This window comes from Bemisia tabaci, chromosome 10 (assembly GCF_918797505.1).
Source record: "Bemisia tabaci chromosome 10, PGI_BMITA_v3".
NCBI lineage: Eukaryota > Metazoa > Arthropoda > Insecta > Hemiptera > Aleyrodidae > Bemisia > Bemisia tabaci.
Window position 1 is genome coordinate 13,921,624 of NC_092802.1, and position 248,759 is coordinate 14,170,382.

The 248,759-nt window shown below is 38.9% G+C and overlaps 8 protein-coding genes and 1 non-coding gene across 19 annotated transcripts in view; 4 read left to right on the top strand and 5 right to left on the bottom strand.

The window, feature by feature from the left end:
• The window catches only part of LOC109044745 (uncharacterized), a 7,940-nt gene extending 3,910 nt beyond the window's left edge, over nt 1–4,030 (top strand). Inside the window, exon 2 of the mRNA XM_019062595.2 lies at nt 3,500–4,030. Coding sequence (XP_018918140.2) covers nt 3,500–3,900 — 401 coding nt within the window. The 3' untranslated portion in view covers nt 3,901–4,030. The remainder of the gene's footprint in view (nt 1–3,499) is intronic.
• A 5,806-nt stretch (nt 4,031–9,836) lies between these two features.
• On the bottom strand, nt 9,837–18,583 carry LOC109044659 (uncharacterized). The gene is made up of 3 exons (XM_072305216.1): nt 18,465–18,583; nt 14,779–14,889; nt 9,837–10,543 (listed from the first exon to the last, which is right to left on the bottom strand). The coding sequence occupies exons 1-3, from the start codon at nt 18,528–18,530 to the stop codon at nt 10,355–10,357; spliced, it is 366 nt and encodes a 121-aa protein (XP_072161317.1). The 5' UTR covers nt 18,531–18,583; the 3' UTR covers nt 9,837–10,354.
• A 32,747-nt stretch (nt 18,584–51,330) lies between these two features.
• Kah (Kahuli) lies at nt 51,331–81,775 on the bottom strand. The gene is made up of 4 exons (XM_019062552.2): nt 81,616–81,775; nt 63,178–63,461; nt 60,386–60,671; nt 51,331–57,502 (listed from the first exon to the last, which is right to left on the bottom strand). Exons 1-4 carry the CDS (start codon nt 81,665–81,667, stop codon nt 57,066–57,068), a joined length of 1,059 nt encoding a protein of 352 aa, XP_018918097.2. The 5' UTR covers nt 81,668–81,775; the 3' UTR covers nt 51,331–57,065.
• A 33,982-nt stretch (nt 81,776–115,757) lies between these two features.
• LOC109037775 (peptide transporter family 1) lies at nt 115,758–136,461 on the top strand. Of its 4 annotated transcripts, none has more exons than XM_072304959.1 (16): nt 115,758–116,171; nt 117,499–117,600; nt 121,091–121,169; nt 121,943–122,084; nt 123,525–123,608; nt 124,320–124,594; nt 125,089–125,171; nt 126,426–126,599; nt 127,893–128,141; nt 128,893–129,150; nt 129,835–129,938; nt 131,252–131,368; nt 132,203–132,302; nt 132,696–132,824; nt 135,450–135,557; nt 136,251–136,461. In XM_072304959.1, the coding sequence occupies exons 1-16, from the start codon at nt 116,133–116,135 to the stop codon at nt 136,434–136,436; spliced, it is 2,229 nt and encodes a 742-aa protein (XP_072161060.1). In that variant the 5' UTR covers nt 115,758–116,132; the 3' UTR covers nt 136,437–136,461. The 4 variants fall into 4 exon arrangements, with proteins under 4 accessions (XP_072161060.1, XP_018908150.2, XP_072161061.1 ...); XM_072304960.1 differs by lacking the exon at nt 117,499–117,600 and adding an exon at nt 117,045–117,250 and having other exon boundaries at nt 115,763–116,171; nt 136,251–136,459; XM_019052605.2 differs by lacking the exon at nt 117,499–117,600 and having other exon boundaries at nt 115,762–116,171; nt 136,251–136,460.
• A 7,055-nt stretch (nt 136,462–143,516) lies between these two features.
• On the bottom strand, nt 143,517–177,410 carry LOC109037744 (alpha-1,3-mannosyl-glycoprotein 4-beta-N-acetylglucosaminyltransferase A). 6 transcript variants are annotated; one of them, XM_019052556.2, is made up of 13 exons: nt 177,070–177,410; nt 175,558–176,080; nt 173,338–173,590; nt 169,309–169,716; nt 167,679–167,812; nt 167,417–167,463; nt 162,926–163,242; nt 158,364–158,494; nt 157,542–157,649; nt 152,182–152,381; nt 147,246–147,346; nt 145,777–145,892; nt 143,517–145,066 (listed from the first exon to the last, which is right to left on the bottom strand). In XM_019052556.2, the coding sequence occupies exons 3-13, from the start codon at nt 173,537–173,539 to the stop codon at nt 145,043–145,045; spliced, it is 1,788 nt and encodes a 595-aa protein (XP_018908101.2). In that variant the 5' UTR covers nt 173,540–173,590; nt 175,558–176,080; nt 177,070–177,410; the 3' UTR covers nt 143,517–145,042. The 6 variants fall into 6 exon arrangements, with proteins under 6 accessions (XP_018908101.2, XP_018908100.2, XP_018908099.2 ...); XM_019052555.2 differs by having other exon boundaries at nt 173,338–173,545; nt 175,558–175,714; nt 177,070–177,409; XM_019052554.2 differs by having other exon boundaries at nt 173,338–173,545; nt 175,558–175,740; nt 177,070–177,409.
• A 10,999-nt stretch (nt 177,411–188,409) lies between these two features.
• Nucleotides 188,410–190,183, top strand: LOC109037660 (major royal jelly protein 3-like). Its single transcript, XM_019052429.2, has one exon. It carries the CDS (start codon nt 188,462–188,464, stop codon nt 189,692–189,694), a length of 1,233 nt encoding a protein of 410 aa, XP_018907974.2. The 5' UTR covers nt 188,410–188,461; the 3' UTR covers nt 189,695–190,183.
• A 2,907-nt stretch (nt 190,184–193,090) lies between these two features.
• On the bottom strand, nt 193,091–193,204 carry TRNAL-CAA (transfer RNA leucine (anticodon CAA)). The gene is made up of 2 exons: nt 193,167–193,204; nt 193,091–193,135 (listed from the first exon to the last, which is right to left on the bottom strand). It is a non-coding gene; the product is annotated as a tRNA-Leu (tRNA).
• Nucleotides 193,205–194,817: 1,613 nt separating this feature from the next.
• On the bottom strand, nt 194,818–222,985 carry LOC109037751 (uncharacterized). Of its 2 annotated transcripts, XM_019052566.2 has the most exons (9): nt 222,808–222,982; nt 220,239–220,324; nt 212,798–215,263; nt 206,030–206,529; nt 203,628–203,852; nt 202,256–202,501; nt 199,994–200,198; nt 197,193–197,337; nt 194,818–195,598 (listed from the first exon to the last, which is right to left on the bottom strand). In XM_019052566.2, exons 1-9 carry the CDS (start codon nt 222,849–222,851, stop codon nt 195,469–195,471), a joined length of 4,047 nt encoding a protein of 1,348 aa, XP_018908111.2. In that variant the 5' UTR covers nt 222,852–222,982; the 3' UTR covers nt 194,818–195,468. The 2 variants fall into 2 exon arrangements, 1 of the variants encoding a protein (XP_018908111.2); XR_002009494.2 differs by lacking the exons at nt 194,818–195,598; nt 197,193–197,337 and having other exon boundaries at nt 200,061–200,198; nt 203,612–203,852; nt 222,808–222,985.
• Nucleotides 222,986–227,061: 4,076 nt separating this feature from the next.
• Nucleotides 227,062–243,273, top strand: LOC109037773 (probable maltase). 2 transcript variants are annotated; one of them, XM_072305567.1, is made up of 10 exons: nt 227,063–227,508; nt 228,422–228,601; nt 231,782–231,945; nt 232,724–232,849; nt 233,604–233,842; nt 234,284–234,479; nt 235,977–236,229; nt 238,946–239,144; nt 240,361–240,510; nt 242,272–243,080. In XM_072305567.1, the coding sequence occupies exons 1-10, from the start codon at nt 227,331–227,333 to the stop codon at nt 242,462–242,464; spliced, it is 1,878 nt and encodes a 625-aa protein (XP_072161668.1). In that variant the 5' UTR covers nt 227,063–227,330; the 3' UTR covers nt 242,465–243,080. The 2 variants fall into 2 exon arrangements, with proteins under 2 accessions (XP_072161669.1, XP_072161668.1); XM_072305568.1 differs by lacking the exons at nt 238,946–239,144; nt 240,361–240,510 and having other exon boundaries at nt 227,062–227,508; nt 242,272–243,273.
• Nucleotides 243,274–248,759: the final 5,486 nt, after the last annotated feature.

A 248,759-nucleotide genomic window follows, 5' to 3' on the forward strand; every position in this document is an offset into this window, starting at 1 on the left:
TAAAATGCGCCAAAATGCAAATAACTTGCTCTCAACTTACGATGATACCTAGAGGCCTATTGTGAATGAGAAAATCACACATTCGACCCATTGGGAGGGGGGGAGGGGGTCACAGCGGAGCCGATTCATAGTTGCTGGGGCGCCGCGTAAAGCATCATGCGCTAGTGTGATACGCTCCGGGCAACTTCGGGAAATGGACCGCGTCGCTCCCTAAATCAGTTCCATTTGATCCAAAAACGACGCCGGCCACGTTTTATTTTACTCTCTGATAATGTTAAAACCTGCCATCGTAAGACTGTTTTTAGGAAAATTGCAAGAAATAGCAAAACAAGACGAATATTATTAAAATTTGTAACGTTGGTATAAAAAAGCAGCGTTGCACCTTACTTGTGTTCGACCGCACCTATAAAATACGGATTTCAAGTTTCAGCACTTGACATATAGCATTCAGAAAATTTTTTTTGGAGAGAACCTAAAAAATATTCGAAAATATCAAAACTGCAACAACGGTAAAGTAGCTAAAACATGTTCTAGCTTGAAAATTCGCCTTGAAATTAGCTTGGCACTTATTCGCATTTTTCTGCAAGTACCTCCATTGTTCATAAAGATCCTCCACTTTTTTAACACAATGAGAATTGTAATGCACTGGAATTCTCGCTTTGTTCCAGAAAATGATAACTTCCTGGACCACCAGGTGTGCACTGTCGCGTAAACTTAACTGGACTTCTAGTAAATTGAAGAACAATACGCGTACAACTTGTTTCTTTGACGGGAGTTTACTCCCTTCAATTAAGGGGGAGTGATTGCCGAGTAGATACACGTTTCGTTCTTTTCGCAAAGTTGGCTTTGAAAGAGCCATAGTTTCGCAAACATATCATGAAAACATCGATGATTGATCGGCGGACAGACTCTGACTGCCAAATGCACTCCGCTCCCAGAAAACATGAGATTTTCTGCAAAACTCAGCAGTTTTACCAGGAAACCATTGTTGCAATGTGCTTATCAGCAGGTCAGTTGATTTGCTTTTCAAACTCTAGAAATAACATCATTTAATTTGCAGTACGGCAATGCGTATCAGGGAGCAGGGAGCCCGAAAATGCGAGCGCGTTTCTCTCTTATCAGTTTGGCGCATGGAGCCTCGCGCAGGGCCGCGGGGCCTAGGAATCGGCTCCGCTGTGACCCCCTCCCCCCCTTCCAATGGGTCGAATGTGTGATTTTCTCAATCACAATAGGCCTCTAGGTATCTTCGTAGGTTAAGAGCAAGTTATTTGCATTTTGGCGCATTTTACAGCCGAAAAACGAAATACCGCGGATCGGCCCATTTTCGCCCCATTTAAATCAATGTAATTTTTTGGGAGATTTTCAGCCTCAAGTCGGCACGTGTTAATATTGTCGGAGAACGAAAATATTTGGCAGGTATCATATTTGGATGGTAAGGAACAAATTTAGGTTGAGTCGCGGTTCATTGGGCCAAAAAAAAATTTCCCCATGTTAACTTGGACCACCACGCCCACTTTAGCACTGTTTCTTATGCGGCTCTTTCGAGCACATCCGATCTCTCCCACTCGTCTATTTTTCCGTTCGGCGGAAACGGGTCCGATTAATTGTTTTAGACTCGGGTTGCGTGCGAAATTCGCATAGGCAACTACGTCACCCTTCATAAATGTATCTGTACCTATCTATAACAAAAAACTCATTCTCTCCCTCGCACGTCAGAGCGTGTAGAGAATTCAAGTTGCGCTTTTCGCGATAACGCGGTTCAAAGGCCGTGAAGAGAAGGAAATACCTACCACCGAAATACGAGGCGACAAATTCAATGGGCACTTTTTGATTCAATGGACGAGCGCTTCTGTGGCGTGACGTGCTTTGTGATATATCGATTGATACACCACTCAACCTATGAAAAAAGATCGATTATCAGGGTGTTAGCAGCGAACACCCTGATAATCGATTCTTTACCATAGCTTCAAATGGCGAGAGATCGATAATCGATCATTCACGCCACGCCACTGGAGCGCTTAGTCACGCAGACCAACTTCTTAGTACATAGAACCAAACTTCGGTTCGTTTGATTGACGCGACTATTCAGCTCCGCGAGTCTAGAATTCAGTGCCACGAATCAAACCTTTTTCGTTCTTTTCATAAATGTTCCATATCGACCGTAGTTTGTTGGTTCAGTGAACCTACCGACTTCGTTGATATGAAATTCTCAATCTATTAAAAAAGGCTAAGTTTGACCCGAAGGATCAAATTCTAAAACGGGTAAATGGGTCTTCAGCAAGCAAGATATGCAGCCTAGGAATACATTTTCCATGTGAGTAATACTGCCATGCTAAGAAAGAACGCCGTATGAGCCTTCAAATCACTAATTTTCGGGAAAATTTTTGAATATTTTTCTGCCGATTCCTCAGATAATTTTCCTTGTAATTTGCTCTGAAGTGTCTGAAAATTTCAAGAAAAAACATTCACAGTTTTCCTCAAAAATATAAATGTTATTGGAGGAAATGAGGCAACTCTTGAATGTTCATACGGCGCTCTTCCTTTAGCACGGCCGAACATTTCTCAATAATCTCGATAAGCACATCAAAAAAGCCTAAAACCGACTCCTTATGGCATAATCTACTTTGTCACGCGCTTTTTAAAATTCCCGAATTTGTGAGCAGTTTTTCTAAGGTTGGTGATCAGGTTTGACAAGATGTGGCCCTAACAAGGTCGACTTCCAGAAGAGGAATCAAAATTCAGAGTAAGGAGAGAGTCATTAAGAAAATGGTTTCGCGGGAAATTATTCTTTGAAACATCGTTTGAATGGAGATGTTCCATGTGCATGTGAGGAATGTGTGATTTGACCATTGATTCTTATGTAAAAGTTTGCGAGAAACACGATGGTGCCACTGGTCTTCTCTTAAATCATCTCCCAGGCTCAAGAAAAGCTCTCAAGTTGAGGCCAAAATGAAGGGGATATCCCACCCTACCCTGATAGAGTCCACCTCTACATCAAAACAAACTCTCCGTGCAAAGATAAGGAGCAAATACATTAGCAGGGTTGCCGTGTTTTCAGTTTTGGAGTCCCCAAATAAGGTGGCAACCCTGTCAATGTATTTGATCCCTATCTTTGCATGGAGAGTTTGTTTTGATGTAGAGGTGGACTCTCAGGGTAGCGTGGGATATCCCCTCCATTTTGGCCTCACTTTGAGAGCTTTTTTTGAGCTTGGGAGATGATTTCAGAGAAAACCAGTGGCACCATCGTGTTTCTCGCGAACTTTTACATAAGAATCAATGGTCAAATCGCGAATCCCTCACACATGCAACATCTCCATTATTCGATTAAAATTATTTGCTTATTAACTGCCAACGGGCGATTTCGACAATTTCGCTCGACGCAAAGCGGCTATGGGGGCGCACAGCGCCCAGGGGGTTGGGCTGCGTAGTAGCCAGGGGGCAGACCCCCTAGTAATTCCATATTTTCTTTTCTTCTCTCTCCCTTTTCCCTCTTTTGCAGTTAGGTTGGAGGAGGCGACAGGAAACTGCTGGCACAACAGTCTCAAACAGTACGGCTACATAAACCCCCCGAAGCACTACAACCGCGGGCGTTCGGAATTGGTCCCGATTACAAACGGCAAGGCGATTGTCGTCAACGGGGTTATGAGCGAAATCTGCGACTGCGCACTCTCCACGGAGGTCATAACGCTCTTGTCGGTTTTCTTCCTTGACGTCAAGGAATTCGACAGATTGCGTCAGATGAACAACAAGTTTTTCCTGAAATTGTTCATCCGGCCCAAGGGTCTGCAGTACATAAGTTACTCAGAAGTCCAAGGGAAACTGAGGAAAAGTCTGAAGAAGAATAGTGTGGCGATGGATGTTCGCACAGCGTCGCGGAGACACCGGGACTCGCCTTGTTAGGCCGAGCCAACGACGTGGAGACTGTAGATTGGGGGTGGCCCACGGAAAAACGTGACACACGTGGAGCGGCGATTTGATAGGCGAGCGGGAAGTGGAAATGACCAATGGAGATGTTGCATGTGTGAGGGATTTGCGATTTGACCATTGATTCTTATGTAGAATTTCTCGAGAAATACGATGGTGCCACTGGTTTTCTCTGAAATAATCTCCCAAGCTCAAATAAGCTCTCAAAGTGAGGCCAAAATGGAGGGGATATCTCGCACCCTACCCTGAGAGTCCACCTCTACATCAAAACAAACTCTCCATGCAAAGATAGGGAGCAAATACATTGACAGGGTTGCCACTTTATTTTGGGACTCCAAAACTGAAAACACGGCAACCCTGCTAATGTGTTTGCTCCCTATCTTTGCATGGAGAGTTTGTTTTGATGTAGAGGTGGACTCTCAGGGTAGGGTGCGAGATATCCCCTCCATTTTGGCCTCACTTTGAGAGCTATTTTTGAGCTTGGGAGATGATTTCAGAGAAAAACAGTGGCACCATCGTGTTTCTCGCAAACTTTTACATAAGAATCAGTGGTCAAATCGCAAATCCCTCACACATGCAACATCTCCATTGCTATCCTCGTCATTACCTCAAATACATGGGATCTTGCGGGAGTTTTTACAATAAATGATTTAGTGTTAAAATTTCCATCGTAAACTCACTTGATGAACTTGCTTGCATAATAACAGCCAGCTTGATTGTTTATTTACGGCCGTATAAGAACATAGCCTTCTTTCTCGCGACCAATGAAAAACCGGCACATAAATGGCCATACTATGTCTATAAAGGTACTCTAGTAATCCCTATCCTCGTTGTTCACATCGTATTGCCGGGTCCCCATGGATCGGAAACAATCGATTATGAATCGAAAAAGTGATCCAGCGTGACACAGGAGTCTCGGAATTCGGGACCTGGAAATTGTTTAAAATCGGCGCCAGCTCTCCCACTTACATTACGACGCTAAAAAGGAAAAACGCCTTATGAACATTCGAGAGTTGCCAATTTCCTCCGGTAAAATTTTTAGTTTTATAAGGGGGTTATTCATATTTCCTCTGGAAATTTTCGGATGATTCAGGTCTGGTCGCGAATAAGATTCTCTGAGAAATAAAAAAAAAAAATCGCAGAATTCCCTGAAAATTTATATGTTATTAAAAAAAGTTGGCAATGTCTGATGGCTCGTACAGCGTTTTTCCTTTAGCACGGCAGTGTGGACGCACGTGCTATGGTTCGGATTTAAATAAACTGTTGTCCCGAATAATAAACGATTCTTAAAATCTTGCTGAACTATTGGAAATATTTTTTTAGCCATCTGGGTAACGAAACATTTTATGAGAGAGTAGAAATCATTAAAAGCTTTTAAAAAAAAGAAAAAAAAAGAAAATAAAATGAGATAAAAAAGTATAAAAGAACGGAATAGAGAGAGAGTATTCAAATGATGTGCTCGGCACCATGGCGTCAAACTGCACGTGGAAAAAAACGACTGAAATACTGATGGAAGAACGATGTTTCAATATTCCGATGTTACCATAGGCGGTTCTAGACCTTCATGCTTAGGGGTGCCTAGAGGTGGAAAATTCTCCGACATTTCTAAGGGGAGGCCTAAGTTTCGGCCCTCAAGTGTTATCTCTTTCCTACCCTCCTTTCTCTTTTTCTCTCCTTCCTTTCTACTTAAATACCTATAAATTCAATGTGGAAAATTTTTAGCAAGACTTTCCATCAAAACTACAATCTTACCATAAAAAACAGTAGAATTTGTGTAAAACACGGCTATCAATATTCATTCTGTTCAAAACATTTTCAATTAATTGCTGGGATTTTTTCTCCATGTCAGCGAATACAGAATCTTTAAAAGCAGTAATTTCACAGTTCCGATAATTGTACTTAATTTTTGCTTGGGGGTGCCCGGCACCCACTGGCACCCCCGTAGAACCGCCTATGGATGTTACCAAATGTTGCCGGTACATATTAATTTACGAGAAAAGTATTAAATATCTCATGCGTTAAAATTTACCGGTTCTTTACACCGAAATTAAAAGAAAAAATTCTCTACAGAATTGGAAGGAAAAGTATTTCAAGATTTTTCCAGAAAATTGGTTCATTATCAGAGGAGATTTCGTAACATCTGGCGTTCTTCTTTAGCAAGGAAAAATGCTGCTGCTAAAAAACGAACGTTATAAAAACAACCGGATATAGCCAAAGAGGTTGTTCCATCTACCATTGAAACTGGGCCCAGAATGAAATCTCCTCATCTTTTCAGGTATCAAAGGGCATGGTCAGGGACACCCAAAAATGGTTGAATTTTTTCCAAATTCCCCCCTGGGGAGGGGGGGCGGGGGGTTATATGAAAAACGGTTTTTTGGCTCTAACTTTTGAACGGTTTGAGATATTGATTTGAACTCTTTTTTAAATGAAAGGTCGTTTAAAGAGCTTTCTTTTGGTATATTATGTTTAATAGTTAGCTCAATTTTTGACCAATTTATGGCCTGTCAAAAATTTTCCATGAGTCCAAAAATCAGATTTCTGTAGTTTAGAGCAGCGACGATCGCATGCAGATGAACAAAAAACTGTTCAACTTATAGCCCTCTCTCTGACGGTTAAAATGAGCCCAAGATCATCTTGGGGAAACGATTTGTCTCCGAGTTATGCTTCTTCAAAGTTGGCGCGGCGGGGTCCGCTTCCGCGGGGCAGCGCTCCGGAGTACGATAGTTCACTCCCACCCCCCTCCCGTCATGCCACGCGACGCAAACCGAGGAAGACTACCTTTAATGATCATTTGAACAGATAAATGCACACAATATACGCTATTATGTTGTACAAGTATTATTAAAATTATATTAATATAATAAATAGAAGAGTGAAATCTCACCGAATTTATCATCACCGCAATCCATAGGATCATCGGCAGTGTGATCCGCATTTTCATCCTCATCTTCGTCGTCTGAAAAGCCAAAATCGACTTTTCTGAGAGGGAAGCACTCGTTCAAAAAGGCTGAAGGCGCTGGTTTTTTGTGATAGCGCCCGTAAAACAAATACCACAGTATAGTTACGACATGAGCACAAGGATTGATGGTACGCGCACCGTTCTTACATGTGCAGTAACTTGCTTTAATGGCCTCGCTGGATTTTTTACTGGTGTCGATTAATATAAATATATGATATTCTTTTTTTGATTTATGCCTCGATAGGATCCGCGATCGAAGAAAAAGAGGCGAATTTACGGAAATATCATATTTTTGAAAATCTGGCAAAAAGTTATCCTTCGTCACTTGAAAGCAATATTTTCCATTAGCAAAATGGTCTGCAATATAACTTGCTGCAAGTCCAATTTGATAACTTCCCGAGAGGGTGTCAAGATCTTCGCTCCTCCACTGTTCTAATTGTTTAAAATGATCTGTCGTCAGGTTTTCAAAAACTACTTTTTTTCGGAGCCATTTCTCGTCCTCAACAATTTGTTGCACAATATTCGGCTCATTTAATTTTTGGAGCATTTGAATGGCAATTTTTGCGTCGTCACCATCACTTTGCAGGCGTTGAAAATATAAATTATGTATCGCGGACACTATGCGATAGTCGTCAAACAAATTGCCGGATCCAGGTATATTGCTTCTCATTTTATAGAGCGTTTTCAATATAATTTTAATAATACTTGTACAACATAATAGCGTATATTGTGTGCATTTATCTGTTCAAATGATCATTAAAGGTAGTCTTCCTCGGTTTGCGTCGCGTGGCATGACGGGAGGGGGGTGGGAGTGAACTATCGTACTCCGGAGCGCTGCCCCGCGGAAGCGGACCCCGCCGCGCCAACTTTGAAGAAGCATAACTCGGAGACAAATCGTTTCCCCAAGATGATCTTGGGCTCATTTTAACCGTCAGAGAGAGGGCTATAAGTTGAACAGTTTTTTGTTCATCTGCATGCGATCGTCGCTGCTCTAAACTACAGAAATCTGATTTTTGGACTCATGGAAAATTTTTGACAGGCCATAAATTGGTCAAAAATTGAGCTAACTATTAAACATAATATACCAAAAGAAAGCTCTTTAAACGACCTTTCATTTAAAAAAAGGTTCAAATCAATATCTCAAACCGTTCAAAAGTTAGAGCCAAAAAACCGTTTTTCATATAACCCCCCGCCCCCCCTCCCCAGGGGGGAATTTGGAAAAAATTCAACCATTTTTGGGTGTCCCTGACCATGCCCTTTGATACCTGAAAAGATGAGGAGATTTCATTCTGGGCCCAGTTTCAATGGTAGATGGAACAACCTCTTTATTTGGATATTATTCAATTTAAATTAGAATGTTTTCTCTTTGAATTTTTCAGAGAATTTTTCTCGCAATTTATTAAAGTACATATGAAAATTTCAAGTGAAAATTTTCATGACTATTCCTAAAATAAATATTTTATCGAAAAAATGTCGGCAAAAGAACGCTTAATTGCTGCTACGACGCTCTGCTCTACTGCCATGCCAAGGGAGAACGCCGTATGAGCCTTTAAACGTTGCCAAGTTTCCTCCGATAAAACCGAATCTACTGGGAAAATTGTGAACATTATTTTCCAAGATTTTCAGACAATTTTGTGCGCAATTTAATCAAAAATATCTGAAAATTCCGAGGATAAATATGCATGAATGTCGTCAAAAATACATGTTTTATCAAGGAGAATTTGGCAACCCTCGAATGTTCATACGGCGTTCCTCCTTGGCACGGCAGTCTAGTGTGGCGGAGCATTTTCCACGTCAGTTCAAATCCATTTGTTTTTTGCTGAGGTACATCAGACATAAGTGCAATTTTTAGAAACAGACATGCGCCCCTATTTTAGCGGTGTAGAAAACATTCGACGGTGTAAGTCGGCAATCACATAACTCGTTTGCGGTGCCTGAAAATCTCCGCCTCTATGTTATTTTTTTAAAGGAGTACAAATTGACATCATTCCTTGAAGTTTTTGCAGAATTTTCCTTGCACGGAGAAGAAAAATCACGGCAGTTTTAGAGAATTGCCGTTGAGTAGTTTTCCGTTTAAAAAATAAAGTATGACAGGGAGTCTGCGACGTCGCAAACCGAGTTATGTGATTGCCGACTTACACCGTCGATACGTGTATCTACCACTTACAAAAAAGAGCCTGCATGCATGAAGAATGCTCGCGCTTTAACCCCAGTACCGCAACCTGTGTAAAACGAGGGCCTTTTACGCTAACGGCATGAATTTTCGATTGATGAGCGAATTGGAGAGAAAGTATCCCAGAAATTCGCTCAAACCCGAGGATTCAGGATTAAAAGTGTGACGTCCGACACATTATTTCATCGAACACGCACGCAAGCGTATTAATATTCGAATGCGGAGTTTCTCTCTATTTTTCAGCAGAGAGCTCGGTGGTGTTTTCATTATGCGTATCCGAGTGCGTGCAAAGCTTAATTTTGAAAAATTCAAAAATTAAAACTCTGCGGGGGGCTGAAACACTCAGCGGAGGCACTATTTGGGCGCTAGATTCCACGGACGGCCGTGCGATTTTGCACGGATTCTCTCTAAAACGCACGTGGAATGTGATCAAAAGTGATATTTGTGACATGTTGTTTACCCGTATGGGTACCGTTGTTGTCAACCCATAAAGTATGCTACATTTTATCACCTCATTTTTGTTTTACTCTTTTGGTTTTTGGCTGTTTCAACGACTTTAACCATTAAAATCACTCGTAGTTGATTACTGGCGTTATTTTTGTCCATTGACGTCATATTTTGTTTACATCCACGTTCTAGAATGTTTGATTTTCGGGGATCAATAAGTTCGAAAGGAAGCTATTTTCTTAAGCAAACCCACTCTTTAGTTCCATAGATTGTATTCGATACATCAAACAGGTAAGACTGAATCGATATCGATTGGTTCAACGTATAGACTATAACCATCAATATCACTCGTAGTTGATCATTGACGCTAGTTTTGTCCATTGACGTCAATTTTGTTTACATCCGCGTTCTAGAATTTTTGATTTTCGGGGATCAGTAAGTCCGAAAAGGAAGCTATTTTCTTAAGCAAACCCACGCTTTAGTTCTATAAATCGTATTCGATACATCAAGCAAGTAAGACTGAATCGATATCGATTGGTTCAACGTGGAAACGTAGCCTCAAAAGTCAAGTGAGTAATCTGAAGGAACGGGTTTTTTGTGATAGATTTTTGATTCTTATGAATACAAAATGGCTATGAAAAGTATAATTGTTAGGAATTTTCTCATTTTCAGCTTTCCCAGCCGAAATCCAAAAATTCTTGTATAAGGTTATGTTCTATTATTTCGAACCAAACGATACATCTAACGACTATCGAATACTATCTATAGAATTTTATCTTCACTGCTTAAAATCGAAAAACTTGAACTCATGTCCTATTTACTGACCCGGTGTCTAGTAATTACGGAAAAACTCATTCACAAAACTTTTGCCCCCAGAAGAGTGAAGTAAGCTTTATCTTTGAAGATGGATTTACCTTTTTTTGAGAAATTTGCAACGTGGAGGCAAAAAGCGTAGCATCATTCACCCTTTGCGCACGGTGCTCTTGAATTTTTTCAATGTAGCAAGTAAGCTCTTCAGTATTCTTGTACGCCACAACTTCCTGAAAAAAAGGCATTTTAGGGATAATAAGGCAGAAATAAGGCATGTAATCGGTTTTCGAAAATCAAACATGAGGGGATGCGATTCAATTATAACGAAAGCATATTAATTATATATTATGATTGTGTAAATAGAAAGCCACGAATTTTTCGAAACGTTAAACTTCCTGACGCAATTAAACTCTAACATTTTTGGTTCAATTCATATTTTTGAGAATTCAGGCAGAGAACCAGGCCTGCCACAAAGGGGGGGATACTGGGTCCTTGGTACCAATGCCCGGGCCCTGGAGGGGCCCGTGACGCAGGTGACAAACCACTACGAATTCATGTGTAACCCTTGTCTCGTAGGGAAAAGTGAAAAAATTACTCTAAAAATTCCGCAAAAGGTGAATAAAGTTTCAAAAACACGCCAGGGCACTTTAAAGTTTTTCTTACTTTTTTAGAGATTTCTATCTATTTTCAAGATTTTGAGTATATGTAGAATGATATTTTTAGTAACTGCGTTTCATTTTCTTCCGTTGTCGGATGCTAAGAGGCTCCTGTCTGGGCATCCTCGACTTCAATGGCTCAACTACCTTGCCATAGACGCACGAAAGGGGAGTCCAGGGGGGCCCGGCTCCCCCTAGAATTGAAAAGTATCATCTGCCCCCCCCCCAAAAAAAAAAAATTTATAGATGTTTTGAATGCAACAATTCGAAAGTATTTGGTGCTGAAAGTAAAAAAAGGCGTAATTATTCTGCAGAAATTGATGGAAAATCTCCATCATAAGAGCTTCAACATGCGTTCAAATAGAATTAAATTTCAAAAATTTCCCAGGGGAGGCCCCCCGGACCCCCTTCTGAGCTAGGGGCCCGGGCCAGAAAACTGGTACCAGGGCCCGAGATGGGATGTGGCGGGCCTGCAGAGAACATCAATTGGTGTGCGCTGTATTATCAAGAGAGGAATTCTCTCCTCATTATAATAGAGGAAATTTCCACAACCGAACTTGTTTCAATTTTTTAAAGAATATTAATGATTTTTACATGCTCAAACGCAAATGAGGGGCTTGAAGGAGGCGCATAAGTGCATTTTTCGATATTTTGAGAGATAGGTGTTTGAAGTATCGCAAGTACATTGTTCTTTATGACAGAAAAAAGTTCAAACCGACTGTTTGATACTTAAAAATTGGAATTTGGGAGCAAATTTATCACAGAATATGCATTAAAACTAGTTTTACTTGAAATCATTAGTATCTCATTTTTTTCAAAAACTTTACCTATGCCCCGTGCTCTCCAAACCTCTCGAATGATATGGGATCGAATAGTCTTTTTCAGTGTTTTCAAATAATAGATGATATCACCGATGAACCAAGATTGTGGTAATGGCAAGAACGCTCAACAGAGAAGATCCGAAGTTAAAACTGGACCTCCATCGGAAACATGTCGATTTGTTATGACGGAGGTTGGTATCATTTCTAAAGCGATTACAAATTCGTCTTTAAGATGATATTATACGCTTGATGTGAGAGTCAAAATCTTCTAAGTTTCTAGAGAAGCGGCGCCTTAAATTGACAGAATGAACAGAAGCATCACATCGATCGGTCCCGATGTTGAGTGGTATCACACTTAATTGAAGGCGCATCGAACCACTTGCATAGAGCTTGACATGGACCCAAAGACAGAACGTTGTACCAAATCCACTTTTGACTTTTTCATTCATTCTTTCACAAGTTTTCATTAAAGAATGACAGTGCGGTTAAAGTTAAGTTTTATGATGTGAATGGTTTCATCCAAAAGTGGCATAATTGCTACTGAGCAATCGGGGAATGGTGAAAGAATGAACCGATGAATATATGAATAAATAGTTTAATCATGAAAAACCATAGGAACGGGGTATATATCACCTTTGTACGCGTATACGTAGTCACATGAAAATTATAATAAAAAAAAAAGTGCCTCTTTAACTCACTTGCACTATAGATGCCTAGAAAAAAGTATTGCTGTACTCGTATTTTGTGCACAATGCATGTGAGATACATTTTTGTCAATTTTTGGTTTTTATAATTTTTAACGGGAGATATTTGGTGATAATTAATGAGGTGGCTTGATCTAGAGATGCGCCTTTTTTTTGCCGCGTGCGTATCAGGTTTTATTTTCCGTCTGAATTATTGTGCGCAAGTGCATCTCCGTTAATAACTCAATGCATCAGAAGAAAAACAAACTTTTTTGAGTCAAGGCTTGTTGACGGTAAGTGAAACGTTACGTCGTCCACGCGTGAGTGAGAGATGCACTTACCTGTAGACAGACACGGACTCTTCATCATGCCAAGAAAAGAGAAAAACCAAAAATACCCAACTTATTGCATGTCAACGTTGTCAATTTTCTTTTTTTCTAATGTTTATTTAAGAGATTTAAAAAACCAAACTCATGCTATAAATATCATGCGAGTAAGTACGGACCATTCCACGAGATTCCACGAGACTTTTGATAAAAATTATTTTCATTTTTCTCTCAAAATTTAGCTGCTCCAAAAAATTAGAAAAAAACATATCGTGTCAGACATCTAAAGACTGACTTTACAAGAAAAAATTCTCTGGACGAAAACATTTTTAACTGAAAAATATGTAAAGTTGTACGTGAATAACTAAAAATAATTCGCAAACAATATTATTTCTTGTAAAATTTGCCCTAAGGAATAGGCAGGTCATCACAGAACTTTCAAAAATCCCTGGAATCAGTCGGACTTTGTCAAATATATTAAGTACATGGCCAATTTTGATAAATGAGAGGAAAACTTTAGTTTCTAAAGAAATCTGCAGGTTTTGACAACCTTTCAAAGGTTGTAACATGGTACCTAAAGAAAACTTTCTTGTTTCATCCATAGAAATTCCAATTAATAATTTTTGGACGGGAGTTCTCGTTAAGAAAACAGAAAATATTCCTGTATTAACGGTATTTCTGTTATTTCAAATAGCCGTCTTGTCCCTTCACTGGAAAAAAAGTCACTTTGGATCTAGAGTCCAGACTCTTAATAACATCGACAAGAAAAAATAATCTTATGATTCAATCCAACTTTTTCTTGAATTGAAGAGCGAAGCTTCTTGATTTAAGCGGATTTCTCATTGATTCAAGCAAAAAGTCTGATTGAATCAAGAGTATTTTTTCTTGTCAATGTTTTTAAGAGTCTGGACTCAAGATCCAAGCTACTTTTTTTCCAGTGTTTGAAGAAATTTACTGTTGACGATTCGAAGAGAATTCTCATTTGGGCATTGGCGGATCCAGGAAGTGGGAAAACTACTTTTTACCATTTAAACCTGCGGAAATGTATTGATTCTGGGAAATGTCAGGTGCCCCAATGAGAATCGATTGTTCAACACACTTTTAAATGGAGGATGAAGAAAAGGCAGTGTTGCAAAACTTCTGGATCCGCCCCTGCGTCTTCGGTAATCATTTACTGGAAACTTTTTCTCGGCATGTACGTAACCATTGTGACAAAAATAATAGTTACAATTTTTACGGAGAAATTTCGATGGTTTCTAACTTGTATCAGTTGGTTTTCATTTTTTCTTCTTTAGGAATCATTATGACTTTCATTTGACAGTTTTCTGTCGCTCTCATTTTTTTTTTTTTTTTTTGTCAAGATAAGTCATTTATTTAAACTAATTCAAACTAATTTCAATCTAATATTCAATCTAATTCACTTGAAGAATTGTCTAATTTAACTATAATGCATTTTTCTAATTTTGAATGTTAGTATTAAGTTTAATCTAAGTTGACCCGTTTGTTTGCCTTTTTGCGCATTTTTAACGAATAAAGTGATTTCTATTCTATTCTATTCTAAACAAAATTGATAACAGAAAGTATTTAACAACATGGTAATAACTATAGTAATAGATGTTAAGTGGAGATATAGCTTAAGTATATGGTATAGTATTATAGTAAATAGCAGATTGGAAAATACAAATAGTTAATTAATAAATGAAGTAGAATAAGTGTGCAAGTAAAGTAATTAATTAGGAGATGACTTCCCGAGACACGCCGGAATTACCAGAGGGTATATCTTCGGCTGGTTGGGGGGGGGGGGGGGTGTCGCTCTCATTTGACGGTAATCATTTGTGTTTTGATCCCTCACTCGTTCTATAATGTAACACAATATTATGATTTTTCTTTTCTTTTTAATGCCCTGATGATATCTATAATGTTAAAACAAACTACGAGTGCTTAAAAACGCAAAAGACTCTTCTTTAATTTTGACGTACCTTTTCAGCGTTGGTTGCCGTTGAGATTTGACTTTCATGGAAAGTGAATTTCTGGGACTCTCCATCATCTTCTGGGACTTCATTTGACGCTGTTTTTTCTGAATGGGCATTCTGTAACACAGTAAACACGTTGTTTTGTGAATGAAACCATGTATTCTGAATCTTTCAAATCTCCCCGAAGGAGGTTCTTCACACAATGTAGACGGAGGCCAGCATCGCGGTAATGTTAAGAATATTTAGTGTCTTAAGTAAATTCAAACATTTGCACATCAACAACATGTTATTGAATACAGAGTACAAAACATCTCAAATAGAAGTGTTACAAGATCATATTAAAAGATGGCTTGCAAAAATTAAGTTGCCAAAATGGTTTACAAGATTAATCGTTTAACTAGTGCTCTTAAACACATGTTGGACGGAACGCAGAAAAAGGCGAGACATTTGGCTGAAAAATAATAGCATTTACATTTGCAGCATGAAACAGGAACGTAAAATCATTTAAAATTAGAAGAAGAAGCCCAGGAACCATCGAATAAGTGTCAAGTAATAGTAAGGATTGATGTCTTAGAGTAGTATTTAGTAACTAAAAATGACCGGGGAAAAAGGAGATAAGGAGAAAAATTTGAGGAAAAAGAAACTCAACTAAGAAATAAACTTTAAATGCACTTGGAACTTCTGCATTTCTTTAGGGTGTCGAAAAGTTTAATGGAAGTACCTGGAAAATAATCAATAGCCACGAATTGGAAAAAGGAAGATTACTTCACATCATCATCTCCAAAACGAGCAGAACTTATCAGAGGTAACCATATTCGAAAATATTATTCGTGTGAAGTTCACGTTCACTTTACCCGAAAGGCGACACATTTACGAGGAGCGCCATGAATCATCTATTCAGCTCATGCACATTCATGCCGCCTCTGCATTTTAGTCCGCCTTCAATAACTGCGACGGCAATAAGACCGGCTTTGAGGCACGAATAGTTGCTCGAAGTGCCTTTATCATTTTCGCTCAGTCCGGCACATAGTGAAATGCATCAATAGGAGAAGTCGGACAAAACCTCCTCTGACGTAAGGGCGTATCCCTATTCTCACATGAGCCCAGAAAACATGAAATTATATGGAGAATAGGGCTCACGTGAAAATTGAGATACGCCCGTGCGTTAGAGGAGCGACGAAAATCTAGAAACTTTGAAAGCTTTTATTTTCAAAAATATTAAACAAAAAAGATGAAGAGTGGTTCCATTGTTTTTTTCGTGAGTTACCCTTTCAGAGACACCTCTTGAAATTGAATTTGTGACGAAATAAATAGCAAAACTTTGAAATTTTCGTAAAAGATTTCATGTCCGACCTCTTCTAATGGTTCGTTCCGCACTGTACCAAATTATCCTGCCATGTTGAAAGTGTTCATGAAGCTGCCTGTGACTATTTAAAAAATTTGACATCTAAATTTTGTTCTGCTCCAGATTATTTGCACCAACGTTTCCATCATTCATGAGGCATTATTTGATTATATAGATAGAATCCTCGGCTCTTAGCTTAACTTAGTGCCGAGAGATGTAACGTAACCTTCCGATTTCTATCTTTTCGTATATATCTATAGTGAACCGATAGAAGGGGAAAGTTATGCATTTGAGGAAAGTTATACATATATTTCTTTGAAACTTTCAGATATTTTAGATTAAATTGCAAAAAACGATTGTCCGAAAAATGTAAAGAAAAGTATCACACTTTTCCCATTAAATTTGTCATTATTAAAAGAAATATAGAGACGTTTGAAGGATAATACGACGTTTTTCCTTAGCACGGCCGTAAAGAGTATCTATAGATAGAGTGCGACAGAGATAGAGTGCGGACATGCTGTCTACATATGGAACTCTGAGGGCCCAAAAGGGTAGCCGACCCTCTAACACAAAAAATGTCGCTGCGAAATCAAACTTCCAATATCAAACTAAGATGGCCAGAATTGTTCATAAATGGGCGTTCTTCCGCAGAAATGAGAACATGTATGCAAATACTAAGTCAAATGTACGTGTTTTACAAACGCCGCGGATCGTAACAATTGTAATAATGAAGCGCTCTTACTAATTTGAGTCCATAAGTTGCCTGCCCTTTTGAGCCTTAAAAGCTCCATCCATGATCTACGCACATAACGAACATGTGGAAGTACGTACGTATACGAATATACTCGCACTGTTCCCTGAGCTTTCACCTCATGAGAGGAAACTTTCTCCTTGTGTGTCACTTCGTGATAGAGATATTGCACTTCACGCAAAGGAACTTTCACTCGGTTCAAGTCAACTTTCACTTCGTGTGAGTTAACTTTAACTCCAAAAGAGAGATATTTGACCCCATGTGATCAAACAGGGAGATTTCACCTCGTGAGAGTAGACTTTCACTTCATGTGAAAAAAGTTTTTACCTAGAGTGTGAGTGAACTTCCACTCGCATTTACTCCATACACTGATTTTTCACTCCACTAGAGCAAACTCTCTCCTCGTGCAAAACGTTTACTTACTTTACACTACGCGGTCGATCGAATCATCTTGGCTTGGGGATAATTCGGTTACGTCTACCGGACGTTTAGTTGCACGAACCTAAATTCCATTACGAAAGCTCGGCTACCACGTGTTCTGTCCAAAGTTTTAATATCCCAACGAAGTTATTTGGGGCATCAAACGTAACGTACGTCATCCCACGTGAGCGAACTTTCTTTTCATTGAAGAGAACTTTCACCTCGTGTGAATGAACTTCCACTCCAAATTAATGAATTTTTAGCTCGCGTACATAAATTTTCACCTCGTTACGATGATTTTTCACCTCGTGTAAATCAATTCTCACCTCATGTGTTTAATTCTCTACGATATGAGAGTAGAATTTCTCTTCACATAATCAAACGCTCACTTCAGTCCGTCGTTTTCCACACGGAAGAACGTATCGACATTTCAATGTTGCTGAATGTCCTCTTGCAAATGCCATTTCGACTGTAGAATCTTGGGCATTCCTAATCGGAAATGTCACTAATTTTTCACCTGATCTCATGCAAAAATCAGGAAAATTGTGGTAAAAAATTACACAAGTACATTCTTGTGAGAATAGAACCGTTTGAATGAATTTTGCAACATTGGAATCGAGTGACGTTCCCTCGTCAGGGAAACGACAATTTGAGTGAATTTTCATATTACACGGGGTCATTTTTGCTCGCGTGAAGTATTGGAGAAAAATCAGCTGTGGGGAAACTTTCTCTTGAACGAAGTGAATGTTTGATCGCAAGAGGAGAAATTTTGCTTTCATGAAGTGTAAATTCACTGACACGAACTGAAAGTTAAATCGCAATGGTTCGGTCATGTTTTTCGCTTGATTTCAAAATCAAACCCGAAATAACCGGTTCGTTGAATCGAGCTTTCACTTGAAGTGAGAAAAAGCTTCTTCCTAGTGGACTCAAAAAATAAGTATTTCATGTTCTAGCCGAGAAACTTTGGCAACTACCGAATGTTCATAAGGCGTTCTTCCTTAGCATGGCAGTATATAGCCAGCGCTCTTACTCGATGACTCGAATACTTCGGTCGGGATATTAAAATGAAAGGGAACACATGACCGGACCCCATAATCGAACTTACGGTTCGTGTGATCAAACCTCCGGTTGCCGCAACCGAATTTCCGCCAATCGGAGGGAGGGAAAGTGACTCACCTGGGATGCGGAAGCTGCGGCGGCGACGACGAGGAGCACTGCAACGCACAAACACACGGGACCCATCTCGCGAATGCACTCGGGCTTTCCATGCACTTCCCGTGCGGTTCCCTGCCTTGCATCCGCGTTGACCCGATTCTGGGTCTTTAATAAGCGGCTAATATCAAATCTACGTTTATATCTCCCATTAACCACCTCTCTCTTCCACCCCCGCACCCCGCAGCCCCGCACCCCGCACCCGACCCCTCGCCGCTCCGCAGAGAGTGGCGCTCCGTCTGTCTGTCAGTCTCTTCCCTGACCGTCGCAACTCATTAACTTGTCTCCCTCTCGGAGCTCCCGCTTTCATGAATCGAAACACTCTGTTTCGCATCTATTTTCCACCAACTTTCAGTTTTCAGACGGCAGTCAACGCGCCTGGATGGGGTGAGAAGTAGGAGGATGAGATATGATTGATGCTCCGCAGCCCACAACAAAATATACAATAATAAAATAACAATTTACACAGCCGGTAACAAGGCTAATTTTCCCGAATATAACCAAGACATTTCGGCTGAAAACTCAGCCTTCCTCAGTTGGATAAAATGGTAAACAAATGTAAAAAATGTAAAAACGTAGTACTTGGCTGTACCTTTCAAAGCGAGAAGAATGGTGTTATGCCAAGAGGAGGCAGGAGCCCAGAGGAGGAGGAGGTGGAAGAGGAGGAAGAAGAAGAGGAGAAGGAAAAGGAGGAGGAGGAAGAGGAGGAGGAGGAAGAGGAGGAAGAAGAGGGAGAGGAAGAGGAAGAGGAAGAGGAGGAGGAGGAGGAGGAGGAAGAAGAGGAGGAAGAGGAAGAAGAAGAAGAGGAGGAAGAGGAAGAGGAAGAGGAGGAGGAAGAGGAGGAGGAAGAGGAGGAGGAAGAGGAGGAGGAGGTCGCGACGCCACTTTGAGCTTATTAACCAGGGATTGAGCCCCAGTTCGGGACGTTCAGTGCCAGGGCCGTTGAGAGGGTGAATCCGTCAATCCTCTGACGTGAGAGGTCGTATCTCTACCTTCACATGGATTTTATTTTGCAAAAAGGAACCACTAGCATTGCAATGTTGCGAAGATTGTGCAACTTCTTTTGTCTTGGAGGAAAAACCCGATTATTCATTCAAAGTTTCTATTTTACTCGATAAAAACTGTAAATTTAAGACAAAAATTACCATTTAAATTTCATAGTTTTTCACGATTTCCGCAATTTTAGTGCAAAAGATGAAGTTGCACAATCTTAGCATCATTAAAATGCTAGTGGTTCCTTTTTGCAAAATGCAATCCACATGATCTCCTAAAATCAGAGAGTGTTACATATCACAGGGCTCACGTGGAAATTGAGGGACGCCCTTATATCAGAGGAGCGGGCATATCGTCATCCACAAAAAAGCAACCCCCCCCCCCTCCCGAATATATAAACGGCGGTTCAACGGTGAGGTTACTGTGGCAGGTATAGGGATGTTCTCCTACCAATTAGAAGACCAGGGTTGGAATTTTTGAGGTTATGCGACGTGCGTGATTCATCTTGTGGAGAAAATCAAGTCGATGAGGGAAAATGAGCAGGAGAAGTAGAATGAGAAGTAGAAGGAGAAGGAGAAGAGGAAGGAGAAGAAGAAGGAAGAAAATAGGAAAGGAATAGAGAGGAGGGAAAAAGATGGAGAAGGAGGGTAGGAGAGGTTGGGAGGGGTTGAAGGGGGAGGAAAAGAAAGAGAAGGTAGGGGTTTCATATTTTCCACTTGGTTATTTTAGAGGTAAGAATTGGTCGCAAAATTGCGAAGAAGTTGCGACGATATCGTGCATTTTTGATCGATCGGACATGCTTCAAGTTTGCAACGTCGGAAATATATATACTAACAAGCATATGCTCTTGGATTCCGGCCATTAACATGAGCAATGCAGTCATTCTAAGGAAGAACAGCAGATGAACATTCGAATATAGTCAAATTTCCCCGAATTCGATTTTCATTTTTGAAGTAAATTACGAATATTTTTCCTTGACATTTTCGGACTTTTCGGATTAAATTTGCTAAACGGTGTCTCTGGAAAAATTGCAGGAAAATAACCGCAAGTTTTTTTTTGAAAAATCGAATAGTAACGAAAGAAATTAGGCAACGTCCGGAGGCTCATACGACGTTTTAACTAAGTAAGGCAGCGCATACGTGCTTACATTGTTATCATTTGGAGAGCTTTCGCTCACTCTCCAGAATCATGCTCCACTTTTCAAAACTACATTTTTGCGGGAGTGATGACACTGTACATGGAATAAATCACGGACGTGCCTCTAGCTCATTCATCATTCAAGATGCCCCCCTCCCCTCTCTCCTCTCCATCCCCGTTCTCCCTCTCCTACCTTCCGAGAAGATGAAAGCGTTGGGATCAAGATGAAAGCGGCTGCAGTTTCAGTTGGTGCGACTGCATGTTAAGCATGCAACTGCACTCCACTCGCTCCGTTTAGGCCAAAGCTCGTAAAAATTAAAAATGGGCGAGATGGTTGAAGGAAGCAATGGGTGGTGGGGAGGGGTTAACGAGAGGACAATATTAAAAAGCGCAGATCCTGAAGATCAAGTATAGCTTGAGCAGCCTAAAGTATAGCTTATTTCTGACGAATAAGAACACTAATTTTATACTTATCTTCTATACTAATAAAGCAGACTTCACGTTGATTGACTCACTCACTGACTGACTCACGTATCAGCGGATCTCGTGAACGGGAGGCCGTGTGACCCTGAGATTCCGCACTGGGATCCCTCTCTACCCCGAGGCGCCGGATAAGGGAGGATTTCGCGATCCGCCCGCCGGTTCGCGGGATATCGCGGTCCGCGTGGGTCGATTTTCCCGTAAGGACAACGGGTGCGAGAGAGAGTGCGAGCGAGATAGAGCGATTTCCGCGTCTCGCGCTGGAAGACAGCTGATAAATTTTACGTACGTTCTTCTGGTACGCGCAACGGGTGCGAAGAAGATGGAAGGAGTTCGGCGTCCAACGAGTGCGAGGAGGATGGAACGAGTTCGGCGTCGCGCTGTTGGAAACGCCGCGCCATGATTTTTGCGAGCTCCGACTCGTGCATCCGTTGCCGGGCTACTCTCAGGGATGTGAAAATCTGGAAAATCTGTCTATGCATCGGAATAGAATAAAGAGACTGGTGTAGTCTCTTCATTCTACGGCATTGGTTCGCGATTTTCGCGATTGGTTCGCGCATTGGCTCGAGTGCCCTTCCGTTTTTTTTTTTTTTTTGCAAGATTAGTGAAAAATGTGCTCCGCGGAACCGTTCGTTTCGTTTTGTTTTGTTTTGTTTTTTTTTTTGAAAAATTTACCTGCTCAAGTTCGAAAGTAAAAAAATTGTTGTGATTTAGTCTTCACGTCGCCTGGGGTTACTTTTTGTTACTTTTAACTTGTTTTGAAATGATTAAGGCAAATTCTCGGGAAATTTTGAGAGAAGCTGTTGCTTAACTTCATTATTAAAATAAATAAATAAAAATGGAACATAAAGACGGTGTGCAACGCTTCAATCGGAGGAGAAGCGGGGGTTTCGCGCGCATTTCATCAATATTTGACTCCGATCGTGGAACCGAAACACATGAGTCTTACTTGCAAAATTTTAAATCATCGCTAATGCTCTTTCTTTTTTTTCTTTTTTTTTTAAATTTCAAAACATTAAATCTTATATAGGGAAACCGATGGTTACATCCCATAGTTCTCGTGAAATTTAGATTGGATTCTTCCAATTCGTCACTTTTAACAAGCAGAATTGAAGCGAGCAACTATTTGAACTCCAGAGTGGGTATGTGGTATCATACAAAATTGAAGGAAAATCATACGTTTTCGCCCATCTCAAGTAACAGATGTTTATGAGTTTTATGCGCACATTTACGTAGTCTTAATTGAGTCAGAAATTCGCGTGTATGTCACGATATTGATGTGAATAACGCGCAATTGTAATGATCTTAAAAATTCGCCAGGAACACGACGTATTTGCCGTGATACCGTGGTGATTATCGTGTAATTTCTAATTTGTTTTACAAAATCCCTGGAGAAATCAAGTTTTCTCCGCTATGTAGATGACAAACCCGCCATTGCTGTGAATTAAACGAAACCGCTGGCTAAGTTCCGTAATTTTCGCGGCTGAAACTCACCAGCTAACTTCAATTGAACATTGAACTGACAAAAGTAACAAATCTTCATGAAAATAACCAACTTTTGATTGGGTATTTTTTATTATTATAAATATCATGTGAGCTTATTGCAGAACGGACCAAAATAGCAGCATACTACTAATCTCTACTTTTTAATCAAACCAGCGCGTCTCGCCAATTTTGAAATAGTAGATAATAATTCAGAAACACAATTAGTAACTGATCACTAATCACAGTGATTGCTGATGGTGGGGTTTTCCTGTGCGTAGCACGGGTTTCCTGCTAGTTAATGCTAAAACAAGCTGCTGGTTCCAACACTACTGTGTTGGAGAGCTCGCCTTTGTGAAACTATTAACATCTATTAATGATTTTTTCTGAAATTGTATATGTATTATTTGAATCTTTACCCAATTATCAGAGGTTACATGCCGATGCAAAATGTTATGATGTATTTTCATAAGACAAATTTTTCACATTACAAAAAATAAAGAGAAATAAAGAAAGAGAAATGGAATTATCTTTTATGAATGTGATTTTGCGGCAAATGTTGCAATGGCTATTTTTGTCATCGCATTTTTGTTTCTAGCTTTCATCGTTGATAAGCTTTCTCTTAACTTGGCAACAATGTAATGAGACCATATGATTTCATTTTAATTTTTTTTTTTTTTTTTTTTTTTTTTTTAAATCAAGTCGCCAACTTGAATTCAGGTTATGCTTTGTTATGTTGACAGTCTGAAATTCTGAATTGTTATCGGCACAGTTCAAAGAAACTGTTATTGGGCACGGTTCGGAAGACCGTTTCTGCCATGATTCTTACACAACATTTAACACATCATCTTACACAAAAAAACCTGTGTCATATTTTCAAAATCTGAATAAAGCGGGCTCATGTAGAGACAATTGCCTGTCGATAGCCGCAAAAATCGAGAAAATCGGCCCGGTAGAACGCTGGAACTAAGCTTTACCAGATTTGCAAATTTAGTGTTGGAGCTTATATGTATGATGGCATTCAGCTGAGGTATGCACCAAAAAATGTTAAAACAGAGTGCAACGTTGCAACCAATATACTTTGCAACTGACCCATTTACACGTTATCGCACTCAAAAAAAGCTCCGGCCGTGGAGGCCGAAAGCAGCGGACCTGGAGCACGGACTGGATGGGCTATATGGCACTACCGTTCGCCTACGCGCTTGACGGCCGGAGTGCTACGTGTGGGGACGACGCGGATTGCTACGGACATGAAAACCGTAAGTCGCGGCCTCGAGCGGCATAGGCAGCTTGCGCTCTAGGCGCTACTTACGGGCTGGACGGCCGGAGCTCTGCGCGCCGCCGCTGTCCGCGACGTGGTGGATTTTTTCGGAACTACAGCTGAAAATTCACCATTAAAATACATAGAAAAGAAAAACTTTCCAGCAAAGTTTTAAACATTGAGTGAATTATCTTGTGTCAATTTCTGAACAAGATTTTTTTTCTTTCCTTCTTTTTAAAATAGGTATATATTTCTTTGTTGATAGTTCATAACAATTTAGTTTCAGGAAAGTGATGGATAATTCACTGTCTAAGAAAGAAAAAGAGCATATGAACGTTAGCTTGTTGATCATGTTTCAGATATCAAGAGAGATTTGAACTCCTTGGCTGATAGTTCAGCAAGTCAATTTGAGAAAAGAGATAAATCTTAGAGAAGAGATGATGCTTATTGAGAAAGAAAATCAGCATATGAATGTTAGCTTATTCATCGTGTAGAGATATCAAGAGAAATTTTCAAAAACCTAACTTTAATGTTGCAAGCCTTCGTAGAAATAAATAAAGCACTGGGGAAGCACTGGAAGGAACAAATGTAGATAGATCAAAAATTCTTGCTACCTATTTTAAATGTAGAACAGACTGTCCAAGGTATGATAAATTGCTAAAACTCATTGCAGCGAAAAATGTAAATTGAAAAATCATTTTTATCACTTGGCAGCCCGTTCTCAATAAATGTAATTACTTTCACTCAATGAGAATTCAGCATTTGTCAAAAACAAAACCTGGTTCATCCCTCAATAAAAAATACGAATGCAAAGTAGGAAATCACCTAAATGATTAACAAAGGAAAACCACAGGCGTAGGTCTAGGTACTTACAGATTTTTACTCCTTACGATTAGAAGAGCTTCAGAATCTTGAAAATGAGGTTGAGAATATTTCAAAGTGTAAATTCAGTAGTAAAAGTTGACAAAACTTCAAGATATAACTCTCCGCAATAACTACCGGATACAATTTCCACAAAATATTAGCGAAGAAATATACCACCGAAAATTGTCACACTTGTTAAAATTATAGATCTTCCCTTCAGCAAACTGAAGCGCGATTCACACAAAATTTTACCACTATTACAGTAACACTGAGCTCCCTAGAATTGGGATATGGAATCAGAGAGATTATTCACAGCAACAACTTCCGAGCTTGCTTTCACTATTAGATAATCTGCGCAGGATGGGATCTGTACAGTTTCCGCTATCAAACAGCTGTTTTTGTAACAGAGAGGGAAGATGTCTGAGACTGCAATACTACTCACAGTTGAAAACATCTATGAGTTAGAGATTAGATCGAAATGGAATAAAAACTGTATCCTCTTACACAGGCAGAACAAAGCAAAAGCAGTGATGATAGAATACAGTCAGCAATAAATGGATATTCTCGTGCCTACATTATCAGTATTTTAGTGTGGCGGTAATTTACTCTGTGGGAAGATGCGTGGCAGGTAATTGATTGCTTTTCTTTAATTTAAGTTCTTTCCCTTAGTAGGGGGAAAATAAGTGAATTGCAAACGAACTTACAGGGGGAGAGGATATGAGCTCAGTGCGTAGGTACTACCAAAACTGACAATTTTCACTTAACTCTCGTCGCATTTCCGAAAGTATTTGACAAGCGTTATCACACAGAACTTTAGAATCAATCGTGCACCACACAGAATCAAGAAAATATATCGGAAACCTCCAAAATTAAACGAAAAACGAACACACGTAATGAGCAATGACCAACAATGACCAAGCAATTTAGTGACTGGATTCTAACCTCAATAAACAACGCTGAGTGGTGGCTCGATCGCTCCCGAATATCTTCAAGGCTGGCGGCAACTTTAAATTCACGCACTGAATAACATTGACGTAAAATATTATAATTTTCTGCGAATATACACGGAGCCGTCTCAATTTTAATCTGATGGTGACGCCATTTTCCGAAAACTGAATCTCACCTCACTGCCAACGGCCGTGGAAGAGGTTGGTTCCGATCCTGAAACCCGTAACTCACGCTCGGCTCCTATCCGGTGTTACGGCCATGAAGGCCGGGCGGGCTCCACGGGACATCGGCCGCGGCATCCGGTACTAGCTGGCGCACAGCGCGTTAACACCGGGATCACCAGTGTCCAGAGCAACCGGGTCACAGGGCCGTAGTTTTTTTTTTGAGTGCGGATTAGTCTAATCTTTTTGCACTTGTATGCAAAAACGCAGTCAGAATTTTCGACTGCATTAAGAAGGGGAAAAGCGCAAAACAGATGCATATATGCATGCTTGCAGCGTGTCAGATAAGAGTGCAACCTGTTTTTTCAAGTATTGCACTCCGTTCGAATTCAGTTCTCTCCCATATTTCACTGTGGCAACTCGATATTGTAAGGATACCGTGCAACTTATTCTATTTTATGGGATTTATTATTTGCACCGTGATCGTGAGGACCTCTCCAGCATCGAGCCGAATATTGATCAAACCATCTGCATTCATCAGTTTACAGCTAAGTTGAATATAACTAACTAATTTTTTGTAAAGATGTGTGAGTTTGGTGAGCAATAGTTAAAAGAATAGAATATCCGTAGAATCATCCACGGATGCCATTTGAGATTATGATTGGAGTTTAGAAAGAATTTGTAAGAAACCCGAAGGAACAATTTTATCTGATATTTGGAAAGTTAAGCGACGCATTCACGGAAGGCGACTAGTTCTTCCTTTCTTGTATTATTGAAATTGCATGTTAGATAAAATAGAATCCCTACTTTGTGGAATTGATCCCAGTTTCTAATTCGATTCAGAACACGTCATCCAAATAAATCTTAATTTTGCATACGTCTGCCTTTTTCCTGATTTTGATGTAGACTGATTTATACATCTCTGCTCTGAGCACGTAACACTAAAGTATTCCTTGAATGTGCAGGAATGTTTTCCGAACTCTCAAGTCTGTGAATATCCTTGAATTTCAAGACATTGCATAGAAAGTCCCACACCGATGAAAATCTCCGTGTCCATGGTTGGTTACTTTAAGTTACTTTGCGTTACTTTCTTTCGGCAGATCAATCAAAAAGACTTGGTCGATCGGGCACGTTAATGATCAAATTTACTGAAACCGTTAGTTACTCTGAAACATCTGGGGATGAGGGAATAATTGTGTCCCGATGAACGAATATACTCTTATTCCTCTCGATGTCACTTTGAAGTTGGGTGGTTAGCGCACATTGGTCGCATTAATCGCATTGGTGTACTATCATCAATGTGAAACAGATTCAAACCTGATGGTTAGCGCCTGACTTTCAGCGGGGCTACAAATTTTCGACCCAAAAGTTTGATCAAATAACTCAAAGATTTAGTCACAGTAACTGAAATATTTGGACAATGTACTCGTATTCTGAAGAAAAAGTAACCAAAAATATGAATTGCGAATGTATGATACTTCGTGCTCTACTCCCTATGTTAACATGAAATGTCGGTTATCTATTTCGTATGCTGTGCAGAGAATTCATGAATTTGGTATCACCGAAGGTTAAAACAACCCGGCGGACAGCTCTTCTTATTTTTACATTTTTTGAAGTATAGACACTTGTGGGAACCAATTTTGCGTAAAGATTGTGTTTATCAGAAAAAAAGACATCAACGTTATAAAAGTTACACAATCTACAAAAGTATATGGAATGAATTTTGATCGAACCATTTGGTGGAATTATACCATGAGGAGGAAACGAGACGTTAGACTCTCGTTTAAAGAAACGAAAAATTTAAGGGTGATTTCACGATAAGAGGAATAGTCGTGTCGCCGTGGGTTATGAACGACATAGGGCAAAACGATTGAAAACCAAATGAATTAATCAATAGGTATGATGTCTTTGAACCTATCCATGCTAAAAAATATGATAAATTATCATTATATTTAATAATATGAGACTTTAAAGGCCGAAAATGTCCGGTCGGTTACGCGTCGCCAACCCCGATTTTGAAGCAAAAGAGCAATTTGCGGTAACAAATCAGTACTGATCATGAACTCTTTGGCAATATTTGCTGAAAAGAGACTCTAATGTTCAAGAAAATTGCCAGTTTGAACTGAAATGTTTATTATTGAGCGAGAAAAGTCATTAGAAAGAGGTGTCGCCACATTTGGCGACAAATTTTTGCAGTTGTATTAAGTGCAGTGTTTATCTCGCCAGATGGAGTCAGGAGTTTCAAAACTGCCATCAAATTGTTCGCTGAAGTCTTCTCGACAAAACCATTACTGATAAGTCAGTTTTTTTTACAATGAAAACTTTAATTATTAAGAAAACCAGTGATTTTAAGGTGTGTAGCACTAATTCCTCACTACGCAAAAACCTCAATTTAATATTATTAAACTAAAAGGAAGTCTCCAAATTTTAGAAAACTTTTAAGGCAGCATTAATTCCACCTCATAACTCAAGAATTGCCAAGTTTCATCTTTTGTATCATCTTTTATCTCACATTTTCAAGTGTCGGTTACGCTGCGTCTGTTACGTAACCGACACAATTTGGCAGGGCCGCCATGTTTGCGTGGACCTCCGCAGCAGTCCCGCGGGAAGCGCTGATACCTGATTCAATGGCTTGTTTATCAATCACTTTAACTTTGCACTGAATCAAAATAAAGCGTGCCAAAGCTGGAAACAGGAAGTTTAATACCTTTAAAATGAGGTAATGAAATCCTGTTAAAATTGGTGCACTTTTATTTTTAAGGTATTTCACATTTAAACTATTCCTGTTATCGTGAAATCACCCTTAAGCAAACATTTGTCGATGCATTTACTGAAAAATTGATAATTAATTTGCTAAGTGAACGATTTTTAAATTTTTCATCATTATATATTCTATTTTATATTCAATTCAAAAGTCTTAGATTCCAATAAAATGTATGATTATTTTCCTCATATTTGTCGTATTCTCAAATAATAATTAACAGAGCTGGATATTTCTGCAGTAAATCTTCCCTGAAGGTCAAAAGCATAATTTTAATTTTTTTTTAGGAAATGTGACTGGAATTTTGGTTTAGCTTTTTTCCTGGGTTGTAAAACTAAACTCATAAATTAGGCTTGAACTTCCCTCCTTTTGTTAGTTGTCGGACAAAAAAGCCGATGAAATTTCCTTCAAACAATGAAACTCAACCCGCTGTTCTCGTCTATTCAAATCATATTCGGTGTGTTATATAATAAGGAATTTTTTTGAGGAAAAATATCTGGTTTTAAGGTAAATCAGGGTCATCTCAACGTCCAACCCTGATTTGAAGTTTAGGGCTGTGAGATTAAAACACATCCACGTGCTGTAATTATACTGTCGTCCTCGCCCTAGTTTTATCTATTTTTTAACTGAAATTTTAAAGTTTTTTTTTTTTTTTTTTTTCACCGGATTTAAAGACAATTCATATGTAAAATAAGGCTATAGCAGGTTTTCCAAAATTATATTTTTTCTTTTTTTTAAGACGACGGAGGTTTATATCAACAGATCTTCGATTGGTTTGAAATTTTTGGGCAATTTTCGGTCTGTAAGGTTTTCTAAACATACCTCAATGGAATAGCATTAATTAATAAGCTCAAGGGGTTTTCTCATCATGGGTCCCTCTCACCTGGAGGGTTGCACTGTTCTAAGCACTAATGTTATGCATTACGAGTTATGATCGATGGATTTCAGATCCTAAAGTATGCAAATCTTATGTGTGCACACTCAGTTAAGAGAAAAATATATAGAACGTGTTAGGTCAAAATTCACGCAAAATCTTTTGATTTGCTGGCTCAATATTTTAGCATTATGGAGCCAGCACTATAGAAGGATAACATGAATATTTTTTTATCGAGACAAAGTTATGATTCATTATGTATTTTACTGGTATGTTTAATCGTCCAGTCATAATTATCACGATATCGGGAAGGTCTTGCCAGAATTTTGACGTAATATCTGTACAATATTTTGCCGTGATGTACTTTTGTGGCAGCTCAAGACTTAAAAAAAAAAAAAAAAAAAAAAAATTTTTCAAATCATATTTTGATATTGATTATATTCTTCAAGATAATAGTCATCCAGTATTTTATTGAAAATATGAACCCTAAGGAATTCTTAAAATACTTTCTTTCTTATGATTATAAACCCAAAGAAGTTCGAAATATTTTGACGGTATATAGCTATTAACTATTTTTTGACTGGGATAGTTCCTTCCGATTTCATTTACTGCCACATAGCTCCTTCAAGCAGACATATTTTCATTTTTAAGATTCAATTTTTCAATTTTTTGACACGTGCAAATATCTTGAAGCGCTGAGTCATGTAACTTGATCCAGTATCCGAAGAACATTGTATAACCTCAGAAGAACACAGATCGTTCCTGCCCCATATCGGAACTATTGTTACCGGTTTCTAGCTTGCTCGTTGATCTTTTAAGTACCCATTGTAGTCCGCGAGTTTGAGGCGGCAGATTTCTCTAAGCCATATCAAACGACTCCACGTGCGAGGATTAAGGTTAGAAATTTTTGACGTCCATTGAGTCGCCCTGGGCTTTGAATTTTTTAACTTTTTCCTCGAGAATAGGGAAACTGGATCTGCTGCAGGAAACATAATTTCCGTAGCAACGGATGTAAAGCTTTATCCTTGAATCCGGGGCTCAAGCTCAGGTCAGTTTCATCCGGTTTAAAGACGGAAAGTGATACTATTTGAGAAAGGAGGAACTTGGGTTGAATCGGTTTCTGTTAAACGGGCGTAAGTCCACAAATCCAAATTTTTCAGGAGAGGCAAAAAACTGATTTTCTCGTTATGCAGGACACCACTAAATTTCAAAAAGGGTTCAAAGGTTGTATAAACACCCGTTTAAAAGTTCTGAAATGTTTTTTTGGCTCAGAAAAATTTTAGTACCCTTTTAGGCTAATTTTAAGTTTTGGACTTACGCCCTTATACCAGAAAACGAAGGATGACTGAGACAGTTTCAAGCCAAAAAACTAATATTAAAGTAAGTTTGAAAAATGTAGCACATGGTTTTTTTCTTTCATATAGCATAGGGAGTTATTATATGTTTTTAAATTTATTTAAAGGCCTAAATTTTCTAGAATTACTCCTATTTTTCCAAAATTAATGAAGGTGACATGGGATATTTTCATTTAAAAAAGTGTTGAAACCAAGTTTTCAAATTTCAATCATGTATTTCAAAAACACATCAATCATGTTTTTCATGTATTTTAAAAAATTATGAGATTAGTCTTCAAAATAAAGTCAAATAAGGTAGAAAATCACTGTAATCATTCTTCCACATCTGCATCAGAGTCTGAATCATTATCGTCGTCTGCACTTCCTGTAGTCGGCCACTTCAAAAGATTTTTGTAAAATACATGGGGTTTTACGATACTTCCATCTTTGAGAGAAACTTCATGAGGGATGTATGAAACCAATTTCTTGACGTCATCTAACTTCGCTTTCTTGATTGGAACTTTTCCTGCAGGATAGGCCTTAGCAGTGGGCGGTTGAACTTTCGCAGACCCAGTCTGTCTGAGTTGGAAGGTGCTTTTTTGTAAACTGTCAATGAATGGCTGCGTCACAATCTGTCCCGGGTTTTTCCGGTCAAAATTGAATTGGTGATATTGAGAAATTGATAAGTGCTCCTTGTTCTTTTTAGAAACTTGCTTACCTTTTGTTTCTTCAGAAATAGCAGTTTTCTGATAAAATTTTGGAAACCAGTCCTTGAAATCTAGAACATTTTTTCCGGTAATATCAATGATAGTGTACTTCTTGCTTGACGGACAGTCCATTAAAGCTTCCTTAATCTCATCAACGGTATAAATTCTGTCTCTATCGGTCAGCCCTTGTTTTATCGTGCTGAAGTCGCGATCGCAAGGTAAAAAAGAATGGCCCCTGATAGGATAATAATAAGTAATTTCCTCAAAACGACCAGAATCTGTCAGAGAGAGAAGCATCCGCAGAAGAGCATGGTTTTTATTCTGGCCTGAACAGTTATCGGAAAATAAGCGAAGTTTCTTGGCCGGATCTTTGGTTTCTGATAAGTACCGAAAAAGAAACGAGCATACTTCGTTCGGGCCTTTGGCAGCTTGGCCTTCGTGATAAATGAATAATGTCGCAGTGTTATTTTTCACATCGTGAATGCAAAACACGTATACACTTAGCTGTCTCAAATAAAAAGATTCCTGGACAGGAATCTTTGGCAAATGAACATTTTGCATGAAGTCAAAAGCCAATGATAAAGTAGACTCATCGTCTTTGCCCTTACCCTCAGTGGGGTCGATTTTAAGAGCGGCATAAAATTTTTTTGCCCGCCGCTTATGCACCTCGAGCTCAGCTTCGGCAGATCTTTTATTTGCATCAGAAAGATGTGGACTTTTGATTTTGACGTTGAGTTCCTCGCAAGTTTGGCAGGTATCGACTTGAGGCCGGCCAAATTTGAGAGTAAAATTTTCATTAAAGAATCTGTAATATGAGATGTAAGAGATTTTAATTTCAGGATACTTTTTTAGAAATAGACCCCACATTTTTTTTCACATTCAATTCTGCATTGAGGTACTTAACCTTCTTACCACAATAATGGCTTATTTTGCAAGGGAACATTTTGACGTGTTCTTTAATGGCAACCTTCTTTTCGTCACTTAGAGCATTCTTATTTGGATGTCTTCCACGTTGATCATGGGGACTTTTACCCTTCGATGCAAGCATTCTGATGCGCCTAACACGCTTCTCCGTGACATCAAAAACAGATAAAAAGGCACGCAGACATACTTGACGCTTTTCCCCGCTGGATGACAAAAAGTAATTGGAACGTAAAAGACCTTTCGGTGTTGCTGTCTTCTTTTCTTGGTCGCTTCCTTTCAACGGGTAGCACATTAATGAGCCCTTGAAGATGAATGTCCTGTTCGTCTTTTGAATGAAGACTGTAGAAGTTTGTTGTACATATCGAGCTTTTCTTCGTCCGAATAGTAACCAAGACATTCCGACAAGCAACTAAAACAGAAAAAAGAAAACGAACTGAACTTAAAACGTCATGTTTCCTAGCCAATTGAATGGTTCTTAATTGATGCTATAAGAATAAAAAGGGAGATAAAAAAAACTGAATTTTCAAAAAACTTACCATGTGTTAGCATCAGTAGCAGCTTTCTTTCCAGCAATAAATTTGCCCTTCGCATTCACGTGTGCTGTGCCTTCCAGTCTTGCTTTTTTCACAATATTTCTTTTGTACTTCTCAGAATTGTTCTTCTTTTTAGGTGTAGGAGGAAGACTTATATCCGTACCACTTCGTTGCGTAATCACTTCGTTGCGTATCACTTCGTTGCGAATCACTTCGTTGCGAATCACTCATTTTTATTGCTTTCCACAAACAATTTGAAAAAACAAGAAGTTAACACGAAATAACAGAAGATAAACTTCGCGCTGATTTTAGGTTATGTTGATGTTTTGCGTTGAGATTGATGACTGTTTTGTTTACTGAACTCATGTTGCCAGTTTTCAACACCGCGCCGGTGCTGCTCTTTCACTTTTTCTTGGAAAGAGTCACAAGTACAACCATTTTAATGGCGCATTTATTTTTGCTGCCAAATATATTTCTGGTAAAAGGGCAGGAGTCCTGGACATCTGCCCTTATGCAAGAAATTGGAAATTCCGCCCCCCCTATTCCACAGGCTTCTATACATAGGACTTCCACCATCTTTTCAGAAAATGTGTATGTACCCTAAAGGAGGCTGTTAATGTAACTTTCAAGAGTGTCGAAAAAGAAGTATTGGTCAAATTTTCGCAGAAAAAGCATCTACTAAAACGAGTTAATGATAAAATCTAACGAGTAAAAAAAAAATCGAATTTCTTTTTCTTATTAGACAAATCCTCTTCCAAAGAACCTTTATTCCACAAGTCAGTGGTGTAGGCAGGATAAATTTCTCGGGGGACAAGCCCCCCACCAGGACGTCCGAGGGAAAATTTTCAGGATCTTAATCCCGTAAAACCCCAATTTCTAACAATTTCAGTCATGAAAAATGATAAGAAGTCTCCACTATTTTCCCCCAAAAAGACTTTTCAAAAAATGGGTAACTGGTATACAGGAAGACCTAATGGAATGTTTTAAGTATGAGATGGAAAAACTCCACCAATCTCCTGAAGAAACAATGAAGCTTCTGAGGTGACGCTTGAGACCCTTTCGTCCGACTTCGAATCCTTTTACTCGTTCCTCTAGACGAAAATATCGTCGTATTCTCTCTCCACTTGATTTTTCTTCCTCTCCCTTAATTTATCTTTTTTTCTCTTTTTTCTGGGGAGGAGGGGAGGAGGGGAGGGTCCGGACCCCCTGCCCTCCCCCGCAAGTACGCCACTGCCGCAAGTATGTGTAAGGATCACGCTTAATATTTGAAAAATGAAAGTGTTTTCACGGAAATTGAGGCAGGGATTAAGCTCGTGGACGTTTCCGATTAATTGTGGTAGTACCCCGATCAGTTAGGTTCCTAACCCAAATATTGCGGTGCTACCAAAAGTAATTGGAAATGTCTACATCATCCAACAAATTGGGGTGGTACCACCATTTTAGGGTAACCCCCCCCCCCCCTAACGCTTTTTTCCATGTTCTAGAAAAAAAATTATATTTTCCAATCACCCAATGCAAATATCTAGTTTATACCTTTGTACCTAGTTTTACACGGAGTAATTAAATCTACTCTTGAATCAATCCATATTAAACAGGATTGTAAAAATCGGTCATGACTCATTCAACCCACTCTTAGGCGTTTTAAGTGACTTAATTGGACGTATTTCTGCCAAACAGAACTATGTGCATTAAAACATGAGCTCTAAAACTCATAAGAATATGTGCATAACAGGGCTCACGTCATAATGCACATAGTTCCGTTTGATAGAAATACGTCCAATTCAGGATCGAGAATTTCATTTTTTGGTCACTATTACCCTAACAAGCAGAAAACTTAAAAACTTAACATAACAGAGAGTTGGGACCCCCCTCCCCCCATAAATGCCTGTTTGAAGCAATCGATTCAGCCATGGAACCAAGATTTAAATTGAAGCTTATGATGACAAAATCCTCAGCAAAATATTTTACAATCAAAATAGGTATAGTATCCAAGATACACGGGGGCAAAAGGATCAAAACAACATCTAATTTTCCTCTGACTTTTTTGTTAAATAGTTGTTGTTGTCTAAACTCATTTTTATCTATGCCATGTAAGTTCAGTCACAGATATTTTCAAACATTTCCACGGATTAAATTTTTGAGGTTGATCGATAGATCGCTACTTCTGGTCGATAAATCGAATAACCTCAAAACTTAATTTTTTGAGTGGACACACAGAGGATAATCAATATGGACGATGAAATTCCCAAACTACGTACCTCAATTTGCGACAATGCGGACTTACTGTCGTATTTTATTTTTTAAATGGAAAACTCCTCAACGGTTGTTTTAAAAACTGCCATGACTTTTATTTTCTATGCGAAGAAAATTTTGTGAAAACTTAAAGGGATGATGTTGGTTCATTCACCTGTAAAAAAGTAAAATGGGACAGCGAAGATTTTTAAACATCGCCAAAGAGATACGCGGTTTGACAGTGTCACCGTCGATATGCATGCCATGTTTGCATGAAGGCTAAAACTCTATAGCAGTAGCTATTTGACAACTTTCAGGTGATGTTTCGACCCCGTTGCCTCCCTGAATTTTGAATACCATGCCTACATATGCTCACCTCCCGATCGTTTATCTGAGTTTCGTCGTATCATTTATAGCGTCCTTTAAAGCTTTTTTCACACAGGCCTCTTAAGCTCTATTATTCGATGCCGCGATTATCCTAATGCGAGTTCAAATAATCGCGCCGAGCACAGTGCGGCCGGCGTTGAACGTATAGTTGCACCTGCAAGACTGTAGGAATACTTCACGCATTGCGCCAAACAGTGCGGTCGGCGCAAGGCCCACATTAGCGCCTACAAGACTGCCTGGATACTTCCCGCATTAGGCCAAACGCAGTCGGTCAGTTCAGGCGTGCAACCCATATTAGCGCCTACAAGACTGTAGAAATGCTGTAGGACTGAGTGTCATCATTATTGGCTTTCTCTCCAGTTTCTACCATAATTAAGGGGAAATATGTTTCCTCATTGTAACGATTCAAAAATTCGGATGATATTTAATTTTTTTTAGTTAAATTAAAAGAAAATAGAACAAACCAAAATGCCGCGTCGACATTTTCTATACCTTTATTTGAGATCATTCAGGAAGATTCGCGGAAACTTTTCAGAAAAACTGTATGTAGCTTTCTAAAAACATTTATTAAAAATAGTACATGAAAACGGTGCCTAGAGTTGCAATCAGAGATGGATATACGCTTTCTCTTGGGTGCACCTGTCAGGTTTTGAATCCATTCATCTCTTAAAAAACTTGACCATGCTTGTTCTACACTGGAAAACAAACACATTGGATCTAGAGTTCAGACTCTTGAAAACATCGACAAGAAAAAATACTCTTGATTCAATCAGATTTTTGCTTAAATCAAAAAGAAATCAGCTCAAATTAAGAGGCTCGGTTATTGATTTAAGCAAAAATCCGATTGAATCAAGAGTATTTTTTCTTGTCGATGTTTTCAAGAGTCTGAACTCTAGATCCAATGTGTTTTTTTTTCCAGTGTATGTTTTACGTGTAGTTTTTCTCAGTGGTTGGCGGCCGCATAGCGGTCAAAGGCCCCTGGTTCACTTTTTAAATGTCTATGAAAACTCTTAGGCCATTCGTGCAGCGAGGGCTATCCGTCAAAGAAAGACATGCCCGTAAGTGAGGAGGGAATGAACAGTCCTCCGCGATGTATTACCATAAACTACCAACATTAACGCTTCCTCGTTGAATATTACTAATATTCGCGCAAACTTGTGAGTTTTCAATCCCAGCAAAATTTGCGCAATCCTATGCATCTTCATTCTTCAAAGAGGCAAAAAGGGGGCATTTGCGCAATTCTATTGCAGGTGACGCAAGTATGTTTGAAGCGCGCTCGAATTTTTCCTAAAGTGACCATAAAACGACCAGCCGCGTTCGTCGTTCTTAGATTAGATAGAATAGGAGCTGCAGCACACATTCTAGGATGGCAACGTTTTTTTTTTTATTTAAACAATTAAATTATTATTCGGTAACTTGACAATGTTACGATTAAAACCAATAATTGTTTACTTCATCGACTTAATAGGCAAAAAAATTAGTCACGGTGTACGAGAAACCAACTAAGCACCATCAGTTAGTATTGAATGTGATGATCGCCATACAAAATTCCTGGATGCAACTATTCGGGCTTCGGAGATGTCCGTGTTGCATACGCCCAGAATTGAAGGCGTTTTGACTGTCGAGGCGCTCATCTTTTCACCCGCTGATCGGTGCCATCGGCGGATTTTTCTGCGTGGATCCTTTGTAGAGCTTTCAATTCTTTGTTTACTCTGCAAAAACATCTAGACATATTGAATGGTTGCGTTCAGGATTACTGGCAGAGGATGTGAGTATCTTTTGTGCCTCAGTTTTGAAATCGCTATGTGCTGAACATGATTTTCAGAGCAACAATTCATGCATAAGAGATATCTTTTAAGTATAAGCTAAGAATTGAAGGCAATCTGTCATTTTAAATCTTTGCGGTATAGTCCGCCGCACGATGAATTTTGGTGTTAATTTGATTTTATTTGATGATGTTATTTGATGTTATCAAAAGTTTGATATTAATTTCTTCACATTATAAATTGTATGGGGTGCTTCTGGAATGAAATTTTACTAGAAAATCAATGAAACTACTTTTAAAACTCCTACGTTCTATATTAAAATTATAATATGCACTTAACTCTCTATGGCATAGCGTTACAAATTCGTAACAACGTATTTTTGGGGTTTTAAAAAATTTAATATTTCCTCTGTGGCATGATTTTGCAAATTTTCATTAGTTTTTTTTCTTTCTTTGAATAACTGACTCCCAAACATTTAAAAGTTTGATACAAAATTTGATACTCTGTATCGAGTGTGTTTCTATGCGTGTTTTCTATGCGAGCTACAAAATAGATTAACGTCCTCCCAGAATTTGAGATTTACAATTACTTCATGCCATAAAGGGTTAGATTTTTCCACATGTTGTCCGACTCCTCTCAGCGCCACTGATCTCCACTGGTAAGGCCGCTGCTATAGAAGTCAGAACGCTCTCATTTTCTTGCGAATGCAACACGGATTTCTATGGAAACAGAATAGTTGATAGCTAATTCTGATCAAAGTTCAAATGAATGAGGTTGGAGATTAAACATTTGGGGAGCGCCGTTAAGTATTACTCATATTGTGCTTGGTGTTTTTTACCGTAAAAGAGTTCAACTGCTTTTCACTTAATGGACTTTTATTGAGACATATTTTCAAACTTAGTCTTATGTAAGAAAAAAATATTCATTCTAAAGTAACCGAAATCTTGTTAAGCGATAGAATCATCATGTGTCATCCAGGCAACATCTAATGTCCCTAATCAGGTTTTGAATTTCTACTCTCAAATACAGATACAGTAGACTCTGGAGTATCCGAATTAAGTGGTGCCGGGCCCGATCCGGATGAAAAAGAAATCCGGATAATAATAGTAAACACAAACACCACCAACCAACACCACAGTATTCTTATTACGTATACATCATGTACATACCAACACGAATTTAAAAGGTTAACGCCAAACTGAACGACTCAATGGTGATTGAGAATGGTAGCCGACAACGATAAATTACAATACAACGATTAAAGCGCGCAATGCGTGAAGTATTCATGCAGTCTTGTAGCCGCTAATGTGCGTTTTAGGCTATAACTAATCGACTGCACTGCGTTTGGCGTAATGCGAGAAGTATTTATGCAATCTAGTAGGCGCTAATACGTTCCACGCCGACCTCACTGTTTGGCGCAATGCGTGAAGTATTCCTTCAGCCTTGCAGGCACCAATATGCCTTGCAACCGCTTTTCCGCGGATCCGCTCACTTATCGGAATGCGTACGTAGTTACATGGTTGCAAAATCGATCAGGATAATCCAGAGTCTGCTGTATGTTTACCTTAGGATTTGAAGTAAGCACTTCCAAGTCAGTGGGTAGCTACAATAATTTGTGAGCTTTAATCATTGCAGCGCGATCTCTAAAGATCTTTTTAGACCTGTTAGGAGAGTAAAAAAAGTTTTTTCAATGCCGCAAATATATGGTCCCCTACATTTTTAACTTAATTGTACAGCTCCAATTCATTTTATGAGTGTTTGTTTTGGAGTACATTGTTTTAGGTATCAGATCGTACCAAATAAACAAACCAATATCAAAATATTGATCTCAATTAAGTCATTCGTTATGTATCACAAAAATTTTGAGTCTCGGATTGCCCGACTGCCCACGGAACGCTTCATCCGTCCATAATTGAGCTCGCTCTGAATTGCTGAGGAAAATTGCGGGGGAAAACAAAAGGAAGGAAAATAGACGAGATCCAGATAAGTGTTATGCATGTTCTTATAGTATTGCCTCAACAGAGCTTCTCTCGCTCAGTGAGACCCTGGGCAAGGGGAAGTGTTATCAAAATGCAAATTTTCGCATATAAAAAGCGGCACACTTTGAGGTCCTCTTCACAGTCTAACTCACGTTGTCTCTTCATCCTCTCCTCGCAAGTAAGTATTGATGGAATCACATTTTAAACTCCGTTTTTTTAAATTTGTATCTTCCAAAAATTTAAAAATAATTTTGAGAACTTCTCATGAATCCCACATTTTTTTCCACGTTCCCCTCATGCCGGCTAGGCTTTTATTATGTGCGCACAGACTTCTTTAAAAGTTTCATGACACTATCATTAATGGATCCGGCATTCCAGCAAATTGGCAACTTTGTATTTTTTCCATTTAAACTTATGGAAATGTATCGATTCTTGGAGGGGCCGGGTGTTCCAACAAGAATCGATTATTTAGCATAGGTTTAAATGGAGGCAATCCGATGTTGCCAAAGTGCTGGATCCGACTCCGGACACTACTCGGTGAAAAACTGAAGAACTTTAAAAAATTGTTTTCAATGAAGAAAATCCAATAACACAATTTTATTTGATTTTGTTTTGTTAAGTATATCTGAATATAATTCCACAAAAATAAATATAAAAAAAATCTGGACTTATAGGACTTCTAGATTCTTAAAACTTCTGGAAGACCTGAAAATTTGCAGTTTGAAATGGTCAAAGGTTCGCAAATGTCAGCCCCTCTCAAAGGTCCTTGGCGTGCAACAACGCCCTGTAAGTCTCCGCTTTCGTAAAATTTTCTGCAAATTTTTTCCACTTTGTCAAAAAAAAAAAACAACAAAAACAAAAAAACATTTAAAATTGAAACATTCAATCGTTGAATTATACATTCGCATACAGTTTCATTCGATTTTCGCGGAAAAAAAAAATCAAATGCTGCAGTTGAGATTCATATTTTTCGCATATGGCCATCGATAAAGTCGTTGATTTATTCTAAACCTATTGGATTTCTGGCGATATTATTATGACTTCAGTTGATCATGCACTTAGGAATACTACGATCATTCTAGATGCTGCCAGAAGGCGCTGAGTTGCACTAAAATCGGACAAAATTTTAAACCTTTTAGATAGCAAATCATAACTTCCTACGTGACCTTTATAGAGAAGAGAATAAGGGACCAAATTGCGAGGAGGCGGTGATTTTTTAAAAACGCAATCCCTGAAAATAGGCCTAAAGGTACAAAGATTTACCAACAACTCAATGTTCAGGTTTTCGGTGGTGGAGTCTCTCGTCCTGTCAACTGTTGCAACTACTAATAACGGAAAAATAGAAACAACCCAGTGTCTCGGAATGCGACAAGGATGAAAGAAAACACTCTGAATATGGGCAACTAAGGCTAAAAATTAGATTTTTCAAAAAACCGGGACGTTTGGGATGTGACGGTCTCATTTTTAACCGGGTACAATTTAAAATATAATTTTAAAAAATAACAGAGAATAAAAACTTCTTATATTAGCCCAGTATACTAAGAGTAATCTAAAAATTACCTATCATCAATTGTACCACGTTTAACAGAAAGGAACCAAGCCACATCAGCTATTGCCAAATTTAACCGGGCAATTTATTTTTTTACGAGCGACCGTTTTTGTGGATTCCTCTGAAAATGTTAAGGAATTTGCTTCGGACTACGGAGAAAATCCATTAAAATTTGCACGAAAATCCGCACAACCGTTTTCAAGTAAAAAATTAAATTGCCCGATTGAATTTGGCAATAGCTGATGTGGCTTGGTTCCTTTCTGTTTAACGCGGTCCAATTACTTCCTCTCAAAACTACGTCTCTAATGTAGTTCAAAATTTAAAAATCACGATCAGTCTCTCGAAGTGCTCATTGCAACTTTCAGGTCGTTTTTCTTAAGACACGCAGCTCCTCTTCTTGCTCAAAATTTCGCAACATGCTACACAAGAACAACATGTTACATATGTTTATAAATATATTTTCATTCCAGGTGGATCAATCACGTGATAATGAGTGCTCCCATTGCCGTCATTTTACTCGTATGCGTCTATCTTATGTCTCCATTCGAAGTAATCGGTCAAGGTCCAGGTGGCCCTCCACGTGGCCCTCCAGATGGCCGTCCAGGTGGCCCTGCAGGCGGCCCTCCAGGTGGCCCTCCAGGCGGCCCTCCAGGCGGCCGTCCAGGCGGCCCCCCAGGCGGCCCTCCAGGCGGACCTTCAGGTCCTCCAGGCGGCGGTCCTAATTGTCCAGGCAGTTCAGGTCCAAGCGCCCCTACTTGTCCAAACAGAAACTGCCAGTGCAACGCCGATCCTGCAATATACGGAAATCGACCTGCTCCCTGCGCTATAATGACTGGATTCTGCTCGACTGCCGGCGTTAAAACCGGAGACTGCATAGAGAAATGCAACAGAGTTTGTCAGATTTACTTCAAAGAATCCCCGAACAGTGATTATCCTAGGACCCTCGATCAAACGCGAACAGAGTTCCAGCCGATTTTGTCTGAACCAAGATTTAATCAGCTCTTCGCCGGGTTTAGAAACGTCACCCAGTTAGGAAAGGGTGGAGTAACTACGGGTTGTAAATTTTGTTCGAGCGGTAATTGTACGCTTCTGTACACAGCAGCCGCTTGTTACCTATCAAGATTGGGGATACAAATATCGCCAGTGTAGGGGTAAAATTTAGGGTCAGTGTCACTTGTTACCCACCACAGGAAAATGGACCTAGCACACTAGTTTTAAGAGAACCATTTTTCATTTGTTGAACGGATAAGAAACCTAAAGAAGAAAAAAACCACTAAAATAACTGTCTGCGAAGAGTTGTTTGGTGATTCGAAAAATGTATGTGACAATATTGTGACATTTACATTATTTAACATGATCCACTGGGGGTTTAAATGGTAGATGAGGAATATTCACAAAATGTCTTAACATTCCTTAAATTGTTACCTTGATGTTTATAATAATTTTAATTTTAGCACAACTTGCTTGTATGAAATTGCACCTCAGATTTAAGATTTAAAATTTGTACGCACACTGTAATATAATATTCTAAAATTGATTAATTGCGTTTCCATTTTTTCCCCCTAAGGGACTGTAAAGCTTGGATTCATTCCAAATTCCCATCGTCGAAACTTACAATGCATTGTATTACCTTTGATTGCTCTACGCTTTTTAATTGAAAAAAACTAATTTTGGCTCATTGTATTTTCCATTAGTTTTTTCAATACAGATTGGTGCTGATTTGGGCGAGGTAGAAATAGTACTCCTAATAACGAAATGTAGCCCAATTAAATCAGTCATTCTCCAAAAATACCAAGCATCAGCAATGAAAATACAAGAAGAACAGTAAAAACTGTATTAATGGGCACGCTTCGATGGCGTGGCGTGCTTTGCGATGTATCGTTTGATCCGCCATTTAAACCTATGAAAAAGGATCGATAGACAGGGTGTTTGCAACGAACACCTTATTAGTCGATTTTTACTGCAGCTTCAAATGAGGAATTATCGATAATCGATCATCATCACCTCACCGCTGCGCCACAGGTTAATTAATAATGTGATGAATCAATCATTATTGCTTTCATATTTAGAGCCGGTCATTTAAAACTGTATTTACTCGCATTTTCATTTCGGCGTCTGAGTAATTTTGAGAATGAATGATTTAATTGCGCAGACAGGAGTAGGTTTGTGAAACACCGGTGGAAATAGCTAGAGCTGTGCTTGAATATTTTGCAAAGCCCACTCACCAAATAATGACTTTCTTTTTCCCGGCAGCCCTTGAACATGCTCCTCGATAGTTTAAAACAAAAATCAAGTTTGCGAATGGTGGGAGCTACAGAAACATTGTTTCCAAAATGAAAAAAAAAGGCTGTCATTATACCTATCGCCTTGATCAACTATGATTATTTTTGGGTAGTCATTATGACGAATGATGCCAGAGGACAAATTTTGTAAGGAGAATCAAGGTACTTTAAGTATGTTAGACTGGTCGTTAAAAGTGGCATGAAGATTTCTCAGGACTGCAGAACACGAAGTTACGGACTAAGAACTCAGCTTACATATCAACTAAAAAATCATAAGAAATATTTTTCTGAAAAGAAATAATAAGAAATGCACGACATTTTTTTGATAGTTTGCACAAGTTGGCAGTTCAAGTACGTGGATCCACTGTGGAACTAGAGTACCTGTATGGCGAGAGTATGGATAAATGTGAAACTCCGAAAATCCATCAGGCCTTCACCGATGCCTCCGCGAATAAACTTAGGGCCCAGAAATGCAGCCAACCTATGAATTTCGAATGTCTAGAACAAATACAATTGTTACGAACCGTCGTTTATAAAGCATGTATTTGGCTTACTTTTTGCATAAATTTACTTATTTTTGCGAAAGAACGCTCATTTTTGTATATTCTTGGCCATCTTGGTTCGAATTGAACTCTGTAGGCTGGCAGTGAAATTTTGTGTGTTAGAAGTTGCTCAGAAGGGTGGCTGCACTTTTGGGCCCTAAGCCTTCCATCAAGCGATCTGTCCATACTCTCGCTATAAAGGTACTCTATGTGGAACCAGCTGTGGCTCAATAATTTGGGATATTATTCATAAATTGCGAACACAAATACTGTTAAGCCCCAGTTTCCTGTAAATTGCTAAGGAGTTGAAAGACTCTGTCTTGTCCAATCGGAGCTGATGGGACGAGATATGTATACTTGTGTTTTCCGAAAAGAAGAACACAATTTATTGGTAACTGTTCGCACTCTCCGATTAGTTTGTTGCCTATGCAGTAAAATTAAAGGCGAACCTCAATAGGACGATATCAGGATATCTTCGAATTGGTTCGATGGAAAGTATACCTGGTAAGATTGAGAGGCTGCTCTGATCCGCGCCCGTCCCCACAGATTGTGGCGCCACACAATAGCATTTTTTAAGTCCGAAAATTATTTTTTGCTGTTGATCATCACCACCCATTTGTGGGAGGAATCAACAGCTCGTATACGATGTTTTGCCACAAAAATGAAAAATTCCGATTTGTTGTTGAGTCCTCCCACTCATTGGTAGAAGAGATCAACAACTGAAATACTTGTTGAAATGTCCCACAGAGATCTCCTTCACAACGAAACTTCTACGCCCATGCTCATTCTATGAGTTAACAATGGAGATGTGGCATGTGTGAGGACTTCGCGATTTGACTGTTGATTCATATGTAAAAGTTCGCGAGAAACACGGTGGTGCTACTGGTTTTTTCTGAAATCAACTCCTAAGCTCAAAAAAAGCTCTCAACTTGAGGCCAAAATGGAGGGGATATCCCACCCTACCCTGAGAGTCCACCTCTACATACATCAAAACAAACTCTCTATGCAGAGATAGGTAGCAAATACATTAGCAGGGTTGCCGTGGTTTCAGTTTTGGAGTCCCCAAAAAAAAGTGGCAGCCTTGTCATCGTATTTGCTCCCTATCTTTGCATGGAGAGTTCGTCTTAATGTAGAGGTGGACTCTCAGGGTAGGGTGGCCCTATATCCCCTCCATTTTGGCCTCACTTTGAGAGTTTTTTTTAACTTGGGATATGATTTCAGAGAAAACCAGAGGCACCATCGTGTTTCTCGCGAACTTTTACATAAGAATCAATGGTCAAATTGCAAATCCCTCACACATGCAACATCTCTATTGCCAAAATGTATCCACGAGTAACATTAACGTATGAAATTAGGCTCAGTATCCGAGTGTGCTGAACACCAGAATCTGCGCGTCAGCACATGCGGTGGATGGTTATTTTGCTCCACCATTCCAGTCCGCAACCAACGCAACCGATAAGTTTAGGATCTCATTCATACTCATACTCAACTACGTGTGGGAAAAAAATGTCGAATAGGTTCACGAACAAAACTTCGAGATTACACGAGGAAATTGGTCGACTGAATGAATTGCTCTAAGAGGAAATATAGCGTCAATACCTTCACCGAGTTTTCGACGAACGTAATGATTGTTGATAACAGCTTGCTTAAGATAGAAATTAAGTCTCTAAAATATGCAAATTTTTGAAAATTTCCGAGTATATAAAGGCGGAAATTTTAGATACGTTTTAACAGTAACGATTGTTTTCGGCCGCCTGAAAGTTATAGTACCACCCGCCTCTCTGTCAGTACTTGCCGGTAAGTGTGAGTTCAGCTTTCATTTTACGCACCGAACTATCTGCATATTGTGGCTCCTCTCCGTTTTTGCCCTTAAAATTATGTTCAATTTTGTTACATTTGTAGATTTTCAGCCTGTTGGTTCTAAGCAAAATTTTAACTTCCAGCAAAAAATAATGTCTTATGATGAGAGCTGCAGCTGGGTGTTCCGCGTCTAATCCCAATTTACAGCAATGTTCACGCAATTTCTCTCAACACTTTAGTTCCCTGATTTTTTTAAAAAAAAAAAAAAAAAAAAAAAAAAAAAAAAAAAAAAAAAAAAAATATGTTAGGTTTGTAAACTTCAGGCATTTTGGCTCTCGCAAATTTTAATTTCCAGCAAATTTTAAATACTATCTCGTGATGAGAGCTGCAGCTGAGTGACCCACGTTTAATTCATGTGCAGCAATGTTCTCGCAATTTTACTTAACATTTCAGTTCCCTAATTTTTTTTCTTTTTTTTTAGTAATTTGAAATTAGTTGTAGTGCACGCTTTATATACAATTTGATTTTAAGTATCCATAAATTCTTGTTTTTTCACCCTTGTGAGTTAGTTGCAAGAGTGATTTTAAATTTTTAGAGCAAAAATAGATGGTGCTCTGCAGCATCGTACGTACCCGGTACGTTAAAATACACAGTGTTATAGATATAGAGACTCCGCCTTGCCCTCAACACAAAAATCTATACTCTCAATCAAAAATAGACAGAATTAGTTTAAACGCGAGTACACATTCCTACGTTAAAGGGGGGAAAATAATATCCCGCTTACCATGACTTTAAATGCAGCAGATTGTGAAATACTACATAAAATGACTTTAATTGTCTGAAACTTTTAGTTTTCCCATCCCTCCCCTTTTTCACGGAATTTGGGACAGGTTTCGTTAGGCCCGGCTTTTAAAATTGTGATGTTTTTAGAATCGGATTATTTTACACTCGGATTGTGACACATTTTAAAATTTCAAAAATTTTAATTTGTGCCCTGCAATGAAGGTAAGAATTTAGACCCATTATCCTCATTAGATTCGAAAATGTTCGTGAAAATTCGTATAGTTACCCATATTTTCTTCATTTACATGCATTTTTTAAACCACTTTCAATGAGTACATACATTTGCTGTATCGACATACATAGCTTGTAGATCGACGGTGAAACTATAAAAACACGTATCTCATTTGGACGTATTTCTACCAAACAGACCTATGTGGAGGTGAGAAATATGGGGTGTGCTCTAGAAAGCTGCATAAGAAGCAATGTAAAAGTGGGCGTGATTCCTTTTGTAGAATTGGAAAAGCGGGATTTTAGATTCTATCAAAGAGACCTATGTGCCAACTGAATGCGGAACTCATGAGCCACGGGCATGGCAAGAGAGCGTTGTGGACAGGGCTCATGAGTTAAAGACGCGGATCCGCGGCTCGGAGTCTCTATCGTCGCCGCTGACGTCACTGGCGCTTTATTATTCTCATTCACTCTTACGGCCAGAAAACTAACGAGCACACCTCATATTTCTCACCTCCACATAGGTCTCTTTGGTAGAAATACGTCCATTTGCAGTGCTTCAAAACCTCGGATCTTAATTGGACTACATTTTGCAATTTGGACCTATAAATTCTGATTCATCCGAAAAAAATACTTATGTGCATAGGGAAACTAATGGCACATACGTTGTTTTTAAACCGGACTAGAATTTATAGTTCCAAATTGCAAAATGTAGTCGAATTCATTCTTTGAAATGAGACCGACCCAACGTCATGGCTTAAAAGTTGCACAGAAAATTTATCTCACCGAATGGACCACTAGACTAGGTACGAAATGGACCACTAGACAAGGTACGAATTTCAGCATTCTGGTACAGATTTCTTAACCGAAATTTCACGTAGAACACGATGCGCACAACAAAAACTACCGAAATCAACTCCTTAAGAAGAAATTAAATGATTCTTGATGCGTGAATTCAAACCACCCGCTCATGAAAACTCAATGCTATACGTGATTCACATCGCGCGCTGAACGTCATCATGACAGTCTCTGCAATATGAAAAGCTGGCAACCTCAATTTTGACGCTTTGACTCAGTTATACCAAATTGCTTATAGTTTGAACAACACATGGTGGGAAATGAACGTTTGCTCGATTGAGAGGCTCGCTGAAACCGTTGTAGTGCGCGATTTGACTTACGTAGAGCTTTGAGTTTCTTGTGAGCGGGCAGTTCAAATTCCTCGTAACCAATGTAAAATAAAAACGGTAATATCTTCGTTAGGAGTGCATTTCAGTAATTTTCGTTGTGTGAATCATGTTCCACGTAAAATTCTGATTAAGAAACATGTATCAGATTGCTCAAATTCGTACCTTGTCTAGTGGTCCATTATGCAACCTGATACATATCCCTTAACCAGAATTTCACGTAAAACACGATTCGCACAATGAAAATCACTGAAATAAATTCCTAACGAAGATATTAACGTTTTTATTTCACATTGGTTGCGAGGAATTCAAACCGCCCGCTCACAAGAAACTCAAAGCTCTACGTGAGTCAAATCGCGCACTACAACGGTTTCAGCAAGCTTCTCAATCGAGCAATGTTCATTTCCCACCATATGTTGGTCAAACAATAAGCAATTTGCTATGACTGAGCCAAAGCGTCAAGATTGAGATTGCCAGATTTTTATATCACACAGACTGTCATGATAACTTTTAGCGCGAGATGTGAATCACGTAAAGCATTGAGTTTTCATGAGCGGGCGATTTGAATTCACGCATCAAGAATCATTGAATATCCTCATAAGAAGTTGATTGCGGTAATTCTCGTTGTGCGCATCGTGTTCTACGTAAAATGTTGGTTAAGTATCATGTATCAGACTGCTGAAATTCGTACTTTGTCTAGTGGTCCATTCACATAAAAATCCATCAACAGTTTCAAGAAATGGCATTTTGCAGTTTTACACGTAGAGAATCAAGAACGATAGGAAGTCTGCAACTGCAAACCGAGATAGGCGCTTTTGCAGTTTCTTCGTCGCGATATACAGATTGATAGCCACGACTTTCCTTTGCAGTCCAACACCCGCCGAAGACTACCAATCGTTAAAATGAAACGGCTCTTCATAAATAGCCTCGCTTTGGTTTTGGTCACCTGCCTACTATCACCATTAGGGGTGCACGCTCAAGGTCGAGGACAAGGTCAAGGACAAGGTCAATGCTCAGGTCGTGGATGTCCGAGTGGTCCTCCAAGTGGTCCCCCAAATCCACCCTCAAGCTCCTGCTCGTGCCCGAAAAATGTGACGGCAAAGGGATACGGAGATTTCCCGCTGTGTTGTGCGTCAGCGGTCGGGCTAATGTTAGCTAAAGGATGCCCTTGTGAACGCGTTGCCACGGGTCAGGACCCCTGCATAAGAGCCACCATTAATGACAGGAGGACTAAAAATTTCAATTTTGCCGGAACCAATCAAGCCGTCCGCGATTTTACACAGGCGAATTGTAACACATTTTTCACTCCTGCCGAAGCCGTGGAGTTGGGCAACCAAATCGCTCAACAATGCATGCGTTTCAACGATACCTCTGGCAATAATAACCCGAACACGGACGGACAAACGGCTCAAATCGCGTCTGCGTGTTTCTTCTGGGCGCAAGGCATCAAATTTTGATTTTGCAGAACTGCCTTGTGCATAGACATGATAATGGTTAGTTATAATAATATATGATAATGAATATAATATTAAGTATAGAGTTAATCAATATGTAACATAATTCTGCCGCGCTAAGGAAAAACGCCGTATGAACCTTCAGGCGTTGCCATGTTTCCTGTGATGAAACGAGAGTTTCCTTGTAAACTTGTGAATAGTTTCCTGCCGATTTTTCAGATAGTTTTGCTCGCAATTTCATCTAAAGGTCCTGAAAAACTCATGGAAAAATATACATTACTTCCCTTAAAAATGAACGTTATATCGAAGGAAATTTGGCAACTCTCGAATGTTCATATGACGTTCTTCCTTAGCACGGCAGAATTGCTATCAGTAACGCTATTTTGAATTTTTTGGACTTCCGTTTCTTTTCCCTAGGGGGGTAATATAAAATTAAAAGTTTTTGATGAGTCCCGGGGCACCGTTTATGCAGTGGCGTGGCGTGAATGATCGATTATCGATATCTCGCCATTTGAAGCTATGGTAAAGAATCGATTACTAAGGTGTTCGCTGCGGACACCCTAATAATCGATCTTTTTTCATAGGTTTGAGGGGCGTATCAATCGATATATCGCAAAACACGCCACGCTACTGCGTTTATGAATTAAGATACGCATTTCGGATACAAAGTAAATAATTGAAGTAACGGTGTTAAAATCACCTTTGTTGCGCTTGAAGAATGGCACGTGATAAACATAAAATAGTTGTTATCAATCTTATGCTTTTTTAATATTTCTTTCGTTTTTATGTTTAAATTATATTATTCTGTGTGTTCGTTTTAATATGACATAGGTGCAATATTCAAATAGTCCTTCCTTTGTTCTCTGTGTTTTATAATGTTGAATCAAGGTGAAAATATACACGCATAAAGAAAAAAAAAACTACGGGTATAGTAAAATGAAATTTGTGATAATAAAAAAATATACCTCGGCAATTTACATTTAAAACATGTGACTTTTTCTTTTTTTCTTACACTTACAAAAATCTTATCATCTCAGAAAATACTTTGTGACAATGTTCTTTTTACGAATATTTACGGTGGTTGTACGTCAATCAATTCACGTAGAGTGATTTTTAGTTTTTAAAGTATAAAACGGAAGAGTCAATGATGTAAATTTCTTCAGAGATGAAAACTTCTGTTAGAAAAAATAGAGGCTTTAGCATAATCATTAGCTTTCCCGCATGTTATCAAACACCTCTTGATAAAAACAAGTTATGAATAGGTAATGAGAAAACATGCTAATTTGCTATTCTCCGGTTATCTCAAAGGAATTATTCGGTCACCAAAAAAGTTCGTATTTGAAAAAGATATCTTGAATTGGTGCTCATACTCTGGAAAAAATTAACGACCTCGTAATTCAATGATCTTAACAAGTTTTTTTTCTTTCTTTCTTTATACCATTTTTCTCTTTCGTTATTTTTTCTGATTGAGGGTCTGCATATTCTTTTGTTTGCCGGTCAGATGGCACCATCACAGAATGAGTTTAAAGCTCCACGTAAACAACCACGTATTAGGACTGAGTTTTACTTTACCTATACGTCACCAACCATCAGCCATGTCATTGCGTTGAGACGATTCATGTTCTCGTTTGATTTGCCGTAATGCCGCAATCACACGCTGCATTTAGCAGCTGAATGTGGAAGTCAACAGCCATCGCCCAACGGATGAAATTTCGCAAATTCGAGTTATTTTCATCCAGATGTGTATCAAATCTACTCGAATAGTTCAGACAAATCCAACATTAGTCCGATGGTTGCTGAGAATCGTTGCTGAATTTTGCGCGTCACGCGTAAAATTCAGGCATCGGGCCGATGACTTCCACATTACGGCCACATTCAGCGTGTAATTGCGGCATAACATAAATTCTTGTTGAGTAAACCAGAAATATCGTCAAAGCGGCGACAGGACCTCTCTATAAGAATATAGGAACACCATTTGAACTGAGGATATTTCCTATTTAAACGGCAAGAAATTCCTGTTGCAGCATATTAAACAGGAATTTCCATTAATCCGATAAGAATTTGGAAAAGAGAGGAAGCAAAACTTAACTGACATTTTCAATCGAAAAACATTGAATTTTCATTCTTATCCTACTGAAAATGTAAATATTAGGGGATCACATGACTGAATAAAATAGAATATGAATATTTTTTGAAATCCAATATAATTCAACTAACTCAAACACTACAATAACATCTAGGAATTGTGTATTCAATATGTACACTGGTTATGAAGTAATAGATGATACACAGACAATTTTTCATGGGGACATAGGGGCATTAAATGTAACTAGCGTAAAACGGATGTTTTTATGGTTTTTGGCACAAATTAGGCCTTATCTGTAACAAAAGCGGATGTGAAAAATTACCTTTTCGAAACACATTCAAAAAACTGTTTTGGCATCGACAAAATTTTGAGAAAATACTTGAGATGTGATCTTCGAGATCTGTACTTGATGCCAGAGCCAAACATATTAAATTTTTGTGTGAGCAAAACAGTTTTTAAGCGTGTTTCGTAAAGGTAATTTTTTACATCCGCTATTGTTACATGATAAGTCCTCAAATACTACAACATTTTGGCACTTTTGCAGAACTAATTGTCACAGTTTCTTTAAAAAGCTATTTGATTGTTAGGGCTCTACAAGCTACGTGATACTAACAATTAATTAAATACTTGGTTTTTGACTAGTTATGTCTCGTCATTTGGCACAGTTATAAACTTAACCTAAAAAAGACAGGAAGAAGAAGAGAAAGAATCTAAAAATGGCCTCTTCTTATCTGGTGTATCATGGTTATTGGGCTGAGCTTTCGATCAAAGCAGTAGCGAGGGTGATTGATCGATTGTCGATAATTCCCCAATTGAAACTATGATAAAGAATCGATTATTGAGGTGTGGCAAACACCCTGTTTATCGATCCTTTTCCATAGATTTAAATGGCAAATCAGTCGATAAATCGTGCAGCACACCACGTCACTGAATCAAAGGGTTTTAAGTTCGAGATTCCATCAGAGTGAGCTAAATTTGATTGTCTCGGTAAATGGTCATCTAAGATACACAACGAAAAATAACAGATCGTGTCTCTGAAGTATGTTTTTGAAAATTAAACCTCGTGCAGCTGGTTTTTTTTTTTTTGATCGTCTAATTATACAATAACCAGTGAAGAAAAAAACACAAGAAAGCAAGGCACTATTTGATCCCTTCGCATGCACACAAAAGAGTGAGTTCAAAACAAGGAACAAAAGAAAATACAAATTGAAAAAAACAAAAAAACAAAACCATTCAAATCATCTTATAACTCTACTATGTACACATTTAAGCAATGGTCCCGGCTTCAGTCTGAAATCTGAGACAACTTTTGGAAAATATCAGACTCTAGTCAAAAAAAAAAAAAAAAAAAAAAAAGATGAGTTTTTATGAAGTTACTTTACGGTCATAAATGCAGGATGTATTTAGAAGCATTGGATTGATTCAAAATAAGAAGAAAAAAATAGGTAAAATAGTTATGATGACAATTATAGTCAAACATTTTACCAGTGCAATGCTTTTTCCATTTTACGATTTTCATTTTCTTCCTCCGAAGACGAGGATTTTAATCATATTTAAAAAGGGAATAATTATAAAATGACTTTAACAGATTTTTGGAGCAACAAATATTTAGTCAGTGGCCAAATGCGTTAATCTTGAAGCCAACAAGGTTTTTCATAGTCCTTTAAACTTTAAAGTCATTAAGATTTAACCGATTCCTCACATTGCAAATGCCTCTCATGATTTTTATTTACTTGTTACTAAAAAATTTCTTGATACATGTAGATTTAACTATGATTTCTTTTGTGAAGGATTACAAATTAACACCTTTTTAGTTGACAGGAGCACAAATCAATGTTCATGTAGAATTTTCCAAAAATTATCTCACAAATCACCCTCCCATTTTTAATGACTCATTGCTAAAATATTTTTTGGCACTTGTGTTCCATTAAGGCTGAATTTCTTCGAGCTTTATCTTAAACTAACTAACAACTGAACAAAAACTTAACAGCACTTAATTACTGTGATTATTTACAGTTAAAGAGAGCTTAACTAACAAAATTTACGAGTAGTTACCAGATATATCCAGGAAAATATATAAGTATATGGGGATGATTCATCTTATAATAATGATTGGTAAAAAGTATCAAATTAAATAATTAAAGTCAATACATTAAATAATTATTATTTCATGCACTTTTAGATATATATAACATAACAATGACATTTCTTGTAAATAATAACATCAAAATAGATCCTATAAAATAAATACCGTATTTAAAAATATTTTTTGATCAGCACCTTGATACAAATACCTTAATACTCGTACAGATAGACAATCGTTTAAGGTCTAATATTTAACAACTTTTAAACCTAAAAAAAAAAATTATTTGCTCTACTTAATACATAAAAAATACAATATATATATTCCATAAATGATACGAGTCAAATTTTCATATTAATTTACTCATGTAACAACGTAGCCTTGAGTAATTGACGTAAAGGGAGTTTCATCCCACAAAAATGGGTAAATGTACCTTTTTCTATTGGAATATACGTGCGTTACATTGAAAACATTGTGAATGTAATGTCAGTAACGTCATTTATAGGTATAAGATCATTATGTTGATCGAAACACAAATGATATAACTAGGGAAACGTTGTAAATTGCGGAAGGGCAGTTAAGATAAATCTTCTCGTTTTAGATGCAAAATTCTAGGACCCAGCCCATTTTTTATAAGAAATAATCCGTATTAGAATCAGTTTCATTCTGTGTAAAAATAATCCAAAAGCAAAACAGCATGTACTTGAAAAAAAATCTGACCTATATGTGGTCATTCTGTAAACATTTTTTACACAAAAATTCCAATCAAAAACGAAAATAGATTTTAAAAAAAAAATCAAAATATAAATATCAGCCAGGGTATCCGAACTCAATGCGTCGTTGACTGTAATGAATGTATAATTAACTAAATAACTACGTATAACTTACTAATTATCATTTTTGTAATGGTTCATAATTGCTGTTGATGTTGCCGTTGTTGTTCTTTTATTATTGCTATAAAACAAACTATCTAACTAACTAGCTAACAAAGTAACTTGAAAAAATAAAGTAAAAACTTCTGGTTGTTGTTAATATTTCTGCTCTATTTTAGATCAAACTTTTATTCCTCATTTAATCCAAAATTTTAATGGTATACCGTACAAATATACATGTTCTTGGACTCAAGTCAAAATGCATGCTCTCTTCCGCAACATGACAGAGAGTAATTATAAGCTCCCACAATGACGTGGCAGCCTTTCTTAAGAAGAGTACCGTATGAACACTGAAAAGTTCCTAAATTTCCATCTCCTAAACCATATATTTCATAATTCAATCGTGCATATTTTTCCTCGGGCTTTTTCGGAACACATGATTCAATCGCAAAAAAATGATCCAAAGAATCCCAGAAAATATTTAAATGATTCCAAAAAATTCATATTTTATCAGACGAAATTTGGCAGCACCTTAAAATTGGTTGGGATTTTTTTTCCTGGCACTACAGCACTTTTGTAAAAATTGCCGAATAAGCAGTCTTCTGGGTTTTTCTCATGCAGATCGTAAGTGTTCAACATGTTTTTATCATCAGTATTGGCCATATATGCATATTACGGAATTGTATTTTGTATCAGTTTCTCTCACTAAGCCATCATCGAATGTTGGAATCGTGATTCGACACCCCTCAAAATGCCTCAACAGTTGTCTCTCCAAAGGGACTCTACCGTTAGTTGTTATACTCTCATGATGGTTCCTTTATCAAAGCATAAGGACGGTGATTTTTTCTGCATGCTCAAAAATTCATAAATCATTTCCTGCTCCCTCTTCTTTTTGTTTCTTCTTCTTCTTCTTCTTCGTTTAGAAGGGTGAATCCAAGCGCTTTCAAAATGATAGCCGAATGTGCTAAGAGTCAGGAGCCATCGTAAAATCTGGGAAATTTCTGTTGTCTTTCAAAATGTTCGGAAAAATCCCGGATTTACATTCTAATTTAGACTTTAGAAAGAGGATCACTATCTGCCCGCCTAAAGACATCTAAACAACTCCAGTTTAGTCTTGCCTCTGAAAAAACTGTCTTTGACTTAAAGACAATTTTTAGGAGTCAGAAAAATTGTCTTTGAGTTGAGGGCAGTTTTTTGTGAGTCAAGAAACTTACTATTCATTTATTCAGTGACTCTTTAAGAAATTACAAATTTTTCCAAGTTCAAAAATTTTTGGGTAACGAAAATATTGCCGAAAGATATCTAAAAGATCATTTTGGCCTGCGGTCTTCCCTCTTAAAAAGTCATTAAAAACTGTCCTGTTTCTTATTCATATTAAACAGTGTCCGTAATTAAAGAAAATTTCCTTTAAATTCAAAAACACTTTTCGTTACTGTAGAAACGCGGTCTTATTTATCTTTCCTGGCGAAAGTCTTTAAGACCATGAAATGTGACAGCATACATTTTTTCAAGTCAAAAATTCAGATTTAGAGCCCGAAAATAAAAGTACCAACATGAAGAGAGTACCGAGTTTAGACGCTCAGTCGGATGAAGACCTTCAGGATTAAAAATATGACATTTAAAGTTGGTAAAAATGGCTAAAAAAAAAAAATTATTCCCAAGTTTCGTTGTTTATAACCTCTTGCCGCTGTTACTGTAGCCTTAGAGTCGGTATTTCAGCTGCTGTTCTTGGGGAAAATGAGGAACATGTTTCAACAAATGAGTTCGAATAGTCCCAGGTTTACTGTATTTACAAACTTCAAGGAAAAATATTCCAACAGTTCCTCAAAAATGCACGTTACGTGAGAGGAAATTCTGGAATATTCGAATGTTCTTATGGAGTTGCTTCTCAGCATGGCAAAATTGCTCCCTGAAATCTAAGATAGGTAAGCGATAATATCAAGGAAAAATATTCCTACAGTTCCTCAAGAAACAATTTTACGTGAGAGGAAATTCTGGAATATTCGAATGTTCTCACGGAGGTACTTCTTAGCATCGCAAAATAGCTCCCTGAAATCTAGGATAGCCAAGCAAATGAGAAGTGAACCCACAGGTTGCGACATTCTCCCTATAAAAGTACTCTGTTGGTAACGGGAGATGCGGCCAGTGCTCCCATTCCACGTCCGTCAAAAGTTCCGGGATTTCTCTTAGATTTTCTCAAAAGTTCCGAGAATGTTCCGGAAAATTAAACAAATTCGGAACATTTTCGGAATTTCAAAAGTTCCAGGCAAACTTCAGGAAAATCTGAAAAGTTCCGGGATTCCTCTTAGATTTTCTCAAAAGCTCCGGGATTCCTCTTAGATTTTCTCAAAAGTTCCGAGAAAGTTCCGGAAAATTAAACAAATTCGGAACATTTTCGGAATTTCAAAAGTTCCAGGCAAACTTCAGGAAAATCTGAAAAGTTCCGGGGTTCCTCTTAGATTTTCTCAAAAGCTCCGGGATTCCTCTTAGATTTTCTCAAAAGTTCCGAGAAAGTTCCGGAAAATTAAGCAAATTCGGAACATTTTCGGAATTTCAAAAGTTCCAGGCAAACTTCAGGAAAATCTGACAAGTTCCGGGGTTCCTCTTAGATTTTCTCAAAAGCTCCGGGATTCCTCTTAGATTTTCTCAAAAGTTCCGCGCGAGAATGTTCAGGAAAATTAAAAAAATCCGGAACATTTTCGGAATTTCAAAAGTTCCGGGAAAACTTCAGGAAAATCTGAAAAGTTCCGGGGTTCCTCTTAGATTTTCTCAAAAGTTCCGAGAATGTTCAGGAAAATTAAAAAAGTCCGGAACATTTACGGAACTTTAAAAGTTCCGGGAAAAATTCGGGCAAATCTGAAAAGTTCCGGAATTCGGAACTAGCTCCGGGAAATGGGAGCACCGGATGCGGCGCAGGAGATCTGGATGACGTTCGTCCTGATGGCGGCAAACGGAGAGTCCTTGGGCCTGGGCTGTGGGAGGACGGGGTAGTACCTGGGGAGGACCTCCGGGTCAGCCCGATGGGTGGGGGCGGGCGCTCGTTTGGGGCTGGCCGTCCAGTCGGAGAGGTCGAGGAGGGTGTCCGGGTCCGAGGTGGCCGAAGACAGAGAGCCTTCGTCGGACGGCCGGCGGAACTGGGAGGCGGCGCTGCACGAGGACTCTTCGTGCTTGCACAGGTACGACTTGAGCGCGAAGGACTTGCCGCAACCGGCGCAGGCGAACGGCTTGGACGAGGAGTGCGTCTGGACGTGGGCGCGCAGGTTCGAGCGGTCCGCGAACGCCTTGGCGCACACCGAGCATTTGAACGGCTTCTCGCCTGGAAACATATGGAGTTGCACAGTAAGAAAACACTGAAAAAAAAGGATTGCTAATTCACCGATTTAGGGTGGAGCAAAATTTGCTTCACTTCGTAAAGCTTTCTTATCCGTGCACGGTGTTGAATTAAGTGAACGACTAGCACGAATTGCTTCACCGATTTGCTACATCTGCGCGCCTTCATGCAGTTAATCTTACATCGAGTGGCTTGGAAGTGTAACAGCATTTTTTGGTATTGGTACTTTGCGAACAGTAAAAATAGCTCAATAGTTAGGCTGAAATAGCGGAATTTACGGAAAAATAGCGAAATTTACGGAAGAATAACTAAAAAGGTAACAGACGTAGCTTTTCAGAGAGCAAAATCACCTACACGCGTGTGTTTAAGTTAGCTGAAATTTGTGTAGCGATTTTACCTGCATGGTTTGCACGTTCGTTTTTTAGCTACACCATGCCATGAAATACCCGCGTGCACGGCAATTTCAGCAATATTTTTTTCAGTGAAAGTAACCGAATGTTTGTGTTGAGGTTTATCCATAGAGTACATAGAGTCGTAAGGACCATGGATATGACAGCACATGGGAGACCTGCGGCCTGATTGTTGAAATTTTGTGTGTATCGGGTAGACATAGATGACATAGGTTAAAAGGCGGAGCGTGATTGGTCGGCTATGTCTCATCGCTGCTTTTCCGTGCCTATGTCGGGTGGAACTCACGACAAGCTAAAGGCACCTTTTAAGTTTCCGACAGTATGTCGTCCATTCAACTTGACAAAGGCACGATAAAGGAGCGATAAGACATAGCCGACCTATCACGCTCCACCTTTTAACCTAGGTCATCTATGTCTACCCGACGAACACAAAGTTTGTCCGTAACTCCGTACTCTCCCTACAAAGACACAGTAGGTTTATCTACAGCTCCGAGGAGTACGAAATTTCTCTGCACAGAGGGCGCCACAGCTGTGTTTTGATTTTTTGGTTCGTAAAAGGACATAAAAAGTCAATTCTGAAGCTCTGTAATTTGATCTTAGAAAAAAGTAGGGCTAAGAAAAATGATTTTAAACGTGCTTAAGCTTGTGCCTGAATTATTTAGATCAATGATGTAAGTCTGCTCCAGAGGCATGTAATATTTACCAATTATTTACCATTCTTACAAGGGAATTTCACCACTGATGCAGTAAAAAAAAAAAAACAGTCGAACGGATGAATAAAAATTCTCAGAAAACAAGTTTATCCATTCAAGTGATATCTGGAGGGACAAAAGTATACTACGGAAAAAATAATTCATACATTTCCAGAGAACCACACTCGTCCAAGTTTATAGAAATACACATGTAATTTTAATATCACCACCCATAATTATAACAGATGTTAACATAAAAGGTCCTTTATCAACATTGTCTACCGTCATGCTCCTGCCATTTGCCCTGAGTCCATCTTAAAATTTACGCAAAGCTAAGCTCGTGTCATGAGAAGCGTGGCAGGTAGATTAGCCTTCAATTTGGAGAGTAGGCAAAATGGGCTCCCTGAAGATCGAATAGTGGTATTCTCCGAAGGCGCTATCGCTAACTTGTTAAATCACAGTCACTTGTTATCAGTCTCACAATAACAACGGTGAGGCTCATAGTGTCCTTTCTTTGAATTTTTTCTTGTTTTGCCGGTTGAAAATGCGGGTGTGATCCCTGCGAAACGTCCCGGGCTTCTTATTTTATTTTATGTGTTTCTTTTTATTATTTGCGGCCTTAGTCCCGTTTTAAGTTGTTTCTCTGTAACTTATTAAAGATCGCTGACTTTTTCCTTTGAACTCGTAAAAAAAAACCAACTAAAACTCATTTACGCTACATGGTGTTTCAGGTGCTTTTCATTTATCTGAAGGTATGGCCCATTTGCTTTTCGACATTTCCACTTGAATACACTCCAGTATAGTAATATCTGATTATGAGGTGGATGCGTACCGACGGTGAGATGCCTCAGAAAAATTAAGTCTTTTTCAGGCTATTTTCGTTTTTTTTTTTCCGAAAAACTTCTGAAAAACTGGGGAGGTGTCGAAGGGGGAGGGCCTGGTCCCCCAAAACTATACTCGATCTCTCGCAGAAAATGTTAGACCCTTATCGCCAGGATGTCTCTCTGTTTCCCTCAGTTATCCCAGCAGAATCCCTTTCATGAAGCGCCTTCTGCTCCTCCAACAAAAAGTTCTTGTTCCATCTATGCCTACGCCATACTTGAACATGACTCGAACTGCCCCTATTTAACCCAGAGACAAGAGACTCTCTACTAGTATCTCAGCTATTGTGGAAGCTTTTAATTTCGGGACCTCAACATTAACTGTTGACCTGCCTATACATGGTTGATGCTTAACAACGAGTTGGCAGTTTTGATTTGCAAACAAGCCAAAGCAAGCCGAAGTTTGGAAACTTGTAAGGCTCATAACGTCACCCGAAGCTCATCATCCACCATGTAGGTAGGTCAACAGCCGAAAAAAGAGTGATGACAGTTGCTCCCTTATACTGCCGTGCTAATGAAGAACGCCGTATGAACATTCGAGAGTTGCCAAATTTTCTTTGATAAAATGTTTATTTTTGAGGAAAGTTATGAATATTTTTCCTTGAAATTTTCAGGAACTTTAGACCAAAATACAGACAGTATTCTCTAAAAAATTCGAAGAAAAATATTCATAAGTTTACCAGGGAATTCGTGTTTCAGCAAAGGAAATTTGTCAACGCCTGGTGGCTCATACGGCGTTCTTCCTCAGCACGGCAGTATAATTGTCTATGAAGTGTTGAATCCCCGAAAGTAAAAGCTCCCACCTGTCGCGAAGAGGCCGGTGGAGGGTCTCTTGTCTCCGAAATTAACCGGTGTTTTGGAATAGATGGGACTTTGGAGCGTTACCTGTGTGGGTTCTGATGTGTCCCTGGAGGAGCCAGGGCCTGGAGAAGCACTTGCCGCAGATGTGACACTCGCAGCCGAGGTTGTGCGTGCGGACGTGCATGGAGAAGGCCGGCATGGAGACGTAGATCTTGCCGCAGTGAGGGCACTTTCGCGCCTTCTTGTCTTCGGGCGAGCGGTGCGTCTGCCGGTGTCTGATCAGGTTGCTCGACGTGCTGTAGCTCTTCCCGCACTTCCCACAAACGTGCCCTTGGGCAGGGCTCTCCTTCTTCTCCGAAATTTCATCATCCTGAAATGTTCACCAATGTTCAGTTAATTTCCTCAAAATATCTTTACAGGAGCTCGATGACCGAATGGGTGAAGAGAGACTAGCGAAAATTTTAAGAAATTTGCTTTGTACTACGCAGAAAATTGATTGAAATTCGCACAAAAATCCACACAACCGTTTTCATGTAAAAAATTAATTGCTGAATTGAATTTGGCGATAATCTCGGTGGTTTGGTTCCTCTCTGATTAACTGGACGGACGTATTTCTATCAAATGGAACTAAGCGCCATAGGGGGAGGAACGTAAAGGGGGGGCTTGGATTGGCGGCGGAACCGGGCGTCGGGCTTATTCCGTCCTATACTCGCAAAGCTTTTCCATGGCGCTTAGTTCCGTTTGACAGAACGCGCTATCCGGCATTCTAAACTCCTCGAAAGGAACTCAAATTGGCGCTTAGTTCCGTTTGATAGAAATACGTCCAACTAGAGCACTTGTATACGTGAGAGTATTGCCATCTCAATCCTTTCACTACAGAAAAAATGAGTCTCTCTTAGATTGGTCGGCTACCATGGAGCTCCAAAGTTGGACTAATGTAAACAAACCCCCGTTCCTCCACTCATAGTTTGTCCCATTGTAAGCAAACAAGATGGTGACAAAGTTCTACAAAGTTCTGGACGTGATTTTGGATGTGATAGAAATTGTTTCAGATCCAACTTCTGAATTGAGTTTTGATCGAAAAGGAGTTGGAGTTGGGGTTGGTTGGAGTTGAGTTGTTGTATTGAGTTTGGATGGCTACTTTTGCTGAAAATTAACCTTTGTGTGTGATTATCATTCATTTCTCAGCCGGTAATACGTGTTCCTCTGGGTCGCGTTTGTTTACATTGGGCCAACTTTGGAGCTCCATGATAGCCTAAAACAATGAATCAATCAGATGGTGGCATAGAGATGACAATACTCTCCAGTATACACTGCCGTGATACGGAAGAACGCCATATGAACATTCGAGAGTTGCCAAATTTCCTTCGATAAAATGTTTATTTTTGAGGAAAGTTATGAATATTGTTTGGAGACATTTTCTAGAACTTTAGGTAAAATCGTGAACAAAATTATCTGAAAAATTGGAAGAAAAATATTTGCAATCCTTCCCGAAAATACGTGATTTACCAACGGAAATTTGGCAACTCCTAAAGGTTCATACGGCGTTCTTCCAAAGCACGGCAGTTTAAGCGCTAAGATGGTTTGCACCCCTGAACTGACCGACTGCGTTTGGAGTAATGCGGGAAGTATCCAAGCAGTCTTGTAGGCGCTGATATGGGCTTTGCGTCGACCGCACTGTTTGGCGCAATGCGTGAAGTATTCCTACAGTCTTGCAGCTGCAACTATACGTTTAAGGCCGGCCGCACTGTGCTCGGCGCGATTATTTGAACTCGCGTTAGGATAATCGCGGCATCGAATAATAGAGCTTAAGAGGCCTGTGTGAACAAAGGTTTAAAGAACGCTATACATGATACGACGAAATTCAAATAAACGATCAGGAGGTAAGTATATGTAGACATGGTATTCAAAATTCAGGGAGACAACGGGGTCAAAACATCACCTGGAAGTTGTCAAATAGCTACTGCTATAAAGTTTTAGCCTTCATTCAAACATGACATGCATATCGACGGTGAGACTGTCAAACCGCGTATCTCTTTGGCGATGTTTAAAAATCTCCGCTATCCCATTTTACTTTTTTACAGGTGAATGAAATTTTTTAGAAAAGTTATGAATATTTTTCCGAGAAAGTTTTAAAGAACTTCAGGTAAAATTGCGAACAAAATTATCTGAAAAATCGGAGGATAAGGGAGGATAAGGGTTTTACCGAGAAATCCAGGTAAAACCCTTTCTCGGTAATTTTACTGGACCTTGGTAAAAACGCAAATATTTTTTATCGACTGTGGTAGAATTACCGAGATAAAATGGCAAAGTTACCGGGAATTGATTACCAATAAAAGTGGTATTCTTATCTGAAAAAACCAGTAAAAATACCGGTTTTTACGTAAGCTTACCAGTGTGTCTTGCATGGTAAAATTACCAATAATTGGTAAAAAAGTGAGATGGTAAAGGTAGCAACGGGCCTTGGTAAAAACGCCGATAATTTTTTTTTTTCAGTGTACCTAAGGAAATTCGGCAACGCCCGAAGGTTCATACGGCATTCTTCCTTAGCACGGCAGCATAACGACGGTGAAACTACCAAACCACGTATCTCGGTTTGCGACGTCGTAGACTTCCTGCCATACTTTATTTTTTAAATGAAAAACTACTTAACATCCAGTCTTGAAAATTTCTGTGATTTTTCCTCTTTGTGCGGAGAAAATTCCGTGAAAATTTCAATGAATGATATTGATTTGGTCTACTTCAAAAAAATAAAATGTGAGCGTAGATTTTTAAACACCGCAAACGAGATACGTGGTTTGGTAGTTTCACCGTCGATAAGTACTCTATGCTTGACGCGGTCTAAATATCCAGGAAATTCAAATTTTAGGACGAACCTCATTGTTTTGCCCTTTACTCCGGTTGGCTTCGAGGTCCGTGTCCAGGCGCTGTTTGAAGTACGTGAGGCTGATCTCCGCGAGTTGGGTGAGGTTGTAGAGATCGCCTATCGGCGGAGGCGGAAGGGGCGGAAGGCGAGAGGCCACGTCCACGGCGGGGTTGGTTGTCTGGGGGGTCCGCCCCGTGCCCACATCCTCTGTCCAGGCCTCATCGTCCGATCGGAGCGGCACATCCGATTGGTCATTCGGCTCCGCCTCGCTCACGCATTTCTCCGGACTCGATTCTGCGCACAAATGGTGAAAAACTATGAAATTAGGATGTAAATTAAACAAATGCAACACTGGAAAGAAATATGGTAGATTTTAGTATACTCTGCCGCGGTGATACGAGTATGGTAATATACACCAGACTTTATGGTAGCATTTACCATGGTACAGTAAGTATCACCAGAGGTCTGGTGAATACTATCATAATTCTGGTTATTTTCACTGACGTATGACTGTGTAAAAAATTAAGTAGACTTATAGTTGTTGCTACCATACTTTTGTTTTCAGTGAATGCAAGAAAAAGTACACTAATAAATAGTTATGATACATACATGATAAGAGTCACTTTCACGTAAAAAATGAAATTGCTGATTTAACAATTTTGTAGCTTAAAAAAGTTTCCGACATGTTTCAATGTAGATTTAACAATAGAAAAATGCTAAATGAACCACCGTCGATGTTAATTTGAACAGTCGTCATATAACAGTCATATAACAGTCGTTGAATGTTAATTTGATTGTAATTTAATTAAAAAACGGGCCCCTTAACCTACGTCACGTAGTCATGTGACACGTACTGAGGCTCATGGGAAATTTTCAACTTTTCCATACCTGTGTAAATCTACCTTGTCAGTAGGTGGTGTATTTTCTCACTTTTAAATCTATTTTTATACTATTTGCTATATTAAAAAAAAATTATAAGAAATACTATGAGATCAGCTCTTAAAGCACTTTCAGATGAAGCAATAAAGCATGCAAATTCTCCAATGTATACGGTTTGAGCATTCCTATGTACACGAGGAGGCTGTTCAAGAAGAGCGCGGTCCTCAGTGTTGATGTTTCCCGAAAAATTCGACTCAGAAAAATATGCATAAGCTCCGAATCAATAGTTGTAATTGTGTTCAACTAGGTTCCGATTGCGTGGAGCGTGGTCATCGGCATGGTGCGGTGCCGGTCTAAAAACAACTTGTTAATCTCCGAGATGAAGTCAGCGGCTGGCAGCTGTTGTCGCAACCACTGCCAATTGTCAGACTTCACCTTTCCGCCCCTCCTTCCCTATGACGCACATGTGCCAACTCGAACAAACGAGATTCATCACATTTTGCAGCTTTTACAGAGGAAGATACACAGGTAAGCACTGCTGCTTTGCTCTGGAAAGCTTGCACTGAAAAAAAAAGATTGGTAGAATTCACCAGTCCTTCACGCTGTATTTCACACAGCGTCAATTCAGAGTCGGTTCTGCCAGAAGAAAAGTAAACGTTACTATATACTAGTGCAGGTAACCATTTCTGTGGCAGAATCGACTGGAAGATTGATAGAATTCACCATTCCTTCACGCTATGTAACACAGCTGGTAAAAAATACGAAAGCACAGGATCCACTAGTAGAGGCCTGGGCTGCTTCATGTAACACTTTCCATAGTCGCATGATTTCTGGATGAGCAATTTCTGCCGAAACTGGTCAAGAAGTTGAATCTCGATATTTTTTACAGCGTTTTTTTTTTTTTTTTTTTTTTTTTTTCAGTATGCTTTGCTCTGGAAATCTTGGACATGCGTTATGAGATCTCATCGTAAGGGAACTCGAAGTGATATCCTGCATTTGGCCTCCCGGAAGATCCGGGTGGTATGAGAAATAAGTGATATCTGCTCCAATTTTTTAAAAAACACATGTGGTTTAGTGTTACTCTCAGTTAACGTAAGAAACAACCCACAACCTAACTTAGATGTTTTGTCTGTTTCGGTATAGTTTGTGCTGAATTGAGCACAGAAAATCATACAAAATGGGAAGGCTCAGGATCCACTAGTAGAAGCCTGGGCAACTTCGTGTGTCACTTTCCATAGTCGCATAGTTTCTGGATGAGCAATTTCTGCCGAAACTGGTTAAAAAGTTGGATCTGGATAATTTGACGGTAAAAGACCCTACCGTATCCTCAGGTATTAATTGCGAGCGGTTTGCGTTCTACTTTGCGGCAACAGAAGGTATTAAGTGATCCGGCAATTTGGTATCCCGAACCAAACAGATGAGTAGTCAGAATCGCTGTTTCTGAAAATTGCATTCCTTGAAATGCAAACCTCAAACTGATAAACTTCTGATAAGATTCAGCAGTTTTGGTGATATGCTTCTCAAAATGCCCGTAATCCTTTTACATACATATATATGCTTTGGTACACAGCTATAGTCGTAAAATTTGAGTTTCTATCGACCTAGGTCATTTTTTGTCCACTGACTGCCACATTTAGATTTCATTTTGCTTGGAAGAACTATCACTTCCGACTCTTCTAAGAAATAACATGTGCCATTAGTTTTCCAGTGCACTGTCGTGCTAAGGGAAAACGCTGCAAGGACATTCGAGACTTGCCAAATTCCCTTCGAAAGAATGTTTACTTTTGAGGAAAGTAATGAATAATTTTTTGAGGATTTTCAAGAACTTTAGGTAAAATTACGAACAAAATTATCTGAAAAATTGGAAGGAAAATATCTACAAATTTTCCTAAAAATTCGTGATTTACCGCAGGAAATTTGGTAACGCCTACAGGTTCGCACGGCGTTCCTCCTTAGCATGGTAGTACAGGCAGGTGCTTTTATAGATGAGCCATAGGTGGCAGTTCCCTGTTGAAAAATGCAATCCACTTTTTTCCCCTTTTTTTTGACACACTTGAAAAAAAGTCGCTTGGATCTAGAATCCAGACTCTTAAAAAGACTGGCAAAAAAAAGTACTCTTGATTCAATCGGATTTTTTGCTTGAATGAAAAGTTAATCCGCTTATATCTAGAGGCTCGGCTCTCCGATTCAAGGAAAAATTGGATTGATTCAAGAGTATTTTTCTTGTCAATGTTATTAAGAGTCTGGATTCTAAATCCAAGCACCTTTTTTTCAGTGCATATCAGGAATTCTTCTCTTGGAAGTATTCAAAAGGGGTTCATTCTAATTTAAACCCTCGATTGAGAATCCAATTTCTTTTTATATTAGTGTCAAGCAATGTGGCAACAATGCCCACTTTGTCGTCACACGGATCATCTCTCCTCCCGCACTCGTTTGAGCATCCGGAGGCACATCCAAGAACGCATCAAAGAAAAACAGTATAACTTGTTGCTATTCGGGTGCAACACACGGCAAGCGTTTTGGCAGCCTCAAAATCTCCATAATTACCAGTCGACGACCATCATTTGCCAGTTCTAGAAAAATGAGCGGCCTGCTTTCCAGAGTGCGATCATCGTTTTGTCAGAACTTCAAAGCAAAGGTGATCAGTGTAAATGTCCCATTACAAATGTTCAACGTGAAAAATGTCCGACAGTAAATGTTCCTTTCGATTTCACTCGAGCTAGTCACAGAATCCTGCTTTGGTAATTTGAGGGGCGTGGAGAACAAGGTGCATAAGTGCAGTTTTTGAAAAAAATTGAGTTATTAATGATTTCAATAGAAACCTGTTTTAATGCATATTTTGAGAAAAATTCGCTCCCAAATTCAAATTTTTAAGCATCATAAAGTCAGTTGGAACTTTCTCTCCGCCATAAGGATCACTGGAGAAAAAGTCGCTTGGATCTAGAGTCCAGACTCTCAATAACATTGACAAGAAAAAATACTCTTGATTTAATCCGATTTTTTCTTGAATTGAAGAGCCGAGCATCTTGATTTAGGCGGATTTCCTTTTGATTCAAGCGAAAAGTCCGATTGAATCAAGAGTATATTTTCTTGTCAATGTTTTAAGAGTCTGGACTCTAGATCCAGGCGACTTTTTTCCAGTGATCATTATAATTTTGAAAATTCAAACACGTACTTCCCGAAATATCAAAAACTGCACTTATGCGCCCTGTCTCCTCATTGCAAATTGTAGTTCAGCTGAAAATAATAATGATCCGTTCAAACAACGAATATCCACGCTCAAAATTTCCGTTGATGTCACCTTTCAAAAACATAGCGTGTGACATCATGTACACCAGGATGGTGCACACCAGGGCCGGATTAAGAAGGTGGCCACATGGGCCGCAGCCCATGGCGGCAAAATGTAGGGGGCGGCAAATTTTGCAATCTTTTTGAATGTAGGTATTAAAAAAAGAGAGAAGAAATCGGATTTAGAAAATAAATTACAAACGAGAAAAGACGACAAAATCTCTCATTTCATCAGAGTAAAAGTATAGTAATTTCTAATTTTATCGTCTCTCGGTGATACAAGAGACAACACCTTCAATTAGCCAAGTTAAAAGAGAAACCAAACACGCAATTTGACCTGGAACGGATAGCGGCGCGGTGGTCAGCATGAAACGCATAGCGCCTAGAAGACTGCATGAAAACTTCACGCATTGCGTCAAACACACTGCGGTCAGCAGCAATCGGCTGGAAACGCATAGCGCCTGCAAGACGACATGAATACTTCACGCATTGCGCCAAACAGTGTGGTCAGCAGCGGTCGGCGTGAAACACATAGCGCCTACAAGACTGCATGAATACTTCACGCATTGCGCCAACACAGTGCGGTTGGCGTGGCGGTGGAAGTTAAAATTTTTAACCACATTTATGTTTGTCTTTCATGCTTTTTCGTTCGGTGAGAGAGGTGTAGAGTCCTCGTGTAGAGGTGGACTCTCAGAATGGCGTGGGATATCCCATCCATTTTGGCCTCAACTTGAGAACTTTTTTTGAGCTTGGGAGTTGATCGCAGAGAAAACCAGAGTCACCATCGACTTCCTCGCGAACTTTTACATAAGAAGCATAGTCAAATCACAAATTCCTCACACATTTAACATCTCCATTGGAGAAAAGAAGCTCCGAATTCCGGAACTTTTGACGGACATGAAATGGGAGCAATATGATGGGAGCGGCACCTTCTCAAAAATAAACATTTTATCGGAGGTTATTCGGCAACTCGCGAATGTTCGCGGTGTTCTTCCTTCGCACGGCGGATTACAACTCGGACCCACAGTGCGTCAACGTTGCTCCCATTCAACCTGTTTGACTCAATCAACAAATGAATTCCACTGCTTTTTGGCAGCGGCTCAAGACATTGTGCGGAAAATCTCGGGACGCGTCATACCTGTGGCCGACCGGAGGAGGCTCGCCCTAAGCTTTGTGTCAGTGGCGTGGCGTGCTTTGCGATAAATCGATTGTTATGCCATTTAAGTCTATGGTCAAGAATCGATTATCAAGGTGTTCGCTGCGAACACCCTGTTTATCGATCCTTTTCCATAGGTTTAAATGGCATAACAATCGATACATCGCAATTCACGCCACGCCACTGCTTTGTGTTCTTTCGCGAAACCATCCATTTTCGCTAATTGCGTCGAATTCAAGTGTCACCTCCCGTGGCTTTTCGTCTTTTTCGGATGTGAAACACAGATTCTGGCTCTTCTTGCGAATATAATCTCCGCGTGACGATGGCTGTGTCATAGACGGGTCTGTTGAAAATTCGGGGTTTTGACGTTATCCACCGCGGTTTTTTTTTTTTTTTTTTTTTTTTTTTTTTTTTTTTTTTTTTTTTTTTTTTTTTTTTTTTTTTTATTCAGTAACTTACAGATAAGGCAAGAAACAATGGTTTGTTCAGCAGGGCCGGATTTAAGGGGTGGCAACATGGGCCGCGGCCCATGGCGGCAAATGTAGGGGGCGGCAAATCGTCACCTTCCAGGCAAAGTATCACAAGCGCCATGCGACGTTTAAAAATTTCCGCCGCCATTTTATTTTTTTACAGAGAAATTGTTCAACGAAGCTGTCCGAAAATTTCACTGAATTTTCTTTGTGCTGCCGATAAAATTTAGTGAAATTTCCAAACAGATTCAACCAACAATTTCTCAATAAAGAAATAAAATGGCGGCGGAAATTTTTAAACGTCGCATGGAGCTTGTGATACTTTGCCTGGAAGGTGACGAAATGTTGTAATTTTTTCAAGTGTAGGTATCAAGAAAAAAATCTTATTCAGAAAAAAAAATTACAAATGAGAAAAGGCAAAAAAATCTTTCATTTACTGAGAGTTAAAGTATAGTAATTTCTAATTTGTTCGCCTTTCGGTGATACAAGAGACAGCGCCTTTCATTAGTCTAGTTGAGAGAGAAACCAAACACGCAATTTGGCCTGGAGCGCAATGGAGAGCAATGATGACGAGAACTTGAGATGGAAAGGAGAAGCCGTATCGGCGCACCGGTCAGCATGAAACACATTAGCGCCTACAAGACTCCATGAATACTTCACGCATTGCGTCAAACGTAGTGCGGTCAGCAGCGGTTGGCGTGAAACTCTTAGTGCCTTCAAGACTGCATGAATACTTCACGCATTGCGTCAAAAACAGTGCGGTCACTCGGTCAGCAGCGGTCAAAGTGAAACGCATAGCGCCTACAAGACTGTAGGGATACTTCATGCATTGCGCCAAACACAGTGCGGTTGGCGCGGTGGCGGAAATTAAAATCATTAAACACTGAAAAAAGTGCCTTGTCCGAGAAACAAGGATTCTAGTCTCCCAGACAAGACCGTCTTGTTATATTTGATCCACAAGGTATTCTAGTTCATGGGACCCATACAGTCTTGTTCAGGGAACAAGACTTCCTTGCTGCATAAGTCAGAAGTCTAGTCACGGTAACAAAATTGTCTAGTTCTGGGAACAAGACTTGTCTTGTCACAGTTTTCGGAAGATATTAAAATTGCTAAAAAAAATGTCACAAATTTATATGAATTGCACGATTTATATAAAAATATATTTGTTCTCTACATCCTTCACTCCTCTTACACCAGAATTGTCCCATCCGACCTTTCAAATTTTACCGACCTGATCGGGATTTGAACGCGGGACCTTCTGATAACGGACCGAGTGTTGTACTGACCGAGCTACCCCGGCTAGTTAGTTGGGGATCCGAATTTCAAGTATAAGTACAGCCCACAGAATTACTTTTTCATTTTTTTGCTATCTCAAGTCTGTAGAATGCGTAGAGCGTCAGATTGTTTGATTTTTTTCTTTTTTACCATTTACTGTTTACGAAAAGGAATTTACATTCTGCATCAGATAAAAATGGACAATTTCGGCCGAAAAAATGTATTTCTTCAAGTAACGATGTTTCCTTTGTTCCGTGTTTATGATTCTAATTTTTATTTTTATTTTATATCATGATAATAATTAATAATATATAAATAAATCAAACGTTAAAAAATATTTATATAATTAGATACATTTGATTTTAAAACCTTACGCATGAGCGATTTATTTTTAAAAAAGAATTATAAACTTAGGTATTGTTTTTACCTTTTCATTAAACATCCAGAAAAATTTTCGGGGAAAAATTACTAAGCGTAGTTCTTAAAATACTCTCTCGAAATATATAAAATAATACTCTCTCTTTGAATTTGACCATTACTCGCGGTCAGTAGATAATCTTGTCACAGTGACAAGACTATCGAGTCCGGTGGCTCAGAAACCTAGCATATAAAACAAGACTGGTCTTGTTGGATTAACAAACGGGTGTTGTTTCCCAAACAAACTGAGTTTTTTGGCAGACTAAAAGTCTTGTTCCTGAGACAAGGCAGGTTTAACAAGTTTATCTTGTCTCTACGGCTCTACTATTTTTTTCAGTGAACCACATTCATGTTTATTCTTATTCATAAATTTTTCGTTCTTTTCTTATAATGAAAGGTATCGTCCACACAGAGATATGTCTACACAATTTAATTTTCGCGCAAAGTTCCGTGAACTTTAGCTAGTGTTGACAGGTCTTTCACAAAAAATGTGCCCAACGCGAGTAAACGCGTCTTATGTACCCCTCCTCATCCGGCACCTTCACTTGATGGTTTGTATGGATGTTTCAAAACGAATGAGAAGGGGCGGCAAAATACAGGCGGCCCATGGGCGGCAAGAAGGTAAATCCGGCCCTGTTGTTCAGACCACACAAGTAGGTCCTTTCACAATTTTACTTAAAAATTAGGATGAACTAAAATTATCTTAGCACTTTCGGGATGGAATGAAATTACTAGTTGTAAGTAAAAATAAATAAATAAAGATTAAAAATAGAGATGAAGATAAGGTAGAAACAAGTCAGAATGAAAAAGTAATCTAAGGAGGGCTGTGTACAAAATATGTCACACAGTGAGTAGAGGGGTGAGTGTGCAAGGAGGCTAATCGTAAGTTGCAAGAGTAGTAATATGGGGGTGGTAAAAAGTGCTAAAAACCTAACTATTTATAACTGAAATACAGCCAGAGCGTTTTTACTGGAGCCGAATTAGCAGACCGTTTTTACTTGAGCCGACATTCAGCAGACCGTCCGCGGAAGTGACACTTTGGTTTCTTCCACACTGCTTTCATCCAAGTTTCACGCAGAACAACCAGTGCAAATATGCGTCACACCGACTGATGAAAGCAAGGTGCAAGGAATCAATACAAGGGTGTCATTACCGCGGTGAACGAGGTCAGGAAATGTAGAGTCTCTTTAACCCTGAGTTAAGGCATTTCGATTATCAGCTGGCCATGGTGTCATAAATGTGTGCACCCAAACGAAGAGGGATAAGGATAAGGAATCCTGCAATCATCTGTCATCAAGAAACAACAGAGAGGCGTGGTTTTTTCAGAGAGAAAACATCGCATTTGATACTGATATCGAAACTGCACTCGAATGCGATATTTTCTCTCTGAAAAAACCACGCCTCTATCACGTTGAATTTCTTTGTTAAAATTGGTAAGTGAGTGCTTCAGTCTCCTGACAACAGAATTGCGATCTCAAAATTGGAGAAAAATGACGAATAGGTGAAAAAATGGAACCAATTGATGCGATATATCGCATGCCGTTCTGACGCAAAATATGGCGTCAATCGAATCACCTTAAGTTGTTTTTTGCAATCCATTCACCGATTCCATGCTGAGTTTGGCAACCCTGCACTGCATCAACCCCGGCGTCAATGGCTCGCCCCTGTGATAACCTGCTCCTGACGGAGGCTGCGCGGCGCTGTCCCTGCGACCGGAAGGGGAGGATGCTGTGTCACCAAACCGGAAGCCCCAACATTTATATTTAGGTTTAGATCGGATTTAGATTTCAGCCGAGTGATTAAGCCATCCCGCACGCTACCACACCGTTCCGGATTGCAACGTCATAGTGTGAGTGAACCGCAAGCTCAGTGGCGCGAGTGGCTCAATGATAGATTTTTCGATATCTCCCCGTTCGCAGCTGTGGTAAAGGAGCGATTATTAAGGTGTTCGTTTCGAGCCCCCTGTTTATAGATCCTTTTCCATAGGTTTAAATGGACCGTGTTAAACAGAAAGGAACCAAGGCACATCAGCTACACTGGAAAAAAAAAACACATTGGATCTAAAGTCCAGACTCTTAAAAACATTGACAAGAAAAAGTACTCTTGATTCAATCAGAATCTAGCTTAAATCAAGAACCAAGCCTCTTAATTTAAGCGGATTTCGTTTTTATTCAAGCAAAAATCCGATTGAATCAAGAGTAATTTTTCTTGTCAATGTTTTCAAGAGTCTGGACTCTAGATCCAATGTGTTTTTTTTCCAGTGTATTGCCAAATTTATTCGGGCAATTTAATTTTTTACATGAAAACGGTCGTGTGGATTTTTGTGCAAATTTCAGTGAGTTTTCTCCATAATTCAAAGCAAATTCCTTAAATTTCCATAGGAATCCGCATAAACGTTCCCTCATAAAAAATAAAATTTCCCTGTTTAATTTAGCAATAGCTGATATGGCTTGGTTCCTTTCTGTTTAACGCGGTCCAAATGGAAGATTAACCAATACATCACAAAGCACGCCACGCAACACAGTGGATCGAGTTAGTTAAGACATGAAAGAGGTCGGACATGAAAGTTTTAACTAAAACTGCAAATTTTGATGTTTATTTCGTCACATTTTAAATTTCAAGGAGTGTGCCCTTTAAACAGAAGGTTGACTTCACCAAATCATACGGAGATATATGTATATCTCGACACGGAAAAAAAAATTGCTGATTCAACAATTCAATTGCTATAAAAACAGTGAGTGCAATGTTTCAAGGCAGATTTTACAACAAAAAAAATGCTACTTTAACCACCCCCGTGGTTATATTAGTTTACAATGTGGTTAAAGTAGTATTTTTTGTTGTAAAATCTGCGTTGAAACATTGCACTCACTGTTTTTAGCAATTGAATTGTTGAATCAGCAATTATTGGCGCGTATACGTAGTATACCGCCTTTGCGATCGTTTCGAACCCTGCTCGATACAATAACCGAGTCCCTTAGTTCCTTACCGAAAAGTGACTACCGCGAACTTCTGAGATTTTCCAAAGCGTGTAAAAAGTTTATTTATCCGTCAATAATTATGATTTAAAGTTGTTTCTCATTCTGGGGCTCTCTAGTTTATGTGCAGTGAATACCAAGAGTCTACGTTACTTGGTTTTCTTAAAAAAAGCCTAAGAGTACGACGCGCTGATTCAAAATATGCATATATAAGCAGAATCAAGCGAACTGATTCGAGGATGGCTGAGCAGGTCGGCACTCTCGGAATGAGAATTTAACTCCTCCGTTTTGTTCAAAACGTTGCTTTGACAGATCTCCACACCTCTGTTATACTTTTCAAAAGTTGGTACCCGTGCTCTGATAGTGCTGTTCATCTGACAACAATGTCAGTGTCAGCTGATAATAATATTTTTTTCATATGAGGTTAATAAAAAGTTTTCAGTCAGTCTTTGACATCCTGAATAATTGTCTTGGTATTTATTTACTAATTTTACGGAATTATATTTTATTTCTTATTAAAACTAAGAAATACAGTGCAATCTGTGTAAGTGCAATCTGTGATGAGCCTCGAGACTCATTAGACCATTAGCTAAACGTGGCTCATACAGGAATCCACTTACCCCTCTCTTCCCCACGCTCCTGATCACTGCGTCGGCGTCTCGACGAACAATAGCTAATGACGGTCGCCAAGCTAGACCGGGATCCTCAGCCCCTCGCCCAATTACTTACGCTTCATTAACCATTTCACCGTCACGCTAGGATTCGCCCAATTTTCAAAAAAAATTGTTTCGCGAGTTTTTAGCAATTTTTTCCTTACTCTCCGTTGAAACACGAATTAAAAGAGGTCTCATTCATAAAAATCGGCCGAATAGAAGAGAAGTTACAGTATTCGAAATCCGAAGAAATCAACAAAACTTCTCCAAACAAAAAATAAAATGAAGGGGGGAAAAAAGAAATGTATAAATTACAATTTAATATGATTGACCTCAGAATGTGACAAGCAATTCAATTATAAAAAGGAGAAAAAATTGAGTGAAATTACAAAAAATTAGCCTCTTGCAAGGGGCTTCCTTGTATGAGTTTTGACCTGAAGACAAGTAAATCCCGTTACATTATTAAAACGAAATTGACTCCATAGTTTTAATGCCTTAGTTTCTTGAATACGATTATTTTAAAAAAAAATAATCGAAAATTTATACCAGCAATTTTACCCATGGGGTGATTTCCTGAGAGCTGATAATATCACGAATTTCTCATAGAGCCCGTCAAAAATGGCTTGCTTTTTGGGCAGCCGATTCGGCCATCAAACCGGGGTTTAAATGGAAGCTGATAATAACACAAAGCTCTGAGAAAAATTTTGAGATGAGTATAGGAACGGTTTGTAAATTACGAGGAGAGGCGGGCATTCTGTTCAGCATATCGATACATAAGTATTTTCACACGTAGAATTTAATTTTCACGTCAGGGAGTCGACATATTTTGATTTTTGCATGAAAAGACGTTTAAAATAAAAAAATCAAGACATATTTAATACAATTGCATTTATATCGAGTAAATCTTTTTTCAATAATATAATGGGATTTATAATACCGGTGATTTGGGTATTTTAGCCCCAAAATACCTTTAAATCGACTTTATCTTCTAGGAGTTCGACAGAATTTTTCCTTTCTTCGCTTAAATTTTTCCGTAGCACTTTTCTTCAAGAATCTGATAAGATTTTGCTTGAGGCAGATCAAAAAACTTAAATTTGTTCGAATAGCTTTCTAGATTCACAATACACGGTCTCGTCAAGGTGCGTCGTTGACCTTGCACTGTTGGATCGTGAATTCTCTTGTTGTGCTGCTTGCCTTTTTTGAAATCTCTGTAAATGAAAACTAAAGGGGTTGATATGTGCGAGTTAATGACGCGCCTTATCAACACATTGTGTTGGAGTTCACTGCTTGTTTTTTTTTTTCCGTGCGATACATGACAAAAGACAAATTATTCATTTTAAAGTTGACACCATATCTAAACTTGCACATATAAACTCAACAGTTATTAATCAGCTCGTAGTGCTTCTTCGAACTCTTCTTGTCCACCACGACGTAGCAACGTCCCAGCCTCCCATCAACAGCGAAGCACCTCCCGCCTCCGACATCAGGACACCTCGTCGATCTATTCTCCGGCGGTTCCTTGTGCATCTTCTCCCTCAGATGGTCGGAGGCGTGTTTGCACATCTTCTTCCGTCTGCTGTTCGGGCGCGATTTAAGGTTCTCTTGGAACAGCGCGCACCGGTTATGCTCGTAGATCCGTCTGCCGTGGTACCAGAACGGTTGGTTGATGACCTCATCCGGTGGGTCATCGGGATTTATCAATGGCAGCGGGAGACCCTTCAGGTACTTCTTGGACGCTGCCTCGTGCTCTTGCTGGAGCGCTACGCCTCCTAGCGCGAGGACCGTCAGGCCGACAACGAGAAGAGCAGCGCATTTGGTTTTATTCTTCGGCCTCTTAGGGGGTGCGGGCAAGGTGCGGTGGGGTCCGGCGACTGGTGGAAATATCACGGGAGGTTTCGGGCCTGATCCGATGCCGGGCACGGGTTCGAATCCTTGTTGGGGTCCTCCTTTGGGTGATGCGGGTCCCACTGGGAAGGGTTGGAGCGGGGGTGCCTCCCTGCCTGCTGCTGGTGCTGGAGCGGCGTGGCCCTCTGATGGGGAGCCTGATGAGTGTCCTCCTGAATTACCGGAAGAATGGCCGCCTGACGACCCGCCATGCCCTCCGCTACTGGCCACCGCATGGTCGTCGCGGGCGTCGATGTTTGGCTCTTTCCCAGTCCCCTGGGTATCGTTCTGGAATCAGACAGTTCTGGCCAGTATTAGAGTGCCTTTATAGGGAGAGTATGGACAACTCGAAGATTTGAAGGTTAGGTTTGATCGGGTCATGTAGCTCTTGGGCAGAGACAAAAGACCCTCTACTGGTATCTTAGCAATGGTGGAAGCTTTTACTTTCGGGACTTCAGTTTTCTACTGTTGACTTACCTACATGGTTGATGTTTAACAACGTGTTGGTAGTTTCGTTTCGCAAACAAGCCGAAAATGGCCGAAGTTTAGGAAACTTGTTTGGCTCATGACATCACCCGAAGCTCATCATCCACCATGTAGGTCTAGGTCAACAGCCAAAATTAGGGTGATGACTGTTGCTCCCTTATAATTGTCCATGAAGAATTGTTAAGTCCCCGAAAGTAAAAGTTTCCACCTGTCGCCAAGAGGCCAGTGGAGGGTCTCTTGTCTCCTTCACTGGCCTGCTAGCAAAGGAGGAAGCTTTTACGTTCGGGGTTTCAACAATTCCTTATGGACAATTATTAGGGAGCAACAGTCATCACCCTAATTTCGGCTTTTGACCTACCTACATGGTCGATGATGAGCTTCGGGTGACGTCATGAGCCAAACAAGTTTCCCAAACGTCGGCCGTTTTCGCCGACAAAACGAAACTGCCAACACGTTGTTGAACATCAACCATGTAGGTAAGTCAACAATGGAATGCTGAAGTCCCGAAAGTAAAAGCTTCCACAATAGCCAAGATACTTGTGGAGGGTCTTTTGTCTCGGTGTAGCTCTTGGGCAGAGACAAAAGGCCCTCTACCGGTATCTTGGCAATGGTGGAAGCTTTTAATTTCGGGACTTTAGAATTCTACCGTTGACTTACCTACATGGTTAATCATCCACCTACTGGCTACATCATCCACCATGTAGGTAGGTCAACAGCCGAAATTAGGGTGATGAGTGTTGCTCCCTTATAATTGTCCACTAGGAATTGTTGAATTCCCGAAAGTAAAAGCTTCCACCTGTCGCCAGGAGGCCAGTGGAGGGTTTCTTACTTGTCTCTGTGTAGCTCTTGGGGCCCACAAGGGCTGCCAAACCATAAGCTCGAATTATCCAGTAGTACTAATTTTCATAATTCTTACTACCCGCCGTTTCATAACTGATCAAAAATTATAAAAGCACGTATAAAACTTTGATTTTGCATACGTTTTCTCAGTTCCAAAGTCTTAACCCTTAAAGACGCTGGTTTATAATGAGCTGTCGGCCGTACTGCAGATTACTATTTAAAATGCATAGGTTGGCAAAGGGCACTTTTCTAGTGATTTTCGTTTTACACGTTTTCGCCCTTTTAAGCCCTATGAGCTACATAAATTGAGCTGTCCATACTCTCCTTATAAAGGTACTCGAGCCAGTATCCGTCAAATAGGGCCCATGCCTTACACGCGCATTTTGTGACAGAATTTAAGCATTCGGATATCGGACACTCCCATCCAAAGTATCTTAGCACCATAAAGCCAGTGGCGAACCTTGAAACTTGAAAGAAACGTAGAAACGTAGAACCGTCGCTACCTCAGAGTTTTTTCGGTAAACATTCAATTTTTTCTCGCACATGTTTGCATTTTTAGGGACTTATTCCTGTCATTCTTTAAAAATTGCTCCTTTGAGAATTTATTTCGTCACAATTTACTCACAATTCGTCAGAATCTTCATCACTCCAACGTTTTGTCAGAGGATTCTTCAAAGGAGTTATAATGTAGACAGAAAATTAGACTTTAAGGTAAAATGATTCTTATATAAATGTCAGAATATAGCCTGCAAGAGGGGCCTATACCCCGATTTCTAGCGCTCAGTTGAGAAGGAGCAGTTTTTTTTTTTTTTTTTTTTTGTTTTTTTTGTTTTTTTTTTTTAATTTATTTATGCATCAAGAATTCTGGTATGTATGTACGGTACTGACAATGCGTTCAAATAGCACACCAGCTCAACAACAAGATGGCAGAGAAGGGCCTTACATACGTAGAGCGGATTAATCAGTGCCACCTTTATTTAATGCCTTCAATGTCAAAGCATGGATACGATAATTGTTTTTCTATAATTTTTTTTTTAGCAATAGTGCAGTTTTCAGCATTTTTTGGTGAGCGAGCTCTTTCATCTCAACGGGGTGCTCATGGCTCATCTTCCTCGGGGAACTTATAAACGCGCTTATAAACGTATCTGAGCTTTCCCGCTTGTTTGGCCGTATAAGGTAACTGATGCAAGCCAACCTACCTGAGCTTTTACTTTCGAAGGAACGCGAACCAAGTAGATTAATACGAACAAAATTGTAAATGTAGGCCGCCTGGAGAGCATGATGGACCGAAAAAACCTTACTCCGTTCCCAAAGTGCAACTCTTCTTATTTATTGCCAACGCGACATCTTCGATTATTATGCTATAATGAGAGCAATTATTCATGCGTGAGCAAAATGAAGTTGAAACGTTGCAAAATGTCGCATTTTTATTGAGGAAAACTCGTGAGTGATGGAATGGTCCAAAAACTCGCTTCAAGCCCGTTAATAATCCAAAATGGCCACATCTAGCAAAAGCATGGGAATTTTAACTGTAGTTGTCAGTTACGAGTATAATTTTCTCCCCCACCTCATCCAAAGAAAGTAATTCTAAATCGCAGAATCCCCTCTTCGAATATTTTCTGCACGGTCACTGCACGCGTGAACTGCGATGTAAATGGAAGAAGGAAGCTTACGATCAAAAACGTAAAAAAACTATCTCAAACATCAAAGGAATCAGTAAATGTAACCGATTAATAAGATAAAAAAAAAAAAAAAAAAAAAAAAAAAAAAGAAAACCTTAATGCAACTTAGCCAATTTTTCCAGGCTATCAGAAAATTAGGATTTTCAGTTTTGGTGTTAGAAGACATGAACTGTAGTATAATCTGATGATTTTAAGTCTCGAACATGACGGATTAATCATCGAAATGGCCATTCCTAAACCCACGTTTTAAAACAGCGAAATTCAAATTGTCATTCTTCCGATTAAATTGGAAATTTTCAAGCGTTTTACGAACACCTCCAGGCAAGCGCGAGGGTACTAGTAAATCACACGGCAAAAAAAAATTGCTGCTTCAACAATTCAATTGCTAAAAACAGTGAGTGCAATGTTTCAACCCAGATTTTACAACAAAAAAATGCTACTTTAACCACATTGTAAACTAATTTAACCACGGTGGTGGTTAAAGTAGCATTTTTTTGTTGTAAAATCTGCGATGAAACATTGCACTCACTGTTTTTAGCAATTGAATTGTTGAATCAGGATTTTTTTTTCTCCGTGTAACTTTGAGTTTTTTGGTTCTACAATCTCTTCCACGAAGTAAGCCGATTGTTTGATTTTTTTGTATTTATTTATTTTTTTTTTATTGGAAATCTATAAACTACAAAAAAAGAATGAAAATGCTGGTAAATCTACCAACGCTACGGATAAAACGAGCTAAAAAGCCCGAGACGCATTTCGGAATAACACCTGTGCTAACAGGCATTCTAGTTCATTGATGGCCGTAAGCATCCGCTTGCTTAATCTATCAACAGTTAAACGGATTAATTTTGGAGATAGGTAATAGACTAAGTAGCGACAATCCACAAAATACCCTAAATTTAGTCTATCATTGACCCCCTTAGTCTATGAGACCCTCCCATTTCAACCAATGGGATCGCTCCATACTCCCTATGTCTTCTTCGTCTATTGCTTTTTCGATCAATTTTAACAATGAGGTCGAAACAGGTAGTTGTAGACGAAGGGAGAATCGTTGGACTAACTATAGGGCCTCTCACAGATTGGCGTTAGGCAGGAGATGTTGCATTTGTGAGGAATTTGCGATTTGACTGTTGATCTTATATAAAAGTTCGCGAGAAACACGATGGTGCCACTGGTTTTCTCTGAAATCAACTCCCAAGCTCAAAAAAAGCTCTGAAGTTGAAACCAAAATGGAGGGAATTTCCCACGCTATCCTGAGAGTCCACCTCTACATCAAGACAAACTCTCCTTGCAAAGATAGGGAGCAAATACATTAGCAGGGTTGCCGTGTTTTCAGTTTTGGAGTCCCCAAATAAAGTGGCAGCCCTGTCAATGTAGTTGCTCCCTATCTTTTCATGGAGAGTTTGTCTTGATGTAGAGGTGGACTCTCAGGGTAGGGCGGGATATCCCCTCCATTTTGGCCTCAACTTAAGAGCTTCTTTTGAGCTTGGGAGATGATTTCAGAGAAAACCAGTGGGACCATCGTATTTCTCGCGAACTTTTTTACAAAAGAATCAATATTTGAATCGCAGATTATCCACATATGCAACATCTCAATGGAGATGTTGCATGTGTGAGGGATTTGCGATTTGACTGTTGTTTCTTATGTAAAAGTTCGCGAGAAACACGATGGTCCCACTGGTTTTCTCTGAAATCATCTCCCAAGCTCAAAAGAAGCTCTTAAGTTGAGGCCAAAATGGAGGGGATATCCCGCCCTACCCTGAGAGTCCACCTCTACATCAAAACAAACTCTCTATGCAAAGATAGGGAGCAAATACATCGACAGGGCTGCCACTTCATTTAGGGACTTCAAAACTGAAAACACGGCAACCCTGCTAATGTATTTGCTCCCTATCTTTGCAAGGAGAGTTTGTCTTGATGTAGAGGTGGACTCTCAGGATAGCGTGGAAAATCCCCTCCATTTTGGTTTCAACTTCAGGGCTTTTTTTGAGCTTGGGAGTTGATTTCAGAGAAAACCAGTGGCACCATCGTATTCCTCGCGAACTTTTACATTAGAATCAACAGTCAAATCGCAAATTCCTCACACATGCAAAACCTCCATCAATGGGACCTTCTGATGATGTCACCACTTGGGATATCCCCGCCATTGCGCCCTCAACTTTAAGAGCTTTTTTTGAGCTTGGGAGTTGATTTCAAGGAAAACCAGTGGGACCATCGTATTTCTCGCGAACTTTTACATTAGAATAAGCCGTCAAATCGCAAATCCCTCACACATGCAACATCTCCGTTGCCTACCTTTTGTGTCCGTGGCAACCACCAGCTTCCACCGATAAGATCTCTTCAGTTTCCCCTCGTCATCTTGGCCTATCGCTTTGCCTATCAACTTCTGGTTCAATTTCTGGTCTGGTTTCTGGTTTCTGGTATCGATTTATGGTTTCGGACTCACCTCGATCCGGCTCTGCGTACTTCCTTCTGTTGATGAGGAAGGCTCGGGGCATATTTCCTTCTCCGGCGGGAAACGCGCACCACTTCGTCACATCGCAAACGGCACATCGGGACTGACACCCCGGGGGGAGAGCAACAGGAGTTTTATTTACAGGCCTCCACGACTCGCCTGCCGCGAGGCCCTAAAAATAAACCCCGGCGGCAAGGAGGGCCCTGGCGCGTGCCCGCTGCAGCCCCACGCCGCGACCCCCCCCCCTCCTCCGGCCCCTCGTGCCGCCTCGGGGGCTCTCCTTGGCGCGGCTCGTGGGGACTGCCGGGCGAACAAGTGGTCGCTCTTCAGTCCTCGCTCTGGAGGTTACGCCAGGTTTTGCTCGTACACTGAAAAGAATAATATGCTGTTTTGGCACCTAGGATGTCAATAACGTGTCCACACTGGTAAAAAAAACCTCTTGGTTCAAGAGTGCAGTTTCTTGTCGCCGGATTTAAGAGTCTGAACTCTAGTTTCAATGCAAAATCCGCTTGAATCGATGCAAAATCCGCTTGAATCAATGCAAAATCCGCTTGAAACAAGAGTTCAAGACTCTTAAATCCGGCGACGAGAAACTGCACTCTTAAGTCAATGCAATGCGGCATTGGTCCATGAGGTTTTTTTTTACAACTGCGGTGATCCCAAGATGCTGCCTTTACTGCCCCTGCAGTTAACTTTACGTCCTGTGAATGGAAATTCAATTAAGCGGGCGATCAAGGCAGCATCTTAGCATCACCAGATACATATTTGATATCCTAGGTGTTGAAACAGCATACTATTTTTTATCAGTGTAGTAGAGTCCCTTTATAGAGAGAGTTCTGTTAAGGTGATTCGTCAAGCTCAAGTGACGTGGTCGCACTGGCATGCGATGTATCGCATTGATTAGGTCAAAAATCTCGCACTGAAAAAAATGAGTTAGCGTCAGATGACTAAAAATGGTTTCTATACACTAACTCAAATTGTGTGATTTGGACACACATGATTTTTGGTTTCTGTACACTAACCACTATTAGTGCTGGAAACTAATTCCGCTACTCTAATTCGCATTCGGTAGGGTTGGGTCAACCTAACCTCAAAACTGAGAGAGGTGAAAACGGCTTAGCGAATGATAACTGGACAATACTTTCAGGAAAAGAAGATTTCTTAAAAGATGAGAGGTAAAAATCAACTGACCGGTTCCAAATGAACGACAGAGGAAAGGAATATCCCATAGGTATGTGCAAGTAGACAGAATTATCCTTTAGAGAGACACACACTCACACATGAAACGGTAGCGAATGTTCACACTGAATAAACATATCTCGTCCGAACACTTGAGATATTCTTTTGAAATTACGGGAGAACACGAACTATAGAAGTAAGCAGTAAGTTCACAGATTTTCGTAAAATATAAACTGAACGCGGAACGCTTTAATCGCAATTTAATACAGAAGATTGACGACTCCAACGAATATCATGCTTGTTTACGTTTTGAATCGAACAGACGATTTCTAACCTTAACAGGTTTATTTATGTTGCTTTCGAACGTTTTCAAGAAAGAGAGGACACTATAAATCATACCGGGAGTATTTACATTGTCAAACGAGCCCGAAATTTCACATTTTAATTGATTTTCACGAGCTGACGCGATTGAGGCTGTTGTACCGACGCCACTTTTTCGAAACTAAATAAATGTAACGGACAATGTGGCAGTTAGTGTTGAGGGCGAATTAGTTTGACCCGAAGGTGAATTTGTCTTACCACAGCGCTAATTTTACAGCTAGTGCTGTTTTCCAATTCTGGTTCGCGCTCTAGTAAAGTCAAGTCAGCGTATGAAGCGAATTGATTGGTGCTTCAGTACAATAAATTAGTTCTGAAGCCTAATTTTGATTCTACTTGGCGAGAACTTACCAAATTAGTTCTCAACGCTAACTACTTTTTTTTCAGTGCGGCAGATTTTGAATTATTAGCAAACGAGCACTGAAAAAAATTCTCGGCGTTTTTACCAAGGTCCGTTGGTACCTTTACCACCTCACTTTGTTCACCAATTATTGGCAATTTTACCAAAACAGACTGGTAAGCTTACCTAAAAACCGGTATTTTTACTGGTTTTTTTTTCAGGTAAGAATACCACTTTTATTGGTAATCAATTCCCGGTAACTTTGCCATTTTATCTCGGTAATTCTAGCACAGTCTATAAAAAATTTTGGCGTTTTTACCGGGGTCCAGTATAATTACCGAGAAAGTAAAAAATTTTACTGAGATTTCTCGGTAGAATTACCAATTCCATAAATGGTAATTTTACCAAGAAAAAACTGGGATCAAATAGAACCCTGAATTCTTGGTAATTTTACCATTTTCTTAGTAAATGCACCGAGACTTTTTTTTCAGTGTTCCTCAAGCTCAAGTGACGTGATCGCACTGGCATGCGATGTATCGCATTGATTAGGTCAAAAATCTCGGCAGATTTTGAATTATTTCCAGTCCTCGCTCTGGAGGTTACGCCAGGTTTGGCTCGGAGTAGAGTCCCTTTATAGAGAGAGTTAAGGTGATTCGTCAAGTTCAAGTGGCGTGGTCGCACTGGCATGCAATGTATCGCATCGATTAGGTAAAAAATCTCGGCAGATTTTGAATCATTAGCAAAACGAAGGACAATAGCCCCTGCGCGTGAGCTCAAGGCCTTGTCTCCACGGGACGTTTTCATGGGATTTGTCCCAAGTTCGAATCGCAAGAATGAAACTTCTGGGAATTTTCCCAGTTACCGTCTCCACGGGACGGGGCTCATACGGTCCTGCGAGTAGTTTGCGCGGGAAGATAACTTAGTTAAAGTCGAGTATCTAACCGGGATTAAAATAATAATTGCACTCAATTGACAATTAGACACATTATTTCAACTAAACAAACCTGAATAATGGAGTATTCGACAAAATATCGCACTTCGTTTACACTTCTTCTTCCTCTCCCAGTGGGTCAAAAGGACCATACTTTTGGTACTGGGAAAAATATTGATTAACTCAATATTTTTCCCAACTTCGTAAGTGGGATTTTTTTCTGGGACAAATCTCGTGAAAAGGCCCGTGGAGACAAGGCCTTATAGAGAGAGTTAAGGTGATTTGTCAAGCTCAAGTGACGTGGTCGCACTGGCATGCGATGTATCGCATCGATTAGGTCAAAAATCTCGGCAGATTTTGAATCATTAGCAAAACGAAGGACGATAGCCCCTGCGCGTGAGCCTAAAGAATCATTCTAAACCCCAAAATCGGCAAAATTCAGAGAAATGGAAGCATAAAAGTGCTTGGAAAAAAACGTCGCATTCGATTCAGCTATCGATTTCCGTATTTGTATTTTTAGGTTTAGAATGATTTTTTAGGCTCATGCGCAGGGGCTATCGTCCCTTTCTTTTGCTAAAAATTCAAAATCTGCCGAGATTTTTGACATCAATGCGATATATCGCATGCCAGATCGACCGCGTCACTTGAGCTTGACAAATCACCTTAAGACAACGTGGCTCATGGATGTCACAAACGGAAATAAAGATTACATAAATTGAACGTTTTTCGTAATCTTTGATCAACTCATTGCCAAATTCCTATCTTCATTCCGTTTGTTCCTTTGTCTGCCCCTAATTCCTCGGTCCACTACAGTTTATAATCTTTGCAATTGGTGAAAATGTAATCTTTATTCCCGTTTGTGACACTGCAGAGGCCTAAAATGGACCGAGTTCGTAGAGACCAACCCACATTAGGTTGAAACTGAGCAAAGAGGTCTGAAGTTTTATTCCTGCGTTAAGGCTCAATGTAGAAAATAAACTTTAACCCCTCTTTTCACAAACGAATTTCTGCGTTTTGACTTTCAGTTTTTGGCAGGGGAAAATATACGGCTAGTGGAACTCAAAAACATTTTTAACTCAATTTTTTCGAAAATGTGGGTTGGTTCCTTTCTGATGAACTCAGTCCAAATAAGACAACCAACCAGAAATGGGTTCGTATTGTCTTCACTCTCAGTATGGAGGGACTCTAGCGCAAGGCGACCGGAGATACGTGCTGTTGCACTTCGACCACCAAATTGCTAAATGATGGATCAGGATCTTCGTCATCTACTGAAAGTAGCTTAAAATCTCCATCTAGTTCAAACCTGATTTTGAGGTTTCGATCACCAATGGCCTGAAGTTTTGGATATGGTCCCATGCACAACCACTAGACAAGGTACGAATTTCAGCATTCTGATTCATGTTTCTTAACCAAAATTTCACGTAAAACACGATGCGCACAATAAAAATTACCGATATCAACTAGTTACGAAGATATTTATTAATGATTTTCTGATGCGAGAATTGAAACCACCCGCTCATGAAAACTCATTGCTGTACGTGATTCACATCGGGCGCTAAACGTTATCATGACAGTCTCTGCGATATAAAAATCTGGCAACTTCAATCTTGACGCTTTGGCTCAGCTATAGCTAATTACTTATATTTTGAATAACACATGGTGGGAAATGAACATTGCTCGATTGAGAAGCTTGCTGAAACCGTCGTAGTGCGCGATTTGATTAACGTGGAGCTTTGAGTTTTTTGTGAGCGGGCAGTTCAAATTCCTCGTAACCAATGTGAAATAAAAATGTTAATATCTCCGTTAGGAGTTGGTTTCAGTAGGTAATTGAATCAGTGAGTTCGAAAACACACCAACTCGGGTTTTTTTCGATTTTCACTTGTTTACGGTTTAGTAACACTTATGTTTAGAAGCATCTGCACGCAAACGGAAATTTCAAAATTGCAATTGAAAGTGCTCGAAACAGCGACGGGAAAAGGGAAAAATCGAAGTATTTAATTAGAAATATCAATTTTTGGCCATTTCAAGGGAAACGGGTGACATCCGATTTTGCGGTTTTCTTTTTTCGGTTCAGCGTATCTTGTACCAACAAGTTATATAAATATTCAAACGTTATTCAGGTCAAAAAATATAAACTTTCCTGGGCAGACTATGAAAAATCAGTATCTGAAAGTCGGCGAGAACGAATACACACCAACTCGGAAATTTTGAAACGCTTAATTCTCTGTCATCAAACATGGTGTATCGATTTCAACTTGGTGCTTTACAAAGTCTCTATGTACTTGTCCTTTGGCACCCAAAAGGTTTTTCTTAAACTAACTTCTTCGCCCGCGGCGCAGTTTTAGGTGTTTCCTGAACAATTTTTTTTTTCCGAGTTGGTGTGTATTCGAACTCACTGGTTCAATTTTTGTTGCACGAATCATGTTCTACGTGAAATTCTGGTGAAGAAACTTAAATTCGTACCTTTTCTAGTGGTCCATCGAGACATTGTAACTCAGGGTACAAAGGGACTCAAGTTTTGTGTGCCAAGAAGACGAAACCCCTCCGCAGGTGAACTAACAACTTCTTCGATCCAAAAATAGGCCGAAGAACTTCGGGTCTCAACCGAGTTCTTACCTGTTGGTCGAGGGGCAGCCACTCCTGGCCCGCAGAGCGCGTTGGACAGGTTGCATCCCGGCGTTGGCACGGCGCCAAGCTCGCCAAAAGCGTTTCCACTTCAACCACTTGCTCCGACAACGTGAGGCGCAACACGTTGGCTATTATCCCCCCCTTCTTCTCGTTTTGGTTTCGTGTACTCTTCCCTCTCTCCGACTGCAGTCGTCGAGATATGGTCAGCATCTGGAATGCGATCTCGAGTTCGATGCAGCATCCGAATTAATCGAGCGATTCCCGTTCCGCATCACAGACATATACAGGGCGTAGAGAAAACTAGGGGGCTATGCCCCCTGGCCGCTACGCGGCCCAACCCCCAGAGGACGCTTCGCGTTCTCTTAGGCCCGCGTCGATAAAAGAACGGCCAAAGAAAATGAAAATATTTTCATACCCAACTCTCATTTGGACGTATTTACCAAACAGACCTATGAGGAGGTGAGAAATATGGGGTGTGCTCGTTCGTTCTCCGGCCGTAAGAGCGAGTGGGAATAATAAAGCGCCAGTGACGTCAGCGGCAATGATAGTGCGTACGCGCGAGGGGGAGATCGTCGTCAGGGCGCTTTAACTCGTGAGCCCTGTCCACAACGCTATCTTGCCATGCCCGCGGCTCATGGATCTCGCATTCAGTTGGGACATAGGTCTGTTTGATAGAATGTAAAATCCCGCTTTTCCAATTCTTCAAAAGGAATCACGCCCACTTTTACATTGCTTCTTATGCAGCTTTCTAGAGCACACCCTATATTTCTCACCTCCACATAGGTCTGTTTGGTAGAAATACGTCCATTTATCCAATCTCCCTCTGGCCGGGAGCAATTGGACCAATAAGAATCGAATGAAAAAATCGGCATTTATTTCAAACTTCACTCCAAGACTTACACGAAACGGAACGGAGCGTTACGTCGCTTTTGAATAGTCTATAGCAATGGAGCATACCTCCGATTCACTTACCCTACTAACAGACCAAGATTCAACATTTCCCGCTTACTTCAATTTTCCGCTAAATTTGAAATTCCCGCCATTTTTCATTGGCGGGAATTTCAAAGTTTGTCCCCTTTTCTAAGCTTTCTGTTCTCCTCTAATATAAAAAAAACTTGAGTCCTATTTTCAAAGTCTGATCACAGCGGGCTCATCTAGGGACTATCACCTGTCGATAACCGCAAAAATTATGGAAATCGGCCCCGTAGAACGCTCAAACGAACTATGACAAAAAATAAAAAAATATATTGTTTAATTGGAAAAATTCGCAACTTTACCATGTAATATAAAAAAACTCGGGTCATATTTTCAAAATCTAAATATAGCGGGCTTATTAAGAGACAATTGTCTGTCGATAGCCGCAAAAATCATGAAAATCGGCCCGGTAGAACGCTGGAACTAAGCGTTACCAGAAACGAAAATTTAGGAGGTCTTGGAGCTTATATATATGATGATGATGATATATGATATAGAAGGTGGTGGCAAGTAAAGAAATGTACTTTTCTACGTCACAGCTAAAAATGAAGCCGCCCTTCTGATTGGTCAAGAGAATCGCGGGAAAACCGAGACCTCTTTGAATTTCAAAAAGAAGCGGGAATGGTTGTGAGGCTCCCACCAATTTTGGCTCTAGAAACTCGTAACCATGACTTTTAATGTTTCAATATGTTTTTCTATCAATTTTCGACTGTAACTGAAAATTATTTGTGAATTAAAAGTATATTGTTCATTTAATAACAACTTTTATCCCGACATATAGCGTGATTACGTATGCATTCAAATCGCAGATCTCCTACTTCAGCTGGGTTTCCCGTCCCTACAATATTATCAATGTTTTTAAGTTTTTAAGGTTGGCTCGGGGGGCTATGATGCCAACCCCTCCTTCCTCCTCGTTGAATTATATGAGTGTGAACGTGTCAATGACAAGCCCTTGTGGGGGGCTGGTGGGAGGAGGCTCAATCCCCCCCCCCCCCCACCACGATAGAATTCGTGCAAACAAAACAATCTTATTCTGCCAGTCGAGAGCTTCAAGAAAATCACCACCTTCAAAATTCCCATGGGGGGGGGGGTTTGCCCCTTGCTGTCCCACGGTCTACTATTGTACTTGAGGAGCTTTGAAGACAAGGCGCATAGGAGCAGTTTTTGCTATTTTAAGAAATACATGTTTAGGATTTCAAAATTACATTGCGCCTTATCATCCCAGTCCCACATGGCAGAAAGGAAGTTTAAACTCACTCATTGATGCTCTAAAGTTGGATTTTTCACTCGATATACCAAACTAGTTTAGGTTGAGTGCATGGATAACTCAATTCTTCCAAAAACTGAACTTATACGCCTTGTCCTCCAAGTCCCTCAATTATGATCTCCTCATTTCTTCAATCGAATCTACTCATTGTAAGCGTTAGCGGAATCCTAAAGTCACGACGACATTTTACTTTTTCAACAATGTGGCATTGTCTGGAACGTTGATCCATTTTAATTCTTGGTCACACGATTCTGGCCCTTGAAGAAAAATAAATCACGAAAAAAAAGAACACAAGCTATTCAGAATGTTGCAAAACGTCTAATTAATATACTAATACATTTCACACGTATATATACGAGGGCTTAATTAATAGGAATATAAACTTAATAATATTTAAAGAATGGTTTATGACTTCGTTAAAAACCAAAATAAAATTAGGTGCAATCACATCAAATATAATAAATTGATTTTCAACTTAATCATCCCCTATAACTCGATGTAATGTTGCGCATATTAGTGTTCTGCTCTGCTGCTTTCTTGGTTGCGAGAGATGTACATGAAGTTTGAGACATTGCCACACCCTCTACACAGTCTAGACCTTGCTTCCAACGATTTTAATTCGTTCCCAACTTTAAAAATATACTTCATTGCCAGAAGGAAGCCTCAGATAATGGAGTCAAAGAAACTGTACCATCTTGGCCCACGAGCAGATCAGTGGTGATTCTTGAAAGTTGGCAACACCATTTTTCCTCCATTTAAATGTATGTAAAATAATCGATTCTTGATGAGGCAGCTTTGCCTCGCCTAATATCGATGTTTTCAATGGATTTAAATGGAGTAAAAACAGTGTTGCCAACTTTCAAGAATCGCCACTGGTGCAGACCATTAGAATAAAGTGCTTAATTGGCTGCATGACGGCATGAAAAAAACTTAATCTGCTAAAATACATGGGTTTAAATGGGAAATGCCGCCAGATGACGGTACAGGGCGGCAAATTGTCTCGCTTTTAAATATATTTTCCTCAAATTTCCCATGTCGGAAAAAAATTAGGAAAAATAATGCAAACTTAGAGTCCCTTTATGCTGAGAGTCAAGACAACACCCCTCATGGAGTCACAAACGGGAATAAAGATTACAGAAATCGAACTTTCTTTGTAATCTTTGATCGGCCCATTCTTAAATTCCTTTCTCCGTTCTTTCTCTCATTCCGTTGGTTCCTTGCCGAACCCGTAATTCCCTGGTCCATTCCAGATTATAATCTTTGCAATCGGTGAAAATGTAATCTTTATTCCCGTTTGTGACACTGTGAAGGCCTAAAATACGGGAACCAATCAGAAATGGATTCACATTGTCTTGACTCTCAGTATAAAGGGACTCTATGCAAACTCAGCTCATTAGGCACTTTCAAATGAAGGAATACAATTTGTGTGTGCAAATTCTCCATTATTGTATACCGGCAGCCGTGAGGATGTCTACGAGTTGTTTAAACGCACCGTCACACTTCCAAGCGCATCGAAATCGCGCTTTCCCGGCCTGGTTGCATTCGTACGGTCCGCTTTGACCTGGGCACGCATTTATATACGTATCCTTGAACTCTCTAGTAGCCATTGGGTGAACCAAATCTCCAAACGCACTGTAAGCTTTCCCGCAAAGCTTCCTCGCTTTGTCTTCATTGTATTGTGGCAGTGGGCCGCCGTCTTCCGGAGATCTCATATACTCGCAGATATCATTATTGGCATACTTTACGAGCTCTTGTCTCAATTTTCTTTCAGTATTGTCCATCTGAAAGCGGGAACCAAACCGAAAATCACTCATTTGGTACGCAAGTTGGTTGAGAATAGAGTACCTATAGGGTAGGCACCTGAAGGGTAGGGGCAAAGACAAGAGACCCTCCACTAGTATCTGAGTATCTTCCGGGACTTGAGCATTCTCCTGTCGACTGACCTACTTGGTTGATGTTCAACAACGTGTTGGCAGTTTCGTTTTGCAAACAAGTCGAAAATGGCCCAAGTTTGGGGAATTTGTTTGGCTCATGACGCCACCAAAAGCTCATCATCCACCATGTAGGTAGGTCAACACTCGAGATTAGGGTGATGACTGTTGCTCCCTTATAATTGTCTAAAAGGAATTGATGAATCCCCAAGAGTAAAAGCTCCTATCCATCGCCGAGAGGTGAGAGGTCAGTGGAGGGTCTCTTGTCTCTGGGTAGGGATGACGGTACTTTATTGAGGTTGCGAGTGATGGAGCTCCGAGGGCCCAAAAGAGCAGCCAGTTTATGAATTCAAATTATCCAGAGTGATTTATGATTACAAAAGAAACGATCCGTCGTTGGTAAAACACGTATAGGACTTAGTTTTGGCATAGATTTATTCATTTTTGCGGATGAACACTTTATTTATGAACATTCTTGGGCAATTCGGTTTGATATTGGAATCTGACGATTGGCAGTGACATTTTTCGTTTTCAAAGGTTGGGTGTTCTTCTGGGCCCCAACAGTTCCGTATTGCGACATGTCTGCACTCTCCCTATATAGGTACTCTAGTAGAGAAACATCGAAAATGCGGTATAGACCTAACCTAAGTGAAGGTTTTGCTTTTGACCCCCCGCCCTCCCATCGCTGGGGGGGCCTATATGTCAAAATGACCGCCATATTTGAACGTCTCGCATTCTACTGAAACTTGCACTTCTCATGCACTTCTGAAAAGATGGATCATAATTGAAAGGGGGCCAGTTCTAGTGAGGGATGAAACAACCTCTTTAGCAAGCGCCGGACCTCACAGACCGCACTCTGTCAGGCTAGAAACTGTTGCAATATTTCTATTCGCAATTCATATTTTTACTAGGATACTCTTGGGTGTCTCTGACTGAACTCATACAATAAGAACTCATTAATAATAATAATAACTCATTAATAATATTCGCCCGATCCACTTAAGTTAAGTTCATAGTCCCATGCTCAAGGATGTGAAAAACAAAATTAATTCATTCCACCGTGAGTATACAATTATTTAAAACGAGTTATACTTACAGATGTAACCATTACGATACTACAAAGTATGGGGACGAAAAATACTGCAACGTAGGGAAGATGCATCTCGATTAATGGCGATGAACTGAATTTCCGGCTAAAAGCGAATGTACGTTAAGAACTTTGGACTTAATGATGAGTATTGTGCGGATGCAGTATTTAAAGGGGGAAAAATCGGTCATCGAGAAGAATAATCGAGATCATTCAATATGTAACATTAATAATTAAACAAAATAAGCCCGTATTTAACCGAATAACGACCCGCATTTCATGACCCGAATACCGAAAGTGCACCGTTAATGTCAGAAAGGGCCTAAACAACAGGAACCTCTAAGCTCCTGATCGTATCGCTTCTTCCAAGGCTCATGAGTCGGCGCCCAGGCTGTTCCATAACTAAACGGTTCTCTTATTGATTCAGATGGTCCAGATTGTATATGGAAAGCAAACCAATGCTATTTGGACTGTGAATAAACACTTAATGACACTGCACACGAATTGTTATGGAGAAATATTTTTGAAATAAACTCTTCTGAACCAATTGTCACTGCTTGACGAAAGAGCGTATCTCAATAGCCACGTGAGCCCTAGGCTTCGCATAACTCTTTGCTTTCCGAGGCCTATGTCAGAATAAAGAAACGCCCTCCAGTCAGAGGAGCGACGAATTAAACAGTGGCGTGGCGTGAATTGCGATATATCGATTGTTATACCATTTAAACCTATGGTAAAGAATCGATTAATAAGGTGTTCCCTGCGAACAACCTGTTTATCGATCCTTTTCCATAGGTTTAAATGGTATAACAATCGATATATCTCAAAGCACGCCACGCCACTGGAATTAAAGATAAAAACGGTCCACATTTCAAAAAACCGATGATGACAAATAATGAGGTCTCTAATCGCGCACAGTTTTTTAACCTCAATTCTGCAGCTCAAAGGAGCGAAAAAACTCACGAGCATCAGGACATTACTAAACTTCCTTTCAATACTTTTGCATTTTTGAGCGAAGTTTCAAATATTCATCTTTGGATTTTATTATTGTTGTAATGGAAATTACAAATTAAATTAATCCAGTACGTGTAACCAAATCCTCAATTCTTGTCGATCAATTAATTAACGACCAAAATTTGACGACTACCACAACAACTGCTTTCTCGGTGCACATTCTTGCAATGGAGAATTTGCATGCAAATTTTTTATTGCTTCATCTGAAAGTGCTTAAAGAGCTGATTTCATAGATTTCTTATGATTTTTTCAGGTATGGGAAATAGTATAAAAATAGATTTTAAAAAGAGAAAATGACCTAGTGACGTCATCTGGCGGCATTTCCCATTAAAACACACGTATTTTAGCAGATTAGATAATTTCGGCATATCTTCCCCACTAATTATTCGATTCACGAATCAAGGGTATCCTCGTGATCAATTCACTCAGTAGTTTCCTATTAAACACGAAATTTACAAACAGGACACCTGCAAATTTTCTATTCTCCATTCTGTTGAGAAATGAACTTCTTCAATTCCAGTGACTTCATAACCTGAGAAAAAAGTCCTAGAAAAGAGGAAACTACCTAATCATGACTTTATTCAAATGATTAGACAGGTATCAAGACTTTTTTCTCTGTGACGCATAGTTTCCTCGTGTTGATTAAGATTGTAAAGATACAAAATATTCAAAACCATAATCCGCAGGCATTTGCCCGTGTTTCCTCGTTCCAATGGGCCTAATGCAAAATTCAGCTGGAGAAAAAAGAAGAGCTGGGGCCGGGGTCAAAGGACAGGGCGCATAAGAACAGTTTTTGCTATTTCAAAAAATACGTGTTTGAAGTTTCGATATTACATGGATGGCGAAAAGGAAGTTCAAACTGACATTTTGATGCTTAAAAATTAGAGTTTGGGAGCGAATTTTTCACAGAATATACATTGAGACTAGTTTTACTTGAAATCATTAAAAAATCTTCAAAAAGGGTAAAAATTCCGCCAAGCCTATAAGATCTTATCACAAAATTAGTAGGTATGTATCTAAAAAAAAAAAAAAATTAAAAAAAGAAGAGGGGGGATAGTTATCTCTTGAAAATTACAAAAAGAGAAAGAAAAGTAGCTCAAACTCTGTTTCCCATTTCAAACCTCAAAATGTCTGATATCATTTGAGGTCAAGATTTTTTAAGCATAGGTACGCCTTAGAACTACAACGAGCAAATGGACAGTTAATTCTGCTGAGAGTCCCCTTCAGTTAGTTTAGGACGCAACCAGCTTACCTTAGAAGCTAGTTTTGTTGCCTGGGTCACCAATACAGGGAAAGATAATTCGATTTGTTTCCTACGAGAAGGTGGCGAGAGATAAAACAGGCAGTTCTTTTTTCAGTCTCAAACCTCAAAATATTTGATATCTTTTGAAGTCAAGATTTTTCAACATCTCCTCATCTCACTTTCATTTTCGTTTTGCATTTTAGGAGACAAATTCCACTCTCATACATCAATGAACTTTATTGTCATGGGAACGGAGTTCCCCATGATATTAGAATCGTTCCGTTGCTTTCGCTATGGGATTCCCTATACCTCTGCGACCTTGAGCGTTTCGCCCAGTCTCCGATTTTTGGTTGATTTTCCGATGTATCAAAAACCGTTGTATTTTTTAGCCAATCATGTCTCTACGTCAAGTTGTGTTGATTGCTAAAATTCGCTTTCAGCGAGTTTTTTTCCACCTTGAGATGTCGTGTCTGACTGGTAAATCTGCGCAGAACCACGAAGTTCCGTTTTTAGGCAAATTCTTTTTTTTGGGAGGTTCTGATTGGTTATTTTTCGCCATCAGTTTTCTGTTCGTTGGTGCAAAAGATCGCTTACCTCGGTGTTCTTGAGAAGCCGCCATTATCCCACCTCAAATTTGAAAAATAGAAGTAAAGAAATAATAACCATCGTACAAGGTGGAAAATTGTTCTGGGGGACTCGTTACGGATAAAGAAGTCAAAATCAGAGCTCGATTGATTGATTTAATTCACGGATACGCAAATATTGCCTTAGCTCAACTGCCGCGATCGGAATGCGTGCTGGGATGAACCTCAAGACGCATTAAAACAGTGCGAACCATGGCTCCTACAGCAATGCGCATCCCAAAAGCAGTCAAGGTCTCTTGTGATAAGTCCCACCCATTGCCCGAGCCTTTTAAATGCTATTTTTACTCTCGCTTACGTGGATCCGGTATAGCCTAGTTGACTAAACCACCTCGTATTTTTGATTAGGTGCGGGCACCCGGCGATCGGAAGTTCGATACCCGACGATGGGAACTACTTTTTAATGGTTGTATTGAATGTTTTAGACTAATCATCAAAAAATAATTAATAGTAGATGATAAATGTACGAACATTTTCTCATGAGTTAATATGTTAAACAAAAATACTGGAATATACCTCCTTCATATAATCAGCCACATGTTCCCCCAAATTAATGACGTTATTTTCTTTTTCAATAAAGTTAATTTGCATTCAACGTTCGTAAGTTAAGCAAAAAGTACCTATTGATACAAATAGAAAGACATGAAAATAGTATGTCTAACATTTCAGTTGTTTTTTTTTTTATTTATTTTTTGTTTTTTTGTTTTTTCAATAAAACAAATTGACTGGGACTAGAATCATCGTATCTCTGAAGACAAAAGCTAAGTTTTTTGATACAGAAATACTAATATATTCATCCTTTATATAATCAGGGAGATGTTGACCCAAATATTGATGTATATTTTCTCTGTTCGCCCAAATTCATGATGGTATTTTCTTTTTTCAATAAAATTAATGTACATTCCACGTTCTTAAAGCAATATTTTCTCCAAAATTCAGCAAAAAATAACAATTTATACCTACGCAAAAAGTAAATAAATAAATAAAGCAATGACATGAAAGTAGTATAGGTAGTACACATCTAACATTTCGGTTACATCTATTTGAATGAAAAAAATGGCAACTTAGGAAGCACATAGGTCACTTATCGACGGTGAAACTACCAAACCACGTACCTCGGTTTGCGACGTCGCAGACTTTCTGTCATACTTTATTTTTTAAATGAAAAGCTACTTAACGTCCAGTCTTGAAAATTTCCGTGATTTTTTCTCTTCGTGCGGAGAAAATTCTGTGAAAATTTCAAGGAATGATATTGATTTGGTCTACTTCAAAAAAATAAAATGTGAGCGGAGATTTTTAAACACCGCAAACGAGATACGTGGTTTGGTAGTTTCACCGTCGTTATGATGCGTATTCGGGCATATGCGTAGAGTAAAAATATCATACTTTACGCCGAAAAAACGAAACTGAAAGTTAAATGCGTTAACTTCCAAAAACCATACATAATCCAACGAAAATAAATAATTGGTAAATAACAGCTTTCTTGTATGCAAAGAAAAAAAATTAAAAATGTTAAAAAAGAGATGTCGACACAAAATTACATAGCCCCTTCAATTCTGAAGATACTACAAACGAACTGTACCTTAACATTTTCATATCCCAGAAGCAAAAGTTCCCATGACGAATATTGCTATCGCTAGCGATTGCAAAAACCAACTTGTTTAATTTTTCTCTAATTCTTCCCCTTCATTTCATGTAGCCGCAACTCCTAATACCTACAATAGCTTTGTAAGGAACCATTGTATAATGCTTACGAGACTTCCCTCGTTTAGATCGAGAAAAGAATAAATATTTTCAATTTAGATTCTGGCACACTCTTTGAAAATTAAAAAAAAGTCAGGTAGATGACGGTAGAATTTTTAAAAAGAGCATTAAAATATAGCTAAAAAATCAACAATTCTGGCGAGACGGTCCCGATACTCCTGTGGGTGTGGTATGGCTGAAAGGGTAGTGCCAATAATAAGGGCAAATTGCCAAAAAATGGAAATGCATCTTTTTACCAGTTCGAGTCAATTTTTCTTTCTTCCTTTTCGCCACTCGCCATTTTCATGTCACCTAGGTCCTTCAAAATTCAGAGACGGCTAATTACTGTGAGCGCCAGGCGGAAAAATCATACATTCGACAGTCAACTCCTTCTTTTAAGTGAGCAAATGCATTTCTGGATAAGTCCTTGGGATCTGCCACGAAACGATTTTCATAGGCTTAAAGTGCTAGCAGGAATTTGAGAGGAGCTTTTTTGAGCATTCATGTAATCCTTCCTTTGTCATTTTGCTTGCAATGCTTGAGGATATACCTTGGTGCCTAAAAGAAGATGGGCTGCAGCTGACACTCGAATGATACGTATCGGGACCGTCTCGCCAGAATTGTTGATTTTTAGCTATTTTTTTATGCTCTTTTTAAAAATTCTACCTTCATCTACCTGACTTTTTTTTAATTTTCAAAGAGTGTGCCAGAATCTGAATTGAAAATATTTATTCTATTCTTGATCTTAACGAGGGAGGTCTCGTAAGTAATTTACAATGGCTCCTTACATAGCTATTGTAGGTATTAAGAGTTGCGGCTATACCTTAAATGAAGGGGAAGAATTGGCGAAAAATTAAATAAAGTTCATTGATGTATGAGAGTGGAATTTGTTTTTGTTTGTTGGAGATCTCTATAGCCTTGACGGGGTCGCTACCGCTCCTAGTAATTGAAATCTTACTTTAAAAACTACTACTTACTGTATAAACTACAAAGTTTATTCGCAACCTTTCCGTTATTTTCGATTCATGTTCTGTGTTTGAAGAAAAAAATGTGTCCGCAAGCAGCATACTTAATCAAGGGGAACAAGTTGCTTCAATCCCTTACAGAAACGAGGGCACTGAAAGCTCCTGTAGAGGGCGATATTCCATCGACCCCTAACTTGCTAGGTAAGTCTTCGCCTGGGACACAACTCAAAGTAAAATTCTGTAACACGGTTGCCATGAAGAGAAATAAAGTGCCTTGACCTAGGGACTCTCCGATACATTTACGTTTACCTACAACAACAATTTATCATAGTTAAATACAAACTTACAAACCTTAACTGGTTCTCACCTCATACAAAGCGTGCGCTTTGATAGTTATCAGCATACGGGTATTTATCAAATCACAATGATAAGTTGACGTTGACTGTATGTAACAAGGTGGTTAAAATCGTGCTGGGTCCACATTTTGTTTGCTGGAAAAGCAGGGCCAGAGAGTTCAACAATTTCAAGTAGAGTCTAATTTCGAGCTGTGATTAGTATCAGTACAAGACTGAGGGGAAGAGTGGTAACATGAGTAAAGTTACTGGAATATTACCGTCATGTTGATTCAACATGACAGGTAGTAGCATTCTCGGTCATGTTGATTCAACATGACGGCAAATGTAGAATCAAGTCAAACCATGTTGGATTTGGAACCATGTTGGGGGAACCCTGGTAAAAATTGGCAGTAGAATCTGTGTTCCAAAATACCATAGACCTAAAGCCGGCTGTAAGATTTCCAATAGCTTCTGTACCCGGCTGTACAATTTCTTACAGCCTTTTATAGCCGATGGCGATTAAGCAACAGCCAGACGATAAAATTTATGCCAAACATTACTAAATACGGATACTAGGACTCAGTGAGTTTTTGGACTACCGCTCTCTTTTTGTGCCGTAGTATCTTGATTTATTTTGCGAAGGGAGCTCCGTACTTTTGAAGGATGCCTGCCATTCTTAATATGTTGGAGCGCCTTCAATTTCTTATGATACTGTGCAATACCTCTGGTGTGAAATAGTTGCTTCAGACGCCGTGGCACGCTGCGGCGCGGCGCGGCGGGCGGGCAGAGAGCGCGAAACGCGCATTGGCGCCTACAAACCTAACAGGGATACTTCACGCATTGCGCAATGCGTAAAGTATCCCTGTTAGGTTTTTAGGCGCCAGTGCGTCGCCGCTCTGCTTTGTGTTAGGCTCTAATATTTAATCTCGCGGAGTCAGCGTTTTTCAACTCATGATTTTGAAATGTTTGCACACTCTGTATGGACTATTCTCATTTTAATTGATGAAAAAAAAATATGCTTTAAAGGAAAATATAATGTGTGTTTTGTAAATATTAAGGTAGTTCCGTATCAAACTTAATGATTTCCGAAGCACACGAATTTCTACACGATTCCTTGTAGCCTTTCATAGCCAATGGCGATAAAGTGTACAGCCCGGCGATAGGAACTATATAGCCCAACTGTATACTTTTTTATAGCTTCGTATAGCCCGGCTATATGATTTGCTTCGCTTTCTACAGCCAGCTATATGATTTTCAATAGACTTTTTTAGTCGGCCATAAGAACTCCTATGGTATTTTGAAACGCAGTTCCTATCGCCAATTTTTACCAGGGAATGCAGCTTATATCAGCATAATTTCTGTCATGCCATTTCATCATGGCGGTTAATGCTACTTCGACGATTCTTTTTTTTTCTTGAGTGTATTGTTACTTTTATATTACTTCACTTGACGCATTTGCTCGAGCTTATGAACATATGTTTTTTACTGAGCTGAAGACAGATCCAATCTGGAATGACAGTCGTCATTATTCAGGAAGAAATTTAGAAAAAAAAAAGACATAAAGACCAAATGTAAATACCACTCAACCATTCACAAAAAGATTTTACTACACAAACATAAGAGACTTTGTACAAACCAAATCCAAAGGGTTTGAAGATGTCTGGTATGATCACTTTATTCTCTGCATTTATAAAACGCTCTGGTTTAAAAAGCTCCGGTTCATCCCAATATGTAGAGCTCATAAGCAGGTGATGGAAGTTTACAAGTAATATAGTGTTCTGGAATAGAAATGAACAATGCAGCTGATAAGTAACGTCAAAGCACACGAATTCTTAAGCGTGAGAAGAAATTTTAGGGTGAAATATCAATGGAAATAGATCAATGAACGCTTTGCGGGAAAAATTGTCGATAGAGTAACAATTAAAGTAATGATACGGTCATGAAGGTCATGTTAGGAACAAAGGCAGATTGGAACACGATTTATAGATACGTAAGACTAGTATTAGAAAAGAGAAATGAAATATCAAATGGCAGATTGCCAACCCAAACCGATGAAGTGGCCACGGCCGGTACTGGTTTCATAGAAAATAGTTAGGCTAATATTATGAATAATTATTCGTATTGACTACTTAACCCATCAATTTATTAGACTTGAGATTTCATATGAACCGAAATGTTTATGATTCTATACTCTCTATTGATTTAATGATTAAGATATGATTAATCTCTCATTATTTAGCTATTCACATACTCGAGTTCTCAAGTGCAACTTGTCTTTTGAATATTTGTATACTGAATGTTATATATATTTTCTATGAATAAAAAAAAAATAATAATAATTAAAGTAATAAAAAATAATTTTCGTTACTTTTAGAATCAATAGATATTTTTTGGCCTGTGAGTCCATTTTGAAAAATTTTAAGCGCCGGCTCCACAAGACTAAAAGAGAAAGTTAGTGGTAACTATATAGAATCCTGATTATACAGGGTGATCCGAAAATCTGTACCCGCCACCTCGCCTGAATTGAACGAGACTTGTCATTGGCATTGCGTTAGAAAAGCAATAGATGCATCAAAAAGTTTTAAAAATTAGTGACTCTCTCACGCTCTTTGATTTTTGTATCCGGCTCATCAAAAAATCAATCGACGTCCAAGTGACCTCACGTGTTAGTTGTCCTAACTTTCACCTTAATAAATTGAAAGAGAGCCTGTTATATGAATATAACGTGTCTAATTTCCAGTTCAATATCCCTTTTCCGGTACAGAAATAGGGATCTTTTGGCAACATTATGACCAGTTTCTTAAAACGAACAACATGTTTTCTTTATCTCAAAAATAATTTTTCCAAAAAAAGGGGGAAAAAATCTTTGAAAATTGAGGTACCTGAATAGATAAAGGAGTGTAAAAAAATGAGATGGTCAATTAACTTCCGGTTCAATCTGAGACGAATTTGTGGCCCATGGGAACGATTGTTTTGGCCCTCGATAGAACTCGGCTTTTGTGACCGGTGAGTCTCGTCGTACACCACCTTTTGTTCTCAGTACATAATATTCTTGCCTTTTTGAACCTAACGGATATATATAATCTTTGAGACTTCGCGGATTAAATAAATTCGCTTTAATGGTATTCCAATTTTTTCTAATTTACATTGAAAAAAAAAAATTATGGTGTATTTACTAAGAAAAAGGTAAAATTACCAAGAATTCGGGGTTCTATTTGATCCCAGTTTTTTCTTGGTAAAATTACCATTTATGGAATTGATAATTTTACCGAGAAATCTCGGTAAAACCTCGGTAATCTGGACCTTGGTAAAAACGCCAATATTTTTATCGACTGTGGTAGAATCACCGAGATAAAATGGCAAAGTTACCAGGAATTGATTACCAATAAAAGTGGTATTCTTACCTGAAAAAACAGTAAAAATACCGGTTTTTAGGTGAGCTTACCAGTCTGTCTTGGTAAAATTACCAATAATTGGTAAAAAAAAGTGAGATGGTAAAGGTACCAACGGACCCTCGTAAAAACGCCGAGAATTTTTTTTCAGTGTAGATAAGAATTTACAGATTCGTGCGAAGTCCGTCTATAAGAAAACCAAAATTCAATCAGTTTTGAGAAAATTATTATAGATATTGGATTACGGTCATAATTTTGCTTTCATATAGCGATTTTTTCGGCGACACTAAAGGAAAAAAAAAAACTGAATTTTTATCGGCACAGAGTTCAAAGAAACTATAATTGAGCACGGTTCGGAGGAACGTTTCTGCCATAATTCTTACACAATACTTATGGTATACACTAAGAGCGGAAAAGGAACTCACTTGAATTTTAGCGTGGAGCTCGAAAGACCACTTCAAGTCTTTGTATGCGAGTGGCTCAATGGAGCACATCACGCCTTTGTATGTATGCGGTGGCTCAATGGAGCACCTCGCGCACTATAAATAGCACGGAGCTCGAAAGAGCACTTCATGCATCTGTATTTTAAGGTTAAAACGAACTCTAAAGAAACTCAATGCGAGGCTCAAACGAACTCTCAAGCATTCTTAATGCGAGGCTCAAACGAACTCCCAAGCATTCTTAATGCGAGGGGCTCAAACGAATCCTAAAGCATTCTTAATATGAGGTTTAAACAAACTCTGAAAGGATCCCAATGCGAGTCTCAACCGAGCTCTCAAGCATGCAATTATTTTGAGGTTAATTAACCTTCTATGGTACCAATAACGGCAATCTTAAGGATTATCCATTAATTATGCGCAAATCTCAATCTTAGTCTTAGTAACTTAAAATTAATTGAACAAATTATTAAATCACGTCGAGGTCACCATGTTTTTTATTTTAAGAAATAATAACAATTTCAAGTACAACTGCACACAAAAACTGCATTGAAAAGATAAGAGGATGATAACATACAATTAGGTAATTTGCTATAAAACCATAGCAACATGCTATGATATACTCGGCCACTGGAAAGTGCTGCTCTCTAGTGTAGCAAACGAGGAACAATTAATCCTCAGTTGAATGAGGGAACGGAAATGTTCGACGGAGGAAAACTGTAACCCGCGAAAATTCAACTTTTAGACCTTGAAATCAATGGGATTTTGGCCGTTCCTCCGACGGCAACGAGAACCATCCATTTGTCGCCACGGACACTACCAATGCTAAAAGAAATCGATCGCAAAGAGCTCTCCCGAGTGGGCGAGCTCAAAAACCTTCGAGTCTTTTATTATGGGGGTTTGCCCGACAGCAATTTTCATGTCAGACCGGCGCCAATCTTGTTTCAAACCGTTAAGTTTCAAAGCTGCAATTAGCTTAGAAGTAACAAACGATTCATTTTCGTGCAAATTAGGTCGGAGCTGTAGCTCAGGTCTACCACACTTGAACACCTGGGTCTCGGCAGTTGATCGAGGTTTCAAGGTAAGAATGGGTCATTAAGCCTTGTATTTTTTATTCAATATCCTGAGTGCACCAGGTGAGTGGATTACGTGGTGATTTACTGCTCATTTTTGAAGCCAAAATCCTGTGAGATCCCGCTTTTAAAACTTCCAGAGACTCGAAGGAATTTCAAATTCCCCGGAATGGCGGGAAAATGATGAAATACTGTTGTAGCATGGCGGTCAAATTGCTATATCCTCTCTTTTCCCAAAAATGTAAAAATAAAACGTTTTTCGAAGTGAATTTGTTACTTGTTGACTACAGATAGCATGGATGAGATTCGATTCTTTGATTCTGAGGCTATAGTTTCGAATTTCCTATTGATCTCACACGCGAGGTGTTGAAATTAAGACATTAATTTGACGGAAGTATTAGAAACCCGTGCTCGCTTCTGATTGGTGCTGAATGACATCATTCGGACATTTTGAATTTGCAGGAAAGTTTCGCTTTTTGAACTGAATATTTCTCGGTTTCTAAATTGGTTTTTCGCGTTCTTTAATGATTGCATCGTGTTTTACGAGGCGTTTACCGCCAGAAAAGTGTATTTGCAAGTAAAAATTCGTTCATAACTCAGTGACCCAATGCGTGTAAAATAGAGGGGGGGGGGGGCGTTAAAATTAAAGCGCAATATTGTTTGCACAAGTTACGGGGAAAAGGACCTTATAGTCCGTGGAGGATTTTATGCTGAGTTCGACCGAAATAAAGCCCAATTCACACAATCAAACTTTGCATCCAACTTTTCGTTCATCATGATACTGACGAGAGAAAACGACAATTTAATGAAAATTTGGACGGATACCAGAGTATATAGGAGGAATATAAAAGTATAAATTTCGAGAAAAATTCATTTTAAACCCGACGTTTTGGAGCTACTCTAGCCCCCAAGTGTACTTACCCTCAATTATTTCCATGTCGACCAAGACTTTCTCTCTGGGTGTTTGTTTTCAAAGTAAAATTACTCTGTGCTTTTAACCATTTCTTAGTTGTCTAGAAGCTTTAATTTTATCTTTTTAGACAATTCCTTACTTTGCTTCTCCTTTGTCCACCCCTGAGGTAAATTCCACAGCAAGATGTTGACGGTTGCATAATGGGCCAAATTGCCTACCATGGTTTACTTGAAAATTTTCCTATTTCATCCAAAACTCTTTATACCCATGAAAATTCAATGCATTGTGCGTAAAAATACATAGGGATACATCAATGCACTAAATCTTTGCTCAATTGGAAAAATTCTTGAAACACTTCTCCTCTGAGGTTTGTGATTTACTGAGATTTATTGAATGATGAAAAATACCACCCTTACCCCCTATCGGTAGATACCACCCTATCGTGTGCCCTTGAGACAGACATTTACATTTACATTTTACATTTACCATTTTCACCATTACAATTTTACAGTTTTATCTTACACTGCTCAGTGCTCATTGCCTACTTTAACACCCTAAGCAATCGTTTACAAATAGCTTCTCTGTGCCTAGTAATTTTTGTAATTCCCTATCACTCCAAAGTTCTTGATCAATGGCTGCTAAATGGCTAGTGTGAGACATAGGGTTAGCAGATTTTCTCTTTTGAGTCCGTATTAGCATTACTTACAGTCAGTGATTCATGTTTTACTTATTCCCTCTTTAAACAACTGGGCCTGCGGTAGATATAAATTATCTATATCTATATCTATATAGATATAAATTATCTATATCTATATAGATATCAATTATCTATATCTATATAGGTATAAATTATCTATATCTATATAGATATAAATTATCTATATCATACCGTGTTCTTGGAGATAGAGTTTTTTCGATTCTGTAACCTTCCTTGAAATCGGATTCTTAGAGTAAATGTGTCAGTCTACTGGACATCGTACTAAAAAAGTTAGTTCAAACAAATTTTCATCGTTATGGATCTACATTGAAATTACTTGTACCCTGTTGTAAGATTTTACGACTGGATTTTTCAAATTATAGAGCAGTGCGCAAAAGATGAAACAGCCCCTTCACGAAATGTTCATATTTTTTGTCCAATTTTTCAGAAAATTTTGTTCGCAATTTGATCTAAAATGTCCGAAAATCTTATGGAAAAATATGCATAGCTTTCCTCCAAAATAAATTTTTTTATCAGGGGAAACGTGGCAACATGCGAATGTTCATACGGCGTTTTTTCTCAGCACGGTAGAATAAGGGGAAGTATCCGCAACATTTCGCATGGTGGAACGAACTTTTTGGAGATGTTGGCCGCGGTATTTTTGATTAAAATTGTGCCGTTCATTTCTTCCTATAATACATTTATAGTTGCGTGTTTCTTATGGTGAATTTTAGGAAAACACCTATGAGAGCTGACCTTCTTTAAACTTTTTTATTTCGTATTAATGGGGATCTCAGCTTTCAAGTCTCCACATCATGCACTTCCAATGACTTGCTTCACCGTGCTGTGTCGTGTGCATCACTATATCTCCTCTCTCCATAAGCCACCCAATCAGTTTGTCCGTTCTCCCACTCATTCTTACCAGACTTGGCCACAATCGTCAGGTTGCAAATTTACTCAACGCGAGTTCGAATTCTGCTTGAGCTGTTACAGCGATATTTAAGTATTTAACGCCTCTGTTTGTGGGAGGCACGCTCTCCGGCGCGTTCGATCTCTTTAAATGTGATTCGTCCCCGGGTTTGGGCGTGTTCGAGCTAGAGTGTGATGTTATCATCACATCGATTCAGTAAAAACTCTAGGCAAATTTTGATTTCTCAGTACGTAAAGATCCGAGGAATCGTTTGAAAATTTCGGAAAGAAAAAAAATTGCGAACTTGGAGAAATGAAAATAGTAATCATTATATGAATTGAGATAAATTTGTAGACTCCATGGATGGAACTTAGGTGCTTTCGCAGCTTCCATAGGCGTCGGAAGGTAAATTGGACGTATTTCTATCAAACGGAACTATGTGCATTAAGACATGAGCCCTGAGACCCACAAGAATACATGCGTACTCAGGGCCGGATTTACCTACTTGCCGCCCATGGGCCGCTAGTATTTTGCCGCCCCCTTCTCATTCGTTTTGAAACATCAATGAAAACCATTAAATGAACGTGACAGCGGGGGAGGGGTGCATAAGACGCGTTTACTGGTGTTAAAACATTTTTTTGGGAAAGCCCTTTCAACACTACTAGAAAAAGTTAACGGAACTTTGCGCGAAAGTTAAGTTTTGTAAACCTATATCTCTGTGTGGACAAGGCCTTCCATTCATAAGAAATGAACGAAAAAATTATGAAAGAACAAACATAAACGTGGATTAATGATTTTAACTTCCGCCACCGCGCCTCGCAGACCGCACTGTGTTCGACGCAATGCGTGAAGTATTCACGCAGTCTTGTAGGCGCTATGCGTCTCACGCTGATCGCGCGCACTGTGTTTGCCGCAATGCGTAAGGTATTCATGCATTCTTGTAGGCGCTATCTGCTTCACGCTATCCGCAATGACCGCACTGTGTTTGATGCAATGCGTGAAGTATTCGTGCAGTCTTGTAGGCGCTAATTTGCGTTACATGCCGATTGCCGCGCCGAGGGCTTCTCCTTTTCATCTCAAGTCCTCGTCATCATTTCTTCCTCAGTCGCGCCGTTCCAGGCCAAATTGTGCGTTTGGTTTCTCTCTTAACTCGACAAATTAAAGGTGCTGTCTCTTGTATCACTGAAAGACGACAAAAGTAGAAATTACTATACTCTTAGAAAATTAGAGATTTTGTCGCCTTTTCTCGGTTATAATACTTTTTTCTAAATACGAATTTTTTTTATACCTGCATTTTAAAAAAATTGCAAAATTTGGCTCCCCCTATAGATTTGCCGCCATGGGCCGCGGCCCATGTGGCCACCACCTTAATCCGGCCCTGTGCGTACTAGGACTCACGTCATAATGCATATAGTTCCGTTTGATAGAAATACGTCCAATTTGTTGAAGTAAGCGGGTTTTTTAGTTCACTACGAAACATTTTTGAATTTGAAAACCTCTTGTAGAATCGGGCGATGATAGATGAACGTCAACATATTTTGTGGTTATACGTCATGTTATTGTTTTGGTCTTAATCTTGATTTCAAGATTTTGAAACCAATTCAATACTAACTTTAAGTTATGAAAAAACCTACAATATATGTCGAAGGCAATTAGTCAATCAGGCATTTTTTCAAACGCCTAGGCCAAATGGTCAAATATCAACAGTTTACGGAATTCTGTAAATTTATGGCGAGGGGTTCACGGGTTTTCAATATTTTGGAAAGAATCACTCTCCAAATCCACGGACTCTACTTGTCCATCCCTTTTCAAATGCCTCTATACATTTAAATGCTAAAATTTTAAAAATTCTGTTTTACGACGTGCTGAAAATTCCATGATATTGTGCATTCAGGATCTGAAAATCGTTTAAAATACTATTGTATGCTGCATATTTATACAGAGAATTCTTCCTTACAGGAACAATGAATTATTTCTCAAATTAAGGTAAAAAATCAAAATTTCAATCTAGGTAGGAATATTTGACTACCAGCCGACGCATTTAATAAAGTGCCTGATTTGACTATTTGTCTTCGTCATATATATAAATTGATGCTTGTCTTTGATGGATGTGCAACTCATTGCAGCACATATTAATAACCTATTGTCAGTGATGACTCGACAGTTCATTATCCATTATCTATTTCCGAAAGGTCCTGGATTACGTATGTCTAGTTTGTGATATTCTGTGCCTCTGTCTGAAACAGTAGGAAATTGCTTCATTATCACACTTCTAAAATGGCATACCTACTCATCGATGTCTACCTTACGCATTCTTGATCACAGCACTTTCTGTTATTTTCAATACGAGGTCTCCATCGCATCCTCGTTCGTTCAAAAGTGCTGAAAATTGAGTTTTTTCGGAGTTTGAGATTCCGCTCGGCAGTGACAGTTTTTTACACCTTCCGTGGTGGAAAAAGTTTGCCTAATTTTCATGTTTGGTCCTTGACAATTATTGTTTTCTCCTAGAATTACGTGGAAAATGTGTTAAGTATACAGTGCACTGATTTCCTGACGTGTCCTCTCAAATCTGTGCTGAAAACAAATATCAGAAGTGCGAAGGTGATTCCTCGTAAACACCACGTATTCGGTAGATGACAACTAGTAGATGACGGTAGATGACAAGCTTGCAGCTTTGTTTACTATAAAAAGCAACCTAGCTTAATTTTTTTTTTTTTTTTTTTTTTTTTTTTTTTTTTTTTTTTTTTGTAGCAGGTCAATAATGCAAAGTAAGCCTTTCAAGATAATATCAAAATTTTACGAACATTTTAAAAACATGTGCTGCTTAACAAAAAATAAGGACTATCCGTTGTGAAAGTGACTCCGTCCGTTGTGAAAGTGTGTCCGTGTGTTAAAAAGAAATTTGGGAAGAAATATTAGTATAGTATGTCGGAATTTTTTAGTCAACGTGCGTTAAAAATTCAGCATAAAGCTCATATCTCAATGTGTATGTTTAACAGTATACAGGGTGTTCCAAACGTCCCGCTCCCCTGCTCTGACTTCCTAGATTAAAAAAATGAAACTTTGGGAATGTTTTTATCTCCAAGGGGACCATCTTTGAGTGGGTCAAAATTTTGGCCCCTCCTTTGGAATGGGGGGGGGGGGGGGTTGGACAATCTTTTGACAACTTTTTTTTTTTTTTTTTTTTTTAATGGTAATCCTTATCTTGTGACGCTTCATTCATTGGAAAGAAAATTAAAAACTAAGAATTTTGAAGCAAACCGTAGATCAATATCTTAATTTTTCACCGAGTTACGATAGGTCAAAGATCAAATTTGACCTTTTTTCAAGAAATCATAACTTCGACTTAAAATTATCGTAGAAAAAAATTAAGACGAAAAATGTATAAAATTGTAGGCACTTTTAAATAAAAATCACAGGAATCACTTCAAACTAATTATATGGGGGGAGGGGGGTTCTGATCGCGGACCCCCAGATACGTCATAGTTCAACAGCCATACGACTTTCCCGCTGAATGATTCGATTCTCTCTAAATCTGAACAAACGATATCTTGGTAAGTTCAAAATTAATTCCACATTGCGTTCTCAAGTCCCCAAATTTCGGGCAAAATTAAACGAAATGTAAGACGATTGAATTCGACCGATTATATTTCGTTCATCTCTACCTAGCCATCACTACTATATGTTCGTCTGTGCATGGCAATATCGAAAGCTACCGCGCAACAAATCCAAGTGACGCAAACGAATGACTACAGCTACGTGCACTTGTGAATGTTATTTTGTATCTGCCAAAATTGAAGGCTGCCCTTTGCGTTTTGAGATTTTTTTACACGCTGGATGTTCTCATGATTATTGTGGCCACTAAAACTCACGTATTTATTTTAGAACCTCTATATTAGTTAGATGGATTTTTTTTCCCAGCCCTCCAGAAAGAGAATAAAATTCTCAGGCCGAGTTATTCCGAATATTCTTTATATTATACAGTATAATTCTATTATGTAATATTCGTGAATATTCTTTATACTCATTTATTTAAATATATTTAGGTGCTGTTTTTGTCCATATTAATATTCTATTATTTTATACATTTAACTTAAATCTCAATTTTTAAACTAAAATAATAGGTTTTTTTTTTGAACATTTGATTCACTCGGGCATGTTTCAACATTCTCAAACTTTCAAATGATCGATAACTACCTAACACCAATGTCAGATGAGCGTGGAACTATGTAAAAAAATAAGAAAAATGCTTGCCATTAAAATATAGCCTCGCAATTCTAAAGTATGTACGCATGCAGTATATCCAGAGTATGCGATAAAATGCTATATTTTATTTGGGATCAAATGAGCATCGTAGACTAGGTGGTAGGGTTTATAGATTATAGTGTACAGTGATTGTAATTGGAATTTAAATTGTAATTTCACTTGTATTTGGAATGGTAATTGGATCAAGCATTTAAGTGCTCTTTTTCTCAAAATTGAAGGCACCTTTGAGTGTTAAAAAGATTCTTTTGTTTAGGTGAGGAGTCTCTTCACTAATTTATTTAAGTTTGATTTGCCACTGCATGCTCCATTTTGAATCTTCTTAAAACCTCAAATTTGGATGCAGGTGCTCATGGCGATAACACATTTTTAAAGCACGAATTTTTTTCAGTTCATTTACCACAGTTGCTATTGTTCTTGTTATTAATTTTTTGTTTTTCTTTGTTTCAGTTTTGCATGAGTAAATTTTCAATTGCTGGAATCATTAGGCTACCTGAAGCAGGCAGAAAGGTGAAAAGCGCTTTAACGTTGCCTAAAAATGCGATTTGACGGTTTAGACCCTCGTGAAGTCACAAAAATCGACAAGCTCCGTTTAAACAGCGTGAGAAAAGCCATTTTCAAATCGTGTCAAGACCTCGGCAAAGGAGAGTCGAATCCGGTGGCTTACGATACAAGTTGGGTGGCTCGAATTGGAGGCAACCAATCCTCTAGTCCTGCATTTCCCGAGTGCCTCCGGTGGCTTCGACAGCACCAGAATCAAGACGGAAGTTGGGGTGATCGCCATTGCACCTCTAGCTTTGTCCTAACAAGTGAACACACTCTCAGCAGTCATTGCATTGAGACAATGGAACATGCCCGGAGATAGCGAAATCATTGCGCGAGGACTGCTTGCTTTACGAAATCATCGGAGCGTTAACGTGAGATGCGTTAAATTCTTCGTGCTCGTCGCTAACTTAATTAGCGATGCCTATGAATTAAACCTTTCCATACCGACGTGGTTAGAAAAGTACTCGATAGAGGGAAATGAACAATTGAAGAAACTCGAGCCTGGTCTGATGACAAACATACCGAATGAAAGTTGGAGCTTTTTGGAAGTTGCAGGGCGCTTTGAACTGGACCTGGAGAACTACCGACCAGAAATCGTTCGAGCTGGGTTGATTTTTGGTCAACCTGCACCTACAGCTTTCATACTGCAGTATGCCCGACAGAGAGGTGAAAATATTCTTGAGGCAGAATGGTCTCTGCAGCGACTGGTGGAAAAACATGGAGGCGGTATGCCACATGTGGTTGAGTGGGGAACTTTAGAATTCGCAACAGGACTACACATCTTGCTGGCAGCAGGGTTGGATCCACGAAAAAATGACAAACATGGAGCTGTCAAGGAAATCATTAGAAAGTTTGAAAGTTGTTCAAAAAAGTCTTCAAAATACCCGTCTTTGTGGAGTGTTTTTGAAGAGCATCATGCATGCACCGCTAATTTTCTGTTAGTAACTGAAAATGATACAATTGATGATGATTTTGTGAGAGATAACAAAAGATCTCAAGACGCTTTGATACATACCTCTGATGCAAATTCTTACATTTCAAATAAAGCTGATACGTTTTTTGATGCAAATATACAGCCTTCGATTGCGCAAAGTATTCAGCGTCGATCATTCGAATGTCAAGGTAACGAAAATGCACGATGGAATCCGTTGTTGGAAAATTTTTCCTTGACACATGCTCTCCATAGACTTATAACTTGTCATTTTTCATCCAGCTTCTATGAACCCATCGATAAAAGCCTTATAATCGATCAATTTCTGAGAGATCAGAACGAGGATGGCGGCTGGGGAGGAGACGAGAGCAAATCGAGTCTTGAAGAAACAGCTTTCGCTTGTTTGATACTGCATGTGATCCATAGACGAAAATACAACATTTTAAGTAAAGTAAATCTGACAAAATTATCTAAACTCATAAATAAAGATGAGACTTTGACCGAGAATTTTTGGCGATGGAAAGTGACCTTCCACATCCCTGCTCTTTCGAATCTATTACTGAACGTTGCTAAGTATGCAGTTTACCACATGCAACGTCTTAGCTTATGGTCCAAAATTCTGAAGGAAAACTCACTCCATGTAACGGAACTCAGGATAACCGATGCAAGCGGAGCTGATGTTTATTTCGGAAATATCTTCAGGTTGCAACCAGCGATTGTGACAGTTGAATATCTTGATGTTGAAAAAAGAGAAATACACCGCATTATTACATCTGATATTCTTGGACGCAAGATAAGGGTAGGATGTGATTCAAAAATAAAAGCTCAGGATGGACAATATGGACAAATGGACAATAAGCTCATTTTGCATGATACCCCAGTCAGTTGCTTCGACGTTGACGACAAAGAAAATATCGAAATAAGGCGATCGACGTTATGATTCTGACAAAGCGAAATATTCTACCTACTTGAATCGTCTGATAGAATGCTCCACATCACTCAGCTTCTCAATGCATCCATCTCGACTGCCGGTTTTCGACCGAGCATCAGAGATCACATCACTCGTGATGATGTTCACCCTTGATGACATAATTGATACTTATTTACTGGGCAAATCCCACTTGTCAACTGCTTTAAAAGATATGCTCGATATTACTTTGAACACATTGAAAGGAAATGCTCATCCTCCTAAGCTACCACCTTTTCACTTTCCAGCTTACAATGATTTTATGCGGTGCGTTTTAAACGAACGTCGCGTAATTTCCCAGAATGGGTGGGATGCGAACAATTACATCAAGGAATTCGATCGACTTCTTTGGCAAACAGTACCTCCATCACATCGCGACACCTATCGGAACATCATTCCCACCGTTAAACGCTACCTGCAAATCGAGAAAATCACAACGACTTTCTCGTATTATCTAGAACGTAGCTGCCAAACAGAGGGTATCAGTATGAAAAATTTCAGAGGACTGCCTGCGTTTAAAAGATACATCAGCTGTGCAGAAAAAGCGCATCGCATTCTGGTGGACATCCCTAGCATCCTGAATGACACCGCGACGTTGGACAATTATTGTCTGCGCGTTCAGCACGAGTTCAAATTGACTATTGGCGAGGCTGTAGCACGCGCTGCAAGGAAAGCTAACAAGGAGATGACAAAAATGCAGGTGCTAAAGAAAACGCTTCGGGAAGACTCGGGGTTAAGCGGACAGCATGATCTGGAGCATTGCTTTTGGCTCGCGGAATGTTTCATCGACGGAGGGTTTGCTTGGGCAATGAATACACAGCGTTACAAATCTGAATGGACCTGCTACCATGCGGACGTGAAGCTTGATTCATCGATTGAAAATGTTCTGCAGGATATTTTACTTTAGAAAGAAACTGATGGATCTATTGCAGAAAAAGAGATAAAACCGTGTGGATAAATTCTGCCGTGCTAAGGAAAAACGCCATATAAACCTTCACGCGTTGCCAAATGTCCTTTGAAAATCACTACTTTTCAAGACCATTTGCGGATATTTTTCTTCCAATTTCTCAGGTAGGTAATTTAGTTTGCAATTTGATCTAAAAAAACTAAAAATTGCAAGGAAAAATATTGGCAACTTTCTTCAAAAATGAATATTTTCGGAGAGAAAATTTGGTAACCCTCGAATGTTCATACGGCGCGTTCTCTCTTAGAACAGCAGAATTGGACTGCGTTGAAGAAGAAGAAGCCAAGCCACTAGGCCCTTGCCACATTTAACTGGAGAATATAACTTTTTACATGAAAACGGTTGCCCAGATTTTTGTGCAAATTTCAGTGAATTTTCTGCATAGTGCGAAGCAAATTCCTTAAAATCTTCAAAGGGATCTTCACAAACGTTCTATTGTAAAAAATCAAATTCCCCAGTTAAATTGGGTAATAGCTGATGTGGCCATGTAACTTAACTCCTTTCTGTTAAACGCAATTATTCAGAGGCAATGGCACGAAAATCATCACGATCAAAGATTTCTGTGCTCACAATACTCTGGGTAATCTGATATTCGCAAAAAAATGTGTTTTTTTACTTATTCATTGCACATTACCTACTCTCCAAATTTGTAACAATACAATTTTTGTGTCCAGATTCATCAGGAATGTTTGCAACATTTCTGCATACCTACCTAAGGGCCTTCTATTTCTTTTTAGAAAAGTAGATCAGTCAGTGGAAATATTTGAAAAGGAGCATCATAGAAATGTGTCTTGTCAGATATTTTAAGTAGGTACATTGTTATGTAAACTATTTCATTGTGAATAAACAAGGACTCTGATATTAGAATTGTCTTATGCTCAACTTTTAAGTATTGTTTAAGCCTTACCTACAAAGATTACTGAAATCATCAATAAGCCTATCAAAATCGTTTCGTGGCAGATCCCAAGGACTTATTAAGAAATGCATTCGTTCACTTAAAACGAAGGAGTTGACTGTCGAATTTATGATTTTTCCGCCTGGCGCTCACAGTAATTAGCCGTCTCTGAATTTTGAAGAACCTAGGTGACATAATAATGACGAGAAGTGAAAAGGAAGAAAGAAAAATTGACTCGAACTGGTAAAAAGATGCATTTCCATTTTCCGGCAATTTTGAACCTCACTCTACTACCCTTATTATTGGCACTACCCTTTCAGCCATACCACACCCACAAGAGTATCGGGACCGTCTCGCCAGAATTTTTGATTTTTTAGCTAATTTATTTTGGCTCTTTTTAAAAATTCTACCTTCATCTACCTGACTTCTTTTTTTTTATTTTCAATGAGTGTGCCAGAATCTGAATTGAAAATATTTATTCTATTCTCGATCTAAACGAGGGAGGTCTCGTAAGTATTATACAGTGGTTCCTTACATAGCTATTGTATGTATTAAGAGTTGCGGCTACCTGAAATGAAGGGGAAGAATTAGCGAAAAATTAAATAAAGTTCATTGACGTATGAGAGTGGAATTTATTTTCTAAAGTGCAAAACGAAAATGAAAGTGTGATAAGGAGACGGTAAAAAATCTTGACTTCAAAAGATATCAAATATTTTGAGGTTTGAGACTGAAAAAAGAACTGCCTGTTTTATCTCTCGCCATCTTCTCGTAGGAAACAAATCGAATTATCTTTCCTTGTATTGGTGACCCCGGCAACTAAACTAGCTTCAAAGGTAAGCTGGTTGCGTCCTAAACTAACTAAAGGGGACTCTCAGCAGAATTAACTGTCCATTTGCTCGTTGTAGTTCTGGGGCGTACCTTTACTTAAAAAATCTTGTCCTTAAATGATATCAGATAGTTTCGGGTTTGAAATGAAAAACAGAGTTTGAGCCACTTTTCTTTTCTCCTTTTGTAATTTTCAAGAGATTACTATCCCTCTCCTCTCATTTTTTTTAAAATTTGTTTAGATAAATACCTACTAATTTTGTGATAAGATCTCATAGGCTTGGCGGAATTTTTACCCTTTTTGAGGGTTTTTTGTGGTTTATTTACTTCTTCGCGTCTTACTTCGAGTCGCTCTATGAAGATTCACCTTTTTATTTTCGGGAAAATACAATAAAAGCGGAGGTTTGAAACGTTGCAATGATGATACGCCATTTTCATCGTTGTTATGATTCTTAAGTCATTCTAAAAACAATGTACCTTACCGAATTGGACAATTCGCATGTCAAACGTTACACATACGCATAAGTTGAAGTAAGGACGTACTTAAAATCATAGAGTCACACACACACACATTCTCTCCCTCTCGCACACCATTCACACCGCGGTCCGGTGCGGATTTAAATCCACTTCAGACAATTTCAAACTTAACCTCAACCGAAGTGGGAGATTAAACCGAATTTAGATAGCTGATAGATATAATTGACCTTAAAGAGTTGTCTGATGAAATATAAAATTCGTTTATTGCTATCCGTAGTGTTCGGATGTAAAAAGAGCATGTCCCTCCACAAACGTGTTCGGAATTTCGACGACGAAGGAATAGAAAACGATCATTTTTGCGGTATTTGTGTTAGTTTTGAAAATTAATAATATCAAGATTTTCTTCTCTAATTGATTTTTAAATTGATGTTTTGCATAACTGTACATTTCGTACATTTTAAAAAATTTCTGTATCGCTTGGCTCTGATATTTTTTTGTTTTATTCTTTGTAAGAACTAGAAATAAATATATTTTTGTTAGTTGCACCGGTCCTCAAATTTTAACATGACTGCAGCAGACGTTCAGGTGGAGAGCGTCACACAGGTACACTTTTTCCTTCATTCATCTTATTAATAGGTACGAATTGAATCGTGTCGTCTGAACACCACTAATGTCCACTTTTCCCGTCTTGAGTTGTTTTGGGTTAATAATACTTCTTAGAGTTAAATGCAACCATGAAAGCGGTGTTAAAACTTGATTTGGGATTATCATCATCCCGAATAAAACTAGTATTGGCCACATTTTCATGATAATATCAAATCTTGATCGACGTAAAAAAATTAAAGGCTGAAAAAATGGACATTAGCTGTTTTCGCACGACGCACGATTCAATTGGACGTATTTCTGCAAACGGAACTATGTGCATTATGACGTGAGCCCTATTATGCATATATTCTTATGGGTTCATGTGGCTCATCAGGGCTCGTGTTTTATTCCACATAGTTCCGTTTGGTTGAAAACGTCCAATTATGATGGAGTTAGGCGAAATGAATGACCCTTGCGGTAGATAAAAAATAAAGTAAGATAAATATAACGAGGGGATTGAATGATTAGTTTTGCGTAATTTCTTGCTAAAAATACTTAAAAATTGTAAAAAAAAACCCTTCAAGAGCATCTTAAAGGTAGAGAATAGTAAATCGTAAGTTTGATAGAAGTATAAATGTTTGCACCGGTGCAGTTGCCGGTGATGCATTCAACCTTAACATCAGTGATATTGCAGATTATTCCTTAGAATTTTGGCCCAGCACTCGCAAGATTATTAAAAGGCGCTGCGTGTCAAAAAGTGAACGATTTCCGTCTCAAAGTCGGTTTATATTCGGTGTGTTGAACAACTGATGATTCTACTTCAAGGGCTTTTTCAACCCGACTCCATCGCCATTATATAGATTACATTATTTCAATCTTCTCGGGTCACAGATTTAGCATTTCTAAATTTACAATCTTATTGTTCGAGAACACCTCTACTTACGAAAATAAAAACTTTATTCGAGTCAAAAACTCACTAATTCCTTGAAGTCTTTAAGATCAAATTGCAATTGATCCACTGTTCAATATACCACATTGATACCTTAGTCTTGAGAGTGTTTCTCAAATCTGAATTACCGTTGAAAATTATACAAGAGGTAAGCTGTTGTCTGTGTTAATTGAAGTTGATAAACTTACACCTCACCAGCAGTAGCGATAAACTACAATACAGTCTGATCAGGATATGGCAAAACTTGTAATTGAATTTTATTTTACACTGAGCTTTTTAATACATTGTAACGCGTATCACAAGCCAGCAGTTTTTGCTTTGGCACGCCTTTATGTGTGTAGTGTGCACTGATAGGAGCGAGAATGTTTGAGAGCTGTCTAATTTGCGCTTGCACAGTTCATTGTGAGTGACAGTTTCTTGGAGGAGCACCGTTATACGAGCATTGTCGCAATGCGTCGGCTCGCATACAGGATGGGCATGCTTCAACAGGAGAGTAAAGTAAATAAAAACTCATAATGACAAATAATTGGACGTATTCATGCTGAAGGAACTATGTTGCGCGCAAACCCTTACGCACATAGTTCTTTTCTGCATTAATACGTCAAAGTGTATACTAAAAAAAGAGGGACTAAATAAAAAAAATGCTGTTCTTTGCAATTGATGGTTATTAAATTTGCCAGATGAATAAAAAAAAGGAAAAAAAGAAGAAAAACATAGTTATGGAGGAAAAGATAAAAGGAAGAAAAGTATAAAACAATTGATCTTCTTTGTTTTGTTATGCAGCCAGTGCTATGGGTTAAAATAAAATGTTTATTTAATTTGACAAATTCAAAAAATACTTCATTTTCATGATAACTTGAGTTAACAACATCATTTTAACCCATAGCACTGGCTACCTAACCTATACAAAAAGTTACTTAAGTGCTACTACCATAATATTGTACATCAACACATTTCAAAAATTGATGTTTTGCTCATCACACATGCACAGTATACACTTTTTAGTCCGATTGTTTACGATTTATGGACAATATTGCCGCTAGCTTTCACTTCCTTTTTCTTCTTTTGAATATACCTACCGCCATACTTGCACGTGACCTGATGTGCTTGTAAGGGAAAGAGATAATCTAAATAAATAAATTATGAGAATAAAAATGAGGAATCTAAATAAATAAATTATGAGAATAAAAATGAGGGAAAGAGATTAAATTTAAATTTTAATGTCTTAAATATAAACTCTCGGCCTGCTCATTAATTTCAATAGTTTTGAGGTCAAGATGTTGGACTGGAGTTCAAAACTGGTTCTTATTGCATTTATACAGGAAGTAGGTAACAGTTTTAAATGACAAACTGTTTGTCCATAGTTTGCAGTCGCGCCAGTAGGTAAAATTATAAATGAGTAAAAAAGGCTGAGCTATTAGCCAACGTTAAGCTAATGTTACTAAGAAACATTGTTTAAACATTAGTAACAATTGATACATTTCTGCCATTTCCTTTGAATTTTGAATGTAGAAAAAAATTGATTTTGAAAACTATTATTAGTACCAGGGGCCTTTGGCCGCTACGCTGCCGACAACCAATGAGGAAGAAAAAACATTCGTAAAAAGTCGTAGAACAACCGTGTTCAAGTTATCTCGGAGATAAATGGATTCAAATACCGTCAATGTTTTATTTTTGATCAATGTTTTTAAAAGAATATACACTGTTATTCTAATGAGTTTCCGCAAATTTTCCTGGGTGATTTACAATAGATAAAAGAAAATTTGACTTAAATCGCATAATATCCAAAATCTAAGCTCAGATTCGGCTTCCTCGTGAAAAATCGATGCAATTTCATGTATCATATGTCACCATATCATGAAGGAAAGAGATTAACATAGGCGTTTAGATTCTAACATATTAGGCCGACGTGGCAACATGGGTGATTCGGAGTGGGTCAGCTGATGAGTAAGAAGAAGTTCGTTTTCTCGGAAACAGACGAACCAAATGCTTGGCGCCTGGCGCCTGGCGGCGTAGCTCAAACGTTTGAATTCTGTGCCTACTTCCGCATGCCGGCCGGCTTTGATAGAATCTTTACGCCTACGATTACCCTCTTTCCTTTATGCTATGGTAACATATGATACATGAAATAGCATCGATTTTTCACGAGGAAGCCGAATCTGAGCTTAGATTTTGGGTATGATGCGTTTCAAGTTGAATTTTCTGAATTTGAAAATTTAAGATGGCGGACGTAGCCTAAATTGATACATCGGCTCCCATTCCATCGATTAAATTCGAATTGTTAGTCTAATTTCGAAAAGTCGAAAAACCAAGGTGGTAACAAATATAATATGCAACAATGGACCACTACACAAGGCACGAATTAACGGATTCTGATACATGTTTCTTAACCAAAATTTCACGCAAAACACGATTCGCGCAACGAATTTTACTGAAACCAACTCCTAACGAAGATATTAACGTTTGTATTTCACATTGGTTACAAGGAATTTAAACTGCCCGCTCACAAGAAACTCAAAGCTCTAAGTGAGTCAAATCGCGCACTACAACGGTTTCAGCAATCTTCTCAATCGAGCAATGTTCATTTTCCACCATGTGTTGTTCAAACTACATATAAGCAATTTGCTATAGCTAAGCCAAAGCGTCAAGATTGAGGTTGCCAGATTTTTATATCGCAGAGACTGTCATGATAACGTTTAACGCGCGATGTGAGTCACGTAGAGCATTGAGTTTTAATGAGCGGGTGGTTTGAATTCACACATCAAGAACTATTGAATATCTTCGTAAGGAGTTGATTTCGGTAATTTTCATTGTGCGCGTCGTGTTGTACGTGAAATTTTGGTTAAGAAGCCTATATCAGAATGCTGAAATTCGTGCCTTGTCAAGTGGTCCATTGCTACTCAGGTCATGGTATGGCTTTAATAAAAAAAAACAAAAAAAAAAAAACAATGTGCAAGAGGATTTTAATATATTTACAATTTTACCTTAAAATGTAGCTTGTAGCAGTTTTGTAGTACTTTTCCCTTTTTCTCTGTTATTATGCATCTTGCCAGTATTTTTTATTATTTTCTATTCTTTCCTTTGCACGGATGAAGACCAAACTGTTTGGTCAAAACGTTTGCGTGTCCATCATGTTAAGGTAAAATTGTAAATATATTGACATCTTCTTGCACATTGTTTTTTTTTTATTAAAGCATGACGTGAGTTGCAATCATTGCATATTATATTTGTTAAGTCGGCTAATAGCTCAGCCTTTTTTTCGCATTATGAGTAGCCGAAAACCTAAAAATCTGATTTTAAAATGAGTTTAGGGAAGAGGACAGAAAGTCTTGGTTTGGTTCTTCGAGAAAAAATGGATTTGAAACAGGGAGATAACATTAGCTGATGGTAATATATCTGTCGCAGGCAAATAGTGAAATCAGGAATTTTGTCAAATGCCTAGGCAGATAGTCAAATCTTGACAGTCTACAAAATTTTGTGAATTAATGGCGAAGAGTTCACGATTTTTCATTATTTTGTGAAAAATAACTCATCAAACCTACGAACTCTTTTTGTCTCTTCCTCTTCAATTGCTTTCTCATATTTTTAACTGTTGAAATTCCGAAAATTCTGTATTTTACGACATTATGAAAATTTCAAGATCAGTGTCTCTTCAGGAGCTAAGAATTGTTTAAAATACTATTGCGTGCGCAAATTTTTACTGATAATTTTTTCTTGCGGGAGCAATGAATTGTTTTGTCTGAAATTAGGAAAAGAATCAGAATTTCAATCTGAGTTAGAATATTTGACTATTTGCCTAGGCATCTGACAAAATGCCTGATTTTTCTATTTGCCTGGGACATATCTATTGCGCTACCTTACGACAAGATCTGCAAAAAACCACTAAATGGTCGTAGATAAGTCTATTCTGGCCAACGTAACAATTTTCTTTTTCTAATCTTTTATCATCCCTTCACCAACTCATTAATGTATTTGTGAATTTTTGTAGCCGCTAAAGTATCCGAAGTCCGTTTTCTTCATCATCGGAAATGAGCTCTGTGAGGGTTATTCATACTATGGAATGAGAGGTTAGTAAGCTTGATTACTATTCTGCCCTGCTGAGGAAAAAACGTCGTATGAACCTTTAGGCGTTGCCAAATTTCCTTCGATAAAACACGAATTTCCAGGTAAACTTATGAATATTTTCCTCCCGATTTTTCAGATAATTTTGCTCGCAAATTCGCCTAAAGTCCCAGAAAATTTCAAGGAAAAATATTTATATCTTCCCTCAAAAATGAACATTTTATCGAAGGAAATTTGGCAACTCTCGAAAGTTCATACGGCGTTTTTCCTTAGCACGGCAGTGTTCGTGTGACAGTCCATTGAATAGGACATTCAGATGTTTAAAAAATTAAAAATTTACTTAATTAAAAGGAAGCAATAAAAATGTTGGTTCCCACTAATGAAGTCAACAACAAGTTTCTATTCCGCCCTCAATTTGTGAGATAGGTAGAAAAGAGCCCATTGGCGCAAATAGTGGTATGTATAGTAAGGCAAAGTTTGTAAGTGGGGCGATTGTTGCAACTATGCCAGACATGAGATAGCAGAGGACAAAGTCCTATCACCTATCTTCTGTAGGTAATATATTGATTTTTGACGTTTCCTCCTGTTACTGACACGAGTATCAATATTAAAAATTTTAAAGACATTCTAAGGACCCCTTTGCTTCCTGAAAAAATATGTACCTTAGAACCCCCACTCTCTCGATAGATATCTACTTTTAGTTTATGCTGGTGTTTTCTGCAAATTTTTCTACACTTTCATTCAAACATTCATTTACGTGCGGTATTGAAATTTTCAGTCATTTTGGTCCTCTATCTGCGGAACGCTTTAAGTTACTCAGAGAATGACGCTATCACAATTTACCACATATTTTGTTTCTTTCGCTATCTGCTCCCAGTATTTGGTGCAATCTTGGCGGATGTCTACATAGGGAAGTATAAGTACGACACTTTAATGTTTTCTTTTTCTTGATTGGAATCAAACCTTTTTTGACCTAAGCAAGAGTGCGCGGTTCATGGTCAATGAAATTTCTGTGGGATTCTTGAGTTTGTTCTTTCGCATTCACAGGTGTTTATCATGTTCCGACTTTTAAACCAAGCGGAACAACAAAACAATTATCAACTTCTAACGATTGCATTAAGTCAAAAACTGTAAAATAATCAAATTCAAAACTGTTAAAGACTCTGTTAAGTCTGTAAAGCGGAGTAAACAACGCGCATGAGAAGCGAGCAGCTTCTTCGAGTGGCGTGGCATGCTTTGCGATACATCGATTCATCTGCCATTTAAACCTATGGCAATAGATCGATTAACAGGGTGTTCGTAGCGAACACTTTAAAGATCGATTCTTCGCCATAGCTTCAAATGGAGAAATATCGATAATATAATCGATCATTCACGCCTCGCCATTAGATTCCTCTTTAGGCACCTAATTTATTCGAGAATACAGGGTGTCCCAGGAAGAAATACGAATATTGAAGAAGTCGATTCTTTGGGTCAAAAACAGACGTTTTTGAGGTGTAATTTTTTTTCCAAAAACGCTTACCCTAGGCGCCACGACTCTCGAAAATTGAAGGAAAACAATCGTCTTTTTAACACTACGGCAGTGTCTATAAACCAATTTTAATGAAAATTCGTAACGGGGAATAATTTTTAGCGTTCTTTTCATTATTGACCTCCAAAAAAGGTAAAACTCATTTTAAAGGGGTCAGGGGGGGTATCGAACCTAAAAGTGGCCAAAATTAATGTTTCTAGCGACAAAAATTGATTTTTGACGGCACCACGCAAGATTCAGCGTTGAAAAATATTGAGAAAATGTCTCCTGCGTTTTCTCGCTGTACCTCATCTTTTTCGAGATAATAGGGAATAATTGGAGCTGATAATAGGGGGATAATGGGGCCCCCACGGAAAGCGTTTTTTGAAAGAAAGTTATACCACAAAAACGTCTTCTTTTGACGCAAAAAATCGACTCCTTCAATATTCGTACTTAATCCTGGGACACTTTGTATAAGGAATAGGTTTAAATAGATGAAAACTATGTTGCTGACTTGCTGATATGTCAATTTCATTGCGTAAATTTTATTCTTTTTATTACATACATACATACATGAGAGTCGCTTTCTCAGCGCTCTCTGCAGCCTGACCACAGACTTTTGACTTCCATCGATATTGATAGAACTCAGTTCCATTCCAATGGGGTAATGGAACTGAGTTCTATCAATATCGATGGAAGTCAAAGTCTGTGGTCGGGCTAGGCGCTTCAATGCCTAACCGCCACAGCGCTCGGTCCTCTCACAACCCGTTAAGGAGTTGGCACTCTCTCATTTCATTAAAAATTTGTTGTTATTATTTTTTCTTTTAAAACGAGTACTTTTCCGTTGCAGAACTATTATATTTTCATCGACAGTGCACGCAACAGGAACCGTGATCATAGCGCTCGCGGCAACGCCATGGATTATCTCTTCCAGGTATCTGCATTAAATTCATTTCGTTTCAGCTTGTCATCTTCTAATAATTCTGTGACATGCCAATGTTCCTGGTGAAACTGTTTACTTTCATCTACTTTTCGACCTCCTCCCGAAGGTGGGTCGAGGAAATTCTGGATTTGAATCAGACATCGGTTATTGACGAGCTCAACAGATCAGTGGATTGAGTTGGGTCAAGAAAAGTTCTTCATTGGGTTTTGATCGAAAAAGTCGACCAAATCCACTTGCAAAAATTCGCCTGTTTAGGGTTACTTTTTCTTGGTGTAGATCAGACGAATATCGGCACAACTATTCATTTCCTCTACGAAGGAACATAAATCCATCTCAAGGTTGCAAAATTGACTGAAAAACCCCAATATTTCACAAGAATTTACCTGTGAAATTTTTGTCTGAATTTTGCATGAAAAATCTGTGAAATTTCTCAGTTAGAAAAGTCCAAGATTCTCCTGGTAAAAGTGCTCCTGGCAATTTCCAAGCAAGGGAGATTTGGAATCATTGGAATGTAATTACGTTCTTTCGTGGGAGAAACGACGAAACCTTCCTATGTCGAAAACATTCGGATGACCATTCCCTCCGTGTAAGTTTAGACGTACTCCAATGTGGCTTACACAATGGTGAAATTTTGAACCTGCTAATTTCATCCTGAAATGCACTGGATTCTCCTCTCACATTTTCTGATCTGTTATTCTCTAGAGTATTCTCTCTATCTGGACTAACCTTGGCGGCGATAGGGTCTGGTCTGCTGAGACCGTGCGTGAATCCTTTCGGCGGGGAGCAGTTCGTTCTGCCGCAACAAGCAAAGCAACTGGCCAACTTCTTCGCAATTTTTTATTTCATGATCAACGTGGCGGCACTCACAGCTTGCATTACGACCCCTGTCCTACGCCAGGACTTCAAATGCTTCGGTCAAGAGTCCTGCTGGCCGCTCGCCTTTGGGGTTCCAGCTTTACTCACGTTCATAGCTCTCGGTGAGATACGCCCAAAGGGGCCGTTCAATTATCGTACAATGTTAAAAATCAATGATTTACTCTGAGTGAATATCCGGCGTGAAAAACAAATCCTGCGCCAATTTCGCGCCGTACTCTGAGTGGATAGATCAGAGCGTAAAACTTCAAACCATGAAAACTACGTTTTTGTTTTTTTGGGCGTTTTTTGCGCCGAGAGGTTCAAAGAGTTAGCTATGCTAAATGAGTACACAATTTCTAACACCAGGTGTGCGAATTAAAGATTGCAACTAAATGGAGTGAGTATTAATTATACTTCAGCCGGCAAAGTCACAGTGGGCATTGAAGTTTTGAAATGTGCAAAGGTCCATCATTTTTTCTAGGCTGCAATGTTTTAAAGACAATGCTATTAAAATCATATCCATTTTATCCGGGTGGATCAGGAAATAGTGGTTCTTAGAAATGCAAATGGTTACTTCTTTGACTCAGCACCTATTTTGTTGAATTTAATTTTTCAGGATTATTTGTGTCGGGGAAACCTTGGTATAGGATGCAACAACCGAAAGGGAATGTTCTTTTAGACACGATGAAGTGTATTTCGGTGAGTCTCAACTTATTTTAGTATTTCTCCATTCAACAACTACACTACTCCATATTCCATGAATACAAGGGACATCTATTGAAACCAAACCTACAGGCAGGCATTGTCCCCCTAAAATTCGCCTTCAATTTTGCTGCATAGGCAAGAAACATCCAGGAGAGCGCGAATAGTTATGTATTCAAGAGCCTTACATTATAATCTCCCTCCATAACCTCTGATAGAACCAATAGACCATGCGTACAAACTTATTGGCAGGTACCGTCCACTTGAAGTTCGCCTTCAAATTCATTGCGTATGCAACAAACAGACACAAAAAGCGTGAATAATTGTTATGTATTAGAAAAATACAATACATTTTACGGCGCCCCATCAGATTCGATTGCACCGATAAACAACGTTAAGAGCCCATTTTGTACATATCGTTGGTGTCATGCCCTAAGTTTTTTTCACTGGCATTATGCGCTTTCCTTAAGGCTCCATTTATAATTTATTTATGATATTTTATCACTTAAACCAGACAAATCGGAATCTGAAAACTATTCGTTTTAAATTAAGCATTATTAAAGCTGAGTCAGTGTTCCTTACTTTTTCCATTATTTGTTACCTATATATATATAGAGTCGCTTTATAACGCACTCTGGCGTTCTACGACACCCAAACGCCACATATGCCTGTCTTCCCAGAGGTTATCGGGCAACTGACACCGCAACATCTCTTCGTCAACGCCCTGCCGCCAACCCTTTACGGGACGTCCCCGTCGCCTCGTCCCCTTGTTACCTGCGGACAATTAAATTTAATGAACTAGTTGGCTTAATCGTCTCTAACAAGTACGATGAATATTATATAGTAAAAATGTACGAACGTGAAAAAAAATTCTGCTGACCGAAAAAAAAGAGAGCTCGTGAATTTTTTTCCATTATACATTGCATTTTTCATAATCAAAAGGGGTAGAAAGTAGTAAATATACTTAAAATGCCGTCCGAAAAAATCAAAATGTTTAAAAAATATCTTCGGTCCTATCCCAGGTTTTTTTTTCGCTATAGCGTGTGGCCTGTAGCATCTGTCAAACCTCCCCTCACAACACACGTGAATCAATATACCACCGGGTAAATAACTCCGGACGCTACAAGCCCAATGGACTGATGTAAAATATGATCGTAGGATTGTATCTCCTGTTGTCCTTTTATCGCATTTCTTGCTTTATTAGCATTTGTCGGTCCATTTCTTACCTAATACTTGTTTCTGCTCCCACAGTATGCTTTACGAAAAAAACTTTCATCGAGCGACGGGACAGAAAAACCATCTCATTGGCTAGAATACGCTAAAGACAAATTCGACCAACAATTATTGAAAGACATTCGAGAAGTATTCCGTGTGGTTCCGATGTACATCCCAGTACCTATTTACTGGGCTCTTGCTAACCAACAGGTAAGGGAAATACTGTTTACTATCACGGAAAAGAAAATTCACTCTGATGTTCTATGTGGATCATCGTATGTAAGTGTAAACGCGGACTGGAATACCAGGTGGTGCGGTGATAGCCAGTCAGAGATCAATTCTACCGTGCTAAGGAAAAACGCCGTATAAGCACTCGAATTTTGCCAAATTACCTTTCAGAAAATATTAATTGCCTCAGAGAGTTATGCATATTTTTCCTTAAAATTTTCAGAATCTTTAGATCGAATCACGAACAAGTTTCTTCAAAAAATTGGTGGTCAAAAGTTCACAAATATTTCCGAAAATTCGAGATTTCTTGAAGGATATTTGGCAACGCATGAAGGCTCATACGGTCTTCCTCCTTAGCACGGCAGAATTAATAAGCATACTTAAATAGCAGTTAAATCATAGACTTTGATGAGTGGCGATTTTTGCCAGTCGGCCATGCTGTTTTTTCTCCATTTAAATGTATTTGAAACAATCAAATATACAATATTTTTAATGGATTTAAATGAAAGAAAAAAACTGTGTTGACAACTTGCAAGAACGCCACTGTTATAAGTGGATGACGAGAGTCACGAAACTTGTAAGTTGGCATAACTTTAACTGTAAAAGAGTCCAATTTCCGGTTTTTTTAAAGGAGAGAAAGTTTTGGTGCTGGGTGGAGAATAATAATCGATAGATTTAAGCTTATTAAGGATTTATATTTTTCAAACATAATCTTGCATGATGTCATTTTGAGATCATTGTCAGTGGCTTCTCAAGTGCAAATCTTCGTTCACTCATAGGTAACGTGCAACTGCAATTTTACCACTGTCTACTTACTAGAGTATTTTTGGACGCGCAAATTGGATAAACAAGCATTATGTTGACATGAAGAGCTCTGGACTTATCATTATGGAGCTTACATTTTTTGAACAACAAATTTAAGCGTCCGCGAAAAAGAGGCGTCATTGTTGATGGGTTCAACCATAGTTCGTCTTCTCCCGAACGAACAAACGTAACTCCATTTCAATGTTGCCAAATTTTTCCTGGTGAATTGAATTTTTACCTGGAAAAACTTGCATATTTCTTATTAAAATTGCCACTGATTCTTCCTCCGAGCTCGTGCAAAAATCACAACAACTTTGGATGAAAATTGCAAAGGTACATCTTGTATAAAAATTGAATTGTTCGAGTCATTTTTGCAATCTGGAATGTAATTTACGTTCCATCCTTCGTGAAACGACGAGTTAAGATACCGACTAAAAAAAAAAGTTTTCCGTTTTCCCTCCGTGTCTCCAGGGATCCACGTGGGTTTTCCAAGCGTCGAAAATGGACGGAGCTGTTGGGAACTGGTTTGTCATCAAACCGGACCAGTTGGGAACCCTGAACCCCCTGTTATGCATTCTCTTCATCCCGTTGTTCCAATGGTGTGTGTATCCAGCACTGGCCAAAATTGGCATCAAGCGACCACTCCAATTCATCAACATCGGAGCAGCGCTGTGCGCACTTGCGTTCCTCATTTCAAGTTATGTCGAATACAAACTCGAGGTTGGTACAACTTCAGTCTATCTAGACTTACTTCGGCTCCGTCTGATATGAAGTCTTGCCGCGGCGACGCGAGGCCATAAGTGATGTAATGTCAATGACAACGCCTGGTTACACGATTCAACTATTCCTACTCTCTGAATGCCTGTGTTGCATACGAAAAAATTGAAGGCGCATCTTGCACTCACGGGAATGAACGCACCTCTGTTGTAAGAGAACCCTTTTGTGACCCGTACTTTTTAAATTTTTAAATTCTGTACTACTCTTCTTTGATCTCTCCTCTAAGGTGTTAATTGCTCAAATGGTAAAAACACCAAATAAACGTATCTACCAACCAACCAGTCAACCTAGACTTTATTCGCTCGTAAATGAGTAGAGACTAGAACCAAATAACAGACTTTAACTTCACCTATAATTTTGATTAATTATACGAATAATTCTCTAGAAACAACCTTGAATCCTTATATTGGGAGTTGGAACATTTAGAGAACATTTAATTTAGTACTGCGCAGAACTACGACGAAATTGGACCAATCCACATATTTGATTTTAAGGAGCTCAACCAAAATTTAGATGCTTACATATGAGTCGCTCTTACAGCTCTCTCTGATGCTCTACGACCTGATCATACGAGAATGTCGATCAATATTTGAAATTCTGTAATTTTTATTTTTTTTGTATTATTTTAAAACCAAATCGATCTCAGTCACCGACGATCACTAAGTTCCTTAGGCCTTTTTTAATTGCATTTCAGCCATCATATGCACAACTTCCTGCTCCAGGACAAGGTCAGCTAAGGATTTTCAACGGTTTCCCATGTCAGGTTGAACTAGACCCTCCCATATCCGGACGTAACTTCATTGCACCACTTGGATCGCTCCAATGGACAGACATCCCGGTGAATGGATCTCGATCAATAAGCGAAACATTTGTGTTAAATTCAGGACTGCCCTGCAGAAAAATTCCCATGCTCAAAAACTGGACCACAGATATTCAAATTTTTGAGGAGCAGGTTAGTGGTTCATCATGTAAAAATAATCAAATAAGGATACTGAGATAGTCATTTGATGAGTAGTGTATTACTTATAGTACTGATGAATACTATGCATCTAAAAGAGCAAATTAAAATTAGGAGCTGGCAAAAATATTTTTACATTTTGATCAACCTCTAGAGTGATTCATTGAGAAATCATGAGATGAATATGATTTTTAAAACCTTATAAGGAATTAAATGAAATTGCAACTCAAAAATTTGAGCACATCACGATGTGCAGAAAGAAATAATCTCAGAGCACAGAATAATGGCTCCAAATAAATAACATTTTAACATTCCTAGCATTTTGGAACGGCCCGCATTATACCCCTTTTGAAAGTGTAGAATTTCTGAGGTCCTCCAAGTGAAGTTTCTTTTCTTAATTATTACTACAGTATCTTTTTGAAGAGTATACAAAAACTTTGTTAATCTCGAGCAGTGACTGATCTCGTGTGAGGAAAAATAAACGTGAAAAAGAAATTGATAAGTCTCAAAACCACTTGTAACATACCTTTTATTTATAACGCGGTCATTGAAATTATTTGATAATTCTTCAAGGCTTGATTAAAAAATATTTTAAAGACTTACCATAGTCTATGTAAATTTCATTGGAAGCTTTTTGTTTTCTCTTTTTTTATGAAATTCATTTGAATCATGTTGCAGAGTGTATCATACGTTCTATCTAATCGCGATGGAGCTGCCGAAGTTCAAAGAGCTCCTGGATTTGACGAGGTCTCAAAATCTTTGACCAACATGCCTAGACTCAGGTATTGCACATTAATGGAAATTTCATAAACATATACGTGTTTTATAAATAACAATACGTTACCCTAAACTTCATATTAAAGTGATATTCCATTTTTTCAAACAAATTACAGTAAAGTGAGAAAACTATAACATTGATGGTTTAAAGCCATATGAATATACTATAATTTCATAGAAATAAACCTAACAGCAGTAATTTACTTCGACGTCATGAGTTTACGTCAAGAAAAAATATTCACCAAGTCTAAAACTCTGTTGCGCCGGGATTTGGATCAATGTACAAAGTATGCTTTTAAGGGAAGTATTCAATTGAACCTGCATTTCATTCTGAGCGAATTTGTATTCTTGATGAACTATCAACGTCCTAAAACATCCAGAGGCTGTTAAAATCAAATATTTTCTCTGAATCCACCAGGGCCGGATTTACCTATTTGCCACTCATGGGCCGCCTGGATTTTGCCGTCCCATTCTCATTCGTTTTGAAACATCAATGAAAATCATCAAGTGAACGTGCTGGAGGGGAATGGGTGCATAAGACGCGTTTACTCGTGTTGGACACATTTTTTGCGAAAGCCCTGTCAACACTACTAGCACAATTTCACGGAACTTGACGCAAAAGTTAAGTTTCGTAAACCTATCTCTGTGTGGACAACGCCTTCCATACCTAAGAAATTAACAAAAAAAAATTATGAAAGAACAAACAAAAATGTAGTTTAATAATTTTAACTTCCGCCGCCGCGCCGAGCTGACCGCAACGTGTTTGACGCAATGCGTGAAGTATTCATGTAGTCTTGTAGGCGCTATGCATCTCACGTCGCGTCGACCGTTGCTGACCGCACTGTGTTTGCCGCAATGCGTGAAGTATTCATGCAGTCGTGTAGGCGCTAATATGCTTCACATGCCGGCCGCCGCGCCGCGCCGCGCCGAGGGCTTTTCCTATTCATCTCAAGTTCTCATCATTGCTCTCTGCACCGCGCTGCTCCAGGCCAAATTACGTGCTTGGTTTCTCTCTTAACTCGACTTATTGAAGGTGCTGTCTTTTGTATCACCGAAAGACGACAAAATTATAATTTACTATACTCTCAGGAAATGAGAGATTTTGTCGCCTTCTCTCGTTTGTATATTTTTTTCGGAATCCGATTTTTTTATACCTACATTTTAAAAAAAATTGCAAAATTTGCCGCCCCCGTAGATTTACCGCCATGGGCCGCGGTCCATGTGGCCACCCCCTAAATCTGGCCATGGAATCCATTTAAATGTTTTCACTGTTAGATCGTTGTTTTTTAATCGTTTTATTTATTGGTTTGGTTACAAGAGTGATTTACAACATAGCTGGAACGCTAGTCTTGAAGAATCAGTACGATGATGAATTTAAATTCCAGCTTCAAGCTGAAGATTTGGTCACGGAGTTAATGGAGGTTTACTCTGGCAGGTATGTAACAGAAATAAAAAAATATTAAAACATGTTATTTAGGACCTGAGGCTAATTTTAATACCATTGAAATGTTACCTTTTGGATGGGGATTAGTGGCAGATGATCACATGAACAAACTTCAGATTTTAAAACTCAAAATTACGAAAAGAGGAGTCGCATGCTGTAAATAGTTTAACTGCATTTTGCTTTATCAGAATTTCTGGCTTTTCACAAACGCCATCTATAATCTACATTAGAATACTAATGATACTAGAATACTAGAATTAGTACTACTATTAGAATACTGATTGCCTCTGAAATAAGCTAAAAATAGCCTTTTTCCCTACTGCAAAATGCATTCCAGTTATCCTCAACATTTATAAAGTAGGAAAATAAGATATTATAGTTTCTTTTTTATTGATAAATGAAAGGCCGGGGGACGGGGAGATTATTAATCGTTGAATTACTGCAGAGTTCAGGGTGCCAAACGCATTTTCAATAACTGAAAAATTGTATGGAAAACTTCGACTACAAGACATTCCACACCGGATAGGTACACCAAAATGTTACTGTTTACTATTTCTGTTAGATACATTTCTTTAAGTAGTTGATGATTTCGAGCTTGCTGGAAGAGTAAACGGTAGGGTATGTAGCTTGAACGTATTTATGCTAAGAGGATCTATGATGGTCTATGAGGGTCACTATATGCACATACAGTTCCTTTTAACATACACACTTCCGGTTGGTTCGTTAAAAACTACAATACGTGTTTTGGGACACTTAATTTGGTTCTATAGTCCAATTTCTCTCTTTTTCTGGTATAACAGTATATTTCCATGCTTCTTTCTGCAGGTATCGAGTATCATTTCAAAATGAGGAAATTCTATCAGATATTTTAGTCGAAAGTGGTGGGGTCTTTACACTGGTGGTCCAAAAAGTTCACTCAAAAATTGTAAGTTACCATCACACTGAGCAGCAATCAATTAACAGCCCCTCGTCAAAAAATAATTGGGTACACTCATGCTTGGTCCTAGATTAGACATTTTATTTGGAGGCCCATTAGGGCCCCTAAAATAATCCTAAATTCTCGCACAGCAGGCTATTAGCCATAAACTTCTTCTAACAACTTACAAATATAACGAGAAAAAAACACTCAGAAATAACCTAAACAGTATGTAATAAGGTGGTGAAATGGTGTGGACATCCAGCACCATTTCACCAGCTTGTTACAAGTATAACTTTCACTCCAAACATGTTTCAATAGCTAACAAAAGACTTGGCTGTCTGATTCGACATGGTCAGTGATCATTGTCATTAAAAAAGTGAAAAATTCCATTATTTACAGGTTGGCAATCTGCATGTAATCACTCCTCCAGGAACACTGCACATATTCTGGGCAATACCTCAAATTTTTGTTGTATCGGTGGCTGAGATATTCTTCAGCGTCACTTACATATCTTTCACCTTTACACAGGTATGTTGCAAAAAACTCAAGGAAAATTTGGCGGCACACTTCTACTCGCCAAATAACCATGTTCAACTGTAAGCTAACTTTTACATGAACTTTGTTTGCGTCTCAAAACATTCTGAATATATTTTTGCTCAAAAATGGTTTTCTTTGTTAAATGACGTAATTTTTGAAATGTTTAAATTAGCCGAATTCAGAGTTACGCCAATACAACGCATTGTAATGTGAATTAAAATATTTCCCCTTCTAAGTTTTCACCGAATACTAAAACGTCATCCTCGAACGGATTTCGGCGCGAGACGCGCTGTGACGCCTACAAACCCAAGGGGCTACTTCACGCATTGCGCAATGCTTAAAGTATCCTTTTAGGTTTGTAGGCGTCGGTGCGAGTTTCGAGCTAGCAGCACGCCGCACTATGGTCCCAATCCGCTCGGGAGCGCTCAAAAATCGATATTTATGAAATTGGACGACATTTTTTTTTCGAGTCAAAATTGATAAATATAGTATCTACGGGTCATAAACTACACGTAGTATGCCTCAAAAAAATGTCTAGTCACTTTGAAAGTGTCACAAACTGTGCAAATAGTCGGATATGTATTTTCTGACCCGTGAAGTGGCTATTTCTAACAAAGCGTTCGGAGCCTCTCCTGAATCATGAAATGGTCTCTCGGAATTCTTGGTTACACCATTTTGTAGAGGACTCTAAGAGGATTGTAACGCACTAATTACAATTTTTCTCCGAGGCATTCTGATACATTCTACACAAGGTAGAAGTTGGATACCTATTTTTCATGAAAAAATGCCGATTTTTCCCACGTACTTTCGTTTTAAAAAAAAGTCACCAAAGGTCACCTAATGAGACACCTTTAGGTACCTTCTACACATCCTTGAGAAGCTACAGTAGAAATATTTCGTGCTTTGGTTTGCTTTTTCTCGAGAAATCGAATTTATTAGGTCTCGAATTCGGTGGCTAAAATAACGTTATTTGGCAAGTTTAGCCATTAATCAATCTGCAGTCGTCTTAAACTTTTTTGAGGCATTCGACACCACCGAAAACGTGCTTAAGTAGTCTCTATGAATCCTTAAGAAGGATTTGAAACCAAAAATTATTGATTCTTCTTGCTTTTTGGACGGATTTTGAATCTTTTTCGTACCTGCGTGTTTTCTTCAAAATACTGTATTACAACCCTGGAAAGCCCCTCGAAAAATATTCTGAGACATTTGGCACCTTCAGAATTACTTTTAAGTCGTTTCTGCAGATCCTTAAGGAAGGCAATTGAACCAAAAATATTTGCTTACGCCTGCTTTTTCGACCAAATTTGAATTTTTTACGTGACTATGTGTTTGCCCCAGAAATACTCAATTTTTTGCTTTAAAAAACACCTATAGTTGCAGCCTTAACACGTGCTAAGCACTTTGACATCTACAGAGACTCACTTAAGTAGCTTCTATGGATCTTTTTTAGGCTGATCGTTTCGAAAAAATTTTGGTTCCCCCTACTTTTTGAGATTTTTTGAAAAGTTTCCCGTTCCTCAGTTTTATCTATAAAAATGTTCTTTTCAATCCTAGAAAGTACCTGTTAATGTTGCTGCGATAAAATTCCTTACTCCCCGAATATTTCTCCATTGTTGATTGAATTTTTCTTAACGTGACAATATTGCACCCCCCGCTCTTCAACATTATTATGTACCCGATTTGCCTTTCCGGCAAATCAACATAAAGGAAAGTCTTCTCTGAATCTTTATTTCAACATTTCTAAAATACAAATTAATTTTGGATCTACCTATTTCATTTTTTTCAGTTTAGTTTTTCTAAAAAAAAAAAAAAAAAAAAAAAATTGGGGGGGGGTGCCAAAAAATTAAAACATCCTTAGTTTTGCATGAAATGTACATGCATGTGCAATGTCACGCATGGTTTTCATCCAATCTAAGCAAGTATAACAAGCCAATCGTACGACAGTTTGTGATTTATGTGAAAAAATGACGATAACTTTTGCAAATGATTTTTTAGAGAAAATTGGAGGTCAAATTCGGATTCAGCGCATCAAAATCATTGGGATTACATATCTTGATTGTATTTATACTCGAACGGAGAGCCGCTATGATTTTTGATCACTGAAAAGTGAATTGGGACCATAGTGCGCCGGCCGTGCCGCGCCGCAGCATGCTATAAACTTGTCAATCGAGTGAGCTTAGGAGAAGGAGGCGAAATTTGAAATTCCCGCCACTGAAAAATGGCGGTAATTTCAAATCTACCGCAAATTTGAAGTAAGCGGGCAATGTTGAATCTTGGTCTATTAGTTGAGTAAGTGGATTGAAGGTATACTCATTTGCTACAGACTATCGAAAAGCGACGAAACGCTCCATTCCGTTTCGTTTCAGTTTTACGTGAAGTTTGAAATAAATGCTTATTTTTTTATTTGATTCTTATTGGTCCGATCGCTTCCGGCCAGAGGGAGATTGGAAAAATGAGAGTCGGGTATGAAAATCTTTTTTGGTTCTTCTTTTGTCGAAGCGCGCTTAAGAAAGTGCGAAGCGCCATCTGGAGGTTGGGCCGCGTAGCGGCGAAGGGGCGTAAGCCCCCTAGTTTTCTATAACCACTGATCGAACGTCTGTTCAATTTCTTCCGCAGGCTCCAGACAGGATGAAATCGATCATGTCCTCCGTTCTGAATATAAGTGTCTCCCTAGCCGACGTCCTTGTTGTCTTCATCTCAGCAGCTAAATTTTTCAAGAGCCGGGTATGTAGAGCTATTAAATTGCAGGAGGCAAGAAAAAGAGAAAACAAATATTTTCTCTGAGATAGTATGAGTTATTAGTTAACTCGAGGCGATGTGATACTTAGTGTTCTGTTCACAAAATAAAATACGAGAAAGGATTCGGCAACATAATTTGCAGTTAGACTAATTTTGGTTACACCGAAAAAAAGTGAAGTTGATTTAACATTCTGAATGTAAAAAAGTGTGCAAGAACTTATGAAATGCTGACCTACCCGTCACAACAGTTAGTTTTACATCTTGGCATTTGCTGAAGTAACTGCTGTAGCGGGTAATTCAGAATTTCATAAGTTCTTGCACCCTTTTTTACATCCAGAATGCTACGTCAACTTCACTTTTTTTTATTGTAAGTATATCCGATCATTATTTTTTAAAGCAGGATATTTTTTGTCAACCAGGTGGTGAAGAATTTCAGAAACTCTTGGAATTCTTCAGATGACGGGGCTTACAAGATTCAGTGGCCTTTCAATGCATTGATACATTTCAATTTTTTTTTTACTTAAACGATATGGCGTGTTATACTAATGGTGCAAACACTATTGATTTAACTCGTATTAGTATTGTAAATAAACCCTCGAGTATTTTTTATACTTGTTCACCTGACTCCAAAATCATCAAAAGGAAAACATCCAATTATTTTTGTTTTCTTCTTTACAGACGCATCAGTTTTTGTTTTTCACCGGGCTCATGCTTTTCGATGTGATTTTGCTTCTCATACTGTCCGTGCGTTATAAATACAGGGAGACGAGTTGTTTAGATGAAGCTTCACCTCCAGAAACGGATGCACAATCAAGACAAACGACCGAAGGTGAAAATAACATGCGCAGTACTCAAGATGGATAAATTAATAATATTATTTTAAAAAAATTGAATAAAAGTCTCGCATCTTTTTTATTTTCTGTACGAGATTAAGTGGATCTCGTCAAGGAGAAAGGAACTACACCACATCAGTTATTGCCAAATGTAACTGGGCGATTTAACTTTTTACATGAAAATGGTTGTGCCGATTTTTGTTAAAATTTCAGTGAATTTTCTGCTTAATGCGAAGCAAATTCCTTAATATTTTCAAAGGAATCCTAACGCCCCTGTGCTTGTTAAATATTAAAGTGCCAAGTTAATTTGGCAATAGCTGATGTGGCTTGGTTCCTTTTTTCTAAACGCGGTTCAAATGTAACTACAGTAAGCATGCAGATAAAATAGAAGATGATAGGTCAGCAGAAATGTGTATGGTTGGACGACCACGAAGGAAAAGGATGCCATGACGACCAGCCACAACAAAGGCACAGAATTGGCTCTCATTTCTCGGAGATGTATACGTGTGTTTAACTGGTAATTTCTTTACGACTTTGCCCGTTCATGCTAATTTGTATCAATTTCATCAAATTTATCAATTTTATTAATTTTAAATGTGCCTGCTACGGTAATGGCTCGATAAACAAGACTTATGCCCTAATCAAGGGGAGAGAAAGACAAAAGAAATAATGTTTCGTGTTTCAAGGAGCTTATGTAATTGGAATTACTATATGAAATAATTAAAGTACAGAAATACTATTCAATGAAAGGAGTTCAGAACTTGAGGTGCTCAAAATAAAAATGCTCATTATTCTCCATAAAGTCACACTGCGCCCGATCCTCAAACTCTGAAGTATACTGCATTCAAAAGTGAAACAATACATTCAGAGTATGAATACCTCCAAACTTTAAAACTTTGAATGATCAACATTAGGTTGACAACTGTACGAGCTCTCATGCGATGCATTTTGCCGAACTTGCATTTGAAAAAGAAATCTCCGAATCATCAGCCATGACCCTCTAACGATGAAATTTCACTTTATATTTGCGATCATCAGAGCTGGTGGCTGTACCCTTTTTGATTGACAGTTTGATTTGGAGGAAACGATTGCTGCCTTACAGTTCGATCATTGAACTTTTGTGCTAGGAATTCTTTAAGATAAGACGGAAATAAGATATAATGGAATTATCTGAATCATCTGCTACGTCGTTTAAACGACTGCGATCAACGAAGAAGCCCTGTAGTAGGCCGAATAATGGACAGGTTGTCGAAAATATTGGCTCTCTCACAGAACTCAGTCATCCAAATGACACAGCAAGAATAGCCCAATCATCCAAATGTCCGAATAGACATTTAAAAAGTGAACTAGGAGCCTGTCGCCGCTACGCGGCCACCTAATCGTGAGAAAAACTACACTCGAAAAATCGTAGAACAACCATGTTCAAGTTTTTTTAAGAGATGAATAAATTCAAAACCTGACGGGTGCACCCAAAAGAAATCGTATGTTTATCTAAGATTATGATATCTGATTGCAACATTATGTACCACTTCTATGTTTTATTCTAATGCATGTTTTTAAAAAGCTACACACAGTTTTTCTGAAAAGTTCCCGCGATTTTACCTGTATGATGTCAAATAAAAGAATCGAAAATTTCGACAAGATATTTTCGTTCGTTATATTGTCTTTCAATGTAACCGAAAAAAAAAATTAAATATCATCAAAATTGCTGAATCGTTACAATGAGGATACATATTATCCACTTAATTATAGTAAAAACTGGAGCAGAAAGTCAAGAATGATGCCACGGAGTCCACAGCATTCCCACAGTCATGTACGCACTAATGTGCGTTTCACGCCAACTGACCGACCTCACTGCATTGGACGCAATGCGAGAAGTATTCATGCAGTCTTGTAGGCGCTAATATAGACTGTACGCCGATCGTTCTGTTTGGCGCGATGCGTGAAGTATTCTTAAAGTTTTGCAGGCGCTGATATATGTTTAACGCTGGTCGCACTGTGTTAGGTGCGATTATTCGAACTCACGTTAGAATAATTGCGGCATCGAATAATAGAGCTTAAAAGGTACATGTTGTGTTCGACGCCGCATGAGCATTCCATCGTTGCCTTGTTCCTCCCGATTAAATACGTTTTCCGAGAAAAGTTAGGAAAGTTCTTCATACCTACGAACATTATTCAAATCTTTTCACATCACTTATCATCAGAAGGTAAGACATCATGACCTGTCAAAAGACTAACATAAACTAGCGTTAACATAAAAATGCGTTTATTTTCTGACTTTTCCCTGTCTTGCCGAACTTCCACCTTTAATTAACGTCATTTTAAATTCGCGCATTCCTGTAGGAGATGTCAAGGTTTCTTTTAGCGCAATCATCTTTTATTTTCTTAGACCTTTCGCGCAATCTTGAATTACCGCATGAAGCGCGTCGACAATTGAATCAGTGAGTTCGAAAACACACCAACGCAGGAAAAAAAAATGTTCAGGAAACATCTAAAACTGCGCAGCGGGCGAAGAAGTTATAGTTTAAGAAAAACCTTTCTGGTGCCAAAGGACAAGTACTTAGAGACTTTGTAAAGCGCCAAGTTGAAATCGATACACCACGTTTGACGACAAAGAATTAAGCGTTTAAAAATGTCCGAGTTGGTGTGTTTTGTTCTCACCGACTTTCAGATACTGATTTTTCATAGTCTGCCCTGAAAAATTTATATTTTTCGACCTGAACAACACTTGAATATTTATATAACTTGTTGGTACAATGTATACTGAACCGAAAAAAGAAAACCGCAAAATCGGATGGTCACCCGTTTCCCTTGAAATGGCTAAAAAATTGGTATTTCCAATGAAGTACTTCGATTTTTCCCTTTTCCCGTCGCTGTTTCGAGCACTTCCAATTGCAAATTCGAATGTTCCTTTTACGTGTAGATGCTTCTATCCATGCGTGTTACTAAACCGTAAAAAAGTGAAAATCGAAAAAAAACCCGAGTTGGTGTGTTTTCGAACTCACTGATTCAATCGTGGATACTTAAATCGCTTACATTTGCAGATTGCTGAACAGCTCAATGACGAAACAACAGACACTCATTGTCAATCCCGTTCCGAGCCAAATAAAAGCCAACTTCACATCAATCAGAGAGAAAGGTCTCGGATCCTCTGTATCGCCCCTCCGCTCGACTGTCACATAGTTCTCTTTCCAAACAGATTTTACATCTGAGTCTGGCTCATCGAAGCCTCCTTCGAAGAAACGAGTCAGAACATCGTTGATGGCCTTCAAGTAAATCGAGTTTTTCACCGAAAAAACCATGAACGGATAGCTCATCAAACGCTCGGCCACATCGTGGAACTCGTATTCGCGTCCGGTAGCCACATCAAAATACACCATGTTGTTATGCTCAGCAGATCTACCGGGGACCCTTACAATGTACGCATGTGCTTTTAACATCGTGTCAATCTCTCTTTCCTCCAAAGCAGTGTAGTTGATTTCGTTTTGAGACTCGTTCAAATGGAAATAGTTGACATCCAGCTCGAAGGAGCAGCCGAAGTCTCCGCACCTGAATTGAAAGCCATCCGTTAATTTCCGTTTAATCCAGTCGAACTGCGGTTCGTCCCCGAGAAATTGAGTATCCCACTCGTAGTCGATGGATTCCACCACGAAATCGGACTCCTCTAGGTCTTTGAGCGCGTCTATGTCGGCGTGGCGAATTCGCACGCTCAGAAACGTGACTATCCCACTCTGGAATAAGGTGGTTAAGATTAACATGGAAAACACGAAGATGAAGAAAAAACCTTTTCCCGACCATAACTTAAGCAAGGTAATGCGAGGTTGACTTATTCCCAGAATATATCTGACGATGGTGAGGAAAGTGGAGAGAGATCTCCGTTCTGGTAAATCCTGCTCCGGGTAAAATCGAGGAAAACATTTCCTCTCGACCTCAGTGTTCAAGATGTGAATCAAGGTGAAAATGACCAATGTTCCGAGAACGAAGACCCAGAGGGTAGGAGAGAAACAATTGAACGCGGCGATGTATTGGGGCACAAAATCGTAGCGCGGTACCCTCAGGGTCACATGACATGTTTCGGGAAATATAGAAACATCAAAATTATCCAAGTTCGGCATATGTAAGAATCCGGAGTGAATGGCAACGAGATCAAAACCGTACTTCAATCCAATCTCAAAGTCTCGCTTTTTTTCGTCTAAAACATCAAACATAGCAGGAAGTAAATAACTGACGACACCGTTGCGTCGGTGAACCATCTCCTCAACAACTTTTCCAAACAAATTGGTGTCAAAAGGGCAATAGTCGTTGGGGAAGATGGATGCGTATTGTTCCTCGATGGAAAATGTAAACGTTTTTCCGTTCATGGAGTACCAGGAAAAATCAAAGAAAACTTCGCCGTGGAGACCACCATACTTCTGGATCTCCTCGTGAAAGGGTTCGTAATGATAGCATGCCGTTTGGAAACATACAATGGATTTGTGTCCTCGAAACATGCGCCAAATGAATTTGAAAACGAAGACCAACTGAGAATATCCGGCGTCCGACTCGAAAATATTTCGCTGTCTTGTAAGGGTAACATTATTTATGTATTTGGACTCCGTCGTGTGCAAAAAGAATATCAGATAGTTTTTGAAATTCCACATGTTGTTTGCATATAAGCCACGAACATGGCCAAAATTTTTATCGGAAAGAACAGAGTCTGCTATTAGGTCTTGTTCCAAGATTGGCAGTCTTCTATCGCATGGTCTTCGTGGGTCCCGAATTACGCTACTCAAGTTCCGACTGTGAAAGATGCAATAATTAGGCAGTGCCCCTAACTGACCAATCTCGCTACAATCAATTGTAGTGTAGTTGTATCTTGCATATTCGGAGAAGTTCTGCACCTTCTTCCCAAAATTCTGAGTGCCCAAAATCAAATTTATAATATTGCTGAGATCTTTCAAGACAAAAATGATGCTTTTTGGTCGTTTGACTGTGAATAAATCATTTAGGGTCTGCATACAGTCTACGTAAGAAGTTTGGATTGAGTTTAAATGTAAATTATAAAGAAGACCATTGATTTCAAAATCAGGGTTCAAGTTCATGATATGGAGGAGCTGATGATTTGAACTGTCTATTGTTAATGAGCATACCTTTGTCAAAAAATGAATGACTTTATCCTGTGCCGTTGGGTCATGGATCTGAATATCACAGTACACAATGCTAGGCAATAACACGAAGAGTATTAGAACGAATTTCGAACTTTTGTAGTTGGGTGCTTGGAACCCTCTCTTGTTTAGTTTCTCCGATGTCCTCATCTGGATCGTGAGAACACGTTGTAATGACGTAATAGGTAATTTGTTCGAGAAATGGTGACAACCAAACGCAGTGGCTAAAAAGGTGATAAAATAGTGCTGGGTCCACACTATTTTGGGGGGGGGGGGGGAACAAAGGCAAAAAGTTAAACAGTTTCAATTAGATTCCAAAATTTTGAGCTCTATAATGAGTATCAGTACAAACCTGAGGGAGAAGAGTGTTCAGCAAAACGTAGCAAGAACTAAATCGCCAAACCAAAACGTGGACACAATTTTATGGCACCGCTGTCAAAATTGTGTAAAATAATGAGAACTTAGAGTTTTTGGCATTCGCACCTTGAATCATGCGAGATTTTCCTGACAACCCCCCCCCCCCCCATTGAGGCCTTGGCTGTGCATTTTGCAGCGCCTTATCAATACAGTATTGTCATGAAAATCTACTTTAGATTCAATAATGGGTTCACTTATGCTACACGTGTATTTTAATTTTTTCCCTGTGCAAATTTTTAATGTTGTTTCTGTTTCGAAAACAGTATAGCTCAACAGTCAGCTCTACTAAATTTTGAACAAGGAACTCGTCAATGAGCAAATAATTTGGCGGCTTTCGAGAATTTTGGTACAAGTAGAACTTGTCCGAGGATCGCGCATGACTTAAAAGTAGGTCATATATAGTTGCAAATCGATGGAAAAGAGAAAAACAAGTATTTTGTTTGTTGTATCACGTTTCATGACTTCCTCACATACTTGTTCTATTTTCCAACGATGTATACCCCAAAGTGTTATAAGAGAAAAACACTTATTCTGTTTGTTACGTTTCATAACTCCCTCACATATTTGTTCTATTTTCCATCGATGTATACCCTAGCGAAACCCAAATTGTCTGTGAGAAAAATGACGTACTCGTTTAGCTTGTGTGTAATTAACGTCTCGAAAACCTTAGATCCGCCATATGATAAAAAAATCATAGGCGGATCCAGAGGGGGTCCTCCATATGTCCAAATCGCATTTCAAATATTTAATTTCCTGAGGTACCGATTTGCGCATATTACACTGGAAAAAAGAATCTTAAATTTGCCGCCAAGAAGTATTTCTTCTTAAATCAAGAATTTTTCTGGTTAACATACGCTACTTTTTTGCTTAACCCAAGCATTATTTTTCTTGTATCAAGAAAAAGTCAGCTTTAAGCAAGAAAAAAAATTATTGGCGGCAAATTCAAGAATCATCATGCTTGATCCAAGCTACTTTTTTTTTCAGTGTACATTTTTTAATTTTTTTTTATTTTCGTTCGTCAATTTTACCCATAGAGTACAATAGAGTCGCAATGTACTGGAGCACCGATGAAGTCAATCCATGGACGGGCCATTCCGAGTCCTTTGTTCGCCGGAAAGAGGGAACCATCTGGGGACCGTTCGGCATTTTTTAACACGGCGGCTTAAGGGAGAATCGTGGGCTGCAAGTGGTTTTCGGGATTTATTCATTTAAATCAATCATTATTTCTGCGAATTTTGGCAAATTGTGTTCGCCGAAGTCATAAAAAATTCAAAAATGTATTACACTCCCGGTTTTTATGAAATACATTTTATACTTGAATTTTCTGAGCGAAGACCGGAGATGGGATCTCGCACAAACGGCATTGCCAGTCGCCGCACATTAGTCTCAGGAGTACTGGACAAAACAGCCTCAAAAAGTGACTTCATCGGCGCTTCAGAACATTGCGATTTTATTGTACTTTATGATTTTACCTTGTAAAGTCGCAAGCTGAAGATGGGTCAAACCAGGACCTGAAATCCGTCTCCGGAGGAAAATAAAAAGAGAGAGGGGAGTTTCTTACAATCATTTCATTTTATTTTACCTTGTAATTTTCCATGAATTGAATTTATGCATGACGATATAAGAAAATACAACATACAACACAAAAAGAGGCTTTTCCCTCGAATATAACGCTTTCGAGGTTACGAAATCGAGTACAGAAGTTAAGAATTCAATTTGCTGAAAATTGCCGCCTCTCGGAAAATATGATTTTCTCAGCCGCTTTTGCTTACAATGGAAATGGGGCTAGTATTCAAAACAATCTTCAGGATTTGTTTTGAGCTTAGTAAATAGCCCGTCGGATACTTTTGGTTTTCCGAGGTTTCGGAGTTTGATTAAAAACTTGAGCTGAAACCGCGTTTTCGGGCGATGGGACAGGTCTCGTATTGTATGCACGCGTGCGGCTAAAAGTCTGAAAATGTGTCTAAATACACAAAGCTCAGCATAAATGCTCGTGGTTCGTACAGTTTTTCTCAAAACATTTTCCAAATGCTCTTTTTCTTCCTTCAATGTAGCCTCATTTGCAACTTTGATCTGTCGTTCTCAATTTGAATCGAGTTTTTCGCCGATCGAAGAGGTGGAGCGCAAAGGCTTTCCGCTAATCTGAAAATCTCTGGGTGTGGTTTAGAGAGAGCAAATTTTTCAAAGATGACGTTTCCATAGGCGAATTTTCGCAAGTGGATTGGTTGACTTCTTCGGCCGATCCTAATGCAGAACATTTTTTAAAACCCAATCCACTAGTCTGTTGAGCTCATCAGCGACTGGTGTCTGAACCAAATCCAAAATTTCTCAATCCATCTCCGGAAGGGAGTCAAAAAGTGGATGGGAATAAACGGTTTCACCAGAAACCTCAAAAATCAACCAACTTTTCTTACATGGCGGTGTTCTGTGTGAAAATAACATCAACTGAGTAACAACAACCGTGGTGAGGTGATGGTGACAGAGTAAAGTATAAAAAGCTCACATATTTTTGTACATTTTTGTATAATATTTTGTATCGTAGATTAGATCGTGTTACGTTGGCCAGTTTATTAACGCGCTTATTTGAGCATAATCCGTGATTTGGCTCGTTTTCGTCAGTATTTGGTTGAAAATTAGATACTAGATTCTGATTTCTCAAAATTCCGACAGTAATGCAACAGTCTTCTAACCCACAAATCAAGCAAATCCAGTCGCAAAAATTTGCCTCATGCGTCAAGCAAGTTGCATTTGTCTGTAGCCTTATTTTTCTGTCTTGCGTTAAAGTCTCTGAAGCGATTCCTGCATTTTGCAGTGTTTGGCGATCTCTCGTGTGGTTAGCATGACCTGTAGCTCTTGCTTTCGCCCATCTTTTGAATTATAAATTTAGGTAAAGGAATGATCTACATTTTTCTTTCCAAAATTTAGGAGCCACTTATTTGACATTCTCTGATTTTCGGTGTCCTTGCTGCGCTTTGTTGCCATTCTTTATGCCTTTTTCGATGTGCTCCTCGCGAAGAATTCAAGTCTGGTGCTAATATTCAATAATGATGGACCATTGCCAAATTCATATGTTTATTTAGCTTGCTGTCTCAAGAAGAATCTGAAAATATAAAATACGTTATCAGATTTATAAAATTTTGTATTAGAGAACTTATTGAGTACATTTACAATATTTGCGAGATGGATCAGGCAGTCCACCAATCGGTTGATTTCTGAAATTTTCAAATTTTATTTTCTCAAAAATCCCTGAAAATCACGCATCTTTACAAATAGTATTATTCACCATTTAATCGGCAAATGGTTTGTAATAAGCCCAAAAGTGTATCTCGATGTGATTCAATGAATTATACCCGAACATAATTGAGGATCAAGTTTTTAATTCCTAGATATTGACTTTTTAGTTCTTAAATCATGATTCAGTGAACTGATGGGAACTACAATGCACAGAAAGTAAAGTTTATGGTAACATATTGTATTTGAGTTTTAAAAATATAAAACTATCATTGATGAAATATTTTCTAAAATATAAAAGATTTCACAAAATGATCCAAGATAATTAAAATTTTGCATTTACGCCAGTTGAGTCAAAAGTCTCCATTTAAAAAGCACTGCAAATTTACTATTTTCTAAGAGACACATTATAAAATTCGTTGTCTTTTTGTATGAAAATTACAGCGAATTATTTAGTTGTTGAGAGACAATTCACGATGTAAGTAATTAAAATTACGTTGTTTTGTTTGTTTCATATTAGTAAATTGGAATATAAGTACATGAATATAATAATGATGACTTGAAGAAAATCGTAAATACCTCGCTTAGAATTACGTCATTTTCACTGTTTTTCCTGACCTCCAATTTAAATTCAGTGATTGGATTCACTTCATTTGGTACCAGGCCAGAGGCAATTCCCTCGCCATCAAATGATCCTGCAAACATTTTGAATGTATAATCATGCAGTGAGGGAAGAAGTAGAAACTCTTTACCCCTAGACCACTATACGCCATCCTCCCCATGGCTGTCCAAATAAAATCATCCTTGCCAAAATTTGCTTTTGACCTCGAGCAACTATTCTAACTCCCCGGAGATCAAATTGCATATCCACTTATTTGAAGGAGTTTTGAAAAAATCCGGAGTTTCGTGACATAACAATTTGAGGTGCTCTAACGACTATCGCGCGCCGGACGTTGCTAACAGTTTGTTTTTACCCTTAGCAACTATTTTAACTTTTTAACGCCTTAAAGATTGTATACCGAACAGAAATGGAGGCATTTTGAATTATGGTAGATTTCAAGGAATCATGACACAGCCGTCGACTTCATTCAGGACGCCTATAAGTCGTGGATTAATTCCTGTATTTTTTGTGATATAACCTCATCCATAGAAACACCTATCAGCAGATGGACGCTATAAACCCAAACATATTTGTAGTCTGACGTCTTGTAAAATGCGTTTTAAGGAAATGCAGTGATTCATTCATTACTTATTATCAATTCAAAGTAAACACGAAATCAATCATATTGGAGCAAAATAACTCTGATGTAAGTGATTCAAAGCAAAGTTATATTGTTTTTGACCAAAGTTATTCTAATCAAAGCAATGGTATTAAGCCATTCAACCTATAACTGGACTGCATTTTGCAATTTGGAGCTATAAATTCTGTCTCATCTAAAAACACTTATATGCAAAGGGAAACTAATGGCACATACGTTGTTTTAAACGGGGCTAGAATCTATAGTTCCAAATTGCAAAATGCAGTCCAACTGAGGGGTTTGGAGGACAAGGCGCATAAGTGCAGTTTTTGAAAAAATTGAGCTCCTCATGATTTAAAGTAAAACTAGTTTTAATGCATATTCTGTGAAAAATTTGCTCCCAAATTCCAATTTTTAAGCAACAAAAAGTCAGTTTGAACTTTCTTTCATTAGGATCCGTGTAATTTCGATATTTCAAACCCACATTTCTCGAAATAGCAAAAACTGCACTTATGCGGCTTGTCTTCCAAGCCCCTCAACTGTCCTTATCATACCAACAGTATAAGTCACTCGGTGCGTCTGCTTAATATCTATAATGTCACATCCCCGTAATTGCATAATATACTTTCTCCTCTCTTAAAGACCAATCTGTGCTTTTAAAATTTACTTTTTTATTTCTGTGTCTTTCTCGTCCTCATTGTTTCGTATTCTTTTTTATCATTTTGTAATTTTTGTGAACTGGAAATAACAGAGAGGAATTATAAAAAGATGGATCAAAGAAGTATTATTGCGAAAATACTGTAACTTTACCGATTGAAATTGGACCAGCTCCGTTTTCCGGGTACACCACAACGTCAGTTTCGTAAAACTGGTCAGATGGATGTTCCAAATTGCCACTTCGGAGAAAGTATCTGTTTGGAGAGAAAATCCATGCTAATTATAAACTCGTTCTTGATCTTGAATCCAAAAAGTGATGCAATTTTTATGGCGTTTGATGAAGGTGCTGCGAATTTATGATCCTACCCCGCGCGCTCACTGCAAGCTTCAGTGTGGATGTTTACCCCAGAACGGAGATGTCCGTGAAGTTAGCACCCCGACTTTTAAAATTTTAAATTTTCTCTTTTGCGCTCATCCCCTCCAAAATAAAAGGCGGCATTTTGGGGGACATCAAAGGCAGCACCCCCACTTTGTCCGATGGAGTTGAAATTGGTGTCAAACGACGCAGGATCATTTGCTCACGTTTGCTCAACCCTTAGTTTCCGTTGCTCAACCCCCACTCCCCCTCCGAATCGAATGGCGGCATTTTGGGGCACATCAAACGGAGCGCACCGACTATGTTTGCAACCGCCATTCGTTTTCGGGAAAAGGTGGGATTCGGGCATCGGAAACGAAGGGCTGAGCAAACGTGAGCAAATGATCCTGCGTTATTTGACACCAATTTCAGCTCAATCGGACAAAGTGGGGGTGCTACCTTTGATGTCCCGAAAAATGCAGCCTTTCATTTTGGGGGGAAGGAGGGGTGAGCAACAAAAACTAAGGGCTGAGCAAAGGTGAGCAAATGATTCTCCGTCGTTTGAGACCATTTTCAGGTCAATCGGACAATGTGGGGGTGCTAAGGTCATTAACCTATTAGGAAGTTCAAGTTCGATTTTTGGGGGGTACATGCCTGAGCAAAAAAAATGAAAGCGATTTTCGAGGTGAACAAATGATGAGCAATGATGAGCAAAAGAGAAAATTTTAAATTTTAAAAGTCAAGGTGCTAACATAACAAACATTGGTTTCGCACTTCAGTCGGTGCGATACGGACATCCATCAAGTTTAAATAGTTGCATCAAGTCCCCGTCACCGCCGACCGACGCGTCTGTCGATCGAATCAACTACAGGTAGTATGAGCACTCGAGCAGAAATTAAAAACGCCTTCCATTTTTTGAACGCAATACGGACATCCGTCGAGATTGTATAGTTGTATCAAGGCGCCGTAGCGAACGCGTCCCATTGTTTATCGATACAGACGAATATAAGTTGAGAGAGGGAAGTCATAATGCCTTCAATTTCATGCATTCATATTTTTGATCAAAATGAGAGACGACGTTTCTCCATTTGCGACGTTGCAGACTTCTTTAGAAATTTTATTTTTCTTTCGAGAAGCTGGTCAACATAAAACTTAATTTCTCCATGATTTTTCGCATTCGATAGCAGAAGATTTGGTTCAAAAATTAAAGTCGTAAATTTGGATTGTTTCTCATGGAAGAGATGAAGTAAGAACGGAAATTTTGAAATACCGCAATGGAGATACGTATGGTTTCACACTTCAGTCGGTGCATCCGTCATACATATTTTTGGGCAAATGAGAGACGACGTTTCTCCATTTGCGACGTGATACGTGGTTTCGCATTTCCGTGAAGTTAGCTTCCCGACTTTTAAAATTTTAAAGAGGTGTGTGAAAAAACGGCCAAAAATGCCTCAAGGCATTTGCAAATTTTGATCACTTGGGGTGATACAGTAGCTTCCGAGACGCCCAAAACCGGTCGCCGTTTTGCTTAGAAGCGCCGGGTTGCGACGTTGCCATTTTTTAAAGTGGAAACCTTTAACAATTCATATCTCCGCCGCATCTCAACCGATTTCAATGAACTTTTTTTTTAAATGTTCCTCTTAAATAGAGCTTTCTAGTGATGTATTGTTTTCTGGGGTTTACTTGGCTTTAAGTGGCACTTACGCGATTTTAGCAGTTTTTGATAGACACAAAAATTTAGTTTTTATTTTCCCACGATCGTGGAATCGACGGAATCTAAACAAAAACCAGTCTAAATGAAAGTTCAGATTCTCACCTTTCTAACGAGCACAAGATCATCCCGGGGAAACGTTTAATTTCCGAGATATGACCGCTCAAAGTTGGTCACATGCGCTTTTGCGCAATGTGAATGCGTCTTATCACTGAGTCATTCGCGAACTAGGGGTCCCTAATGTTCAATTTACGTTGAAATAATTACACAGAACAGTAAGGTGTACAACACGAGCCGTATTTTCACCTTCGGCTGCCGATGTGCGACGTTGCCATTTTTTGAAGTGAAAGCTCTTAAAAATGCATAACTCCGCTGCATTTCAACCGATTTCAATGAACTTTTTTTTAAAATTTTCCTCTTAAATAGAGCTATGTAATGGCATTTAGGTTTCTGGATTTTATTTATCTTAGGGAGGCACTTAGGTCGTTTATATGGTTCTTTGCAGAGATTTTTCATACAAAAAATAGTGTTGCTATTTTTTTTTTTTTTTTTTTTTTTTTTTTTTTCAGGAGGGGGTCTGTATTTCCCCCGATTCTTTTTAACATTCAAACTAAATCGGAAAATCACCATCGCTTAAAGTATAATGCAAAAATCTTGGTAAATTAGCAACACCACCTTCTCTTGTACAATGAGAGCGTCGCTTTCAATATTTGTACACGTTAGAATAGTGATTAAAAGAATCCCTTTTCTAAAAGTTCTTTCTTTTAAATTTTGCCATTTCAAACCCTCCCACAACCCGCGGGAAAAAAAAGAAAAAAAGAAAAAAATAGCAACAATATTTTTTGTATGAAAAATCTCTGCAAAGAATCTTATAAACGACCTAAGTGCCTCCCCAAGTTAAATAAAATCCAGAAACCTAAATGCCATTACATAGCTCTATTTAAGAGGAAAATTTTAAAAAAAAGTTCATTGAAATCGGTTGAAATGCAGCGGAGTTATGCATTTTTAAGAGCTTTCACTTCAAAAAATGGCAACGTCGCACATCGGCAGCCGAAGGTGAAAATACGGCTCGTGTTGTACATCTTACTGTTCTGTGTAATTATTTCAACGTAAATTGAACATTAGGGACCCCTAGTTCGCGAATGACTCAGTGATAAGACGCATTCACATTGCGCAAAAGCGCATGTGACCAACTTTGAGCGGTCATATCTCGGGAACTAAACGTTTCCCCGGGATGATCTTGTGCTCGTTAGAAAGGTGAGAATCTGAACTTTCATTTAGACTGGTTTTTGTTTAGATTCCGTCGATTCCACGATCGTGGGAAAATAAAAACTAAATTTTTGTGTCTATCAAAAACTGCTAAAATCGCGTAAGTGCCACTTAAAGCCAAGTAAACCCCAGAAAACAATACATCACTAGAAAGCTCTATTTAAGAGGAACATTTTAAAAAAAAAGTTCATTGAACTCGGTTGAGATGCGGCGGAGATATGAATTGTTAAAGGTTTCCACTTTAAAAAATGGCAACGACGCAACCCGGCGCTTCTAAGCAAAACGGCGTCCGGTTTTGGGCGTCTCGGTAGCTACTGTATCACCCCAAGTGATCAAAATTCGCAAATGCCTTGAGGCATTTTTGGCCGTTTTTTCACACACCTCTTTTCTCTCTTGCTCATTATTGCTCATCATTTGCTCACCTTGAAAATCGCTTTCATTTTTTTGCTAAGGCATGTACCCCCCAAAAATCGAACCTTAACTTTCAGAGAGGTCATTGATCTTAGCACCCCCACTTTGTCCGAGTGACCTGAAAATGGTCTTAAGCGACGCAGAATCGTTTGCTCACCTTTGTTCAGCCCTTAGTTTCCGTTGCTCACCCCCCCACTCCCCCTGCGAATCGAATGGCGGAATTTTGGGGCACATCAAAGGGAGCGCACCGACTATGTTCGCAACCGCCATTCGTTTTCGGGAAAAGGTGGGATTCGGGCATCGGAAACGAAGGGCTGAGCAATCGTGAGCAAATGATCCTGCGTCGTTTGACGCCAATTTTAGCTGAATTGAACAAAGTGAGGGTGCTGCCTTTGATGTCCCCCAAAATGCCGCCTTTCATTTTGGGGGGGGGGACGGAGGGGTGAGCAACAAAAACTAAGTGGCTGAGCAAAGGTGAGCAAATGATTCTCCGTCGTTTGAGACCATTTTCAGGTCAATCGGACAATGTGGGGGTGCCAAGGTCAATGACCTCTCTGAAAGTTCAAGTTTGATTTTTGGGGGGTACATGCCAGAGCAAAAAAAATGAAAGCAATTTTCGAGGTGAGCAAATGAAGAGCAATGATTAGCAAAAGAGAAAATTTAAAAGTTTAAAAGTCGGGGTGCTAACTTCACAGACCTCGAACGGAGTTTGGTTCTCGACAAAAATTTAGATTTTAATTAACTTAAAGCTTCAGCAGTTTGTTAAAGTTTCCTTTCAGAGCCTCTTTTGCCAATCTTTCACTATCCCTCAACTTCCATACTAAGGGGAAACGCCGTATGAGCTTTCAGAAGTTGCTAAATTCCTCTTGATACAATTTGGGTAAAAATTTGATAAACTTGTTGGGAAACTGGAGATATTTTTCTCGAATTTTTCAGAAACTGTCGTCTTTAATCCTGTCTGAAGTATCTGAAATTTCAAGAATAAGTATTCATAACTTTCTTAAGAAATAGATATGTCATCGGGGATAATTTGGCACCGTTTGAAGGTTAATACGGCGTTCTTCCTTAGCACAGCAGTACGGATTTGATACAGTACAAATATGCACATTCAGAGCAACATTTTATCACACTAAATTGTTATTCGATTCAAATTATCTTCAAAATAGGAACTGATTGAAATAATTCACTCAATGTGAAGCCATCTTTTTTGCGTGACCGACTCAGGTTCAGAGTCAGTGACTGTGATAAAGTTATAGCTTTTTTTAGTTGGTTTGGATATTGGGATCATTTTAACATTGCTTACTGTATAGCGACTCTTAAAAGCGCACTCAATTTACACTTACCTAGTCAAATTGATTGGTCTTTTGAACCGGAAGGAGATGTAATCTTTGCTTTTGGGCTCCCTTCCCCAGAAGAAATTTCGGCCCCTATAGGCCGCATCGATGGTGTGATAGGTGCCCATGATCTCGCTGATGGACGTTTGAGTGTCAGCTTCTGGATTTTTGTGAGGCTTGAACAGTTGCAGTTTCCCGAAATGCTCCGACTAAAACAGAAAGTTTCGTTGCCTTCATCTCGCCGCCCTCTCAAGTAGCAGTGCTCGCAATAAATGACGATTTTATCGGTTGGTTATCGCGATTTTATCTGTGTCAAAATATCGAGATATTACCGTAATAAAAATTGCAATATATGGCGATTAAATTGCAATACGTCGCAATTTTTGGTTCGATAAAATCGCGGTCAATTTTCGTCGATAAAATTAAGATGAAATCGCCATTTATCGCGATTTTTATTTCGAAAATATCTCGATAAATTACCGGGCGATAAAATCGCGATTTTATCCTGATAAGATCAAGGATAATCGCTCAGATGTTGATGATCATAGCGATTTTATCGCCGATAAAATTACAATATATCCCAATTTTTCCGTCGTAAAATGCTACTTGGGCTCCTGACATAAAGGCGTAACTGCATTTCGCGAAGAGCTCTCCCAAGTAGCAATGATCGCGATAAATAGCGATTTTATCGGTTGATTATTGCGATTATATAGGTGGCAATTTATCGCAATATTATCGTATAAAAAATTGCGATTAATGGCGATTAAATCGCTATGCATCGCAATTTTTTGTTCAATAAAATCGCGGTCAATTTTCGTCGATAAAATCGAGATTAAATCGACATATATCGCGATTTTTGTTGCGATAATATCGCGATAAATTACCGGGCGATGAAATCGCGATTTTATTCTGAAAAGATCAAGGATAATCGTTCAGATGTTGATGATCATAGCGAGTTTATCACCGATAAAATTACAAATACATCCCAATTTTTCCGTCGAAAAATGCTACTTGGGCTCCTGACATAAAGGCGTAACCGCATTTCGCGATGAGCTCTGTCGTTCATTTAACCCAATGCTTTCCCGGGCTCATCTCAATGTCAGTGGCGTGGCGTGAATTGCGATGTATCGATTGTTATGCCATTTAAACCTATGGTAAAGAATCGATTATTAAGGTGTTCGCTGCAAACACCCTGTTTATCGATAGTTTTCTATAGGTTTAAATGGCCGATCAATCGATATATTGCAAAGCACGCCACGCCACTGCTAAATGTGTAGTTACGCCCCTTTGTCAGCCAAGCCACGATTTAAAGGATTATTTAATGATTGGGACACTGTCAGCCTTGTCACCATCAATGTTTTGCGTAACGTCACTGATGGTGAACCTTTCAATCACCTTGCGTCAGGTTGGACTATATTCCCTCTCTCACCTCTCCACGCACAGCGTGACGTAATTTATGAATGTCCCATTGTCTGTATTTAGAAGTAAACAGAATGTAAATCGACGGCGAGGTGAGACAATGTTTATCTCTAGCCATGACCTTGCGAAGCCGCCCAATGTTTACTTTTCTCAAAGCAGACAAACTAATAGCTTAATTTTTTTTTAATTTCTCTTATATACCGATGCCTTTACACAGAACTTTTTGGACATATTTTATAAACTTAAAATTAAGCGATTAGAGAGTTTAGAAAATTGCATCCGCTTCAAATTTGGGAGCAAATTACATTTTTTTACGTTAAAGTAAACTTCATTTGCTTCTTTTTCGTTCGCGTAGCAACGCGAGCTTTTTTTCCGCTGATTCATAACCTATGGATAAAAGTTTAAAAAAGAATCAAGTTTTCGGTAAATTTGACCCTTTCTCTTGTCTTATATTCAGGCCTTCGAATTCGCAGCAAAACAATGACAAAAATCGCCGCTGGTTGCAACTAAGACCCATTTTTCGACTTCAATTGTGGACATGAAAAAATGATGATCTGATCTTCATGATCTTGTTTTGTGGTGATCCAAAAAATGCCGGCCTTTCCTTATACGCGGTCGGCCAAAATTCTCGCAAACAGTTTCACTATATTTCCGAATTCCGGCGATCAATATCGATGACAGCGCTCAGAGCTCATGGCCATCCGTGTCAGTGAGACATTTCTGATTCAATAGCGTTTATTAAGCGTCAGAAAATCGATTTTCATAAATAAACACCACGAACGAAAACACAGTTCGATTCCAGCCACCATAAATCACATATCAAGGATACCTCGATCATTACATATGAAGCAGAATTGATCCGGGGGGGGGGGGGGGGAGCCTTTAAATATAGGGCTCCGCTCAGTAATTTATCATTAGAAGTTGATTTAAGTTGCGGTCCTCTGAACTCTAAAGCTCTCCTTAAAACGAGAAAATGAACAAGTACCTCCTGCTGTCTTTCCTAGTACTAGCGTGTCTTGCTCACCTCTCAACTGGATATTTCGCTGCCGTGTATGATAAAAAAGGCAACTGGGCTCAGAAAACTTTGAAAGGTAATAACTGCATACAAAATACGATCAACGGACCACACAAAAGAGCCAAAGTTAGAGGTTTGCCGAAAGGGAAAAACGTTACTTTTTACGAGGATCCGGAATGTCAAAATAAAGTTGATTCCAGTAACAAAGATAAACATTTCAAGCCCGCTCGACAGATCGGATCCTGGAGGATGACCGACGCCTAGGGCCTAGGTGACAGCAATTTACAATGTTGTATTTTATCGGAAAATAATATAAATGTATATTAATTCCTAAAATGAATTTTTAGAAATTGGAAATGAGAAATCGTTTTATTTCATACAACAGCCTCTCGGAGGCTAGGTACACGTCATATTTACATTGTAAAGAAATATAATGCTTACAATGTACGTAATAACTTAATTGGAAGCGAAGAAAAGTGTAATAAAAAGTAATCACACCACAAAAGAGATTTGACTATCTGATTATATATTGATTGAAAGGTTGATTATCTGATTATATATTTATTTATTGGTTGATTATTTGATCACATATTGATTGATAGGTTGATTATCTGATATCATGAATATCAAAATATACTGCGTTCGAAACAAAAAGCTACAATTATCATAGCTGTATTGTGTTGTCATAGCTGTAAATTTTCAAATTTTTCTATCTTTTAAGGCGAAGCTGAGTACCTAATGCCGTGTGTTCTTTTTTATTCTTTTTTGTATGCTTGCATTAAATTTTTCCGTCTAGATCATAACCTTTTTTTCGAGCAAACATGGTGCATTTCACAAAATGGACCACTAAACAAGTTGAACCAGAAATAGACGTCCGCAATCTTCTCTTCAAAATTCTACTTATAAAACTATTCACAAGACGGGGAATTTGAAAATCAACTTTGAACGAGCGACGAACAAGTATTGTTGACACTGGTCAAACGGAAGGTACATCATACAAATGACGTCATCTACATCTCAGCAATTTAACCATTTGTAAATCCTTACATCTTGTTTGAGAGTTGATTTCCAGACTTCCCGTTGTATGATTAGAGGAGGATCCAGCAACTTTTTAACACCGGCTGCCCTCCATTTAAACCCATGTTAAATAGTCGATTCTTGACGGAACACCTGGCCCCTCTAAGAATCGATACATTTCCGTAGGTTTAAATTGAGAAAAACAATGTTGCCAATTTTCTGGATCCGCCAATGTGTGTGGTTCATTTCCGTTCTAAAATTTTGAAACGCAACCTTGTGGCGTGGTGCTAAATTCATACCCTGTCCAGAGGCGTATTCTCTCCTTGAAAGCTAAAGAAATTTTTCAACTTGAAGAACATTACCTATTTCATTTGCTACTCTTGTACTCGACGTGTTTGACTCTGCTTTTAAGAGCTTTTTTCTACGAATAACCTTTAAAGAATGTGAAACAGTGGTCTCTTTAAGAAAATGAGTTCCTAAATGAAAACGGCACGGGTACCACAATGGTTCTTTTTTAAAGAAAATTACGTGTTGTTATATAATTCTTTAGTCTTAGTGAATGTTTCAACCAAAAAAAAACAAGTACGGAGAAGTTTCTAGTCAGCGTAAAAAAGTATTGTCACTTAATTTCCTTTTGAGATTACAAGAAAAATTTGTATTAAAACTTTTTTTTCTGTTAATGTACGAGTTTATTCTTCCCCCCCCCCCCCCCCCCCGATACACTTTTGGGAAGGAAGTATTCCAAAATGACTCAGAAATTTACAAAGGATGATAGATAAGTAATGTTTGAAATATTAGGTCATGTCATTTCAAATCATATTGAGCGTACACTGAAAAAAAAAGTAGTTAGCGTTGAGAACTAATTTGGTAAGTTTTCGCCAAGTAGAATCAAAATTAGGCTTCAGAACTAATTTATTGTACTGAAGCACCAATCAATTCGCTTCATACGCTGACTTGACTTTACTAGAGCGCGAACCAGAATTGGAAAACAGCACTAGCTGTAAAATTAGCGCTGTGGTAAGACAAATTCACCTTCGGGTCAAACTAATTCGCCCTCAACACTAACTGCCACATTGTCCGTTACATTTATTTAGTTTCGAAAAAGTGGCGTCGGTACAACAGCCTCAATCGCGTCAGCTCGTGAAAATCAATTAAAATGTGAAATTTCGGGCTCGTTTGACAATGTAAATACTCCCGATATGATTTATAGTGTCCTCTCTTTCTTGAAAACGTTCGAAAGCAACATAAATAAACCTGTTAAGGTTAGAAATCGTCTGTTCGATTCAAAACGTAAACAAGCATGATATTCGTTGGAGTCGTCAATCTTCTGTATTAAATTGCGATTAAAGCGTTCCGCGTTCAGTTTATATTTTACGAAAATCTGTGAACTTACTGCTTACTTCTATAGTTCGTGTTCTCCCGTAATTTCAAAAGAATATCTCAAGTGTTCGGACGAGATATGTTTATTCAGTGTGAACATTCGCTACCGTTTCATGTGTGAGTGTGTGTCTCTCTAAAGGATAATTCTGTCTACTTGCACATACCTATACCTATGGGATATTCCTTTCCTCTGTCGTTCATTTGGAACCGGTCAGTTGATTTTTACCCCTCATCTTTTAAGAAATCTTCTTTTCCTGAAAGTATTGTCCAGTTACTTATCATTCGCTAAGCCGTTTTCTCCTCTCTCAGTTTTGAGGTTAGGTTGACCCAACCCTACCGAATGCGAATTAGAGTAGCGGAATTAGTTTCCAGCACTAATAGTGGTTAGTGTACAGAAACCAAAAATCATGTGTGTCCAAATCACACAATTCGAGTTAGTGTATAGAAACCATGTTTAGTCATCTGACGCTAACTCATTTTTTTCAGTGTATGCGCTTCACCATTTCCCTTATCCACATAAATGCTGTAAAAAACTTACCTTCAGTTTTTGAATTTTCCCTGGCAAAGATGATATGACTCCGATGTGCTGGAACAATGAATTGGGGTGTGATAGCCAAACTTGATTTTTCCTCGCGGTGCATTTCTGCTGAAAAATTGAGCCAGTCCGTTAATTTTCGAACGATTTTGAAGTTCATAGATTGAGAATTAATGAAAAATATTATTAAAATTGGCCATAGGCTCAAAACCAATGAAAAAATAGTTCTGAAATACATACTTTTCAACAAAAATGTTTCGCATCAATCGAATTTTGAATTTTTGGGCCGTTCCAAGAAGGCTCCACAACTCATGACGATAAAGGCTTAGTCTTGGTCACTCATTCTTGGCTGTTGAGTGATATTAATAATCATTACTTTTGATCTCGTATTCAGTGGATTTTTTTCAACAACTTAGTTAATGAAATGCCACTTGATTTTTTTCTGCTCAATGTAAAATAACCTTCTTAAAAATTCATGTCCAATTCAAATAAATTGATTTTGAAACGATCAATTAGTTTTAAGAACAACCGCATAGTCGAAGTCTCTCACTTTCTGTAGTTCTGATGCAAACGTGTATGATCCAAAAGTATACTATAAGTCCTTCAAAAAAACATGTTGTAAAGACAAATTTAATATTCCAGGATAACTAAGATGACAGTGTAGTGTATTATTTCATAGAAAAGTCAACCTAGTGCACTGAGAAAATTCTCCAGTTAAAAATGCCGTGACAGTAACTCTATGATGCAAGCATTGTGAATTTCAAATGACGCAGTTATAATACTGCTACAACAATTATTTTCAGTCTTAAGGGATTTAATACCCACACTAGGTTCATCAAATCTGCAAACTTTGGTCAGAATAGCTCGCATTATCAGCCAGTCACAGGGCTGGTCCTTGAAGAAAATTAGAAACACTTCAACCAACCAAGCCAAATCAGTGCTCTTGAAAAGTTTACCTGGAAAAATAAAAATAATTTTGTTAGCTTTTTTATAGATGTTAGCGGTGAGATAAATACTATTTTGTGAAATTATTTTTATGTTTCATCAAATGCAGATATATGGGATATATCATTTTCTTTTTTCTTCGCAATTTCATAAATGCACTGTGACGCGTATTTGTTCCTCTCATTGCGATTTTGTGCTTTGTATTTTTTGCATCGTGATATACGCTGAAAATGCAGAAAATGTCTCTTAAACGTATTCTTAGAATACATTAAATAGGTAAAAACATTTCTAACCGTAGTCCGGTTTAAATCAATCATTTTCTCATGTCTTGAAAAAACCACGCATTCTGCGACCCTGTGCTGCATAAACTCAGATAATTTAAAAATTTCAACCTTAGAAACCATATGAAAAAAATTTAGAAGTATAAATGAAGAAAAATCGTTAGGTTGGTGAACTTATCCTCTCAAAATTCTGGATCACACAGAAATTATTAACTGGGTCTCCACATTCTGAGGTTTTCCCAGGAATTTGAAGAGATATTTGCCATCTCTAATTGCCTGCTACAGAGAAATCCTAATTTATCTGGGTTCTTCCTACATCGGGTGTAGAATAAAATGAGGATACAGGTATCGTTTCAACTAAATCTTGGAGCAGCCAAATTGGGAAAAAAACTGTATTTTAAAAATTTGATAAAGTTAAGGCTCTCTTCGCTATCACGGTAGCTGAGTTCATACCATCCATAAGAGGGTTCTCCTACACTGCCGTGATTGCGGAGAGAGCAGTAAGTTTCAAATTCTCGAAATCGAGTTTCCTTCGAAATCCGTCCAATCTCTTTTAGATAAAATCGCTGAAATAGCTAAAATAGCAAAGTTTATCTTAATTGTATAAAAACGAGACGTATATGAGAAAGCCGTTAGTGCGCAAAACATGACGTTGATTCTGGCAAGACAGCCGTAAGTGACATTATTCCTCCCGAGAGCCAATGCAAACAATGCTCTCAAGTGAAGTGCCACCCTCTTCTGCCAATTTCTAACCTGAAAATGTGTTTGTTGTGTGTTGTGTGTCCAAAACGTAACCACGAAAGCATTCAGACGATTGCACTTACGGCTGTCTTGCCTAACACTACCCTAACATGAAAATGAAACAAGTTGGTTTTTGCAATCGCTAGCGATAGCAATATTCGTCATGGGAACTTTTGCTTCTGGGATATGAAAATGTTAAGGTACAGTTCGTTTGTAGTATCTTCAGGATTGAAGGGGCTATGTAATTTTGTGTCGACATCTCTTTTTTAACATTTTTAATTTTTTTTCTTTGCATACAAGAAAGCTGTTATATTTACCAATTATTTATTTTCGTTGGATTATGTATGGTTTTCGGAAGTTAACGCATTTAACTTTCAGTTTCGTTTTTTCGGCGTAAAGTATGATATTTTTACTCTACGCATATGCCCGAATACGCATCATAAGTGACCTATGTGCTTCCTAAGTTGCCATTTTTTTCATTCAAATAGATGTAACTGAAATGTTAGATGTGTACTACCTATACTACTTTCATGTCATTGCTTTATTTATTTATTTACTTTTTGCGTAGGTATAAATTGTTATTTTTTGCTGAATTTTGGAGAAAATATTGCTTTAAGAACGTGGAATGTAAATTAATTTTATTGAAAAAAGAAAATACCATCATTGATTTGGGCGAACAGAGAAAATATACATCAATATTTGGGTCAACATCTCCCTGATTATATAAAGGATGAATATATTAGTATTTCTGTATCAAAAAACTTAGCTTTTGTCTTCAGAGATACAATGATTCTAGTCCCAGTCAATTTGTTGTATTGAAAAAACAAAAAAACAAAAAATAAATAAAAAAAAAAAACAACTGAAATGTTAGACATACTATTTTCATGTCTTTCTATTTGTATCAATAGGTACTTTTTGCTTAACTTACGAACGTTGAATGCAAATTAACTTTATTGAAAAAAGAAAATAACGTCATTAATTTGGGGGAACATGTGGCTGATTATATGAAGGAGGTATATTCCAGTATTTTTGTTTGACATATTAACTCACGAGAAAATGTTCGTACATTTATCATCTAGTATTAATTATTTTTTGATGATTGGTCTAAAACATTCAATACAACCATTAAAAAGTAACTCCTATCGTCGGGTATCGAACTCCCGATCGCCTATTGCCCGCACCTTATCAAAATATGAGGCGCCTCAGTCAACTAGGCTATCACAGATCAGCGACAGCATGAGAAAAAATAGCATTTAAAAGACTCGGACGATGGGCGGGACTTATCACAAGAGTTGTCCTTGAGCGATTCGGCGATTCGCGTCTTCGTAGCTTCTGGAGAAACGAGCTAAGCGCCTTTCTCTGTGAGACATTGTTTGCCTATGCTATCATGTGTCTCAAGGTTCATATCAGCAGGCATTTGCCATCGCGGCAGTAAGCTCAGGCAATATTTCTGTATTCATGGAATAAATCAATCAATCGAGTTCCGATTTTGGCTCATATATCCGTAACGAGTCCTCCAGAACAATTTTCCACCTTGTACGATGGTTATTATTTCTTTACTTCTATTTTTCAAATTTGAGGTGGGATAATGGCGGCTTCTCAAGAGCAACGAGGTAGGCGATCTTTTGCACCAACGAACAGAAAACTGATGGCGAAAAATAACCAATCAGAACCTCCCAAAAAAAAGAATTTGCCTAAAAACGGAACTTCGTGGTTCTGCGCAGATTTACCAGTCAGACACGACATCTGAAGGTGGAAAAAAACTCGCTGAAAGCGAATTTTAGCAATCAACACAACTTGACGTAGAGACACGATTGGCTAAAAAATACAACGGTTTTTGATACATCGGAAAATCAACCAAAAATCGGAGACTGGGCGAAACGCTCAAGGTCGCAGAGGTATAGGGAATCCCATAGCGAAAGCAACGGAACGATTGTAATATCATGGGGAACTCCGCTCCCATGACAAAATGCCCCTTTTATGCGTATATCTAAAGTCGCTCCTACAACGCACTCTGGCGTCCTGCGACACCCAAACGCCACATATCGACGGTGAAACTACCAAACCACGTATCTCGGTTTGCGACGTCGCAGACTTCCTGTCATACTTTATTTTTTAAATGAAAAACTACTTAACATCCAGTCTTGAAAATTTCTGTGATTTTTCCTCTTTGTGCGGAGAAAATTCCGTGAAAATGTCAAGGAATGATATTGATTTGGTCTACTTCAAAAAAATAAAATGTGAGCGTAGATTTTTGAACACCGCAAACGAGATACGTGGTTTGGTAGTTTCACCGTCGATATGCTTGTCCTCCCAGAGGTTATCGGGCAATTGAAAACACCGTAACATCTCCTAGTCATTGCCCTGCCGCCAACCCTTTGCGGGACGTCCCCGTCGCCTCTTCTCAGGCTGTACCCAATCCTAATAAACTTGTTTGGGCAACCTGTTCGCCGACATTCTTTGCACATGTCCATACCAGCATAACTGCCTGGTCATGACGTCGTGCACGATATCTTGTTCAACCTTCATCCCTTTTTATGTAATTGAAATAAAATCAGTCGATTTTTTATCATCCAAACGATTTCTAAGAGTCTTCTACATTCAGCTCTCACCCTAGTAGCAATGGGTCTTAGAAAAAATTCTACAAAAAGTTGTCCAAAAAAGTTTAAAAAACTTATAAATTTTAAGAGTTCGTAAATTTTTGAGTAAAAAAACTCTTAAAATACTCGTTTTAGGAAACCCTTCTGGGGAATTCTTTTAAGTAAAAAAATAGTGATATTTTAATTAAAAGAAAACTTAAAATTTACGTAAAAATCAATAAACTATATCCTCAATTTTTATGAGCTGCAACTGTTCCTCTTATACTTTTCTGCTCACCACTGTTTTCCCTCGTTTTTGCCCGCAGGAAGCTAAAAAAATACGTAAAATTTACTTGAAATTTACGTAAAAAATGTATTTAAAATTTACTTAAAATTTTTCTACAAATTTATGTAAAAAAAGCCCGAAAAGGAGTTTCATTATACGGATATTTCAAGAGTTGTTTTATGTAACTTTCAAGTGGTTTTAAAGTGAATTTTAAGAGATCTCTTAAAATTTACGAATTTTTAACATCTTTTCTCAACAGCCACTGATACTAGAACGCATTCAGCGTATGATTGTGGCATTAGATGTATCTCTCACTGGAAAAAAGAACACATTGGATCTAGAGTCCAGACTCTTAAAAATATCGACAAGAAAAAATACTCTTGATTCAATCAGATTTAAGCTTAAATCAAGAACCCAGAGTCTTAATTTGAGCGGATTTCCTATTGATTTAAGCTTAAATCTGATTGAATCAAGAGTATTTTTTCTTCTCAATGTTTTCAAGAGAGATCCAATGTGTTTCTTTTTCCAGTGCTCCTAAACCGGTTTGATGCTCACCGATGAAGCCGAGCTCGCAAAAGTCGCAGATGATCCACTCCGGATTGGTGCGCGTCTTCTCGGCGGCGAACTGGAGAACCGTGGAAACGAAGCCGTTCTTGGAGAGGACATCGTCCTCGAGCTGCATGTAGTAGCGCCCGCGGCCGAGGGCGAACATCATGAGGAAGCCGTAGTCGAGGTTCTGCTTGGAGCGCCACGTGAAACGCTGCAGGTCGTCGCCGATCCCGGTGGCCCGGGGAAGCGCCGCGAAGTCCGGGTAGAAGGACCCCGGCGGGGAGAGGATGTCGATGAGCCCCGACTCCACGTCTCCTGAAAACCTGACAAATGCCCGCGCTGGACCCAATGAGAACGGATTAACTCCTAATTGCCGATAAACAAGAGTGGATGGAGAACATAGACTAGAGTACCTGTATAGGGAGAGTAGCGACAGATCTGAAACTCCTAAAGTCCATCAGGCCTTCACCGATGCATCCGCGAATAAAGTTAGGGCCTAAAAGGGCAGCCAACCTATGAATTTCGAATGTCCAGAGCGATTTACAAATACAATTGTTACGAACCGTCGTTTAGAAAGCATGTATTTGGTTTACTTTTTGCATAAATTTACTTATTTTTGCGAAAGAACGCTCATTTATGTACATTCTTAGCCATCCTGGTTAGAATTGAAATCTGTAGGCTGGCAGTGAAATTTTGTGTGTTAGAAGTTGGGTGGCTGCACTTTTGGGCCCTAAGCCCTCCATGAACCGATCTGTCGCTACTCTCCCTATACAGGTACTCTAACATAGACAAGAGACCCTCCACTAGTATCTTGGCCATGGTGGAAGCTTTTACTTTCGGGACCTCAGCATTCTACTGTTGACTTACCTACATGGTTGATGTTTAACAACGTGTTGGCAGTTTCGTTTTGCAAACAAGCCGAAAATTGCCGACGTTTGGGAAAGTTGTTTGGCTCATGACGTCATCCGAAGCTCATCATCGACCATGTAGATAAGTCAACAGCCGAAACTAGGGTGATGACTGTTGCTCCCCAATAATTATTGTCCATGAGGAACACAACGCAACAACAGAAAGAAATGACGAGACAAAACATCTGGTGAAAGATGAATTTTCTGACATCAATTACAACAATTCAAGAATGGAATTCAAGTTCCGAGGTGAATTCGAAATTTCAAATTGACGGATTTCGACGATTTCCGACGACAGAGCACAGGGAACAATTTCACGAGCCGCCCTGCGCCATCCGCAGCGCGAATGACGCGCCTTACATCATTACACTTCATCGAGCGTTGAAAGTTCACTAATTACATCACAAGACCAGTGTGTAATTTTAAAAGTCAAAAATTAAATAAAAAATAAAAAAAATCACACTATACACAAGTTTTTCCGCCAGGGAGCTCTCCCCGCAAAAAATCGGTCACCACCCGCCTGCCGGGAAAGCCGCGGCGTGCTGCCGCTGCCAGCGCGAAGCGCGCACTGACGCCTACAAACCTGAAGGGCTCCTTCACGCATTGCGCAATGCTTGAAGTATCCCCTTAGGAATGTAGGCGTCAGTGCGCATTTTGAGCTGGCAGCACGCCGCGTCGCGCCGCAGCGTGCAATTAACTTGCCCACATTTTCTAGGTCAGGACGTTAAAATGTAGGCAATTTGGCATCAAATCCTAAATTAGCGACTCCAAAAGACATTAGTTACGAAACTTTTGTGATCTTACAGTCATTATCGGACTTATTTCTTCTTTTTCTTGAGTTTTGGACCATAGTGCGCTGCGGGTGGTGGCACTCATGAAATTCTATCCTGTGCTCAAGCAGGTTATCTAGGAGACCAACGAGGAAGTCGAATATCATTTTAAAACAAGCGCAGTCGTCGAGTATCATTCAACGGTGAATGATATTCGATCACGAAAATTCGCCTAGAGAGTGAATAGCTTCTTTCAGTGTTTGAAACTCACTTCTGAGTTTTGGGAGCCATGTGGCACATATAGCTCAATTTTAGGGGCCGAATTGATTTTAAGCCGATATATCACGGCGCATTTCGTGACGAGTCAGACGCAAGATTTTTTAGTTACAGAACTAGGAATTCTAACTTAGGGGGAAATTTCGGAAAATCACCGGAAAAAATAGGATTTTTTTTAGGGGGGGGCGGATTTTTAAGGGCCACATTGGCCCAGAGCATTCATTTTTTAGGCGCCATGGCCAATTTCTTTTAGACGCAATGGCGCCTGCAAGTTTCGAACACAGACTGAGAACGCCTCTATGAGGAGACTTAAGTCATGAACTGATTAAAAATGGACCGAGTTTGTCAGAAATGAACCAACCCACATCAGCTATTGTATATTGGCTATTATATTATCAGCTTTTGTATTATATATGTAACTGGGCAATTTATCTTATTTCAAGAGAACGTTTGTGCGGATTCCTTTGAAAACGTTAAGGAAGTTGCTTCGTACTTTGGAAAAAATTCACTGCAATTTGGATAAAAATCCGCAGACCCGTTTTCATGTGATAAATTAAATAGCCCAATGAAATTTGGCAACAGCTGATGTGGCTTGATTCCTTTCTGCTTAACGCGATCTAAATATAAATAGTGCCTAGATGCAGCTTATTTGAGCTTTATGGATGTACGTGTTGCGTCGGGTGAAAATTAAGGCGTTTTATAGTCACCGCCTCCAAGACGCGGTATGCGGATGCCTATTGCTTATTGGATGCAACTATTCGTGCTTTATGGATGTCCATGCAATATCAAGAAGATGGAAGATTTTTTTTCCATACAAAATGAATCAAAACGATTTGACTTTGGCATAGGCAAAGTTACATTAATATACAATACGTTTAGAATAAAGTTGAAACTAAAGTTTTTATTTAGTGGTAATCCTTGCGCTTCCAGTTAGAACCCCTCCCCCTCCGTCCCTAACATGTACCAGCCGTAGGCAACCGTTGTTTGAGACCATCAAACTCGGGTAGCCTAACCGGGAATCGAACCCGGGACCTCCTGATTGTAGAGCCAGCGCAACAACCACTACACTACAAAAGGCCGACTTTGGCCGACTTTGGCCGTCTTTTCTCAAAAAAAGAAACATCATAACACACGGGAAAACAGAAAAAACCAAACCTAGCAAAAGAAGAAATATTGATGTGCAAAAGAGCTTGATGCAAAAACGGCTTTTTTCGCCCCCCCTCTGGAAGTTCTTCGGACTTTGTCTATTGATTACTCATACTTGAGCGCTTCTTTAACCAAATTTTCAGACTCCCAAAAAATTTTGGGGGGGGGAGCTAGGGGGGGTGGAAGTCAAAACCTGTGAACCTCGATATCTCTTGAACAAAGAAAGATATCGAGGTCCGGTTTGGACAAAAAATCGTCTAAAATTGCATACTTTAAGATTCTAAAGGTCGAAATCCCGATATCACATTTTTAAGTCAACATATGTGCTTTTTTCCAGTTTTTAGGTCTAGAAAATTTCCTTTAAACAAAAAATTTACAAAGATCTCAATTTTTTATTTGAACCAAAACCATCTTTTTAAATTGTTCGTCTTTTTCCGCATCCAACGAGTGGTCCATTAAGCTGGGGAACCAAACGGTTATCGATTGAAGTTTCCGCTCAACGCGCGCCGACCGATTTTCGCGCGCAAAAAAGTCGGATTTGACTGTTATTAGATCAGATTGAATGTTCAAACTGAGCAAAATGCTTTATTAGGGACTCTTGAGGGTCGATGAGTTCAGAAATTACCGATACTTCCAAAAAATTCACGTTTTTAAAAATGCAGCTTTGGACAGGACCACTGAGCGACCGGTCGGCGCTCAGTGGGCCTCTAAAATAGCGCTGCGGAGCTGTAATTTTAAAAACGTAAATTATTTGGAAGTATCTGTAATTTCTGAACTCAGCGACCCTCAAGAGTCCCTAATAAAGCATTTTGCTCAGTTTGAACATTCAATCTGATCTAATAACAGTCAAATCCGACTTTTTTGCGCGCGAAAATCGGTCGGCGCGCGTTGAGCGGAAACTTCAATCGATCATAACTCCGGAACCGTTTGGTTCCCCAGCTTAATGGACCACTCGTTGGATGCGGAAAAAGACGAACAATTTAAAAAGATGGTTTTGGTTCAAATAAAAAATTGAGATCTTTGTAAATTTTTTGTTTAAAGGAAATTTTCTAGACCTAAAAACTGGAAAAAAGCACATATGTTGACTTAAAAATGTGATATCGGGATTTCGACCTTTAGAATCTTAAAGTATGCAATTTTAGACGATTTTTTGTCCAAACCGGACCTCGATATCTTTCTTTGTTCAAGAGATATCGAGGTTCACAGGTTTTGACTTCCACCTCCCCTAGCTCCCCTCCAAAATTTTTTGGGAGTCTGAAAATTTGGGAAAAGAAGCGCTCACGTATGAGTAATCAATAGACAAAGTCTGAAGAACTTCCAGAGGGGGGGCGAAAAAAGCCGTTTTTGCATCAAGCTCTTTGGGGAAAAGGGGAAAAAGCAAATCCAAAAATACTTACGTAGTGTGAATGTCACCAACGATTCTCGAAACGAAGCGCTTATCCACCTATAATAAAACAAAGGTCATTAGGTCAAAGGTGAAAGGTCATAAATGTGCATCACAATTTTGTTTAAAATCGACCATTAATGAATAATTTATAGATTATATTTTCGATGCTCTTATACTGATGAATCGCGTACTATATTTCATCGGATGAATGGGAACAACATGGACTCTATACGATTGCCTAATAAAGAAACTCAATACAGAAAATCTCTCACCTCAGCTATTAAAATGACTATCAAAGTTCGGTTTTTTTCTGCAGGACTCATGGTTCCTAACAAACGTTTCAGAGTCACCCTCAAGTAGTTTTGCTTCGGCCGCTTGACGGTGGGAATGCCCAAAACAAGTTCCACTAAAAGACAAAAATACAGTCAATTGAATGAGGGGTAAAGATAGAAAGTAGAGAGGAACGAAGATATCAGATGTTGTTTATTTATACTTGAACTCAAAGTTTCATACGCATATTTGAAGTAATTACTGTTTGTTTACCTCCTAAGTCTTCAGTTGGAAATATTTCTATCAAACGGAGTTATGTGCATTATGACGTGAGCCCTGTCATGCATATATTCTTATGGGTTTCAGGGCTCATGTCTTAATGCACATAATTCCGTTTGATGGGAGTACTTCCAATTACCGATGGGTGGGAACTTTCAAAGTGGCATGACTCATCTGAAATATGATGCCAACGATCTCAGAGCGTTATTGCCTCTGGCTAAAATTTAACCGGCACTCGAGAGCTTTCTAAAGTTCAACGAGAGGCCAAATCGCATGGAAAAAAAGGAGGGGTTTGCATCTTGAGGAGTGTTTACCCCGTTACGTAGTCGATACAACATGACGTCGATATTCCAGCAAAATTCGGGATTCGAAATATGAAAAACGGACCTTAATATCCGATTTTTTTTTTTTTTTTTTTTTTTTTGCTTAAATCCAGCCATGATATAATTAGAAACGCTTTATATAGAACGACTTTTTTCCATAAACCACACCATCTTCAAGAAAATCGATGATAAAAATCGCCCGTACCGACCTACGTTATCAAACAAATCCAAGATGCCCGAAATGCAAACACCTCCTTTTTTTCTCCTCGGTTAAGTCACAGTTTTTAAGAGTTTTTGAGATCAATTATGTCGTTCAGCTAAAAACGACCCAATCCTGAAAAATAAAAGCGCAACAACCCAAAAAAAGGAACTGATGAAATCGATTTGATAGTTTTCCATGATTTCAAAAAAAAAAAAATTTGGTGCATGCTCTTAGGCTCTTTAAAGAGGCAGTGGCTCGGCAGTTTTTGTTTTCTTTTCTCATTGAATATATAAGCAATGGCAAATTTGCAGGAGGCTAAACTATTATGGCATTAGTGCTTAAGTGGAAACTACTAAAAGAACTGAACACGAGAATACCTTCGGTTCATAAATTGAATAATTATTGGAGGAGATATGACAAAATTATGTAAGCTAAAAAATGTGTTTTGCCATGCATGTTTGTTTGGGAAATGCCGCCAGATGGCATCTTCAGGCGGTGCATTTTCTCACTTTAAAATCTATTTTTATACTTTTCCCCATATCAGACAAAAATTATGAAAAATACTGCGGAATCCGCTCTTTAAGCTTTCTCTGATACAGCAAAGAGAAATTGCGTACTAATTCTTCATCTATGATAACTGCACAAATACGTAGATTTTCCAATAGTTTCTTGACTTTTAGGGGGAATAAAATATTTTTTTTCTTGATGAAGGGGGGAACTGAACTCTGAATCAAGCTCAAAAAACAATGCTCTGCAATATTGCGAATTTTTGAAAATTTTGGCGCCAAGTCGTTTTTGAACTGAATAATTTCAGAGCTTTCGACTTACCCCCGGTTCTTCCCTTCGAAGATAGATAAGCCGGAACGAGGCTGGAATCGTCCTTGACATGAGGTAAAATTTGCGAAACGGACGGCCTTTTCAACGCAGGATATGTTGTTTTTGCACTCAGTTGCTTGCCACCCGCAAGTCTCGAGATGATACTGAGGATAGAATCGAAATTGGTGTTGGTCTCAGGTGATGCCTCAGTGGTCACTAAACGATTCACCGCGGAACTCGCTTCAAGCTGATGAGAAGTTCGCGTTTCAGGTATTGTTGTAAAGGGCGGCTCGTAAGTTGATGGTTTATTCGTTAGATGCGGGTGATTGGTTACGAATGCAACGCGGTTGGTAACTATGTTCTTGTTTTTCTCAGCTAGAAATTCCAGCACGTTGCGATGTATGTTGCTATTACCTGGAACTCAAAGAGGAACAGCCGTTACACATTAAGTAAGTTAGTTAGTTAGTTAGTTTGTATATTTTGAGACATTCAGCGTCACAAACTGCGTCTTTACAGAGAATTTTGAAAATGGGAGTATTGTATACGAACATTTAGATTTTTAAATTAAGAGAGGTGAAGAGTTTTAGAATTTTGGTAGTACTATTGGGTTTATCGCATGTAAGTTAACCATTATCAGAAAGTTCGCTATGAATGTTAGAGAAGAAACAATTAAATGTACATTTCGGATATTCGGAACTTAGCTGGCTGTCAATGAAACAGGTAATTGACGCATTTGAGCCATTCTAATTAAAGTGCAAAGATTTAAAATTACCAAGAATCTTACAAAAGTAATAATGATGTTAGAGATGGAACAGTCCCAATTTTTCCAGAAATATGTCTCACATTTCCTCATTTATCCTAGCAGACCTTAAGTGAATCGCGGTCATTCTCAAAAAAGCCCTACCGAGGAAAATTCGAAAATAACTCTTTGACGTTATTGCTAAAGCTTCTAGAGATGCATCTTATAGTAAAATGATGAGCAGGAATTTATTGAGTTTATTGACTTTATTTCGTTCATTTTGAATAAGGCTCTAGGACTTATTTGTATGTTAGGGCTATGTTTTTTTGTGCTTTATCGTTTCTTTCTTTGTATGTTTCTTTTTTGTTCCTTTGTTTGTTCCCGCTTCCAGAATTGTAGGTTCAAATTACAGGGTGACTCTCTTAAATAATTACGATCTGCTTTTATATTGCATTTTTCTATCGCAAAAGAGTCTTCCCACATTTTTTTCCCCCTTTATTTTCTTAATTGTTTTAGCTCTGAGATGAAGAACGGGTCTATCAAAATATTTTTATCGTTTTTTCTTTTAAACATTTTCTTTATCTATGGTAGTTGAGCTTTTTGAAGATGACGGCGCGTGTATGAGGCGAGGGGAGTGGTCACCCTCCTCCCCACAGTTTTGAGGGGTTTTTTTTCAAAAAAGAAGAAGAAACGAAAAAGATAACGGTCCGCGAAAACAACCAAAAATTGCGTTCTAGCGTTACCTAATTTCAACATTTTTCCTGGGAAGGATCCTCTTGACTGCGGAAAACCTCCCAAGCCCCCCCTCTTAATTTTCAGAATGTCACCTCCTATCCTAAAATCTCAGTCTTTACGTTTTCACGTCACGGTAGTCTTCTAAAAGTGATCAATTTAGTGGTACCACTAAATTATTAGACAAGCCCCGTTGATTTCAGACAAAAATTTCGAGGAAGTAGAATATCTACTCCGCAACGACTAAAAGCGACTAACTAAGTAGGACAGAATCTAATAACAATGTACGGTAATTTTTAGGTCCCAATTGCGTCAAAAGGGCTCCTTGCGTCAGAACTTCTTTCTCCTCGTATATTTCACCCAAAGACGAGGCGTAAATGATCGATCATCGATATTTCCCCATTGAAACTATGATAAAGAATCGATTACTAAGGTGTTCGTTATGAACATCCTGTTCGTCGATTTCTCTCCACAGATTTAAATGGCAGATCAATCGATACATCGCAAAGCACGCCACGCTACTAATTTTACCGCGTGGAACTCATAGAAGAGAAGGCAGGGAAATTGAGTAATTTATCACCCTCACGCATGGCGTGAAGGCTTTCAAAAATTAACCGTACTATTTTCTTAAAGTACACCAACGATATTGAGGCTCCAGCTGGACCCAGTTGAACTCAAACATCGAACTCCGATCGCGGAACGAAAAAAAATCACGTCACCTTCGCCATCTGATGGAGAGGCTACGAACTTTGAACAAAGCTAATTGTTCGAGGTATTATCAATCACCACCTGCATGTCGATGGTGCCGAAATGAACGAACTCGGTGCACACAGCTACTATAGCTGGTGCGTTCGCAAACGCTCCTCACTATCAGTAATAATGAAACTACGGTTCTGCAAGGCATGGGATAGGTAGTGTCGCACAGTGGAATAATCTGAAATGACAGGAGCCGGATGTATTGTTGAAATTTTGAAAGCTTCCATCTCCGGCAATACGTAATGTAGAAATATGAAAATAGTCCAATTGGTCCAAGCCCAAGCTACCGATCCAATATTATCCGATGATAATGATTTTTTTTTTTTTTTTACAAAAACTAAGCTAATTGATGTGGATTCTGACAAATGGTGGTTCAATTCTATCGAAAATTACGAAAGTTATGAGGAAAAGACGTTAACGTAGTCAAGAATAGCCCAAAAAAGCGGTTTTGGGGGGTCTGAGGGAGGGAGCGGAGGGAGTTGGGGGGTTAAAATCCCCCAAAACCTATAAGTTTTAGGACACCCTTGATGACTTAAAATGGTTAAAATAAAATCCCATTCACAAGGGCATTTTGACATGCTTATCCCAGAATACCCTTTCCCTTGAGAGACACCGTTTAAAATTAAAAATGTGACAAAATATTTACCAAAAGTTTCATGTTTATTCGAAAGTTTCACGCTCGACCTCTTTCGCGTACCACTGTGCGCCGCAAAATTGGACGATTAGCATGATTTTCCTCTTCTTATTTGTCTTGCCACGGACAATGCATTTTAACATTTTAAAGTGCCGTTAAAGGCTATTTACTGGAGGTGAAAAATGTATAAAAATTCACAAAAAGCACTGCAAGTGGGCTCCCGGCTCCTCTATTTTCCCTCAAGTATCAATGACCCTTCGATGTCAGAGCCGGCTCTAATTGACCCGCTAAAACCACGTACTCCGCGGGTTGTATGCTGCCGTGCTAAAGAAGAACGTCGTATGAACATTCGAGAGTTGCCGAATCTCCTACGAAAAAAATTTATTTTTAAAGAAAATCATGAATATTTTGTCCTTGAAATTTTCAGGAATCTTAGGTGAAATAGCGGACAAAATAATATAAGAAATTAGGATAAAAATCTTCATATTTTTACCAGGGAATTCTTTTTTTTTATCAAAGGAAATATGACAACGCTTGAAGGTTCAAACGGCGATTTTCCTTAGCACGGCAGTATGGGCCCGGCACATGCGAGCTTTAAATGTATAGGACTACAAATATATCATGAAAAAAAAGAAGAAAAAAGTCAGACATCAAGTTGAAGAAAAAAGAAAAATCTAGTGTCAGGGAACTTTTTATACCCCATTTATTGTCCTTATTTAAACTTTATATCCCAAGCAGAGACAAGAGACAAGAGACCCTCCTGGCCTCTTGGCGACAGGTTGAAGCTTTTACTTTCGGGGATTCAACACTTCCTTATAGCCGATTATAAGGGGGATACAGTCAACACTCTTTTTTCGGCTGTTGACCTACCTACATAGTGGGTGATGAGTTTCGGGTGACGTCATGAGCCAAACAAGTTTCCCAAACTACGGCTTGTTTTGGCTTGTTTGCAAAACGAAACTGCCAACACGTTGTTAAACATCCACCATGTAGGTAAGTCAACAGTTTAATGTTGATGTCCCGAAAGTAAAAGCTTCCACAATAGCCGAGATACTAGTGGAGGGTCTCTATCCTCCTCTGATCCCAAGCCACGTCAAATTCAGTGTGTACTCTAGGTTATGCGTGTGTTTGAACTATATGACGTCCACTAAATCAATCCATGACGATAGTAAAATCTCACCGATTTTCGTTTGCCGTGGACCCCGGAAACTGGCAAGGCTGAGATAAATAAGGAAGCAGCCTAGGCAGACGAGGAGGAGCCATTTCTTCCTCCACCAGTGACTGAACCATCGCCTGGTCATCTGCGCCGTCGACGACGAGGCCGGCCGATGACCCTCCTTGAGCAGAACTTTCTTTGCCGCAACATCGGTCGTTGGCCGCATTTATACCTTTGGATCAAGATCAAATCCTTGATTTTCTTTGGGAAACGAACACTGGAAAAAAAAAAAAACACATTGGATCTAGATTCCAGACTCTTGAAAACATTGACAAGAAAAAGGACTCTCGATTCACTCAGATTTAAACTAAAATCAAAAGAAAATCCGCTCAAATTAAGAGGCTTGGTTCTTGATTTAAGCTTAAATCTGATCGAATCAATAGTATTTTTTCTTGTCGATGTTTTTAAGAGTCTGGACTCTAGATCCAATGTGTTTTTTTTTTTTTTCCAGTGGAGGTTTGGCGATAAATCTATTACTTATGAGAGATAATAAAAAATAAAGTGACTTTTTTCAAAGAAAATGGGCCTGTTTTGCGAAATTGCACTATTATTTCAAGATAATCGTTATATTGTGTTACTTGCACTGAAAAAAATGAGTTAGCGTCAGATGACTAAAAATGGTTTCTATACACTAACTCAAATTGTGTGATTTGGACACACATGATTTTTGGTTTCTGTACACTAACCACTATTAGTGCTGGAAACTAATTCCGCTACTCTAATTCGCATTCGGTAGGGTTGGGTCAACCTAACCTCAAAACTGAGAGAGGAGAAAACGGCTTAGCGAATGATAACTGGACAATACTTTCAGGAAAAGAAGATTTCTTAAAAGATGAGAGGTAAAAATCAACTGACCGGTTCCAAATGAACCACAGAGGAAAGGAATATCCCATAGGAATGTGCAAGTAGACAGAATTATCCTTTAGAGAGACACACACTCACACATGAAACGGTAGCGAATGTTCACACTGAATAAACATATCTCGTCCGAACACTTGAGATATTCTTTTGAAATTACGGGAGAACACGAACTATAGAAGTAAGCAGTAAGTTCACAGATTTTCGTAAAATATAAACTGAACGCGGAACGCTTTAATCGCAATTTAATACAGAAGATTGACGACTCCAACGAATATCATGCTTGTTTACGTTTTGAATCGAACAGACGATTTCTAACCTTAACAGGTTTATTTATGTTGCTTTCGAACGTTTTCAAGAAAGAGAGGACACTATAAATCATACCGGGAGTATTTACATTGTCAAACGAGCCCGAAATTTCACATTTTAATTGATTTTCACGAGCTGACGCGATTGAGGCTGTTGTACCGACGCCACTTTTTCGAAACTAAATAAATGTAACGGACAATGTGGCAGTTAGTGTTGAGGGCGAATTAGTTTGACCCGAAGGTGAATTTGTCTTACCACAGCGCTAATTTTACAGCTAGTGCTGTTTTCCAATTCTGGTTCGCGCTCTAGTAAAGTCAAGTCAGCGTATGAAGCAAATTGATTGGTGCTTCAGTACAATAAATTAGTTCTGAAGCCTAATTTTGATTCTACTTGGCGAGAACTTACCAAATTAGTTCTCAACGCTAACTACTTTTTTTTCAGTGTGGGTAATGGAAGCGTATCACTTTTCATAAGCAAAACAAAAGACAGTTTCGTTCGTCTCAAAATGTGTGCGAACTAAATCCTACAGGAACTTGACGAACAAATGTTCATCATCAGAGCAGTAAGAATTCCTGAAAAAATTTTAGGTATACTTCAATGAAAATAGCCTTCCTTAATTGTTACGGTGCTTAATTTATTCGTTTGTTTCATTTTTTATATAATTTATTCACAAACAATTTATTAAAATTTCTTCTGTAATATTCCATGAATCTATTCCTTTATATTTTCTTTTAAAAGCAAGGACAAACTCACAGAGCGCATCAAGACATAATGTTATTCAGGTTTTTTGAAAAAAAAGAGGGGTAAGAAGAAACATGATTGCAACGCCAAATGCAGTTTCATTGATCCTGGTCTTCATTCAATTGATAATAAATTTTTATAATCGTAGAAAGAAATTTCTTTGATAATATGAAGTAGCAGTAGAAATTTTCAAGTTTATAAATTTAAAAAAAATGCAATCAGTCAAACATAACACTAATAACATTATTAATTTAAAATAGAAAACATGTTCTTTACCTATGTATGATCAGAGGGCTCGTTCCACGAAAACACTTATCCATAAACTGTTTTAAATAAGAACACACATTCTTTACCCGGTGTCATTGACTCCGATATGAGATTCAAGATTGCGGTTTCACTCGGGATAGCCCGTATAGAGCGGCACGGCACGACACTTCGCAAACAGAAGAATTTCTTATTCTGCGTGAACGTATGTTTCAGTGAGACAGAAAATGCATTGACCAAGTTACTATCACAATAATTAACATTTCTGGATTATTATTATTTAATTTTCTTTTTCAAGAGGAATTTTAAATAAACCTATTATAAATCGCAGGCGCTAACGGACTGTCTTCAACGCAGTAGGCAGAAGAAATCAGGATTAAAGGAGAGTAAACGTTGACATCCTTCCAGCGCCTTATCGCCAAATTCTTCGTTGCTTTAGATAAAGTTCATGTTTTTTGAGCGAGATATCGTCCTCAAAAAACTCGTCAAAAATTGAGGTCATTCACCGACGTTCATAGAATGCATATCGTTTCCCCTAAAAAACGAAAGAACGTGACTACATTTGGACTACATTCTGCAATTTGGAACTATAAATTCTAGCCCGGTTTAAAAACAACGTTTGTGCCATTAGTTTCCCTATGCACATAATTGTTTTTCCAGAAGAGCCAGAATTTATAGTTCCAAATTGCAAAATCCAGTCTATTTGAAAGTTGTGATATTTCTATCCGCAACACGCATTATTGAGAGTTTCTGACTGTAAATTTCACCGGTTGTTCCCTGATTGCACACAAATGCCAACAATATTTGGGCAGAGGCTGCAGATTCATATTTTGGTAAAAAATTTGTATTCTGCAAAAGTCACTTGCGTTGCCTTAAAATGGCGTTACGTCTTTTCGTCTGAAAAACGATGTTGAATATCAAGCATATTGTCAAATGTTCTGCAGGCAAGCAGTCAATTGCTTTATCTTAGGTGCAAATGTTAAGATTGGTCTTGATTATTTTTGAACAGGAAATAACTTTTTCAAATTTGTCACCAAAAATCTTTGAAATTTTTTTGATCATCCAGGATATTTCAGCTCTGCGTGAAATTATATCTTTTAAGTGTAATTTTTTCATCAGGGTGGAATATTTAGGTTTTTGGCAGGCGGGAAGTCTAGATTGACGCCCAAAGGGCGTTGATTAGGAATTGAATTGAGAAATTGTTGAAGAATTGATGCGGAATTTACGGAAAAAATTAAATTGCTGATTTAACAATTCAATTGCTAAAAAAAGTAACTGCAATGTTTCAATGTAGATTTTACAACCGAAAAATGCTACTTTAAGCACCCCCGTGGTTAAATCAGCTCACATTAGTGGTTAAAGTAGCAATTTTGTTGCTGTAAAATCTACGTTGAGACATTGCAGTCACTTTTTTTAAGCAATTGAATTGTTAAATCAGCAATTTAATTTTTTCCGTGTAGATTACAAATTTTGATTTTGGATTTCTTTTCTAAATTCTAAATTTAACAAATTAAAAGGGCTTACTCAGTGAAAACTTATTGCTCTAAATTATTTTTCATATCATAGAAATTCCCTACACTGTTCACCGTGTTTTACGAAAAATTTTGATGGGAAAAAATGCATTGCGATGCTTAATTTCTCATTTTATCGAGCGATTCATTAGCTATCTTCATTCCCAGCAATATTGACCCGTAGATCTAGGTTTTGTAACTTGGCAATGACTCGACGTAACAGCACTCCCGAATCACGGAAACGAAACATCCACGCCATCAGACACACAACCTCGAGGGAACACGGCACAAATTAATCCATCTGCGATTGACATCTTTGCAAGAGGGCTTTCGATCACTGCATCCAGCGCGATTTTTAAGTGGGTCAGAAGAGGTTTTATCTATATCGCACCTAGTGGTGTAGCGTGCTTTGCGATATGTAGATAGATCTGCCATTTAAACCTATGGAAAAGGATCGATAGACAGGGTTTTCGCAACGAACACCTCGATAATCGATTCTTTGCCGTATTTTCAAATGGGATACTATCGAAATTTTGAAAAATTAGCTCAGCGACTTGAAGTGCCTCAAGACGGGCACTCCGTTGGTTTACCAGGACCTAAAGAAATCAGCTAGTAGCGTGTCGTACTTTGCAAGGAATCGATTGATCTGTCATTTAAAACTATGGAAAAGGATCGATTGTAATGGTGTCCTCAATAATCGATTCTCTACCATAGCTTCAAATGGAGAAATGTCGATAGCCGATAAGAGAGGCGATAAGAGGCGTGCACACAATAAGCAATTCGAAAGAGCAAATTTTCGATAAGCCCTCTTGGAGAGGATGTGTATCAGGTGACTAACGCCGCTAATTGCTTCGGAGCATTAGACTTCCGCTAACGCTCGGAGGTGTGTAACGTAAATGCAATGCTTCAATAGATCGATGTGTAGATGACGATAACCATCGATATCGAAATATGAGTTAATTTTGTTTCAATTCAGTAAAGACCTAGTACAGTGGTTACGATAACTATACCGTGGTGGAGGAAAAACTACCCCGGTGGTTACCACAAAGTATCACGGTGGTAGTTCTTGTTTTGTTATAGCAACTGCCATGGTAGTTGTTGTTCTTACCAATGAGTTAGTGTCCTTTTCCATACAGTGGTCAGCGTAACTATCGCACGGTGATATATTTTTCGTGTGGGTAGAGTACGAGCGTTTCACCTTATTATTGTGTCAAAAGATAGGCCAAAACTTTATTTTAATTCCCAATCCGACAGGTTCACTGGAAAAAAAACACATTGGATCTAGAGTCCAGACTCTTGAAAACATTGACAAAAAAATGGACTCTTGATACAATCAGATTTAAAAATCAAAAGGAAATCCGCTTAAATTAAGAGGCTTAGTTCTTGATTTAAGCTTAAATCTGGTTGAATCAAGAGTATTTTTTCTTGTCGATGTTTTCAAGAGGCTGGACTCTAGATCCAATGTGTTTTTTTTCCAGTGTTCGTACTGAGCATGATCGATTGGGATATTATAAAATCAATTGTTCTGTAAGCAACATTTTTGAGCTCCAACTTGTCGTAAATTTAGTTCAATTTCTAAGAAGAACACTCATCTACGCTCTAGAACTGATAACTCAAGTTTGATTTTTTTACGAAGATCTGCTGTGAATGGTTAAAAATGAACCAGCATTTTTTTCTAATTTTGCAAGCTGCTTCTTTCCTCACATGCCCGCAGAATGGGCCTGTTGCAAACTTTTGCTAGAGCAAAACTAAGAGTTGTTTCTTATAGATAATGCCTCAAAAATCACGATGAGCGCATCGGCAAAGTCTGAAATGCACTCATAACTTCACAATCTGCGTAAGAAATTTGCGTTTTTTTAAGCTTCCCGCTTCAAAAACGATACTACGGCACAGATGAACATTTTGTAAGAGGAGTCGTTCCATCGTCGGCAATAATCATCATAGCCGACGCCAATCCGCCAAAACACGTTTGATGGGACGAGATAACACCTGAACTGGATTGGACCAGATAACAATCGGTGTGTTAACGTTCATATTTTCCACGCCCGAATTGATTGACCTTGAACTCTCCTTGAATTACGCGCGGAACTGCGTGCAAGCGTCGGCCATGATGAATATCGCCGACGATGGAGCGACTCCTCTAACAAAATGTTCACCTATGCCGTAGTATCGTTTTTGAAGCGGGAAGCTTAAAAAAACGCAAATTTCTTACGCAGATTGTGAAGTTATGAGTGCATTTCAGACTTTGCCGATGCGCTCATCGTGATTTTTGAGGCATTATCTACAAGAAACAACTCTTATTTTTGCTCTAGCAAAAGTTTGCAACAGGCCCATTCTTCAAAAATTGACCGAAAAAGCGGCTAGTTATCGCATATCTCCAACGCAAAACCACGATTGCATTCCCCAACGTTGCAGACGTACCTACACGGCTTTGTCTTGTGCAGTTGCACTCAACAGGAGCCCCTGTTGCTAAATTGTGCAGCTAGTCACAATGCATCGTTGGAAAGAACGATGCTGATTGGCCAAGGAAACGCAGTTTTTTTGCAAATACAGGCAGTAAAGCTAAGAAAGCTGTCATAATAAAAGTGTCAATTACATCCCTCGTTTATCGGCATTTTCAAATCTGAAAAATGTATATTTTGTAAACTAATTTTTCACTTAAAAAAAAAAAAAAAAAATCAAAGCAACCTTTTAATGCCCATCTTAATGTCATGTATACTGTTGAAAATTGTTTTTCTCTTTTTTTCCTATTAACTCGAAAGAGAAAGTGCTGCCGTTGAGTAATGTCATTGAAGGGCCGTTGGTCAAACTGCAAGGTTCATCAAGACTTTTATTCAAATAATAAACTTAAATTGAAAAAAAAACACAGGGGGAAAAAAATTTTAAAAACGCCACTGACAACCTACGAATCGATATTGAAAAAATGTATGTAAATACTAAAAGTAAGATTTTTGCACTGTGTGGAGTAGGCAGTTCAGCACTTCAAATATCTTTAAATGTTTGATTAAACTTTTAGGATCAGACGTGACGGATATTATGAAGGCTATAATGTATCAAACGTCCAGGCCGCTCATACTTCCATCACGGTTATCGAAGAAAAACTCGACAGAATGAAGGACAGGCCTAAAGAAGAGTAACGTGTATTCGAAACTGTAACGAGCAACTATTCGTGCTCCGATGCCGCGCATATTGCCATCTTACATATTGAAGGCGAACTGGACAGGGTGAAAGACATGCTGTGAGGAGTCTATTCAACGTTTGTTCTTTTCGGGCCTATACGCTTATTATACCGTGCTATAATAACGCCTGAAGAATACGCCGCATGCGAGCCATTGGGCGTTGCCAAATTTTCCTTAAAAAATCACGAATATTCAGAAAACTTTTTGAATATCTCTCTCCGATTCACCTGAGGATTTTGTTCGTAATTTGATCAAAAAAGTCTGAAAATCTTAGGGAAACATATTCATAACTTTCTTCCAAAATAATTTTTTCTGGTAGGAAATTTGGCAACATTCAAATGCTCATAGGCGTTTTCAACGTTTGTTCTTTTCGGGCCTATACGCTTATTATACCGTGCTATAATAACGCCTGAAGAATACGCCGCATGCGAGCCATTGGGCGTTGCCAAATTTTCCTTAAAAAATCACGAATATTCAGAAAACTTTTTGAATATCTCTCTCCGATTCTCCTGAGGATTTTGTTCGTAATTTGATCAAAAAAGTCTGAAAATCTTAGGGAAACATATTCATAACTTTCTTCCAAAATAATTTTTTCTGGTAGGAAATTTGGCAACGTTCAAATGCTCATAGGCGTTTTTACGTAGCACGGCAGTATTACGCTTACGCTTTACTGGTTCTCATTTAAAAAATTAATGGGCCTGTTGCATGCAAGAGATACAGCCGCGCGAATAGACTTTTTAGAGGTTAAATGACACGAAAATTACGATGGTCACATTAAAAAAGTCTGAAATACACTCCTTACTGCGCAATTTGCGTTGTCAGGAACGCGCTTTTTCAAATTTCCCGCGTCTGGGGGCAGTTTTCTAATCACCGGAAACGAGCAAACGGCGGGCTCGGTGATTTCCGGAAGATGCCGAGTCGTTGTTGTTGTTGTTATTTTTTCCTTCAGTTTGTTTACAAACCCAACGTGATCTCTTATAGTGGTCCCTATACGCTTTATGCGGTAACCAAATCGATCAACTTTTAAATATCCAACGCAATCCTTCTACATTTCATTTCACGATATCACGAGCTCCGATTTTTAGGTTATGTTGTCAGTTTTAGTTGACCGGAAATAGCCGCGAGTTGCCGTTAATTGTTTCCGTTAGAAAACTGCCCCCAGACGCGGGAAATTTGAAAAAGCGCGTTCCTCACAACGCAAAATGCGCAGTAAGGAGTGCATTTCAGACTTTTTCAATGTGACCATCGTAATTTTCGTGTCATTTAACCTCTGAAAAGTCTATTCGCACGGCTGTATCTCTTGCATGCAACAGGCCCATTCTGTGGAATCTTCGCCAATAATAAGTGCGTAAAGTAGCGCACCGTAAGAGGCTCCGGTAGACCAGTGGCGAGGCGTGAATGATTGATTATCGATTTTTCCTCATTTGAGGCTATGGTAAAGACTCGATTATTATCGATTTTTCCCATTTGAGGCTATGGTAAAGACTCGATTATTATCGATTTTTCCCATTTGAGGCTATGGTAAAGACTCGATTATGAATACACGATCTGAACACCTTGTTTATCGATCCTTTTCTATAAGTTTAAACGGCAGATCAATCCATATATCTCAAATCACGCCACGCCAATGTGGTAGACCGTTAGTATTTAAAAGAGGTGACTGGATGATTTTCTTAATATTGTGCTCTTCTTGTTCATTTTCCCAGCGGTTATACACTGAGGTTAAACATCATGTTTAAATTATTAACTCTAATGGTTTTGGATTCTACTGAACATTAACTGTTGAATTAAAGGAAAAACGAATTATTATTTGAATCCTATGCGTCTATGAGCATGTTTATTTTCGTAGACAAGGAAATAATTAGAGAAAAATTGATTGAAATTCAAGTAACGCCTTTTTTTGAGTACTCCCAATGTCCGTTGATGACTTTGCACTACATTTTAATTTTTCAGAAGAGGGATGACCTAAAAATTTCCACAAAAATTCCGATTTAATCATTTTTAAAGGGCGAAAGAAGTTTTGTGACTTACTAGCACTTAGGTTTCATTTTGAAAATATCATAAATAATGTAGAAAAATTGCAAAATCGAGGCATTGTTGTTTCCATCGGCGGATCCAGCAATTTGGCAACACCGGATTTCCTCCATTTAAACCTATGAAAATGTATCGATTTTCGGAGGGGCCTGGTGCTCCGACAAGAATCGATTATTTAGCATGGGTTTATATGGAGGAATTCGGTGTTGCCAGATTGCTGGATCCGCCTCTGATTGTTTCAGTCTTATTTACAAAATGCAGCGCATGCAATATTGCATAGCCGACTTAGAGTATGCGTGATGTAAGAGACAATGAGCCCGGAAAATGAGTTGAAACTAAAATATCTGGTTCCTCCCAATGCCAACTCTGTTTCTGACTTTACCTCTCGTATCTTTCGTGAGTGGCAAATATTTCTTGCCAGACAGTTGGAAAACGTAGGTAGACAGAAAACAGCGTTACTCTGTCTTTTGTGTTCGATAGGGCAGGCATGGCTCCAAACTTTCGACTCCTTCTACCACACACTGAAAAAAATGAGTTAGCGTCAGATGACTAAAAATGGTTTCTATACACTAACTCATATTGTGTGATTTGGACACACATGATTTTTGGTTTCTGTACACTAACCACTGTTAGTGCTGGGAACTAATTCTGCTACTCTAATTCGCATTCGGTAGGGTTGGGTCAACCTAACCTCAAAACTGAGAGAGGAGAAAACGGCTTAGCGAATGATAACTGGACAATACTTTCAGGAAAAGAAGATTTCTTAAAAGATGAGAGGTAAAAATCAACTGACCGGTTCCAAATGAACGACAGAGGAAAGGAATATCCCATAGGTATGTGCAAGTAGACAGAATTATCCTTTAGAGAGACACACACTCACACATGAAACGGTAGCGACACTGAATAAACATATCTCGTCCGAACACTTGAGATATCCTTTTGAAATTACGGGAGAACACGAACTATAGAAGTAAGCAGTAAGTTCACAGATTTTCGTAAAATATAAACTGAACGCGGAACGCTTTAATCGCAATTTAATACAGAAGATTGACGACTCCAACGAATATCATGCTTGTTTACGTTTTGAATCGAACAGACGATTTCTAACCTTAACAGGTTTATTTATGTTGCTTTCGAACGTTTTCAAGAAAGAGAGGACACTATAAATCATACCGGGAGTATTTACATTGTCAAACGAGCCCGAAATTTCACATTTTAATTGTTTTTCACGAGCTGACGCGATTGAGGCTGTTGTACCGACGCTACTTTTTCGAAACTAAATAAATGTAACGGACAATGTGGCAGTTAGTGTTGAGGGCGAATTAGTTTGACCCGAAGGTGAATTTGTCTTACCACAGCGCTAATTTTACGGCTAGTGCTGTTTTCCAATTCTGGTTCGCGCTCTAGTAAAGTCAAGTCAGCGTATGAAGCGAATTGATTGGTGCTTCAGTACAATAAATTAGTTCTGAAGCCTAATTTTGATTCTACTTGGCGAGAACTTACCAAATTAGTTCTCAACGCTAACTACTTTTTTTTCAGTGCATGAAAATGTTTACGACGATCAATTCACAAAACTCAGTTCTGTTATCAACTAACCACGTAAGTAACCGTTCACAGGTGCTTTTTCTCTCCTAATTTTATTTTTTGAAGAACATGCCTGCAGCCTAGATTTTAGTATCCTTTATGCCATTGAAGACTTGGACTCAAAACTGTATATTTCTTACCAGTGATTTGAATTTAAAAAGATGGAGGTACCTGAGTGCGTCAAATATATGTAAACGAAGAGATGTAATTTATTTTATATCGATGACTTAAATGCAGAACGACGTATCTCCGTTGCGGTGTTTCAAAATCTGTTTCTATTTTATTTTTTCGAAAGAAAACCAGCCGACTTCACAGCTCGAAATTTAAACAGAATATTTCTATTACATGGAGATGAAACATTAAGGAGGTGTTCAAGAAATTAAGTTGACAAGTTTTCCACATTAAGGAAGTGTTCAAGAAATTAAGGTGACAAGTTATCCATTCAAAAAGTGAAGTAGGTATGACAGGCAGTTTGCATCATCACAAACGGAGATACATGGTTTTGAACTTTGGCTATCGATATTCTAGTGAGCTCTTAATTATATTTTCACAGCAATTTGGAAAGCTTCATTAACTCATTTCCTTTCAATTGCTGTTAGAGGAGCAGCCTTTTTGCTCTATAAATGCTCATCGACTACTGCTCGTCAACTCTATGATGGCACTCTATTATAACAATCTAATCTCGAAATAAATTAGTATACATGAGAGACAGTGGCGTGGCGTGAATTGCGATGTATCGATTGTTATGACATTTAAACCTATGGTGAAGAATCGATTATAAAGGTGTTCACTGCGAACACCCTGTTTATCGATCCATTTCCATTGGTTCAAATGGCATAATAATCGATGCATCTCAATTCACGCCACGCCACTGATGAGAGAGTAGCAAAACCCCACCGATGGGCGGGCGTGAATAAAACGGGCGTGTCGCCCTCTACGGCCTTTTCATGTCAAAAGGGTCAGACGCCTAACTTCCAATCAGAGTTGAGTCTCTCCGCACACATCATCGAAAGGCGGAGTCTCCCATCTCATCTGAGCCAATTGGGTGATTTTTATCGGCCGCATCTACTCCACTGAACTATACTAACGTGTTTATTACGAGCGTAAATGTTCTATTTCTTTCATAGCCCTATAAACCTTAAAAAATGCCTCTGTTTTCTTCCTTTTCTCCCCTTATGTTTATTACTCCTTTTACCTTTATCGCCTCCTTTCGAATTTTTTTTTATTCTTCCTTTTATCTCGTTATTATCATCGTTATTAATACTTTGTTTTTATTTTCTCTCCCTTGAAGTTGGCCCACACAGAGAGAACACGCCACACGAAAGTTTGGTTAATACGCGGGATGTAAAACACAAAAAAAAAAAACCCAAGTCACCTGTTCACACGGGGGTTTCTTCATTGTTCTCTGCGCTAAATTCACCGCAAACTCTACCAAAATTAACGCAGCAACTGAGTTGGTTTGTGTTTCACTTCGTATAATAACCAAAAGTAACACAAGAACACAAATATTTTTATCAGTGCAGAGAAGGGGCGACAAAAAAGTTCAAGTCCCTCATATGACATTTTAAATGTAGTCGGCATTTTCCGTCCCTTTATTTACTAAAAAATCAAAATAAATTTCGAGGAAAAATTCACAAATCCTCTTTTCGACCAACGATGAATCGTATCTTACATTTTAATGACCGAAAAGTCCTGTTGTTCCATTCTGGTCATTATGATTGATAATAATAGTGTTTAGTCAGTTTTAGATTATTGGTAAATACGATACAGATACACGATCAAAATGTCTCAGCAGCACGCATCCGACGAAAAGGGTAAAATGTTTTAACTACATAATTGGACTACATATTGCAATTCGGAACTGTAATTTCTGGCTCAATTGAGGAACAACGTATGAACTATTAGTTTCCTTGCGCACATAAGTGTTTATCTAGAAGAGCCAGAATTAATAGTTCCAAATTGCAAAATGCAGTCCAATTCAAGGTACTTCTATCAAACGGAACCAAGCGCTATAGGGGAGGAAGGGAGAGGGGGGCATGGATTGGCGGGTGTTGCGGAACGCGATGCTCGCTCCGTCCTGTATATTCGCAATACTTTTCCACGGCGATTAGGTCTGTTTCACAGAACGCGCTATCCGGGATTCTAAAATCCTCGAAAGGAACTCAATTTGGCGCTCAGTTCCGTTTAACAGAAATACGTCCAATTACATAGACGTAGCCCAGATAAGACAGGAATATTTAGCCAATATTTAAACAATATTGTTTTGGTATTTATGCAAACATTGGGCCAATATTGGTTAAATATTGAGCCAATGTTAAAATCGTACACCATCTTTCCTTTTGGCATAAATACTGTGCCAATACTTTGGCTGAGAATACTGTGCCAGTACTTCAAAGGGAAAGTATTTGGATATCAATATTGAGACAATACTACACCAATATTGAATCAATTTAGGGGTTCGCAGCTAGGGGATGGTGGAAAAGGGTTAATTGTGGAAATAATTTTAGAAACCATGAAAAATAAAAATAATGAAACCACTGGGATGTTATTGAATCGATTTTGCAGATTAGAAATTTTTCATCCACCTTGGGGATTGAACCCGGGACCTACCTAACACTAACCGACGACCCTACCGATTGAGCTTCACTAGACGATGTATTTTAGTGACTTAAAACCGGTATTTAACGTCGAGTTGGACGGGCAACTAGGATATTTTCCATCTGCCTGGATTTGTCCGTGTATTTATTTTACTTTTTACTTTACTATATTTTTTAAATTTATTTTATCGTTTTACTTTGTTTTATTTCCTTGCTGACTCTATTTTTTTCTTCACTCTATTTTTTTTTTTTTTCAAGCACTTCATTTTTTTTCTTTAATTATTTACTTCTTATTCCTTTACTTTGTTTTGTTTTACTGTAATTTATTTTAATACTTCATCATAATTTTTTTGACTTCAGTTAATTCTTTAAATTCATTCTATTCTTTAACCTCATTTAGTTTTTTCCCTTATACTTTATTTTTTTCTTCATCTCAGTTTTTTTACTTCATCTCCTTGCTCCCTCTAATGTTTTACTTCAGTTTAGTCTTTGACTTCATTTTATCATTAATTTGATTTACTTCATTTTATTTCTCTTCTTTTGTCTCTGTTATTCTATTATTTCCACCATTCTATTATTTTATTTATTTTTTTCTCTTTAAATTTTTCATCGACATTCTGAGATGCATTTTGCATTTGATTGCAGTTTGATGTCTTCCTCATAAAGACTATGCAGGTGCGATTGCCATAATCTCACAGCTGCACAGCTACTAAGTGCAAGTTCTACAGGAGACCAATAAGCACACGAGATCAAGAATTTCTTCTTCAGTTGAATTTAAATGTTTCATTTGAAATTTGAAAAATAAAAAATAAACAACCAGATGTGAATGAATGATAACATTCTCATTCAATGATAATATTCACAACAGTACATGAACTACAAACGAAACAAAAAAAGAAATAAACTGAGATCACGCGCAAATACATTGAAAATGACCTCAAGGAGGTGGAAATTCAACAATTTCTTGGGAGGCAAAAAAATATATATTATATTATATTATATTAAATTTGACAACAACTGCAATAACCTTTATGAATAATAAGGTTGAAAATAATGGATAATTGTTCAGAAAGAACACATTTGAGCTACGTCTTAAATCTAAGCCTTATTATGTTTAATACTTTTCGTTATGGGCAGGCATTTAGTATGATGACTTATACCGATTAGGATATCGAAAATATTTTAAAAATATTTTGAATAGCAGTATTATTGTTTAAAATATTTTCAAAATATTTTGAAAATACTTACCAATGCATTACTGTCTTTTAAAATGTTTTTAAAATATATAATAAATATTTTGAATATAAATATTATATGTACTGATATTTTAAAAATACTCTCACGATATAAATTTTTACAGTATTGAAATACAAATATTTTGAAAATATTTTTATGATGTTTTGGGTAAACATATTATTTTTAAAAATACTAAATGATGATTCTTTAAATATTTTCTAAAAAAATAATTTTGATTATAATATTATCAAAATATTGTCAGTATTGTGTAAATATTGCGACAGTACTGACAATATTTGCCCAATATTGTAAAAATATTATGTCTTATCTGGGAGAGTACCTGTATAGCGAGAGTATGGACAGATCGCTTCATGGAGGGCTTAGGGCCCAAAAGTGCAGCCACCCTTCTAACCAACTTCTGACGCACTAAATTTCACTGCCAGTCGGTAGATTCTAATTCTTACGAAAATGGCTAGGAAAGTACATAAATGAGCGTTCTTCCACAAAAATGAGTAATTTTATGCAAAAACTAAGTCAAATACGTGCTTTATAAACGATGGTTCGTAAGAATTGTATTAATAAATCGTTCTGGACAATTGAAATTCATAGGTTGGCTGCATTTCTGGGCCCTAACTTTATTCGCGGAGGCATCGGTGAAGGCCTGATGGATTTTCGGAGTTTCACATCTGTCTATACTCTCGCTATACAGGTACTCTACATAGACGTCTCTTCACATAATCATTTGTTGGCAGCATACCGAGAGCTCCATGCCAAGATGACGTCACGCATCCTCACCCTTATCCTGGTCTCAGTGCCTTGGGCGACAACCACCGACATCGAACCCAACCTTCTCGCGGACACTCTAGGTCGCGACCCCCGGCTCCAAGTCATCCACCTCTACGAAGACGAATTCCCAACCGGCATCGCTGTCTCCGCATCCGGGCGCAAGTTCTCCTGCTACCCCTCCGGTCTCGATCCCGCCACCACCTACACCGGCTCCAACAACGTCTACCAAGTCGCAGAACTGACAGGCTTCGACACCGAGACCGCCTACCCCAACGCCTCCCTCAGCCAGCCGCCAGGGGGCGCCATCGCTCGGGGCAAGACACCCGTGACCAAAGGCCTGAGCAACTACTTGCTCTCCGTCCAGTCCGTCGTCATCGACTTCGACGACGTCCTCTGGCTCCTGGACACCGGTCGCGTTATAGACCCTATGACGTCAACCAGGCTACTCGCATCTCCGGGCGGCACGAAGCTCATCTCCATCGACCTGAGCACCGATGACGTCACTAAGACCAATCTCTTTCCTCCCTCCGTCGCCAAGCCGAGTTCCTACTTCAACGACGTGCGTTTCGACACCGGTCGGCGTTACGCCTACATCACCGACTCGGGCGAGGAGAACGCAATCGTGGTTCTCAACCTGGCGACAGGCGAGTCGTATCGCGCTCTGGCGGGCGACCGCACCGTCACCAGTATCTTCGGCACTGTGCCTTTCGTCGCCGGTGAGCCGCTCTACGATGCTAAAACTTTTGGATTTATAACGAACGGGGTTGATGGTATTGCCTTGTCACCGAAGTTGGACACACTATACTATACTAGCATCGCCGGTCGGTTCTTGTACTCTATTCCAACAGCCCTTCTTCGGGATCGTGCTTCAGACAATGAGCTTGCTTCGGCGGTTAGAGTTCTGGGTGAGGTAGGCATATCTGATGGATTAGCCACTGACTCCAATGGGGTTGTCTACGCAGGAAACGCAGAGCAATGTGGGGTTTCGATGTTTGATCCGGAAACGGGTATGGTTGTGCTGTTCGTCAGGGATAAGAGGATCCTTTGGGTGGATACTTTTAGCGTGGGAGCAGACGGGTATTTGTATTTTACGTCTAACCAGGTGAATTATCTGGAAGAGTTCTATCCGGGAGAGGGGGTCCCGAGGGATCGGAGAAAGAGGCCGTTCGTACTTTTTAGAGCGAAATTGCCGCGAGCGGCAACGAAGGGACCTGGATCCTGATTTTACACCGCACAGTGGATCGAGTCTATAGGAGAGGTCGGACAAAATTTGGAAACTTCATACGCTTATAACTCCGTGATTACAAAATTTTAAGGGTATAAGAGCGATTCCATTGGTTTCCTCGTGAAATTTCCTTTCACGCAGAGCAGGCACCCCTTGAAATTCGAATTGTGACGACATAAACACCAGATTTGCAGTTTTAGTCAAAAATTTCCTGTTCGACCTCTCTAATATCACTGTTAAAAAAAACGGAGTGAGACTCCGCACAAGCGCGAGTAAGAACGGGCCCTCACTTCGCCGGACCGAGGAGTCACTCCGACGGAGAATCGGCTGGACGGATTTTGGGTGCCGTACGCATAGAAATCACTCCGACGCCGGACGGATTCGCGGGAGCCGCAAATTTAGGGGTTCGCAGCTAGGGGATGGTGGAAAGGGGTTAATTGTGGAAATAATTTTTGAAACCATGAAAAATAAAAATAATGAAACCATTGGTACGTGATTTAACCGATTTTGAAGGTCAGAAATTTTCTATCTAAATTGGGAATTGAACCCGGGACCTACCTAACACTGACCGACGACCCTACCGATTGAGCTATAGCGAACGATGCATGAAAGTGACACAAAAACGGTATTTAACGTCGATTTGAACGGGCCGCTAAAATATTTTCAATCTACCTGGATTTGTCGTGTATTTAGTTTACTTTACTATATTTTTTAACTATATTTTATTGTTTTACTTTGTTTTATTTCCTTGTTGTCTCTATTTTTTCTTCACTCTATTTTATTTTTTCAAGCACTTCATTTTTTTCTCTTTAATTATTTACTTCTCATTCCTTTACTTTGTTTTATATTTACTGTGATTTCTTTTAATACTTCATCATAATTTTTGGACTTCACTTTACTCTTAAAATTCATTCTATTCTTTAACATCATTTAGTTGTTTCCCTTATTTTATTTTTTTCTTCATCTCCTTGCTCCCTCTAATTATTTACTTCAATTTAGTCTTTGACTTCATTTTATCATATATTTGATTTACTTTATTTTATTTCTTTTCTTTTGTCTCTGTTATACCATAATTTCGACTATTCTATTATTTCCACTATTCTATTATTTTTTCTATTTTTTTCTCTTTAAATTTTTCATTTTCATTCTGAGAGTGGTAGGCTTAAAGGGGAGGAGAGACAGTATATAGCGCTAGTGCGAGGGAGAGAAGGTGCGCGTGACTCCGGGCCGTACTGCAGCTCCGGTGCGGAGTGCTTTGACTTCACATGCAGCCCGTCTCAGCACCTACGCGCTGAACCGCACTCCCGTGTTCATTCTCACTCCGGATTTTCCGTCGGACGGAATCAACGATTTTTAACAGTGTAATTAACTCGCAGTGGCGTGGCGTGAATTGCGATGTATCGATTGTCATGCCATTTAAACCTATGAAAAAAGATCGATTATCAGGGTGTTCGCAGCGAACACCTTAGTAATCGATTCTTTACCATAGTTTCAAATGGCGAGATATCGATAATCGATTATTCACGCCACGCCACTGTATAACTCGAACTACTGTGCGCCGGAAAAAAAGAGCTATAGTCCAACATTGAAGTTTGTTTCATTAGTTTTCGTTGCGCGAATCGTGCTCTACGTGAACTTCTGGCTAAGAAACATGTATCACAATGCTTAAATTCGTACCTTGTCTAGTGATCCATTATACATAGATACGTTTCTTGTTTCGTGATAACAACTTTGTAAAGATTGAGGCAGACTATAAAAATGACTATATCAATTTGTTCCATTGTGTGTTTACAATAAATATAGAAAAAAAACCGTGTGATACAGTTTTTAAAGGATGAGAAGAATTTTTGCTTAATGCTGAAAATACCACAGCTATTAGTTATAACGACTATTATTAAGAATTCATTTTAATAATGATATTTTTTCGGTGTGTGTGCATGTGCGATCCACTTCACGCGCGAATCTAAACATACAACCTATTTTTAACCATTCACGTCATAATTCAAACTCTCAAGAATATGTTTTAACCTTACCTACTCGGCACAAAAGATGCATGCCCTAATTAAGTAATTGAATCTCATGGGTGGACTAATTTACGTATTTATATCCTGTGGCATCCGAATCATGACTAATATTCATGAATTAGAAAGAAAAAAAACCTTTGCTTGAATGGATTCAGATTAAATACACTAAATTTCTGCGAATCGTTTGAGATATCTTCAAGTGTCATTCAACTACATTGATTAACATAACTACAGACTACTTAAGTGTCGAAAATTGGCATTACAAACGATTTATCTGTAATTGATTACAACAATAAGACCCATGAGTCATATTATTCTGGGAAGATGAGGGAAAACTAAGGAGGAGGCTTTAATTTCATTTATAGTTGCCAAATTTGGTGTTTTAAATTGTTTCCCTTTTTTCAGCTCTATTGTTTCTATTATTAAAAGCAATAAGACCTAAAAAAAAGGCAGGAGTGTAGAGTTTCTTTCGAGGCAAAAAACTAGACCTTTAAGATTTTTACATATTTCCAAATTTTATCATCACACAACCACGGAAATGTAAATGCTTTTTTATACAGGAAGGGACAGTAAAGCAGATGTCTAATTTATTAAGAAAATAAAAATAAAATATTTTCGTCGATGGAAGGAGCCCATGTGCCATGTAGACCCTTTTTGCATGAATATCAAATTTTAAAGTTTATTGAATCTTAAGGAACACGTTTAAAGAACTCAAAATACCGCTTGCCAAAAGGTAAAACAAAATAAAGAAAAAGAATAATAAACCAAAAAATGAAATAAAATAAAAAAAACAACATGCCTACGACGACGGTCACGCTCAGTGCCGACACACAAGCGGTGTACATTTCATGTGATACCCGATAATATCAGTTTTTACATTTATATTTACAAGAAAAAACCTAATTCTTCTTTAGAACTGTTAAATGAGCTAAAAAAATGTTCTATGCTCTATAAAAATTTTATGACGAAAATGAGATTCGAACCCACACCCTCAGATACGTCCCGCAAAGCACGGAACTTGTATGGATACTTCATAGTTAACGCTGGTTTGATAGGTAGTACGGCATAATGGTGAATAACAATAAAGCATTTTCCCGATACACAATATAATCGTCAAACAACTGTAGAAATACATTGGAGCTTCTTCTTTAATAAAAAAAAAATATTATTTTCATATTAAAAATTAAGTGTCAGAAGTGGGATTAGAACCCACGACCTCAAAGAGGACCAGTGAGCGCCGACTTAATATTACGGATCAATGATTAAAAGTGAAGATTTAAACCCACAATATAATCGTCTAACAGGTGCAACCATACTTGACTACTTCTTTTGGAGCAAAATAAAAATTAATTTCACGATAAAAATTATGTGTCAGGAGTGGGATTTGAACCCACGCCCTCAGAGAGGACCAGAACGCTCAACCCGCGGAACGGGCAAGGGGAATCCTTGAGTCTGGCGCCTTAGACCGCTCGGCCATCCTGACTGTTGATGATCGGCGCCAAAATCGCGGTATTTCAAGCCATAGAGCACTTTGCTTGTACTGTATGCACTATCTTGCTTTGGCGGGAAATTTAAAAATTCTTATTCATTGGACTTGCGGACGGATAGAACTTTGACGAAAATAAAAGCAGGGACTCTTCCTTTTCTCTTTTTTTCTCTCATAATGTATTGAATCTTGTTAACCCAAGAAAATGTTCATTGATAAAAAAAAAAAAAAAAAAAAAAAAAAAAAAAAAAAAAAAAAAAAACTTGTAAACAATCAGTAAAACTTGCAATTTGAATGAAATGTATCCATCCATTTATCTGAGGCGCTTTAGTATACAAGCTGCCTGTGCGTTCTTAGAAACTATGAATAAAAAATAAATATATAAAAAGTTTATACCAATGGTGCTTTAATTTCAGTGATATAAGCATGCATAAGACGGAAATAAATTAATTGTTATCATTGGAAAATAATTACTGTCACTTTTTCTGTGTCAAAATGTGCATGTTACGATGGAATATTTAATGCAAATAGGCACTTCGAGCAATTTGTTTTGCTCAAAATGTTTTTGGTAATATCATAATCACTACTAAAAGAGATAAGTTCAACACTTCATTTGCTTAGTCCAAGGATCCGGCCCAAGGGACCATGAGAGAACTCGGAGAGTTTCGAGAGAACGTCCTGGGTTTAAGTCAGCGCTTACCTGTCATCCATGTTAATTTTGGGCCTTTACAAATGTGTCCAAGATAATCATTTGCATTCTATGAAATGTGCATATCTTTCGATGAATGTAAGATGCAAATTTTAGTATAGGCGTATTATTTACTACAGATACCTCGAGGTTGTTTGTGGGTACTCGAGTTGTTTCGAATAGTGTCAATGTTTTCAGAACGAGTCAAAGTGGAATGCTATTTTCCGCGAAAATTTCACTCATCTCCATGAGTGGTATGGTTGGATTATGCAGAAATAGCACTTGAGGACATAGGTGATTGCACTTGAGTTTCAATTTCGAAGGCTGGAATGTTCGGTGGGTGTGAAGAGAGCCCATGAGTCATGCCATTCAGGATTAGGCACTAACAGATCAAAATAAACGAGCTAAAATTCAGCACTTGAGGCTGTGAGTTATCGCAAAAGGCAGCATACTTGTCAGTGGTACAAGTCTCGCATATATCTAAGAATGTAGAAAAATATGTTTTCGGATCATCTGCAAATCCAATAATGAAAAGAGAATAGTCCAAAACCCTATGTTTATGCACATCGTACATGAGAGAGAGAAAAAAAGAAAAAGGAAAAGCACTGAAGGAAAACAATTCATCACTAACTTTTTTCGATTTTTTTTCGATTTTTTTTCGATTTTTTTTTTTTTTTTTTTTTTTTTTTTCTTAAATTACCGACAGTAAGGAATTTTGCCTCCACTCTACTCTCATTCCTCCACAAAACTTCTATGTGGATGTGTGTAGGTACCTAATCTCAACATGCAGCCACTTTCGAATATTTCAATACTATCTTTATTTCCTTTCAAGCCTGTAGATCATGACTCCATTAGCAAAGTCTACATACAACATGGTCAGGAAAATCGACGCGGAACTTCCCTAATTGATAAGAAATATAACTCTGAATAGGATAATTATTTATTTCCAAAGAATTATTGGTGTTTTGACTATCATATGAGCCAAAAGCTTCTACAGTCGGTCAAGCAAGTGTTACAATTTTTACATGCATATTTTAATTTTGTTTTCATTCAATCTAGCCGGGGTTAACTTTACCTCTACCTAAACGGTACATTTTGCAATTTGGAACCATAAATTCTCGCCCGGTCTAAAAACAACATATGTGCCATTGATTTCCCTATTCACATAAGTGTTCTTCCAGAAAAGCCAGAATTTCCAAATTGCAAAATGCAGTCCAATATAATAGGTTCTCGGATTTTCGGTTCCAACGGATATGAAATCCAGACATTTTTTCTCTTCACCCCAATAAAAACTATGCATTTCTTTAGTATTTATCGCGTTTTTATGTTGTATGATCCCTCCAATTAAGAATTTCAATACTAGCTTGGTTTTCGATTCTTTCTATCCACTTAACCTAAAATTTTATTTATATCTCAAATTTTGAAATGCTGTGAATGTTTTTGATTCCAACCCTTGACCAAGATAGACGAGCAAACTTCATTATCCCTCCCCTAGTTCGGTGATCTTCCTTTCGTTCCATCCGTTGGTAGCGCTCTTTCGGGGTACTAAACATTTTTATCTCTAACTTTTCAGCTAACATCGTGACCATGCAAGGAGGAAAAGCAAAGAGACAAGACTTGCTTCCAAAGAAGTGCTCGCATTCGTGTCCAACTCTAGCTTGTTATTTTCCTCGAAGTCGGGATGTGTTGCGCTGAGAGGAATCCTGTGATTGAAAACAAACAGAAAAAATGGATGAATAAATGGGATAGTCTATGAGAAAAGAGGCCTTGGTCCAAGCAGGGAAAATACTGAGGGAAAATATTTTTTTCTTTTTCCCCTTTTTTCTTCTTTTTTTTTAAGATAAAAAATTATATTTTTAAACTTCTCTAGTCCTAAACAGTAAACTGTGAGCTGTATATTTCATTGTTGTACTGACATACAGGACGTTCACATTTAATTTGAATTCAACAATTTTTAGACTTAAACGTGGTGCATGATGGATTAAAACTTTAAAAATAAAACAATATTTTGAAGAATGATGTCTAAGTTTTTGAGGATTCCCGCGGTTTTTTCAACGCACCTTACACTTTTGATCCAGCTGAAATTCACCATTCCGCTCTGTTATTTTTTTGCGGCCGATCATGAAATACGTAACACTTAGGGGAGGGAGGGGGGTGAGAGAAGCATTAAACCATTCCGATTTTTACGTGTGGAAGGATAGGAACGTATTCAAAAGCGATACGATAAGGCGAGGAAGGGACCCTAGTAAAATTTGGCAGTAGAATCTGTGTTCCAAAATACGATAGACCTACAGGCGGCTGTAAGATTTCCAATAGCTTCTATAGCCGGCAACACAATTTCTTATAGCCTTTTATAGCCGATAGCGATTAAGCAACAGCCTGGCAATAAAGTGTATGCTAAACGTTACTAATTACGGATGCTAGGACTTAGTTAGTTTTTGGACTGCCGCTCTCTTTTTTGGCCGTAGTATCTTGATTTATTTTGCGAGGAAAGCTCCGTACTTTTGAAGGATGCCTACCATTCCTAATATGTTGGAGCGCTTTCAATTTCGTATGATACTGTGCAATACCTCTGGTGCGAAATAGTTGCTTCAAGCGCCGTGGTACGCTGCGGCGGGGCGCGGCGGGCGGGCAGCCAGCGCGGAACGCGCACTGGCGCCTACAAACCTAACAGGGATACTTCACGCATTGCGCAATGCGTGAAGTATCCCTGTTAGGTTTGTAGGCGCCAGTGCGCCGCTGCTGCGCTTTGTGTTAGGCTCTAATATTTAATCTCGTAGAGTCAGCGTTTTTCAACTCTTGACTTTGAAATGTTTGCACACTCTGTATGGATTATTCTTATTTTAATTGATGAAACAAATTATGTAAAAGGAAAATATAATGTGCGTTTTGTAAATATTAAGGTGATTCCGTACAAACTTAAGGATTTACAAAGCACACGAATTTCTAAACAATTTCTTACAGCCTTTTAGAGCCGATGGCGAAAAAGCAACAGCCAGGCGATAAAGTGTAAAGCCCGACGAAAGGAACTATAGCCCGGCTGCATAATTTTTTATCGCTTCGTGTAGCCCGGCCGTATGATTTTTTCCACTTTCTACAGCCAGCTATATGATTTTCTATCGCCTTCTTCAGTCGGCTATAAGAACTCCTATGGTATTTTGAAACGCAGCTCCTATCGCCAATTTTTACCAGGGGAAGTAGAATATTCCGTAAAGCGTTGCGTATGTCATGAATAACCGCGTATGAAAGTAGTGAATAGCTCAACGTTGACTGTCGTTGAGAAGAATTATGACTTACGGAAGAACATTCTCCAAAAATTTCCCAGGCTCGTTTCCAGGTGGGGTGTACAAACAAATCACAACAACCTGCTCCTCATCTTCGCGCTCATGCCGTCCGCAACCTATCGCCTGGCTGGACGCCCAGACCATTTGCGTGAAAAGACCTGAAAAATCAATCGATTCTTCGATTATTCGATGATAAAAGGGGAAACTACAGGAAAGAATGAAAATAAAAAGGGGAGAAATGAAAAGAAAGAAAGAAATAAAGAAAGTACGTAAGGAAACATGTTGAAGAGTATTGAATTAAGAAAAATTTAAACATAAAAATATATACAAAAGAAATTAACAAAACAAAGAAAAAACAAAAAAGGGAAAATGAAAGAGGCAAAAAATGAAAAAAAGGAAAAGTGAAACATAAAGAAATGAAAAGAAATGGAAATATAAAAATAATGAAAAAATAAAAAAAGGAAAAAATAGAGAGGGGGGAAAAAGTAAAGAGGAAAATATAATAAAGGGAGGAAATTGAGAAGAGAAAACACGAAAAAGGGAAGAAGTAAAAAATGAAAAATGAAGAAGGCAAGTATAAAACAGAGACTTAATGATAATGGGAAAAGGGAAAAAGAGAAAACATAGGAATGGGCAAAAAATGAAAAAGGAAAAAAATAAAATAAGGTTTAGACAAAAAAGTGAGAATTTGAAAAGAGAAAAAAGTAGAATGAGAAATATGAAAACGGGAAAAGACTAAACAAAGAAAAAATACGGTTCTTATAAAAAAAAGGAAAATTTTTTTAAAAAAAAAAAACTGGAAAAACCAGAACCATCTCTCACAGGTTATTCACGACGAAATGCAATGCTAAGTTAAATCCGAATTATACTGCATAGAGCGACAACACGGCTGAGTCGACCTAACCTCTCCCAGCAGAGCACCACGTTCGTTGAACACCACTCAACAAACTCAACACACCGGTGCGGCGGGCCACGTCGATCGATACCCGTAGCCGCTCGCTTATATACCGGTGCATTTCACCGTTTCCTCGACTGGGAGTCGTGGTGTGCTCCTGTAATCCAGCTACTTGGAGGTCGGGTAATCTGGATGGTTTGAGGCTGGGAGTCCTGGTTGGCAGTTCTCTGCGTCGACCGAGCGTCCGCACTAAGCTTGTCATCAATATGGTAACCCTGGAGGAGTCCGGGGTAACCAGGTTGGCTAAGGAGGGGCGAACCGGGCCAGGGGGGAAACCCAGCAGCCAAAAGTCCCCGTGGTGAGCAGTAGTGGGATAGCGCTTGGGAGTAGGGTCTGTCAGTCAGCCCAGCCAATAGAATCGGACAGTTACCTTTTGCATGTTTCTGGTATGAAAATGTTTGTATATCTCGTCTCAATTTAAAATTAATTTTAACTTATTTTTTTGTTTATTTTTTATTTTTTTGTTCGGGGTTTTTTGGGAGTTGAACCTTTCTCCCTGTGCAATGATTTTGCAAAATGTCATTAGTTTTTTTTTTTCTTTTCGAAAAATTGATTCCTTTGACTTTAAAATTTTGAAAAAATTGGTACCCTATTTTTTATGCAGGCTACAAAACAGATTAGTGTCCCCTAGAATCTCAGATCCACAGTTAATTCATGCCAGAGAGCGTTAAGATAAGTTATTTTTGCATATTTTTGGAGTAGCGCTTGGGAGGAGGGTCTGTCAGTCAGCCCAGCCAATAGAATCGGACAGTTACCTTTTGCATATTTCTGGTATGAAAATTTTTGTACAGCTCGCCTCAATGTGGCATTAATTTTCATTTATTTTTTTGTTTATTTATTTTTTTTTTGTTTTGTTTTGTTTTGTTGGGAGGGGGAGAGAGATAATTAATCCTATATGACATAGCGTTATAAATTTGTAACAATGTATGATCGGGGTTTTTAGGAATTGAACATTTCCCCTTGTGCCATGATTTTGCAAAATTCCATCACTTTTCCTTTTTGAAAAATCGATTCCCTTAACTTTAAAATTTTGAAAAAAAATTGGTACCCTATTTTTTTTTTATGCAAGCTATGAAATAGATTAGTGTCCCCTAGAATGTGAGATCCACAATTAATTCATGCCAAAGAGGGTTAGGATAAGTTATTTTTGCATATTTTTGGTGTGAAAATGCTTGTTCAGCTCGCCTAAATTTAAAGCAATTTTTAATTTAAATTTAATTTTAATCTTTGAAAACAAATTAATAAAAATAAAACTCAGGAAATTGAAATAAAGTTTTTGACAAAACTTCAAAAAAGGAGCCTTAGCGGACTAAAAGTAAATTGATGATTTGTAGAGGTAAACTAAGGTTTAAGGCCTCTGTTTAAGGTTATTTTCAATTTTAAATGGATTTTTTATTTATTTTCCCTCACTTTTGAGTTCCATTTTTTTACATTTCATCATTTTTGTGTGTTTTCTCTTGAAAGTTGCAAGATTAAACATATGTTAAGGATCTCCTTAAATATTACGAAGCATTCCTAAGAAAAAAAGTTATTCAAGGAGCGATTAAGACACTCTAAGTCTCAGGTAGCATGATAAACTTAGTTATCAAATTGGGGTATAAAATCCATCGCGTGGCATAAGAAATAAGTAAGAATAAATGATGAATATGAGTGAGTCCAGACTCTTGAAAAATTTGACAAGAAAAGATACTCTGGACTCAATTGGGTTTTTGCTTGAATTGAAAGGAAATACGATTTTATTAAGATGGTTGGCTTCCGATTCAAGCAAAAGTTCAAGTGAATCAAAAGAATTATGTTCTTATTATGCTAGTCTGGACGCTGGGTCCAAGAGACGTTTTTTGCAGTGTGCGAATTCTCACCAACGTAAGGATGCCTTTGAAGATCCGGCTCAATAGTGTAGTTGTAGCCCTCGCTCTCAGCATACCAGGTCGCGGCCACTTCGGTGGGTGAGATGGGCAGTTGGGTGCTGGAATAGGCAAAAGCATTGCAGCCGTGACCCTCATAGGTACACAACCACGTATCCGACGGCTGCGTTTCAGCCTTTTTCCGAGCTAAGTTCCGCAACTGTAAAAGCGAACGTAAAAAATATGATCAGGGCCAGATTTACCTACATGCCGCCCATGGGCCGCCTGTATTTTTCCGCCCCCTGCTCATTTGTTTTGAAACATCAATAGATCGTATTTGACAGTGGTTCGATGTATCGTTTGGTTCAAAACAATAGAACATAACCTCAAACAAAAATTTTAAGAATTAATTTGGAAAAGCTGAAAATGAGAAAATTCCTGACAATTTCCCTTTTCATTGCCATTTGGTACTCGAGAGAATAAAAACTCGATCACATAAGACCCGTTACCTCAGATTTCTAGTGTAAGTCGGCTATCACATAACTCGGTTTGCGACGTCGCAGACTTCCTGTCATACTTCAGTTTTTAAACGGAAAATTACTCAACGGCAATTTTCAAAACTGCCGTGATTTTTCATCTCTGTGCGAAGAAAATTCTGCAAAAACTTCAAGGAGTCATGACTCCTCTGTCAGTTAAATCTGTGGCAAGCTTGAATGAATTAGATTTCTTATTTTATCTACTTTAATAAAGTTAATTCCTTTAATCTTACTATACTACCTATTTTGTATGTAAAAAGAATAACATGGAGGTGGAGATTTTCAGACACTGCAAACGAGAAATGTGATTGCGGGCTTCCGCCGTCGATATAGAGCATGGTAATTGATTAAAAAATCGAGAACCAAGCAAAGATAAACAGCATATTTCAAACCACATGTAGATGAGAAATAATATAAAACTTACAAGAAACAGTATTCTCGCGTAGTCTGCTAATATATAGTTTTGTAAAAAAAAATTATTATTTTTTTATTATTTTGTATAATGATTCCACTGGCTGTTCCTAATGCACTGGAGAAGATCGCAGTTTGTAGGCGGTCGAAACGTTTGCTTTATTGTTTCTTGTGAGTTTTATATTATTTCTCATCTACATGCAGTTTGAAATTTTACTTGTTTACTTTGCTTGTAGCTCAATTTTTTAATCAATTACCACGTCCAGAATGTATACTCTGCCTCAAGAATGACGAACCAAAGCGCCTTCATCTAATCCCATATCTGCAATTGGGGCAACTTTAGAGAACGAATAGTTGTATGTGCGCAGGCGCTCCATCATCGTATTTGTATTCTCACGCTGACTCTTTTGGAGGTTTCTAGGGGCATTTTAATAATGGAGAATTTGAACACACAAAGTTGTTTTCTGGGAGTGTTTAATGACCTGAGTTCGCAGTGTCTTTCATAATTTTTTTCTGAAATGGAAAATTGTATGAAAATAGATTTATAGTGAAAACATATTATTGAAAGATATACTATGAAAATATATTTTATTTAAATTGCGAACAAAATTGTCTGAGAATTTTGGGGGGAAATATTCACCATGGACCACTAGACAAGGTACGAATTTAAGCAATCTGATACATGTTTCTTAACCAGAATTTCTCGTAAAAATCTATTCACACAACGAAAATTACTGAAACCAACTCCTAACGAAGATATTAACGTTTTTACTTCACATTGGTTATGAGGAATTCGAACTGCCTGCTCACAAGAAACTCGAAGCTCTACGTGAGTCAAATCGCGTGTTACAACGGTTTCAGAAAGCTTCTCAATCGAGCAATGTTCATTGCCCACCATGTGTTGTTCAAACTACTAGCAATTTGCTATAGCTGAGCCAAAGCGTCAAGATCGAGGTTGCCAGATTTGTATATCGCAGAGACTGTCATGATAACGTTTAGCGCGCGATGTGAATCACGTAGAGCATTGAGTTTTCATGAGCGGGTGGTTTGAATTCACGCATCTAGAATCATTAAATATCTTCGTAAGGAGTTAATTGCGGTAATTTTTGTTGTGCGCATCGCGTTCTACGTGAAATTTTAGTTACGAAACATGTATCAGAATGCTGAAATTCGTACCTTGTCTAGTGGTCCATTGTCTGAAATTTTTGGGGGAAATATTCACAATTTACCTAGTAAATTCGGTTTTTATCGAAGGAAATATGGCAAGGCCTGAGGGCTCATATGGTGTTCTTTCTTAGCACGGCAGTAATGTCTCTGGGGTTTGCCATACCTTAGATTTGACGTCAAACTCAACAGCCTGGTGGAGACGGCGATAGGCCTGCTGGACCTCGATAAGTTCGTCGACGAAGCGGGAGTCATCGGGCGTTTCTTGGCCGAAAACCGTGCGGGTGTCAACCAATTCCGCGGGGACGCTCGGTTTCTCCGGCGGCACCGGTAACTCCGTCAACGTGAGCCGGTAACGCAGCACCCCGTCCTTTGTTCGACTCCCAATAACTCTGCCGCCACACCGCGAGATCTGAAATCAAACCCGCATTTTGGAAGCAGTGTTCGACACTCACAGGTACCAACGCGCCAAATGCGCCTAAAAAATCGGCCATGGCGCCTAGAAATTGAAGGCTCTGCGCCAACGTGGCCCCTAAAAATCTGAATTTTCACAGGAAGTCACATAAAGTAAGAAAAATAAATCTATTTGAATTGAAAAAACTCAGAATTTTCAACACTAGTGAAAGCTTTTTCCATTCTTCACGATTATATTCTTATAAGTCTGTCCGAGATGGGAAGGTCCGTGGAAAGTCGGAATTAATTGCACTATGTAGAAACAAGGGTAGCGTTCGAGCCATTGTAAGAGATGAAGACACTGAACCAACCCTGTGTCGTGGCGCACCGCACAGAGGGCTGACTCCTTATGAGTCGCTTGCCGCATCGCGCAGCTCGGCGCCTAGCACAGGAATTTGCGGCTCCAGGTTCATATCCCGGGAAAAACCGCCGCTCCGAGGCCCATAGCCTCCTGTGCGGTGGCTGCGGCGTGCGCGAAACATCGATAAGTGACACTTGACGAGGGTCGAGACACCCCCACCCTGCAAAATAGTGCTAATTATTCCGACTTTCCACGGACCTTCCCATCTCGGACAGACGCTTTTGTCTTCCCCAAGTTACAGCTACTTACTACTTCTGTTACGAAAACATCTTGCGTCTATCTTTCACTAGTACGCCGTAATTTATAGGCAAAAAGTCAATTTTGCCCCTAAAAACTTTCAATGGCGCCTAAAAAGCGGGCTTGATGCGCCACATGGCTCCTAAAAGTCAAAGGTGAATTTCGAACTCTGTTAGGAAGCCACTTCGCCCATATTTAAGAATCATAATACGGCACCGAAAAAAAGATCAGTTATACTCAGGAAAAAAAGTTCGGTCATATTTTCATCTCCCGCGCGAAGGAACGTAACTAAATTTCGATGCTGCCAGATTTTGCCGCGGTAATTGCGCTTTTACCAGGAAAAATTCACATACGCCGTTTTTTTCGTAGCGCGGCAGCATAGACCAACACGACCACCAAAAATTGATTTCTGAGAATGGACACTGCCCTTAAAGATAGGTATTCGTGTGATAGTCATTGTTTGGAACTCACTTAATAAAATATGTACCAATGCGAGTGAGTCTCTGGATCTGCTCTGCCACTCTCGGAGTTGCTCCGGGGTCCAGTTCATTGGGGCCTCCCTCAGTTGGCTGCAGTTGAACTTTCCTCTTGGGCCTCGTGGCCCCTCCAGAAAATCGCTGTCTATCCAACCGTTCTCTGACGTCACGTCTGTCTCCAGGGTCCGCCTCCGAGGTTTCCCGCCGTCAGGAAAATTGGCAAGCTCCATGGATTGCTGCGAAAAATAAACCGAAAGTCTCTGATGACGTCAGCGTGGGGTTTCTTACCGAGTTTAACAACGCTGCCGTGCTAAGGAAGAACGGTAGCGGGCTGATTATTGAAATTGATAGACAAAGCAATTGAGGATAAAAGGATATGGAGGGATCTTATTTGAATTACTGAGTTCGAAAACACACCAACTCGGAAAAAAAAATTGTTAAGGAAACACCTAAAACTGCGCAGCGAGCGAAGAAGTTAGTTTAAGAAAAACCTTTTTGGTGCAAAAGGACAAGTACTTAGAGACTTTGTAAAGCACCAAGTTGAAATCGATACACCATGTTTGATGACAGAGAATTGAGCGTTTAAAAATTTCCGAGTTGGTGTGTTTTCGCTCGTACCTACTTTCAGATACTGATTTTTCATCAACTTGAATATCAACTCGAAATTTCGAGTTTTGAAATTTCAAGTTGAAATTCAAGTTGCCAGTCCAAAAGTATCACCTGATACCAAATTACCAAAAATCGAAACAGGAGAACACGATAAAAATGGACTCCGCACGCCACACGGCGGCGTGCTACTAGCGCGAACCGCGCACTGACGCCTACAAACCTAAGAGGATACTTCACGCATCGCGCAATGTTTGAAGTATCCCCTTAGGTTTGTAGGCGTCGGTGCGCGTTTCAAGCTGGTAGCACGTCGTGCCGCAGCGTGCCTTAAATTTGCCCACAATTCATAGGTCAGGGTGTTAAAATGTAGGCAATTTGACATCAAATTCGAAATTAGCGACGCACAAAACATCTGTCACGAAACTTTCGTAATCTTTCAGTCATTATCCGACTTACTTCTTCCTATTCTTAAGTTTTGGACCATAGTGCACGGTGGTAAATGATACCAGATAATTCACATACTCTAGTGCGCCTTCATTTTCATCTGATACTGTGCAATACCTCCGTGGTGGAATAGTTGCTCAGAGCGCCTGTAACAGCATCGCTTCGACTCGATGGCAGAAAATCACGATTGCCGCGCGCTAATATTACATTCCATTGCGTGCGGATAGTGAGTGACCCATTTTCTCATCATCGACGGTGAGGCGAAAAACATCCAACCCTAATTATGCGACGTTGCTAGTTTTCCACTGGTTGTTGTGTGCGGGTAAATTAATATGAACAGCTTCGAATCTGCCGTGATTTTTCCGAGGTAAGACAAAAAATACAGTTCACTCTGTATACCATTATGAGAAGAGCACGAGCACTGTTCGCGGGATCCATTCTGCCTAATTGCTGAGGAAAAACTACGTGTGAACTTTCAGGCGTTACCAAATTTCCTTTGATAAAACACAAATTTCCCAGTTAACTTAAGGATATTTGCTTTCAATTTTAGGTATTTTTGCTCGCACTTTTGCCCAAAGTTCGTGAAAATTTCCAGGAAAAATGTTAATAAATTTCCTCAAACATAAACATTTTAATGAAGGGAATTTGACTACTCTCGAATGTTCGCACGGCGTTTTTCCTTAGCGTAGCAGCATTTCTGATCGACTGAGGCTTAAAACAAGAATAACTTGCGAAAAGATGTCGGTTGAAATGACTGAACACGACAACTGAATTAGTGAATTCGAAAACACACCAACTCGAAACCGAAAAAGATTGTTCAGGAAACACCTAAAACTGCGCAGCGGGCGAAGAAGTTAGTTTAAGAAAAACCTTGTTGGTGCCAAAGGACAAGTATATAGAGACTTTGTAAAGCACCAAGTTGAAATCGATACACCATGTTTGATGACAGAGAATTAAGCGTTTAAAAATTTCCGAGTCGGTGTGTTTTCGTTCTCACCGACTTTCAGATACTAATTTTTCATAGTCTGCCAGAGAAATGTATATTTGTCGACCTGAATAACGCTTGAATATTTATATAACTTGTTGATTCAAGGTATACCTACTGAACCGAAAAAAGAAAACCGCAAAATCGGATGGTCACCCGTTTCCCTTGAAATGGCCAATAATTGGTATTTCCAATGATATTTTTCGATTTTTCCCTTTTCCCGTCGCTGTTTCGAGCACTTCCGATTGCAATTTCGAAATTCCCTTTTGCGTGCAGATGCTTCTATCCACAAGTGTTACTAAACCGTAAAAAAGAGAAAGTCGAAAAAAAACCCGAGTTGGTGTGTTTTCGAACTCGCTGATTCCCGCTTCAACTTACCGAGGCTGAGGCTTGATGCTTCCCGACCAGCACCTGCTGACTGGATCTCGTCGCATCCCCCGATCGTTGCTCCACCCTCTTTTTGGCAGCGGATCCACCACCCGACTCCACCGGATCCACCGCGTACTCCTCGAACTCCCCACCCCCAGTTTCCCTCCCCTTGACCTGGGTCTTGGCCTTGACCCTATGTCTCCGCTTCGTATACGGAGGAGGTGGCCTCGGCATCCAGCTCGCCCGGTCCCGCCCCCCCTCCTCGCGGGTAGGAACCGCCGGCTCCCGGTACGGGGTCGGCAGGGCGGGCATGGAGCTGTCGACGGGGATCTGGGAGTAGGCGGGTCTGGGGCGCGGAGGTTGGACGCTGGTGAGGTGGGGTGGTTGGATCTGTCGCCGGTTGTCGCCGGGGCGGTGGTGGGCTGGAGGGGTGTCTTCGGCGTCGTGGTCTTCTTTGTCTTCCGACGGGGAGGAGTCGTCTAGGTACTCGGGGTTTTCGTCCTCTGGACCTGGGCATTTGTGCAAAAATAAGTTGCCATGATAAAAGGAGTCGTATTTTGTTCGGAGACAACACTCGCAACATGTTGCGAAAACAAGCAACAAGAGTCATATTTTGTTTGGAGGCAACACTCGCAACATTCCCATTGTAAATATAATCAATTTCTCACTTTTGTATCATTGATAAGCTGTATCAATTTGTATTGTCTATTGACATCTCGCTCTCAGAGCTGAGGGGTGATTATTGAAATTGATAGACAAAGCAATAGACAAAGAAGACAAAAGGTGTATGGAGGAATCCTATTGGTGGAAGCGGGTGGTTGCAATGGACAAAGGACTAGGCGATGGACTAGCTAACGGCAACCCACGAGAGACCCGATAGTTAGTCCATCATTTTCTCTCTTAGTCTATAGGAACCACCCATTTCAACCAATAGGATTGCTTTATACTCCTTATGTCTTCTTTGTCTATCGCTTTGTCCATCAGTTTCAAGAATCGGCCCGCAGTAGTTCTTATCAGTATATAGTCTCCTCGTCTGAGATTGAAAATGTATTTCATGATAACATTCTTAAATTTATATACGTATATATGTATCAATCGTTCTGTAATTTATCTTGATAAAACACCTCAAAACTAAAAAAAAAACACTCGCATCATGTTGTGAAAACAAGCAACAATCGCATTTTGTTCGAAGTTATTTTGTGTTTTGGGGGCGAGGCTTTTTTTCGTGCGGAAAATTTGGGAGCCCCTACAGCAGCATTGTTGTACAACAACTGCAACGTGCTCAAAGCAAGTCGTGTTTGTGTTGTTCAGAAAAGCAACGCTGTTTTCTAACCTGAAATTGGAAGTTGCTGTCTCATTGGTTGTTCAGAATCGCGTAAAAGAAAGCAAGAAAAAAAGGAAACATTTTGGTGTTTCGAACAAAACGCGCCGTTTAACCCTGTATCGCCCTGTATAGGGAGAGTACGGACGTGTCGGTAATTTTGAGGTTAGGTCATGGATTTGTTAGGCCCTGGTTAGGCCCCACAAAGGGCAACCAACATATGAGATCAAATTATCCATAGTAGTTTATTATTAAAATTGTTACGACCCGTCGTTTGTAAAGCACATTAGATTAGATTTTGCATAAAATTACTCCTTTTTGCGGGCAAACGCTCCATTTTTAAACAGTCTTAAATTGGCCCATCTTAGTTTGATATAGGTATTTGAAGATCGGCAGTGACATTTTTCGTTTTCGAAGGTAAGCTGCCATTTTGGGCTCTGAAAGCTTCATATTCCGACGATCCGTACTTTCCCTATACAAGCACTCTACTCACAATAGGCTGTCAAACGCATGGAAACAAAATCTGGATTCGAAAATTTTGAGGGGGAAAAAAATATTGAGACGAATTTGGGAGTTACTGAACGGACTCTCGGGGAATTGTCGCGGGTTGCATACGCAGCCCCTGAAAAATCTATGCATTTCATGAAAAACAAATAATCCCACTGCAAAATAAAACTCCATTCCGCTAAGTTTTATTTTGCATCTCTGTTTCTGACACACTGAAAAAACAACTTCTGTCGTATCAACCGGACGTGCGTAACTCTGCATAGACTGTATTATTCGGTTCTTGTAACCGCGCTGTCATAGTTCTAGGAACTATACTCTCGCACGCAAACGCACTTTTTCTATGGGTTGGTTTGGTTTGAAAGCTCGGTTGCATGCACGGTTCCTAGAACCGAGAGCACGATTCCGTGAACCGATTAGTACGGCCAATTCAGAACACCGCACTTGCGTTTTTTATGCCCCGAGATTTTTCTTCGAAAATATAGAAGGGTGTATTTTCTGAAAACCAAAATATACAGGAAAGGCAAAGAATAGATGTCCTTGTCAAGCTGGATGACTGAAAATTTTCCGGAATATTCAAAGGATGGGCCGACAACACGCTTTCGCGCTTTGAAATTATTTTTCTCTGGCAAACCTTTACGTTGGATCTGTTTTGAAATATTGGACTTACGCATTTTTTTCAAATAGACTAAGGGAAAAAGAGACATTTTAAGTCAAAAAGTAAGCTTACAATCTTGTCATCTTCATAGCTCGTTTTCGTTATCCGTGTTGAGCAAGGACGTACATATCGACAGTGAAACTACCAAACCGCGTATCTCGGTTTGAAACCTTGTAGACTTCCTTTCATACTTTATTTTTTAAATGGGAAACTACTCAACGTCAATGCTTGAAAACTTTCGCGTTTTTTTCTCTCTATGCGAAGCTCGAAAGTGGGTGGCTTTTGATCAAGAGCGCGCTAGAAAAGTCAGAAATCCACTCCTACCTTCCAAGTCTGCTCAAGTGTTGCGACTTTTTTAGGGATCTGCCTCACTACGGCAAAGGGCTAATGGATTTGCAAATAAGAGACAAGGGCAATTCCAGTAGACCTTTCACCGAGATCATGAGGAGATCACGCCGTGTTCCCGTTACGTCCGTCACTTTAAAATTCATGCTGAAAGTACGTCAATCCGGCCATTATTCGTCTGCCAGATCCAGTCCTCCTATTTTAGTGGGAAAAAAATAATGGCACAATGGGTGCGTCGCACGAAAAAGGTACGGCTAAAAGACTGAAAATACTTTCCGCAGGGTGAATCGCACGTTTCTCATGTAGGACATACCAGAAAGCTGCCGTGCTAAGGAGAAACGCCGTATGAGCCATCAGACGTTGCCAAGTTTTCTTCAATAAAAACCGGCTTAGTTAGGAAAATTGTGAATATTTCCCCCCAAAATTTTCAGACAATTTTGCACGCAATTCAATCTAAAATATCTGAAAATTTCAAGGAAAAATATGCATGAATGTAGTCGCAAATACACGTTTTATCAAAGGCAATTTGGCAACTCTCGAATGTTTATACGGCGTTCTTCCTAAGCACGACAGAAAGGCTCAGTGGCGCGGCGTGGTTTGGAATGAATCGGTTGACTTGTCATTTAAACCTATGGAAAAGAATCGATGTACGGGGTGTTCGCAACGGTCACTCTAATAATCGATCCTTTACCACAGCTTCAATCGGGGAGATATCGATAGTCGATCTCACGCCTCGCCACAGCGGAGCGAGGTCTAAAATCCTTTCCATGACGCACGTCTCGCCCGGTCTTTATTTAGACGTATTTCTATCAAACGGAGCTATGTGCATTATGACGTGAGCCCTGTTATGCGTGCATTCCTATGGGTCTCAGGGCTCATGTCTTAGTGCACATAGTTCCGTTTGATAGAAATACGTCCATTTTTTGCGCTTTTGCTAATGGACCCGTCGCAAACTTCATGCAAAGAAAAAAAAAAGAGCCAGGAGGCTCGGGAAAAAAAGAGCCGATTCTCATAGATGACTGAAAAATCATGATGAGCGCATTCGGAAAATCTGAGATACACTCTCAACTTCACGATCTGCGTGAGAAATGTGCGGCACGTGCATAGCACGGGGGTACCCTCGTGAGGCGCTTACACATTTTTTCTCCCATTTGATCGGCCTGTAGCAAACTATAGCTAGAACAAAAAGACGAGTTACTTCATGGAGAAAATGACTCAAAAATCACGGTGAGCGCATCAGGAGAGTCGCAAATACACTCCTAACTCATGGTGTGCAGAGTTGTGATGTAAATGGGAGAACTGGCGTCATGTTCTGCTCGACGACACTTCAGTCATATACTGGGAAAAAAAAAACAGCTTGGATCTAGAGTCCAGACTCTTGAAAACAATGACAAGAAAATATACTCTTGATTCAATCGGATTTTTACTTGAATCAAAAGGAAACCCGCTTAATTTAAGAGGCTGGGTTCTTGATTTAAGCAAAAATTCGATTGAATCATGAATATTTTTTCTTGTCATTGTTTTCAAGAGTCTGGACTCTAGATCCAAGCTGTTTTTTTTCCAGTGTATGAACTGAAAGTATCCCTAGTAGCAGAGTTATATAAAAAATTTGTTTTTAAAAGTATAAACCGTAAATAACCACAAGCTAAAGAATATTCATTGTTTATGTAATGGATGTAAAGTTTTTTAGTTAAAAGTTTACATTATCAATACGCTTTTTATGTGACCCTTAGTATAAAAGTTATATAACCAAATTCAAACAGTGTATAAAATGAATTTTCATTATTCTTCCTGGCTGGTAGCGCACTGTAGTTATGAAGTGTGCAAGTTTTCATATGCGATACTACCAGGTGGTGGATCATCGTAGAGTTGTGACTTACCTTAAATCCGCGGCGTCCTAGTCGGGATTAGAACCCACACCTCGGGATGGAGTTGCAATCCGAAGTCCAGTACTTTACCACCAGACCAGCCAGGCTTGATATGGATGGGCCCCTAAATTCAATTTCTTAACTATCGCAGGCCTCTGAGTCCGTAATATGTTTGTTTATTGACGGATTCTTATGATATTTTACCAGACTTTATTATTTATTATTTATTTATCTATTGTTTTTTATTTAATGATGTAATTTTTTCATTTTCATTTTTTTTAACTCTCTGTCATTTTTTTAGCTCTCTCTTTTTTTTAACTATCATGTTTTTTAACTATCATTTTTTCTAACTCTCTCTATTTTTTTTTAACTCTCTCTCTCTCTATTTTTTTAACTTTATAATTGCGTCTTTTTCCAGTTTTAATTATTTGGGCCTTTTTCTAGTTTGAATTTATGTCGATGTATTTATGTTATTTATTTATTATTATTTTCATTTCCATTTTTCTTTTAAATTTTTATAATATTAATTTAAACATTTTAAAAAAAAATTAAAATTTTTAAAATAATATTTAATAATATGTTTAAAATATTAACAAAAATAATTATGATATACTTTAAAAATATTATAAAATATTATTTTAAAAAATTTAATTTTTTATATTTTTAATATATTTTTAAAATGTTTTAAAAATATTCATTGATTGTATTTCAAAAGTACTTTTGAAAATATTTTAAAAATACATGAAAAACATTTTAAAAATATATTAAATTTCAATATTTTTAAAATATTTTTAAAATATTGCTGTCTAACTGGGCAGGGTTATGAGCCAGACACGCTACCAACTGAGGTAACAGGGCTCCTCGGATTGTGTGCCGAAATATCCCCTTTTAACTCGTCTCGGAGCCACTAATACCTCTAATAATACCTATCCCACGTAGTCTGAGAGTCGAGGGTGTTCATTGAAATGAGATCATCATCATCATTCATGAAAATGAGATAGGTTTACGTTAAAGTCATTCAGGTCATTTATATAACAGTTATATTAAGCAAATTAAGCAAAAGGATACTATGCGTATAAAGAAAATTTATAAAAACCCTTCCTCAATTATATGAATTTTATATAAACGTTATCTTCTGAAAATATGAATAATTATTTTCATGGGCATTTTATATAAAACTTATATACACGATACATAAACTTTAGTTAAAATGGTGCTTATATAACCGGTATTAATTCCTTATACGTTTGTTAGGAAGGGGAAAGTGAATCATGCTACTAGGGATAGTGTTCAATATCGGCTGTACGGTTCATGTAACCGCCCTCTCAGTCCTGGGAACCGTATCCTTAGTTCGTGCAACCGAGCATTCAGATCGAACAGAACTAACGGAAAAGCTCGGTTGCATGAACCTGGGATACGGTCCCCAGAACCAAGGGAGGGGTCGCATGACCCGAACAATGCAGCCGACATTGAGCACCGTGCATTCGATTCATAATATGACCGAACTTTTTTTCTCAAATTAACGTTGGTAAAATCGCGATTCATTCTCCAATCAAACCGCGATCACTGCTACATACCAGTGCTCCTATTTCCCGGAACAAGTACCGAGTTCCGGAACTTTTTAGATTTTTCTGAATTTTTCCCGGAACTTTGGAAATTCTCGAAATGTTCCGGATCTTTAGCACTTTCCGGAACTTTCTTGAAACTTTTGAAAACATTTAAAACGAATCCTGGCAGTGTTGACGGTCATACACTGGAAAAAAAACACATTGGATCTAGAGTCCAGATTCTTAAAAACATCGACAAGAAAAAATACTCTTGATTAAATCAGATTTAAGCTTAAATCAAGAACCAAGCCTCCTAATTCGAGCGGATTTCCTTTTGATTTAAGCTTAAATCTGACTGAATCAAGAGTCCATTTTCTTGTCAATGTTTTCAAGAGTCTGGACTCTAGATCCAATGTGTTTTTTTTCCACTGTAGAGTGGGAGAAATCGGCACAAAAAAGTTCCGGATTCCGGAACCTCCGATGGACATGGAATGGAAGCTATGTTGGAAACTGCCTCCTCCATATTAATATTACCTCCAGATTGTGTTCCTGAACGCGAGTGTGGAACTCCAGCATATTGCATGGTGTCCGGATAGCTTTCAGAGTCCTCATCCGCATACTCGTAGTCATCAGACACCCTTCCTACTTCCGGCTCCTGGAAACTAAGTGTCTCAGACTCAGTGTCTTCCGGGTAACTTCCGGAGTTTTCAACCAAAGGCTCTTCATTGTTACCTCCAGAATTTTCACGCGATGCTGTTTCACCTCGACTTTCAGATTTTTGAGGAGAGGTTTTTCCCTCGTAGCTCGCGGGTCCTCCAACCGGAGCCTCGCTGCCGTAACTTCCGGCTTTTATAACCGGATATCCTGTCTCATGGCCTCCATCCGAAATTTGACCTCCGGATGCTTCATTTGGAGGATCACCATCGTCACTTCCGGAGTTAATGCCGGAAGATTCGCTACCGTAACTTTCGGGTCTCCTGAGCGAAGATTGTGTGTTGTTTATCACTAAACCCTTGAACAGAGATTCATTTTTTTTATTCACGAGGTTTTCCAATGGTAGTTCACGGTGGTGAAATGCAAGATCCGGAAGTTCTTCATCGTAAGTTTCCGGTTTTCTCACCGGAGGTTCGTCCTCATAGCTGATAGGTGCCATGTCAGAAGGACCTTTTCCTGATTCTGCACGTGGAAGAGCGCTGTTGTAACTTGCAGGCTTCTGAACCGGAAAATCATCCTCGCCAGTTCCAGGGTCTTCAGCCAAAAGCTCTTCCTCGTAACTTACGGGTTTCCTGACCGGTGGTTCTTCCTCATACCCGCCGGATTGTTCGGTAACCGCCTCACTGCCATACTCAACGGGCCCTCTGACCAAAGATTTTATATCTTGACTCCCAGGTTTTCTGAACCCCTCTCGAATCTCAAACTTATCAGCCGGTAGCTCCTCGTTGTGACTTTCGGGTTTCTCAACCGGTTTTCCTTCCGCTACTTCCTCCAGCCTCTGAGCCGATTTCGTCTCCTGGTTGTCTTTTAGATAGTCTTCCGTTTCAGAATCGTAAACGCTCACCTCACTCACCGTTGTTTCCTGTCGATAGCTCGAATTCCGAGTGGAGTCCTTTGTCGAAAGTATGAACCGGTCCGGACTTGTGATCTCCAGAACATCCTCCTGATCGGTAACCGGTTTGGAGTAGGTTCCTGGATCAATGTTTGGATTATAAGTCGATAAATGATCCACATTCATGGTTGGTGCATAAGAGAACCCGGGCCGTGGTCCACCTTTTTGCTGTTGGATTTCCGGCCGAGTAATTTTAATTTTTCCCGTCGGTTTTTCATAAAATTTGTGAGCGGGATCGTCCAACCGGCGGCCGATTTTCATAATCGCCCCCTCGGGCACATGCCTTTGGAGATCCGGTTTCTTCCCGCTAGGAACCCCTTCAACCGGTTTTAGTAGAGTTACGTTCATGTAGGCCGGAGGCTTAGAAGTTTGCCCCGGAGAACCCACCTCAATACCTTTCGAAATTGGAGTCGTCTGTTGCATCTTGTACCACAACTGAGCTTTTGCTTGGGGCCCATTGGTTGCGACGCAGCCGAAAACTGATGTCTCGATGGCATCGATCGTTGTTGATGTCTCGCGGTTTTGTGAGCCGGTTGACTCATTCTCAAACACAGAATTTGAGCTGTTTCTGAGGTCATGCTCCTTAGTTATAGAGGGCGTCGTTGTTGAATTTAAAGCCGTAGTTAATGCTTCTAATTTACAGATAGAGGGTGATTTATTCGGCGGAGTCGATGTGTGAAGAGGACGGGTTGTCACACTGCTGTCAGGTTCGTCGGTTTTTGAAATGACGTCGAGTGATTCTGTTGGTTTGAAGTGAGAATGAGACTCCTGGGTTGACTTGGATGTCGTACGGGTTGTGGGCGAGATAACTGGCTCAAAAGCGTTTAAGGTAGTTTTGTTAGGCTCAGCTATGATAGAAGCAATTCTGTTCTCGTCAGTTTTCTTTTTTAGACTTCTGTCTTCTTCAGATAAGCGGATATTGCTTTTACTTTTAGAGCTTTCGTTGATGTTCGTTAAGCCCAGGCTAGGTTTAATTGTTGTATTGAGACCATTATCGTCCGAACTTGTAGTATAAGCAGCCAAACCATGGCCGTTATCGCTAGGACCAGCTTTAGCATTTGAGTTTCCAGCAGTTTTAATCTCGCCTGAAACTGTCTGATTCTTGGTGTCGATGGTACTTCCGATTGGATTAGTCACGGTGCCTTCAAAACTGACACCAATTATTTCAGTCGATCGTGATGTTGTTGCAATCGAACTTTTGTTGGTTGAATTATGCACGGTCTCGACTGGCTTCGGATCAAAAGTTGCTGTTCGACTGTTACTTTTGGAGCTTTCAGTTGTGATTTTTAGACTACGAAGCGAGTCATTTTTGAAAGGATTCTGTCCTGAACTGATGGAGGTATTATGAAATTTGTCGGTGTTGTTCTTGCGGTATACTGGCCCAACAGCTCTCCCTGAAATTTCAGCCTTAAATTATTCATCAGGATCATATAATTTGAGGACCAAAAAGCGGTCCGAAAATAAATGAAGTAAGGAATGAGTAGTGTTGAAAGTGCATGAAATTAAATGCCTCTTAAGTAACTATTATACATGCAAAGAAATAGAATATAAGATTAAACAATTCACTTTGGATGATGTTGGACTTCATTGACTTATTCAACTTTCTAGAGACTTTAACTTGACATTGAATCGAAACAATTTACGAGGGTCTCCCAAGAAGTAAGTTTCGCTATTTTCTTCTCCGTGTATGTTATACAGTAGATAGAGCAAAACCATACAAAATATTGGAGAAGTCATACTCTCAGGTTTTAAGTGAACAATATTTTTTTTTTTAAATTTTGACCCACGGGGCGCTTGGATATTCAACTTTTTCTGCACCTATCACCTCTCACCGCGGGTCCGATTTCTAGGCGCGTTTCTGCGCATTCGCGCATTTCATTTCCAGACATTCCGTAATGCATTCAGGAAAGCGGAAATTTAAAAAAAAAGTGCTTTGTTTGACTTATCTACGTAATTGCCTTATGTTTCACGCAATTTCCATTGCGCGATATTAGTTTTTTTAATCCCATTAGCAGAGAACTCTCTTTCGTCTAATTTTCCAACCGACAGTAGTTGATGCGTTTCATCACCTCCTCGTCACTATCGACACAGTGTCTCAAAAATTCCGCACTTTTCTGCGTCACTTTCTCTTTTTTGCCCCGCTTTTTATGGCTTGGCACCAGTTTTTTAATCCATTCAGCCAAAAAATCTACTGTTAGATTCAGTGGCGTGGCGTGAATTGCGATATATCGATTGTCATGCCATTTAAACTTATAGAAAAGGATCGATTAGAGTACCTGTATAGGGAGAGTATAGACAGATGTGAAACTCCGAAAATCCATCAGGCCCTCACCGATGTCTCCGCGAATAAAGTTAGGGCCCAGAAATGCAGCCAACCTATGAATTTCAACTATCCAGAGCGCTTTACTAATACAATTGTTCCGAACCATCGTTTATAAAGCACGTATTTGACTTACTTTTTGCATAAATTTACTCATTTTTGCGGAAGAACGCTCGTTTATGTACATTCTTAGCCACCTTGGTTAGAATTGGAATCTGCAGACTGGCAGTGAAATTTTGTGCGTTAGAAGTTGGTTAGAAGGGTGGCTGCACTTTTGGGCCCTAAGCCCTCCATGAACCGATCTGTCCATACTCTCCCTATACAGGTACTCTAGGATCGATAAAAGGGGTGTTCGCAGCAAACGCCTTAATAATTGATTCTTTACTATAGGTTTAAGTAGCATAAAAGTCGATACATCGCAATTCACGCCACGCCACTGGTCATATTTTGTTTCATCACCTCTTCGTCGCTACCGAGACCGACGCGTTGTCCCCCGGGATCCGATTTGAGTCGAGAAAATAGTAAGAATCATCTTGAATCAAGTTCAGAGAATAAGTGGATGTGAAATAATTTTCCATTTGAAAGTTTCAAACGAATCTTGAGGAACTATTGCCTAGTATGAGAACCGGATTTGTCATGTAGGAGCGGAATTGTTCGGCTTTGAAGCCCAGGACGTTTCCTTCTGATCCAAGTTCTGAGCTTTTCAAGGGCGGCTATGCAACACTTTTCTAAGTTATTGTCTGACAATGTGGTAAACAGTGGCGTGGCGTGCTTTGCGATATTTCGATTGTTCTGCCATTTAAACCCATGGTAAAGAATCGATTACTAAGGTGTTCGCTGCGAACACCCTGACTATCGATCCTTTTCCATAGGTTTAAATGGCCCAACATCCGATATATCTCAAAGCACGCCACGCCACTGGGTGAAAAATGGTCCACATTTAGCAGAGAGGAACCAAGTCACATCAACTTGTGTCAACTTAAATGGGACATTAAAATTTTTAACATGGGAACGGTTCACGGAGAAAAATGGAACCGCGCTGAGTACCAGAAGATGGACTCCAGCACATGGTCCCGGACGGCGATTTTGCTCCAACATTTCTTTTGCACTTGAGCGCAGCCATCCGGATGTGCCTAGCACAGTTTCGGCGGATGCGCCCAGCGGGCCGATTATTGAAATTTAAACCAGCCCGATAAGACATCGAATTGCGATATATTGCATGGTTAAGATAGGGCTATGTCTTGTCGTGTCGGGCTGACATAGTTTCAATAATCGCCCCGCAGGTGCGGAATCTATGTACCCAGATGCGGAAATTCATGCCCCTACGTACAGTTTTGCCTGTGGTCAGCGCGGGGAGGGGGCGGAGGCGTTATATTGGGAGGGGCGACCCCCCTCCCCCAGCCCTTACCCCTTGAGGAGGGGGAGGTTGCTTTGTTCTATTCTTTTGTTAACAGTGAGGATGAAAAAAAAACAAAAGAAAAAACCTGAGCACATTTTAAATCTTTAAAAAATCTTAAAATTTCTTCACCATTTTATTTTTCTCCTCTAATGTTTTTGGTGTTACATGTTACAAGTTATAATGAGGAGGAAAACATGCTCATCAACATGAAAATTTTGACATTTGAAGGACCTTGTTAACTTCTACTAGGTATTTTATTTTAAAAAAATTGAAAAATCACGGAGGAAAAATAGAAAAGTGGAACAAAAATATAGAACGGAGCGAGTACCTAGGAGAAATGGGATAAAAAATTAGATACCTAGAAGAGAAAAAAAAGATAATGTCGAAGAAACAGGCATGCTGCAAAAGCAGATCATTGGAAAGGAGACATGAAAGATGAAGGAACTCACCGAAACAGGATAATGCAGGCCTAATGAGGTCATATGTTGAGAAATCTTGTGGACTGAGACACTATTCAGGGCATGGGCATTTGAAATCTTTTGACAGGAATTCCATTTCACAAAACCAAACCATTGTAATGATTTCCACTTTACGGAGACATAACTGATTCTTGTGAATTAGGATACCTCGAAAACCGTCACTGAGTATTTGAGGTTATGCGCATTTTAAATCTTATTCACTGAAATGAGGTAATGAGTCATAGGAACCTACTTTTAACTGAAACTGCTTAAAGCGGCTTAAATTTATGCTTAGCAGGTATTGTGTAAAGGCTTCATTTATAATCAGGACTCAATTCAAAAAAATAAATGAGTTGTTTCTTTGTATCAAATTATCAATGCAAGTAACTAGTATATTTCACAGCGGAACTTATAGGTATAGAACAAGGCACGAAAGGAGGAAGCACTAAGATATCCAAATTCTATTTTTCATCTCACACAATAAGAATGCAGAATCAGGCAGATAAAAGTACAGCACAAACTTTGATTGGAAGGTATATTTTGTTTAAATGAGCAAGCAAAACGTACCTTTCAACATAACATGTGCTGAGACATTGCATGTACAATATTAAATATATGTATGAATGAGTAGAAGGCTAATTAGAATTTGTGTGAAAAGAAGAAAGAACTCACTGAAAAGTCACTGGGTCAAGACAAAATGCTGAACTGAAACGCGATAAAACTTGGAGAGATCATAGGCACAGCTGGCACACCGCACACAAAAGCTTTGAATCTTTCAAGCTCACTTTATTCCTCCCGAGTAGATTATTTATGTTGATGGAAAATCAGTGGGTCAAAAAACACACTTTCATACGACTCCGAATCAAACCGCAGGCACACACACAGGTAAAGAGATTAGAAAGAAACGACCAAACGAGAAACGACACCAGATTCGCGCAAACTCAAAACCGTTACTCAGCATTTTTGTCGACCTTGGTGCCGCGGCGCCGTTCGAAAATGCACGTACACACCCCGGCGTCTATGCGCATGCGCTAGACCGAGGCGAAACAGTGGTTGCGGCAATTTTTTCGTCGGGCGTACTAAGGGTTCAGCACAGTTCCGCACATGTCGTTGGGACAGAGCAAAAAATTCGGCCCATGCCTTAAACGCATCCATCCCCAGATGTTCACACCACCTTAGATGTGCCCCAACGCATTCTTACCGGACACAGCCGGCAACATGTTCACAACGCTGTTCCATTTTTCTCCGTGTTGTGCAGCATTTTTGTGCAGATTTCAGTGAATTTCCTGCATGGTGCGGGGCAAATTCCTGAAACGTTTCAAAGGAATCCGCACAAATGCTCTCTTTATGTAAACAATTAAATTGCCCGGTTTTTGGCAATAGTTGATGTGGCTTGGTTCCTTTTCTGCTAAACCCGATCCGAATATTCAACCAGTAACACTCCTTTGGCATCCCATTAAGAAGTTGCCATACTTGTAAGGTTGCCTTATAAAGTCACATTTACAGTGCCCCGGCATGGCGTGCTGCCAGCGCGCGAAAGGCTCACTGGCGCCTACAAACCTAAGTGGATACTTCACGCATTGCACAATGCTTGAAGTATCCATTTAGGTTTGTAGGAGCCAATGTGCGTTTCGCGCTGGCCGCCCGCGCCAGTGGATGAATCAATCTCGCGGCGCGAGGACATAGGATATCTCAGTTTCTCAGTTATCCTTGTGTCAAAATTGTAAAAAAAACTATACAACTTTTTAAAGCTGAGAGTATGACCGACGAAAAACTTTTTACAGTTTTGCTGTTACTATAATTTTTGCAGAGGAGCAATGTGCCGAAATTTACCTTTTGGGAGACCCGCGTAGTTTCGAGACAAAATGAGCTGAGTTTGACAAAGACGAATATTCTCGACTTTGAATTTTTCGTAGGTAAACCGCATAGTTAGTTAAACGAAACTTTAATTCTCGCTCATTTTTGTTCAACTCGTTCCCCTCTTATTACTTCCAGTCGAATAGAAAAGTATGCAAAGACTATCTCAACGATAAATATTTTATCGATAGTAATGTAGCAGTGCAAAACAATTTCAGCACTGTCAGTTATTTTTGACCTCAATAAATCTCTTTCCTTAAAACGTCAGTTAAAAATACACATCGAAATGCCAAATGTGCATCCAATTTGAAATATAAGTGTTTCGGAGAACTTACAGTAACCTGTTGTGTAAAGGGCAATTTCATTCGGAATGGTGCGTGACTCGACAGCAAGCACATTTTTATTGGCAAAAACGATGACACTGAAACAGAAAAAGAGGAAAATGCTAATTTTGTACTCGCGGGGGAAAATTGTGAGTAAAAGGATAATTCCCAAAAATGTTGAATCACACCGAGACAATGATGGTTTCTGTATGGCTGCTCAAAAAATGTTGTATTAAGAAAAACCCAAGTGAAATAACAATATGCCATTTCGAGGGTACCGCAGTATCACTCCATTTAAATGCAACTTCACTCCCTCTCTTTTAACAATATTAAATTAAAGTGATATTGGCTCATTTTTTAGGATAGTCTGGAGAGTTTTGTATGTATGTGCCGCTTTTACGGCGCGCTAGGGCGCTCTGCGACGCCTATTCTCCACAGGAATCTGTCATGGTAGAGATCCTCCGGAAGCTGGCATCTCTCCATCTCTTCATGGATGCCCTCTACCCACCGTTTGGCTGGACGCCCTCTCCGTCGCCTACCTGGGGGGACCCACTCCAACACCTTCTTCGGCAACCTGGTATCAGCCATTCTCTGCACATGCCCATACCATACCAATCTGGAGAGTTTTTTCCAGTGAATTTTCAATAGTTAATATTCCAACCCTTCTGGGCAAATATTCATTCGCTGGAAATGTAGCCCCCCGGAATTGAGCCTCCCATTCTGCTAGGAAAAAAGTCGTATAAACCTTCAGGCGTTTTCAAATTTCCTTTGATAACAAAAATAATTTCCTGGTAAACCTATGGAACTTTTTCTTCCAATTTTTCAGATATTTTTGCTCCAAACTTCAGCTAAAGCTCCTGAAAATTTCATGGAAAAAAATTCATAACTTTCCTTAAAAATAAATACTTTACCGGAGGAAATTTGGCAAACTTCGAATGCTCATACGGCGCTTTTCCTTACCAGTATTCTAGTGGAATTTATGAGTGAATGAAGGTGACAGCGACGAGGCGCAAATGATCGATTATCGATATGTCCCCATTGGAGCTACGGTAAAGAATCGATTATTGAGGTGTTCGCTGCGATCACCCTGTTTATCGATCTTTTTCCATAGGTTTAAATGGCAGATCAATCGATATATCGCAAAGCACGCAACGCCACACTGGAAAAAAAACACATTGGATCTGGAGTCCATACTCTTGAAAACATTGACAAGAAAAAAGACTCTTGATTCAATCAGATTTAAGCTTAAATCAAAAGGAAATCCGCTCAAATTAAGAGGCTTGGTTCTTAATTCAAGCTTGAATCTGATGGTATCAAGAGTATTTTTTCCAGTCGATGTTTTTAAGAGTCTGGACTCTAGATCCAATGTTTTTTTTTTTGTTTTTTTGTTTTTTTTTACAGTGCACTGGAAGTTGAACTTGACTGCAAATGAACGTCGCAAGAATTATTTTATTGATACATTGTTAAATTCAAGCAAAACAGTCACTTGAAACCCATGAAAATTTCCGTACGAATGATGTGACCCACGCAAAAAAAAAAGCGCACTGCGTCACTCCTCCCGCGGTTGTTTTTTCCAGATGATCTGCTCGGCAATGTTACACGTCTAGGTTACCGAGTCACTCGTTATGGTAACTATGGTTGGTTTGTTGGTTGGTTGGTTGGTTGGTGGAAACGTTTATTTGGTGCTTTTAACAATTGAGCCATTAACACCTTGCATAGGTGTATCCTGTGCGTGTAGCAATTACCGCGGGAAGACTGACACTGTGCGCTTTTCTTTTGCGTGCAATGACCTTCGTATGGACAAGAAAAATTTGCAACAATTTTGGAGTGGGAATGTTGCCTGGTTTCCTTAAAAAAATGATAAATGTGGTAAGGCCCTCCGGCCAAAGAATCACCAGCGCCATGAGACGTTTCTAAATTTCCGCAGCCATTTTAATTTTTTTACAGAGAAATTATCGTTTGAATATGCTTAAAAATTTCTCTGAATTTTATCGGCAGCACAAAAAATAATTCAGTGAAATTTTTAGACAGCGTTGTTGAATAATTTCTCTGCAAAAAAATAAAATGGCCGCGGAAATTTCGAAACGTCGCATTTCGCTTGTGATACTCTGGCCGGAAGGTGACGAGATTTTGTAACACTACAACTTTAGTGTAATTCTTCTACTTAAACCTATCGAAATGAACTTTTTCTTGCAATTGAGCTGTAATAACGTTAATTTTTTCTTCATATCTCTTAGGATGTTCTGTATTACTACGAAAAAGCAAGAAAACAAGGAGTAGCAAAAACTACGCATAATGTGAGAAAGTGACCATTTATGCTTTCATTGAATTCCTCAACTAATATGACCTTGTTGACTGATTTCAATAAATTTAATGTGAATTAATACAGCTCAAAAGTACGTTACTTTATGTTGATCTACATTTTTATTTTGAAAAAGAAATTTCAGGGAATAATTTGACAATGTCGCTAAGAATGTTAACCAAAAAATTAACCTCAAATATTGATCTAAATTTAAAATTATTCTAAGTCCTAAGGAATGAGCTTGTGTTTGACTACAAAACTACTTGCAGAGGTACTTACAAAAGAGTAATTTTGAAGCAAAAAACAGAGGCAAACTTAACCATCACTAAAATTTTAAGAATTTCGATTCGTCCCTCTCGTGCATTGGAACAAATGTAACAAAAAATCGTCGTTAAAAAGTTTCGCACATTAAAGTTTGGTTAGTTTCCTCATGGACACTGTCCAAGTTGCCTTGACCGATCAAGAACGTGTGATCATTTCCATGGATACAATCGATTGTTGAATCAATATCAAAAGACCTTGATCGATAGTAAAAAGCATATTGCCAATATAGGGATTTATGAATCGAAATCATTATCATTCGATAACAAATCAAAAATCGATTCGCTGAAAAAATTTGCTAGGGAAATAGATGTCACTTACTGTATCTTGTGTCTCTGGCGTTTTTAATTTCTCGTTCTCATACTGTCTCTAAGTTAAGGTGATTCGATGGACGCCATATTTTGTGTCAAAACGGCATGCGATTTATCGCATCAATTGGTTCCATTTTTTCAGCTACTCGTCATTTTTTTTCGAATTTTGAGATCGCAATTCTGTTTTCAGGAGACTAAAGCACTCACTTACCAATTTTAACAAATAAATTCAACGTAATGGGTGGTTTCACGATAACTGGAATAGTTATGTCGCCGTGACAGACAACACATTTTTCGGTCATATTTTTAGAAATAATGATTATCACTCGAATTTTTTTGTTCATCTACACAGGGTTACGTGTTATAACGCTCTCCAACGATTAATCGCTCCACTTTTCAATTTTAATATATAAATGGCCGAAAATGTGCTGTCTGTTACGCTGACTTTTTACCGCGTAACAGCGTAACAGACAGCACATTTTCGGAATTTACATAATATTCGTTGAGAAGTAGAGCAATAAATCATTAGAAAACGTTATGATATGTAACCTTTTGACAATTAAAGCAAAAAATTCGAGTGATTATCATTTCTACTAAAAATATAACCGAAAAATGTGTTGTCTGTCACGGCGACAAAACTAATCCAGTTATCGTGAAACCACCCTATTAAAGGCGTGGTTTTTTTAAAGAGAAAATATCGCATTCGAGTGTAGTTTCGATATCAGTATCGAATGCGATATTTTCTCTCTAAAAAAAAACCACGCCTTTATTACGTTGAATTTCTTTGTTAAAATTGGTAAGTGAGTGCTTTAGTCTCCTGACAACAGAATTGCGATCTCAAAATTCGAGAAACATGACGAGTAGCTAAAAAGATGGAACCAATTGATGCGATATATCGCCATGCCGTTCTGACACAAAATATGGCGTCCATATCGAATCACCTAAAGCACGAGCATCGGATTCTCATAAACTGAACCAAAATTATTGACTCGCTATCGAACGGTACTATCGATAACTATTCAGCACTTGACCCACTGATTAAAGTTAGTCGGAATCCGGCATGAAATTAAAGAACCGAATCACTAATTGGCTCATGATAAGGAGCTTTCAATACACGGCAAAAAATTATTGAAGGTATATTTTTTTTATCTCCAGGTCATTCATTCATTCGCTTTCATTTTTTGCCCTTGCGAATGTTCCTATCCCCGGCTCGAGTAACTGATTTGAGGGCCCGGTTTCAATTTTCGTAAGCTTGTAAAAAGGTCACTACTGATTCAATATTTAAGTTGATTGTTCTTCGTCACGGACTGTATTTTTTATTGTAAATCCTGCAGATGAATGGACTTCGTTATTTAGTTTCTTATTAATACTCATTAAACCGTACCGTGCTAATTTAAAAAGAGATAGCAGAAGTTCAGCCATCCTCGAATGTATTACACCTCCGGGGTGTTTAAAGCGCTGCCGCTGTGTTAGTTTAAACAATGAAAAGGAGTTCATCAGATGACTCTAATGGAGTCTTTGATGCTAAATCGAGCTAATGAGATTTTCATGATATTTAAGGCATGATTTATTTTGTATTTCGCGAGTTCAGCAGAGGTGTAAAATATCTAACTCGGCAATGAACACTTGGAGCGGCAAATTTAAATTTTCAGACTCTCGCCCCAACATTTAAAAATGGAAAATATAAACAAATTCGCATTAAACATGGTGAAAGGTTGCTCTTCAGACGCCATCGAAATGATGAACGTCAAAATCAGGTGTTTATTTTAAGAAATTCATTCATTCATTTCATGAAAATCCAAATTTTAAGTTTAAGCCTTGGAATTATCGTTCGACGGAACGACAACGGCATGCAGATCGTATGAGGTTTCATTGAGGGAAAGAGCTGTTTAAAAAGTGTCTATGAATATGGCTTAAACTCTGCCCTCAGAGTATTTTGATGCTCATCCATTCGTTCGAGAGTCAATGTCTACAATACTGATTCCTGATGATATGCCCCCTGAAAAAAGTTGCAGGAAAAAGTGACACGAGGAACAATTGAACAGCCTATTATGTTTCGCACTATTTCCCTCTTTGTGACCCGGTAAGACGGCTCTATATAGTGGAGCTCTTACAGCCTGTTATATGAACTTCTCATGTCTCGACGCGACGTCATTGCCCGCTGCCAGTGGCGTGGCGTGCTTTGCAATATATCGATTGATCTGCCATTTAAATCTATGGAAAAGAATCGATTATCAAGGTGTTCGCAACGAACACATTAATAATCGATTCTTTACTACAGCCTCAAATGGAGAAATATCGATAATCGATCATTCACGCCACGCCACTGCCCGCTGCTCGCAAACGGTGAGCATGGTTTATTCTATACGTGAGCTTGAATATGAATTTTCAATTGGCACTCGAGAACAATGTTTGGATGTTGAGAGCTGATCCAAATCGCCTTATACATGAAAAAGGCCCGTGAAGTATGTCACTTTTATCGATTCGATTATAGCATAATCCGCTTAGAGACTAAGAAGTATACCCACTCAGAAAACAGTGCATACGCTGTCTTCAGTTTTGAGGCTCTTATTTTGGTCGAAGCTTCAAATTATTCACCACTTAATACGTGTAAGCTTATCCCAAAATCATGCTCTGACAAATCCATAAAAGTAACTTTATTATCAGTAAATATGCTCCTTGAGACGATGGAAAATTTTGTACAAATGTGTAATCATTCTTCAAAATTTACAGAAAAATCTGTTGTTTTTTTTATTCCTATTTAAGTGGTACTATGAGAAGTTAAGATTACACCAATTTTTTATTCTTGTGAAGTTTTGGCTGGAATAATGTAATGCGCTGGACAAAAGTTCATAATTAACTCTGTACCACCGAATCATCTCACAATCTAATGATGATAAAACCACTCTACTTCTATATGATTTGAATTGGAAACTAAAAGTTACAATGACAATATTACAAGTTCCGTTAAATTAGGGGAGAACCAACGAAAACCTGGAATTTTACCGTAACTTGGCGTTTTAGGTCCAAATTTTTCATAGAAATGTTTCAGATATTCGTGTGTGACGACTCAATGACAATGCTACGTGCAAGTTCATTGAATGTTCTTTGATACTCCTCGCCCATACAGAATGCAAATTTTGTAAATATTCCCATCAAGTCTGACCGTTAAAGGTGGCTTGGAGCCAGACAGACATCTCGGGTGATAAATCCCTACCTGTAAAGTGAAAAAACATAATTTCCCTTAAATTCTTGACAAAGCATGTCCGAAACAGCCTTGTTACATGAACAACACTTCAAAAGTAAGTTGACAGTGGTAGCCGTGTTTCAACCAAGTCAGAAAAAAAATTAAGCCTTCAGTGTTTCTGGTGAAATTGTAGGAAGGATTTTAGAGGCCGTCCTATCAACTACTTTTTCCAATTTGTTGACCCTCCCCCTCCCTCCCGCAGCGTATCCAACCGTCATCCACTGCAAGACCTCCTCCCCCCTTAAAACTTACGCAATTCTCAGCGTACCCTCCCCCCCTCCTCTTTTCTGAGGAAAACGCAGGAAATCGACAAAAATCAGTAGATATGTAAAGTCCGCAGCGTTATAAGAATATAATTAGTATATTTTCTTGGGTGTTAAATATGAGTTGTGTGCTTTTAAAAAGGAAAAGAATTAAGGCTGGGTATAGAATAAGTTACTGGCTGAGAAATCAAAAAATGCAAATTTCCTTGTCTTGTTGAGATTTTGGAATTATTTATTAAAAAATCGTAAAAAATTGAGTAAAAATATAATACAGTTAACTAATTTTTGCATCCAGGGAAGCTTACGTCACCATCGGCTTAACCCCTCCCTCCTCCTCCTACTTGGGTGACGTAATGTATAGACGGCCTCTTAAGAGCAATTGAAAGATTACACCCACCTAATATCCAATTAAGTAGTCCTCATTCATCTCTCGATTATCGTCCCGTCACAATCAGTTTTTTACATACGAATGTGGGCTTGCAAAAATTTAGCCCTTTATGCTTTTACCACCATTCTTCCCCTTTAAATCGTTCAAAACTGTGAATGTCAGGGAGAGGTGTTAAATAGCTGCAAAGGCTGCTTCGTGTAACTTGCGCACACGGGTTTATAATACGGTGTTTTTCGTTTTAGTGCTTTAATTACTTTTATGATTCAACAATAATGAGGACAATTATTACAAGCGAAAATTTTGCGGCCGTTTGGATGGTGGTAATATTCGTTTACCGTTTCCAAATGTTGGAGGCACGTGAAAAAGACTGGTACAGAACAGCGTCGATGTATCAAGTTTATACCCGCTCATTCAAGGACACCAATGGCGACGGAGTAGGAGACATTAAAGGTTAATTTCCCCTTATTCTCAGGACTTTTGATATTGGACTCCATGCTCACCCCTATATTCTTGCCTGCTCATCTCGTTCAACTCCGTGCTCATAGCTAAACTTCTCACTTCTTTGCTTGAGCATGGAGTCCAATAGCATGTGGACCTTTCTTAGTTTTAAAGTTCATCATGATCGAAAATTGTATACCTCTCTTATCTAATCTAACTTGAACTCAACCTAATCTAACCTAACCCGACCTAACCTAACCTAACCAATGCACAATTTTTTACGAAATTACTTTTTTACGTCTTTATTTCACATAAAATGTCGTAATAAATTTTCTGACCATATGCTCGCGTGTTGTCCGAGAAAACCTGCATCCAACAATTTTGGACGCTATGCTCAATTCGATTTTTCTAAAATATTATCCCCCATTAAAGTGAGCATGGAGTCCAAGATCTTGGACGTGATGAGCAACCGAACATTATAGGTGATCATGGAGTCCAATATCATGGACGCGATGCTACATTACCAAAACTACTATCCAGTAAACTGTTAATCTTTTTTGGTTAGTAATGCAAAGTTCAATTTCCCATGCATGTCTCTATAATTTCCTGCATGCACATATTATTTAAATCTTCTTGATATGTAGATTATAACAAGAAAATTATAAAAATAAACGTAACTTTTTAATTTGTATTTTCTTTAAAGAAAAAGGCATGGGTTTTAAGGATGTCAAGTTTTTTTTTTTTTTTTTTTTTTTTTTTGGGGGGGGGGGTAGGTTCAACGTGTTTCTTCCTCATTGGGCGACATCATTACAATTCTTGACGGAAACTGCAATTTATAAGATCTGTTTGAACGCCTCTATAGAGAAATCGATGGTTGTTGTTTAATCATTTTGATTTTGACCAATGAATAAAATTGTCGTTACAGGAGTGCACGAGAAGTTAGATTACATTCAAAAAGTCGGTTTTGATACGATATGGATTCAAACTTTATTCAAATCCCCAATGAAGGACATGGGTTACGACATATCCGACTTTATGGCAGTGGACCCGCTGTTTGGCACAATGGAGGAATTGAAAAAATTGATTGACGACATTCATACACGAGGTACCCAAGTTTCTCCTTGATTTTGTGAACAGATAAAGGTAGTAAGCAGTTTTTGTAAGAAAATAAAAAAAAAGATTGTTGATATTGTCTTGTAGAAGCGTAATTCACAAAAATTTTGCCTAAAAAAGTGCAAAAACTTTTTATATATATACTAGCGACCCGTACGTGCTTCGCACGTATGAAACATACAATCAGAGAAAACAGAATTCATCTCACAATAATCAATAATCAGTAGGACATGAATCGTTGCGATGTATTATACGACATTATAATACGGCATTACTATTATAATGCATTATAATGGATTATAGGCATTATAAATCATTATTACCACGTGGGAATAAAATGTTGCAGAATGAATTGAAAAGCATGTTGGCAAAATTTATTACAAAAATAGTATAACATGTAGGTACATAACATAAAGGTAATACAAATTAAATGATTAGAGCATGTAAATTTTATTACATTATAGGTATATTATAATTATTTTTGTCATTGTTGGAAATTTTGATAGTTTGAAATTTGATAGTCGATAGTTTGATAGTTGAAAACGTTGGCACTTTATTTAGTTAAGGTGATTCGTAGAAATAGTTACTCCAAAAAATCATGTTAAAGCAGAGAAGTACGGCAATGACGTAAGGACGTTTTCATTGCCATACTGCAAGGAAAAATTTCCATCCGCAATCCGAGCAATTCCATAAGGAAAAAAACATATATATATAAAAAAAGAATGATCACATAGAAACATTCGCATACAAATCCATCCATACCGAATATGTGAATGGATTCGACATCATCTTGAGATACTATTCGGAAATCTTCAAATTTAGACGAATCAGCTTCATACAAATCAAATATCAAAAAACGAATTTAGAAAATCGGTGCCCTCCGGTCTGAAATCACTTTATAGACCATTGAAAAGCCCTATGCAAAATGTCAACTTTAAAATCGAATTTTTAGGGGTCCCGCTCGCATTGGCCCTAAACATTAACATGAATATTCCATAAGAATTTGCCAGAAATTGTTCAACAATGATTTTCTTGGCGGGGTGTGACAAAATTATTGATTTTCTTTTTTAAAATAAGGGCGTTAAAATTTGTTTGAGTTAAAAAGATTCCTGCTTGGCACGGGGGGCTAGGGTTGACAGAAAATCCTTCGGCGCGTGGGGAGTGCGGCGAGTCTGCAGAAAGGAAACCTCGATGTTCCCGACTGAGCACCAAACAGTTGGCGATGGAAATTCGCAGGATGGAAATTTCATATGAATAACGTAAAAATAAAATGACAAAAAAAACATATGTGAGCAGTTGCGGAATTTCCCGTTTCCACATGATGTACACGAACAGAACTCTCCGACCGCTGAGAAAGATCCGGCAACACCGCAACACTCGAACAATCGGGACGGTAGCCGTAGAAACGCTCGTTCCGTATACAACAAAAGGGCGACCGAGCTCCGGTCGTCGTTTCAGAGTAGACCATCAGAGTAGCCGCGACGCCTACGCGGAGGGACTCGCGGCGCCCCCCCCCCCCCCCCCGCCAAAGCCGGCCGAAGGCCAGCTCCGCCGAACGCGCAACGAATGAAGGGACCGCACGGCAAAAACGCGGCCCCGATCGACCGACGAGGAGGGCGCAGAAACGAATTTCCCAGAAACGTTCGAAGGGCACCAGCGCCTCCCCGGATCGCCGGATCACGATACCCGCCCTTATCGGACGTCGGCACCGTAGGACCCGTCCGCCGACGGAACCACGAGCCCGGGGGACGAACGGGGAGGTACGAAGTGACCGTTACAAGGAATCGACCGACGAAACGGTCCGAGGGGCACCGCGCCCACCCCGGGAGTTCGGGGTCGAAAATTCAGCGGGGACGGGACGCCGGCCGGCCGGGGGCACCCGCTGACCGGAACCCCAGGCCGCGGGCCAAACGTGACGGGAGCGGTGGCGGTTTTTCCGAAAACGGTCGCGGGGCCCCAGCGCCCCTCCCGGGTCGCCGGATCCGAAATCCGACCTTATCGGACGTCGGCACAGTAGGACCCGTCCGCAGCCGGAACCCCGAGCCCGGGGGACGAACGGGGAGGTACGAAGTGACCGTTACAAGGAATCGGCCGACGGAACGGTCCGAGGGGCACCGCGCCCCCCGGAAGCGCAAAAAAACGAAACGGCCGGAGGGACAAGGAGCCGATAGCCGGGACGCGACCGCACGTCGAAGCGCGACCGGAAAGACGCGCGCCAGGCCGAGGGTCGGGCGAAAAACGGAACCACCCCCGGGGCCCGTAGCAACCCCCGTGGGGGTGGGAACGGGAAAACCCGCGGGGAGAACGGAGACCCGGTTGCGAGGGGTCCGCCGAACGAACATCAAGGGCGCGGGACGCGCTGGGACGGCGTGGCGGGGACCGATGTTCAGAGGGTCGCGGGGTAAATCGTATAACTTTATATAAGAGAAGATATATATATACATTGATAACTAGGAGACTACAAAATTTACAAGTGTTAACCCTAATTAAAAAAATTAATTTGCATGATAGAAGTTATGGCAATTTGATTTTTTCAATGTAAGGAGAACGTAGTCTTGTGAGAAAATTTGAATACAACATGATCAGGGTTTAAATTTCCGAATTAAAATGCAATTGGTCTGTTGCAAGCAAGAGATACACCTAAGTCACTAAACTTTCTCGATGCATAAGGGCACAAAATTCACGATGTGCACACCAAAAAAGTCCAAAATTTACTTTTTAGCGCGAATATGGGAATTTTTAAAGCGGATGGCTAGGAATTTTTTAAAACCTCCTGTCGCTACCCTTGCATGGGTTGTAGGAGGACTAAGTTTTGCGGCGGCTAGACGTCGCAAGGCGCCAGAGAGCACTATAAAAGCGACTCTTATGTATGTATGGATAGCAGTTAGTATTCTGGACACCACTGAATGTTTTCTGTCGAAAAGTCAAGGCTGAATTTGTCGACCCAACTATGGAAAAATCACTGTCCTGAAAATTTCCCCTCGATAGACACGGGTGGACCTTTACATGCACATAAAACTTCTACCAGGGCTGCCGAAAAAATTCATTAAAAAAAAACAAAACACACACAGGCACACCCTCACATTGCTATCAAGAAGTACTAAAAACATGGTGGTTCGTCTACTAACGATAAAGTGATACTAAGGTGTGAAATGTCCTCTTCTTTGAACAGGAATGAAAGTAATCGTAGATTTTGTTCCCAACCACACCAGCGATGAAAGTGAGTGGTTTGAAAAATCAATCAATAAAATAGAACCTTACACCGATTTCTATGTTTGGGCGAATCCAAACGGTTCCGATCCCGAAACACAACTTCCTTTACCACCTAACAATTGGGTAAGTCTATCTTTACCTTGCTGAATTCAAAATTATGAAGAAATATTCAAGGGAAACTCAAAATTTACTGAGCTTAGTTCCTTGCAGTATACGTATCTTCTAAATACTGGATAATTCAGATAAGCAAAACGCATAACGTTAGGATTAATCTAGCTGTTTGTTTAGTTTTTTAGTATATACATTAAAATTCCACACAATCGAAATAATATTCACGAAGTGGGGGGCTGCGCCCCCTGAATACATCGCGGTGTAACCCCGCGAAGTGTTTCGTGCGTCAAACGGTATGCGCTACGTGCTCTACTCTTTTAATTTTATATTCTAGAGTATAATTTGAGCTTTGAGCGTAAGAACGATGGTTTTTATAAGAATAGAGTACACAAGATCAGGTATATGAGATCATGAGTTATTAACTCTTCATAGTTGCCTCTTATGTTATTAATAAAACATTTGGTAATCGTCTGAAGGCTAAACACGGAAGTTTCGCGTCCTGCCAACACCCACTCAATCCTAGTGCAACGGAGTTAATTGCACTGCTGAAGGAGGGGATTTTTCAGAGATTCAGAGCCGTAACTGATACGTATGCACTAATTTCATTATACATTGTACAAACAAACACAAGGTGATTTTTAAAATCAGCTGTCAGAGTTTGTCGTAATCCTGGTGGATGATTCTTGAGAGAGAACTTTTAGAATGAGCCTTTTTTGAGTGTCACGTTGTTCAAGGGCAAAGCACAATTATTTTAAAATTACATGTTTCATAATTGACCATCTATTTTCAGCTGAGTGTATTTGGGGACTCCATGTGGGAATGGAACGAAAAGAGACAACAGTTTTATTTACACCAATTCAGTATTTCTCAGCCAGATTTAAACTATCGCAATCCTAAGGTCAAAGACGCAATGAAGGTAAATTCGTTGAAAGTATTTATATTGCATATTAATGATGACAAGATAAACCTAGATCTAGATACTAGTACTCATCGGAAAATCAACTGACAAAGAAAGGTTGGAAAAAAAAAAAAAAAACAGTGGCATGTTTTATTCAGCCAACTGAATTTCAATTTATATCTAAATTAGTATTATATTTGACAGCTGTCAAAAGAAAAAATTACCCTAAAAAATTAATATTTTTTTATGCGTGCTGCATAGCTATGCACCCATTGCTCATTGAGTTTTGCTGTTGATATAGACAGCATTAGGGTGTCCCACTTTGAGGGTCCCCTCCGAATTTCGATTATGGTACCCCCAAAATCGTCGGGTACCTCTCCTTTTCTTTTTCAAATGACAAGTACTCAATGGAGATGAATGGCGTCTGAACATTTTGAGAACATCTATTTTCGGTTCGTGTTTTGATAAAGTGATATTCCCGCTTACTGCTCCCTCTGATCTCTTCATGTCGGGTAAACTTCCTTTTAGGAAACTCCCCGTACTCTAAGAGTGCGAACCTTAAAACCCTTAAACATAACCCCAAACCTCTTACCGCAGATTTGTCCAAGACTTTTTCGTGTTGGGTGGGATAAGATGCCACTTCGGCGTCTATCTAACTGATTAGCATGAAGTTTGGTAAGCAGGGATAGTTTTCTACGAGGAACCAGAAATTTATGTTAAAAGAGAAACTGTCCGTAATGTTTGTAGTTGTAATGTATTTTTTGTCTGATAGAATGTCCTCAGGTTCTGGCTGGACTTCGGAGTCGACGGATTTCGAGTAGATGCTATTGCTCATTTAGTAGAAGACGCTCTTCTTAGAGACAACCCGTGGAGGTCGCCGGAGAAAACGGGAAAAAGAGATTTCTATGATCAAATTCCCAAATACAGTTCCCTACAAGAAGAAACATATCAAGTCACTCACGAATGGCGCTCTATGCTTGATGAGTACGAAGATAAGGGCCTTGGCGTCAGGTAAGAATAAAATACTTCAACTGCCCGGCTTCGAGCATCCCTACAGTAGAGGACCACGGAAATGCAATATGGCCGCTGGAGCCAAGTTGAAGGCGAGAGCGAAATTTTATATATTATATCAGATAATCAACTGACATGGTGCATATTATGCACCGATGCGGAACGGGTCTTTTGACGTTGAACGCCATTCGATCCTGGGTCTGGTTCCAATTTCTGAAGATTCTACTTGCGCGTCGATTATTAACTTGTTATAGTACGATCGTGATCATTAAATCTCTCTCTCAGGATTTTTTTAGCGAATAATATAAATTATTGGCGTTCCAATAATCCAGGTGCATGCTCTGGATCTCCCATGTCCCCGATTCTATTTCTACTCTCTCTTACTGCTATATGCGGTCATCCTCTGTTAAATAATCATAAACTGCATTTTTTCTCCTTTAGGATAATGACGTTCGAGATGTATGATGACCTCGACGTTACCAGGAAGTTCTTCGGTAATGAAACTTATAAAATCATGCATTTTCCTCTGAATGTACGGACGTTCTTGCCTATGCACATGAAAAATGCAACGGACACAAGTGATACGATTCGCGATTACATCGAGCTCATGCCATCTGTCGGAGTTCCAAGCTGGATCGTAAGTGAAGATATTACTCGTGATGAAGTATTATGATGATCGTTATATTTCTGCACGGTATTCAAAATTATCCCTAGAGTCACCGATCGGTAATTAAGTAATTCTTTAGTATAATGTAAGTCTACAATGCAGGTTAGGCTTCTTTTCAGTTTTTTTTTTTTTTTTTTTTTTTTTTTTTTTTTTTTTTTTTTTTTTAGGAATTAATTTTGAGTAATTGCCGGCTACATGGATGAAAAAGCAAAAAAATAAATTCTATTAACCCTTTGTTGCATGAGCTACTCGTTGATTTTGGAGGGAAAATCCACATTATACAGTATTTTTTCGACATTAGAGTCGGTTAGAATCGATTTTTATGGGTTTTTTTAAAGTAAAGAGATCAGACTTAAAATGTTCCTCAAAACTCATTTCTTGCTTCGATTCAATTTAATACTCCAGCACAGAAATAAAGCTGAAAACCATTTGTTGCTTTCATGCAACGCTATGCAATAAAGGGTTAAATATTAAATATAGGAGGGAAACTACGAACATTTTGGGACAAAAATACCAAAAAAATGTCAAATTAAATACCCGAGTCATGTTCGTTTAATATTTGTGGCTCAAAAAATATTTTTTCGGTGCAAGTCTTTTGAAATGGGTAGTCTGCTATGTTCCGAGCATAACATTATTAGATGATGACGCAACGCGCTTAACTGTAACATACATACATGAACAAAACCATTTGCAACTTGCTACCTTAAATACACCCTTGGTTTCTTCCACCTTGCTTTCATCGGTCAGTGATGTACTGGTAACTCAACGTGAAACTTGGATGAAATCAAGGTGGAAGAAACCAAGGATGTCGCTACCGCGCTGGATGACGTCAAAAACCCGAATTTTCAATGGGCGATATCTCGGTTAATATTGAACGTAGAAAGTTGCAGTTTGGACGGATCTCATTATTTTTAGCTGATCTGCAACAATTAAGCATAAAAACACGATTCTGTGACCAACGCAACTGACCCGTTTCCTTACACTGAAAAAAAATCTCGGTGTATTTACTAAGAAACGGGTAAAATTACCAAGAATTCAGGGTTCTATTTGATCCCAGTTTTTTCTTGGTAAAATTACCATTTATGGAATTGATAATTTTACCGAGAAATCTCGGTAAAATTATTGAACTTTCTCAGTAATTTTACTGGACCTTGGTAAAAACGCCAAAATTTTTTATCGACCGTGGTAGAATTACCGAGATAAAATGGCAAAGTTACCGGGAATTGATTACCAATAAAAGTGGCATTCTTACCTGAAAAAACAGTAAAAATACCGGTTTTTAGGTAAGCTTACCAGTCTGTCTGGGTAAAATTACCAATAATTGGTATAAAAAAGTGAGATGGTGAAGGTACCAACGGACCTTGGTAAAAACGCTGAGAATTATTTTTCAGTGTACAACCGATCGGTCTCAGTTTACTTCAGGCGGTCAATCGAAATGTCGATAATGTCCTTGACTTTCTCTTGTAGATGAGCAACCATGATATCAGTCGAATGGCCACTCGGAGTTTTCCAGAATTTTCCGTACCAGGATTCATGATCGCATTACTTCTACCTGGCGTTGTGAGTATCTATTACGGGGAGGAAATTTGCATGCAGCAAATGCTTTTGCGCAAGGATCAGTTGAGGGATGCATCGAAAAAGATCGAAAAGCTGAACCCAGGACATTCATTGCGCGATCCCTGCAGAACACCAATGCAATGGGATGACTCTCCGAATGCAGGTATGGAAACCAGAATGGAAATAAGTATAAGTTTACTTAATTAGTTTGTTATTCAATTATATTTTGTACAGCTCCTCATTGAAGCAAGACAAAAATAATAAAAACTTCATCCAGAAGAAGAACAGTTTAGAAATTGACGCCGGAGAGGGAAATTAAATTATTTAAGTACATTCAACCCTCGGATGCCCATGTCGGGACAAATTGACTCGAGGCTAGCTAAATTTACTCGCGGCCCACGGTTTGTATGTGGTAGGTACATATATGTACATTGGTGGGTCCAGCAAGTTGGCAACATTGTTTTTTCCCATCTAAGCCTATGGAAATGTATCGATTTTTGGAGGGACCAGGTGCTCCCATAAGAGGCAATAAATGGAGGAAATCCGATGTTGCCTAACAGCTAGATCCGCCTCTGGGTACATACGCGCTTCAGATATAGGTGCACATTTACATCGTCAATAAAAGTAAGGAATCGAATCGAAAAAAAGAGTAAAAGTCTAGTGAAAGGGAGTTTTTTTTTAACAATCCCCAGAAATCCTCAAGCCTTGTCTCCACGGGACGTTTCATGGGATTTGTCCCTGGGAAAAATCTCCCATAGGAAGTTGGGAAAAATATTGTGTTAAGTCAATACTAATCACAGTGTCAACTAAGAGTCATTGTGGAGTCCCAGAAACATCTTAAAAAGAAGAATGAGAAATTTTGTTGTGTTGTTTAATTAACGGGAAAAAGGCCCAGAAGTTGCACTTCAGCGATTCGAACTTGGGAAAAATCCTGTGAAAAGTCCCTTGGAGACAAGGTGCTAGGTGGGTCAAATTGACGTGACTGTCTCTTTCGGGGGAGTCACGGTATCGGTACAATCAATTGATATAAGTCTACAATTATATCCTAAACAAAGAATCAGATGGGGCCTCGAGGTTAGTGTCCGTAAGACAAAAAAGATGTCAGTTGGAGGTGCTCAGCAAAGCATAGTCCTGGAGGATGGTCAACATATAGAAAGTTGCGAACAATACAAGTACCTGGGGGTGAAGCTGACTTCGGATGGGAAGCTGGATCAGGCCATTCGGGATCGTAATCTTCTAGGAAGGAAAGCCATCGCCATGCTTAATGGGATCCTTTGGGACCAAAGGATTTCCAAAGACAACAAGAAGAGGATTTATAACTCGGTTGTCAAGCCTATTGTCACCTATGGCAGTGAAGTGTGGCAGTTGAAGAAGCGGAACCAAGAAATGCTCAAGGCGACCGAGATGGATTTCTGGCGAAGATCGGCTGGAATCTCGAGGAGAGAACGTGTCAGGAATGAACGTGTCCGAGAGATAATGGGCGTTGAGGGGACGATTGTGCACGATATCATGACCAAGCAATTGGTATGGTATGGGCATGTGCAGAGAATGGCTGATACCAGGTTGCCGAAGAAGGTGTTGGAGTGGGTCCCCCCAGGTAGGCGACGGAGAGGGCGTCCAGCCAAACGGTGGGTAGAGGGCATCCATGAAGAGATGGAGAGATGCCAGCTTCCGGAGGATCTCTACCATGACAGATTCCTGTGGAGAATAGGCGTCGCAGAGCGCCCTAGCGCGCCGTAAAAGCGGCTCATACATACATACAAAGAATCAGATATCAAACTGAACAAAAATCACCTGTTGATACAGCCAAAGATAGGGAAAACGTACTTGGACCTCTGCTTTAAACTTATCTTCCGAATCTGATGGACACCTTGTTGGCAGCATAGAGCAGAGCATTGTGGATTATACGCCTTGCGCCATCGCGCCTTCAATTTTGCAGATGCAACACGGACATCCATCAAGTACGAATAGTCGTATCTCTGCGCCGTCATCAATGCGAATCATTCCCTTCCTCTATTTCCGTGTTATGTTGGTTCCGTTCGCGTTACAGTAAAGTAGTGCTTCAAGAGCCACATGAGCAATACAGCCGAAGGAGGGTGATTAAATTACCTGAATCCAACAGATATGCTAATCACAGAAAAAAAGTTTCAAAATGAGTAACTTTCTTTTCTGAAATTACATCCTTGATTAATTATAATCAAATCGCGAAATGATAAAATCAAATCACAAAATGAGTTCGAAAATCTCATCTCATATTATGATTGTCATTTAGTAAAGTCTTAATATAATTTATATTTCATCCTAATCTTAAAATTAGATTAAGTTATCATTAGGGACTATGCTTAGACGCTAGGTCCCTAACAACTTTGTATTGTAAAAATATTGTATATTATTTCTTTTGCAGGGAAAAATAAATCCTTGATCAAAGACCCAGTGAAACCCGGCAGTGAAACTGCAAAAAAACGCATGTCAAATGCGGTGTTTTAAAATCTCCTCGCCCGCCATTTTGAGTATTAAAAGAAGACCAAACTAACATCATGACTTGAAATTGTTATAAAACACATAACACAGAGACAACAACATTAATATACAGAGGAGCACAGAGAGAAAAAATCTCCAAACCCTTCAAAAAAATGACGTTTAGTAATTATTTTTCATGTGGAAAAAGAAGAATAGCAGGACGTCTGCAATGCCACAAACCGAGATTCGCAGTTCTGCAGTTTCACCGTCGTAATACCGTTTCTTAGTGTTGGACAAAGGTTTGTCCTGGTAATTTGAATTTCGAAGTAATTGGGACCTGTCTGTGTCAAAATCAAAACAGATCTTCATTTATGACCTATGAACCTCGAAACATAAGTTAACCCTTGACGCAATTTCAGGTTTCACAAAGGAAAGTGTCATGCCGTGGCTCCCCGTGAATCCAAACTATTTTCGTGTAAACGTAGCGAGGCAACTTCAGGATCCGCAAAGCCACTTGAAAACTTTCATGCGTCTAATGGAGTTGAGAAAATCTGCCGTCATCATGGATGGTCAGTTAGAAATGTGTGCTCCAACACCTTGGCTACTCGTTTTCCAAAGGTGAGGAGGAAGGGGAATGAAGGGGGGTAAAATGAAGGCCGCCTTTGGGTAATTCTATAACATGACATAGAAAATAACTTCAACGCGTGTAAGATAAGAGATTTGGTTCAGGTAATCGAGGTTTACCGACATTAGAACCAGGTTTCGATTTAAATTACTAAAAATGTTGCTATCCATATTAAAGGGTTGAATTATTTACTGAAAACTGCGATCCACTGAGCCAAAGGTCATTTTAAAAGTTTGAAATTTTCGTTTACCGCGACCAAAAGCTTTGGTTATCCATAAAAATGGATGACATAAGCTTTGGTTATTCATAAAAATGGAAGCTTGGTCATTAAACCTTTTTTATAGCTGTTATGAAGACCACCAAAAATAACAGAGAATTTCCTCTCTATAAGAAAATAAATAAAGTAGGAGTGGATCAAATGCTCTGGATGAGAAGGTATAGCAGATGAAGTAGGAGAAGAATGCGTAGGGAGGGATGATGCAGTGAAAGGGGTAGCGGACACGCCAAGCGTTAGGTTTTAGGCGTTAATGCTATAATCATTTTATATTTAGAGTATGATAAGATATGATATAAATCGCACCATATGGCTACATAGGCTATAGCCTAAAGTGTCGTATCCTCAAAGGCGCGCAATAGAGAATTGCGAAAAAAATAGTACCGCTGCATCTGAAAGTTCCAAATGAGGTGAATTTGCATATTTAAAGTTTTTTCCTAAGATGAGAAATTTCAGAAAAATATATGCAAAGTAAGGAAATGGCCGTCTTGTAATGTCATCATCAGGTGTAATTTCCTATTTAACACATGTATGTTAGTAGCCAATTTTGTCATATCTTCTACAGTAATTGTTCAATTTAGAACCGAAGAATGTCCTCTTGCAAAGTTCATGCAGTAGTTAAGCCTTTTCAATGAAATTATTCCAATTTCAGATACATGCAAATTTTCCATTGTTGAAATTTCTTTAAAAATGTAAAGCTTTCAAGATGTATGTAACGATATTTTAAATCTAAAAAAATGTCCAAGCATAATGCACTTTCCTCCAAATTTAAAAGTTAGGGGGTGGTCTTTTACACAATATCCCCCAAAAAAGCGCTTACTTTTAGCGGTGAAAACCAAAGTTCAGCCTAGGGTGCTAAAAATATAAAGTCAGCTCTGAATTTGATCCCACAACTGACCAGAATGTTAAAAAAGAAAAATAATTTATTTTCTAAGGTCTCTTCGTAACCAAGCATCGGCAATGATTGTGGTTGTCGTGAACATGGGGACAGAAATCGAAGCTGTTAGCTTGGGTAATTGCTCGATGAAGGTCCCACGCGAAATGGAAGTGCACACAGCCTCTGAAAACTCTGGATTTAAAATCGGGTAAGACCATACTTTTTATGAAATATCGGACCTTTTCATGCATGCGATACAGGACAGGTATAAGAAGTCTAAAGTGCCGATAGCTGAAAAGGATGCGGCATTCTCTCGCGTTAAACTATGAAAATTGTAGCTAAAAATTAACTTCCAGACGTCGTGCACTCTGACGCTCAGCAAAAAAACGCCCTATAAAACATTCGAGGTTGCCACGTTTCCTCTAATAAAATGTTTATTCTTGAGGAGAGTTGTGGATATTTTCTCTTGAAATTATCAGATAATTTAGATCTGCGGTCGCAAATAAAATTTGTTGGAATTTTGTCTAAAAAATATTCACAAACCCTGGAAATTCATATTTTATCAAAAGAATTTTGGCAGCGTCTGAAGGCTCATCCGGCGTTCTTCCTTAGCTCGGCAGAATTGGTGGCTCTTCTCAAAAGAATGATCTTGCGTCCTGTTGGAAGTATCACCCGCATTTAATACTACAATATACATAAATATAAATATATATTTTTGATGACATTTGTTTTTATATAATGGTTTTTTTGTTAGGATATATGTGTAAATGGTAAATGGATTTATTAAATATTTTAAAAAGAATAATAGTTTTCAAAATGCATGATTGCATTTGTTAGTGTAATAGGAAACTTTCAGTTAAACTCAAATAGATAAAAGCAATTCGGACCGCGTTAAGCAGAAAGGAACCATAAGCCACATCAGCTTTTGTAACATTTAACTTAGCAATTTTATTTTTTACATAACGTTTGTGCGGATTCCTTTGAACTTTTCAAGGAATTTGCCTCGTACTATGCAGAAACTCACTGAACTTTTTACAAAATCCGCACAACCGCTTTCAGGTGAAAGTTTAAAATTAAAGGCATTAGCTAATGTGGCTTGGTTCCTTTTTGCTGAACGCGGTCCGTTTGAAGAATGGAGTGAGTGAAAATTCTTACTATTTTCGAGGCTCATTTTTATTTACGTACTAGCGAAATGCCCGTGACTGGACTCTGAGGTCTAGAGGCCGCTAAAATATCTACAACCCCGAAAAAATGGTGGTAGGGGAGCAAGACATGCCATACAAAAAAAAAAATGATAAAATCGATAGAAAAATGAGTTGTGGGGAGATGGAGCTAGAAAAATTAGCTGCGGGTGGGGGGGGAGGTAGAATTAATGCTGGCAAAAAAATTAGAACTAACCTAGCAATGATTTATTAAAAAAAGAAAGAAAAAAAATGAAAAAAAAAAAAAAAAATAAGTTGAAATAAAACATCAGCTGACAGCAAACAAAGGTTACCAAGGAAACCAAGGAATGGAACTTTCATAAAAACAGTTTAGTGGAAAACAGCGTAAGTAGGGCACTTACGTTAATTACCGTTTATAAGTAAACGGTAAATGCGATTTAACCGAAAATTTATACAGTTCTTTGTAAGACCAAAATGGACAAAATTGCAAAATTTGAAGAAGCTAACGTAAATCTAACGATAGTTATCGTGAACGAAAGAATTGCTGACATAGGTCGGGTAACTATTATAGGTGGGATTGATTTGTATATCTTATCACAGAGTTTATCACGAAGAAATGTCATTGTCCCGTATATACCACTGTTGCTCTGGTGTGCCAAAGAATTAGAAAACTTTTATTTATCCGAGTTTGTGTTCTTGGAAGGAAAGGGACAGATAATTATTGAACCACTTTTTTCTCCCCTCGACCACGTTTATAACAATCAGTCCTAGTCGAACTCAAAATAATTTTTCCCCTTTTTTTTCAGGGACAAATTCACCATCGGCAAATCCAGTAGCCTGCAGCCGGACCGTCCTAAATTGCGTCCTAAGTCAGGAGTGGTGTTAACACTCTTCACAAGTTCCTCAAACGGTTGTTTAACTTCTGTTCCTTGCCTGCTTGTCTTGATAATCTCCACGATTACCTCAATGACTTACCAACATCCGTTTTTAGCCCATTGATTCAGGTTTCAAGAGTAAATGATTTGATCAGATTACTGATTAGTATTACAGAAAAAACTTGTTCCTTAAAAAAAAATGAAATAAATAATTTGGCAACAGACAAAAGTTTATACGGCGTAATTCCTTGGCACGGAGGTGTATATTTTATCCCTCAACTACAAATCTTTCCTCATCGCGAAATTAGGATGATGGTGCTATAACCAGCGTAATCATTGGAGCGCATCACTGCTTTGAAACAATATTATCGCCAGTTCGCCTTCAAATTTGACGATGCAATCCAACGTCGCACCGAAGTTGATTAAGTTGCATCCACCGATGTGCTGTACCTATTCTTAATGTTTCTGCACATCCTGCAGTGGACATGGTCATTATGAGATGGAATTCTGAGGAGACTTCATCGCAAAGCTAGAAACATAGAGGTCACTTTTAAACTCTCAATCTCTCAAACTAATTGTGGTTCATATGATTCATTGATGTGTATATTGCCTGTATGCGCAATAAGGACCTTTCACTTACGTTGGAGGCATTATCAACGGTTGACAGAATACACACAGCCATGCTATGGGAAAACGCCTTATGAACATCCGAATGTTGAAAAATGTCTCTCAGTAAATTACTACTTTGTACGAAACTTATGAACAATTTACTTATTTGAAAGTTTCACATGATTAAGATAAACTTGTGAAAAACTCTTAGAAAATCCGTGTTTTTGTCATCGGATATTTAGCGACAGACGATGTTTTAAAGTTTATTAGTTAAATTTTATAATTATACGTTTCCCACCATGCCTGCAGGCTTCTTTACCTAAATAGTGGAATTTTTCATTTTCGACTAAGCGGGCACTACAGTAATATATTTAAGGCCAAGAGCGAGGAGAACCGGGGTCACACTAAACCGGGCAAAAATTGAAGACTTAAAATACAAAATACTAAAAGCGGTTAAAAGTATGGCTTAAATGAGACTCCGCAACATTCACAGTGATTGGATGTTTGCCTTTACGGTTGATTAAAATTCTGGGAAAAACGTGGAAGCATTTTCGAGGAATATTGTTCGGCATAAAAAATTTTAACATGCCATCGTCTGTCATGACCGCAGAGTATTTGCGGAAAAATACAGAAAAGGAGGGACATGGAAGTTCTGAGAATTGTTCTTGCGTATCCAGCAAAGTGGGTGATCAGAATAATGTCGGAAAATACGAAAGAGGCTAGAGCACCTTTTCAGTGATAAATCCGAACTTCAGAATGTTGTACGTATCCAATGACAGCAGTGCAAGACGCTCAATGGCTAAACCGTTGCGGCGGGAAAAAAGCATCTAGGTTTGAGTCGTTCTAGCGTAGAAAAGCTTATTTAAGGTTTCTGTCAAATGAAATAATACAATTTTGACGGGAAAATGTTCTCGAGGGTTTCCCCTGGCAAGTTCATTTGGTTTTTTGATTAATGACCATCAAGGCTCAACAGTGTAAACGGTTCAAAGACAACAAGGTGGGTTCGAGGAAAAAATATTTGGACCGCCCGTTGAATAGCATGGGTTGATTGGTGTGCTACACCGTGCTGCCGTGTAAAGGAAGAACACCGTATAAACCTTCAGGCGTTGCCACATTTCCTCTGATAACTTACAAATTTCTCGGGAAAATGGTAAATATTTTTCTTCCAATTTTCAGACAATTTTTGTCGGGATTTAATCTAATATATCTGAGAATTTCAAGGAAAAATATGCATCAATTTCGACAAAAATACATTTTTTATCCGGGAAAATTTGGCAACTCTCAAATGTTCATACGGCGTTCTTCCTTAGCATGGCAGTATGGTACATCCGAGTGATTTCAAAAAGCGAGCCCTACAGGCACGCTTGAAAGTAAAAACTATTTTTCCGTTTGCAATTAATGGACCTATTTAAATAAAGTAATTATTTTCTTTTTTGAGAATTCCTCCTCAGCCAGCCAGGTTCTTCCTCTTCGTGTAGCTTTGAATTATAAGTAGCATGATAATTACTTTGTTTCATTTATGTTCAAAAAAATTCTAAAATTATGACTTACCTTCAAAATAATTTTTTTTTTTTTTTTTTTTTTTTTTTTTTTTTTTTATTTAGTAACATACATGATAAGTATGATACAGTGACGTGATTAGACCCATAAGGTCTTTTTACACTTAATTTTTGTTACGTAATAAAAATTTACAATCAATTGGAAAAGCACTTTTTAGCAATTATGGACATTGAAGAGTAGATAATTAAAAATTAGAAAATGTATGATAATAGTAGAAAAAAGTAAAATGAGTGACTGATTCAAAATAAAATAAAAACAAAAGATAAAACAATGAATATCTACTATAAAAGTGTCTAAAATATATGAACTGAAGGTAAGAAATTAGAAAAACAGAACTATTCACGTTTTATTCTCGTCTTTTTTTTCTTTTCACCTTTTTTTTTTGTAGTATATGTGTACATTTACAATTACTATTTTAAAATAGCTTTCCTAGAATACATTCGATGCTTCAAACGGAACCAATTTGTTTTAATGACATTTCCGGATAAGTCATGGGTTTCCCTGGAAAGAAGCCTCTCGTCCTTTCCAGACTCCACTGTTGCCAGATAAGTTGCTTTCCCAGTACTTATTTTCTTCTTTCAAACCCGTGTAAAATATTCACATTATCGTGCAATCTGGCAACGCCGGACTGGAATAAAAGGTGGAATGAATGAAAAAGTGAAAAGTTGAAAGGTGAAATCCTTTAATGCTTTTTGAAAGTTTTCTTTGCACGGAGAAAAAAACTTCGTGCATGGGACCCGAAGTTGAGGTCATATGGATCTCTGAAGTTTTCGGATCACGCATCCGAAAACTAGAGGTCGAGCTGCCGAAGTTCGGGTCAGACATCGATGCACCTCGGTATGTAACGTAGTACTTCAGATGTGTGACCCGAACCCTTCGGTATATATCGAAGTACTTCAGATGTCTGACCGCAACTTCGGCAGCTGGACCTCTAGTTTTTAGATACGTCATCCGAAAACTTCAGAGATCCATATGACCTCAACTCCGGGTCTCACGCACGAAGTTTTTTTCTCCGTGTAGAACTCATCACGTGTAATTTTCCACAGCAGGCTTTCAAACGTACCCTCATGTCCTATTGAGGTATTTCCTCGCTACGCAATGTTTTCCATGTACACCAGTTGCGTACGAGGGCGTTCAATAAGTAAGTATCCCCCCCCCTCTAAAATCCATAAAAATGGACCAATTTTAAAAAACTTGGGCTCAAAATCTTCCTTAGGATATTTTGAGTTCAACAAAACAAACGCAACAAATCGACTATGTGCGGCCGAACGCGAGCCGTTTGAACGCGCCGAGTGCTCGACGCTCCGCCGAATCTCGAGGATTCGAAGTCGCTACGGGAGAAGAGCTTCTCGCAAAGCCTCAGTCGTTCATCACTGACGAAAATCAAGAAATTTTTGTAGAATAAGGGGCTTACCTCACTTCTCCACATAACCACTCGATCCAAGCAAGTCTGATACTGAGACTAAGACTAAGAGAACAGCTTTTGATGCTCGTGCGTGGAAGTCTTCAGTGAGCGCGATGAAAGATTGGCACGGTTGTTTGACGTCTTCACTGATGTCAAAATTAACTCTCCAAATATCAGATTTCAGGAACGGAATAAATGGGGTTTGCATTAATTTTTAATCTTATTGCCTTCAAAAAAGCGTCGAATGGGTGGTTTGGATCACCCTGTACACCCTGTACTTTTCTGAGAATTAGCACGATTTTAACTTACTGAGAATCTGTGATACATGCGGCGACGTAGTTTTAAATCACTTTGCGTTGACGTCATGAGAAATTACTCGTATTTAGGTGTTAATGGCTCAATTTTTAAAAGCACCAAATAAACGTATCTACCAACCAACTATCGGTATGGACATGAACAATTAAAAACCGCGATGCTAAATAACTTCAAATGTAAAAACCATTTTTTTCTCATCTTTTTCTTTCTGTTCTGTGAGTGTATCGCACGAAATGATTTTAAAAGTGTGCCTGTGTAGTTAACCTTTCTAAAATTATCCATAGCGGCAGTTTTAACTCGCTCTCAGAAATACAATGTCAGCAAACATTAATGGTGTGCTGCGTGGATAATTGGGCTTTTACCTGCGAAACGCAACGCAAAAAAATTCGATTGTAGGAATCCACTTTATACCGTTAGATCTAACTATTCGGTCCATCCAAGCAAAATTAAGGCGATGGCTGAAATAATGGCATATGCGGGAAAACCTTGTTTTGAGAAAAACGCATTTGAAATTTTACCTTGTGAACAACACTCATGTTTTTTTTAGGAAAATAGCTGGGTTTTTTTTTAGTAGTTTAAGGATCGAACCCTTCCTCAAGAAGTAGCCATGCATCAACGTATCAAATAATTTAATTTTGGGTAATTTGTATATTTTTTTAAAAATCATGTTCTATTTTTACACCTATCAATGGGACCTACGAAAATTTGAGTGAATTAGAGGGTAAAATGAAAAAATGATGAATATTTAACATGATTATATTGAATTCTAATGTAAATATGACAATTCTATAGAAAAACAACTTCTGTAAATTGTAAATTGTGTAACTTGACAAGAAAAACAAGTCCTTTAGGTTAACTATTTAATGAGAGTATGAGGTCTATACAAAAAGGAAATTAAAGCGATTCATCCAGAATGATGAGAAAGGAGCCCCGTTCAAACCAAGCATTTTAAGCTCACAACTTCTTTTACAGTGAATCCGGCGTTCCGGGTTTTCAGTCAGAATTCGGCGAAGAATCAAACCGTCACTATAAAAATTCGAGGCTAGAGTGCAATAATGGTGGTCCATATATGCTGATGAAATCAACTCGGGGTAAAAACTGAAACCGTGCTTACCAAAATTCGACGACTTATTGAACATTTGAGGCTTTTTCAACATTTAACGTAGGAAATTTTACTGATGATTGTTCAAAAATGCAAATACGGACCAAAAACGTTATCGTTAAATAGAACAATCATTCTCTTGAAAGTAACGACTGATTTCGGATTGTATAAACCTAACGGTTCCTAAAGAGCAATTTTCAACCATGTCTAATGCCTGATAATTTTTATTTTTCATTTTAAACATTGATGTGTGACAATGGCGACCTGTCAAAATCCGCAAAATTCCAGGAATTAGTTACCAACTTCGATTTTTACACTGCTGCTTTGTTCGTAAAATGCAAAAGAAATAATACCTTAAATAACATTAAAATCTTAAAAGTTCAATTTTGTTACCCAAGATATCATGAAAGTTATTCACTGTTTAAACCAACTCAGTGGCAGTGCTTTGAGCACCTCGGTGGAAGTGCGTGCATTCCCCAGCTCCTTGTCTGATAGGAGTGCACCACTGATTGTCGCAATCGGCCATGATGGTCAATTTTTTCAAAATCGGAGCGGTCTTTCATCTCCTACGCAGATTGCTCACTATGGACTAGATTTCAGAGATTCTTGACGCACCTAACGTGATTTTCCTGCGATTTTACCTGTAAAGAGTATATTCATTTGCCGGTATCTCTTGCGTGCAACAAACCCGTAGAAAAGTTGAAGAAAAGCATTTTTTTGAATTTAAAAATAGCAGCTAAACCTTCCAAGTGATGTTAAACGACCGCGCCGTGCGTATAAATCTCCCCAAAAAAATTCAATCAAATTTAGTACAAAATTTTGGTTCAATCCAGGGAAAATCACGCGATTATCTCGTGAAATAAAGTAAACGCGCGTATGATGGCTTTAAAGGTAAGAAGTTCAGCGGGACATGGAAAGGTCTAGCGGTGAGTGCGCTGTAGCATGACGCGCTCAAAAAAGCGAGCATCAACGACAAAATTTTCCAAAATCTGTCCTGGTGCCATGAAACATATTTTTCACCTCCAGGAATTTTTTTAATAAAGAAAATTCTTCTTCTGAAAAAATATTTCTGGAGCAAGAGGATTTTGTATTTATACAAAAAATGTCCATTGATATTTTTTTTCTTTTAGTGAACACCCCGCGTCCGACCCGTTATGATCAAACATTTTACTCTCTCACTCCCTTCGTGGGTAGAGGAAATATTGTCATCGTAAACATAAAAAAAAAATTTGGAATTTTGTCATCTCTTTTTTGAGGTGTCTGAAATCAAGAGAACCGTACTGGAAAACATTTCTTTTAGTGTAGGTTGCGTCACTGCAGCCTGCATCTGTGCTCTGCTCTCTATGCCCCTCCCAAAACCCCTGCCTTCGCTGACGCATTTTCATTTTCTATTCACTCAATTGTCTATTCACTCTCCACCGCACTCAT

Bases quoted from the DNA above. Each gene is read 5' to 3' on its own strand.
- Kah (XM_019062552.2), bottom strand. From the start codon at position 81,667: ATGCCCCGAGCCTTCCTCATCAACAGAAGGAAGTACGCAGAGCCGGAT. The intron at 63,462-81,615 runs GTGAGTCCGAAA...ATTTGTGCGCAG, and splicing joins GTACGCAGAGCCGGATCGAG to AATCGAGTCCGGAGAAATGC. The intron at 60,672-63,177 runs GTTCGTCCTAAA...TGAACATTTCAG, and splicing joins GTAAAGGGCAAAACAATGAG to GATGATGAAATTTCGGAGAA.
- LOC109037660 (XM_019052429.2), top strand. From the start codon at position 188,462: ATGACGTCACGCATCCTCACCCTTATCCTGGTCTCAGTGCCTTGGGCG.
- LOC109044659 (XM_072305216.1), bottom strand. From the start codon at position 18,530: ATGGGTCCCGTGTGTTTGTGCGTTGCAGTGCTCCTCGTCGTCGCCGCC. The intron at 14,890-18,464 runs GTGAGTCACTTT...ACTGTGTTACAG, and splicing joins CCGCAGCTTCCGCATCCCAG to AATGCCCATTCAGAAAAAAC. The intron at 10,544-14,778 runs GTACGTCAAAAT...CCTTTTTTTCAG, and splicing joins CGGCAACCAACGCTGAAAAG to GAAGTTGTGGCGTACAAGAA.
- LOC109037773 (XM_072305567.1), top strand. From the start codon at position 227,331: ATGAGGACAATTATTACAAGCGAAAATTTTGCGGCCGTTTGGATGGTG. The intron at 231,946-232,723 runs GTAAGTCTATCT...ATCTATTTTCAG, and splicing joins CTTTACCACCTAACAATTGG to CTGAGTGTATTTGGGGACTC. The intron at 234,480-235,976 runs GTAAGTGAAGAT...TTTCTCTTGTAG, and splicing joins TCGGAGTTCCAAGCTGGATC to ATGAGCAACCATGATATCAG.
- LOC109037744 (XM_019052556.2), bottom strand. From the start codon at position 173,539: ATGCGGCCAACGACCGATGTTGCGGCAAAGAAAGTTCTGCTCAAGGAG. The intron at 167,813-169,308 runs GTAAGTCGAAAG...TTTGTCTTTTAG, and splicing joins TTCGAAGGGAAGAACCGGGG to TGGAACTTGTTTTGGGCATT. The intron at 158,495-162,925 runs GTGAGCATCAAA...TTATTTTTCCAG, and splicing joins TTGCGAGCTCGGCTTCATCG to GTAAACTTTTCAAGAGCACT.
- LOC109037751 (XM_019052566.2), bottom strand. From the start codon at position 222,851: ATGGTTAAGTTTGCCTCTGTTTTTTGCTTCAAAATTACTCTTTT. The intron at 203,853-206,029 runs GTAAGTTGAAGC...TATTTTTCGCAG, and splicing joins AGCATCAAGCCTCAGCCTCG to CAATCCATGGAGCTTGCCAA. The intron at 200,199-202,255 runs GTATGGCAAACC...TCGCTTTTACAG, and splicing joins AGTTTGACGTCAAATCTAAG to TTGCGGAACTTAGCTCGGAA.
- LOC109037775 (XM_072304959.1), top strand. From the start codon at position 116,133: ATGACTGCAGCAGACGTTCAGGTGGAGAGCGTCACACAG. The intron at 117,601-121,090 runs GTAAATAAAAAC...GAATTTTTGTAG, and splicing joins TGCTTCAACAGGAGAGTAAA to CCGCTAAAGTATCCGAAGTC. The intron at 131,369-132,202 runs GTATGTAACAGA...TTCTTTCTGCAG, and splicing joins ATGGAGGTTTACTCTGGCAG to GTATCGAGTATCATTTCAAA.